At 35.8% G+C, this 288,358-nt stretch overlaps 19 protein-coding genes, 1 long non-coding RNA gene and 1 other non-coding gene across 36 annotated transcripts; 13 read left to right on the top strand and 8 right to left on the bottom strand.

Moving 5' to 3' along the window:
- Window positions 1-14,659: 14,659 nt before the first annotated feature.
- LOC131941524 (elongation of very long chain fatty acids protein 6) lies at window positions 14,660-16,029 on the bottom strand. The gene has a single exon (XM_059300798.1). It carries the CDS (start codon window positions 15,899-15,901, stop codon window positions 15,101-15,103), a length of 801 nt encoding a protein of 266 aa, XP_059156781.1. The 5' UTR covers window positions 15,902-16,029; the 3' UTR covers window positions 14,660-15,100.
- A 1,543-nt stretch (window positions 16,030-17,572) lies between these two features.
- On the top strand, window positions 17,573-24,347 carry LOC131941539 (thioredoxin domain-containing protein 15). 6 transcript variants are annotated; one of them, XM_059300820.1, is made up of 6 exons: window positions 17,573-17,745; window positions 19,205-19,272; window positions 21,070-21,830; window positions 21,957-22,153; window positions 22,574-22,701; window positions 22,871-24,347. In XM_059300820.1, the coding sequence occupies exons 3-6, from the start codon at window positions 21,087-21,089 to the stop codon at window positions 23,080-23,082; spliced, it is 1,281 nt and encodes a 426-aa protein (XP_059156803.1). In that variant the 5' UTR covers window positions 17,573-17,745; window positions 19,205-19,272; window positions 21,070-21,086; the 3' UTR covers window positions 23,083-24,347. The 6 variants fall into 6 exon arrangements, with proteins under 6 accessions (XP_059156803.1, XP_059156801.1, XP_059156802.1 ...); XM_059300818.1 differs by having other exon boundaries at window positions 19,188-19,272; XM_059300819.1 differs by having other exon boundaries at window positions 17,573-17,884.
- A 5,343-nt stretch (window positions 24,348-29,690) lies between these two features.
- LOC131941536 (radical S-adenosyl methionine domain-containing protein 1, mitochondrial) lies at window positions 29,691-38,669 on the bottom strand. 2 transcript variants are annotated; one of them, XM_059300813.1, is made up of 16 exons: window positions 38,565-38,669; window positions 36,738-36,860; window positions 36,008-36,119; window positions 35,750-35,802; window positions 35,382-35,488; window positions 35,039-35,171; window positions 33,810-33,917; window positions 33,618-33,723; window positions 33,301-33,393; window positions 33,166-33,216; window positions 32,592-32,645; window positions 32,115-32,178; window positions 31,728-31,869; window positions 30,912-30,966; window positions 30,647-30,747; window positions 29,691-30,129 (listed from the first exon to the last, which is right to left on the bottom strand). In XM_059300813.1, the coding sequence occupies exons 5-16, from the start codon at window positions 35,464-35,466 to the stop codon at window positions 30,003-30,005; spliced, it is 1,119 nt and encodes a 372-aa protein (XP_059156796.1). In that variant the 5' UTR covers window positions 35,467-35,488; window positions 35,750-35,802; window positions 36,008-36,119; window positions 36,738-36,860; window positions 38,565-38,669; the 3' UTR covers window positions 29,691-30,002. The 2 variants fall into 2 exon arrangements, with proteins under 2 accessions (XP_059156796.1, XP_059156795.1); XM_059300812.1 differs by lacking the exon at window positions 36,738-36,860 and having other exon boundaries at window positions 38,565-38,664.
- Window positions 38,670-40,775: 2,106 nt separating this feature from the next.
- LOC131941520 (Golgi-specific brefeldin A-resistance guanine nucleotide exchange factor 1) lies at window positions 40,776-55,556 on the top strand. Its single transcript, XM_059300792.1, has 39 exons — window positions 40,776-40,953; window positions 41,720-41,803; window positions 42,247-42,357; window positions 42,607-42,676; window positions 42,804-42,935; window positions 43,092-43,210; window positions 43,343-43,451; window positions 43,577-43,689; window positions 43,802-44,077; window positions 44,204-44,386; window positions 44,519-44,690; window positions 44,847-45,070; window positions 45,261-45,359; window positions 45,472-45,666; window positions 45,960-46,128; window positions 47,004-47,131; window positions 47,434-47,636; window positions 47,808-47,931; window positions 48,130-48,255; window positions 48,367-48,449; window positions 48,635-48,698; window positions 48,783-48,955; window positions 49,101-49,200; window positions 49,339-49,515; window positions 49,623-49,690; window positions 49,877-50,069; window positions 50,273-50,388; window positions 50,493-50,712; window positions 50,809-50,980; window positions 51,155-51,345; window positions 51,630-51,843; window positions 51,995-52,166; window positions 52,318-52,535; window positions 52,735-52,865; window positions 53,093-53,194; window positions 53,279-53,392; window positions 53,617-53,785; window positions 53,936-54,127; window positions 54,239-55,556. The coding sequence occupies exons 3-39, from the start codon at window positions 42,247-42,249 to the stop codon at window positions 54,349-54,351; spliced, it is 5,535 nt and encodes a 1,844-aa protein (XP_059156775.1). The 5' UTR covers window positions 40,776-40,953; window positions 41,720-41,803; the 3' UTR covers window positions 54,352-55,556.
- A 3,496-nt stretch (window positions 55,557-59,052) lies between these two features.
- Window positions 59,053-66,047, top strand: LOC131941522 (zinc transporter ZIP11). 3 transcript variants are annotated; one of them, XM_059300796.1, is made up of 9 exons: window positions 59,053-59,150; window positions 61,077-61,227; window positions 61,393-61,431; window positions 61,668-61,835; window positions 61,940-62,264; window positions 62,442-62,511; window positions 62,697-62,795; window positions 62,909-63,067; window positions 63,391-66,047. In XM_059300796.1, exons 2-9 carry the CDS (start codon window positions 61,120-61,122, stop codon window positions 63,467-63,469), a joined length of 1,047 nt encoding a protein of 348 aa, XP_059156779.1. In that variant the 5' UTR covers window positions 59,053-59,150; window positions 61,077-61,119; the 3' UTR covers window positions 63,470-66,047. The 3 variants fall into 3 exon arrangements, with proteins under 3 accessions (XP_059156779.1, XP_059156778.1, XP_059156780.1); XM_059300795.1 differs by having other exon boundaries at window positions 59,104-59,241; XM_059300797.1 differs by lacking the exon at window positions 59,053-59,150 and adding an exon at window positions 59,369-59,410.
- A 1,426-nt stretch (window positions 66,048-67,473) lies between these two features.
- On the bottom strand, window positions 67,474-75,218 carry LOC131941521 (geranylgeranyl pyrophosphate synthase). 2 transcript variants are annotated; one of them, XM_059300793.1, is made up of 11 exons: window positions 75,100-75,218; window positions 72,156-72,224; window positions 71,231-71,316; window positions 70,987-71,033; window positions 70,637-70,756; window positions 70,328-70,429; window positions 70,007-70,067; window positions 69,327-69,405; window positions 68,875-68,977; window positions 68,463-68,577; window positions 67,474-68,100 (listed from the first exon to the last, which is right to left on the bottom strand). In XM_059300793.1, exons 1-11 carry the CDS (start codon window positions 75,172-75,174, stop codon window positions 67,998-68,000), a joined length of 960 nt encoding a protein of 319 aa, XP_059156776.1. In that variant the 5' UTR covers window positions 75,175-75,218; the 3' UTR covers window positions 67,474-67,997. The 2 variants fall into 2 exon arrangements, with proteins under 2 accessions (XP_059156776.1, XP_059156777.1); XM_059300794.1 differs by lacking the exon at window positions 75,100-75,218 and adding an exon at window positions 72,604-72,703.
- A 4,037-nt stretch (window positions 75,219-79,255) lies between these two features.
- LOC131941530 (protein chibby homolog 1-like) lies at window positions 79,256-80,998 on the top strand. The gene is made up of 4 exons (XM_059300803.1): window positions 79,256-79,336; window positions 80,051-80,241; window positions 80,361-80,476; window positions 80,745-80,998. The coding sequence occupies exons 2-4, from the start codon at window positions 80,055-80,057 to the stop codon at window positions 80,826-80,828; spliced, it is 387 nt and encodes a 128-aa protein (XP_059156786.1). The 5' UTR covers window positions 79,256-79,336; window positions 80,051-80,054; the 3' UTR covers window positions 80,829-80,998.
- A 303-nt stretch (window positions 80,999-81,301) lies between these two features.
- LOC131941529 (DNA topoisomerase 3-alpha) lies at window positions 81,302-96,860 on the bottom strand. The gene is made up of 31 exons (XM_059300802.1): window positions 96,733-96,860; window positions 92,196-92,391; window positions 91,807-91,940; window positions 91,628-91,703; window positions 91,389-91,497; window positions 91,122-91,173; window positions 90,871-90,962; window positions 90,545-90,715; window positions 90,265-90,310; window positions 90,012-90,066; window positions 89,694-89,768; window positions 89,366-89,546; window positions 89,064-89,170; window positions 88,492-88,602; window positions 88,326-88,400; window positions 88,125-88,175; window positions 87,908-87,986; window positions 87,685-87,798; window positions 87,500-87,569; window positions 87,267-87,295; window positions 87,009-87,067; window positions 85,076-85,142; window positions 84,887-84,974; window positions 84,586-84,685; window positions 84,401-84,474; window positions 84,126-84,199; window positions 83,118-83,694; window positions 82,886-83,035; window positions 82,670-82,779; window positions 82,392-82,538; window positions 81,302-81,515 (listed from the first exon to the last, which is right to left on the bottom strand). Exons 2-31 carry the CDS (start codon window positions 92,340-92,342, stop codon window positions 81,472-81,474), a joined length of 3,264 nt encoding a protein of 1,087 aa, XP_059156785.1. The 5' UTR covers window positions 92,343-92,391; window positions 96,733-96,860; the 3' UTR covers window positions 81,302-81,471.
- A 560-nt stretch (window positions 96,861-97,420) lies between these two features.
- Window positions 97,421-97,494, top strand: Trnan-guu (transfer RNA asparagine (anticodon GUU)). The gene has a single exon. It is a non-coding gene; the product is annotated as a tRNA-Asn (tRNA).
- Window positions 97,495-98,055: 561 nt separating this feature from the next.
- Window positions 98,056-188,701, top strand: LOC131941544 (unconventional myosin-XV). 3 transcript variants are annotated; one of them, XM_059300829.1, is made up of 63 exons: window positions 98,056-98,216; window positions 114,412-114,570; window positions 115,282-115,366; window positions 127,359-127,422; window positions 134,347-134,456; window positions 136,547-136,621; window positions 137,318-137,518; window positions 137,709-137,772; window positions 139,052-139,165; window positions 139,481-139,642; window positions 140,279-140,392; window positions 140,581-140,639; window positions 140,911-141,040; window positions 141,247-141,474; window positions 141,904-142,029; window positions 142,454-142,531; window positions 142,785-142,939; window positions 143,189-143,359; window positions 143,953-144,076; window positions 156,438-156,613; window positions 170,510-170,594; window positions 170,693-170,782; window positions 171,992-172,073; window positions 172,192-172,325; window positions 172,455-172,553; window positions 172,735-172,809; window positions 172,939-173,099; window positions 173,358-173,527; window positions 173,706-173,778; window positions 174,476-174,682; window positions 174,994-175,705; window positions 175,899-176,025; window positions 176,244-176,308; window positions 176,408-176,620; window positions 176,926-177,102; window positions 177,356-177,509; window positions 177,777-178,075; window positions 178,322-178,453; window positions 178,641-178,821; window positions 179,044-179,327; window positions 179,448-179,613; window positions 179,848-179,969; window positions 180,091-180,206; window positions 180,373-180,463; window positions 180,607-180,657; window positions 180,744-180,858; window positions 181,018-181,193; window positions 181,317-181,426; window positions 182,811-182,914; window positions 183,878-183,930; window positions 184,145-184,217; window positions 184,348-184,424; window positions 184,617-184,699; window positions 184,880-185,010; window positions 185,095-185,189; window positions 185,454-185,537; window positions 185,689-185,779; window positions 185,889-186,055; window positions 186,411-186,544; window positions 186,639-186,778; window positions 186,934-186,983; window positions 187,206-187,418; window positions 187,875-188,701. In XM_059300829.1, exons 3-63 carry the CDS (start codon window positions 115,302-115,304, stop codon window positions 187,971-187,973), a joined length of 8,277 nt encoding a protein of 2,758 aa, XP_059156812.1. In that variant the 5' UTR covers window positions 98,056-98,216; window positions 114,412-114,570; window positions 115,282-115,301; the 3' UTR covers window positions 187,974-188,701. The 3 variants fall into 3 exon arrangements, with proteins under 3 accessions (XP_059156812.1, XP_059156810.1, XP_059156811.1); XM_059300827.1 differs by lacking the exon at window positions 182,811-182,914 and adding an exon at window positions 182,227-182,264 and having other exon boundaries at window positions 98,057-98,216; XM_059300828.1 differs by lacking the exons at window positions 98,056-98,216; window positions 182,811-182,914 and adding exons at window positions 113,087-113,101; window positions 182,227-182,264.
- On the top strand, window positions 101,927-102,493 carry LOC131941538 (guanine nucleotide exchange factor subunit RIC1-like). The gene has a single exon (XM_059300815.1). It carries the CDS (start codon window positions 101,927-101,929, stop codon window positions 102,491-102,493), a length of 567 nt encoding a protein of 188 aa, XP_059156798.1.
- Window positions 188,702-190,508: 1,807 nt separating the features above from the next.
- Window positions 190,509-201,081, bottom strand: LOC131941547 (chitobiosyldiphosphodolichol beta-mannosyltransferase). The gene is made up of 13 exons (XM_059300833.1): window positions 200,741-201,081; window positions 195,784-195,864; window positions 193,946-194,049; window positions 193,513-193,661; window positions 193,254-193,343; window positions 192,796-192,903; window positions 192,531-192,637; window positions 192,109-192,147; window positions 191,944-192,003; window positions 191,728-191,838; window positions 191,496-191,610; window positions 191,337-191,412; window positions 190,509-191,062 (listed from the first exon to the last, which is right to left on the bottom strand). The coding sequence occupies exons 1-13, from the start codon at window positions 200,937-200,939 to the stop codon at window positions 190,838-190,840; spliced, it is 1,464 nt and encodes a 487-aa protein (XP_059156816.1). The 5' UTR covers window positions 200,940-201,081; the 3' UTR covers window positions 190,509-190,837.
- Window positions 201,082-201,135: 54 nt separating this feature from the next.
- LOC131941548 (ankyrin repeat domain-containing protein 1) lies at window positions 201,136-205,748 on the top strand. Of its 2 annotated transcripts, XM_059300834.1 has the most exons (8): window positions 201,136-202,191; window positions 202,597-202,795; window positions 203,162-203,209; window positions 203,494-203,592; window positions 203,730-203,801; window positions 204,404-204,451; window positions 204,548-204,672; window positions 204,957-205,748. In XM_059300834.1, exons 1-8 carry the CDS (start codon window positions 201,808-201,810, stop codon window positions 205,167-205,169), a joined length of 1,188 nt encoding a protein of 395 aa, XP_059156817.1. In that variant the 5' UTR covers window positions 201,136-201,807; the 3' UTR covers window positions 205,170-205,748. The 2 variants fall into 2 exon arrangements, with proteins under 2 accessions (XP_059156817.1, XP_059156819.1); XM_059300836.1 differs by lacking the exon at window positions 204,404-204,451.
- On the bottom strand, window positions 205,722-221,907 carry LOC131941545 (uncharacterized). Of its 3 annotated transcripts, XM_059300832.1 has the most exons (15): window positions 221,812-221,907; window positions 219,752-219,827; window positions 212,711-212,878; window positions 212,345-212,476; window positions 210,063-211,948; window positions 209,643-209,784; window positions 208,914-209,438; window positions 208,476-208,592; window positions 208,142-208,243; window positions 207,873-207,986; window positions 207,692-207,771; window positions 207,423-207,518; window positions 207,209-207,271; window positions 206,988-207,109; window positions 205,722-206,728 (listed from the first exon to the last, which is right to left on the bottom strand). In XM_059300832.1, the coding sequence occupies exons 2-15, from the start codon at window positions 219,767-219,769 to the stop codon at window positions 206,625-206,627; spliced, it is 3,669 nt and encodes a 1,222-aa protein (XP_059156815.1). In that variant the 5' UTR covers window positions 219,770-219,827; window positions 221,812-221,907; the 3' UTR covers window positions 205,722-206,624. The 3 variants fall into 3 exon arrangements, with proteins under 3 accessions (XP_059156815.1, XP_059156813.1, XP_059156814.1); XM_059300830.1 differs by lacking the exons at window positions 219,752-219,827; window positions 221,812-221,907 and adding an exon at window positions 213,077-213,967; XM_059300831.1 differs by lacking the exons at window positions 219,752-219,827; window positions 221,812-221,907 and adding an exon at window positions 213,077-213,966 and having other exon boundaries at window positions 212,729-212,878.
- A 754-nt stretch (window positions 221,908-222,661) lies between these two features.
- On the top strand, window positions 222,662-227,039 carry LOC131941543 (putative ankyrin repeat protein RF_0381). The gene is made up of 2 exons (XM_059300826.1): window positions 222,662-222,828; window positions 223,350-227,039. Exon 2 carries the CDS (start codon window positions 223,356-223,358, stop codon window positions 226,509-226,511), a length of 3,156 nt encoding a protein of 1,051 aa, XP_059156809.1. The 5' UTR covers window positions 222,662-222,828; window positions 223,350-223,355; the 3' UTR covers window positions 226,512-227,039.
- A 657-nt stretch (window positions 227,040-227,696) lies between these two features.
- On the bottom strand, window positions 227,697-243,798 carry LOC131941542 (nucleosome-remodeling factor subunit BPTF). Of its 2 annotated transcripts, none has more exons than XM_059300824.1 (23): window positions 242,432-243,798; window positions 241,596-241,716; window positions 241,335-241,456; window positions 240,982-241,184; window positions 240,527-240,693; window positions 239,877-240,423; window positions 239,350-239,571; window positions 238,898-239,124; window positions 238,599-238,755; window positions 237,946-238,088; window positions 235,562-237,755; window positions 235,209-235,347; window positions 234,753-235,117; window positions 234,415-234,624; window positions 234,088-234,192; window positions 232,704-233,969; window positions 232,312-232,570; window positions 231,974-232,199; window positions 231,468-231,769; window positions 230,356-230,529; window positions 229,955-230,150; window positions 229,762-229,846; window positions 227,697-229,596 (listed from the first exon to the last, which is right to left on the bottom strand). In XM_059300824.1, exons 1-23 carry the CDS (start codon window positions 243,421-243,423, stop codon window positions 229,400-229,402), a joined length of 8,619 nt encoding a protein of 2,872 aa, XP_059156807.1. In that variant the 5' UTR covers window positions 243,424-243,798; the 3' UTR covers window positions 227,697-229,399. The 2 variants fall into 2 exon arrangements, with proteins under 2 accessions (XP_059156807.1, XP_059156808.1); XM_059300825.1 differs by having other exon boundaries at window positions 231,974-232,157.
- A 7,895-nt stretch (window positions 243,799-251,693) lies between these two features.
- LOC131941541 (aminoacyl tRNA synthase complex-interacting multifunctional protein 2) lies at window positions 251,694-255,918 on the top strand. The gene is made up of 4 exons (XM_059300823.1): window positions 251,694-252,673; window positions 253,929-254,123; window positions 254,254-254,488; window positions 255,341-255,918. Exons 1-4 carry the CDS (start codon window positions 252,119-252,121, stop codon window positions 255,739-255,741), a joined length of 1,386 nt encoding a protein of 461 aa, XP_059156806.1. The 5' UTR covers window positions 251,694-252,118; the 3' UTR covers window positions 255,742-255,918.
- Window positions 255,919-256,906: 988 nt separating this feature from the next.
- LOC131941519 (uncharacterized) lies at window positions 256,907-259,746 on the top strand. The gene is made up of 2 exons (XM_059300791.1): window positions 256,907-257,077; window positions 258,756-259,746. The coding sequence occupies exon 2, from the start codon at window positions 258,756-258,758 to the stop codon at window positions 259,722-259,724; it is 969 nt and encodes a 322-aa protein (XP_059156774.1). The 5' UTR covers window positions 256,907-257,077; the 3' UTR covers window positions 259,725-259,746.
- Window positions 259,747-263,633: 3,887 nt separating this feature from the next.
- Window positions 263,634-268,152, top strand: LOC131941525 (uncharacterized). The gene is made up of 6 exons (XM_059300799.1): window positions 263,634-263,709; window positions 264,523-264,681; window positions 265,150-265,241; window positions 265,795-265,993; window positions 266,599-266,712; window positions 267,538-268,152. Exons 2-6 carry the CDS (start codon window positions 264,541-264,543, stop codon window positions 267,592-267,594), a joined length of 603 nt encoding a protein of 200 aa, XP_059156782.1. The 5' UTR covers window positions 263,634-263,709; window positions 264,523-264,540; the 3' UTR covers window positions 267,595-268,152.
- Window positions 268,153-268,221: 69 nt separating this feature from the next.
- LOC131941527 (uncharacterized) lies at window positions 268,222-271,020 on the top strand. The gene is made up of 3 exons (XR_009386654.1): window positions 268,222-268,668; window positions 269,402-269,615; window positions 270,223-271,020. It is a non-coding gene; the product is annotated as an uncharacterized LOC131941527 (long non-coding RNA).
- A 9,441-nt stretch (window positions 271,021-280,461) lies between these two features.
- LOC131941526 (32 kDa beta-galactoside-binding lectin) lies at window positions 280,462-288,067 on the bottom strand. The gene is made up of 5 exons (XM_059300800.1): window positions 287,959-288,067; window positions 283,149-283,308; window positions 282,591-282,682; window positions 282,168-282,369; window positions 280,462-280,633 (listed from the first exon to the last, which is right to left on the bottom strand). Exons 2-5 carry the CDS (start codon window positions 283,287-283,289, stop codon window positions 280,490-280,492), a joined length of 579 nt encoding a protein of 192 aa, XP_059156783.1. The 5' UTR covers window positions 283,290-283,308; window positions 287,959-288,067; the 3' UTR covers window positions 280,462-280,489.
- Window positions 288,068-288,358: the final 291 nt, after the last annotated feature.

The raw sequence follows: 288,358 nt of genomic DNA, 5'->3' as shown, positions 1-288,358 counted from the left end.
ACGTCGCTATTGCTTATACATTAACTAATGACGTCATCTGCTGTGTTTTGAATAAAAAGAAATGAACTATTTCATTCAAATTTGATTTAGATCTACGTACACTATGAAATGTATACAATACAGTTTTTCCGGCCTAAACTCATAAAATTTATTTTATTTATTTGGATTCTAGATCTAGAGATTCTAGATCTAGACTAAATCTAAATCTACGCAATAACTAGATCTATAATCTAGACGTAGACGCTAAGATCTAGATTTAGACTCTAACTTCTCTAAAATCTATTCCAAAAATAAATTTCTATATTAGGACTAAACTATTTCAAGACTTATTTATTTTATACAAAATCTTTGTTATGAACTGGCTAATTTGGGATAAAAAAATAATTTGAAAGAATAGGCATATTCGTGTAAGTTAAGATTTTAAAATACGTGTTTCATTCTCCGTATTTTATAATAGCGGAGATGTTAGTGTACATTAAACCACGCAGGTGGTGCGGGTTCGAGACACAGCAAGTCAACTTGGTTAATGTATTCTTTTTTATTATGCTCGGGCTAAACTTAAAAAAAAAATTCTTTTAGGAATCTAGATCTAGATTCTAGATTGTCGGGTGTCCGATAGGGCACTTCCCGGCGCCGCAGGCGCTTCAAATTTGGCATGATCTTGCCTTGGTGCGACAGAACACGGGGGCCGGTTGGCCGAAAAGTCTACGATGTGGGGGTCAAAACTGACCTCGACTGACCGGTACCTTATATGAGCTATAAATCGAAAAAAAAATGTCCACGGAGGAACCTCTTCATAACTCTTGAGGTCGTAGACCGACCTTCGGGCGAATTAATTAAGCATTCAAATTCTCAATGTTTTCGAAAGCCTAAGCGAAGCTGGGCAGCATGCCTAGTTAGATATAAGAGACGATTATGATAAATGCAATGATCAGAGTTAAGGCTGTATTTTTTGTATATCAGCATGAAAAACACATCATAAGCCTAAGTATAGCTTTGTTTATATCGCTTTTGATGTCGGGATTAAACCTAAATGCATTAAACACAGCATTAATTATACATTGTTATCATAATTTGCATGATGTTGTTTACAGATGTGCATGATATTGTTTACAGATGTGAATGATGTTGTTTACAGATGTGAATGATGTTGTTTACAGATTTGCATGATGTTGTTTACAGAATTGTATGATGTTTACATATTTGCATGATTTTTACACATGTGCAAGATGCTGTTTACAGGTGTGTGCATGATGTTGTTTTACAGGTGTACATGATGTTGTTTACAGATTTTCAAGATGTTGTTTACAGATGTCATGATGTTGTTTACAGGTGTACATGATGTTGTTTAAAAATTTTCATGATGTTGTTTACAGATGTCATGATGTTGTTTACAGGTGTACATGATGTTGTTTACAGAAGTACATGATACTGTTTACAGATGTGCATGATGTTTACAGGTGTACAAGATGTGGAGCATGATAGTGTGGGGTTTTATCAGCTCCGTATGTGTGGTGTATGTGTGTGTTGGGGTGGGGTGGGGCAATGCAAGGTGGTCTGTTTGGTGTAAGATGAATGATTTTGTGTGGAGCTTGGGTTAAGAGGGTGTTCTGTTGCTTGCGTGCTGGGATATGGGGTGGTGGGGCTAGGAGAATGGGGTGTAGCGTGGGGTGGTCGGGGGTCGGAGTTAGGTGTGTGGTGGGATGGTGTTGGGTTACGTTCGGAGTGCTGTTCATGTGTGAGGGCTGGGTGTGGTATGGTTCGGTTGTAGGTCCGGTGGGTTGGGGTTTGTTCGGTGTGCTGTTCATAGGTGAGGGCTAAGTGTGGTGTGGTTCAGGTGTGGGGCAGGTGGGGTGTGGTTGGGTTGGGTCTACTCCGTGTGATGAGAGGTGTATGTGTGTAGTGGAGTAGTGGAGTAGGCTGTGGTGTTGTGGGAATGGTACGGGATAAGCGATTGGGTGTGGGTCATGTGTTTAGTGGCGTTAGGTGTGGGTTGTGCTATAGTTTAGGGTGTGATGTGGGTCATTTGTTTAGTGGGGTTAGGTGTGGGTTGTGCTATAGTTTAGGGTGGGATGTGGGTCATGTGTTTAGTGGGGTTAGGTGTGGGTTGTGCTATAGTTTAGGGCGGGATGTGGGTCATGTGTTTAGTGGGGTTAGGTGTGGGTTGTGCTATAGTTTAGGGTGGGATGTGGGTCGTGGACTGCAGTGTTTTGTTGTTGTTTTTTTTTTTTTTTGCGGAGTGTGGTGTAGGTGTGCTATGTTGTGTTCAGATTGTAGGGTGGCGTTCGGAGCGTGTGGTGACACGTGGGTTTATGTGGTTTTTGCTTCATGGTGTCGTGCTGTGTGAGGCGGTGTGGGTTTTGTATGTGTGTGGTTTGGTGTATGGTGAACCTTATCTATTGTAGTGGCAGGAGTCATTGCGTGTAGATCGTGGGCTTAGTAGGCTTAGTGGGGTGAGCTATGTGCTACTCTATGTGTTGTAGTGATATGTGTCGTGTTGATAAGGGGGGGGAGAGAGAGAGAGAGAACGTGTGGTATGGGGTTTGGTTTGTGGTTCATGTTGTCCTGTGGTTTGAGGTGCGATTTCTAAAATGTCCTCATGTTATCTTAGCCCTTTGTTAAAATAGTACATTTTATTTCACAAGAATTTTTTTAAAAATGTTATTTTATCTTTAGAGCCATTCTTTTCTTTCCTTCAAAATAGTTTCACACCTACACAAAGCACATGAAAGCAGCTGGTTTGGTTGTAATGATCTAATTAACACTAAACTGTAAAGTTTTAAGTTCAATTACGATTGAAAATAAATGTGGTGTTACTGTTAAGTCGACCAGAATAACACACCAACACGTGCGATTGAAGGACGTTTCACTATCTCTGGCTGACCTCCTTTCAAAGGTTTTTAACCACACGCTATCGCGTTAGGTCGGTCCTAAGTCTGCTTCAACAGGTCGTCAGGTGGGTCCCAAGTCTGCTTCAACAGGTCGTCAGGTGGGTCCCAAGTCTGCTTCAACAGGACGTTAGGTGGGTCCCAAGTCTGCTTCAACAGGTCGTCAGGTTAAGTGGGTCCCAAGTCTGCTTCAACAGGTCGTCAGGTTAAGTGGGTCCCAAGTCTGCTTCAACAGGTCGTCAGGTTAAGTGGGTCCTAAGTCTGCTTCAACAGGTCGTTAGGTGGGTCCCAAGTCTGCTTCAACAGGTCGTTAGGTGGGTCCCAAGTCTGCTTCAACAGGTCGTCAGGTCGTTAGGTGGGTCCCAAGTCTGCTTCAACAGGTCGTTAGGTGGGTCCCAAGTCTGCTTCAACAGGTCGTTAGGTGGGTCCCAAGTCTGCTTCAACAGGTCGTTAGGTGGGTCCCAAGTCTGCTTCAACAGGTCGTCAGGTTAGGTGGGTCCCAAGTCTGCTTCAACAGGTCGTTAGGTGGGTCCCAAGTCTGCTTCAACAGGTCGTTAGGTGGGTCCCAAGTCTGCTTCAACAGGTCGTTAGGTGGGTCCCAAGTCTGCTTCAACAGGTCGTCAGGTTAGGTGGGTCCCAAGCCTGCTTCAATATGTCGTCAGGTTAGGTGGGTCCCAAGTCTGCTTCAACAGGCCATTAGGTGGGTCCCAAGTCTGCTTCAACAGGTCGTCAGGTCGTTAGGTGGGTCCTAAGTCTGCTTCAACAGGTCGTTAGGTGGGTCCCAAGTCTGCTTCAACAGGTCGTCAGGTTAGGTGGGTCCCAAGTCTGCTTCAACAGGTCGTTAGGTGGGTCCCAAGTCTGCTTCAACAGGTCGTCAGGTTAAGTGGGTCCCAAGTCTGCTTCAACAGGTCGTCAGGTTAGGTGGGTCCCAAGTCTGCTTCAACAGGCCATTAGGTGGGTCCCAAGTCTGCTTCAACAGGTCGTCAGGTCGTTAGGTGGGTCCTAAGTCTGCTTCAACAGGTCGTTAGGTGGGTCCCAAGTCTGCTTCAACAGGTCGTTAGGTGGGTCCCAAGCCTGCTTCAATATGTCGTCAGGTTAGGTGGGTCCTAAGTCTGCTTCAACAGGTCGTCAGGTTAGGTGGGTCCCAAGCCTGCTTCAACAGGTCGTCAGGTTAGGTGGGTCCCAAGTCTGCTTCAACAGGTCGTCAGGTTAGGTGGGTCCCAAGCCTGCTTCAATATGTCGTCAGGTTAGGTGGGTCCTAAGTCTGCTTCAACAGGTCGTCAGGTCAGGTGGGTCCCAAGTCTTCTTCAACAGGTCATTAGGTGGGTCCCATGTCTTCTTCAATAGGTCATTAGGCGGGTCCCAAGTCTGCTTCAACAGGTCGTCAGGTTAGGTGGGTCCCAAGTATTCTTCAACAGGTCGTCAGGTGGGTCCCAAGTCTGCTTCAACAGGTCGTTAGGTGGGTCCCAAGTCTGCTTCAACAGGTCGTCAGGTTAGGTGGGTCCCAAGTCTGCTTCAACAGGTCGTCAGGTGGGTCCCAAGTCTGCTTCAACAGGTCGTTAGGTGGGTCCCAAGTCTGCTTCAACAGGTCGTTAGGTGGGTCCCAAGTCTGCTTCAACAGGTCGTTAGGTGGATGTTGTAGGTTCACAGCACTCATAAATCCAGTACATGCCCGACAGGTAGAAACTGACAAACGTGTTTCTGACAAACGTGTCACACAAATATGTCACACAGAAGTGTCACTGACATTCGCGTCACTGACAAACGTGTCACAGACAAAAGTGTCACACAAAAGTGTCACTGACAGAGTTTCTTCCAGGCATCTCTTTCCCCCCCCCCACCCCACCCACCCCCCCCCCACCCCCCCCCCACCCCCCGGAGAAAAAAGTCTGGAAGAAACACTGGTCACTGACAAACGTGTTACATAAAATTGTCACTTAAAACGTGACACTGACAAACGTTTCATTGACAAACGTTTCACTGACAAACTTTTCACTGACAAACGAGTCAACTACACTGACAGCGTCCAATCATACCATGAACGACATAACGGGACAATCGTGCCCCATAATAAAGTAGACCTCGGTTTGACGGCGTACAATCGTCCCACCGTTTACAGTTTCTATTGACAGAAGAGTTCTGCTAGTCTATCGACACTACAGTCTAGTTCTGCTCGTGACACACTTTGTACCGATAAAATCTACATGACGGGCACATGTTTAAATCGAAGAATTGTATTTGATTATTGGCGATATTTTGTACCCATTGTCTTTTCTTCCAATCTTTTCGCCATTTAACGGACCCAAGATTTATTTACATTTTTAGACAAGTGGTAGATTTCTAGATCTTACCTTGTTTTTTTATTTTTTTATTTTCCACAACTAAAAGTAAAGTGGATCATTAAAAAAATAGACCTGACCTTTAATATGTGGCTATTCATATTACCATAACATCAAACCCTATGTTCTGTCACCCCATGTGTATGATCCTATTATAATCCTACAACCCGCCTCATGACCTAGATAACACTATCTAACCACACTCTCCACCCACATGACATAAGTGACCCAGTTATCTAATCATATTCTCAACCTACATGACATAAATGATCCTACTATCTAACCACATTCTCAACCCACATGACATAAATGACCCTACTGTATAACCACTCTCCACCCACGTGACTTCAATGACCCAACTATATAACCGCCCACATGACATAAATGACCCCATTGTAACCAGACTCTCAACCCACATGACCTCAACGACTGCTATCTTGCCAACCACCGACACCACCCACACCCAAGATGTTGGTGTACTGTGACCATAATCTCACCTGACAAAATCCCCCCCCCCCCCCCCCCGAAAAAAAAGTCTGGAAGAAACACTGGGCATAGTGAAGTACCAGTCTTAAAGATACGCACCCGTTCAGATAAAGCCAAGTACGTCTACAGCACCCCCCCCCCCTTCCCATCGAAAGAAATAGAATTTATATATAAAATATATACTTTAACCAGTGTGTCGTCCCCCCCCCCCCCCCCCCCGGAAATTTATGTGTCACCGCCCCCTTCCTGGAGATAAATGTCTGAAAGAAGCACTGCATTCTATAGAAAATTATCTGTATCGTACCACCTTAATTTCTCATACATTCTATAGAAAATTGCTTAAATAGGCCTATATGAGATGGCGATTACTTAAGTTATAGGAACTTAGTCTGCATAATATGACTTGTTTTTCTTATATAGGCTAATAATAGGAATGTTTTAAATAAACGTGAGCGGATGTATTAAAAGAAATTTGAATAACGTCTTGAGTAGATCCAGTTTTATTACAGCTTACGGGCGCATTTTTATTTGATGCCCAATAGTGTTAATTACACATGTATAAATACTTTAGCAAGACAATAATGATAGGGCCAGCTAATTAATGTGTGGCTGTTAAGTATATTGTTGAAAAATAAATGTGATGGCTGTTAATCTGAGGCGTCTATAGTCAGAAATGTAAGTCTAAATTAACAAAGGTGATTTGCAATTTTGAATAATAATCGCACAATGCGACAGTTTAGTTTTAGGTTAGGCCTATAGATTTTAGAGCAAAGATATACAATATACACTGTTTCTTTCCAATCAGTTTTTGGAGCCGCACATAAAATGTATTTTAGTTTTCCATATTTCAAACTGTACAAACGGTAGTGAACAATTAGGTCTATATATTGAAAATTCACCTGTTTTGTTTACACAACAAGCCCATGGGCCAATCAAAAATAAATATGTATATTAGTATAGGCCATAGGCTTTTATGCTTCCAACTGTCATTGGTGTCGTTTGCATGATAGGCCTAGGTATAAACTCGACGATTAGTTGGCCAGATTTCTTCTATAGAGCCACGCAAATTCAATTTTGTGGTTCTTTTCAAACGTGCTCAGATTTGAAAGTGGGTGTGGCCATGCGAGCAGATCTAGAGCTTCGTATGTTTTCGACATTTAAGCCAACTGCATTCACTGAAAAGAAAATCTTTATAAACAACGATTGAAATAAATTTCAGCTTAGACTTTTTAAAAGAAAAATATTTAAATCAGAAATGAATTCTTTTTAAATAACCAACATTGCTAGTGGTGTAGTTCGGCCCAAGACTTGCTGATACTAGTGACAGTTCGCTTACATTCACAACTGAAACCGGCAGTAACCCGTTCTGAGTTTTGGTAGTCGCTCTTAACAACGGCTAAATATTTTGACATGCTTGACCCAAGTTAAGCTACGGTTGAGTGAGTATCGCGGTCATTGCTACGGTAGGAGACGAGGGACATGAAAAGGCGTATTATTTGTTTATATTTGTACCGAAAAAATATTTCTTGACTAAATATTTTAAGGCAAGTTTTCGTTGAGTTGGTGCTTGCTTTACAGTGTATTTAATAGTATGAAATACCCCGTTATATAAATAATTTTAAAAAGAAAACAGCCCTGACAGGTCTATCAATGGGTGGAATTCGAAGCGTCCTACATTCCTCAGTAGCTAAACAAAACTTGTTGAATGTTCTTGGGAAGGGGGTTCATCATTCGCTTCGAGATATTAGCGGCTTGACAAAGTCGTTAGATGACTGCTCATGCGGAACTTTTCAAACCAGAACCATGACCCTAATGTAGCACTACTCTAACGGAAACACTAGATCTATATATGATAGTTATGGGCACTGCTTGTTTGTAAGAAGCACGGGTGATTTGTGCTGGCCACCCAGTTCACCCAGTATCAATACAAGCCATTCCCAAGGTTGACTGGGGCTTAGTAGATAAGAAGAAATCGGCTTGTTTGTATTCACCATTTAAGCCGATATGAAATTTCGATAAACAATACATAAATATCACATGCTAAATTAATTAAAATTATCCTATATTTAGTTAAATACATATATTTCTCGCTCAAAATAGTTATGTTTATTGTACATGCAGTAATACCGTAATAATACGTATGTTTTGGTGCTCAAGGTTAAGTATCGTTACTAGCGAATAGGCTGGTATCGACCCATGTTTTGCGGTTCCCACTTGCGCGTCGGCGACCCAAATTTTCTTCACATCGTCAGTGTATAGAGGTCGTACATGGCAGAAACGACGTCTCGCAGCAACAGGAGAAGGGGGCAGTGTGGAGGGGGTTTAAACTTTTTTTTACACAGTGAATTATGTCTAAAATAATAGAAATAGGTCAACATTATGTATAGACCTACTCAGTGGCGTAGCGAGGTCGGGTGTCACCCGGTGCGGCACTTAATGGTGTCACCCCTCCAGAGGCGTTGCGACCCTTCCCGGGGACAAACTTTCAAGTTTTCGATCTGCACCCCCCCCCCCCCTCGAACTTTCGATTTGCACCCCCCCCCCTCAAACTTTCGATTTGCACCCCCCCCCCCCTCAAGTTTTTCTCTATATATGTTGCTATTTTTTTGCCATGGTGTCACCCCCCTAAATGGTGTCACCCGGTGCGGTCCGCACCCCCCGCCCCCCCCTCGCTACGCCCCTGGACCTACTGATACATTTTTAAATTTACAAGAACAGTAATAGAGGTCTTTTATGTTATATTATAAATTTATAACGGACGCCCCCTGCATTTACAACAACGGGTGGTGGGGGGTAATATACGCCGACCGATCGCACCTAATAACACCATTGTTGGAGGAGACGATCGTGGAAAATAAAACGACATTGTCTAATGCGAGGATATAGGTACTAGGACATGGCCAGCGTGACGTACATGGCCAGCGTGACGTACATGGCCAGCCTTAGGTACTAGGACATGGCCAGCCTGACGTACATGGCCAACCTTAGGTACTAGGACATGGCCAGTCTAAGACATGGCCAATCTAAAGTGAACGAGTTTACCTCCCCCCTCCCCCCCCACTCATACATCGTTTTTTTTTAAATCAGACCCCACCACTAAAATGACGTCATACCCGTCTCAACTTAATTAAACCCCCCTCAAAACTGCTGTTTTTGTTTTTTTCAGACATGTTCTCAAATATTTTCTGAGCTAGGTCATCATAGAGGAAAGTAAACAATTTCTACAATATAAAAAAAACAACAACTAAAAACAGCCTCTTTCAAAAAGCGAAAAAAAAAGACTAATTTCTATCTCTAGCATTACTTTATTAAAATGCAAGCTTTCCGATCCCCCCCCCCCCCCTCGCATACACACCGTCACAAGTGCCGACACCTCCACCCCAGGAATGTGACGTCATTTATGGACGACCCCCATACAGGCTTTTGTTGGTGCCAGAATTACTGAACGGGTGTCACGCAACCTTATGAGGCCACAGCCTAGACCTAAGTTGGCCCCTGCTTTTAATTTTAACTGAACATATCTGTACAGTAATCTTAGGCCAGTGGCGTAGCCAGGATCGTCTCAAGGGGGGGGGTTCCAATTTTTACCCGGGGACAAACTTTCGATTTGCACCCCCCCCCCCCCCGCTCATATTTTTTCTATATACCGAGGGGTCTATGGGGGGGGGGTTATGACCCCCCTAACCTCCCCCCTGCCTACGCCACTGTCTTAGGCTATCTGGTTTCTCGCATGCTTATCGGTTCAACGAGGTTACATAAAGGCATTTGATATGGAGATCTACGGGTAGCAAAAAACGTGTGTACCTCATTGATCTTTTTTTTTCTACTCCCACATTTTAAAATATACCGGGACATTCGATCGTAGTCAAAACAAGGACAAACAGCACGGCGTTTTGCTGCTCAGCCATGACCGCCTAATTTGGATGTGTCAATAAAAGACGCACGAGCTTAGGTTGTCAGAGACAACCACACACGGTCATAAGTTGACACTTGTCAGAGACAACCACCCACGGCCATAAGTTGACACTAGTGGCAGACTTGTCATAGACAACCACACATTGTCATCTTTTGACACTAGTGGCAGAGACAACCACACGCAGTCATAACTTGACATGTATGACAGAAATCACACAGACATCACTTGACACTAGTGTCAGACTTGTCAGAGACAACCACACACGGTTATAACTTGACACTAGTGGTAGAGACAACCACAGATGGTCATTTTGCACCAGTGGTAGACTTGTTAGAGACAACCACATGTGGCCAAAACTCGACATTAGCTTCAGAGACAACCACAAGTAGTCACCACTTAACACTAATGGCAGACTTGTCAAAGACAACCACATATGGTCAAAACTTTATCCTTGTGTCAGAGAGCCCTAACCTGATCATCACTAGTCAAGACACCTACACTGCCATTGACTTGAAAGTCTGAAAATACCATACCTGTCTAAACTAATCATCTTTAAGCACTCATGACAGAGTTTAGGCTGTCAAAGAATCAACCTCACCTGGTTATCACTAGATTCATACCAACACTATACTTCAATAGCGTGATGTCACATAAGCATGAACACAAAACATACTTGCATCCACACAGGCTGACAATAATTGAATTCACACAAAAATCTGTATGAAAAATTTAATACATACAAAAGGAACACATTTTTGTATCTAATTCAATTCACAGAAGAAAAAAAAACAACTATAAAACAACCCAGCTGTATTCACTGAATCTCTGTATGTGGATATCAAAAGTTCTACTCAAACATGGAACAAATTCTCAAACTAGAACTCACATCAACAAAATGTATCTAACATCATAGGTGAAAACACAATCAGGTGCACACAAAACCAGAGTAATGTGTTAGTACAACAAACTGTATCTTCCATTCAATCTTTTTTTTTTTTAATTCACAAGCCCAGCCCAACTCATTTTTCTTAAAAGTAATTTTCTTATGACATGGCAACCACACATTTCTAGTTGACAATGGATATTTTTTCTACCTCTCCTTTACACTACTAAAGAAACTTTTGCTCCATAATTGAAACAAGCTAAAAAGCATCAGAAACCATACCTTTCATCCTTTCATCCATTCATTTATTATTTCAGTTAGCAAAATGAGAAAAACTATAACACACAGAATTGATATAGGTTTTTTTTTCCTTCTGAGGCAACAGAATATGGCTTTCAATCATTGGAAGGCAAATTTCATTTTAAATTCATTGCTTAAAATATATGCCAGACAAGGAGCATTCTTACCTGTACAGATAAGTTAACAAAAAGGTGGAAATGCTGAGACTTTTGGTGCTTTATGGATATTTTTTTTGTTATTCATAAAATAAGCAACAAACAAGCAAACAAACAATTCATTTTATTACTCCTTGTCAGAGAACCTACATTAAATCAATTATACATTTCATTTTGAAAATTCTATTCAAATATACAATTTGTCATATAAAGCAAGTAGTAAGACAAATGTTATAGAAAACTGGGTTTCTTCAATAAGCAGGGGAAAAAATATTGATAACACAAACAAGATAATAAACGCATCATGTCAAATGTGTGGTCTACATGTCTCTATATACTGTTCTAGTCAACTGGTCTGACAACCAACAGAGGGAGATATGTAAGCAAGTTATGAAAGACAATAGCAAAAACTGGAATAAAAAGGAACATTTGCCATCACCTGCTTACTAGACACGCATGGAAATTATCCATTGGAATTTTCAAGCTTCTTTAAATAATACATTACTAAAATCTGTTGAAAATAACTTCTAACATGCTGTAAAAAAAGAATTGATTATTAAAATACTTCCTGTAGAAGTTGTTTAACGCTAATGGCAAAACAAGCCCAATAACTTAACAAGACTTTAAAATCTAACATGGCATTGAAAAAAAAAAACAAATTTGAATAAATATATAATTTTTACAAAAGGTGAAAAAAAATCGGTTGAAATCTAATTTGGTTGGTAATAGTAAAAGAAATATAGCTCAAAAAAAGATAGTAATGGAAAGAAAAAAAAACTTTATGAAATGAAATATCTAAGTCTTTTTCCAAAACTATTTTTTTAAAATATTAATAGGCATAGTTATGAATGATAAATGTAATTGTACATGTTTATTTTACTGCCAAGTAAAAAGGTTAAGCATAAAGTATATTACAAAAACCTTTCTCAGAGCAACATTTTAATCAAGTTTTAAAACTTTCAAGCACATTAAATTTTGATTGAATTACAATATAAAGTTATTCTAATTCACCTTCCTTACATCAAACAATTGTAACATATGCACCATAACTTACTGCAAGCAACAAAAATATTGGCACAACCTAAAGAATGTTCTATAAATGTAACTATTGCCAGTCAGCTCTTCCTGTGTTACCTGGTACCACTTCATGGGAAGAGGTCAAATGGACATAACTTACAATGAACAAGAAATAATGTTAGTGTATCATAAAATGTTGAGAGTAATTCTACATAATAAACTGGCTGAAACAATAATGCTTAAAAAAATGTGCATATACAAATAACATGGATTTCATAATTTTGATCAGGGTATTTGGACTAAAAACTGGCATTTTAATATTAATTTCCATTTGGCCAGAGTTCTCATTCTTATTAATGGTTATGAAATTATGAAATTCTTAGGGAATAATATTTTGCGCAAGCAAAAAAAAAAAGCACAATCCATAAAGAGCTACTGTGATTAGTAATCATTAAACACTTTCCACTTGTAATTCAATTTAGTATCAGTTCTTCAATAATTAATTGCAGTCTGTAGGATGTGGTGTTTAATAAAAACCATTTTATAGTACAAGTTTGGGTACCAAAGGAAACAACGTTTAAAGAATATTGCCAAGCAAGAATATCAATTTTGTCAGTATAAATCGATTCAAGAGCATTTAACAGTTTAGAATATAAAAAGCTGAGAAAACAAAATACTCTGATTATCCAAAACCATACATGAAAAGTAGCCTACTTCCTAGGTCCTTAAGAAAAATCAGAGGTAGTTATTTTCAAAAATGTGCGACTGCGCAGGAACAAGGTCTAAAAATAACATGAGCAATAAGCTTGTTATCTCTCTTTTTTAACATTATATAAATGAAAAAGTAATAACTGAGCCCATTTAGCAAGTTGTTAATAAATTTTTAAACAGTTTACAAGGAAGAAGAAAAACATTAATTTAAAATGAATATGCAGATTCTAATAAAAAATATTTGATGTCTATTAGAAAACAATGTACAAAAAAATGAATAATTAACCTACAGTAACTAGACAAATTTAATTAATGCTGATGTATTATGTACCTTCAGTAAAAAAGGATGTATCTGGCGACTAAGATATGGTGCCAAACTTTATTAATATTAAAACATGACAACACTAAAACAATTTATGATGATGTAACCAACTACAAAATGTTTGATCATGCAGCAAATAGTACACTAGTAACTTAACAGAAATTTAAAGTGGATTTTACAGTCCCACATCTTACACCATTTATCTTATATGGTAGGTTTTTATTTTTATAATACAAGTTGCAGCATGTATGCAAGTATTTAAGTTGATAGAATTGATACCATAACTTCTGAGGATTAAAATTAACTTACAAAAATTAACTTCAAGTTATAATAATAATAAAAACATGAGTACTCTGTGAACAATATCTAACATTTTAACTTTAAAATCACAGAAACACAGCACATATGATACAGTTTGCATAAATGTGAGTATTGCTAGTACTATAGGCCTACTTACAGATGAAATTTAAATAAGATGCTTACTGATATTGATAAAGTTAGCTCTAGATCTTGAGGAAGTATATACTACATAGTTTAAATATAACTGTGTGGAGCTAACACTTGATATATTGATTACACTTCTTATCATTAAATAAACTGTGGAGACCTGGTTAATTTTTTTTTAAAGGAGTGTTAAAATAAAAACACCCATAAAGACTTAAAATTCAAATAGTAAAAAATGTGCACACAACTCATTTTAAGCTGGAGGACTTTAGTACCATGATGAATGACACAACCATTTATAAATTACTTAATTTTATATAATGACTAATACAATGTTTCTATAAATGTACAAAACATCACGTTTGTCCTAAACATTATCATTAAAACTCATCAGTTGAAATCACATTACGTGAACAGACAGGAAACAGTAACACTGGCATACAAGACATTTGTGTGCTAATTTGTTGCAATGGAAGGGCATGATAAATTGAAATACTGTTGTTTTAAAACCTAATTGTTTATTTACTCCAATCCAATACCACCTCCCAGGGACAAATACATGGTCCAACTAGTCTCTTAAACCTTTCCACTGGATATTATTGTATTACTTTAGTATTAGGGAATATATTTTAAGTTTAAGTCATGTGCAAAAAATTAAGTCAAGGGTCCATTGTGATCATTCTGACAATTGCAATGTCATTATGGTCTACCTAATAAGTATACAATGCTTCTACCATGATGCTTTCTACTAATAATAGGCCTATAGCCTAGAAAGGTTTTTTTTTTTAATTTTACAATAGTGGCCTACATAGTTTATTGTAATTATTTATTGCATCTTTATACTTGATTAAAAAGATTATTCCAGTATCACAAGGAATCACTTAAATCCTGAAATAAGAACTTTTAAGAAAGTTAGCACATTTACATTTTAAAAGAGATAGTGGCTTAAAACTGAAAGCAACTGCACCAATTTAAATAATGCTCCCGTCTATATTTATAAAGTTTAAATTGCAAAGCAATAATTAAACATCTCTTTAATAAAATAGGGCACATAAATTGTAACAAAATGTGCAATACTATGACTTCTACATTACAAGATTTTTAAAATATACAAGTATAAACATTTCATTTTTCTTTTTTATAATTAAATTCTAATGACCATTAAAATATGACAAAACTAACTTGTATGTGAATTTAGACTTTTTTAAACAATTATTTTACTAATCACTACAACTGAAAAAAAGTAAGGCAACTGTTTGAAACCTGGAAAGTTAACTATAATAAATGAAACAAAAAACATGTAAGCAAATTATTTATAACACTGTACACAAATTTAGCTTTTACTCCCTTTAACAAAATGAGATATCCTCTTTTGACTCAAATAATGTAAAACACCTAGATCTAGATCTACATGCAGTGCTCACCTATTGCTATTCATTAAATTTTTTAACATTCCCCACCCCCTGATTGTGCACGTAATTTTAACTAATAAAAGTATAAACAGAAGCTCGTTTGTTTTGTTTATTTTCCAATCACATGATACCAAAAGTAATTCGGTGACCAAAGTTTATTTTCTTATTTGAAAAGCTTTGTCCAGGTAATAAAAGTGTCCTTATTTTAAGTCTAATACACTGTGTCATTAATCTCCTTTTTGCCGATGTGAAGGTTTTGAAAGATATGTTGTATAAAAGAAGTGTGCGAATAAAACAAAGTATGTAAAGTACATTGCAGAAGAGTACAATAAGTTTTCATAACTTTGTTGACAAAATTCACCTCTTCCCTTTATCCTATAGATCCAAATGTTGATAAGTACTCCTATAATCATTTGCGTCAGCTGTAAAGATGTAATAATCATGTTGACAAACTTTGGAAATCGAATTTGCAGAGCACGAAGAGCATAGTACGAGTACATGAAAGCATGCACTGTATAGTTCATGACCATGAACCATCTACCAGGAGCTGTGTGATCAGTGTAACTATACCAGACATAGATTAAAACAGTTATATGGTGATACCAATGCAGAAATATAAGGGGTTGCTTTCTCAAAACAATGAATATTGTATCCCCTAGTTCGTAGACTTTGGAAACTGTGAACATAAATGACCAGAAGCTTGTTACACCTTTAAAATAAGTGGGTACACACACTGAATATTGAATCCCGTGATTTGTCAATACAGACACCAGTTCTGGCCATGTTCTGATGGCACCAGCTATGCTAAAAAGTGCTAATATTCCACTCCATAGAGCCAGAAAAGGACGTAGCTCATACTTAGGACGTCTTTTCATCAAAAATTGACCCCCAAACACTAATATAACATAGACAGCTGAGTATACAAAACTGTCGGTCCATCGTTCCAACATGTAATTTAGAAATTTTCGCTCGTGCCATTCTTTTTCAAATTGAAACACAATACTGTAATTGTGCTCTCCGGGCTCCATACTTCACTACACGTGCACCAAGCTTGTATAGGAAATGCCTCTAACTGTAAACTATAAAAATTTAGAATATAGAATTTTGTCGGTGACCAGGCACTGCGAACATGAGTTCATCGCGGAAGTGCCGACGCTAAAATAATGTCGGTATGGTGATGTTAGTAAACTGATTGGTCGTTCCGATGAACTGAGTTCAAATAGCCAATGAAATTTATTGTAACAAGACCTAGACAACGGGCGTGGAAATAAGCATGCCACATTGGATTTTAGAGCGAGTGATTTTTTTTCTTTAATTTTAGATACATATATTGTATTGTATTTTATACTAAGATTTATAAAATAGTATACCCTATTCATATAACTACACATCAAAGCTATTTATAACTTCAATAAAATATGTAGGCCTACATTAAATGAAAAATAAGAATTTATTAAGAATCCTAAAAATTAAGCATTTTCTTTTAAATTGTGTAATAATTTTATAAAATAATTTCGATAGGCCTGTACATTATATAGATTCTAGATCTACTTTGATTTTGAAAATAAAATATTTAAAAATGTATAAAATTAAATTAGACCACTTAAATTATCTTTTCGTAAGCTATTTACAATTAATGGCTTGTCTTAACTTGTAAATGTACATCTTTTAAAACTAAAAATGATTTTAGGCCAACTCAGCGAGATCAGCATAGTGGTCATCTTTAAATGACGTCACACTTTTTTGACGATTTTTACCTCCCCCCTAACCTCCGTCACACGTCGTCACAAAAAGCCAGACCCCCCTAAAATGACGTCACACCTCAGCCTACAACCCCCCCCCCCCCCCTCAAAATTGCTGTTGAATTTTCTTAAAACATCCAAAATCTTGACAGAACTCTGTCAACATAGAGTATTTCGATAAATTCCTATTACAATTTATTAAAACCGTTTTCTAAAACGCGAAATAACTAGTTTTCTAACATAGCTTTTTTAATAATGCAAAAGCGTGACGTCACACCATCTGAACCCTCCTCCCCCCTCATCACACACCGTCACAAATTTACGGACACCCCCTCCCCCTACGAGTGTGACGTAATTTATGGACGACCCCATAATTTTAATAAGCCACAGCTAATATTTAACACCAGTTAATATATCACCTCATATGTTTTATATAGATCTATCTATATATATATATATATATATATATAGAGAGAGAGAGAGAGAGAGAGAGAGAGAGAGAGAGAGAGGTGGGATGGAGAGAGAGGTACATACACATTTGTACACAAATTAATTAGTTTAATACTGTTTTCATCTCTAATATCTATCTAAGTATTTTTGCTTTTAAAATATTGTTTATCTATTTCATGTACCTAAGTGCCAAATCAAATTATCCTGGGTCAAACTTAAAACAGGAAATACAGATATATCTAATTATATTTTAAGCTAAGCAATTATTTGTTAGGTCTTTGATCGAATTAGACTAAGCCTACTAGAAATCTAGATTCTATTTATTTTTTTTAACCCCAACATTGGCCTTGACCATAGTCCCACCCCTGACCTAGCTTACATATTCATAATCCTGATCCCTGCGATAAACCTAATATAAACTCAAGCGATAACAGCAGCGATAAAAAAATCTATTCGATAACAATAGGGCTGTGTATCATTTTATTATCTTATTCATTAATTTCTACAGCATGCAAACATTTAAATATCAAATATATTTAATATTTGTAAAATGAATTTTTTTAAATTTCGTTAATCTTTTATCCTAATTTTTAAAAATTTAACAAGGGAAACGACTCTCAGGGACTCTCGATTTTTCTCACTTCTTTCTAGCCTAGGCCTAACCGATGAAAACTTTTAAGGTTTTTTATTTTATTTTATGTTATTGTTAAGGTCCTATGCCTTAGCTTTTTAAAAACTCCGTCTTTTTAAAGTATTATACTACTTCAACCATATCATTTTAAGAAATGTGTAAATGCTAGTCAAACCATCGTATCCCGGGTAACCAAAATAAATTACGGACGGTAATCTATCGTTTTGGGTACGTAAAATCGCCCGTGGCTAGTAATGTACGAAAAAGTTACCTCATTGTCAAGGCTTTAATAAAAGTATATTAAATATTTTGATATATTTGTGTCAAATATTATAGAAATGAATAATAAACCTAAATTAATAGCTAAATATATCAATATAGGCAAGAAATTAACTTTTAACAGCAGTGTTTGTGAGCAGCCATTTGTAAAATAGAGTTGCCTTCCCCTGAATCTCCCGCTATAAGTTAACGTAGAAAGAACTTAAACAAGATGGCTGCTATAGTAAATGAGCATGGTTGCATCTGTTGGAAACATCGCTCGTCTTCATTTATTACTGAAAAGTTTTAATGCAATTGTTTGAAAACAGGTACATAAATGAAACGAGGAAACATTTCTGTATTTTTCAAAACATAAATCCTCCTCAAAATGTGAAATAATTATTAAAATTTAAGGAGTCACCTGTTTTTCACATTACTAGTCGCGGGCGATTTTACGTACCTAAAACGATAGATTACCTAAATTACTTAAAATTAGGCCCTTTTTTTTTTTGGTAATCTATCGTTTCAGGTCTAGATCTAGATTCTAGATCTAGATCTACACCGCTTTCGTAATCTACTTAAATCTACGATGCTGTTTAATATATAGATAGCAAATCTTGCTCGCAAACACTGCTGTTCAAATTTAATTTCTGGCCTATATTGATTTATATTTAGTATTATTTAGCCATTGATTTTGGTTTATTATTCAGTTATCTATAATATAATCTATAGTATTCTATAGTATTTATTAGTATTTGACACAAATGTATCACAATATACTTCTGTTAAAGCCTTAACAGTAAGGCAACTTGTTCGCACATTACTAGCTGCTGATTTTACGCACCTAAAACTATAGATTACCTTTTTGGCCATATAGTTAGTCTAGCCCACCCTAGAGGGCCTTGGGCTAGGGGCCTAACCAGACTCAGTCACTCACAGACTCACAGTACTCTAGCTACTAGATCTACGTACCAGTTAGACAATTAAAGTCTAGTACTATAGTCTACAACATACCTAGGGGCCTACTATTACTAACTTATTTATAACTACACTTCCAATGATAATTCTGGTGAATCTAGTCTAGTTCTAGCTAGAGCTGGACACTCTACTCTAGAGAGACTCAGCACTTAATACTAGAATCCTAGAATAACTACTACAGTACAGTCAGTATCAGTGTACTTTTATTTTTAAGTGTACTTCTAGTCTAGGATCTAAAATTTAGATCTATTCTAGGTGTTCTACATTGGCAGGTTACTGAACTCTACAGTTTGACAGTCTACAATACTCTACATCATCCAAAAATAAAATTTATGTGAAGGTATGTTTATGATACAGAAATTAAATGCCAGACCATTTGCAGTTCTCATTTTATATATTGCTTATTTATATTCCACTTTTCTGATACTTTTACTACAACCTGCATCTCTAAAGCCTTAATTACCCCACTGATTGAGAGGACTATGATGTGCCCCTGTAACTGTACACAGTCATGTTTCGGCTGTTATGATTCTACTAGAGCTGTTATTTACAAATTTAATATTAACATTGTTATTTTTAATTAGTTCTAGGTTTCTAAAAATACAACAAAAACTAGATCTACAATCGTCTTTGGTCTTAACTCTTAGGGTTTAAATCTGAGGTAGCAATGTGATAAAAAACATTAATACAATGTAAGGCAACAAAATTCTTATACCGTATAATTTTATGACCACAATTTATCAAGACCATTTTGTTTTTAAACATAGGTTTCAGTTACTCTCTAATTTCCTTAAAATATTTTCCAAGTAAAACCGATAAATCTCCACTTTCTTTAGTGGTCATTTACATCTCTAAATGGAGTTGAAATGAAGAAATAATATTTAATATTATGTGAAATGCACAGTAGAAAAAGTCCAGAATGTGTATTTTTAATATTTCTAAATGTGTGAACCATTTCTGCACCAGAAAAAAAAACTATAAATATTAAAGTTGTTATAAAAATAGTTTTAAAAGCATTTTTTCTAAACAAATTGACTCTTTAATACTTTAAAACCATTTTTATTAGAATCAACTTCATATTTGCTCCAACTGATAACAGTATCCATAACTAAACATAAACATATTAGATATCACTTTTAAGCTGAATTTTTTAAGTTTTAGAAGAATATTAAATGTGCTGTTCAAATTATATAGGCTTTAATCACAGTAAAAGTAGGTTTTTCTTATATTTTTCTGTCTTTTCATTTTTTAGCTGAATATTGAAAAAGCAACCTTTTAATTAATTAAAAGCAACCTTTTTATTACTTATTAAAAATCAGGCAGCTTTTTGGAAATAAAGCACAAGTTTAACTTCACTTATCAATACTTTATAGTACAAAGGCTTGTGAAAATTATAAGTAATGTTTTCAGTTCAATCATGGGGGTCGGCGTGGTCGAGTCGGTAAAGCTCATGGTTGCTAAACCGAAAAGTCTCGAGTTCGAACCCTCGGGCAGATGAGGCTCGTTAGCTGGGGACAGCCACTCTTCTAGGAGAGACAAATCCAAAATCAAACAACTGCTGCCTTGTAGTTTGTTCTTGGTTGGACAAAGGCTATGGAAGCAAATCCAAAAAGAAAAGCAGGCTGAAATCGGAGTCAATGGCCTCAATGGCACATAACCAGTTGACACGTAATCCTTAATTGTGATGGAAGCATGGTCGAGTCTGCAAAGCTCATGGTTGAAAAATTCGAACAAAAAAAAAGTCTCGAGTTCAAACCCTCTGGCAGATAAGGCTCGATCCGTCCCAACACTAAAAATTAAGAACGAAGAAGAAGAAGAGTTCAATCATTTCTATTGTTAACACACTGAGATACATCAACAATAGGACTTAGTGCTAATTATGTGATTGATATCAACATGTATCATTTTTTATAATTTGTTCTTAGCACTCTAAGAAATAAATTAATTTCAATTATTTTTCAGGCCTATTTTGTTAAAATTATTCAATAATCCTTTCCATTTTTTAATTGCCTATAAATCCTTTTTACTAATTTTTTGCCCATTTCAAACGTAGCATAAATTTATTTCTCAATATGTTTGCTATGAGTGGTTCTGATGACATTATCTGATAATTAATCATGTGTTTTATTCACAACAGAGGCAGCCTTGTAAACAATGACTGCTATATACCTATTGCTGTTGCTTCTACTCCAGAAGAGTGTACTTTGTAATGATCAAAATGACAATGATAATAGTTGCTTGAAAGAACCTTGCCTAGAGGAGATAAGATCATCCAATGTGCTTACTCCATCACATGGTGATGATATTGTTGACACACCTCTCACTGAGGCTGTTTCTACAGAACATTTGGCAAGTGAACAAATTGAAGATGTACACTTCATCCATCACACTGAAGAGGCCCAGCATCAGCCAGATTCCAATATAGCTGTCACCCATGCAGATTCTGTGAATGAAGAAATTAAAGAGTCACTGAATACAGAAGAAATCAGTGCAGAGCTAGAAACAGCTGATGAAGAAAATGACACAGCAAAATGGATCAGAGAAAGCAACTTATCTGAATTTCTCAAACTTGGCATTGTCATTCCAGAAGATGCTGACAAAACCGTACATGAAGTTAAAGGCAGTGAAAAGATTTCAGAATCCACACCCCAAAAACAGCAGTATTTCCCTTTCTTGTATATGTTCAAGTCCTTGGTGTATTCTATTTTATCTGAATTTGGAGATGATTCAAACAACCAAGAAAGTTCTTTCAACGGGTCAGAGATAATGAATGAAAATTTGACAGTGAGTGAAGATGTAAATAGAGACCACAATACCACACTCAATGGGACTGACATCAACAAGAAAACAAGATTTCAATGTGCCGTTAAAAATATTTCTGCAAATGCCACTGGCGAGGTAACCTTTCATTTGTAATTATATTTTTCTTTTTCTTAACAAATACCTAAGTATTTTTTACAATTTTCAGCTACTTATCATCTATTAGGCTCAATACTTGGACATGTTTCAAACTCCTTTTCTCAGGTGAAAATAGTTAATAGTACAGAGCTACTGGAGATTTTAAACTTTAGTAAAAACCAAAAAATATCCACCTGTGTCCTGGTGTTATTTTATGCCCCCTGGTGTCACTTCTGCGCTCGTACAGCCCCACACTACAATGCCCTTGCCAGAGCTTTTCCACAGTTGGATGTTTTGGCAGTTGATACTTCTCATTTCAGTTAGTAAGTACTAAGTATTTTTTATATTTAATTTACTTGTATCAATGTTAGCATTTCTTAGCTAAACTGGTGTTAAACAGTATGCATTTTTTGTGGACTTCACAGCACTGACTGGTGCAAAAAAAAAAAAAAGAACACTTTGAGATCTAGTACAAGTAGAAAAGTAGAGTTCATTGGTTTATGCTAACCTGACAATCATGAGATGAATTCCTGGGCTGTAGTGTATAGGATGTCTATAGGATGTGCCAGAGTCAGCCCAGATTTGATGGGTACCTGACTCCAGTGAAAGGAAAGGAGACTTGACACACTGCCAATCACATGATACCATCATGAGCCTAGGTCACAGAAACATATGAACTATCTACACTAAAAAACATGCACTTCCACCCTTAATTGAAATCTTGCAAATTTTTTTTTGAACAGTTTGAATGCCAGATTTGGCACTGTAGCTGTTCCAAATGTGATGCTATTCCACTCAAGATCAGCTGTAAGGTTCAACCATACAACTCGAGTTTTTGAAAGTTTTGTTCAGTTTGTGAGCAACAATACAGGTGTGTTGTGACAAGAAACCAGTGTATAGCTTGTAGTTTTAGTAATGAATACATTCTATCATTCTGATTAACAATCTTTAGATTTAAAATTACAAAACATTTGTTTTTTATGATTCCGGTCATCTAATTACAATTCTACATGTCCAATCTATTTTTTCTTCTCCTTTAGGTTTAAATCCTGATAAAACTGTGAAGCTGGAACCCACTGATTTTGTGGGACCATTGCCCAGTGTGGTGTCCAGGGGTAGAGACTGGCTTTTGTGGCTGTCTTGGTCATTTGTCATCAGCTGTTCCATGTATGGCTTTGTAAGGAGTGGGTTTGGGCAGAGCTCCATAACAAGACTCAGAGTTTTATGGCAAGAGCATCAGCACATTGAGTAATGAATGTAACAGGTATGTTGGTTGATCAGTGTATGTGAAGTCATCACAATGAGTAGTGGATGAAGCAATTATGTTGGTTGATCAGTGTATGTGAAGTCATTACATTGAGTAATGGATGTAACAGGTATGTTGGTTGATCAGTGTATGTGAAGTCATCACATTGAGTAATGGATGTAACAGGTATGTTGGTTGATCAGTGTATGTGAAGTCATTACATTGAGTAATGGATGTAACAGGTATGTTGGTTGATCAGTGTATGTGAAGTCATCACATTGAGTAATGGATGTAACAGGTATGTTGGTTGATCAGTGTATGTGAAGTCATCACATTGAGTAGTGGATGTAACAGGTATGTTGGTTGATCAGTGTATGTGAAGTCATTACATTGAGTAATAGATGTTAGGTATGTTGGTTGTCACATTAAGTAATGGATGTAAGTTATGTAAGGCCAAAGTGATTGTATGTAATGTATGTGAAGACCAATTTGGAAAAAAATGTGATGGATGTATGTAGGTTATGTATGTATTCATATATCAAGTGATGATTTATGTATATAAAAAGTTTAAGTGTGATGATTTTTTTTATATAAAAATATAGTTTTCAATTTGTGATATTGGCATTGTCCATCATTCACTCATTATTAGAAGAGGGTAAGAATTTCATGAGTCTTGTTTTGTTTCTGCATTTAAGTTCCTTCATCAAATGTCCAAGAAATTTTTTGGGTAAAATAGCATGTTGGTATAGAGAAAACTGAGTAATATAATGGGCGCAGGAACTCTCATCATGCCATTTATATCATGTTTTAGCACTTTTTGAATAACTGTGTAAGTTAAATGTCAAACTTTATTTAATTGAATATTGCTTGTTTATTTTAAGTGTTAGCCACTACCTGTTTTCATGAAGTGCATTTACAATTATTTTTTAATCCCATTAGAAAAATAAACCGCCACTGACAAACTTTCATCATTTATAATGTAGAAAAAGTAGAAATGATTTGAATTGTTCCGACAAATAATTAACATTCTTCTATAGTACCATAAAAAGGAAAAGTTTTAATTTTTTGAACTGAATTTTTAAAAATCATATTGTTGAAAGCTTTTTATTATTCTCATGTTTTTCCTCAAATTCAAATGCATCACATCATAGAATTTAATATTTTTGTCATTTGGCTGCACACTTGAATTTTTTCATGAACCTACATTATCTGACCTTAATGTATTTATTTTTGTTTTTTAAAGTTGCACTGAATTATTAATTTAAATTTTGATTAAAATCTTGTGTCTTTCATACATGTAATTTTTTTGTTTTTGTATCCTCCTGATTTATTTTTTGGCCATTATGTACACTAGAAGCAAACAGTGCTTATAGAAATAGTTCGTGGTTTCTCAACATTTCTAATTTGTTGAAGCAACCTTTGTGGGTTAACCTGTTGTACACAAACATCAGTCCTGCTTGACAACAGAACCATAAGCTGCTGTTTATTATTAATACTACACACACAATTACATGGGCTTGGTTTTAAGAGCCAATACATGAAGAAAAATGAGATGTCTGAAACTACATAATTATATTTATATATTTATTTATATGTTAGTTTGGTGTCATTCCTTCCACTTAACTGCATCTTCACCTGTGGTTTCTACTTATCAGCAAATGATAAAAACATGACTTTTCTTGGAGAAAATCAATTCAGTTTTTTAGTGACTAAAACAGTCAAGAAATTAGAGTAAGTGTTAAAGCCATTTGAATGCATTGAATACTTAAAACATCTGTATTCAGAGGTTTGCTGAGCGGTTGTTGAAATAGCCTTTGTGTTGTGCTACATATACATTATTCTCTTATCTGTCTTTAACCTGTTGAATTAATCAAAATATTGACACTCAAGCCTAGCTCTTCAACTTAATCTGTCAGTTTATTTGGATTATATATTTTACACAATGTAATTTTTTTCTACTGCCAGTTTCAGCAAAGCTAAACAGTATTTTTATTTAGAGGAGTAAAATTTCAAATTTATGAAATTTACTTTATGATCTCATCTGACAGAGAAACTTGAACTTCTGCCACAAATAGATGCAATATATTATTAAATTTTATTTTAAATATGAAATGTATGTACATTCTAGTTGGATTGGATAGAGCAGAATAAACTGTAGCTTACATTTTAAAGAATCTTTAGGTCAGTCAATATCAGGTCACTGCATCTTTAGGTCAATTAACATAAGGTCACTGCATCATCCTTAGGTCAGTCAATATCATGGCACCACATCATCTTTAGGTCAGTTAATATTGGGTCACTGCATCTTTAGGTCACTCAATATTAGGTCACTGCATCTTTAGGTCAGTTAATATCATCAGGTCATTGCATGTTTGGGTCAGTCAATATCAGGTCACTGCATGTTTAGGTCAGTTAATATTAGGTCACTGCATCTTTAGGTCAGTTAATATCAGGTCATTGCATCATCTTTAGGTCAGTTAATATCAGGTCATTGAATCATCTTTAGGTCAGTCAATACTAGGTCACTGCATCATCTTTAGGTCAGTCAATATCAGGTCACTGCATATATATATTATATTATACATATATATATATTTATTTATTTATTTATATATCGCCTGTATTATTAAGGCCAATGGGTATGGGGAGAGGCTAAAAAATGCATTTAATTAGACTATGGGTTTTTTATTGTTCCGCTTTTATGTGTTTTTTTTTTATTGTTCTGCTTCTCTTGTGGAGAATCCATTTATTCTCAACTTCATGACAGCAGTACAAATAAACCATCTGTACTCGTTTAATTAGGGTACTTAAAGTCCAGATATCGATTGATCCACGAACCGAGCATAGTGACCTGGGCTAACTTAATTAAACACTGCTTTAAAAAAAAAACCCACCCTCTCGTACTCTCCTATGGACATGATTAATGATATCAGCAGGTGGGTTAATGAAGTGCTGTTGGATAAGCTAAATCGCGAAATGTATGAAACATTTAGACTGGATAAAGGTATAAAAAAAAATTAAAAATTAACAACAGTAGTTGGTGCGTCTGTAACTATGAACGTCAGCAGTTGAGATTACGATTGGGCGACCTTTTATCACGTGCATCATTTAAGACGTTTAATTGATGCAGGAGCGGCATCCAGCCACACTCACTAGCCCAACCATTATCCAGTTCACGAAATAGACAATAAAGAAGCTGGCTGTAATTCTAAGTTGCGTGCAAGAAATCAAGTACGTTGTTTGAGAAAAAAAGTACTGCTTAAATCCACACTAGTTTACCCAATTCTTAAAGGCATTCAGACATCTTTTTACCACAATATAAAATATGCACAAGCTGGTCAATTCTCAATTATTTTTAATGTCTTACACAAGTAATTACAGCAATCGATTATAGGCCCTATACTATTAATTGTAATACGTTTTAGCGTTGTTTTTTAATCCTATAGCAAATTAACGTTGAGAGGTCTCGATTTCTAAATCATAAAAATCTGTCATCAACTGTCATCAAATTTATATAGAAAATATATACTTAAACCAGTGTCCGCCCCCCCCCCCCCCCACGGGGGAAAAATCTGAAAGAAACACTGGGCGGATTAAGCTTGGGTGTGGGGCCATTGCTGGGGCCCTGTGACTTAAGTTTAAATCATTATAAACCTACAAACATTAAATTCATCAAGACACATGGGGCAGATAAAGCGGAGTTCGACTGTATCAATGCCCCCGGCATTATGAGGGGGGGGGGGGGTCAGTAGCGTAGCGAGGGGGGCGGGCGGGGGGGACATATGTCCCCGGGCGCCGACCTTAGGGGGCGCCAAAATGGATTGGCAAAATAAATTGAAAGGCTGAGGGGGGTGTAAATCGAAAGTTTGAGGGGGGGGGGGTGCAAATCGAAATCACGAGGGGAGGTGCAAATCGAAAAGTTTGTCCCCGGGAAGGGTCGCTACGCCTCTGTGTGTGTGTGGGGGGGGGTGTAGCCTACCCATCGGGGCTGGTGGAGTCAGTGACGTCATACAAAACTCGAGACTTAAGGGTTAGCCTCTAGCGCTCTACCACCAGGCCAATTGAATTATTATCTAGCATTCTTATATTTATTCTCTGTTGTCTCGTAGCATTGGCAAGTAATCCGCCGTGGCCTAGCATGGCAGATGCACCCAACGTGTCAAAAGTATATGTAAACTGTTGATGACCTCATTGAGTGGCCACCGTGATGTATCAGTACAAGACAGATGCACCAAAAGGTTGATACTGTTATCTCTCATGGACTCGAGAACTGGGTTAAAATACGATTACAGACAAAACGTGCGGACAATATCAAGCACGTGTATACCAGGAAAATAGAGAGAAACTTGTGTTTCGTGAACAATGTAATATTGTTAGAAACAGTGGCTTGGGACACACAAGTTTACTAGTAAACTAATTGAGACGAGCTAAAAATAGATTAGTGGCGTGCTTCTGTTTCGTTTCACATTTTGTTTATAGAGGTATTTCCCACAATGGTGGAGCTTATCAATATAAAATGGATGAAGGGGGCGGTGGACTAAGGAACGTTTACACAAAGTTATAAGTAGTAAGGTGGCGGTAAAAATGTGTCAAGTAAAATGCGCATGTCCCTTATAATAAAGCCTCTTATGATAGCGTATGGTGATCGTCTAAGGCTGTCTAGAGCGAGTGCGTGGAGGTCAGACAATGTGGTATCACAACAGCGCCTTCATCTTCTCACAGTCACCCTATTCTCACAATGATTGCTCAATCGCTGATTGGATAAGAAGTACCATATTATTTTGGACTATTGCCCCACTGAGGCGAAGGTACAACCGCCCCACATTTTGTCACGCCATCATACTTGAGGTAAAAATACTGACTACTTTAAGTAAGCTTTTTTCATATCTTGCCATGGAAATAGACCATAGAACTATGACCAGCTATTTTAAGATGCCACCCCGGCATGTCTGCTTGCTGTTACATCAAAGTGACTCACGTGACATTTGAAAATGTGGATATTGCCAGTTTTTTTCACATGTAAAAAAAAAACGTTCTGTTCTTTTTACATTTAAAAAAAATGGTAACTACGATAATGTATCTACATATATATATATTTATCAAATAGTTGACAAATTAGAAAAAAAAAGTTTTTTTGGAGACACGGGTGGTTTAGGCCCTATCCCATCTGCGCCCCCCCCCCTTTTTTTTTTCTTGGGTTAGTGGCTCAAATAGACACTGGCTGACAACATAAGAGGTGGGAAGAAAAGACTCCACACTTGGCATGTAGGTTATGGAGACATTTCGTTTAAAGGTGTTTTTATATCCATCCATCCATAACACACTCTCACCAGTCAGAAACATGACAACATCCAAGAAAGATAATCTTCAAAGAGAGGTAATTATTACAGCTGAACAAAATGTAAGTCAGAGCTAAGTACCTTTAAGAAAAAATGCGATATTATTAATACACGAGAAAAATGGCCCGTTGAGGAAGCATACAACGGGCGCTAGGTTGATAGTGCTATTTTCTCTAAACTAAAACCAAAACCTTAATTCAATTTAACCGGAAACAAAAAATTACATTGAAAACGGATTTTTATCCAGAATCGGTACTTTAATTTATACAAAATATAGTTATATCCCTGAACCATGCACCTAATCTCATTCATGACAAAAGTCGCATTTAGAGTTTTTTTCAGGCAACTTTACTTCGGAAGAGGGGGCTCCGCCCCCCCCCCCCCCCCCCACACCCCAAAACATGTCTACCGTCCCATTCAACGAAATATAATTATATACATTTTCCAGTATCCCCCCCCCCCCCAAAAATATTCAAGTACCCCCACCCCTCACCGGGGAGGAAAAAGTCTGAAAGAAACACTGGTCGCATTTGTAGATCATACAAACTAAAGGAAGAATCTGGGCGGGGAAGAGATGCATGAAAAAAACTGTGCACACTAAACTTTTTAGATTAGAAAAAGTTTCCCCCTCCTGGGAGGAAAAAGTCTGAAAGAAACACTGGTGTCGCGCTTAGCCACTACCCGAAGAATTGCACGAAAGAAACTGCAAGCAAACCACTTTTTAGATTAGACACATTAATTATGTGGTAATTTTTATTATAGAGTATCGATGAAGAAATTTCTTTTGAGTTGGGGTGGGGGCTTAGACGTTGTTTCTCGAGGGTGGGGCTCCGCCACTACCCAAAGAATTGTATGAAAGAAACTCTTCACGCAAACCACATAGATTAGACAAAATTGGCTTTATAATTCAATGTTTACTCAAGAATCAATGACGTCATATTACTGTGTGCACTCTCCGGCTTGATACTATTTTCTACTATATTATGCTGAATATGACGTCATATTTCGCTTCCGCTTTACTGTAAAAGTTTTTAATTGCTTGTGTTTTCTCTAGAGCGTTCTTGTCAGATACATAGATAGATAGATAGATAGATAGATAGATAGATAGATAGATAGATAGATACATAGACAGACAGTGAAACTATTAGTATAGATACAAAAGTATATATTAAGAATTTTTTTTTTTTTGTAAATTTATATGAAACAATGCACAACAACATGATTATTAGATTCTTTAATGATTTGGAATATTAAAATATATAATTAAAATTGCATTCTGACTTACTTAAAGCTGTGCACTTTGTGACATTTGTGTAGATGGCAAAGAAAGAATAAAATTTTTTTCAGAAATGCTCTAATTATTAAACAAATTTTTTGGCTAAATATCTCATATAAAAATAAAAATATAAAATAAAGGAACATTATATTATTACATTCTTACATAATAAAATCTATTTTCAAAATAAATATTAATTTTAAATCTTTAAAAAAAATATTTAAATGATTAATTTCAATATCTACATCATTAACAATAATACAATGAATGTTACATTTATTACACATATGCCTTTATAATTTTATATTAGATCAAGTAAGGTTCTGCGGTTGTGTCGTCATAGACGCGGCTAATCTCTGGTTTTGTCCAAGAACATTAATCAAGTCTGGCAACAAGCTGTCTATGATGTTCTGTCCTTCCTTTGTTGCTCTCAAATCTCTGTCATTGGACAGAAATAATTACCTAAGTTTATTTCATACTTGAAGTTCATTTAGATAGGAAAACTATTTTACAAATAAATATTTTAAATACACAAAAAAACTGAAGAAATCTTTAGTGTAACGTAAAAAAAAAAAAAACCAACTACTGTAAACTTTCAATAGTTCCATAAACAAATCAAAAGAATACTTTACACATAATATTTTGTGTTTTAAATTTCTTTATAGCAGTTTCATTTTTAAAGATTGTCTTAAAAGCCAAACATTATTAATGAAAAAACTGCAATTATGATACACATAAAATAAATACCATTCTCATTTTATCTTAAATCAGTTGCTAGATTTTTTTTTAATGGTTTCAGTTGTGCTTTAAAAAAAATTGTTTGAATACTTTTTGACCATACTCAATTTTGAGATAAACTGAGGTCAGTTGTACTCCATAGTAAATGATAATTTTTTTATTGAGGCGGCACCACAATGAGTTAATCAGAAGGGTGACATAAAAAAATTGCACTTACTCGCCATCAAACATCAGAAGATCTCTTTGAACCAGCTGTTTAACTTCTGGACCTTGCAGAAGTTCTTGTATGCTTCTTTCTTCAGAAATTTTCATCCAGACCTATTGAAAGTAGCATACAATTTAAAAACTATATAAATAATGAACTGACAGAATTGTATTAACAGTTTAAATTTGCAGAATCAACACACAGCATTTTATTGCTTTGAGGAAAGATCTTTACATCACAACAATTAGCCAGTGAGATGGAAAGCTAATATACAAACTTTATTAGAGATTCCCTCTCTTGTTCGCAGCCCTACTATTAAAAGTTCTTCTAATCTGAAAATTTAAAATAAAAATAGTTAAGTATTTGATATGCTGCAACAGAAAAAAATGGCATATCTGTAAACTGATTGGTCAATCACATTGAGATACATTTTCTAAGTTTTGGGCTCATGTTAAATGCTTTGCCAAAACTTTACAAGGGAATGAAAATAATAATCTAGTAAGAGCTCTATGTTTAAAGGTTATATATATATAAACTATCATAGTTAACAAAAGAATAGAAATAACAATTTTGTTTGAACAGTTTTTTATGGATTATTATTGGATTCACCTTTCCTAAACAGGCTATATCAGAAACCACTTATTTAAGGGGCTAGTGGTGTAGGAATGGATGAGAATCAATGGGTTCATGTGGTGTAGTAGTAATGACTTGAAATTCCATGTCACTCAGTTTGGTGAGTTGTCATTTGTTTATTAAACACTGTTGTCTCAATATAAAGTCATGTTGAATGTTAGTTGAGTGCCTGACTTTAGTAATGTTATTTATTGTTTTATAATAAGTAAAAGTCTGGTGGGAACCCACAGGTCCAGCATCTGACAAGTACAAGAGAAATGCTCAGCTCTCTGTCCTGTTGCAGACAATCTGGGATAAGTGCATTGCTTGAGCTAGTTACACTTGTATAAAAGAGAGTTGTTGCAAATACTGGTTCCACGAAAAGGACTCATGACTTGTGAGGTTGGTAGCAAAAGGAGAATAAAATGGATATGTTTGTTATTTACAAAATGAAACTGTTGTTAGAAGAACAGACACCTACTGCTGTAGCTGGCTTAAAGACGTTGCTTTACGTGTGGCATGGCCAAAACGTTCCACCTCCCACATCCAGTCGTTTGGCTCCAATGTTTGTATCCTTGCTTGCCTTTGTTTGGAAGCAACTGGCTGAAATCTTCCATGGGCTCCTGGACCAAAAGTCAGAGAGAAAAAAGAAAAAGATTCTAGTAAAAATTCTGAGACACTCTTATAATCATCTTTAAAAAACTTTTCATCACTTGATAATATTTTTTAAGGCAACACTTTTTTCCATGTCAAAAATTACTAAAAGTATTTTGATACATTTATTCTAAAAGTGAAGCTATTCATCATGTGAGAAATTTTTTAGTTACAAAGTAATTAATTACCCAATTTTTTTTTACCAAAAACTTACCTGGCCCTATGCCTATGTAATCATGTCCTGTCCAATATGCCTTATTGTGATGACTGTAACATTTCTATGCAGAAATTAATAGACAAACATTGTACAGAGACATTAAAATAATTGAGTTTTTATGCTGTAAAAGTAAAACTGAAATGCAATCATTATCAATAGTGTAAAATATTCAAATAAAAAATATTACTGAAGAAACACAATTATAATTTCCTTTAAAGCTTAAGTAATATAAAGTTCAAATAGAGCTTCAGGACACCAAGTTACAAGTAAATATTAGACCAATGGGAGGCAAGCCTTGAAATAAAGTATAACAATCCACTGTGTAATAAGCTACCTTCGTTTCTAACTAGTCAAATAACTTAGTTGAAACTTATTTAAAAATACATATTAAGAATAAAAAAATATTATAATAATAACATAATAACAATATACATATACACTTCTTTTTAAAAAATAGTTGATAAGCTTCCTTACCTCCCTTGCAAAATTGGATATCTCATATCTTTCAAAACTATTTCTTTCTAGTAACTAAAATGAGAACAAAAATCAAAATTTACTATTATATAACATGATGAACGATTTTAGGTTGTTATAGAAAGAGGACAATAGTTTTAGGTATGCTAAGATGAACATTATGAATATTAATAAAAATTAACCCAAAAATATTTCTTTTTTATTTGGCTAAGTCATTCCCTGGAATAAAGGTTATGTTTCTCATGGTCTTCCAATCTAAAGAATTATTCAAAGGGCAGAGATATCATTATCTTTTACTGTTTATACCCCAAGACACATCAGGCAGATGAAGTAGAGCTAATCTATTTCATTGACCTTGGCATTTGAGGGATAGCATGGCCAGCACTATGTCCAGCCAACTTAATTTCCCCAACAGTGAGCCATGTACTAGGTGGACTCAAGGATGTCCTACGCACATGAGCTTGGAACCTGAGACTTTCAGGTTAGCAACTGTGAGCACTACCATCTGATCACTCTGTTCACATGGCAGAGATAGCATAAATAAAAAATAAAAAAATCAATGTTTAGTACTTACGTCTACTGCTGTTAAATACATATCCTCAACAACTTGACTGTCTTGCTGCCTCTGAAATTTGATCACTGCTATATTAAAATGAATTATACTACCTTGAAATTTATTTTAAAAGAATGTTTGACAAATTCTGATTACCAAGTGCCCTTGTTGAATCTGCTTGAAAAGATGTGTTCCTCTTTCTACAGTTAGCTGGTATAACGATAGGTGGTTATCACAGATGGGAAGTATCTAGAGGCAAAATAAATTAAATGTTAAACATGCACTACGCTAGATGAAGCACAGCGAATATGATTTCAGAAAACTAAATTATTACAACAATTTTTTCAGTTTCTGACTGGGATTATTGCCCTTAATAATGTCTTCACTTAATAATTAGGTATTTTAAAATACACATGCAAGAAAATTTATTTAAATAAAGTCTTAAATTTTTGTTTTGAACAAAAAATACAAACTTGATTTAATTCTGAGATCCACATATCAAGTGTTTGGGATGGCCAACCAAATATCAGATCCATTGATACTTGGCCAGGAAATAAAGACTTTGACATTTCAAGACATCTGTTAGAAATTAGATTCAATTATAAGCGCATGAAGTATTAAAATGGTCAACAATATTCATATTTTTTTGTGAAATTTATTTTTACTTCAAACTTTCTTCCTCAGAATGATCTCTTCCAAGAATTTGCAATCCATTTTTGTTTAAAGTTTGTACACCAATTGAAACTCTGTTGATGCCAGCATCTGAAAACTCTCTGAAAAAACATGAACAATATCAAAGTTAATTATTATATCTGAGCATGTAATGTTTTATTATAGTAAAATATGAAAGTAATCCCCAAAACATAGCCTGGGGGAGAGCTGAGGAGCAGATTATACCACTGAGAAGATTTTCAGGGCGTTGGGGGCTTTTTTAAAATGTAATAATAAAAATTTGACTAATCAGGATTCTATGGTCGCTGATAAATTAGAAAAGAGGGTTAATGAAAACAACTCGTTGGGGGTCATCAACTGTAAAGTGCCAATCTTTAGGTTCATGTATGTACCTCCCACTTGGTTAATAAGGGTGCGAATCTTTCTTGAAGTTAGCATCTGTGCTTGCCTGTAGGACAGGGGTCTCCAAACTACGGCCCGCGGGCCGGATGCGGCCCGCGAGGTCCTCTCATCCGGCCCGTGGAGATGTTTTTGTCCACGGAAAAAAACGTTTGTTGGTGATGGCTGAGGAACTTTGCCCAGAAAAATCAAAGATATGCCTCGAAGAAACTGGCCCCCGAACTGAAATTTGATAGTTAATGCGGCCCTCGGACTGAAAAGTTTGGAGACCCCTGCTGTAGGACAATGAAGGGCCTATCTAAAGTTTGGTTTGTGCTGCTCCCATCTCCAATAGATATTACAGTCCTCATTTACTGCTCTGTAGCATATGCTATGCTTTCTGACATTAATGCAAATGAAGTAATTTTTCTGTTTCTTTGACCTTGACATATTATAATGATAGTGTGTTTAGTTCTATGTCCAGTTCACTTTCTTTCCCTAACTAGTTAGCTACCCATCAGATTTATCCTACTGAATTGAGTCCAATAACCAACCTTGAAACCTCTGGTTAGAAGTTGTGCACAATTGCTATGAAAAAAATTCTTTTAAAAGGAATAGAATTACTAGCCCAATGTTCAAGCTAGCTTTATTGAATGAATTGAGATAGGCAGTATTTTAAAAAGATACAACTGATGGTCAGAGGCTGATTAAAGTGGTGAGTGACCAGACTAGCCTGGGGCAAGTACTGCTCACCTTAAACTGAAAACCTGCTATAACCCTGGGAAATCCTTTTGTATTTCAAAATACGACAACTTGCACAAAAAATGTACATGTAAATTCTCACCTCAGTGTTTCTATTTCAAGAAAGGTTGGATTGACCTCCAGGCTAATTTCTGCATTGTTTTTAATTGACACTAAACTCTTAACAGATTCCAAAAGAGCTTTCACTGTTTCTGGTTTTGCAAGACTTGGTGTACCTGACATTCAAATGATGTAATAGTTATGTTAACAAATTTTTTTTTCTAAAACAAGAAAGAAATATTATGCTTTTAAAAAAAGATAATATCATATTTAATAACTGATGACTGAGTTGCCTGGAAATTTCTTGTCCTATGCTTAATCAACTATATTTTACATGTTTACTTTTAGAGCTAAAACAATTCAAATATTGTTCAACATGTACTTACCACCTCCAAAAAATACTGATGTAATTTCTGTAACTCCAGCTAACCTGATTAATGTGTCAGCTTCCTTTATGAGACATGCCTTCATACGCTCATGGTCTACAGAGTTACTAAATCATAAAATAAAACTTTAATTTCTTAAAATCTCATTGTTATAATGTTAATTTAAGCTATTATTTATTGATAGCCCCATTGGAAATGACAAACTCTTTCTAACAGCAGTTAAAATATTACATTATTTAATGGATCATTAAAACAAAGGAGAAAGATTTACTTTTAAGAAAAATGTATAGCTTTTATTTATATTACATAGAGCCTAATAATTTTAATATAGCTTCAGTTATTAACATACAGAGCCAAGACCAACTTACTTTATATATTTGTTAAAATTGCAGTATGTACACCTTCTCTTACAAAATGGCCACTAAGAAAGAAACAAAAAAGAAAATGATCAAATTTATTTGTATATTTTTCTTTCTAAAAGATTTATGCCAGTTACCTCTTGCTGTGTTCTGGCACATCATATGTAGCTAGATTTTAGATAGATCACTACAATCCACTTCATACTTCATAGGTTTAGTTTCTTTAGCTATATAACTATTAAATGAATAGAGTAAAAAAATACTCACATGTACATATAAAGCTGCTGTTGATTGCTTTCTACAAACTGTTCCATGCAAATATTTCAATACAGAAAATGAGTATTGTTTATTTAGCACCACTCTTTTCAAAATATTTAACCTGGGAAAGGATTTACAATACAATTACCAATTTGTTTAGTTTTTCTTCTACCAATGTTAGTAGCGTTGTGTTATCAGATTACATGTTATGGTAAGAGTTAGGATAAGCGACAGGGTCTGTGTTAAAAAAAGAGTTAATGTTGACAAATTATATTAGTTTATAATTTACTATCAGTAACAGAGTTATTGTTCTTAGGTCTCAGCCAAGCAGAGGTTGCTAATGACCATCATGGTCCAGCAGGGAAGAGATCAAAGACACATCAGTAACACTGCCCTCACCTCAAACTTTCTCACTTCCATAAAACCATCATGGACTCTTTCACTATTAGATCTCAGTAAAGCAGATAGCATTTTTAAGATGTAGTTTATGCCCCTCATGATCCAGCCCTGAGCATTTTTAATTGAAATCACTATCACTGCTCTCCCCTGAATTTTTTTTTCCACCTCTATAACTCCATGTTATGCCATTTAGATCTATAGAAAACATAGCTTAACATGGGAAAGCACAAAAGCAGACTAGTAACACCTCTTTTTTCACTCAAAGATCTTAAATCAGATCTGATGTTTTCAAAACCACAGATGAGTAATACATTATCCATTATAATATACTATAACTCACAAGACTGTATACACCAATGTGTAAATATGGACTAGTTAATAGACTGGGTCCAAGACTCCGATGTGAGATACTAGAGATAGTAGTATCAAATAGATTTAGAATATATAGGCACAGCACAATCCACTGAGGAATATAAAAATAATAATTTTTACTTTGAAATGTATCTAATACTACTAGGCAATGTAGCTTAATGCTATAGCCAGGTTCTTTAAGCCCTAAATCCCTAGTGTTGGGGTAGAGTTGTATATTATATATGGGGAAGGGGGGTCATCAGCAATTGATGTGCTTAAAAAAAAAGCCTTTATAAACAAAAATAATGGCTAAAATTCAGTTTAATACAGTTTATAACCACCCTCCTCCCAACAACTTGCAAAATTTTGCAAACTACCCCCCCCCCCCCCCTTTTAGAATGTGATGTCATTTATGGACAACTCCTCTAAACTACTTAAACTTATATAGCGGCTGTAGTATATTTAGATGAATTATATATAGTATTATTATTATATAGGCCTATGTAGTACATAGTATGTACATTTAAATGATTTTTGATCGTTGCAAATATTATCAATATTATTAGAGAATACTTGGATTTGTTAGAATTTACAATAGATTAATAATAATAATAATCAATAAAAATTAATAAAGTAACAACATTTCATCATTGTGATCATTCAAATCATTAATCATTTATATATAATTATATATAAATTAATAAAATTATTATTATTGTATAATAATGTATAACAGTATTATAAATATTAGATTTACTGTCTTAGTTTAGTAGATTTCTAATTTTCTGGAATCTTCAAGTTAACCTCGAACAGCGCTTTGCGGTCTTACACCTGACAAACTGTAACTCAAACTTAACACGCAGGGCAAACTACACAGTACACAGGACACTGACTGAGGCTGAGGACACTGACCAGCCTGATGAGTACAACTACCTGACGGTCAAACTCCATTTTAGCGTGTTTATTCCCCCGCTTCACGTTCACCTCCAGTTGAGCGTATTTTATTATAAACACAACCAAAACACACAAAAATGTTAGGAAAACACTAGATCTACTTATTTTTTATGAATGTGATTTTTAATTAGAAAATGTAAAAAAAACACATAAAAAAGCATTAGAACTGGTCCAATTAAATATCGTGTGATCGTCAACGGGAGAAAAATCCTTACACAGTCGAGGGTTCACTGTGAGTTCACATTGACTTTAATTGTCAGCATACGTCATAGCTCAGGCAATAGCTGTTTGAAATTGTGTTGGCCTCAGTTTTGGGGTCATTGCAAGTGCATAAATGTTTATTTATAGTATCATGCCTGGGAGATACTTGTAACAATACAAACTTAACCGCCTTGTAATTGTGAGTATTACTTCACCCATTGCCATGAAAATTCTAACTGACACACGAACATAGATCTAGCACATTCAATATTCTAAATTTGGATTTTTTCTCAAGTTTTGACAAAAGTAAATTATCAAAATCTAAAACAAAGTCAGTCTCTTTGTTTGTTTTTTTTATTCAATTTTATAAATTTATTCATTTGTTAAAACAAAAATACAATACAAATAAATAAATCGTGTTTTCCTAATGTTTTGGTGTGTTTCGGTTATTATAATAAAATACGCTCAACTGGAGGTAAACAAGCAACGGAGAATAAAATACGCTAAAATGGAGTTTTACCCTACCTGACACCTGTCACTAAGCTAGTGTCACAGACCCTCAGTGTCAGTCACAGTGATCAGTGTCAGTACCAGTATCACAAGCAGGGCCAATCTATATACTATAGTATATAATATATACAGAATGGCAAAAATAACAGACCACAACATGGCATTAAACTGTGGGTTCTAGATCTAGTTTGAAGTCCGAAGTTAGCAACTTAGCAGTCAATATTAGCAGCAACCGTCTTCACTTCTTTTTACTTTCGTTTTATTAACGGAAATTTCCACAAAATTCGTTTAATTACCGAAAAAAAGTTGCATTTTCGTCACTTAGCCAGATGTGACATGGGCGATAACTTCAGGTATCACCTTCATCTCCGGGGTTTCTTTAAGACAGCTTCCTCTTTTCTCGGGGGGGGGGGGGGTGGTTAAAGTATATATTTTCTCTGTATATATTTTATTTCTTCGATTAAGTCCGGGGCTGAGGACGTACTAGGGGAGGGGAGGTGCCTCCCCGAAGAGAAGCTTTTGTTAAATTCACAACTGAACGTAGCACAATATCTGTCAACGGTGCAGAGTATAGAGTTTGCTTTTCCGTTTTGAAAATGTCACAATATGAGAACTATAATGACATCGACAAGACGTACTGCAAATATAAAAAACCCAGCTGTTGTTAAATTTCTTAAAGAAAACTGATGCTCACAAAAATATAATGGTTCTTTAAAAATTAACATCCAATATAAGCTTAAATAATCAAATATAAGATTTTCAGAACCGGCGAGTATAAGTTGCTCTTCTTTACTTCCCTGTTGTAATACGACCTTTCTACACTTTTATTTAAACAAATAGATTCTAGATTCTACATCTAGCGATCTATATCTACATCTAGGATTACACCACGTATACTGCAAAAGATATATTTTCCTCGTCTAAGGTAGCTAAATTTTAAATTGCTGTAATAGCTAAACAAAAACAAATATTCCTCTCGTAAACCCTCCTTATTTATCGAATATGATGATTAAAGCATAAATATTTAATATTTATGTTTTGGTTAACGCTATTACTCGTTGCATTTTACAATTTAACTAGGCATGCTGCCCAGCTTCGCTTAGGCTTTCGAAAACATTGAGAATTTGAATGCTTAATTAATTCGCCCGAAGGTCGGTCTACGACCTCAAGAGTTATGAAGAGGTTCCTCCGTGGACATTTTTTTTCGATTTATAGCTCATATAAGGTACCGGTCAGTCGAGGTCAGTTTTGACCCCCACATCGTAGACTTTTCGGCCAACCGGCCCCCGTGTTCTGTCGCACCAAGGCAAGATCATGCCAAATTTGAAGCGCCTGCGGCGCCGGGAAGTGCCCTATCGGACACCCGACAATCTAGATCTAGAGCTAGATTCCTAAAAGAATTTTTTTTTAAGTTTAGCCCGAGCATAATAAAAAAGAATACATTAACCAAGCTGACTTGCTGTGTCTCGAACCCGCACCACCTGCGTGGTTTAATGTACACTAACATCTCCGCTATTTAGGCACCTTATAAAATACGGAGAATGAAAGACGTATTTTAAAATCTTAACTTACGCGAATATGCCTATTCTTTCAAATTAATTTTTTATCCCAAATTAGCCAGTTCATAACAAAGATTTTGTATAAAATAAATAAGTCTTGAAATAGTTTAGTCCTAATATAGAAATTTATTTTTGGAATTGATTTTAGAGAAGTTAGAGTCTAAATCTAGATCTTAGCGTCTACGTCTAGATCTAGTTATTGCGTAGATTTAGATTTAGATTTAGTCTAGATCTAGAATCTCTAGATCTAGAATCCAAACACATAAAATAAATTTTATGAGTTTAGGCCGGAAAAATTGTATTGTATACATTTCATAGTGTACGTAGATCTAAATCAAATTTGAATTAAATAGTTCATTTCTTTTCATTCTAAACACGGCAGATGACGTCATTAGTTAATGTATAAGCAATAGTGACGTCACAGTTTTATGCGTTCTTTTTCACATATATTAATGCTTTTCCGGTTGCATAAATAATACTGTTTCTCTATATTCGAATACGCCTTTATTTTTTATTTTTCTTCTTTAAATAATTTTGTGGTTATACATTTAAAACATCTAACATATTTTTTTCAACAAAAGTCCGTAAAAAGTTCTCGATTTATCGCTACCGATTCTGACGTGATGTCCGGCGAAAATTTTTTGCGGACAGAGAAAGAGAGAGAGAGAGAGATGTGCGAACGTGGGGATTTATATATTAGGATGTTATACTTGACTCTACTAATAATCGTAGAAATGAATTTTTTGTCGGTTTTGTTTGTGCGTTTTCGGTACATAGTATATTTTACAATATGGAAGAGGACATACAACCAGAAAGCTCCAGAGTTGTATCCCTTGCTTCCTTGCCAGCGACATCTTACGCGCATTGATTACCACGTCATATTGATATTGTGATGTTGTGGATAGTAGCAACTAAACGCAATGATTAATTTCTATTTATTTAGAAACAACACAATGTAAATAACGTTCTTCTGAAACAAAGGTCAATACAAGGCATCTTTTAATTGTTAACCCTATATTTGAAATGTATACTGATTTTTTGCAATTCAAAATCCAAATTTATTTGGGATAATTTTGTAATAATCACAAAATCCAGATTCTGACTGCACAAACCATGGAGTTGATTCTCTATCTTAGTCAATTCTTAGTATATCTAGATCTCTTAATGTCAAATCCAGATCTAGATTTCTTATAGACGTTGACTGAAGCAGTATATAGATCTAGATCTACTAACTATACTATGGTTGATCTAAATGCTAATTAGTAATTACTACTAGGCCTAATTAATTAGTAAATTATTATACTATACTATATAGATCTAGTTCCAGTTTGTATTAATAATTAATTTTTAATTATATTACTAGTAGTAGTAGTTATCTAGATTAAGCCCTAGTGAGTGTAGTAATACTTGTAATAGTCTGACTTAAAGTAGTAAGTTAAAGTTAAGTAACAGTGTCATTCATTAGTTAGTAGTTTTTTAGTAGCACTCTAAATAAATAAAAGACTACTACTTAGGCCCTAACTACTACTATAATAAACTAAGGCTATAGCTATTTGGATCTCACAACTAGCCCTATAATTATTTAAAATGGGGCCTATATGACTATAGAAATAAGCCTATATTAATGAACACTTAGTTAAATTATAGGTCTAATGAAGTCTAATTTATTAAATTCACATGCAAGCCTATCGTTTCTGGTGTATCCTTTTTTTTTTAAATTTATCTAATACATCTATATATTTGTTAGGCCTTTATAGGTTGTATTGAAGAAAATGTTTGCAAGAAAATAAAGAAATTCTCCATTTCTATTCATCTTACAATCACATTAAAGGTAAGACCTAGCAAAAATTACAATAACAAAATCAAGCATCTATTAGGTTTGAGCTTGGATCCCAGGCTAGACTGTAGAACATCTTGAGTCCACCCAGCTGTAATGGGTACCTGACTCACAATAGGGAAAGTAAAGGCAGTGCTGACCACAATTGGTCATTGAAACAAGTGACTTCTGCTTCACAATAAATGTGACATTAAAAACAATAATAATTGATTAAAAACAGACACTTACAGATTATTTTATTAGCAAATCCTTCTGGGTAAACAGAATGAAACCATAAATAAAATGTACAACTGTGTATATTTTTACCTTGTTGTTAAAATAACACTTGTTATTAAACAATGTTATTATTTTTTATTGTCAGTATATCTCAGTAATCTGTGTATAGAATTGTTATCATTTTTAAAAAGTATCGCAACATTGTTTTTAAAATTTTTCAGATGGCTTTGGCTCTCACAAATGGCATCTACATTGTTCAGGGGGAAATCGCCCTTCTCATTACTGCTATGAGAAGGACATCTCGTTATGGTGGTCATAGACATGGACGGCATGTATGTTTGCTTGTTAATATTCGTCTTGTGTTTGTTGTTAAAATGATATAAGAAAAGTAATTTTTCCAAATGATATAAGTCTGAAAATTATACATCGTTTGTAATTATACTTTAAATTCCTCTTAAATATACTTGGGATTTTCCATTGTATAAAATATTTAATCACTGTTGAATCTTTTATTTTTACTTCTGTTTTATAATAATGAAAATTGTGAATTTATAAAACCTGCACATTTTATATTTTAATAGCAGGATGATGAGGGTGACTTTCTGCAGAATTCCTTTTTCCAATTAAAGGATGTTCTATATAACTTAACAGGTAACACAATAGAACAGTTGTAAGAATTAATTAATGAATGATTATCAAACCCTTGTTAATTTGAAAAACGGCACATCATTATTAAATCAAGGAATTAAAATTTTGTTTATTATTTATGTCATTACAGAGTTGAATGAAATAGAGGCAAATGCTTTTCTGAGTCCTTTCCTTGATGTTATACGCTCAGAAGATACTACTGGTCCCATTACTGGTTTAGCATTGAACTCTATCAACAAATTTTTAACATATGGACTTGTAGGTAAGAATCGAATTCAGGTGTAGATTAATATGCAATTTAATTTTGTTTGAATTTGACAGTTTTAGTTCATGCTCTTGCCAGCATGTTATTTTGTTTAATGCTTTTGCCAACACTTATTTTGTTTAATACATCACCATTATCAAACTTGAATTTTAGATCCAGCAAGTGATAACTCAGCTGCAGCCATTGAAAATATCGCAGATGCTGTCACACATGCTAGATTTGTTGGCACTGATCCATCATCAGATGAAGTGATTTTAATGAAGATACTTTATGTAAGTTACATTTTATATTTTAATTTCATGTTAATCTTAACCTTTTAAACTTTACTCCTCTTCTGAGGTATTACTCTTACCATTGTAATATATATTACCAGTACTGATTGTCTTGACATAATTATTTTCCAGGTATTGCGCACCTTGTTATTGTGCCCAGCTGGTACATTATTAACCAATGAATCGGTGTGTGAGATAATGCAGTCTTGCTTCAGAATATGTTTTGAGATGAAACTTAGTGGTAAGTAATTTTAATAACATTTAAAGAGTATTCATTATAGCACTATAGTATGTTTTGTAAGTTTTACTTTATTTAACATTTTGACATTTATATTGTTGGTAAATTCAGTTATAAATCATCCACAGAGCTTCTCAGAAAGTCAGCTGAAAATACTCTCCGTGATATGGTACATTTATTATTTACAAGACTGCCATACTTCAAAGAAGACCCTAAATGGATCACAAATATAAACAAAAAGGTTTTTATGTTTTCATGGTTTACCTAAATCGACAGTCAGAATTGCCTTTAATTAAAGCTAGATTGCTACATTTAATTATCTAGATGTATGCTAAATAACTATATTTTTTTAGTTAAAGATGCGGACTGGGGGTGTAGACCCTGCAAGAATTGGAAAGAGGAAAAAATCACCTAAACCAAAAACCAAACGTAGCCACGGCCCTTCTCAGCAAACTACAGACACAATTCAGCCAACTATAATGGAGGCCAAAGAAACTGTGGATAGTGCTACTACAGAAATCATCTCAGATTCTCAGTCTGAATTTGAACACATTTCCACTGAAAGGCTTGCAACCACACCTGGCTTTGGCAAAGAAGATACTATCATCGATGTTGCTAAAACATTTGAGGTTAGTTTTATCAACCTAGATATAACCTGTATATATCCACTTTGTCATAAGTATGATTTTTCTATTATTTTTTTTTAAATATTTGTTACAAATTTTAATATAAATATATAAACTTTTATTTTGCAGGCCGCTTCCAAAGAATGCACACCAGAAATTGAAAGTACAGTTTCAGTTTTGGTAAATGAAGAAACTGCTGCTGAAGCCCTACGAAGCAACGATCAAAAAGAAAGTAGTGATAATTCATATTCTATTGTAGGACACCAATCTCCTAACACTCTAGAATTAAGTGTTGATCCATCTTTATTGAGAGTATGTCCAAACATCTTTTGTTTTCTTAGCTAAATTATAACAACGAATGATACAATTTTATTTATTTTTAAATTTCCTCACTGTATTTTGGTGTATTTTCTTGTGTTACATCATTTTGAATACTTTTGACAGAAGGCACAGAGTGAAACAGATTTGTACTCTAGTGAGCAGAATGGTGAAGGAGAGGTCTGTGACGACAATGAGTCTGTTCATTCCACTGACACCACACTTGCGCAGGACAGTGAATTTATTAACCCCAAGGGAGTTCGATTCCTACAGAACCAACAGCAGCAGATGATTGAAGGTACTCCCTTTAATAGTAATTAATTAAAATGTCAATATACATGCTAATTTTATAATTTTAAGATAACTTCAGTCATACACTATATAGCTTGTATATCTATTGTCCTTATCAGCTGGTCATGTTACACCAATGCCCAATGTATATTTTTATTGTCAGCTGGTCCAGTCACACTGATTCCATATGGTCTTCCCTGTGTGAGAGAGTTATTTCGGTTTCTTGTCTCGCTGACCAACCCACTTGACCGTCACAACACTGATGTTATGATACACATGGGACTGAGTTTGTTGATTGTTGGGCTGGAGACGGCAGCAGATCACATTAGCTCCTACAACTCCCTTCTTTACCTTGTTAAAGATGAGTTAAGTCGTAATCTTTCCATGGTGAGGACCTCTAGAATTAACTTTCTTATTGAATTTGTATTTTACTTTAATCTTGCTTAGGTGAAGTTAAGTTTGATTTTAAATTGTTTATTATTGTTGAACGTTAGCATGTAATAAACACTGTTGAACATTGTTCGCAAACTGCAAAATGGTACAGACTGACTGAATTTGCCTTGTCATTTATCAACAGCTATTGCAATCAGAGAGGCTATCTATATTTTCTGCATCGCTGAGGCTCAGTTTCTTGTTGTTTGAATCCATGAGGTCTCATCTGAAACTACAGCTTGAGGTCTGTATTCATATTTAAAATTCAATACCAGTAAATATACACCAGTCATCCATTCACTAGAAATAAAAAAAATGTGGCTTGTTGTATTAAACACTTGTTAAATTTGTTTCAGAACTATATTGTGCGAGTGAGTGAACTGATAACATCAGACAGTTTGAAAATTACTTATGACCATAGAGAGATTGCCCTAGACCTGATAGTCCAGATGTGGAGAATCCCTGGTCTAGTGACAGAGCTCTACTTGAACTATGACTGTGATCTCTACTGTTCAAACCTCTTTGATGACATGACAAAACTACTTTCAAAGGTAAACTATTACTTGCTTAAATAGCCCTGCTCTATCATCTAATTAAAAGTTTCATTTAACACAAATATAATTCTTAATCATCAGTAAAATTTAACTTTAAACTGTTCTCTTGATGAAGCTGCGGAACTTTAGTTTTAAAATGTAAAAAGAAACAATAAGTATGTTACAAGAGTATCATTTTTAAGTGAGTAAATAACATAGGCTATATACTATAGCTGTCTTGTATTGTAGCTGTAAGAATTGTCTGCTTTATCGATTACAAATTTTTCAGAGTTTCTTGTGTCTCTCCACAGAATGCATTTCCTGTCTCAGGTTTATATACTATCCATTTACTGTCACTGGATGCACTGTTGACTGTAGTTGATTGTATAGAGCAACACTGTCACACTCGTACTTTAGCAAAGACTGTTGCTGTTAGTTCTGACAATCCAGGTAGCAAAAAGACAACTGAGGGACAGATAGGTGAGTGACACAATTTGGAAAATTGCTTGTTAATATTACTTGGTTATTTTTTTTAACAATGTATTTTTGTGTTAGCAATAAAGATTTTTAGCGCAATTTCCATTCTGGAGAATTGCGTTTATTAACTCGTCATTTCTGGATGTATGAATGGATGTGTGTCCGCAGCTTTAAGTCGTATCTCCTCCTCAACGAAGCAATATCGAGGACTAGTTCCAAAAGCAATTATGTTAAGCTAATTACGAGGATGAACATAGGCCAAAAAAAATTCCGGGTTTCTTTTATGGATTTCCCGGAAAAGCCAAAAAACCTTGAAAAAATGCAGTTTTTGGCCCATATCTCGGCAACCAGACCACTTAGCGACTTGAAACATGTACCAATCGATTCCTGCCATAATGTAGAACAATATTGCAGAAGAAAGTTTTTCAAAAATATCCTTTCGTTCGGTCACAAATTTTTTTTTTAATTAATTAAAATTTGGACCGAATTAGTAGGCATTTTTATCCAACCACACCACACGCGTCATCACGTTCAATAGCTACGCCATCACGTTCAATGGCTGCGACATCACGTTCGGTAGCTAGGCGCGCAAAGGTTTTTAGTCATGTAACTCTATTGTAAATAAAACATGTAAAATACTGGAAAAAAAATTAATAAAAAACGTTTTAATAACTAACCAATGGTTTTACTAACCCTGCTCTTGATTTACGCTACGACAGAGCTATTTTTAGATAACATCAGGAAATTGCGCTTAAATGTCACTAGACTTTTTAATTAACTTGTTTAATATGTAATTTCTAGCTAATGTGCTGTGAAGTAAAATTACTATGTTATTGAAATTTAAAAACGCTATTAATTATCTTATTACTATGTTTCAGAGAGACCCAAATCTATCAGAGGCAAAGATGCTAAAAAAGGACCTTCTATAAAGCCCAATAGAATGATGAAACTCTCCAGCAGAATACCAACACATGAGGAACTTATAGAACTCAAACAAAAGAAAAAGGTATGCTCTGTTCTAAGACATCTTACTTTTAACATTCTTGCCCCTGGTTTTATCTGTAAGTTCTGTCCTTTAAGACTATTGTGGGGGGGGGGGGGGGGAGAGAGAATCTGGCATCACATTTTTGGGTTATAAGTATAACATTTATAAGGATTTTTTATAAATTGTAAATCAATCCAAGTATTTAATGTTGTCCCAGCTTGGTTCATGTTGAAGAATAACGTTGTGGAGGTTAGAGGATCTGACAGTGTAGGTATGATGCACTCATGGTAGCATACAACTAAACCCAACATTTTTTTCTCCAGATTTATCAAACAGGGACAGAACTGTTTAATAACAAACCATCTAAAGGTTTGCAGTATCTCCAAGACCAAGGACTGTTATCCAAACCATTCAGTCCAGCTGAAATTGTCATCTTTTTGAGGGAAAATCACAGCCTTGACAAAAAGATGATTGGTGAATACATCAGTGACAAAAGGAATAAACAAGTTCTTGAGGCTTATGTTAAGTAAGTCATTTTAATATTGAAAATCTTTTCTTTTATTTACAGCTAAACTCTTATCTTAATAACAATTTTTAAAATTTAGATGGTTTTTTTACTTTCTGCAAAACTGAGCATCAAACATTACTTTTTTATTTATTCAATGTGTAGATGTTGCAACATTGATTTTTTTTTTAGAGCATTTAATTTTGAAGACACACGTGTTGATGAAGCACTAAGAATGTACCTGGAGTCTTTCCGAATGCCAGGAGAAGCCCCGGTTATATCATATTTGATGGAACATTTTGCTGAACACTGGCATGTAGGTTCTGTTATATATCTTTTTATATATCTCTTCATTAACTTGGTTATAGATTCTTTTTTTAAATTTTCATTTACTAAATTTTCTATATAGATAAATAAGGCTTTAAATAGACAGTTTTAAATGCTTATTTGTTAATAATGATACTTTTCTTCATTAAAATAGGCCTAATTATTTGGTTTCTTTTGAAATATTTAGAAGAGCAATGGAGAACCATTCCATAATGTTGATGCAGCTTTCACCCTGACCTATGCTGTGATCATGTTGAATGTGGATCAACACAACCACAATGCTAAGAAACAAAATGTACCCATGACAAGCGAGGTAAGAAGGATTAAAACTTTTTGTATTTTTCTGGACACATTTTTAAATCACCTAGATTCAAGTCAATTAGTTGTTGTTTTTTTTTGTTACTTACATATCTTGTTTACACAGGATTTTAAGAGGAATGTTTCTAAAGTAAATGGTGGTGAAGATTTTGACCAGGATATGCTACAGGATATCTTTCAAGCCATAAAGTTAGTAGGCCTACAACCTGTTTGTTAAGATGAGATTTTCTAAATAATCTTATAGTTTTTCTTCAAAAAATAAGTAAATTATGCAGTGCACTTTTAGAAGTTTATTATATTTTAAATTACAGTCCTGAGAGATTATATAATCCAGTGTTTTGAAATGCCTTTTACATTTTTTTCTTTGGCCATAGAAATGAGGAAATAGTGATGCCAGCAGAACACAGTGGCTTGGTAAAAGAAAATTATCTCTGGAAGGTAATCTTGTCCATTCTAGTTATTTCTGTTTTCTTGTGTTTTTATAGAAAAGCCATGGGACTAAGCAATATCCTATTTCCCCAGGTATTGCTTCAGAGGGGAACGTCAAAAGAAGGCATATTTTACCATGCCCCAACAGGTGCATTTGACCATGAGTTGTTTACACTAATTTGGGGGCCAACTGTGGCTGCTCTGTCATTTGTGTTTGATAAAAGCTCAGAAGAAACAATCATCCAGAAAGCTGTGTCAGGTTTTAGGTACTGCTTTCTAAATATTAAATTTTTTTTTTAATGCATGCCTTAAAATTATGGGTTTCTCCAAGTTTCCTAAAATGTTTTCCCATCTCACCTGAAAAGGGTTATTAGTTATTTTTACTGATTTTTTTTCATATTTTATTTCCAGAAAATGTGCCATGATTTCAGCTCATTATGGCATGAGTGATGTCTTTGATAACTTGGTCATTTCTCTTTGTAAATTTACTACTTTGCTCAGTGCTGTTGAGGTAATCTATAAATAGGAACATTTTATTTATTTATTATATATATTTATAAAAAAAAAATGTTTTTTAACAATTCCAAATAGTTTTACTAACTAGCACATTTAACATTTAAAATGTACATTTTAAAATTATTTCTTTCAGAGTCCAGAAACAATTCCAGCTTCATTTGGTAATAACTTCAAAGCTCAGTTGGCTGCTCGTACAGTGTTTGGATTGGCTCAACGCCATGGGGACATTCTTCGTGAAGGATGGAAAAACATAATGGACTGCATGCTTCAGCTGTATAGAGCCAAATTGCTCCCCAAAACTATGGTTGAGGTAGTTAACTGATACACTTACATTTTTTACCCGTCACCAGTTGCAAAATTTGATTGATCACAGAATAAATGTTAGAAGATGGTATATGGTTATTGATATTCTTGCAGGTTGAAGACTTTGCTGATAGTTCTGGGAAGATTTGTATCCTTCGCGAAGAATCTGCTGCAATGACGAGGTAATTTTTATAAACATTTTTTTTTAAACAAGGTAGTTTATATTCTCATTTCTTTTTTTTTTTTAAAGTCAGTCTGGTAAAATGACAGTGTAATTTAAAAATATATCTTGTTAGTTTATGTTAAATATTTTTCTTAAAATAATGTATTCTTTTAGGTGCTGATAAAATGTTTCTTTTCTGTAACAGGTCAGAGACAGGCGTACTGAGCAACATTGTGTCCTATTTCTCATTGTCCGAATCAGCCAGTACAAAAGGACCAAGTGCTGAGGACCTGGAGGCTGGCAAATATGCTGCAAGCTGTGTCAGAGACTGTCAGCTAGACCACCTCATCCTGGACAGTAAATTTCTCAGAGAGGACTCCCTACAAGAACTTATTAAGGTACATTTGGTCTTTGCAATCTTAAATAGCACAATTGGCTCATAATGAATTAAGTACTTTTTCTTAGTTTTAGTTTTACCACTTTATATAGTCCTATAATAACTATTTATACTCTGTAAAACTCAAAATTTTACATATTCTTAATAAAATGTCTAAATTTTAAAAGTGAGATAATGTCTCAAATTGTGTTCTTGCTGTTGCAGTCGTTAGTTTCCATCCGACAAGGAACAGAAGACCAGGGGAGTATGAATGGTCTTTATGATGAAGATGCATGTGTTTTCTTCCTTGAGCTCTTGGTTTGTGTGGTTCTTCAGAACAGGTATATTTCATTGTTGCATCATTTAATTAATTAGTATATCAATTTTTAATTAGCTCTCAGCTGTTGTACATGATGTTATAATTTATTATCTATTATGTTTATAGAGATCGAATAGCACCTGTGTGGCAGGCAGTTCGAGACCACTTCTACAACATCATTGTTAATAGCAATAGCCACTCATTCTTGGTTGAAAGAGCAGTAGTTGGTCTCCTGCGTATTTCTATTAGACTTCTGCGTAGGGAGGAGATTGCTCCACAAGTTCTTACCTCTCTCAGGATTTTACTTATGATGAAACCCAATGTTGTTCACAGTCTTAGTAGACAGGTAACTCAATCTTGTTTGTTTTCATTGACAGGAATAAAAATGTTCCTTTTAAAATACAACATGAGATTGAAAGAAAACATATTTCCATTATTTTAGATATCATTTGGTCTACACGACTTGCTTAAAACAAATGCTGCCAACATTCACACCAGCCAGGACTGGTACACATTATTCACCATGCTAGAAGTAGCTGGGGCAGGTGCCAATCTGCCTCCTGTCTTACAAGTTTGTCCTGATTTAGATCTGGCAGAAGTCATCAGTGATGCAGGTACATTCACTTGGTAGTTATACCTAGAATTGTATACATTGGTTACTATATTATGATCATATTTATTTATATTTCTGTAATAATAACAACATAAAGTTGTATACATTTGTTACTATATTATGATCATATTTATTTATATTTCTGTAATAATAACAACCACATTTAAATAACTAGGAGCTCAAAGTGACAGTGAAGTTCAAAGTGTCAATGGTGCATCAGTAGAAAGTGACAGGGGCTACACATCAGATAGTGAGTTGTACGAAGCGGGCCAGAGCCGTCATCCTAGTCAAAAGCAATCTGCCAACCACAGCCATCCCCTGGGTCTGGAGCTAAGGCCGGTCCCTGACAACAGTAGCTGGATGATGGTAATTTTAATTTATGGAGAAGTCATGAATATATTTACATTCTATGAGCATGGGTGTAAGCTTTTGACTGATTTGTAAGCCTTGCCCTATGTTTAATTCCTTTTTTTTCTATAAAGTATTACTTTTCAGTTATATTAAAAAACTGGATATTACAATATGTTTGTTAATCTTATAACATAAACCCCAGATGGTAGGGGATCAACCAATAAGCACAGCAGGAACCAAAACATTTAGGTAACAGATACCTAATTACCATCAGTTAATTAAAAATGTCCAATTTACAGGTGAATAGAAAAGATCATCAAAGTAGCAGGATGCCAGTCAATCAGTACAGTATTGACCTTAACGAGAACCTGCTGTTCCCTGATAGCCGTGCACTAATTAAATCCACTGAAACCTTGACCTTCTTGGTAAGAGATGCTGCTCATGTCACTCCTCACAACTTTGAGAGCTGCGTCCATTGCATTAGAACATTTGTTGAGGCTGGTGTTAATGGAGGTAATTAATGCATTACTCTCGGCTTTTTTACAAGTTTTTTTTTATTACATTTTAAAGTTATATTTTATAATGGCTTTATGCTAGCCCTTTATAAACTAATTCATTCAACAGTGCAGTTCTTTTAATGCCTATTTTTCTGAACAATTGAAAGGTCGAGCCCGCACACCTCCCATCCGTAGTGGTTCAGTGAGAGACAACAAACACAACAAAAAAATAGTGAAGAGGGTCAATACAAAAATGGGCAAATCTTCATCAACACCTGAGCAGTTACATGAAGGTCTTCAGTCAGATGAGGACCCTGATGGAGAGGCAACACAAAGCAGGTGTGAAACAGATTTTTTTTTAATTAAAAAAAATGTATCTCTCATGAGCTGCATATCAATGATAGTTTTGTTTATCTATTAAAGTAGTGACAAAACGAATCAAATTAAAGAATCTTCTGAACTAACAGTTAAAGCTTGTTTACTTTTTCAGCTTGCAGCTCATGTCCATACAGTTGTTGGACCTGATGCACACACTCCACACAAGGGCAGCAGCCATATTCAGTTCCTGGGCACAAGAGGAGCAGGTGGATGCCTGTGGCACACCTGCCATCAAAAGATCTGGCTTGACTCGTGTCAACAGTCAAGGGATCATTGTCGATGCCAAGGCTCCAACTCTATGGGGAAAATGTTGGTGTCCGTTATTACAAGGTAATAATCTCTTACACATTTATTTTATAAAGTTTTAATGTTTATGCTTTTAAAATGAATTACACTGAAGAATGATTTTTAGCTTTTTATTTCTCCTAATGTGAATGTTACTGATTTTTATTTTAAGATCTAGAAATAACTGACATTATTTTATGTCTAAAATAATAAAATAAAACAAGTCACTTTTGACCGTAATCAGGGATAGCAAGACTGTGTTGTGATTCAAGGCGACAAGTTAGGAGTTTAGCTTTAACCTACCTCCAGAGAGCTCTTCTAGTCCATGATCTGCAAACACTCTCAGCCATTGAATGGGAATCCTGTTTTAACAAAGTATGTAATAGGAATCTAGTTTTAGTAAAGTATGTAATAGGAATCTAGTTTAAGTTAAGTATGTCATGGGAACATCATAATTGCCTAGTTAAGTAATTATTTGATGATGTTAGTACACAACTAGCAAAAATAATTATATTAAAAAATATTTAAAGTAAAATAATCATCTAGCCTTTGTCCTCTGTTCTGATGGTTTAAAGTTCTGACATTGGTTTATGGTTCTCCAGGTTTTGTTTCCTCTACTGACCAAGCTTCTGGAAAACATTAATTCATCAGATCCAAATGGCATGGAGGAGACTAGAATGAGAGCTTCCACTCTACTCTGCAAGGTACCTCTTATTACTTTCTCTTTGGTCATGTGTTTTGTAATCTGGTTGAAAGCTGACACACTTATTGATTTCTTTCCACTCTAGGTGTTTTTACAGCATCTCAGCCCTCTTCTGTCTTTATCCACATTCACGGCATTGTGGCTCACAATTCTGGACTTTATGGAGAAATATATGAGTGCTGACCGCAGTGATTTGTTGGTGAGTTTTTAATGCACTAGCTTTCATTGATCATCATGTGTCAAGTTCCCTTCAGCAGTGTTGTGAGACTTGCCCACCATTTGTGTAAATCTGATCTTTAAATAACTTATCTTCATGATTAAGTTTTTCAGCTTTTTAAAACAATTTATTTGAAATACTTGATCCAACCATGCAAGTTTATTTTTATTGTATCATATTGTAAATGATCATCCTTTAAATTCCAGTCTGAAGCCATACCTGAAAGTTTAAAAAACATGCTGCTAGTTATGGAAACTGCAGGGATTTTTCAAACTGCTGATGGCACTGAGTCTATGTTGTGGAAGCTAACCTGGGATAAAATTGACACATTTTTGCCCAAGCTCAGAACTGAAGTGTTCAAACCATTTGAACCAGGTATGTCTTCTATCACATTAAATATATAGCTATGTGAGTTTAGTAACATTTGACACATACATCAAAATTTGTGAATTTCAATACACATGTTGAATAACTCTTTTTTTTTTGTTTAATGTTTAAGTTGAACTTCATTGCTTAATTCACCAGAACCAAAGCTGAGTAAGATAGAACGAAATGATATGACAACAGAGCCTCAGAGTGTATCCCCTAACGTGACTAGTGTGAGTCAACAGGACCAGCCCACCACAGCATTTCCCTCACAACCACAGCAGCACACCCCCACAGAGAATAATCCTGACTTCGTTCCCCTTGAAGGCATAACAATTGTAACTCATGATGGTAAGTTGCTTTATTTTGCAGCTCTTCAAATCTACTTTTCTTGTATCATCTGTTATGTTTGCATCGTTTACCTGTATGTTAGGTTCTAAGTTTTCTATTTCTTATCACCAGATCGACCAGGTAGTCCACTGATGAATCAGCCAGCGCCATCTGCAGCGTCAGCATACATTCTACACCCTCCATTACCTAACATTCCTTCCCAGCTGGAGCTTCAAAATAAATAAGGACTTTGTTAATGGTACAGTCAAGTGATAATGGATAATTAAGATCCTACATTGTTCCTGCAATTTTTTTTATTACAAGTAACTATTGTGATGTACAGTGATGCATATATTTTTAAACGTACAGCACTCATAGGATAAAGACACTGATACTTTCTTACTTTATGTTGTAGAAAGTTCTTTTATCTTAGATTTAAGAGAACAGAAAATTGTGTAGACTCAGTGCTGTTTTCCTTTTATTCCATGCACCTGCAATGTACAATGGTAAAAGTAATATGGAAGCTAATACATGAAGGGGTAGGGTATGGCCTGTCATTGAGCAACTTACTGCACCTGGTTTTTTTTCTGACAGTAATTTACTTTGCTAGATTATTGAAATGTACATTACAACGGAGTAACTATCTTTTACTGTTAAGTCTAATTTGGACATCCCAAGGAGCGGTCACTTGATGGTTGTTATGTACTTTTAATAATTATACAGAACTAACAAGAAAGTTTATACATAGACCATGAAACCAGAAATTACGCCAAATTTTGAATTCTTTAAAAATGCATTTATATATTACTGAATTGGCTTCAGTGTGTACCTGAGTTGTTTTTATTTGAAGAATATTCAAGGTTGGTCTTGTTGTTAGTATCTCAGCTGAATCAAAATGTTTTTACTTAATGATTAACATTTGTAGAGTCTCATGGACTTTATAATTAAATCTCAGTTGCGATATACTTGCATTTGTTAAGCGAATATTCTTAAGTCATTTTATTTTAATTTTTAAACTTAGAATCTAATTGTTTAGATAAATCAAAGATTAAAAATATCCCTGACATGTTTAACTAGTCTGTTGTGAAGAGACTGACTTTTCTAAAAATGAAAACAACCAAAACCTCATGAAGGAACATTTTTTAATGTTATTAAACAAGATTTTCATTTAAGAATCCATACCTTCTGTACATATTATGTTACCTAAATATTTCATTGCACATAATGAAGCCTAACAACTGTGATAAAATAAAGGTATACAGTCATTTGTATATAGAGTTCCAGAGTTGGCTCATTGACCTGTTGTGTTGCTTATTATAGAGAGGGAAACTTGATTTCTTGTGAAGCAAATATTGTGACTTGTGACCAAGTTAGTCAATTGTGTACATTCTTTTTTTTTTTATTGTAGCATGTGGTGATGTTTCATGATCAATTCTATTAAATTATTATTTTAAAATATTGATCTGTTTAATTTTTTGTGTGCTTGTTTATATGGGTTGTTGTTGAGCCGTATTATCTCTCATTAGGCCGTTCGATTCAACGCTACCGGGTTTGTCATTTTCGTGGCATCTCACGGCTCATGCGCTTACTAAAATGGCGACCAGTTTCGCTTTCACTAAACGGTAGAGGGATAAAATTACGAGGCCATCGTTAATTTTAGAAAACGGAACTATCCGTTTCTATTTCAGTCTCTTTTATTTGGACTCAATTCTTCACATAACAGAGTAGCCCTCGCACTAACCGCTACCAACGAACTCCTTACAATCGCTCATTCCAGCTTTTATACCGCATTCGACCTTGGGATAGCAATACATAAACACACCGGGGTTAACAATACTCTAGGTTAAACTCAATTCACACACGCACTCTCCCCTAATTCTAGATTATTATAACCTATTTCTGTCTAACCTACAACTGACCCGTAACACCCCCCCCCACCCCCTCTTTACGAGTGTGACGTCATTTATAGACGAACCCTTATACAACGTTGAAAGCAAAACCAACCCATACTTTAAATTTACTAAACAATGCTTATAATTAAAACCATAACTAACCTAACTTTTCATCCAAAGCATAATCTAACACAACTCCAAGCTAATATATCAACGCGTATGATTATAATAAACAGATCTAACATAGATCATCACAACCTAATATAAACATATAGGCTTAAATTAGTAGTGTTGAATTCACAAATTATGAATTTCTGATACGCCGAAAATAAAACAGCTAGATGGCGGCGTATACTACGTCGCGGGTCAACTCGTATAATATAATTCTCTTCATGGGGACCATAGAAGACACCACGCAGCTTAGCCACCACCCTCATCCCCACCTGTCAGGTGAGCTAAGTTCACCCCGAATGTTAACAATAGTAGAGCCGGTTCGAATAAGTGAAGGCTATTAGGGGCAGACAATTTAGTTTTTAAACGATTTGAAATTAAGGGGAGATAACAAGTTCTGCTTGATTGTCGTCTGTAAACGACTGTTTTCACTGGGTGGGGGGGGGGGGGGGGGGGGCAGGGCGGTGGGGTAATGTCGAATTCACAAATTATGAATTGTTGATAAGTAGAAAATAAAACAACTAGATCTCTAGATCTAGATAGCGGCGTATGCTACGTCGCGGGTCAGCTCGTATCTAATATTTTAAATCGCAAAAAAAGAATTTTGCAAGTACGGACAATACGAAAATTTTGGTAGATCTACTTCCGTTTCGCCACTACGGGCTAGACCAGGGGTTGGCAACCTGCGGCTCGCGAGCCGCATGCGGCTCTTTTGATATCAAGATGCGGACTCCAACTCAGTGGCGGATTAAGGGGGGTGCTGAGGGGGCTGCAGCCAGGGGCCCCCGATTTTTAGGGGCCCCCAAATTTCCTTTTTCAATCATAGTAAATTTCCCTTTAAAGTAAAATTTTTTTTTTTTACTATAAAAGCAAATGTTTTAATATTTGAATGACAAGTTTATTTCAATTTTTGATCAAAATATCAAACTCAAGCACACACTTTAGTATAAATACCAGCCCGGACAGCGTTTGCTTATGACAATAAATTGGGTTAATTTTAGAGTTAAAAACACAAACAGCGGTCGAATTCTGACACATAAATGACATGAATCTGGTGTGAACACTCTATGATTTAAACTTTTAAAAACATTTATAGGCCTTTACTTTTAGTGAACGTTAATATCGGGTTTACAGGCCAGGAATGGCGTTCTTTAAATGGACGCCTGTGGAAATCCAACTTTTTGTTGGCCTCGTAAATGGATGACACCTAATAGGATGGAGGTGTGTTTTTTTTATGCTTATACCGTGCTTACTGTTATAGTTGGGCATAGTTAACCTCGTAGACCGTCCGTGAGTCCACCCAACTCTGATGGATACCTAACTCACGATAGGGAAAGAAAGGCGGCTGGGCATAGTGCTGACCACACTATCTCTTCATATGCCGAGGTCACGGAAACAAGTTAACTCTACTTCAATTGCCCCATAGACCTTCAGGTTTGAAAGGAAAACTTTACTTTACTTTACTAGTTTAACCTCTGTATGTTATTAATAATTTCCTACATAGAGTGGTTTGAAATTCTCTTTTTGTCTTTTTGCGTCTGCAAGTAAACACGTGCCAACAGCCTTTATCGTCTGCTCTATAACGACGTAATATTTTCATGGATATTTATATTTGTTCATTGTTAGTCTGCATTTCCAGATTTCTCATGCCCAATATAAATTCTTGAATGACAGTTCAATAACTATCGTGACACGAATAATAATACCGGCTAAGGAGTTTGACTCCCGTTAGCAAGGGAGGTAAACTCGAATTAACTGGCAAATAGTGGACTGAATTAGTCGCATGAAGATATTGGTTTGAAACACTACATGTTCGCAGTGGCGTAGCTAGGGGAGGGTGGGTGGGGCGGCCGCCCCGGGCACCGATCCTAAGGGGGCTCCAAAAGGGGTAAAAATTAATTTAAAAGCTCATTTTAAGCTGAAGTATTTAATTATATACAGTCAAAGTTACGAAAATAGACACATTGCTTTAACTGTCTTGATTTGGCACCGAAATACAAAATCGAATGGGATAGTTACTGGTAAGAAACTCCACAAACCTTTCCAATTTACTTATTTATTTACTTTGGAGGGTGGGCGTTTTTTCAAAGACAGGAATAACTATAAATAGAATGGGAGGGGCGCAAAAATGTATATTCCGCCCCGGGCGCCGGAATCGGTCGCTATGCCTCTGCATGTTCATCGCTCATTCACCCGTAGGCTCTGACCAGGCTGTACTTCCCCCACCCACCAGACGCGAGACATCGTCCAACCGTCTGGTGCCCGGCTAGATCGCGGGGCAGTCGGAAACTTCTACAGGCCTACAGTAAACAGTCATATATTTAGTACTGCTGACTTAGAGGATGGATCTCGTCTCTATATGTATTGTTAGTGTGTGTGCGCCGTGGTAGTGGATGGAGGGGGGGGGGGGGAAAGCAACATATAGTCTTGCTAGAAATTAGTCATACTTGGTACATGTTTGTATCCAATTTATCACTCAATGAACATAATTGACAGCTTTTTAAATTGCAGTTTTGTAAATATCGGTGTTGAATGCTCCTATAAGTTAAAATAATCCACGATTTTTTAAAATAAGGTTGTTGATTAGGATATATATATATATATATATATATATATATATATATATATATATATATCAAGGGCCCCCAATAATTTTAAGCCTGGGGCCCCGCCCAAGCTTAATCCGTCCCTGCTCCAACTCCTTGAACAAATACTAATAATCTTAATAAAAAAAAAATATTTGAAATAAAAAAAATGTTAGTGGCTCTTTAAAACCAGGGAAATTTTGAAAATTGTAACTTTTGGCTCTTCCGCTTCAAAAGGTTGCCGACCCCTGGGCTAGACCCGTGGGCCGTAGATCTACCTGGATTTAACCAGGCTTTAGGAAAATAAGTTATGCGAAAAACAATTTTAGCGTCAAACAGTTCCGGAAATGACCCGAAGTTAGGACGTAGTTTTTTTGGCACGTATGAAGTCGTGTTGTAAGAAAATTATTAAACTCTAGTACAGCTTTACAAAACCCACACGAACACTAACAGATAAGATAATTGTGCGGGGTGATTATGGCTACAGGTTGCAGATTAATAATAACTTGTAAAACTAAGTTGACTGAGTAACTAAACTACTGATCAAGAGTAAGACAGTTTTAGTTTTAGACTGAAAAAAGTGAGAGCAAACTCAAGACTAGATCTAGATCTAGACTCGAGACTACTCGTAACTCGAGAGACTTGTTTGTAACTTTGTAAGTTTGTATGAATGATTGTATTGTATAGATTCTCTAATGACTAATGAGTATAATGATTTTGGGTACAGATGTATGATAATGGATAATACTAATAGTTTAATAGACTTCCATAAAATAGATCTAGGTGTGTTGGGTTGTTGGTACTTTTAGGCCTAGGAGGTCATCCATAAATATTAATTAAATGACGTCACACTCGTAGGGGGTGTCGGTAATTTTGTGACGATGTGTGATGAGGGGGAGGGGGGGTTCAGATTTTGCGATGTCACATTTTTGCATTATAAAAAAGCAATGTTAGAAAACTAATTTTAGACGTTATTTCGCGTTTTAGATAACTGTTTTAATAATAAATTGTAATAGTTTAGACAAGATTTTGGAAAAATATTTAAAATATCGATGTTTTAAAAAAAATTCAACTGCAATTTTGAGTGGGATTGTAGGTTGAGGTGTGACGTCATTTTAGGGGGGGGGGGGGGGTCTGGCTTTTTGTGACGATGTGTGACGGAGGAGAGCGGGGAGGTAAAAATAGTCAAAAAAAGCATGACGTCATTTATGGATGACCCCTAGTATTGTAATCTCGACTAATTCTATGGTTACATACTACATACATACTAATCATAAATTTAATACATTCAACATGGGTTAGAATTTACTTTTAGTGTCTTTTAGGGTTAGGCGTATGGACAGTATCTGTCTATCTGAGTATGGTAGGGTTAGGGTTAGGGACAGGGTTAGCATTGACATTAGCAGCCATGTGTGTATTTATTTAACCCAAGTGTATATAGTCTATAGTATATACAGATCTATATAATATAGTTTAAGTCTATACTATATAGTATGTATCATGCATGAGTATGTAGTATTTACTATGTGGTATGTAGTATGTTGAGATAGAAAATACCACTAGACTGCTAGATCTAGATCTAGAATGAAAATTTTAATTGAGATTTTTAAATCACCTAGTCCTAGGATCTAGAATAATCTAGATTCTAGTCTAGAAATTTTATATTTAGTAAATCTAGATCTACTTAAGAATCTAGATCTAGATCAAGTTTTAATTCTCACTCAGAGTCAGTTTTTGTTTTTGTTTTAAGAGGGTTTTGGTAAATTGTAAATTGATTTTTAAAATTTGACATGGGGGGGGGGGGGATGCTAGTAGAAAACGTGAGACAAATGGTTTTGACTGCAGGGGGGGGGGGAGGATTCCCCTCGCTTCACTCTCATTATTTTATTGTGAGATTAACAATAAATGGATGCACACCCATTTAGTATGCCATCAGGTTTTTAGTGGAAAGTCCCTCATTAAATATGAAACTGTTTGACTCAATTTTTGAAGCCAAATGTCCTATATACAACTACAAATTTTAGCACTTTATTATAATATTATAAAGTTTCATGGCAATTGGATGAACCGTGTCAAACCGCAATCGGCTTTTATTTTTTTATATACCTTATATAGAGAAGAATCAAATCACAGCCTGCCGGGGCGCCACCCCTGCAAATTTGAAATTTTTGTTTTGCAGAAACCTCCCCATGAGTATTCCCAACAACTTCCCAAAGTTTCATGGGGATCAGATGAAAGGGGTAGTAATGCATAAAAGACAAACAAACAAACATTGCTTTTTTATATAAATGATGTAAATAATTAGGATCAAATAATTTTCAGAGTTGTGTAGGTATTCAACGGGTCAAGTTTAATATAACTAAAAATGTTGGAAAATTCCCATCCTCTACTACAAACCCTGCTGGGCACCCTGTTTACTTGGGGACTGACTGCAGCAGGAGCAGCCCTTGTCTTTGTATTCAGCTCTGCTAAGGTAACATACTTTTTTTTTCCTTGTCATATAGATCTACATAGACAACAAAAAAAAAACTTTAAAAAATAACATTTAATGACTTAAATAGTTTTTGGAATAAAGTAATACATGTTTGTGACTATCTATTATTAATTTATTCAAGCAACAGTCTTTATTTTATTTTAGAGAAAGTTGTTGGATGGAAGCCTTGGCTTTGCTGCTGGAGTAAGTTCAACTTGCAACTTATTAGAAAACTAATACACTTCTGAAATGTTTGTATCTTTTAAATTATGTTTAGCTCTTACACAAAAAATAGCTCCAGGTTAAGTTAATACATTAAATATTCTTACTAACTAAACCAGGGCTAAAAAGGTTTTTAGTCAATTATGTTATATATATAGATTTATTTCTTAAAATAATTTGTTCAGTGCTTAAAAATAATATGATTTTTTTTCTGTTAGGTAATGGTCGCTGCTTCTTATTGGTCTTTATTAGCTCCAGCTATAGATATGGCTGAGAACTCAGGGCTGTATGGAAGTAATGGTCAATGGGCCTTCCTGCCAATAGCTGTCGGGTTTGTCCTCGGTGCACTGTTTGTGTATGCAGCTGATTTTTTTATTCCAAATTGTGTAGGTCATGCAAACGCTTTGATCTGTCATGCATTTTTTAAATAATATAGTAATGACTCTTAATTAATACATCATTTATTAGCAAATCTTTTCATTTAAACCAGGGGGAGTTAATTCGCCCTGATGGTAGCAGCATTTTGGATGATATTCCATTAGATGATTCCTACAAAAGTGAGGACAGCTTCCATTCGGTCACTTTGACAGTTGATGATAACTATTCAAACATCCATGCTAAGCATAGAAATCCCAGTGACATTGCTATAAAAAGACGCCAGAACGTTGCACCAATCTCAGATGCTTCACAGCGCACACAACAAGCTCATAATTCACAGAGTGCTCCAGGGCGCTTAGAAACCAGTGTTGGCAAAGCAATTAATTGGCGGAGGATGATGCTCCTTATAATTGCAATTACTATACACAATATACCAGGTAACTAGGCTATTCATATAATTGTGCTTTTTCTTCAAAATAGAATCTTTAACTTTAATCTAGCTAAGCACCTAGTGTTAAATAGAATAAGTTACTATTATTCAACCTTTTTATCTCACATAATTATACCTATTTTTTTATGTTTACTACAGTTTATGAACTTTTAAATGTTTTTAGAGGGATTAGCTGTAGGTGTAGGCTTTGGTGCAATTGGTAAATCTAGTCTAGCAACATTTGAGAAGGCAAGGTGAGAATTTTCATAGATTGTATTTGTTAATGTAATATATTGTTTTGTTTTGATCTCTATCATGTGTGGGATTAAACATTATTTTAGACCTTGTTTAAATTTTGTAAATGTCTGCAACCTATGTAAATGATTTATGCAAACCATTATGCAATGTTAACAAACTGATTTCTTTTTTAAATTGGTAGAAATTTAGCATTTGGAATAGGAATCCAAAATTTCCCTGAAGGTTTGGCTGTAAGTCTTCCACTCAGAAGTTCTGGAATGTCAGTAATGAAAAGTTTTTGGTAAAAAAATATTTGTTTCATTGTACACATTTAGCAACAATTTTGCAACAGTATAATCTACATTCTCTTACTTCTCTATTGAATATAACTTGTACCACATTCAATGTTATCAGGTATGGTCAGTTAAGTGGCATGGTGGAACCTATAGCAGGGTTACTTGGTGCCTTTGCTGTGACCTTTGCAGAACCTTTGTTGCCTTATGCACTAGCTTTTGCATCTGGTGCCATGATCTTTGTTGTTGTTGATGATATTATACCGGAAGCACAAACAGCGTGAGTAGTCGTACAGCCTAACCAGTTATTAGCTTAGAATATAAACTAACACTTTAGTGGGAATAAATTTGTTACTAATACATTAGCTGAATTATCATTTAGAAATCTCTCACTGTTTGGGTGTGAAGTTAGGTGTAAAAAAAATTTTAAATGACAGAAGAAATTTAATCAAGAAAATAAATATCTATAATTTTAACACGTGAAATAGTTTTAAAAAATTTGTGTTTGTTCTTGAGGATATTTTTTTTAAAAAGTAGGCCACTGGCAAAAAAAAAATATGGTGAAGTTTAATCTTTCATAATTTTCTTCCCCATTTATTTCAGTGGCAATGGAAAATTGGCCTCTTGGGGAGCCATTGTAGGTTTTGTTGTAATGATGTCACTAGATGTTGGCCTAGGATAACCTGTTTCAAAGGGAATTGTTGCAAACATTGGTATCACAGAGTAGCCACCATGTTTTGAATTATCATTCCAAACATTTTGTTGACATAGTATTAAATCAAAGAAATTTGTTTTAATCTATTAATGGGCATCATAAACTGGAGTTTTTTAAAGTAATCCATTAAGAATCTTTAACCTCTACACAATATCTCACTTCTTTTCTTTACTATTTGAAGTAACTACACTGTTATTGAACTGCAAAATATATTTTTTCTCTGTACATTTCAACATACATGCCTATTATATCAAATTCAAAATATTTTCTTTATCTGCTGGTATTCAGTCACATATTTTTTTACCATCTATATATTGTGTTGGTGTGTTTTTGATCAACACATAAGGTTTGATCTTTCTTGGAAATATTAAGTTACTGTTATTGATCATTTCCTAAAAATTAACAAGCCTTTTTAAAAGGAATAATAAGTGATTAAAAAAACCTTATTACATTAATAATTGTAGCCAAATATACTAGTGTATTTTCAATTATTCTATGAACACTCACTGAGACTTCATAAAAAATGATTACAACGTTTGCTTTAACTGGTTCTTTTGATAATAATTTCTCCCTTTTACATGGTTAAACAGATTGCAGGGTCTTGCCTAAAAGCAGTTACTACAAACTGTTTAAAATTATTATAATGACTATATAACCTGGGTCCACTATTTATGATTTTATTGGTTTACGGCTTCATTTGACTATATTTTGTTTCATTGTTTGAAACTAATGCATAATTTTTTCTTAAATTGACATCTAATATAAAAATCCTGTGTTAATATTTTAATCAGAACTACTGTTTAAACTACTGTTTTGAATGTTTTTATTGTGCAATTTGATAATAAAATGTTGACATTGACATATCCGCATTTTGATTGTTTGAAACAAATATTGGGTATATATACATTAGGCATTAGAAATGCTGCTGTTAATTGTTTAAACCATAGCATAACATGGCATAGAGATGGGGCTAAAATTTTAAACTCATTTTTTAAAATGCACACTCTCTTAAATTGTAATTTTGTTTGCTGATTATTGCAAAGATTATAAATCCAAAATACTGGTTTTTTTTAAAAAATGCAATTTGAATCTAATGTCTCAAAAATTAATTGTCAATTCAAAAAAATTTCAGCATGACATTAGATTTCAGGGTTTTAAAAATTTCAAACTTTGGTTTCAGTATTGGTAAAATTTGGGGATTGATTTCTAGGAATCATTTATTTAAAAATAAGTGGCACCACTGCATAATTTATTTGAAAGATTTAGATTTATAGTTTTACTAGTTCATTGATTTTTTTTGTAATCAAACCATGCATTTAGTTGTTCGACTTGTTAGTCATTGCAGCATAATATTTTCTCTCATCTGTCATTGCAGTCCAAAGGTCAGTTAGCCTGATTAATTTACATTTTAAATGTATTTTCAAACTTCGGCTTCATAAACATTCATTTAAAAATTATATATTAGAATTTGACCATGCCTTGTTATTAATTTATTTCCATCATGTGTATTTTGAAATCATCAGTCCTGCTGATGCTAAAATGATACAAAAAGAGAAATCTATTCAAACCACTAATAGTTTTTTATTTTAATGAACAACTCTCAATCTTGACATTTTAAATTAATTTGTATGGCCTGTGTTGTTACATTTTGCTTTAACAAATGAGAGCCAAGTCTTGGCTTTGATTTTTAGCATATATGGCTTCTGAGAAAAGTAAGGATGATTTTAAAAACTTTAAAAATCTCTTACTGAGACTATATAAACAAATCTGATCACATTTTGCTTAGATGAAATTCTGTTAAAATATTACAGGTTTAAGTTTTTTTAAATTGTTCAGGATGTAAGATCTTAATTGCATTTAATGTACATTATTTATTTACTACCATTATTTTAGTGTTCTGAGAGTTTTTAACTGCTATCATGTTTTTAAAGTGTTTCATTCCCCATTGTATAGAATTGAAATCAATGTCTCTTACTATTGAATATTTTTGAGTAAAAAAGGCCTACAATTGCCTCATGTAACTTGCAATTTTGTCATTCAATTCATGCCTTTGATTTCTTTTGAATTTGTTTTAATTAATTTCAGCAGCTTCACTGTCCTTAACTGTTGTCAGGAATGCCTTATAAAGTGGAATGAAGAATCTTCACTTCAAGGAGTGAAGTTTTTCTTTATATTCACGCTATAACTATAAAGTGCCTTTGCAACCCAGTTTTCTCTGATTAGAAAATGTCCAATACATCCATCTTTCAGACTCCTGGTACCTGTTTGTTTAAATGTTGAATGTGTTGAAAGTGAGGATATGCTTTAAGAAACTTTTACTCTCACTCATCTAAGCTGCTTGAATATGTTTTTGGGCTTTAAGTATTTGGCAGGTTTTTGTCATTTTAAAAACTTGTAATACTTAAGGAAAATTTGTGGTACATTCATGTTGATAATATATCACTGATTTTGCTAAATTTAACTTGTAATGTTATTGATGGTATGACATTGATTTGTGATATTTTTCTCAGTGAAGATTAAAAAATCAAGTAACCAATTATTTAAATTCGTGTTGTTGACTTTACCTGACTTGCTATTCTCAATAAAATAATGTTATTCATTTAGTAAATTAGATTTAATACATTCAAGTAAATGTAAAGTTGTCTTTAAAATAAAAACTTGAGTTCTAAAAATAAATATCAAGTATTTTAATCAATTACAATAACATATGGATCGATGCCTAAAAACTCCTATTTTCATCAATAAAAACTATATAGACAATAAAGCCTAAATGAAATGCTTACAGTATTATTTCCATTATGACAAACTATATTACAATAAAGACAAAATTTTTAAAATTGTTTCTGTGATAAATTATTTTAAAAAATGGTAGTTGATAGCAATAATAAACATTTTTTAAAAGTTTATAAAATAATTGCAATACATGTACAAACAAGACAAAATAATTTAGTGTCAAAAAACAGATCATGGTGTAATGCTTTCTTCAGGCTGTTTATCATTTATCACACAACTTTGTTTGAAAATTGTGCAATTAAAAGCCTCAGTTACATGTTATTCATATTTTACTAAAAGGTTAAATAGAATACCATTTAAAGCTAAGCATGTAACATATTCAATCTAAGAAAAAAGAATCTAAAATTGACAACTACACATCATCAAAAAAAAAAGGCCATTCTTTATTCATTGAGAGATCCAAAAGTTGTAAAAAAAAAATTTAGTTCAAATTGCTTTAAACTTATTAAAGTCTATAGGCCTACTATTAATTGTAATGAAATAATAAGTATTTTAAAAATCTAATTACTTCCATTTTTGTAATTGCTAAAAACCTACATGTGCTTGAAAAAATATGAAATCTGTTCATTATAGGAAAATTGTATGTGATAAATGTTTAAAATGTGTTGACATAAAAAATGATATCAGTTCCAAGTAAAAAGTTAAATGCAATAAATAACAGCTTGTAACAATTCATACACTAATAATTAATGGCACAAATTATACACAGAAATACTTTTGGTTTACAGTATAATCTAAACTAGTTACTTAAAAGATACTAATGATCAAGTTACTTTAAATAAACATGCCTATGATTATGATGCATAATCTATTCTAAGTTGCAAATAGTACCAGTCTTATTTATAAAAGTCATATGCAGCTTAATAGTTAAAGTATGGCAGTTATCAAGAAGTAATTGTATCTTAAGGGTCTTCCATTTATGACGTCTACACAAAAAAATTGAATTTTAGACCCTGCCCACTTCTCTAAACCTACATTATTTTCATTCAAAAACATGATTTGTGATGTGAATTTTGCAATGCTAATAACTTTTATAGTTGGTTATTTTTTTTTTTTTTTTGAATAGATGTAATTATTATTAAAGGATATAGATTATTGAGCAAATGACATTTTAGAAGGATAAAAATAGATCTGAATGATGAGCGCATGTATAACTTACACTATTTCTTTTAACATAGTAACAAGTTGCAGAGGTTCAAATTATTAATTTTTGTATAGAAAGAAAAGTTTTAAAAGATTCATTTTCTGCAGTTTTACCCTGCATTATAGTTAATATTATTATAATGCCACATTAGGTTTATGAATCCTTACATCTGTTCATCTCTTGCTAACAGAAGGGGCAATAATTTATAAACAGATTTCATGGTTTAATTACCCGCTGTGCTAAATTCTATTTAAAGATATTTTGTAAGCAGTTTACATTTTTCTCACATTTATTGTAACATACAAATATTTTCATGTTAAATGGAACATGTGGGCCTTCACCTCAATGTGGAAGTCATAAATGGATAACCTCTTGCAACAATTAAATAAACAGTGTGGTTACAACTTCATCCAGGTAAATAAGATTGAATTATTTGTTAAAAAAAAAAAAAAACAGCATAACATAAGCCATTAAAATACATTTGTTAACTAGTTTAAAATTAAACTAGAGTTTAAATTTTTTTAAAAGTTCCTGGTACTTAGGATGAGCAGTAAGATATCAGTTGCTGCTGGCTTTGGATCCACTGTAGATCTTCCTGAGTTCTATGACTAAAGCTTCAAGGATAGGGTTGCCTCCTAGTGATGCTATCTCGCTCAACAAGCTGTTATAAATGTTTACAAAATTTTTTATCAAAATAAAATTTAGTACTCCAACTAATAGTTAATAAAATGTCATCTTTATAATTAGACACAGAGAGGAGATAAGGAATTAATTGCACTGTAATTAAAAAATGAATATTAAGTGATACATTTAGTCTAAAGTGCCGTGGATAAGTTTTTTCCTCTTCCATCATGTTATGGCTGAATTTTGTTATAACAAATTATCCCACCTCACTCAAATTTATTGACAACCAAATGTTAAATTCTGCCAAATTGCTGCAGTACAGACTAATTACTGCAGTATGGCTGCCCAAACCCTCATTTAACAATAATTTTAATTAGCAGACAACATATTTTTTCTTACTCTTTTTCTAGTGTCTCTAATACTTGTCTTGTGTAATCAAAGCTTCCAACTTTTTCTAAATACTGTACACAATATCTTTTTACATCAATATCTGTTGTTCTTTGTCTTAAAATACCTAGGGATTAAATAAAAGCAAGATTAGGCACTCTACTTATAAGAGTATTACATTAATTCATAAATTAAACACTCTAGTTATAAAAGCATTACATTTTTTCATAGTTAGACACTGTAGTTTAAACAGCATTACATTTATTTTTTTACTCAGTCCAATAATAATAGACAGCTCTGAGAATGTTATTTTAAAGACAAATAGAAGATGTATCAAGAAGAATAAACCTACAAATAGAAGATGTATCAAGAAGAATAAACCTACAAATAGAAGATGTATGAAGAAAATAAAGTAAACACATACTCATCACTTGGTTGTCCGCTGGGTTAGCTTTAATGGCATGGATGAGAGGAAATGAAAACTTTCCTTCTGTTATATCTTCACAGTAGCTTTTGTTGGTCTCATACTAAACAAAAAGGTTAAAATTTGCAGTTTTAAAATACCACCTGATGATAATAGTTATACAAAAGCAGCTCACACATTTCTTAGCTATAATAATATTCAGAAGTATAAATTCATCCCAAATAGAGGCAGACTCTATTTCACCTGCAGTATGAACCACCCAAGTCCCAATGACAGCTTCACATTAATTACTTGCATACATTAACTACTTGTATGTGTAATTCAATCATTAAAAATAATCAATATTTCTCCCCACATGAGTGATTCCCATTTATTTATGCAAATACAAAATGCTTTTAGCAACAATCAACATAAATTTGGTGTCTATTACTAAAATGAAAACCAAAACTTACCTCTTTTGAGCATAGATTAGCATAATCATCTCGAATTTGGAAATACAGTCCTAAAAGGTCTAGTAGTGGTTTAAAGTTACTAAAAGAGAGAAAAATAACATACAGCCATTAAGAATAAAATTAATTTTTACTCTAATTTTCGAGCAACAGTACCCTTTAAGTAATGTACACTAAATAATTTTAATATGATTTTATTATTAGATTAAATTTTGAAATGGGAAATGTAGTTGTTCAATTAAAAATACAAAGTTTATTCATTACAATTTTTAGTGTCATTTTGTTCAATCTTATTTCTAATTTTAAAATCATATACTTTATCATTAGAACTAAGAATGAACAAACACCACTGAAGCTGGAATAGTTAAACCTCTACTTAAAAAACAAATAACAAATAATTTCTGCAAGTTGGACACTTTTTTAAAAAAAAGCCTTTGAGTATGTTTCTAGTGACAATTTTGTGGGAGCAACATTGAAATTTTTATTTTAGATCTGATACCAGAGAATTTAAAAAGTGCATTGGTTAATGATAGATGTAGCTCTACAACTATTTTCTCAGAAGCAAGTAGTTTTACCTACTGAAAAAGCCATCATATGTATTCATTAAAAAAGCTGCATGTGGCTATTGAGCCCATGCATTAAGCAGATGATACTAGTGATGAACCAAAAATACTTAAAATTACCTTTTATTACTACTAAATAACTGCATTAGCTCCACAGCTAAACCAAATAAACCACCAGTTTCTGTAAACAAAATGACAAGATATTTTTCTTATTTCACCTGTCTGGCAAACATGTTACTAAGTAAAGCAATTAAACAGCTAATAATCACAATATAATTTTCCACAAAAAGCACCTTTCAAATGTTTTCTCGACAAGTTAAGACTTTGATAACAAGCAAGCAAATTAACTTTTTAATATTTTTATTCTGGTTTCACAACTTTATGTTATGTGTGTTCTGTATAAGAATTGAAAAAATATAAAGGAAAAAATAACTTTCATACTTCTTATAACCATGAGTTTATAATCTTCCTCTGTTGGACACACCACTGAATCTCTCCAATAAATGTCCATTCCTTGACCTCTATGAAGCTCTAAAAGACTTTCTGGGGAAAAGAAATAAATGCATTTATTCCCATTAAAAGAGGACAATTAAAAAAAAAACTATTTTAACAATAAATAGAATTTTTTCCCCTTATAACCATTGTCAGTGACCAAAACTTTATTTTTATAACTAATGACTTTAACAAAAACAAAAGGCCCAAAAATATTTTTGATAACTGACGTCTTTAACAAAAACCAAACAGCTTTACCTGTAAACACTCGAGTTGTCTCTTCAAGTTTTCCTAAACTGAAGAGTTTTTCAAGAGCTAAAAAGTAGACATAGTTGGCTGTGTTGATTGTTTGGGGAACACCAAAAATGGAATGTGTTACTGAAAAATATGCAAAGAATAGAATGTTAAAAAAGAATTCTGTATAAAAAAATCGGAAAGTAAAAGCCATTTTAATTTACATAGTTTAAAGTTTAACCAAAAGCATTAGAGAAATGAATACTGGCCTAAATAAAATTCAATTTCGTTATTTTAGTAATATGAATTAATCTAACTAAAATTAATCAGTAAACAAAGCTCATTTGTTTGATATATTTAAAGAACTATCTAACCTGGAATACCACGTCTTAGTTTAGAACTGTCTTCTATGTCATCTATTCTGTTACAAAGGAAATTGTATTTTACATCACATAACACATTTTAGAAAAAATGTTTTATCTAAAATTTATTTTTAAGGAAATTTAGTAAATATGTATTTTTAATAACAATATTTATTTTTTATTAAATGTTCTACATAACAGGATGAAAACCATCGCTACTTCATTAAACACTCACTAAAAGGGTGAAAAAACTTACATTAAACTTGCATTATGAAGCATTTGGATTACTTCTGAAACTATGATCATTTTTTCCTCAGGAATTCTCAGCCAATGGTTGAAGGCCTAAGAAGTTTTAACAGAATATCATAAAAAAGATGAACAGCCATCAAGCAGAGTGGAAGAACATCTTATCATTAAAAAACAGAGTGTATAGTTTTACAGAGCAAGGTAGCACACATGAGACTGTACTAATTACACTTTTTAAAGCTGTAAAAGTAGCCCTTTAAAACCTTGTTATAACTCACATGAGTATGATACAGAGGGACCCTACATGGGTAACACCAAAACCTAAAAGTTTTTTTGTGACTTGCCATGTCCTTAAACTACCAAATCCTACTGACCAGGCAATGGGGTCAGCCATCACAATCTCTGAGACAGGTGTTTTGAGTGATGACAGTGGAGGGGTGGTTTGAGAAAGTGTGGTGCCATACATACAAGAGAAGCACCCTTTCAGGTTAGACAATCCACTGAGCATCTCCTAGGCATACCAATGGATTGTGTGCTCAGCATGATGCTCAGCCACTGTTACATTCCCCAACTTAAAAATGATACCCACTGAGACCTTTGGGTTAGTCATCATAGATCACATGACCACATTTATCACATATGATGTCACATTTTAATTTAATTAAAAAAATTATTTTATTTTTAGAGGTTGTACCATTTTTTAAAATCATAATAAATCAAATTGATCAAACCATTACTAATGATGACAAAAAACTCAAACTAGCTAGCAGTTTACAGGGGCTTTATCATTTCTACATTTATTGGTTATATATTGTTATTAAAGGGAAACAAGTCAATAATTTTAGAAAGAAATTGCTGTTTTGCAATTTGAGGAGATGGGGTTGGGGGAAGAATGGCTGAAGCATAATGTTAATTAGTCAAACAAAAAATCTTACAGCAGATAACTTGGTTCTGATCTGTTTACCAGGAATCTGACAAATGTACTTGTAGGGCTCAAGCAATATCTGAAACAAAAATGTCAGGCCTAGTTGTTTTAAAAATCTTTTATTTCTAGCAACTGTGAAACATAATATAATTTATCAGTTACAATTGTAGCTCATTAAATAAACTTTTAATTTAAAACAATTTTATAACAGGTGCTAAAACTCAAATGTGATCACAGTGTATTTGTAAGTCACTGATAGCTTGGGAAAACAAAAGCACCAATTTTAAGAAGCTGAGCAGCTCCAGTGAAGGCAAATGTTATTTCTACAGTCTACAGACTTTTTCTACAGTCTACAGACTGTAACATGAAATTTTTTTTGACCCTCCGAATATTTCAACAAATTGGCAAAGCTTGGATGATAATAAATATGCTGCTACCATTTGAAAAAAATAACATACCCCTTTAGGACCCACATAAAAATCCATCTTTACTGGTTTCAGATACAAAAAACTTAAAATAGCAAATGAGTATGTTTGTTCAGGAATCTATGAGTAGAACACCTTATATGGACCAGCAGAAACCATACGTTTAAACACCCACCCATTTCCATTAATTTAAACCTATGATAGCCATATTGATTACTGTTTGATCTGGTTACATTTGATACTTCAATTTCCAACTAATGTACTTTTTCTACTGAATTAAATTAGGTTGATGAAATCAATACATACAATTATTGGGAGTGAAAAAAATCAATTGAGAACTGAAAAAAATTCCAACAGGAGGCCTACTAGTTCTCAACAAAGTCAACTTTAGAGACAACTTTGTCATATTTTCAAACAAAATAATTTATTGTTTGCATTAATGATTTTTACATTTATAACAATAACAAAGTTTAAATAAAACAATCGAATTCAAAGGTGATGTTGACAAATCTGTTGCACTTGTGATTCTCATTTAATGCAGTGATATTACCCCAACAAGTAACAGATTGCAGTAAAGATAGCTACAACAGATAAGGATTATTGATCTGTTTCTGGAAATGTAAAGTCATCATCATCTTTTCTCATTAGTGCCTAAGACACATGGGGCAGAAGAAGTAGAGTTCATCTGTTTTAATGACTTTAGATGCCCAGACCTCTTTGTTTCCCTAATGTGAGTCAGGTACCCATCAAAGATGGGAGGACTCAAGGACTTCTTACAGGGTCAAGTCCGGGATCCAAACTCACTTCTGGACTAGCAGTCTAGTGCTCTACCGCTAAGCCATACCGTCCCTAATTAAATATGTAAAATACCTTGACATATAATTTAGACAATCTTTTATTATATTAATATCTGTTAAATGCATGTATATGTAAATGAGTAGGTTGAATGTGGTGGTTATGTATGTAAAATCTTTATAAAATTTGTTCAAAGTAAGCAGAACTCATTTAACCAGTTAAAGCAGTCAATACAGCGGAGAGGTCTTGTGTCCACCGAATGGCCCATCCAAGTATTTCTACACTAAAACTAGGAGTTGGTTACTAATTCTACAGGTGATTGTCCACACATTTTTGTATAAATCATTTTCTAAGGTAAAGTTGATTGTTAGCATGGGCTGATGAAGAATATTTCATGGAAAACTTATTTACCCCCCCCCCCCCCCCCCCCCCCCATCTAACTGAATAAACGGAGATTTAAATTTCTGTAAGTGCAAGGATTTTGAATGTATTCACTTTTATAAGCTATTGATTATTTTAATAACTTTGCAAAGCTAGATTTCTGGTAACTTTAAGCTTAGTTGACTGTACATCCATTTGTTTGTTACTATGTGGTCAAATGCTAAATGTATAAAAAGTACCCTTTCAACCTTATGGTCAATGGGGTAGGTGAAGTAGAATTCACATTTTTCAGTGCCCTTAGCAAATACACTAACTTTAAATCATTATAAACAAAATGTGCGCACAATGTTTTTAAGTGTGTATACTAATAGTTATTTAACTTAGTCTTAGGTGGTATGGACGGATTTTTGTTTAAGTTGTAAACATATGGGAGCAGGAGAAGATGTAATAAAAAAATACTCTACCATAAATGGCCTAGTAGCACAGATTTGAACTGTTAATTTAGTTGTGGATACTGTGGCAAAAAGTGCAGTTGTTTATAACTTCTGTCTTGTCTTTAATAAGATCTCTAACAAATTTTAGCAACCGATGCTTTTATTAAAAAAAGCAAATTTGTTCTATTTTCTTATTTTCAGTGCATTTAAAAGCTTCTTATAAAGGTTTTTAATACATTTCTTTTATTTTCCACTTTTTGTGTGGAATCGCTGCATAAGAAGTGGGTAAAAATTAAGTTACAAGATTTGCCAAGTCCCAAAAACAGACATTGTGAACTAAATAAAAGCTTATAAATAAAGTAGTAATAATATAAATCAATACAATACAGCAGTGTTAGGTACCTGGATCCAGTTCTAATGATTTAATTTAAAAAAGCCCAAACAAATCCTAGTGTATATTGTTTTATCAACATAGTAAGAAATATTAATTAATATTTGCTATTTAGGATTGAAGTAAAAGTAAAGATTCCTATTTAAACCTAGCAAAAGCAATACATTGGGTAGAGTAAGTAGAGTTCATATGATTCTTAACCTCTGCTTATGAAGGGATAATGTGGGCAGCAGCCTTTTAATTTCCTTAACGTGAGTTAGGTACCCATCAGAGCTGGGTGGACTCAGGGACTGACTGACTGACTTGAACTCAGATTCGAACTCAAGACTTACGGATTAGCAGTCTAGTGTTCTACCGCTAGGCCACGCCATCCCATATGATTGAAGCAGTAAAATAAATACTACAAGTGATCTGCATAAGACAAGCTATTAGATATTCAATGGGATGGCTTTTTTCTCACTAAGTAGTTATCTTTTAACATGAATAGTTGAAAATAAATTTTCTTAAATAAAGTCAAGAAAGACTTACCTGTTCATTTTTATCATTTAACTCTTGAGCCTCAGTTGTTTGAGTGTCACCTTGTTTGTGTGCCATGCTTGACATCTATATTCTTAAGACTTTTCTATTATATATACAATACATAGGCTATAATATATAATAGAACTATGATAGAAGAATAGATCTAATTCTAATAGAGTAGCTAACATATATATATATATATATATATATATATATATATATATATATATATATATATATATATATATATAATGATAGATCTATAGGTCTATATTTAATATTATTAGGCTTTACCTAATTATTAATAGGCAATATATGAATATAATATATAACAGTTAGGCCTAGTAAGTTAGGATCACTAACTACTACTGGACAATTTAGTTTTTGTATTTTTTCTTGACTTATGATTGTTAGAATGTTACAATGGAGATCTAGAATCTATATTTAATTCTGCAAATATAGTAAAAACAGCCAAATAAACAGTCTTACTCTTGAAGATAGATCTAGAATGCCTATTTTACAAAACAAATGTAAAATATAATAGGTAATCTATTGTTTTAGGTACGTAAAAGTTACCTCATTGTCAAGGCTTTAATAGAAGTATATTGTGATATATTAAATTATATTTGTGTCAATTATTATAGATTTATAATAATCGACCTAAATCAACGGCTAAATATATCAATATACGCAAGAAATTAACTTTAAACAGCAGTGTTTGCGAGCAGGATTTGCTATATAAAAAGCGGCCATTTGTAAGTTAGAGTGGCTTCCCCTGAATCTTGCGCTATAAGTTACAATAAAAAGAAATAAACAAGATGGCTGCTATAGTAAATGAGCATGGTTGCATCTGTTGTAAAAACATCGCTAGTCTTCATTTATTACTGAAAAGTTTTAATTCAGTTCTATAAAAACAGGTATATAAATTATAAATGAAACAAGGAAACATTTTTGTATTTTTTCAAAACATAAATCCTCCTCAAAATGTGAAATAATTATTAAAATTTAAGGAGTCACCTGTTTTTCACATTACTAATCGCGGGCGATTTTACGTACCTAAAACAATAGATTAGCCTACCTAATTAATTAATTATAATATGACTATCATCAGTCACTATCACTATGTGACTATGTGACACTTACTATTTAATAATTTATGTAGATCTATGTGTGTACCTTGCAGCACCTTGCTGTGCTGGCTGTGTTGTTATTCAGTTGCTATTAATAAACTATTACTATTACTATAGTATAGGGCCTATTGAATACTCATAAACAGACACCACTTTCAGTAAATAATAATTTTAATACTTTAATTTAAGAAGTCAAGAGTAGATCTCGAGATCTAGTCAATCTCACTATTGTTTAAGTTTAGTAAGTTAGTTAAGTTAGTTATCACTTGGTGAGTGATTAGCGCAGTAGCGCAGTTGAGTAGAAAGAATACCGACAATCGACTCAAGTCAAGTGTCCGTCGTCTGTACCTGTAACTGTACTGTACTCTAACCTAGCCTACTATAACTATGATCTATTATTTTATTAACGAATTCTACACATCAGTTAATTTACAGTTTGTAATAATGCAACGTAAAATATTGTCATTGCGTTCAATATTGAGTCTAGCGAAAACAATTGTTTTTTTCTGGCATGTTTACATCCACAATACTAAGGTCATACCAATCACCGCAAAATATCCAATAAGTGAATTACCGCAATGATATAGATTCACTTTCTGTATGAAAAAAAAACAACTGCGCAACCAATTGGCCCCCGACAAAACGACCCAGTCAAAATAACCCCGACAAATGGGCTTCCGACAAATTGACTCGCGACATATGGGCTCACACAGAGGCGTAGCGACCCTTCCCGGCGCCCTGGGACAAACTTTCGATTTTTTGCACCCCCCCCCCCCCTTGAACTTTTCAATTACACCCCCCTTCGAACTTTTCATTTGCACCCCCTCCTCAAACTCTCAATTTGGCGCCCCCCTAAGGTCGGCGCCCGGGGACATATGTCGTCCCCCCGCCCCCCCCCCCCCCTCGCTACGCCTCTGGGCTCACAACAAAAAGCTGGCGGTAAATGAGCTAACGACATAGTGGCTCCCTACAAACGGACTCCCGATATCTTGGCTCCCGACAAATGGGCTCACGTTATATTGGCTTCCGACAAAATAACCCAAGACAAATCGTATTTTGTCCAACCCACCAACCACAAGCAGTTTCTCCACCACGACCATAACCTCTTTTAAATGCCTGAATGAAAAACTTTTTTTATGAACCAACATCAATTCACAAAGAAATCGCTATCTGAACAGCGAATTTAAAAATGTTTTAATTTTTATAAACGTAAAAATCTGTTGATTAAAAGCTAGCACAGAAGTTTAAAAGTATGGTTTGCATGATGTTTCAAGGATCCCGAAGATAAATTTTTGCATGTACTTCTCTCCCCACAAAGTTAGAACAGCCCAAAACCTACTCCTTTTATGGAAGTCATAGCTAGATCACTTAAATTTTAAACATTCTATCTCTTATACTAGATAAAATAATATTAAAAAATAAGGCCAGTGGAACAAGAGCTACATACGTTGTATTATTTGAGAGTATTGATGAAGAGGTCCTACCACTGGCGTAGCTACCGTAAAGCTATCGCAACCAAGGCATATGGGCCCGAGGAAAATAGGGGTCCTTTTTTCCTCTTTTAGAAAATAAAACTTTTACATTGGAATTTTAATATTTGTTTTATATAAATAATTTTTAAAAATGGAACTCCAGTTTTTTTTCTACTACAGAAATAATTTTGAAGTTCCAAAAAGCTTACTGTACAGGCAGTAGCGTAGCGAGGGGGGGGGGGGGGCGGGGGGGGACATATGTCCCCGGGCGCCGACCTTAGGGGGGTGCCAAATTGAAAGTTTGAGGGGGGTGCAAATGAAAAGTTCGAGGGGGGGGGGGTGCAAATCGAAAGTTTGAGGGGGGTGCAAATGAAAAGTTCGAGGGGGGGGTGCAAATCGAAAATTTGAGGGGGGGGGGGGTTAAATGAAAAGTTCGAGGGGGGGTGCAAATCAAGAATTTGCTCCCAAGGAGGCGCCAAATTGAAAGTATGTCCCCGGGCGCCGGGGAGGGTCGCTACGCCTCTGCGTACAGGCAGTGGCATTCAGTGGGGGCGGGTCGAACAGGGCCCATCCGAAATAATAACACTACAAGTGTTGTCGCATTGTCGTGCAAACCATTAAGAGAATTAGCCCATCCCCCAACAGTTTTGCATTTTCGGTGGGGTGTCACTCCTCGCTCACTAAACTTTTATTATTTTAGCTTTGACATTAAATTGTACAATAATTTGTCATGTTGTCCCGACGAAATGTTGTCATTCGATGCGGACCGCACCTCTGACCCGCTTTGTGACGCTACTGTGTTTGGTTACTTAAAAAAACAAACTTATACAACTGTAAGCCGGTAACATTTTTTCAAAACTACGTGGTAGTAGCAGTAGTAGGTCAACATAATAATATAGTATGAATACACAATCAGGACGTATAAAATACAATATGTACAGAAAATGTATATTATTTAAAACCCTTCATCGTAAGTAGTAGTCGATTTCTTCGCTGCCCATGTTAACTCCGTTGTAGTCTAACGGCTGACGAGGGACCCACTGATAATTTTTGATAATTTATGGGCCGAAAAATCCTAGCTACGCCACTGGGTCCTACTGGCAAGGGTCATAATCAATGAGACGTTTCGCCGGGCGACTTAGCCTCTGCGGAAACCGCATTGACAGGAGCCCTTTTGTCGGGAGTAAAAATAACCGGAGACTATTTGTCGGTAGTCGTAATGACGGGAGCCCTTTTGTCGGGAGTATACATGATGGGAGCCCATTTGTATGGAGCCTATATGACGGGGTCCATTTGTCGCTGGCCCTTTTGACGGGGTCGATTAGACAGGGCTCTTATGTCGGGGCCGTTATGACGGCGCACGGTTTATTTATGTAATTATTATGTGGACCTTGTGACATCAGTTTATTAAACTTAAGAGATCCGGCTTTATGGGAATTGGGTTTAGAGTAAAGCTTGAAGTTAAGCTACCGTAACCATTTTAGAATACTAATGCTTTAATTTTTTACGTCCACGTTTAGTGTACGTGGTTTTGGTCATGTTTTTGTCGCTAGTTACTTCATGGCAATTAGATGAACAATCAGTCCCTGGACTCCGCTTTCATTAGCAACTCTTCTTTTTTTTACCTGAAAAAAAACTTCATAGGTTATTAACATTTTTCCTTTCTATGAATTAACTACAAATCTATATTAATAACATTTGGTTTAACGATTTTTAAAATTATATTATTTTCATTGCATTTTTAGATCTACTAAATGTAATGTACTAAAATCCTCTTTTTAATTTGTTGTGTTTACTACTGGCCTACTGACTGCAAGTTGTGACTTGTTGTGTCAAGCTGTGTGTGTGTATTCAAGTGTACTGATACTAATACTATACTGAGTATAGAATAGATCTACTCGTGTAGTGACTGTATAGATCTAGATCTAGTTCAAGACTTCGGAATATTCATTTAATTTTAATGAAGTATTTTTATAGTAGGCATCTGATACTAGACTGATCTGATACGGAACTCTTGTCAAATTCAATAAAGTGGAACATTAGATTACTTAAAGTAGGCCTATAATATTTAATGTGTCTTTACTCTTTAATGAATGCAATTGAAAAATAAAATATAAAGAAATATCCATTACATTATAATCCTGCATTAAAATAATGAATGAGATGTGTGACTATTACGGCCTACATTTTACTTATTACATTATTAGTTCCCACTCATCCCAGATAGGACTCCATAAAATTGATGACGCCATGTTTTGATTAGATTGTGTTACATGTCGCTAAGCAACATACTAAATTTATTTTATTTTAGCAGTTTTGTGCTTTATTTAAAGCTAATATTTGCATAATCTCTTACAGCATCATGCCGCTAGGTTTATTTGGAAACAAATTCTCGCCAAAAAAAACTCCACCAAGACGTGCACAGTCATTGTCAAATCTTCAGTTGGATGCAACTGAATCAAAAGCAGAGTTTGGTCTAGATTATGGTGCAGTAAAAGTCAGTCTTGGTGGCCATGAAGTTGCATTTGAAAATGGTCTTTGGATAAATGGTAAGTAGTTATTCTATTATAATTGTTCTCTGACTTTGAGTTTAGAGCTTTACACATAAAAGCTTTTTAGTCCTACCATTGTGCCTTAAGTAAGTAAAAGTAATTGTTGTTTCCTACAGAAACAGCTGGAGGTGGTTCTAGCCACAAGGAAGTTATGAAACTAAGAAAAGCCAATCAAACATTGCATGAAGAAAACAACTTATTGAAACTTAAGATTGACATCCTGTTAGACATGGTATGTAATTAAAAAATGTATCTGACATACTTAAACCTTTATTTTTCTTATTACTATCAATGCACCAAGATAGTGAAAATTATAAGCCACTTTAAAAAAAATAATTAAATTTTATAGCATTATTTATGACCTAATGATAATAGTATCCATACAAAATTAAACATTAAACCATCAATTATTTTGATAAAACACATGTTCATTCACTAATTTGTTATAGAAAATAAATCAAATCTCAATTCAAATGGTTTAACAATATTTTCCTTCCCAGCTTGCAGAAACATCAGCAGTTTCACACTTTCATGAGAATGAACTCAAACAGTTGAGAGAAACAAAATTGTCTAAGAAACGCTGATTTGGTTGTCTATTTTTTCCTAGCTTTTGTGAGATATCTAAGAGATGTATACATGGACGATTTGTTTGAAAATTACTGATATATTTATAAAATCTATTAACTTAAATGACAGTATAAAGTTGTTTAAAAATATTTAGATGGCGTAATCTTTAAAGTTTAATACCACATTACAAATATAGTGTTGTTAGTACTGACGTAAACCAAAATCTAATCAAACATTTTTTTGCAATCAGAGTGAATCTTGTTTCCTTACATTTGATAGGTTATTTAGGTTTGTAGTGATATATTTAGTTTCCAAAAATATTTTTTAAAAGGTGGACTTAATTGTCGAATGATGTGTTTTGTGATTATTATGACAACTGCAGAAAAAGGTTTTCAGTGTACATATGTATATAATATTATAAATATCTTTATATGTGTAATAAAGAATGTTTATAAGTTTAGTTTTTCTTCCTGTGGTGTTTGAATGTTATGTAAGTTAAATTGTAAGCTCTTAATTTGTATAGACAGCACATGAGACTTGTAATTGAAAATCGAAATACATAGAAAATGTACATGTTTTTATTGCTTTAAATGATTATCTGACATGAACATCTATTTACATTTTTAACAAATTTATCACAGTACTTCTGTTTTATTTTTTTCAAAATTCTTCATTCCTCTCTGGACATTTGGGTTTTCTATGACCTGAGAATAATAGAAAAAGTTTTAGAAAAAAAATCAACGGCAATGGTATGTTGTATACATGAAAGAAACCACAAGCTAAGTGGTAATAAAAATAAAACAAATAAAAAAAAAAAACTTTATAGTAACAAGCTTTTAAATGCACTGAAAATAATGAAATAAAACTAATCTATAAAAGCTTTGGTAGCTCATTAGATCTACACAAGTTAGCAACCAAAGCAATAATGAATGAGTTTTATTTCCTTATTTTCAGTGCATTTAAAAGCTTGTTGCTATAGTTTTTTATATATGTTTTATTCTCTACTTTTTAGTGATTCCTAATTTATGAAGTCGACATGACTAAAAATATTTGCTTTAAAACACCATCAGTAGCTCACGATATCTGAAATAAGATTGATTATCTGCACAGTGAAAGCAGCTGTCCATGACAATATTTTACAAACGACAGCAAGTTGTATTATCTGCCCTTAATAGCCTTCATTAGATCATCAGTCTCTACGATTGTAAATATTCTTGTGAACCACACTTCACTAGACTGTTGTTAGTGTGATTGCAGCTAGAATCTAGGTAGTTATCTCCCCTTCTGTTATTGAATGTGGTAATCTATTAAGTGATTTAATTTTATTATCTCCCCTTAAATTAAAAAATCTAATGAAATAAAAAAAACGTATAGACTTGTATGGAATGTAACTGGAAAGCTTGACTGAAATCGCTACAATAGAAGTGGGTCAACATTAAGTTAATAGATTTGCTACAAACATATGTTGCAAACTAAATAAAACCTTGTAAAAAGAAATGACTCTGCTAAACCGTTTCAAGATCTTAAGGTAAAAACAATAAGCCATGAAATAGCTTCATTAAAAGTAATAAAAAATGTACCAGGCTTTCCACAGAATCCACACACAGGAGCTTTTCGTTGCTTAGGACCTTGACTGGGGCTTGATGGTGGTCGTTTCCTACTGTTCTGATAACCTTGAGCACCTTTGGGTTGAAAGGGGGTTGCAAATCCACTGCTTTCTTGTTTCACTGTAAGAATATATATTTAATTATTAATGGCACATTACTGCATTGGCTAAAAAATTGTTTTCACAAGGTAAAAGATGACCAACAAAACTGAGAATAAAGGCACAATGAATGTCCACCACAAATTTAATTACCTGATCCATCCTCATCAGCCCATTGAAAAAAATTGCAAGTTTGTCCTTGTGGTTTACTACAGCAATGAAAAGGCCTCCCTTTGTTGGGGCCTTCCTTTAGAACAACCAGGCTGAAAAGATAAGTTTATATTAGACACTTTTCGATTACAATAAACCATCTCTGCTAGCAATTGTTGCTTCTCTTTTTTCTGATAAATAAAAGTAATGAAGACTTACGACTTTCCTGGAATCCCACATTTACACAGTATTTCTTCACTCCCATTTGATGAAAAAGGTTTAGGGGGCCCAAAATTTCGATTATTTACATTTGGACTTTGAAATGAGTTGTTATTCCTAGATGCTGTTTGATTTTGAGTGCTTGAGAAACTGAAATAAAAGTCAAAAGCATGCTTAACAGAACATTACTTCAAAGTTACAGATAAGCCAATTAGGGTACTTAGCTACTAACCTTTGACTTGATTGCTGGGCTGCGTTGTCATCAGCCCAAAGAAAAAAGTTACAACTGGCACCATTTTGACCAGAACACTTGTAAAACTGACGACCTGTGTTGGGGCCTTCCTTTCTTACGGTCAAAAGCACTGCATCTTTTCCACAGCTGCACACTATAGCTTTGTCACTGTCATCCATGGAACTTGTGGAAAAGGATGAAGTGGATTGAGTCCTATTGACATTGCTACCTGAATCTCTACCATTTGTAAATGAAGATCTACTGCCAGACGACACACTTCTACTAGATGGTGTTTGATTGTGGCCATTCATCAGAGACAGGAACTGGGCAGGCTCCTGACTTGTCACAACTTTTTTGTTGCTATTTCGAGCAGCAGGTGTGGAACTGTTGTTCGATGATGAAAGTGTGGAGACTGTTCTTTTAAACATGGGGTTTGGGTTTGTTTGAGACTGACTGGCCGGAGCGGCTCCTTTCCTGTTTGCTGGTGTATTGGTAGGTCTGGAACTAGGTTGGCCAGAGTTTCTGGGAGTGTGAGTGCTTGTTTCAGTGCGTGGCATGAGTGGATTTGTTGCAGCAGCTGAAACATGTAAAGGGATGTTATTACGGTACTTGAAGTTGTTAAACTGTCACAACACAAACTTAACGACAATCTGCTCAGTGATCTAGTAATTTAATTACATCTCTTAGTATTCATGGTGAAAACCAGGTTATTTGTACAATGTTCAATACTTTTTTTTAAACTGATGGCATGGCTAACATTTTGAAACATTTTCAACATTTAAAAAATGTGTTTCTATTATCTATATCTATACTATCAGTATTTTCTTTATATAGCTTAGTTACTCAAATATAAAATGTTTGAACTGTTTTGTCAATTTATCCTACCAAAACAGATGTGAACTTAAGATGGATGGATTTCTATCAGAAGCACATGTTTCAGATTGTGCTTTGATAAATGTGTTTTTTTAATAAATAAAAAATCCCAAGTATAATAAAGACAAACATCACCTTGACTAGAGGCAATTCTAACACCTAAAGTTTCAGTTAACATCTCGTCACATCCACCTATACAGCCCACATAACTGAAAGACATCATTAAAAAAATTAGAATACAGTCAAAGGGTTCAGCAATTTAAAAATAAGAAGTTGTAGTTAAATGCTAACAACAGATGTGAAGCACCCTTCATGGTAAAATCCTTATCCTAGAAAAGAAGTAAACTACTATTTTAATAATAATATTTTAATGTTAGTTCCAACAAAATTAAAGTATCAAGTCAACCTACTCATTAGAAATTGTACTTGGAACACTGCCTGGTTTGAACTTAAAGTGAAGTTTGGTTACAGATCTTGGTTGGCACTGATGATTATTAATAGTTTAACTAATTAAAATGGTTACCGTATTTGTGGATCTGTCTCATTAAAATAAAAGTTAATAAAAAGAAGAACTATTTTTATTTAAGTGACTTACCAACTGACAGATTTGATCTGTTGTTGCTGCATGTAAAACAAAATTTGGCAACCAAATGCAGGATTTGCATTCAGGAAAACCTGAACACCCTATGTAGTAGCTGTTAAAATAATTATAAAATACTCCATTTTTAGCTGGTAACTGATCAACAAATAAATTAGCTATCTCAAGTAGAAGAGTTAGAAGAGTAATATAAAATCAATGTATATTGTTAAACTGTATTTTTGTAAGTCTTGGCTATGTACAATCATACAAAATAAGAAATATATATGAAAAATAATTTTGCTACTTGTAACATTACCCTTTATTATCTTTCTTTGTGCGTAATGTCATTGGACTTCCACATTTTGAACAAGTCATTACAACTGATGTAGTTGTAGCTACTTCGCCTAAAGATTAAAAAATTATTTTACAGAGTATGCAGTGTCAATAGAATAAAAAAGTTAAATGGTAAATGTGAATTGGTTGAAAAAAATGGCTTTAGTGTTACCTGCAGTCTGGGGAGTTTCCTGTGCCTCACCCAGATATTGTGACAAAGCTTCGTCAAGTTTCTGTGCCTAGTAATAATAAAACAACAGAAGCTGCACTAAGTGTCAGGCAAACAAATCATAAGAACAGCACAAATAAACAAAACCAAGAGACAGAGGCGTATCCAGGTTTTCGTTGTAGGGGGAGCGAAATGAGCAAAAAAAGGCGACAAATTTTTAACATGTTCTATATATATATATATATATATATATATATATATATATATATATATATATATAATTACTAGCTGTATGTCATTACTTCGCTATGATGCAAAATAAATTGTAAGTAGCACTTGAAGAAATAAGAAAACAAAACACACAATGTAGCCCGACAAAACAAAATATGTGTCAATCTAAACAAAAAAAAACAATATATATATATATATATATATATATATATATATATATATATATATACATACACTACAACCGAAAACAATAAACTCAACACAATCTGTTTTGTAATTCTTGTAAAAAAATATTTTTACATAATAATTCCTGGGACATTAATTAAGACAAGCGAAATAGGGGAAATATCTACATATTTCTATTAGGGGCAGATAATTTAGTTCGATTTTAAACTTACAAGAGGTAACTAAGAAATAACTAAGAGGAGGCTGCTTTCACGGGGGGGGGGGGGGGGGGGGGGGGGTGTAGGGTCGGGGTTAGGGGAAAGGGGGGGGGGGGTAGTGTTTTAAAGCAAATATTTTCTGTGGCAGCATTGGTACTGTCGAATTCACAAATTATGAATTACTGAAAAGTAGAAAATAAAACAACTAAATAGCGGCGTATGATACGCGGCGGGTCGGCTCGTTTCGGAATAATAGCTTACATTTAACTAAACTATCGGTCTTTTAGTTCAGTTCATACATCTTTTAATTATCTATTGACTTTTTGTGTTCTTTAAAGATAATTTTTTAACATAGTGATCAGGTATGGGTTAGATCACTGTATTGATCACACCCGTTTTTACTGGTAATTGCAAAAACAATATTCACAGAGTTTTACCTGGTGGGTGGCATAACCAACTCAGAGTGAACATAGCGTCAGTTTTTAGATGAACATACATATTCAATTACACATATATACTGATTCATAAATAAATTTAAATATGTAGCAGTGGTATTATGACAATATTTTTTTACAGAGGGGTCCATGGGGGAGGGGGTTGTAACTGTTTCATATAATTTGTAATAGTAATCACCATCGCCCAAACTGTAATAATACTACTACTTCATCGTGATGACGCTGTTGGCCTTGTCAAAATTTCCCCACCACTACGCAGATTGCCCATTAGTAAATTTAAATAGATGTGCCACATCAGTTGTATTTTTTTCTGTATTGTAATTTTTTTAAAATTAATCACACGATTCAAACTGTATATATAAAGTAATTATGTGTGAAGTTTTATGTTTAACATTTTTCTAATTCAATTATTCGTAAAGAAATACATTATACCTTGGATACTACCCGTAGATGTTTTTTAAACATTGCATTGCATCGTATTGGTTATTTTTAGAATGGCAAACTGATGCAGCTGTTAATACGTGTTGTAAACGTAGACACTACTAAACCATTACAATAATGCTTAATTGCTGCATGAAAAGAAATCTTGTGATTTACATAGATGTGCCGACCAAAAATATTTTTAAAAAGTTTCCGAAAAGGCGCCACTTTGCTGAAAATGGCCAGAGGGGGAGCGGCTGCTCCCCCTGCGTACGCTACTGCCAAGAGATCTTCATTAGAATAACAAGAAATAATGTTTTAAAATCTACAAAAATACACATCCAAAGCTAAACCAATCCAATTTGCTTAAAACTGGGGGGTAAAATTCTTAAGTATTCATTTTAAGCAGTTATTTTAGTTATGTTTATCTCCAAGTTGTTGGCATACCTGATTACATGCTTCAATAAACACTTCCTTGTATTTCTGTATCTGGACACTTAAGACCTCTGGTTCAAATTAAGAAATTTGCATTTAGTTTACCATAACATACACCTACAAAACTATTCATGTAACAACCTACTTAAAACCTAGTGTAAACCACATTGTCACAAAGAGCAGAATTTAAGACATCTCTTATTGAAACGTTTTAATTTAACTAAGTTGAAGCTGGTAAATTATCCAGCACCTATGTTTATCCTACATTACCTTCTTTAGTTTTTCTCCCTTCACATATTCTGTATGTGAATAAACAAAAGGGGAAAGTTATTGAAAAAACACCACCACGGATATATTTAACATCACAAAACCAGTCAAACAGCTGCTTTTAACTTAAATATAATTGACCCTATTAGTTTTTAATACAGTATACATTTTCTAATGCCTTAAATATAAAGTGTCCTGAAAATAAAATAAAAGTAAAGTAAAATGTGAATACTTACAATTTAAGGTCTGCTTCTAGCTCTGCTCTTAAATTTGGTTTGGACATTTCATAACCCATACTATCATAACCTGAAAAGGGTGATGAAAAACAATACCAACTGAAAAAATTAAACTCTAATTTGATGAAAGCAATCTAGCCCACACTTATGTTCATTTAATTATCAAAAGAATAAAAATAGCCTACCTTCAACTAATCCCATGCCTAATTGGCCAGGTACAAATCTACCATCAGGTCTTAGACCTACATACATACGAGCCTTAACTGTCTCAATGTGATCAGCATGAGTTGCATCAGTACCTGTTGGTTATAACAAAATGTTTTCCAGCCAAATTTAGCCTTACAAGTATAGAACATTATTTTTATGGTTTATCAAATTTATGAAATACTTTGTGATTAAAATCTTTACCAATGCCATGTTTCTCCATCAAGGAGATTAGATCAGCTTCAGTTAGTAGAGGTGGTGCACTTGTTTCTCCAGGAACTATCTGCAGAATTAGAAAAAGTCAGCAAACCATATTTATACATATTAAATTATTATCTTTAAGCAATATCTCCATTAGTCAATGTAAGTATAAATAAGCCGTACAGTTGAAGTGTAACTACTATCTAGAAATCTTAATTACCTCTATTGAGTTTGGCTCAAACTGATCTCCCTGTCTATAGAGTGGAACTTCCTGTTTAGTTTAGAGAAACTCATGGATCAAAATAACTTAAGTTCATACATGACTACATTCAAGTTTTTAATTCCTTCAAGGTTTCTAAATTATAATTAAGGTAAAGATTGTTATGAAAAAATGAGGTAGAATCTGTATATTTTAACTTACTTTAGCATTCCATTTATCATAAGGATATACATCTAGAAAGTTTTTGGCTAGAATCATCAAACCTTGTGCTGAAAACTAAAATTTTAGTTAAACGTTAATCCAGGTACAAAAACTCTTATTCCATCACAAAACTCAAATAAAAATTTGCTAAAAAAAAAAAGCTTACTATTTCATCTGCAATGTTGATATCTACTATAGTTTCATGTCCCTGAGCATCTTGAGATACACAAGCCAAAAAGTGCCGCACTATAAATTCATACACCTTTTTATCATTACCCTAAACAAAATAAAGTATTCGATCATTAAAATAATTACTTAGACTCAACACTATCATTTTGTAATAATAATAATTTAAATTTTTAGATTAATTAGGAACCCATCAGAGATAGTGCTCTTAAATCAACAGATTTTTAAATTAAAAACTTCAAGCCTAAATAGAAAATAAGAACATAGTAAAATACATTCTTAATATGAAAATTAATATTTTTTTATATTAAAAAAAAAAAAGTGAAAAAGAAAGACAACCTATTTCAAATATCTAAGTTTTAAAAACTCATTTTACTATTTAGAAATGCTTTACAGTGTTTGTTAGAATTGCTGCAAATAAACTGTACACAATTTCACACTAGAACAATCATGCTTTAATTTTGACAAGTAAAACCATGAAATGATATCAGTAAAGTATATACGATAAATAATTAATTTTAAAAAATGTAACCAAGAATTTTGAAAGTTCACCTGTAGGGTAGCAGTATACTTCAATGGATGAATAGGTGGATGAGCTTGATCAGTTTTGGTACCATTTCTAGGATTAACCCCATTATTTAAAACTTGCTGGGCAAACTCTAGGAAAAAGCAAAAACACACTAAATTAATATTGTTTGAAAAAAAAAAAGTTAAGTAAATAATACCACTGGGTTCTAGTTGCTTAAAAATTGGGCATAATTATTCATTTAAAGCAGTAAAAACATCTGTAAGTACAAGTGAAAAATAAGAAACAAGCTAAATATAAACAAAAATATCAACATTCATCGAATTACCTCCCCAATCTGGATCTCTTGTTTGTTCAGAAACTAGAGCTGCCAAATCCATTTCTTTGGGGAAAATGTTTGTTTCAGTACGTGGATAACTAATGAAACCTTGTGTGTAGAGATGTTCTGCTATTCTCATTGTTTCCTTGGCATTAATCTTTAGCTTTCTTGATGCTAATTTTTCTAATTCCTTTATAAAAAAAGTGGTAACAAAAAATACAAAATGTTATTCAAAGTACACTTTTATCATTAAAAAGTTAAAAGAAAATTAAACACATATATGAGTACAAGCTACTAAAGGATTTACAAATTTCAGATTTATAGTAATTTCTCTTACAACTGTATCCAATGCCTGTGGTCGCCATTTGCTTTTGCTCTTACTTTTTATATCAATTACAGTGGCTACAGGATTCTGATGAAAAATTGAATACAAATATTTGTTGAGAAAGTTGAAATAGTTTGAATTATAATTTTCCGAATATGGCTAGTTAACTATACATCATAAGTTTAGGAGTCACAATTGAAAAATTATTAGCTCTAAATAAAAGCGATATCTTTAATAAAAATAAGTTTATTATAACAGACAATAAAATGTACTCTATATTAAATAATGGCAAATTTATTTTACATTTTTAACTTAGGTTATATTTCTTACTTCAATGCAACGGTTATATAAAACTTGACATGCTAAAAAATTGAACAATCGATTTCTGAAAAAAAAAAAGCAAGGTATGAAATTTCACATTGTTAAAAGAATGAGCATATAAAATATTAATGGCTGAGATTAAAAAAATAATATCAATCTTTTAAAATAGGCCCTACTTACTTTTTTTAATAGTAGAAAAATATACCATTGATGCAAAGTAAATTTCTTTTGTGGTGGATCTCAGAGACTTAAATTTACTAACCTTTGCCAACTAAAATCTGCTTTAACTTCATCATGTTGATGTAACACTAGTAGGAGAAGAAAATGGATGAGTCACATTAACAACTAAAATACTATTCATAAGAAAAACTATTTTAAAAAAAAGGTATTTAAGTAGGTAGTAATTTACAGAATTATGTTACTTTTACAATGACCAAGTGAGGATTCTGTTCTACGTTTAATACTGTGAATTATTAATTACAATACACATTATTTTATTAAAATGATTTGATTTTCCTCAAATATCAATATTTTAAAATTACCTCTTATCTTCCAGAATGGTTCAGGAACAAATGCCTGAGCTTGTTTGTATCTCTCTACAACAAATCCCAAAGTAGGAAACTGACAACTCCCGTAACTGATCAGCTGCTCAGATAACGCCTGAGGGAAAGTTTTTTGCAGCCTCAGAGTTTGAAATCTTGTAAAAGCTGCTCCTAAATAAACAAAACAAAATAATTGTTAATGCAAGTAATGAGCAGTGTTTATGACAGTGCATGAAATTAAGTAAAAAGTAATTGTTACTCATCAACAAAGACAGATTTCTGCAATATTGCCAGGTTTTCATTAAAGCAAAAAATAATTAATTCACCTATACGTAGATCTAATTCTTGGCGAACATCAACTGCATCATTAATTCTGGCATCAGGGGCAGCTAAATTATTGATGGCTCTGGCAACAGCTCTATATTAAATGTAAAAAAAGTGTATAAATAATAAGACAAACAAAAAACAAAATCAATGTTTAGAATGAGGGCACAAACAGAGAGTAAAGTGTGATTATAATTTGAGTATAAACCAGTTAGAATTTTAATTTTCTTCTAAAAACTTTAGTCATACTTACTGAGGTGTGATCTCTGAGAACTTTGCTCTATAAACTTTAATGTTCGGTTTTACTGAGTGACAATAAATAGTTCATTAATGAAACAACTTAAAATCAGTGGCGGTAAAATATATTCTTTCACTAAGTCCCAGTAACTATTTAAACAAATGTAAAAAACATTTTCACTTTACACAATAATTAAAACCAAAATTATTAAGACAAGATAGTCAATACATATGAGTAGTTTTTTTGATCACGTGACTTAATAATTAACATTAGATTTTTTACCTGCTTGACAAACATGAATGATTTCAAAGCCTATATTTTCTCCTTCACGATCACAATCAGTCCAAATAATTAAAGATTGACAGCCTCTGATCTCTTGTTCTAAGGTTCTCTGACAGTATAAAAAAAGATTTTTCAAGAACTTAATGTAGGGTAAACAATACATATTCTACATAGACATTATCATTTACTTCCAGTTAATAAAGTTCTCCAATGAATCTTCCACATCATATAAAATGTACCTTGATATCATTGTAATCTTGGGGGCAATGCTTCATGACTGGAGCACTGAACAAATCAACAGGATTACAGGCTCCCCTGATAAATAGTAAAGAGAAATATATTTAATCAACCACCTTAAATGAAACATCTTTTATTCTGAGAAAACATGAAGAAAAAAAAAACAATGGAAATTACATACCACTTTTTAAATGACCCAGTAAACTCTAGACCAAGCAGATGTCCAGAAACTGAAGTCATGGTCATAGTCACATCTTTGTTCATTAATTTATACTCAAATTCATAAATTTTGTTGAACCTTGAGAACCCTTCACGCTTAAGAAATATAATGTATAAAAAAAGCATTATTAGAAAATAAAGGGAAAATCATTTTTCAATTATGTATTAATTGATAGAGCACATGGAGTATCATAAGCCTGTTTTATGTAAGTATTGCTATTTCATCTACTTCTTCAACTGGTACACAATTCACTAGGACAATGTCAGTATTTTAAACCAGAACACAAAGCTAAAACCTCTAATATTTATTTTTTAAATAAAAAAAAACATGAAACTTAAGAAAAAATATACCTTTCTACATCGACCATGTGAAAGAACATTCGCTAAAGATTTAGCAGCATCATTTTTCTCAGCAACATTCAAAACTCTAACCATTTTTTCAGGAAGAGATGTTGCTGATGCACTATACCTTCTAAGGTGGAGAAGTATGAAACGCATTGAGATATCACCAATGGATATGTGGCATGCTCTGAGTGTCGTACATCAGCTGTGAATATATAAAAATAAGTCAAAATATTCAATAATTCTTTCAAATTCTGAGCTAGATGCTTAACAGAAACTTTGAACTTATAAATTAAACGATTAAAAAAGTAAAGAATTCTTTCAGGTCTGATGGGTCCTTAGGAAAATGTTAAAGAGTGCTTCTGTTTCTTTGACTTCTAGTGTCAGCAATAAGCTGCCCTTACTTAACTTTCCACAACTGGTTAGGTATCCTAAAACTTTAAGGTTTATAATAGCATCTTACAATCCTCAACCCGATCATTCCAAATTGATACTTCAACCACCAATTAACCCTACAGGATTGTCCTTAAATGACAGCAGCAAAGTGTAACAAGATTTTTACCCATCTTCCCTTCATATTTGGGCTATAGTGAAGTCACAAAGTTACACTCTCCATGTGAGTACAATGTTATACCATGTCTACACTTGCAAAATGTATACTGTATACTATACACATCTAGAAAAAAACTTTAGTTTTTTCGGAAGCCATGTTGTATAGTATAAGTATAGGCCTACATGTCGAAAGTATAAAAGCAGTGTTAGCAAGTATACACCTACACTTCTTGGAAAACTAAAAAACTAATGTGATATCAATTCAGCTAAAACAAATGGATACTAGACTAATTTTATCTCCAGATCTAGATACACCTTATTAAAGCCCCACTAAGGTTTACAGTTTACACTCTTGAAGGTGGAGGGTTTATTAAATTATTAGTCAGTTCGACACGATTAGATCTAGATCTAGATACTATTACTAATTGGGCCTACTTAGTTGTATTATTTACTTATAAAAAGACTTATTAAAAATTATTTTTAGGCCTATTTATATATTATTATATTACTTTACTAACTACTATTTAAACAGTATTAGATCATGTATTACTCTAGTAGTATTAGTTAAACAAAAGGGTAATCTATCATTTTAGGTATGTAAAATCGTCCGCGGCTAGTAATGTACGAAAAAGTTACCTCATCGTCAAGGCTTTAATAGAAGGCAAGAAATTAACTTTAAACAGCAGTGTTTGCGAGCAGAATTTGCTATATAAAAAGCGGCCATCTGAAAGCTAGAGTGGCTTCCCCTGAATCTTGCGCTATAAGTAAAAGAGCATGGTTGCATCTGTTGGAAACATCACTAGAATCTAGATTCTAGTCTTCATTTATTACTGAAAAGTTCTAATTCAATTGTTTAAAAACAGGTACATAAATGAAACAAGGGAACATTTTTGTATTTTTCAAAACATAAATAAATCCTCCTCAAAATGTTAAATATAGGTACTAGGATAAATTTTGAAAATTGGTTTAATAGGGAAACAACCACTACAGTTAAAAGGAGCAAAAAATTACAATAACAGAACAGTTTTCCTTTTTGATGTAGCTCAAACGGTTAAATAGTTATGATTTTTTTTCGTATTAAAAAAGGTGATTTTTTTAACATAGGTTTTTTCCCAATTTCTGTGATAGAGTTTTTTTAAGCGTTTACTAAAATTGTCCTAGCTTGTAAACCATATGGTCAAATTGGTTATAACTTTGCAATATCTTAATCTATCATATATGCAAGGATAATAAACAATAAAATTAGAAATTTATGGGCAGAGTTAAACAAAAACAGAAGTAGAACAGGGTACCCCCCCTATTTTTTCATATACAGTGCATTCATAAAATCTCAGTTAAAATTTTAACACTTTGAAAAATTAAGCTCAAACTTGCTGAGAATGATGAGCTATGGATGTGTCAGTTATTACAATCAAAATAATATTCATAACTGAAAAGATTTTTGTTTTAACTGCTACAAAGCTGATAAATTATACAATTTCGCAAAACCGAAGTCTTGTTGATGTGAAATGCAACATGATGGCAAATTTGAGTTATTAAGCACTTAAGTCTCAAAATTTGCCTGGCTCTAGATGACTCTATTCTCAAACAGAAACAATCAAAATATGTATTTAAATCTATCTGTTTGACAAAAAATAAGGGGTGGAACAGGGTACACCCCCTATTTTTAAATACAAAATTTGTTCATACACTATTTGTTTAGGCTCAATCTATTTGAATCTAAAGCTAACAACTAACTAGAGTGAAGCTCTAAAATAAGTGTGTGTGATGGTTCTATCTAAATAGTTGACAAATAGGTAAAGGATGGTAAAAATGTAAAATGCTGAGTCATCGACACACCTGACATCATTGAAAAACTGAGCGCAAATATTTAAATTTAAAAAAAAAAGGCAAATTATATCTATTAGAAATGTAAGGTGTTTTATTCGTATAAATGTAATAAACTTGTTGGTATACTTATATATATATATATAGTTTAATTTAAAAAGATGTGTTTCTGCTTATTCGTTAATATATTACATTTCAGGAGAAGTTCAACATTGGTTGGTTTTTAAAGGAAATAGTTCATATCACAAATTAATTAGTTTGCCTAAATAAAAGATAAACACATTATTTATTTTAATAGTTTTAATTTCTCGTTTACATAGTGTTCCATCATTAGACAATATAACTGACATTAGGCCATATAACTGCTTATCATATTGTAGAGATGTGCTGGTTTTAGAAGTGTAGGTTCTACCTGGAAAAGTAAATAGTACAAGTACATTATTTGCCTTCCCATCAAAATAAAAAGGTTTTCTGAATACACCAAATATTTAATGTGTATTGTTAATACCAGACCTTCCTTTCTCCCCCCCCCCCCCACTACCGTCAATATCAAAACAACGATCGCCACTATTGCCGGCGTCAAAACAACGTTCGCCACTATCGCCGGCGTCAAATATCGCCGGCGTCAAAACAACGTTCGCCACTATCGCCGGCGTCAAAACAACGATCGCCGGCATCAAAACAACGCTCGCCACTATCAAAACAACGCTCGTCGGCGTCAAAACAACGTTCGCCACTATCACCGGCGTCAAAACAACGTTCGCCACTATCGCCGGCGTCAAATATCGCCGGCGTCAAAACAACGTTCGCCACTATCGCCGGCATCAAAACAACGATCGCCGGCATCAAAACAACGCTCGTCGGCGTCAAAACAACGTTCGCCACTATCGCCGGCGTCAAAACAACGTTCGCCACTATCGCCGGCGTCAAAACAACGATCGCCGGCATCAAAACAACGCTCGCCGGCATCAAAACAACGGTCGCCACTATCGCGGGCGTCAAAACAAAGCTCGACATAATCGCCAGCATCAACACAGCGCTCGCCAATATCGCCTGCGTAAAACAGCGTTTCCCACTATCGCCAGAGTCAAAACAACGATCGCCATTGTCAAAACATCGCCCGCCACCAACGCCCGAGTCAAAAATGCCTTCGGTACTATCACCAGTGAACAGCGTTCGCCATAAGCGCCAGAGTCAAAACAGTATTCGCCACTAACGCCCGAATAAAAAAGGCGTTCGCTACTTTTGCCGGCGTCAAAACAGCGTTCGCCACTATTGTCCGAATCAAAACAGCGTTCGCCATTATCGCCCGAGTCAAAACAACGATCGCCACAATCATAATTACAGTAATACAAGCATATCAGCTAGACTAAGTCACACAAGTGTTAGTAGCGAGACCCGACAACTTCCGGTTCACTTTCACTTCCAGTCTGTAAACAGTTAAAGTCCCAAACAGTACACCAAACTGTGAAGCGTTTTGCAGCTAAGAGACACATCCAATCATTACGATTTTTTACAGTAATAGAGAAAAATGGATAAGAATGGAGATTATGCAATAAAATTTCAAGTAGAGCCCATAGAGAAGTTTAGGGAATAAGTCAAACTTACCTTATTTTCAATGAAACACTCCATAAAAAACAGTCCATGAAAATATTTTTAAAAAATATATAATACGCTAAGTCCATTTTTCTTCAAAATAATACTCCTCGCAATAAAATTGACCAGGCAAAAACGGAGAATAATAAAAATTACGAAACACTCGCACTCGCGCGTCCGCCAACTCTCGATATTTGGGTAACGGGAGGAAAATCTCGCCGCGCATCGTAAAACGGGAGCCAAATCCTAGTACCTAGTTAAATAATTAATAAAATTTAAGGAGTCACCTGTTTTTTACATTACTAGTCGCGGACGATTTTACATAGATCTACCCTAAAACAATAATAGATTACCCACAAAAGCATGTTATTTGCCTGAATAAAATATAATATAATCATGAATAGAATAGTTAATAGATTAGGACACCAGAATCAGTGTGGAAGACTGTCACAAGAGAGAGAGAGACAAAAGCCAAATCTAAAAGTTAAATTAAAAAGTGTCACAAACAGATCATCAGAAGGATGAAAATAAAATTTGGTAGGCCTACTTCAGCCACTTCTTAAGTTCTTACTAAGAAGTCTGACTAGTCTGAGCCTCTAGAACTCTAGATGTAGATATCTACGTTGAAGGACAAAAGAGTGCGTAATGTAGATTCAGATTGCATCTTGTTCTTATTATTAAGGTTGTTTGCAATGAAACCTCTACATTGCATCATTCAGAATTTTGTAGATCTAGACTCCACTTTCATTATCTCCAGTTCGGTTTTTTTAGCAGACTTCACCTTAATTTTACAAACTTTCGCATTTTTCATAATAAAATAATTATTATTAGGTCTACAAGCTTGAAGTTTAGAATATTTTGTATTCAAATAAATACTAAATTATTGTTCAAAGGATCAGTGATGCACACTATCAAAATAATGATAACGATACACAAAAGGCCTAGACTCTAGATCTAGATATTTATTATTATTTATTATTATTTAAATCTGGTATGTAGATTGTAAAATCAAGTGAGTGTAGACGTAAAGTCGGAAACGAATTTAGAATTCAGCTGGAACCCGCCATTTTAAAGGTCAAGGTGACTAGGCAAATAATAATAAAATTTAATAAAATAATTATCATGCATAATAATATTCCACAAAATTAAAAAATGAACATGAATTCAGTTGATGTTGATTATACAAACTCTTATAAGAATTTTGTTTTTTCCTTTTTAAATTAAGGAACTGTTGTTAATTATTTTGCAATTGTTCAACAGTCTCTGTGGCGCAATCGGTTAGCGCGTTCGGCTGTTAACCGAAAGGTTGGTGGTTCGAGCCCACCCAGGGACGTTACCTTTTTTTCCGCTTCTATTAAAAAAAAAATCCCCGTCAATAATTTTTGACGATCTAGATCTATACCTGATGAATTTGGCTGTAATGATAAATTGAAAAAAAAAAAATGCAAGATGTTAACGAAATAAAATGTATGTGACCCTAGATTTATATAGTTCGGCATATGGGCCTACCGGTTTAGGCGATTTAGATTATAGATGATTACTGGTGTCAAAGAACTCTAAGATGCCTTTCCTACACTTTACACAGCTGTCGTGTTTAGTGTTAGTTTGCTTTGAAATCAGGAACATTTTCAAAGTTACAGTTCCACTTGCAGTAAAGAATCGCTCTGCTTTAAATTAAATAGTCCTCAATATGTTAATTAAACAAATACTTTTAATAACATATGTCAACGCAAAGTCAAAACTCTTAATTCCGCTATTATTAATTGTAAATAACCTTTGACCTTCCGTCGTTGATCAACCAGCGAGTTGACGGTTCACACGCTCATGAATATTCAATGTTTAGCATAGCTAGTGTGGTGGGGGGAGATAAAGGAACTGCAACTCTTCTTAGCAGTAATCTCGATAGGAGACCTAAACAAACCAGCGGTTCGTTTCATTCAGGTGTGTCAGGAATTTCTTCTCGGTGGGGTATTTTAAGATGGAAGAAACGTGGTTTTGTTTCTAGAGATTTTATTCGCCATGGGAGACAGGGATACATTTTCTTTTATCTAAAAGGTAATTTTTAACTTAGAGACCGGTAAATTTAAGTTGATCTATACTTGTCGACATTTTGTGCGTGTAGTCGTTGCGCCTTTTATTCGAGTTAACTGAGCTGTTGCCCCAAGTGGTGCACTTGTTGATAAGTTAACCGTTTCGCAAAATGCATCAGGTAGTGGCACAGGTGTGTTAACAAATCAACAGACGTAAGGTAATTCCTATTTTAAGATAGCTACTATTACAAAAAGATTAATTAATGGACTTTTGTTCGTCTAATTTAGACCAAAAACTCAATGAAGTCATTAAGTGCACGTGAATGATATTTAATTATTATTCAGGTTTATTAAGTTATCTAGTATTTACCTTGATCTTCAAGGTAAATACTGGATTCAAGTTGAATCAATATTATTCCAATATAAAATATAGATCTGTGTCCTAAATTTATAAAGGCATAACGGGATATAATTATATATATATATATATATATATATATATATATATATATATATATATATATATATATATATTATATAGCCACATATATAACAATTATATAGGTGTATAAATATTTAGTAAATATGATTATTAATTATGTAGGTCTGTAGGCGTGATTTATTAATTCATTAAGTTATAGGCCCCACATAAAAACATTTGATTTAGCTTACACATGCTTATAAACTATAACAAAAAACATCCAGGTCTAAATAAATAGAATCAAAGTCTAAGATCTACCTTATGCCTGCTGACGTGACGATAGAAAACCAGTGTTTCTTCCAGGCATCTCTTCAGGGGGGGGGGGGGCGTAGGGAGAGTATACCCAAAAAGCCCTCCCCCCTCCCACGAATAAAATGGAATTTAATAGCATTTAATAGCAAATATATACTTTCAACAGTGTCCGCCCCCGCCCCCCCCCCCCGTGAATTTTAGCACCCCCTTCCCCCCCTCCCCCCCCCCCCCCCGAAAATTTCCAGAACATAGTCTGTAAGAAACACTGTAGAAAACCACAACCCGTCTTATATAGCTTTACTTATGTGGATCATAAGGGCAATCATACTCTAAAACAAATCGAGAATGTATTCCCCCCATGAAAAGTATAAAAAAATGTGTTGACCTAGCTAATGGGTCTCTCTGTCTCGTAGCATGTGTAAGTGTGACCGTTTTTTCTTCTTCTTGTGGATGTATCAGTCTACCTGTGTGAACTGAGTATAAATACAGCCAGTGTTCCCTTCTTTAGACATTTTTCTTCCAGGGGTGGGGGATACTTAAATTTCATAGGGGGGGGGGGGCATTTAAATTGCCAGAAGGGGAGAGTCGGGCGTGGGCTAGTTAGTCTATATTTTCTATGTAAATAAAAAAAATTCTATTTCATTCTGGGGAGAGGGGGGGGGGGCACGGTGGACATGCTCCGGAAAGGGGGTAGTGTCGTCGTCCTTGGTAAGAAATTCTGAGTACAGTCGTTGTTTACAAAACTAGCCCACTGATGTTGTTTCGTGAAATCCCATCTGGTCATAATTACATTCCAGTTATTGATTGGATAAAAAATAGTTGCTTAGATGCCAACCCAAAGACTACATGTTATGCAACGAGATAGCTGAAATTCATACGGCACGATAATTTCAAATTAACATTTATATTTCAAATACTCATACAAATATATATAATGTGTGTATATTTAGTCCTACATAAAAGAAAAAAAAAATTCTGATCAAAGTTTATTTTATTTATGTCACATATGTGTAACTATTTCTCGTACCTAGTTTGCCAAAATAGAGCAACCATGCTAAGATTAATAATGTCATTCATTTCTCAGGCTACAAAACACAACTAATTTTACGAGGCTGGGATTGTTTCGTTAAAGATTATATTTTTACGTTTTAAGTATGAGTCATATTTTGCATGACGTTCACGTTCTATTCACCCTAACGTTTGAGGTATGCCTTGCAAGACTTTCGTATCAATAGTCGAAGACAGTGCGGCATTGCGACAGCGACCACACTGTGAAGGGCGTGTCGGAAGTGCTCCGATAACATTTTGGGCGCAGCACTAATCTAGAAACCTGTTCACAGTTATCGTTCCTGGTTTATTTTGAAACAGAAACATTTAGAAATGTGGATAAAGGCTCAAATATAAAAGTAAACCCACAATTATAAATCCTGATAACTGATAATACAAACACAATTAATCTTCGAACTCATTATTTTGCATTAGTGCTTAGTAATCATAATGTTTTCAAGTATATATTAGCCGCACCTACAATAGATCAATAAAGTTGTGTACGTTTTTTTTTTCAACCCATAAACCTAACCCTAGCCTGGATACTCGTTCCAACGGAAGACATGTTGCAAATTGTATTACCATTCATAGAAATTAGTGGGTACTACTAATTGATAAGAACAGCACAATATAAACAGCTTCCTTAGCCATTATAGGCGGTTTATCAAAGTTTAGATGGGAAAAATATTTTTAAATGAAACACGAATGGTGTGTTTGTGTGACGTCACTGAGTTCACGCCTTATGTCGTTGATCTTTTTTTTAAAACGATCTATCAGGGCGTGCCACTCTACTGCAACTAACCTTTATTTATTTATTATGTCTACAAATTATTATTGACAAACACCACAAGGGGGGTGGGGGTTGCTGATCATACAACAGCCAGGTTTCCCCCGAATATTTTAGACCTTAAATCTTTTCTTAAAGCTGTAACAGAATGTAAATATTCCTCGTGTTACAATAGGTGCAGGGCCTCTGGGGTTAGTTTTAGCCAAGTGCCCCACCCACGTTAACACTACACCTGTTGACAAATACAGCTACTTATTAAATCTTATAATTACGCCACATTATCATTACTACCGTGGCTAATTGACGACAGGTAATTAAAACGCTTAACAGCCATATTTTCAGCCAATTAGATTTTCCGAGTGTAGACTTTAATTAAGGCTAACGTCACACGATCTAAAACAAACACACAACAACGTCTCTGCCTTATCTGCATGTACAAACAACTGCCTTGACAAACTGATATTACAATCAAATGTCAAGTCTGCTTCCGGGTTCATTATTTTAAGACAGGATCGTAATCTTTCAAAGTTTTATTCATAACATGATGGCTTGTTGGCTTCGGTGTAAGAAAATAAACGTTACAAGACAACAGGGGTGGACTGGCTTTGTCCAAGAGGCCGGGAGATATTAAAAGCCCCCCCCCCAACCCCAGATTAAAATTTTCATTGTAAATATATGTTAGTTTCCACATCAAAGCCTGAATTTTACGCCCTGGTACGAAATAATAAAGTGGTAAAATGGAGAAATTCCAAAAAAATATTTAAAACAAAACTGAACATTAATAGGATTGTTTCAGCGCCTTTCTTGGGGCCCATCGAGATTTTTCCTGGGGGCCCATCGAGATTTTTCCCGGTAGACCGGCGGGCCAGTCCACCCCTGCAAGACAACACGTTTCTTGATGTCTATTTCTTTCTTCGTTCAACCTTCTTACCCACACTTAGGTGACCACATTTTCACGGTAGACACGTTTTCTGTAATGGTTTCTTGGAATTCGGTATTTAGACGCTGTCTTTTTCTTGACATCTATTTCACTACCCACCAAGGCAGTCACCATCTGCTGCCTTTACACTATACAATATGTAAAGGGGCGGGGCGGGGCGGAGAAAAACAGGTTGGGATTGACTGTTAAAGTTATCTTCTACTTACTCTATGGCTTTTTCAATTCACAATGGAACATGGTCTATTTACAACATCATTCCACTACAACACCCTTCCACTACAACATCCTTCCACTACAACATCCTTCCACTACAACATCCTTCCACTACAACATCCTTCCACTACAACATCCTTCCACTACAACAGCCTTCCACTACAACATCCTTCCACTACAACAGCATTCCACTACAACATCCTTCCACTACAATATTCACACACTATAAATTCTTTCCACTATAACATCCTTCCACTTCAACATTCTTTCCACTACAACATTCTTCCACTACAACATCATTCCACTACAACATCCTTCTACTACAACATTCTTCCACTACAACATTCTTCCACTACAACATCCTTCCACTACAACATCCTTCCACTACAACATCCTTCCACTACAACATTCTTCCACTACAACATCCTTCCACTACAACATCCTTCCACTACACCATCCTTCCACTACAACATCCTTCCACTACAACATCCTTCCACTACAACATCCTTCCACTACAACATCCTTCCACTACAACAGCCTTCCACTACAATATTCACACACTATAAATTCTTTCCACTATAACATCCTTCCACCACATCATCCTTCCACTACAACATCCTTCCACTACAACATCCTTCCGCTACAACATCCTTCCACTACAACATCCTTCCACTACAACATCCTCCCACCACAACATCCTTCCACTACAACATCCTTCCACTACAACATTCTTCCACTACAACATTCTTCCACTACAACATCCTTCCACTACAACATCCTTCCACTACAACATCCTTCCACTACAACATCCTTCCACTACAACATCCTTCCACTACATCATCCTTCCACTACAACATCCTTCCACTACAACATCCTTCCACTACAACATCCTTCCACTACAACATCCTTCCACTACAACATCCTTCCGCGCTTTTCTGTCACTTACAATTTTATCCAACTTTTCCTCCAATGTTACGTCACAGTGCTTACGATTCATGTTTGAAATGTGCATTTCAGTACAAAAACTATTCATAATTGTGAACCAGCTGGGATGTCATGGATGGTTTTAAAAAAAGACAATTAACATTTAATACCTAGGAAAATTGACGTCATAAAGACTAAAACTAAACTCATCACCTTAAATAGCTCCCAGAGCTTCCCATTTCTATATGGTCCAAGACTCACTGTGAACTAAACACCTGTTGTCAAATCCTGGCTGTCGCCACAGCATCTGCGGTCAAACACCCTTAGGTCAAAGCACCACCTACCGTACACATTTTAGCACATTTCTTTTTATTTTCAGTGCATTTAAAAGTTTATTATTATAAAGTTTTTTTTTTTTTGAGTTACAAGATTTCCTTCAAATAAACGTTGTGAGCTAAAAAAAAATTTAAATAAAAAGAAAACTATATATTTATGTTTTGCTTCCATTTACCAACTGAATTTGAGATTGTAAGAATACGGGTTTGTGTGTTAATGGTTTGTTACCATTACATCGAAAAAAAAACTCAGCGAGATAAAGTATCATAAAGCATCCAAGTAAGTTTCATGGTGATTTACTACCAGGTGTAATTTCAAGAAACAGGGTTCAATTTTTTTTTTTACCTCAGCAACTATAAAAAACGCTAACAAAACGAATCAGTCATATGTTCTTTTTTGTGTCTAAAAACGGAGTATTTATTATAGCTAATGTTTTTAATAAAATATAAGTTAGAACAAAATGACTCATGTAAAATCAAAGATATTTCAAACAGACAAAAAATTAATAGATAATTCTAGATATTCATGTTCTATATAATTTATGAAACAATTGTATTTCTATTTTTAATTTCGTTTTTTTTTTTCAGTTTCGTCAATTTGTTTTATTTTGAGGAACAGTTATGGGTATTTTCCCTTGGTTATATACCGAAATGAAAATGGGAGGTAACTAGCAGAAATTAAATATTTAATATAAAACTTCAATTTTTTTCAATTAGCAATACCTCTAAACGTATGAATCAATGATGTAATATATTAAATGAGGGTTTGATGACGTAGTATACATATTGTATTTGATATAAATATATTCAAATAAAAATAATAAGTACTCGCCGATTTTGGTTAGAATAATGCCCTAATGGTGATGTTAGGGAGTTGAAATATTGTGACGTTATTTATGGGATAGGGTAGGGCCAGAGGCGTAGCGACCCATTCCGGCGCCCGGGGCGGACCGTACGTTTTGCGCCCCCCTCCCCATTTGTATATTTATCGGCATTGTCAAAAATGCGCCCCCCCCCCCCAATTATGAAAGGTCGGGGTCGCCTTATACCAGTCCATGTCCCTTAACGTTGTTTATGTTGGTGTCACACAGTTGATGTAGAAAATAGTGAAATCAGCCCGTCAAGCCAAATAAGTTGAAATAACGGTCTAATTTTCTGATCTTCGACTGTGTATAAGCTGGTAATGAAGCTCAAAATGGGGGGGGGGGGCTCTTTTTTCTACCCCATTCGGCACCCCTAAGGTTGGCGTCTAGGGCGGCAGCCCATACGCCCCCCCCCCCCCCTTCAGGTATGCCTCTGGTTACAGCTTTTTGTGACGATAGTAGACTGCGAGTTAGGGGGGGGGGGGGGTACGACCCCTGACCCTCAGCACTTGAATAAATCTAGAGTATGCTCGAGGTCAGAATGAATTCTCTCCACATTAAAATCAGGAAATCGTCTGCTTTACAACACGTCAACAGCTGGTTACAAGACGAACTTTAGGCTATTCAAATTTAATTTTCCCCAGACAATCACACCAGAACACAGATTTAGTTGATTTCACGTGTTTTTTTTTCCTTCGACAAGAAACAATCACTGTTATTCAGTTTTCAATAAAAGACAAAAATGGCAGCCCTATTTGACCTTTCCACTTTGTGACGTCTTTTCTCCACTAGACAGCCATCATGCAAGGCTAGATAATTCTATACTCTATTCCTATGCTAATACCGTTCGCCGTGATACTATGTTATTTACTGCGCTAATAAGATTCATCCGCTGCTTAAGGATTTATCCAATCCAGTGGTTCTCACGTGCATTACAACTAGGTCGCATATCTGTTGTTACAATTTCAATGTTATAGCACCTAATATTTTCATTTTATGTGTACGAATTCCACGTTAAAAAGATCGCGTTGTCATTTTCACAAATACTTTTCTTCCAATATCGATAGCATGATGGTTTAAATATTTTGTTACAATTTTGTAACATTCAGAAGATCACATTGTCACTTTCTTCCCCTTGTCGATGAGAAGCTCTGAACCCTCGCTGACACTAACAACCTGTGTTAAAATATCGGTGTCGAACGAGCTACGTTTTGATGACACATTAATAAATCACAGTTAGGACGTAATTAACAAGTGCTTACAGTAATTATGTCATTAACAGCAGCTGAAAAAAATAGTGTAGTTAACACTCACACTAATGACTTTTTTTTACGTTTCTCTACCAAGGCCTATGTGTGACTTGTCATTATATATATATATATATATATATATATATATATATATATATATATATATATATATATATATATATATATGCATATATTCAATGCACAATGCAGTCTGTGTAAAACAACAATTCGAGATACATGTGAGGTCATTGACCTTGTGATTGTTGTTCTTCATGTACTAATTATAACGGTTCATGCCATGAGATAATTGCCTAAATTATTGTACTTTCACCTATGAACATTTAATTAAAAATACAGTCTATGCTGCATTTAAACACGTTTTCCAATATCAGTGCTAGTAAATTATGGTCCACAGAAAATGTACAATATTCAAACAAAAAGAAAGACATTAATGTACACAGACAGACAGATACACAGACAGCACACAGACAAACACACAGACAGACACACACACACACACATATATATATTCACAGACAGACATATACACAGACACACAGGCAGACACACACTCACAGACTTACATACAGACACTCAGAAAGACAGACACTCAGAAAGACGACACACAGACACACAGACAGATACACAGACAGATACACAGACAGACACAGAGACAGAAACACAGACACACAGATACACAGACAGATACACAGACAGACACACAGACAGACAAACAGACACACAGACAGACAAACAGACACACAGACATCTTTATTGGGGTAGTTTAAACCATCGGTGTGTAGACGTATCGATTAGATCGTGACTGGAGCAAACTTATCAATGCTATCGATCTATCGATCTCCACGAGGTTTAATAACAAGATTGTCACCGATCCGAGTCATGCAATATCCAGGACTCTACATTATTAGGACATTAAGGGCTGGGGTGGGAGAAATTGTGGGGTAGGGGTGGAAGTACATGTGGGTAGGGGTAGCCGGAGGGGTGCCAAGTCTTTTATCGAGTCAGAAATCATAAATAAATGTACAGGCACAATTTTTTTAAAATCTACATAGCCTACTGAACGAAACCGAAGGTCTCGAGTCCCGAAGCATTGACTAACGCTTAGGGGCAGGGTTGGGTAACGGTGGGAGTAAGTGTGGGATAGAACTGACCGCAGGGGTGGGTAGGACTTGAATGGAATCTGAAATCGCAAATAAATTTGTTGGCACAACTCGCATGACCTCCAGGATTTCGTTCAGACATTTATCTCCGGAGAGGGGGGGGGGGGGGGGGAGTGAAAGGGGGTACTGAATTTTTTTAGAGGGGGGCCGGACTTAAATTTTTGGGAGGGGGGACGGACACTGTTTTTGTAAATAAATTATATTTTGTCCGGGGGGAGAGGTGCCCCTTGAAGAGATGCCTGAAAGAAACTCTGATTACCTCGTCTTGGGTAAAGCCTGGCGTTTTCGGGGTGTGGATGAGTCGGTTGGGTACAGCAAAAGCTCCTTATAAAAGACAAACTGACTGGCTTGTGAATGAAAAAGTTACCTGTTAAAACTGCGATGAAAAAGTTACCTGTTAAAACTGCGATGAAAAAGTTACCTGTTAAAACTGCGATGAAAAAGTTACCCGTTAAAACTGCGATGAAAAAGTTGTTAAAACTGCGATGAAAAAGTTACCTGTTAAAATTGCGATGAAAAAATTACCCCTTAAAACTGCGATGAAAAAGTTACCTGTTAAAACTGCGTTATTTTTTTGTGTCTATTTTTTCTTTCTTTATTTGAAAAATAATATTTTATAGAGTAGATTTATGGTTGTTATTCTAAAGGAAATGATAGTTATATATTTCTTGGTTTCAAAAACATTATGAATTTATATGTGCTGACAACTATGGCCGATCACGACTCGGATTTCAATCGATTTTTAATGTACTTGTTACAATTTTTTCGCCTTTTAGTTTGTATACGGAGCTTAGAGAAATACACACTTGACCTGAGACCCGACAACCAAAGATTGTAACAGGATAAGGCTGGGATCACATTAAATGGTCTGTTGAGACACGACTGTAATCCTACGAATATCTGGGTGCAGTTAAAATAGGGAAAAAATCCGTGCGAAACTTTTGACACAGTTTCTGCTTGCCTCCTGCTGAGGGGTGAATATTTGGGCATCAAATAAAGCTTTAGGGCAACATCGAGATATAGGTCTATACAAATTGAAATGGTGTGTGTAACTTTAACACCGAGAAATACAACATTAAATAATGTGTAACTTTAAAATAAAAATAAAATACAGATGACGTGGATTGTAATGACTGACGAGAAGCCGCGTTGGTTGTTAACAGTCTTTATTATGTACAGACGCCATCATGCAAAGAGAGAGGAAGAGCAAGTGGCCAGAGACCACTATATATAGATAACAACATGTAAGGGACATCACTCAAGATAACAATATAAATATAATACTAATACAGAGAGTGAGTTCCCTTGACCTCACAATTATTTCAATCTATTACATCCCTTTACCCTTAGAACACAATAACACATCTCTCAATAGAACAATTGATAGTATCCTAAAATCACCAATTATATTGTAACATGAACACTATGGTAGATTACATCCTTGCAAACAATGCACAATATGCTACAACATAATCAAAATACAAAACAATGATGTCAAAGTCCTTTTGACCTTTAAAATCATAGGTCTAACTTATTTGGGACCTTGATTGTCCTGCTTGACCTTCTCAGTGGCTTTTGATTTGGTGACTCAAGATTCTGACCATCTGGATTCTCTATCTCAGGAGGTCTAGGATTTAAATCATTAACTCCAGAATTTACATTTTCTGACTCTAGACAACTTGATTCACTCATATCAACAGAACTTGGTTGTGGAACAAACTGAGTTGGTGTGAACTGATCAGACTTGGTGGGATTGACAGATTCACACTTATTATCTGCACAAGTTATTTTTAACTGGTCTGCATGTCTACGGACAATAAGTCCATCATTTGTTTTTACTTTATAAGACACAGGTCCTGTACATTGAACAATTTGACCTGGAATCCATTTTTCCTTTCTCCCATAATTTCTTAGATACACATTATCATTAACTGCAAATTCTCTTTCAATGGATGATTTGTCATGATTTACTTTTTGTGTATGTTGATGTTGGGAAACAGACCTTTGAACAGTTGGATGTAGTAGGTCAAGATGAGTTTTAATTTTCCTACCACATAGCAATTCACATGGTGCAACACCTGTTGTTATATGAGGAGTTGTGCGGTATTTGGTTAAGAACCTGTTTACTCTTTCTCTAAGAGAAAACTTGTTACCGGTATTCATTTTTACCATAGCGGTTTTGAATATGCCTACCGCTCTTTCAGCTAAACCATTCCCAGCAGGATGATAGGGGGATGTGGTTATATGCTCAATACCATTTGCCACACAAAACAGTTTAAACTCATGAGCTGTGAAACTAGGCCCATTATCTGAAACAATTTGATCTGGTAATCCATGAGTTGAAAATATTTCCTTAAGTTCTATAATGGTATCATTTGCAGTGATTGTGTTCATGATTTTAACTTCTAACCATTTAGAATGTGAATCAATAACAATTAAGAACATTTTGTTCATGAAAGGTCCTGCGAAATCTATATGTATACGTTTCCATGGTTCAATTGGCCAGTCCCAGTTTTGCAAAGGTGCTGTAGCTGGTTGATTTGAATGTTGTGCACAGCTTGAACAAAGTTTTACATATTTTTCAATATCAGCATCCATATGTGGCCACCAGAACCATGATCTTGCTAGACTCTTCATTTTGGAAGAACCAAGATGAGTATCATGTAAAGTTCTTAAAACTTCTTTTTGTAACATTTTGGGGATAATTACTCTTGACCCCCATAGTATACATCCATCTTCTAGACTTAACTCTGTTTTTCTTATTTTATATGGCTTTAAGTCCTCATTCACTGACTCTTCAGGCCAACCATTCTTACAGTACTCATATACTTTTATTAAGCACTCATCTTTTTGTGTTTCTCTCTTAATATCATTCACATTTATATTGGAGTTATCCATGGTAGTGAAGAGAACAAAAACATCTTCTGGTACATAGCTCAGGCTTTGGTTTTTTAAAGGTAATCTACTAAGACTATCTGCACTATTCTCAGATCCAGGTTTGTATTTCAATTCATAATTGTATGCAGTTAGTGTGATAGCCCATCTTTGAATTCTTGGTGAGGCATGCTCAGGTAGGGTTTTGTTTTCTCCAAATAAACCTAGCAATGGTTTATGATCTGTAAAGATGGTAAACTTCCTACCAAACAGAAACTTATGAAATTTCTTAACACCAAAAATGATGCCTAAGCCTTCCCTATCTAACTGAGAATAATTTTTCTCAGCCTGGTTCAAAGATCTACTGGCAAAAGCAATGGGTCTGTCACCCTTCTCATCCATGTGGGACAAGACTGCTCCTACACCATCTGGTGAAGCATCACATGTTAATATAAGTCTTTTCCCTGGGTCATAGTGAGTTAGTAAGGTGTCAGCAGACAAAGCCTCTTTTGCTGTATTAAAAGCAGCTTCTTGTTGTTTACCCCAGTGCCAAGTTGCATTTTTCTGTAGCAGCTTGTACAGTGGTGATAGTTTACCAGACAGATTTCCTATGAACTTTGCATAGGAATTTATCAAGCCCAAAAAAGCTCTTAGTTGTTGGGTATTTTCAGGTTTGGGTGCTTCTTTAATGGCTTTTGTTTTCTCAGGTTGAGGTCTGATGCCTTGTTTGCTCAATATATAACCAAGAAAACTAATTTCTGTCAACATGAATTGACATTTATCTTTGTTTATCTTTAAACCTTTTTCACCAACAATTTTCAATACTTTATCAAGTGTTTTAAGATGTTCAGTGTCATTCTTACCAGTTATGTACACATTGTCAAAGTACACACAAACATTTGGAATATCCTTAAAAATACTGTCCATGACAGCTTGGAAAATTCCAGGGCTAGATGATATGCCAAAACATAGTCTTTCATATTGGTAGAGTCCTTTATGTGTGTTTATTGTCGTATAGACTTTTGAATCTGGATGCAGTTCTAGTTGAGTGTAAGCATGACTAAAGTCTAATTCAGTGAATTTGTCTCCTCCTGCCAAATTCAAAGAAATTTCCTCAATGTTAGGTATAGGGTACCTATTTAGCTCTATTTGCTTATTCAGTGTAGCTTTGTAATCTCCACAAATTCTTATAGAACCATCCTTCTTTAACACTGGCACAATGGGCGTTGCCCAATCGGAATAGTCTACCTTCTTTATAATGCCATTAGATTCCAATCTACTTAGCTCATTTTCAATTTTATTCCTCATTGCATAAGGTGGAACTCTAGCTTTGCAGTATCTTGGATTTGTATCTTTAATGCTTAACTTCACTGTTCTATCATTTAGTAAACCTGAATTACCAAAAACACATTTATTTTCAGATATAACTTTATCTAGTGAAGTAAGACTAGATTCTTTCACATTCTTCAATGAACAAATACTCTCCCAATTTAACTTAATATCACTTAACCAGTTCCTACCTAGTAATGGCGGTCCATTTCCTTCAACCACAAGAAGAGGAAGTTTAACACTTTGACCATTATAACTCACATGAACCATACACTCTCCTATTACCGGAACATTGTCACCAGTGTATGTTGTTAGACACTTGTGACATGGCTGTAGAGGCACTGATCCTCCTGAGACAGCGTCAAAATCTTTCTTTGTGATGACTGTTAGTGATGCTCCAGTGTCAAGTTGGAAGCTGATGCTCTTACCGTTGATATTAACTTGTACATTGATGGGAGCATGACTTATTGATTTCACAGAGAACAGGTTGAAATCCGGCTGCGAATCAGTTTGAGCATTTTCACAGGTAGAGTGGTTCATTGGTTGGGTTAGGTAGTCTTGGTGAGAGTTAACATAGTGCTGCCTTTGGTTGCGGTACTGTCTTGACTGGCTAGATTTAGCAACAGACGAAGACTTTGCAAAGCAGGCCTTGGCAATATGACCTTGCTCACTGCACTTATAACAAGTTGCAGACTTGAACTTGCACCGATGAGATGCATGGGGACCTTTGCATCGATGACATTTTTGATAATTATTACTAGATTTAGATCTAGGATTTGAACGAGCAGGGTGTTTAGCATAAGTTGGAATGCTCTGATGGGGATGATGTTTATTGACTAACCTGCTGTTTACTGCATGGATCTCTGAAGGTGCTAAAGATCTCACCGCATCTGATGACTGCTGGATTGAAGTTGCGAGTTGTATTGCTTTTTCTAATGTTAGATCTGACTCGAGCAGCAACTTTCTTTGAATATCAGGGCTGTTTACACCTGTCACAAACTTTTCACATAATCTGTCAGACAGCGTGTCTCCGAATTCACAAAATCTACTTAAATGACGTAAAGCAGCAACATATTCTGATATTGACTCGTTTGGTTGACGAGTCCTACTGTCAAATCTAGCTCGACATAGAAACTTCGATGGGGTAGGCGCATGGTGGTCTGTTAGCAATTTGCTCAGCTCGTTAAAGCTCTTGGTATCTGGACTAGCTGGTGCGCATAAGTCCTTTAGTAGCCTGAATTGTTGAGGCCCTATGACTGTTAACAAAATAGCTCTCTTTTTGGCTTCTATCGTCACGTTGTTTGCTTCTAGGTAAAAGCTTAACCTCTCTAGGTAATCTTGAATGATTTCATCATTCGCATCAAATTCTTTTATTTGGCCATACAGCGCCATAATTCTAGAAATAATTAGCTAATAAGCTCTAGCAAACCTCTTTTTTGCGTAAGTAGGTGCTCTTTCTAGTAGATGTTTATCCCATCCTCGTCGCCAAATGACGTGGATTGTAATGACTGACGAGAAGCCGCGTTGGTTGTTAACAGTCTTTATTATGTACAGACGCCATCATGCAAAGAGAGAGGAAGAGCAAGTGGCCAGAGACCACTATATATAGATAACAACATGTAAGGGACATCACTCAAGATAACAATATAAATATAATACTAATACAGAGAGTGAGTTCCCTTGACCTCACAATTATTTCAATCTATTACAACAGATTTAAATGGTTTGTAACTAAAACATCGAGAAATACAACTTTGAATGACATGAAATATTGCATACAACGTAAGAGGGTGCAAATATTAAAAATGTCTAGAACAGTTAGGTGACAAGGAAAAGTATCAATTTGAGTTCGCTGTTGAGATACCATGTAAAATCAAGCATGCTTTAAATAAGCTGTAGAAAGTTAAAATTATGGAGTCCGGGTTGTCACTCAGCACTACTCAAATGTAAACAAATATATTTTAAAAATACTTTGTCCATCGCTATATTTTAACCTATGCTACGGTACGGCTAAGCCAACAGTACAATCATGTGTAGCTTTAAACACTTTGTGTCTAACGTGAGAATGCCGATATAGCCGTGAAAGGCAAGCTACACGATGTCCCCATGTTCTCAATGAAGAAATCTATCGAGACAATCGATTTGTTAGTAAACACGGGCCCTAATCAATCACACACGTGTGATCGAATGTCGGCCGAACAAAAATCAATGAGGTGTGTTCAACACATGTGTTCTTGACGTGCAGACGGTCTACAGCTGGCTGCCACCCCCTCCCTCCCCTTCCCCCCTCGTGACATTGTCGTCTGAGGTGAAATTCTAGGTCGTGAGGTGGAAATGTTTCCCAGCAGTCGGGAAGGTGTTAACCGTTTGTTTATACCATTAAAGGTGTATACATACAACTGTTAAGCACGTTCAACTTCACAATAATATGATGGTATTGCATTTATAATTCTTAATTAGGCTAATTGCATGCATGTATTTTGCGTGTTGTCTTACGTCTAGTTAAAAAAAATATTTAAAATACATTTTTTCAAAGACTGTCCCATTTTACCTTTTCTTAATTATTCATTATGAAAATGTTAATTAGAAAGTAAATGAATGTTCCTCGTAAAATCGCTGACAGTTTAAAATGTCCTCGTAGTTGTTGTTATATTTACGATACTTGATGATTTAATTTTCTTGAAAATGAATTTTAAATACAGCCGTAATGTTATACTTTAAAAAAAAAAGAAAAAAGAAAAAGAAAGGCTTGGGAAATTTACATAATGAGATTTTTTTCTGGGTTTTTAGGTTAGAATCTGGGGCGTTAGCGTACACTTTTGTGTGTGGGTTAGAAGAGATGGATTTGGTTACTGTATGTCCGTGTATGTGTATGTGTGTGTGTGTGGGGGGGTGTAGTTTTGATTACTTTATGTCCGTATGTATGGCCCGGGTGTGTTAGTGTGGAGGGGGGGAGTAGTGGAATGGGTGGATTTGATTAATGTACGTCCGTGTGTATGTCCGTATATATGGGTGGGTGTTTAAAAGTAGTGGGGCACCTTGAACAAAAATAACATTTTACAAGAGAGGGGGGGGGGGTGTCGATACTATTTGTTTTAACAGAATGATTAACAATGTTTCCGTGTAAAAAACATTCAATTTTTGCCACGCTTATTTCCAGCTTTGTATTGAGATGTTCACTGGTCTACTCTATTGCTAGGCGAATTGTCCACTCCCCGAAGAAAGTCTACCGCCCCCCCCCCCCGAACGTAATGGAATTTAATTTATATAGAAAATACATACTTTCAACAGTGTCCGTCCCGTCCCCCCCCAAATTTCAGTCGCCCCCCCCCCCCCGACAATTTCAAGTGCGCCCCCCCCCCCCCCGGAGAAAAAAGTCTGGAAGAAACACACTATGACTTACACTTTCATAGGCATCCCGAGACTTCTGGATATGATACTATGAACAGAAATGTAGGGAGTCAGGGGCGGCGCAGCAAGTAGTAAGCGCTGCCTTGGCAGGAGCTAGGGGCGGCATGGCAGGCAGTCAGGGGTGCCATGGTAGGGTGTCAGGGACAAGGTGGCAAGGAGTCAGGGACGCTGTGGTAGTCAGGGGCGGCGCCTTGGAAAGGAAAATCCAGCGGACATTTCCGTTCTGTTACGTTGTGTTTTTCATCATCCAATGCTGTTATTGAAAAAAAAATCATTAATATCACTAATACACTTCTAAAGAGTAGATTCTAACAAATATATTTTATTTTTCAGGATTTGTCCAAATCATCATCGAATCATCATCGTCAAGTTTTCAATACCCTTCAATACTTTATATTGAATAAGGATTAACAATTTGGATTATAAATGGATTACAGGATTATCTTACAAAGGATTAGCTGTTTGTAACAGATACCGTATAACAGTGAGCTAGTAAGTACAAATGTCCTAATCTGTTGGCATTAAGTATGTTGTTATGTTTGTATGTGATACACGTGTTCGGCTGTATGTGGAAATGTTATTAAATATTGCCGCTCAGTGTATAAGCACTAGGTTGGATCTTACACAACCATGTTTAATGTATTATTGACACCGCTAAATTAAAGGACATTCAAATTATACAGGATATATTCGCAATTTTCATACCTAACATGAACATCAATTTAATCAGTTTCATGTACTACTTAATTGTTAATGTTTTCACCACAAATTATTAGGTTAGTTATTATCAGCTGGTTTGATGTGAAGTACACTTTCGAACCTGGCGGTCCATAGGGAAGCTGAAGTAGAGTTCACCTGTTTCAGTGACCTCGACATATGAAGGGATAGTGTGGCCAGCACTACGCCCAGCCGCCCTAACTTTCCATAACGTGAGTTAGGTACCCATCAGAACTGGGTGGACTCAGGGACGTCCTACTGACCCGGGATTCGAAATCGAGACTTTGGTGTTAGCAATCGTATGTTCTATCATCCGACCACGCCGTCCGCTTTTATGTATATATGCTCTCATAACTGCTTCAACGTTATTATTAGACTGTCTCCATTGCTTACATAACTTCTACATTTCGGCATTAGGCTATTTCTCCACTTTCCCCTCCCAATCCTTGATAACAGCACACTGCTACATTTACTTTGTTGTTTCAGGGTCTCCAACTGTTCTAAAGATGGGCACACAACGAGCTTCTTACATGGACGAGGCCCGGGGGGTGGAGGATATGATCGGCCTGATGTAAGCTTGGGTGGGGGATGGAGGGACCAAGGGAGCTGGCTGGAGGCTGACGTGTGGGGGGGGGGGGCCTACAGAGTGCTAGCTTGAGGTTTGACGGACCAAGGGGTGGAGGCTTTCTTTTGGACCTAGACATTGTTAATTTGTCGTGCATGAGTCTGATGCGCGTGGCTCAAGACGTCCTTGTGGTGGCTCAAAACATCTAGCATGGCGTGCAAGCAGTCTTTGGTCTGTGGTTCAACACGTTTTTAATCTGTGGTTCAAGACGTCTTTGGTCTGTGGTTCAACACGTCTTTGGTCTGTGGTTCAAGACGTCTTTGGTCTGTGGTTCAAGTGGTTCAAGACGTCTTTGGTATGTGGTTCAAGACGTCTTTGGTCTGTGGTTCAAGTGGTTCAAGACGTCTTTGGTCAGTGGTTCAAGACGTCTTTGGTCTGTGGTTCAAGACGTCTTTGGTCTGTGGTTCAAGACGTCTTTGGTCTGTGGTTCAAGATGTCTTTGGTCTGTGGTTCAAGTGGTTCAAGACGTCTTTGGTATGTGGTTCAAGACGTCTTTGGTCTGTGGTTCAAGTGGTTCAAGACGTCTTTGGTCTGTGGTTCAAGACGTCTTTGGTCTGTGGTTCAAGACGTCTTTGGTCTGTGGTTCAAGACGTCTTTGGTCTGTGGTTCAAGACGTCTTTGGTCTGTGGTTCAACACGTTTTTAATCTGTGGTTCAAGACGTCTTTGGTCTGTGGTTCAAGTGGTTCAAGACGTCTTTGGTATGTGGTTCAAGACGTCTTTGGTCTGTGGTTCAAGACGTCTTTGGTCTGTGGTTCAAGACGTCTTTGGTCTGTGGTTCAAGTGGTTCAAGACGTCTTTGGTATGTGGTTCAAGACGTCTTTGGTCTGTGGTTCAAGTGGTTCAAGACGTCTTTGGTCTGTGGTTCAAGACGTCTTTGGTCTGTGGTTCAAGACGTCTTTGGTCTGTGGTTCAAGACGTTTTTAATCTGTGGTTCAAGACGTCTTTGGTCTGTGGTTCAAGACGTCTTTGGACTGTGGTTCAAGACGTCTTTAGTCTGTGGTTCAAGTGGTTCAAGCTGACTAGCTGTAGACGTACCTTTGACCCTGCAGTATGTGCTGCCAAAAACCCAGAGCTTTTATTTCAATGGCATTCCAATCTCTGCCTACAAGACTATTTTAACTGACCCCCTACTGGTCGTAAAACCAGGCCAGAAACGACGGGGTTAAATGGTGGTATTCCAATAGGTGATACACGACTTAGTCTACCTCTACACAAAATTGTGGTATTCCTATAGGTGATACACGACTTAGTCTACCTATACACAAAACCGTTATTTTTAATGATCCTGTACATTATGTAGAAGAAAGCTTTCTTTTATCTGTGTACATTTTATTGATCAACTAGTTTTCTATTATATGCTTGAAGTATGTGCTCTATGAGGGGGTTGTAGGCCTACATGATATAAGTATTTACATTAAAACGTATCAACTCAAGCGTTAGTCGAACTAGGCTAACTAACTCTAGCCTCACACCCCCATCCACACTTACTTCACACCCCCACCCACACTAACTTCCCACACACTTTAGCGCGACGGTAGGGGTCTAAATTTAGAGGTGATCGAACAACTTTATACTAACCATTCAAGCGTGACTGTAAAAGTTTCGTAAAAAATTGGGTGCAGCGATCAGGATTTTGCCAGTCCGATTGTCTATGTGTGTTTAATATAGGCTGTCTATATATTTCTAATACATGCTGTCTATATATGTCTAATAAAGACTTCAATGTGTCTTATATTGACTGTTGAGTACAAGCTGTCTACAAGTGTCTAGTACAGACTATTGGCTGTCTGTATGTATTTATTACAGGCTGTTTATATGTGTCTAATACACACTGTTGGCTGTCTGTATGTGTCTAGTACAGACTATATGTATCTAGTACAGTTTGTCTATATGTGTCTAGTACAGGTTGTCAAAAGTTACCAAATACAGCCGTAGGCGTACACCAGGGCAACGAAAAAAAAAGCTGAACGAAATTCTCAGTAAAAGAATTAAAAAAGGTTTTCAGAACAAAGGTTTAGTTCAGGGACTTGAAACTTCTGAAGGGCTGAGAAAAATAAACACATAATCTTTGAACATTTGACAAGTCGTATGTGGTGGGGTGGGGTTGAGAAGAAGTGGGGGTAACGGATTAGAAACGAAACGTCATTTTCACTTTGTTAAGGTTTTTTTTTTGGGCAAGACTTAAATACACGTCACAATTTAGCGGGTCTGCTTGTAGATAATTTCAACACTGGTCCAGGAAAACGTCTCCAATATATATATATATATATATATATATATATATATATATATATATATATATATATATATATATATATATATATATAGTTTGAGTTTGTGCTAATTGTGTTTCATATGCCTACTTTTAGTAATTCTAAATCGACCTAAAGAAACAACATATCCCTAACCTTTGACCAAAAAAAAAAATTGGATTGAAACAAGTTGTTGCACACCTCTATAGCCATGATTTGGGATGTTATACCAGTTACGATGCACCACTTTACACAGTATAAGTGCTGTTAAAATTGTTCTCAGTCTGTGGGCCTAGATGATTACGTCAACAGTGTAGTGTAGTTATGATAAGTTCATGTGGGCCGAAGCTTTGATGAAGTGTGGCCTTGATCTACACGCACCAAAACTGTTGCAAGCTGCGTCTTTGTTTACAAACTGTTTGCTTAACTAAACACCATCACATTTTACTACAACCTGTATTGTTAATTAGCAAATTACGTGTGACAATTAGCGCTGTCCCTGGCTATGGTCGGTACCAGTACGTGCTTGACCAGTCGCTATCAGTAGGAAGGCCGGACTTAGATACCATTAATCAGGTGTAGGCTAACTCTCGGGACCCTCACTCTTGACGTTGATTGGTTTTGTGGCCAGTGTTTCTTTCAGGCTTTTTTTTCTCGATGGGAGGGGATGGGGTACTTTACATTGGGGGGGAGGCGAACTAAATTTTCCGAGGGGGGGGGGGGCGGGGGGTGGACACTCGTAAAAGTATATATTTTCTTTACTATGTGGCAGGTATTCAGATACTTATATCCCAATGGTCTCTTTTAAAACAGCGGTCTCTGTTCTAGCTAAATTATAAAAATTATCTTTCCGTCCTCACGGAGAGAATTTAAAAAATTATATCATTTGACAGAAAAATTAGAAAAAGGGTTCTTTTCTTACGTAGAAAATAAGATTTTAAAAATAATAAGATTATTTGACAGCTAAATCAGAAAATAATCTTAGCCATGGAAGTGCGTTGTTGTTGGAATTTGCTTTAACTTACATAGACACAGTGCATGACATGATCCAGATGGCGATTGGTCAGTATAATGACCTGATGACATGAGTTTAAAAAACAAGATTTTAATTGGTGCGAACTTGTCACGTGGTCGTTAGGTCTGACGAAAACCTTGTGAACAACAGTGCCGGGGAACGAAAAAGATACAGGTAAAAGAAAACATGGGAAGACAACATCAGGGGAAGGGACGGGCTAGACGCTGGGTGAGGAACTGAGGGGGTGGGGAGACAGAATGGAATGTAGGGAGACGATCAGAAGGTCCACCTAAACTACGGGAGACGATCAGAAGGTCCACCTGAAGAAACCCATTTATTGATTGTGGCTGTTGATGCTTGTTGACTGTTGCACGTTGTTATATATTGATAGCTGATGTTTACTTACTATAAAAAAAACATGTCTGTTAATTATTCATTACTTCTGTACTAGCACCACCCCCTCTATACCCCCATTTCGATACATTCGCTATGTAAACACAGACAGAGTAACACAAATTTCCCGCGGAACTACTAAATGAAAATCATGGTACTGTTTTGTTTCTTATGGTCTTTAAAGACTTCTAATAGATTTGGGACAAATAAAGTTCACGTGAACACATTGATTGGCCTTCTACATACACACTGCGTGCACACAGATGTTTGACACCGTTTGTGATGTAACATACAGGAGGTAAACATGGTTTTGTTATGGAGGGGGGGGGGGGGGCTGTTCTAATTGCGGTTTTATGACAATCACAAGTTTGAAAGGGAAAGCAGGTAAATTGACATTAGTGCACCGTCGCCAATAGCTGTAGGACCGGTGGGACTAGGTTTTCTTACAAACAAAATATTGTTTTCATTCTAAAGCAATCAGTTTGTTTTATTTTGGCATGTAACCGCTTTTGTATGTTCATGCGTGTGTGTATGTGCATGTATGTGCATGTATGTGCATATGTGTATGTGCATATGTGTATGTGCACATGTGTTTATGTTTGTGTAAACTGTGTTTGAGTGTGCGTAGGTGAGTGTGTGAGAGTGTGTGAATTCATTTGTGTGTATGTGTGTATGTGCGCGCGTGTGTATGTTTGTGTATGTGTTTTTGTGTGTGTTTATATATGTGTGAGTCTATGTGTTTGTTTATGTATGTGTGAGTGTATGTGTGCGTATACTGGCATCATAATCGTCCAAACCCATCCATCTTAACATAATATATGACGTCGTTTGTCGAACCTTTATAAAAATAGTTTGTGTATAAACAAACATAAATCTCTATAAGATAAAAGTAGGCCTTCCCTGTAGATACAAGTAGGCCTGTTTTGCTGTTTTGTTCAACTATCGCACATTTTAGTCGCTTCGTTCCTCATAGGTCTACTGTCACAAACTTAACTATAAATATTATGGACAGATTTCTTATCTACATAGTTACGTAGTAAATCCTCCCCCCCCCTCCCTTCCTCCCAAGCTGACATCTTTTCCCTATTCAGATTCTACCGTACATAAACTATTTAAGAAAAGAAAGTTGACTCCAATTCCCGGCCGCGCCCGAAACATACACAAACACCAACACAACCTGATTTTTAAAAAATATTGGCTGAAAGGTCCAATGGCCCGTGTCTACTGTAGACGTGATGTAACGCGATATTTAAAGGCTCATTAATTTTTTAAATCAAATCAAATTTCGCAACGATTTTCGTGTTCGTGGTTGCTGAGAATGCTGCCTAAACTGAATCTACCAGATCAATATCTGCTTGCATTAATTTGTTATTCTGCTGTATTGTGGGGTATTCATTGAAATTCTATGTTTAGATATTATCTATCATGTGATTACCAAACGAAGTAATAAAATGGTCTGAATAATAATTGAACGCATAAAAACTGGGGTATAGGTCTGGATTAGGATAAGAGCGAGGTAGGGAGAGAATGATTACATTAAGGCGGGGGGGGGGGGGGGGGGGGGGGGGTAAGCATAGTTTCATTAGGGCGGGATGGGCAAGTTACAATAGGCCGGGGTGGGCAAGTATAGATACATTAGGGCGGGGTGAGGGGGGGGGGGGCAAGTATAGTTACATTGGGGAGGTTGGGGGGGGGGGGCAAGTATAGTTACATTTGGGACGAGTTGAAGGGGTGGGCAAATACAGTTACATTAGGGCGGGGTGTACAAGTATTCGGGCCAGGGTGGACCAAGTGCGTTGGTTACCCTAAGGCCATAGAAGACGAGTTTACCGGGTTGGCTTTCTTAGACAAGGTTGTCAGGACAACCCTGTTGTCAGGACAACCCTGTTGTCGGGCAACCCTGTTGTCAGAATAACGCTATAGCCAGCATTATTGTTTCGAAGTGTCTACTCGGAATAAGATTTTTCGGCAAAAGATAGTTCTGCGCATGCGCAGCGACCTATGGCTAGGGTTAGGGCTAGAATGAGGGTTAGGGGTAGGATTAGGGATAGGGATAGGGTTAGGGATAGGATTAGGGCTAGGGTTAGGGATAGGATTAGGGTTAGGGTTAGGGATAGGATTAAGGATAGGGTTAAGGATAGGATTAGGGTTGGTATTAGGGTTCTGCGGTTGTAAACACACGCATGCGCAGTACCATCGAAAACATCGCCGCTAAGGCAAGTCGTAGTTTCTCTCCATTGCGCATGCGTATCGCATGCGTATCTTATTCCGACTAGAATTGGCCTTATTGTTTTCACTGTATCGTGCAAACCTCGTGGACTTGAGCATCTTTAACTCTCGTCAGAGGCTCTAGAAATTTAATTTTCCTGTTACCTCGTATGTGCTTCTAAAAATATCATCACCCCTTAATATGCGGAACTGGTTGGGAGTGAATTTATCTAAAAATGAAGGGGTGTGAATAAGGATATAAAAACCGTATCCCTCTCCCGACTATGGCGGCTGGTGTGTTTCCTGTACCCATTTATGTGCAGTAGCGAGTAGCGTGGGGGTGATCAGCGCGGAGATAGCAGAACGCGATCGTCGCTAATCCAGGATCAAGGAGTCTGCCCTAGGCCTGAAGGCATTTTCTGGTCACAAGATATTTTTAGTCACGTAGACTGTGGTGTGCCCTAGACTCGCGGGCATTACACCGTCACTTTCGTCACATCTGCCCTGGTCTCCAGGGCATTACACCGTCACTTTCGTCACATCTGCCCTGGTCTCCAGGGCATTATACCGTCACTTTTATCACAGCTGCCTAAGACTCGTCACTTTCGTCACATATGCCCTAGACTCGCGGGCATATTCATGATTTATCGGACGCTTTTCTTCCACCATAATATAAAATCATTTTTTTTCGAATTTCTGTCAGAAGATCAAATAACAATGACTATTCTCTTTATAATTAGAAACCCACTGTGTGAAGTCGAACATAGCAGGTTTTGATTCATCACATTCATCGTACAAGCCGTTAAAAAAAAAGTAAAATTCCAGACTAAGTAGTATACCATTAATATATTACATTATCATTTGTCAGTGCGGATTTTTTATTTTTAATATCAAAAGATATCTGATATGTTCATCTCAAGAACTAAAACGTTTGGGGCATCGTCACTAGTAACGTAACGTCACGTCACGGAAAAATAAAACACCTTTGAGCAACACCATTGTTCAAGTTGCTATTGTTTTTTTTTTTAACCACCGCGGATTAGCCTTTTATAACCCGCCATAAAAAAACCAACATTCTTCAAATTAAAAGAACACGCATACTCCCCCCCCCCCTTGGCACACATACACAAACACACCGACACACACACACACATACACACACCTTCACTTACTAAAATAAATGAACATTTTTTTACAGGTATTCCCCCAGCATACCGATTTTGTGTAGTCGGTTTTATTTATGGCCTACAACGTAAGCCTCAAATATGCGGGGAGGGATGGTTGGTGGTTGATGGAGAGGTGGGGTGGGGTGGGGGGGGGAGGGCACCTCAAGCACATCTGACAGTTTATCAGTGAAAAAGAGTTCTCTATCGCTGTGCAGTCAAGCACGGTAACATTTTTTTAAAGTTCGGTGTTTCTCAAACTGCACTGGGATGTACACTCTTCATCCTATGAAGTTTAAAAAAATGTTTTTTTTTCAATGGCGTATAGAAGATTGGACCCGGTCTTGGCGCAACGATTCAATTGAAAAAAAAATTAAATAAATAACTTTAGTGAAGCAACTGAAGTTCTAAAATGTAAACAATTTTTTATTAAGGGTCGTCAAATGACGTTACTCACCGGTGACTTTTGTAACATGTGCTACGAGATGGGGGGGGGGGGGGGAGGTTAGGAGAGGGTGGGGGTCAAGAAATGTATCATGGCTTATATTTGTGTATTTCATAAGGAAAACAAATGATCAAAGACAAATTTAATTTGTTGTAATTAAAGGGATTTGATGGATATTTTAAGTGCATATTAATTATAGGTGTCAAAATGGAAACGTGTGATGTCATTATTGGGGAGGAGGGGGGGTGGCTACAGTGTTTCTTCCAGACTTATTTTCCGGGGGGGGGGTACTCGATATTTTCGGGGGGGGGGGGGGGAGCGGTTAACACTTTCCGAGGGGGGGTGGTGGACACTGGTAAATGTATATAATGTGTCTATATAAATTCCATTTCGTTCGGGGGGGGGGGGGCGTGTAGTCATTCAGGGATAAGCCCCTTTATTAAAAAACAGGTGTATGTTTATGTTAAAACAGTACAATAGCTGTGCTTATAGCTATCAAACAGAACTAAATTTGGTTCTCTCATTCAGTGTACACTAATTTACATTCGTTGGTTTTGATTTCATTTTTTTTCCTGGAACCTTTGATGACGGGTTTATAAATAGAAATGTATAGCTGGGCTGTTGAGTTTAAAGTGTGTCAAGTCTTTAGGGGGAGGGGGGGGGTGTTAAGAGACCCTTCTCTCTTTTCTTGCCAGGCTCCAGTGGGGGTAGTTAGTGCTAGGTAATTGGCACAACGTGTCAGTGTGACAGGCTGTTGGCACAGCGTGTCAGTGTCACATGCTGTTGGCACAACGTGTCAGTGTCACATGCTGTTGGCACAACGTGTCAGTGTCACAGTCTGTTGGCACAGCGTGTCAGTGTCACAGTCTGTTGGCACAACGTGTCAGTGTCACAGTCTGTTGGCACAGCGTGTTATAGATATCTTACACAACGTGTCAGTGTGTCAGGCTATTGGCAGAACGTGTCACAGGTAATTGACACAATGTATCAGTATATCAACAAGTGGCACAACGTGTCACAGGTAACTTACACAACGTGTCAGTGTGTCTGACAAATGGCACATATTGTCACTGGCACAGCGTGCCAACCAAATATCGGGATTCCCCTGAACTTAGCAGAAAATTATCGATCCCTGTCGTGTAAGAAAAAACCAATACACCCTGTATTAACAGCACTGATATTGTCGTCAGGCCTGAGAAATTCTTAATCCGTGTGGTCCCAGAGCTACAAGCATTAATTAATACCGGGCACATAGCAATACAAACTCAATTAATTAATACCAGACACATAGCAATACAAACTCAATTAATTAATACCAGACACATAGCAATACAAACTCAATTAATTAATACCAGACACATAGCAATACAAACTCAATTAATTAATACCAGACACATAGCAATACAAACTCAAGCAAAAATAACTCAATTTGCTTTCAACATACAAGGCAACATAATTCTGGTCTTAAAAATTATTTTAATTAATATCTTAATTAACGGTCAAAATCGAGTAAAATTAATTTCGATACAAGAAACATTGTCTTTCTATTAACAATAGCCGTTAAAGTTACATTTAAATAAAACAACTAAGAAGAACACGTTACGTATAATGAAGTTTGTTTTTAAACACAAGTTAGAATAGAAATGTTTAATTTAGAGAGTGATAAATGTTCAGTAATCACACTTCATGTCTGACAACTCTGTCTGACACACTTCAGTTCAGGTCTGACAATTCAATCTGAAAAATTTCAGGTCTGATAACTCTGGATGTCTGATCCAATCGATAGATGGCGTTCACATTCTAATAACTATCCCAGGATTAATCCTACTTCCGCTTGGTCAAGTGCTGTCTGTCTAATCAATACATCGCTAGCTTTAATATGAGAGTTGCTCACCTCTATCAATGGAAACAACAAAAAAAATTCTTTGGTGTCGTCTAATTAAACTTATTTGAATGTTTTTTCAATGTTGAAAATTTCGAACATAATAAAAATAAGGAAGTGGCCACGGTTATCATTTAAATCAGAAATTTTTTAAATGTGTAAAAATAAGTTGACCGTTGTAAGCTTTACTATTTCAGTTAAGTGGTTTAAAAAATCAATAGCTCTGTAAGAAACAAATCGACGGTGCACTGTGGTATACACCGGCTTTGTGTTAACATTTAGATTTATTTGATTGTTGAATGTTCGTGGATTTAACATGTATATGTGTCGGCACGAAATACGTAGCCCTCATCCTGGGATAGCTGGTCGTGGTCTCACAATGTCTCACTAGCTGGTCACTTAAGAGCTCACGAAATTGATCATGGAGAGCCAGAGGCGTAGCGACCCCTCCCGGCGGATAAATGTTCAATTTGTCGCCCCCCCCCCCCATATATTTTTTATGTTTATAATTCAAAACTGCAGCTGAAATGAGCTTTTAATTTTTTTCCAACCCATTTTGGCGCCCAGGGACATATGACCCCCCCCCCCCCTTCGCTACGTCTCTGCTGAAAGCTGGTGGACTCAAGCTGGTGTTGATCCAGGTCAAGAAGTATCTAACTATGTAGATACCAGGGTAGTGATGGTTGTGTGGATAGCCTATTTCGGGAGGGGGGTTGTAACTGCTCTCCATGTACACGTCCAACTTATGACGACAAAATCCTCTCCACTCAGACATTTTTTTAAAACTAAATCTTAATTACCCTACGGCTCTTTAATAACCTAATGGAACTCTTCATCTTTGGAATAAATCAATAAATGTATCAATGCAATACATCGGTTCTTTAAGCTCAACGCAGCATTTGACCTCTGTAGAAGTGTAAACAAGCTATGCAAGCAAACGTAACGCGACTAAATACTAGCAACAGGCCCGTCCTTGATGCATCTGTCTTATGAATAAATATAGCAACTAAAATGGGATCGTCTTACAAAAGCTGCAAGCATTAATAACACACCACATAGCCAGGCATTCTTTAGGTGTTGTATTTTGTGAGGGAGTATCTTTAATGTCGTCTCAAAAATTTAAAAATCTATTCTGTTGTCGGTTTTTTTTATGCGAAGCAGGTCAACCGTTACATGCAACTATAAATATTTTTTAAGTTAAAAAAAATCCAATTCATGTGGGGTCAGTTTAATTAAAACGAAAATAACGTTAATTTTGTACAACCAAAATTTCTTTTAACAAATTAACACGCTCGGATAAGCGCATAGTTTATTGTTCACTTTCTCCTCTTTGGTTTTCATCTTTAAAATTAGAACTTTCATTTTTTTTTGTTGTTGGCTAAGTGTACAAAAAAGCATCAAAGAAGCGAATGTTGTGTTGGAAGAATCAAAGAAGCGAATGTTGTGTTGGAAGAATCAAAGAAGCGAATGTTGTGTTGGAAGAATCAAAGAAGCGAATGTTTTGTTGGAAGAATCAAAGAAGCGAATGTTGTGCTGAAAGATTCAAAGAAGCGAATGTTTTGTTGGAAGAATCAAAGAAGCGAATGTTTTGTTGTGAAGTAGCAGCCGTGATTGTTGTATGCCTTTAAAATATTTATTCAATGAGTCAAGGCTCCGTGTTTGCTCCAGGCGATGGCCACTGGTTTAAATTATAAATGTAAAGAACAAAACAGAAATGGCCATATTCCCATCCTTGAAGAGATTCGTTATGAAGATTTTTAAAAACACTGTTGCATAATGCGACTCGCACGAATAAACATAACACGTTTAACTAATTTACATATCTATCGGGTGTAATATCCGTGTTTTTTTTTGTCTGCAAAGTATAATTTTGCATGCATAAGTAGGAGAAATAGGGGAGAAACTCACTAAGGGTCTAGTGGATCGATTCTGGTTAAAAATATAGGGGGGGGAGGGGAATCGATATTTTCGGGGGGGGGGGGGGGAGGCTGACTAATTTTTCCTCTTGAGCGAGAGGGGCGGACACTGGTAAAATTATGTTTTCTGTATAAATTCGATTTCGTTCGGGGGGGGGGGGGAACGGTAGCCTTTCTCCTGGCGGGGGGGGGGGGGGGGCGACGACGACAACGACGACGCAGCCTCCCCCCACCCCCACCCCGAAGAGATTCCTGGAAGAAACTCCTGAAAATAACGTTTAAGTTCAAAGTGTCTTAAGGAAGAAATCGGTGAAAGGATGGTGATCCTGACTAGTCATGAGATCAAATTTTTAAAATTACATCATAACTTTATCCAATATCCAATTTACGGGTTTCATGTGTATTAATTCCTGATTAATCGTATCTAAATGACCATCCTGTGTGAGAAAGTTATAGCTGAATCATCCTTTAGTTAGCTAGAGCTGAATGAAAGTTTAGCCAGCGATAGTTGAATGTTCATTTATCAAACTACATTTGAAAGAATATCCTCTAATTTCATCCTAATGACGACAACAAGAGTTAAGGAGAATCGTTTTTTAAACTTATTAAAATTCTATGTATTACATTTTTATTCAATGAATTTTTTTGTATTTATTTTCACAGCGATTTGAACGAACATTCCATTTTGACCAACTTAAAACTCCGCTACAGAAAAGAGCTAATTTATGTAAGTAGTTTTATAAAATAAAAATAGCTTAGCCACTTGTGTATATTTTTTTAGCAATTCATTTAATTTTCGAGTGGTTTAACAACTCTATATCACGGCATCTTCATCAAATCTCCACCAACACGTAGCGTAGCGTACTTGAGTTCATTTATGTAAAGAAACAGCTGTCACCCAATGAGAAAAAAAAGCCATAGTTGATATTAAATCTTACACCTGAATACCCCCTCACTACCCCCTCACTACCCCCTCCGACTCGCGACCCAACGAGGATAAAAATTGATTTTTTCTTCTAAATTCTAGGTTAATTATAAGATTGTATTAGTAGATGATAAATATGATGTAGTAATACATGCTAAACAAGTGAGACATGCAACACAATCATTGTTAAATTATATATATATATATATATATATATATATATATATATATATATATATATATATATATATATATATATATATATATATATATATATATATATATATATATATCTTTTCAAACGTAAACTACAAAACTGCCCAATTGGTTTGAATCAGTCAGCCAGATTTAAAGGAGATCCTTCGTAGTATTTATTGTTGTTTACTTGAATGATAGGAGTAACCCGAGTTTTGATTGGCTGGCACAACATAACAACAGCCAGGCTGCAATCGGTCACTGATAGGGCTAGTTTAGCGCAGCAGAGGGATCAATACTTGTCAGATAGATCGAAGAGCAATCAAACGGTTAAATAAATAATTGTTTATCTTGATGAGCGATGGTGGTACAGCTCGACTTATGGCGCGGGGTGTGGGATGGGTGCAGTGGGCGCGCCCGTACTGCGGTCTCCAACATTCGTGGTCGTTAATCGATATCGGAAACCAGTTGAACTGGCATCGATTTTCTGTGCCAATCAGGCAGGTTCAAGGTGCGTCTATTACGTGTTGCACGAAGTGTGTGTGTGTGTACGAGAGGGGGGGGGTGTCGCTAATTTTTGTCAAGACACAAGCCACGCCCACTTCCTTACATAAAGATCGAGTATCTCTTAGAAATGATTTCTTTAAATACACAATGGGGAATGGGTGTGAGGGTGTGGGACTATGGGTTTCTACTTGTCTTTTGACGCTGGGTCTTGGGCGAGGGCGGATACATGGTGGGGAAATATGGGCCCCCGTGGCATTGACGGTGTAGTTGTTGTGTATGGAGCACTGAAGGGAAAATGTCTGCTAATATAATTATAATCAGTTTTACCACATACAAGGGATGGTTATAGAAAAGGCCAATACTAGGTGCTGAGATGTGGCCAAATGCCTTCACTGAGGTGTGGGCCAGTCCCCTCACTGAGGTGTGGGCCAGTCCCCTCACTAAGGTGTGGGCCAGTCCCCTCACTGAGGTGTGGGCCAGTCCCCTCACTGAGGTGTGGGCCAGTCCCCTCACTGAGGTGTGGGCCAGTCCCGTCACTGAGGTGTGGGCCAGTCCCCTCACTGAGGTGTGGGCCAGTCCCCTCACTGAGGTGTGGGCCAGTCCCCTCACTGAGGTGTGGGCCAGCCCACGGGTCTATGATGTGGGCCAGCCCGCGGCTCTGAAATCCACGCCCATGAACCTCTCCTGATGTCCTGCCCCAGCAGTGTATCCGGCGATGTCAAGCAGCTGATGACGCACCGCCCTCGTGTGTATGACGACACGCATGACATGCGCCGTTCCACCCTCAGCCTCCCACCCCCCACAAGCTACACTGTAGACACGGTATCTCATCCTACCCCCCCCCCCCCTCCCCATCCGTGCGTGGCCATTATGTCAGGACTTATGTCATTGTAGAATAGAAAACGTTTTGTACGGTATGGAATAAGTTTTTTCCGACTGGTTGATTTCTTTAACAGCCCCCGGCTGCCCCCAGCGTGAAAACACAAAAGGGCCTCCGTTTAAAAGGTCCCTTTTAGCGATGCACTGATTTAACTCTTTCAGCTCCGTTCTGCGTGGTTTTTGTATAGATCATGTTTCATGGTTATGTAATCTCTGTCTAATTTTCGGCCGTGGCGAAACATATTTTTAGCTTTGATGTTAGTAACAGAATCTTCAGACGCGAAAAAAATTAACTTAAAAAATACTAGAGTGAACTGAACAGTCATTCCTGTACCCCGATAGCTGAGGTCAGGGTTGGATGGGGTGGTGTAATCCGTGCCTAAATTGTTGAAGGGATTGCGAAAAGCCTGACAAATACGTAACTTGCAAACTGACAAAGGGTTGGGCCAGCACACAATTAAATTGCTATTTTAGATGGACTAGTCTCGCACACGATTTCACCCTATTAGATTTCTCTATAAAATAAGACAACAAATCCTAACTATTATAGTTGTTTGAATGCGCTTAATTAAGTTTAACGGGGGGAATATTCAGAAAGAGATTAATAAACAAAGGCGCGCGCCTAATCTGTAAGATGGGATTAAAAAAAAAAAGATTATATCAGAGTAATTTATTTTTGTTGAATTTCTAATTAGATTACCCAGAGGGACAAGTTTTTGGGAGTAAAGAACGATTTGTTGAATGAATAATGGCTCGTTCGCTGGAGAATAATAGCTCGTCAGATGTGCACCTTAAGATGACTTGTTAGATGGAGAAAAACGCGATAGATTTGGGGGACCCGTTAGAAGGGCAGTGACTCGTTATATGGAGATAGGTTTTAGCTGGAGAAAGACCCGTTAGATGGCCAATGACACGTTGCATGAACAAGTTCTCGCCAAATTCTAGACACCCTTCACGTTTATTCGCCTGTTTTCGCTGCTGTTTCAACCAGAACATCTACATTCCTGCTTCTAGACCAAGGTGTGTGTTGGGGGGGGGGGAGGCTGTAAGAGGGAAGTAAAGATAGAAACAAACGACCTTCGCCTATTCTCTCGTCACGTACCCCGTGTTGACATTGGAGACATAGATCTACATCAAGCCGTCCGATTCATCAGACAATTTATCTAGCCCCCTCCCCTCACTCTACAAACTGTAACATTAAAATCTCCCCTACCCTCGTGTTCTCTCTCTCCCCCCCCCCCCCACACACACACGTAATATATAACTGTTTGATGTTGAATGTCATGTTTATATCTATTTTTTTTTAAAAAGTGCTGCATTAAATTATCGTTGATAATTTGGGTCATTTGCGAACTAGCTTGACAAGCGTTAAGACTTACCTTCCCTCCTGTTTATCTAGCTGCTTACTAAAAGCAAACATTACCTTTAATATGAGAAGGTGGGCATTATTCGCTCTATGAAACTTCACGTTAATATAAGAACGGTGTCCTAAAACTAGATAACTGATTTGTTTGTATTTAATGAAATGTGGGGGAAGGTATAGCCAACTGTTCCCAGGCGCCAGAGAACCTTGTTGCGCCACTTCATTTGATTGACTCATAATCACAAGACAGTATGTTAGAATGTCCTAGTTTATTGGGAAACGTTTAGGATAGGTTTTGTAAGCGTATGTGTATCTTCAGCACACCTGTCTGAATGTTTTGTAACTGATCACTTTAGCACATCTGTCTGGATATCTGTGTATCTTTAGCACACATGTCTAAGTGTCTGTTTCTTTAGCACTTTCGAACACCTGTCTAAATGTCTATCTAAATGTCATATCTGTGCATGTCTGTGTATCTTTGGCACTTTAGCACACCTGTCTGAATGTATCTTTAGCGTTTGAGCACACAGGGGCGGAACTACTATACCGCGGGGAGTGGGGTGTGAACAGGCCGTTTAAGGGGCCCAAAATCCGACCAAAAAAAAAAACAAAGTAATTTTTTTTTGCACCTTGACAGAGTAGTGTTTTTGTAAAAAGCAAACAGATCTACTACAGCAGTGAATATTCTACAGTAACTAACTCGCACTGTACCGTAGGGGGAAAACTACATGAGCTTTAGTGTAGTGCTTTTGTTTTCAGTATAGTTAAAAACATGTTTACGTTTGTTTTCTACCATGGAGCTTTCAATCATTAAACAAATAAATATATTTTATCGCCACATTTTATACCAGTTATTGTTGACACTTATGTGGGTAAAAAAATAATAATTGCACATCTACACAATAGTTTGGCGCCATTCTGACGCCCTTGATTGTGTTAGTTGGGGTAGGTCTGTATCAATGTTTTGATTTTCTTCATACTAATTTTTACTGCTGTTTACAATGGTTTGGTGAAATAATTAATTTGATTTTTAAGACTTTTATTACCCCTCTAAAACACAATACAAGACTTTACCTTTTTTTAAAACAAAATTAAAGATGCTAAATGCTATTTATCTCTAAGATGAAAAGAGTACCGTAGTTTATTTTAAAAACACGGTGTTTGTACTTCAAAATGTCTTTCAATTCACGGGGAAGGGGAGGTTACTAGAAATGTTCACATATTTGTGAGTGTTGGACGGTGACAATGTCATTTGACGGTGTATAACTAAGGGGATGGTTGTCCAATCTTCGTATATAAAAATAGGCAAAAAGGCGACATTTTATAGAAATAAACTGTTGAGACACACAGGAAAGACCATAGCACAGATACACGCGATCACCGACATTGTTCGGTTGTGTGGAGCAGAGTTTCTATAACGATGTGCAAGTAATGCCCAGAGGCATGTATATAAAGGGTAAAGAGCTTCAGCTGTAGTACGCTTAAATGAAAATAGAAACACTTGAAAAATATATTTGAACCATAACATACTTTGGAGTTAATTTGAAATAGGGGATTGAGGTTGTATATGTAAACGTGTTTTTTTGCACATCATTCAGTCACCGCCTAGGAATTTGTCTTCTAGGCCTACTCGTGGTAAAGATAGTTGGCTCGTTGTATTGATCAGAGTTTCTTTCAGGCATCTCTTTCCCTGAAATACGTCTACAAAAATATATGTATATACAAAATATACACTTCACCTAATGTCCACCTCCCCCCCCCCCCCCCGGAAATTCAAGTCCCCATCACCCCCCTCAATGCTTCAAGTGCCCCCACCCCACTCACCTTAGAAGAATGTCTGAAAGAAACATTGGCGTTGGTACATCATACCAGCCAGCGAACCCACTGGGCATGTTTGGCAACTGACTGGCAACTATCACGTGACCCAACATTGTTGTAGTTGCCAGACGTGAACCCGGAAGCACCACTCACCTGACCCGTTCTCTTGTTGGTGGCGCCACAACGCCCAAAAACATCGTCCCACTCTTTGAAATCCATCGAAGCGTTTTAAAATTCGTGATTTTAAACAATCAACTTTAAATCCGGATTTAATGACTGATTCATTCTAGCATTAATGAATAAAAATGTGTGTGTGGGGGGGGGAGAGAACTTTAAGCAAACATGTGAAACATTTCACCCAAGGCCTTAAAATTATCAGACGGGTTATCGGTAGTTTCTCTCCCTTATTTGATAATCAGAGATAAAAAAAATAGCAGTACAAAAACAAGACTACATTGTTTGCCTGCATGTTACAGCATGGATTTATGCTATCTGATAAACTCCTTTAGACAAACCTCGCATTGATCAACAGCAACATTAAAAAAATTCAACCTAAATTGTATAAACCTTAAGAGTTAAGAGATATTAAACATTGTGGGGTTTAGTTAATGTATGAAGTTATTATTAGAGAGATTTTAATACAAATAATAAAGTTTTTAAATAATGTGAATGTTAAGTCTTAATTGAATTAATAGGTCTAAAATAAGTATAACAACAAATCCAATTAATTTTACTTACTAGTATTACTTTTATAATTTATGTGAAGGCTAGTTTGTTTATTCTTGGTCTAAAATGTAACCTAATCAATGTTGTATTTGGTTTCTAGTTTTCATGTATGAAACTTTCCATACAATCACTGTCTGCAGTTGGTCGTAAAATCGATTCTAAAAAAAATTAATTACAAATTTACACCGGTATTAAAATATGGGAATCAATATTACACAGACACCGCCGACATCACATCAATAGGAAGATCACACGAAATCGACCACGGCAAGGTGGCAACAAGCGATGTTTATGTCTAATCTTTAAAAAAATCGATTTTTATAAATTAGGGCGTATTCGGATTTCCCCGGCTAATGTATCTGTTTTTTATAAAGATAAAAAGTTAAGGCTTCACTTGTTAAGACTACGCTAATAAAGACTGGAGGGTGTGTTAGGGAGAGGGAGGAGTCGAGAATCACGTTGGGGCTAGGTGACGAATTTTATCAGGTCATGTACCTTATGACCCGCCCAACTGATGACCACTCTTTTCAGACCGGATGTGTGTGTCCCCACCCCCCACCACTCACAGAGCTGACCTGTTTTAAACAAGACGGTTTGATTCACGTCATGCCACACCCAGCTGTCATGTTAACTATGTTTAGACCAGGAGCTTGCTAACAAGGTCCAAAACACTTTAGAGGTTCATTGATAGAATGATCAGATTACTTTCGTAAAATCTCAATTGGGCAATATAAGAAGAGCCTGCATTAAGCACATATGTATTCTACCATACGTCGTGTTCATATATGGTAGTCAGTGAACAGCAAACAGAACAGATTCAAATGAAAATAGACCAAACATAGTATTAAAACATTTTATATGTGCAAGATGGGGAGTCGGTGGGTTGGTAGACAACAACCAGAGGAAACTCACAGAGACATATCAAAACATTTTTAGAAGTGCCATAGTAATCAGCAAGATGGGAGTCGGTGGGTTGGTAGACAACAACCAAATCAGAGAAAACTCACATACGCCTAACATGATATCACAACAGTTTACTTTAACACAGTTTTATTATGCATAAAATATGTCATTTAAGCCAAACATTTTTTAAAGATTGACAAAAATAACTTTCTGTTTGCATTTATAAATGTAAAGGAAGATTGTTAAAGTCGCAAATCATCGTCTAATGAATTTTTTTTTTGTTTCTGTGCGTCTCTGGTAAAACAAATTGTAAACAAATTCTCTGTATGTTCCAGACATACACAGGCAGCATCCTAGTGGCAGTCAACCCATACAAAACATTCAACATATATGGCCTGGATATGGTAAAACGATATGAGGGGCGAGCACTGGGTGACCTTCCACCGTGAGTACTTCACTTGACACCATCTACAGGATTCTAAACCTTAATTCTTATTTCAGACAAAGTTTTACTCTATCTGCTGATACAATTTGTTTTCAAAACAATTTTATTGCTAGTAGCTGGTGAAAATATTTATCTCTAAATTTTGTGGGTAATTATGAAAATACTTGTAATCACTACATAGGCGTACAAAATAAAATAAAACATTGATCTGTTTAAAACAGCTATAAAATTGAAATACTGAGACAGCGAGACAAAAATAAGTCTCCAGCTCTGTCATAGAGTTATATTTGTTTATGGCAGTGGATGCCGCGCGGACCTGGCCACTTGTTATTTCAGCAAATATTGGCGGCACACATGCCAGCGAGGACAGGAGTTTTTGTAACTTTTCTCTCCTCTCTAGCACGGTCTTATTTTGTTCGCCGACAACAAGGTGCTTGAATGGGGAGTTACTGGCGTGAATTGGATGCCTGGTCGAGAGCCGTAGGGTTTAAGGCAACGTGGAAAAAGTGGGAAAACACTCGTTTAATCGGGATACGGACGTGAAAACACGTCATTAGTTCTTTGAGCTTTTTTCCCTTTCAACCAGGCGGATAAAAAAAAAACACGGACAAAGTAGCAACAAAACACATCAAGGCAAACAGTTAATCGAAGTTTAAAAAAAAAGAAAAGGAAAAAAATAACCGACACACCACACACAAGTTTCAAAGTCAACAAAGTAGAAACTATACTTAGGCTAGTCCCATACCATGCCAAAGTTCGCCTAATTTTATTGTAGGCCTACTGTAAATCTTATAGGCATCTAACATAGACGGTTTAAAAAAAATGTCCTCGTAAAATATAAATGATCGTTGATTAGGCTACACTTTTTACGTACGTAGCATAACGCTGGTTGATTTTGACACGCCACAATATATTTTTGTCTAGTCGATATTAAAACAAAAAACTGTCAGCCATACGACGTTTGAACTAGGTTTTTTCGAGCGCAATAGCCGTTACTAAATGTGGATTCAGAGTTCGAATCTTGTTGATCTGTGTCCCTTGGTTGGGGTCAATACCTTTCATTGAATAACTTGCTGTTTTATTTTGCCGTGACTTGATACGCATGCGTGAACTCCGAATGAAAACAATCTACAGCCATGTTGCCCAGAGCTGGTAAATATCTTCTCAGACCGCCAGACCGTAAAAGTGCAGACGGCAAAATGGCGCTGGGAGGAACTCCTGCTGAGGTGTTACCTCCCTTGCGTCTTTTACAGAAGTTTTTCGTCTTCTGATTACAAATTAAATCAGAACAGCCCCCACCCCTTCCCATGATTCCCCATAGCCTACTCCAGAATGTTAACGATTGCTTGAACCAGATAAACAGATAACGAATATCGAATTTCAAATAGTATCTAGTATTTCAGTGTTTGAAAAATATAATACAGTTTATAATACTTTAAAAGGTTGTAGGCCTACTTATGCCCCTAGGAATGTGCATAATCTCAAAGGTGGGCGGGGGGGGGGGATATAAACCAACATTTACTTGGACATCTTAAATCCAACCCATCTAGGAGAGAAAGCTAAAATATCCAAACGATCGCCTTGTAGTTTGTTCTTGGATGGACAAAAGTTATGGACGCAAATCCAGAGAGAAAAGCAGGCTGGAATCAGAGTCGACGTGCCATATGACGCATAACATGTTGACACGTTAATTGTGTTGGAGGAAATACCCTTCAACATTACAATTAAGAACGAAGTAATAATTTTCAAACCTTAAATGATGTGTGTCTCTTAGTTATAGAAGTCCAATTTAACTTCCCAACTATGCCTGCCCAAGGAAGAAACTAGTCCGTGTATATCAGAAACACACTATGAGTTTACCTCCAAACTTGACGGGAATAGTCACGTGATATTAATAATACTAAAACATTAAATTATAATCCACAAATTAATTTATGAAGAGGGGTGGAGGAGGATTTAATCTGAATCATGAAGTGAACAAGATAATCTGATATTTGGCTGTCCTGATAATGAGGCTGAGTATGAGTAAAGTTTGAACTTGCTTGACATCATGATGTTCGTGCTTCTCTAAAGTGGTTCTCTCCCTCTAGGCATCTTTTTGCGATTGCCAGTGTGTCCTACTCCAAAATGATCAAAGATACAGAAAATCAAGTTCTAGTGATAAGGTCAGTGTGCTACACATTGCATGAACAACAACATTCACAACTACTCACAAGCTGGCATACATAAACACATATAGGCCTGCATACATGCACACATACATACATTCACTCACCTAGTCCTACATTTGTGCAGAATACATAAAGACATACATAAACACAAATCCATGCATGAACACATACATAATGCACACACATTGATATTGCACACTCACACATATATGCACACACATAATCCTACACACATGCACATAAATACACATTCCATCAACCTAAACATTGTAAGCTAGACAGTATTCAAGTTATGAAATGATAAAGCCTTCTCCTTGATACTTTAATTTTATTTGCTCAGAACAATTGAAAAAAAAAATGTCTTAATTAAAGTATTATCTTACTACATAATCTACCGTTTCCACTTACTTACTTTTATACCACTATTTAATGAAGCTCTTTATATGATTTAAAAAAGAATTCTCACATGTTAGAGTTTGTAATAGCATCATCCTTAAAGATTTTAAAACGAATACTCGCCAGTTAGTGTTTTTATTAGCGCCTACATCTCCGCAAGTTTCCTCTTGAAATCATCTTGTTAATGACCCCTCAGCATTTAACCCCATCTTCCAGTGTTGACTGATGCTTACATCATGTTTGCCAATTGATGTTAACTCTGGCTGCAGTGTTGACTTTATCTGATCTTTACAGTGGGGAGAGTGGGGCTGGCAAAACAGAGAGCACCAAGCTGATCATGCAGTATTTGGCCGCGGTCAACAAATCTGGCAACAACCTCATCACTGAACAAATCCTTGAAGCAAATCCACTTTTGGAGTCTTTTGGTAATGCCAAAACCATCAGGAACGATAACTCCTCTAGGTTTGGAAAATATATTGAAGTCTTCTTTAAAAGGTATGTCCTTACATAGTGTTTACACCTTTTTATATAATAACAAGGATTGTTGTGATTAAGCTAAATATAGTATCTGCATTTTAATTATATCATGTTCTCCTTCTTTGCATGCTTATTGTGTCTGAGGGAATAAAAAGAATGTGATTGAATGCATTCTATTATTCATATAGAAAGAAATTTTTGTTTTCAGTGGCTCTATTGTTGGGGCTAAAACTTCAGAGTACCTGTTGGAGAAATCCAGAATCGTCACACAGGTGGGCTCATTGTTCACCAAACTAATTTAAACATGACATGTTTTTTTTTTCAATTTGAACACTTTTTTTATAATCCTTGAAAGAAATGAAACATTGAAGGCAGTAATATATATTTTTTCCAATCCAGGATTTAAATTCACTGCAGTAACCTATTACAATTCTTCTAGGGCCAAAGATTTTGAATAAATTAAAACTTGCACTATTGTTTTTCCTTTTACTATTCCTGTTAAAAAATTGCTTCGATTCTGACATTTTTTTTACTTAATAGATTTTGGTAGTGATTACAGTGAACCTTGATTTTAATAGAATTACAGTAGCTGTAGGGTGAAAAATACCTTTTTCTTTAAGAGAAAACATTAAAATCATTACCTTTCTTTTGCCTCCTAAATTGTAGCTTAAACAAACTTAAAAGGTTTTTTTAAAAACAAACCTAGCCAATCCCCTCTAAAATATGTATCTAATGTAACTTAAACCTTCTTTAATCTTAATCCAATACTCATTAGTTTTAAACTAAACTAGCTAGCCCCCTCTAAAATATGTATCTTATGTAACTTTAGCTTTATTCAATCTTAATCCAATACTCATTAGCTTAGATGGCAGCTTGATAATTGCCATAAAAATTTAATGATCAATGTGAGTGACTTCATGGATGGTTGACTAAACATTGCTGAACTGGCTCTAAAAATATGAAATCAGATTAGGTGTAAATGTCTATAACAGAAGATCCTATCCTGGTCTATCCCCCCCCCCCCCCATATGAATCCTGCTTTAGTTAATCCTCAAAGGTTAGGTTAACCTGTTATCTCCATATCTTCTGAATGTTACAGCTTTTTTTTTTGTGTCTGATCTGGTCTTGTCTGCTCTTGTTTTTTTAAATTCAAATAGGTACGTCAAGAAAAAGTAGAGATCCAATTATGCAAAGAATTTTTTAAAGCAGTTTGTTTACATCGGTTGTGGAATGTTTTATAATGAGTTCTTAAAAAAACAAAAAAAAAAACAACTATTTTCAAACCCTCAACTGTTAAGGACTTAACATCCTTTGAATTATTCATTAGTGAATACCATCTTTAAACTAAGTGAAAGAGCTTTTTTTTTTAAATTAAAGTTTTTTTTTTAGGTTCTTAATCCTGTATTCTAAATATAAATTATTTTGTCTTTTAAGATAGTTCACTCCTTAATAATTCAGTTTTGCAGTTATAAAATGTGTCAAAAAATCCATTTATTTACAAATTTGTTAGAGCCCAATTGATGATACATAACAACGTTGAAATTTGTTTAGGCCCCCCAAGAAAGAAACTATCATGTTTTCTATGAGATGCTCGATGCATTAAATGATGAAGAAAAAGCAAAATATGGATTGCAATCAGCACCCAAATATTTTTATCTGAATCAAGTGAGTTATCTTTAAAATCTTTATTGAATCTATTATTGTTGCTACATCTAATTTCATCATTTTAATTGTTATTTTTTAATTATATCAGATTTTTTTGTTGTTGATATTTTTAACTGTATCAGATTTAATTTATTGTTGGTGATACTTTTAATTTTGTATTAAAAAATATTGCTATTTGTAACATGCATTGAATTTAATTTACATTACATAAAAATTAAAAATGCATGGTAAATAAGAATTTTTAAAAAGTGTTAATTTGTTAGTAATTTTCTTTTGTTGAATTAATAGCTGAAAAAAACTTTTTATAATTTTCAGGGTGAAAGTTTTCACATCTCTGGCCGCGAAGATGCACAAAACTACAGAAAACTGGTGGCAGCCATGGAGATTCTCAAATTTGAACGTCAGGAGCAAGAGACAATTCTCAAGATTTTGGCGTCAGTGCTGCACATTGGAAACATATTCTTCAAAAAAATTAGTGTAAAAATTCTTTTAAATTTCACAAACATTAATTTTGTTTATTGCATTTGTACATTTCTTTAAATCTAAAATTATTACATTTTGTATTTGGGGGTCATCCATAAATGACGTCACACTCATAGGGGGGAGGGGGGTCCGTAATTTTGTGACGATGTGTGATGAGGGGGAGGGAGGGGGTTCAGATGTTGCGACGTCAAACTTTTGCATTATAAAAAAGCAATGTTAGAAAACGAATTTTAGACATTATTTTGCGTTTTAGAAAACTGTTTTAATAAATTGTAATAGTTTAGACAAGATTTTAGAAAAATATCGATGTTTAAAAAAAATTCAACTGCAATTTTGAGGGGGGTTGTAGGTTGAGGTGTGATGTCATTTTAGGGGGGGGGGTCTGGCTTTTTGTGACGACGTGTGACGGAGGGAAGGGGGGGGAGGTAAAAATAGTCCAAAAAAGCGTGACGTCATTTATGGATGACCCCTTGACAATATTCTATCTTTACAAGAAAGATTAATGAATTAGCTTTAATCACTATATTTAAACAAATGGAATACAATAACACTCCATTGAGATTTATACTTATTATAATTATCTGATTCAACACACCAATAGTGATAGTTTTATTGTGAACACTGTTATAGGTAAACAACCATGACACAGTTGAGCTTGGATCTGACGCAGAAATCAAATGGATTTCCTACCTGCTGGAGCTATCTGATGACTGGCTTAAACAAGCACTCACCAGCAAAGTTACTGTAAGTCCAGTCAACCATCTTTTTTTCTCTCTTTTTTAAAAAAATCCCTTGGTTTGTTTAAAAAACTTAGCTACCTTTTTAAAAGTCTAGTAATTAGATTACAATAACCACTAAAAAAAAATATATTAATTAAATCTGTGTGATTTAAAAACAGGTATTGTTTTAATGTATTAAATTAATTTTCACAGGAAGCTAGAGGGGACAGAGTTTTTTCTCCTTACAGCATAGACCAAGCCTTAGATGCCCGGTAATGTTGGTTCTTTAAACATGTTTATTTATAAAATCCTTAAGAAAATACATATTTTCATGCAGACTGCAGAAGAAACACATTCAATTTCTAATTCAAATTTAAAAAAAAAATTATTCTATTTTGTAAATTAAAAAATAGTAATATTAATTTTTAAAAGTTTTAATAAATAATTTTACATCATTTATTTATTTTATCTGAAATCAAATTGTATTCCATAAAATGAACTCTGTTTACAACAATTAAAATAAGGTAAAACAATTTATCACAGGGACGCCATAGCCAAAGCCTTGTACTGTAGGATGTTTTCCTGGCTGGTTGAACGCATCAACTACATCATCTGCAGAGCTGAGCGAGAGAAGTCAACATCTCTTGCAGTGCTGGACATTTTTGGTTTTGAGGTAGCCAAACGTTCATTATAATTTTACTTTTCAAACAAAAAAATGTCTTATACTCAAAAAATGGCGCATACAAGTTGTTTTAAGCTATTTTTACCTGGCTACTGTTAAATTCTCTATTTTATGATATTTTAACTCATTTATATTTAAGTAATCCTCTATTTTATTTTATTTTATTAACTCATGTATTTTCTCTTTTATATAAATAGGATTTCCTGCTAAACAGCTTTGAGCAGCTGTGCATTAATTATGCAAATGAGACTCTCCAGTACTTCTTCAACCAACACATCTTCAGGTTGGAGCAGAAGGAGTACATCAAAGAGAAGATCAAATGGGAGCACATCGAGTTCAAGGACAACCAGCCAACCATTGACCTCATCTCCACCAAACCTGCTGGGATTCTGCACATTCTGGATGATGAGTGTAATTTCCCACAGGTAAGTTCATCAAAGTACTCACTCAAAGTTCCATAACTCACCTCTAAGTAACTCACTCAAAGTTTCACAACTCACTTCTAAGTAACTCATTCAAAATTCCACAACGGGCACAACAGTCCCAAAATTCTACAACTCACTTTCTAAATAATTTCTATGTTCATATAATCCCAAATTTGTACAACTCAATGCTCTATATACTTATCCTTATAAATTCAATAAACCATAGATGAGTAAAATTACTTGATTACCCCCAAAGTTTTTCAACTCTAAGATTAACAAATGCTTAAGGGTAGGCCATTAATTGAAAAATGCAGTGTCTTAATAGTGCATGACTAACTTATTTTTTATTTATTAACACATCACCAATGAACCTCTTGCCACAGTCAACAATTCAAACATAAAGTAACTTTTTTGTTCCAATAATTTCAGTCAACAGACAAATCTTTCCTGGAGAAATGCCACTTCCACCACTCTGGCAATGAACTCTATGACAAGCCCAGGATGTCTGACCCAGAGTTCTTCATTGTCCACTATGCTGGGAAGATCAAATACAATGTGAGTTGGTTTCTTTTAGATCCCGTTGTTGGTAGAGTGTTAGTCTGGTAACACAATTTTATTGAGTGCATTGCTAGAATCCCAAGCAGGTCCCTTAGTCCACCCAGCTCTGATGGGTACTTGACTTATGTTTGGGAAATTAAAGGCAGCTGGGCATAGTGCTGGCCACACTATCCCTTCATGTGCAGAGGTCACAAAAGCAGGTGGGCTCTATTTCACCAGTCCCAAGTCCAAATGGGAACTTGACTTACTTACGTTACTCACTTTTAAAAAACTTTAATGAAGCACGACATGAATAATTGTCTCTCTATGCTGTTGCTAATGAATTGTGGGGAAACTACTTTAAAGCTTAAGTTATTTGATCTAATCATGTTGCATTGTTTTATGACGCATTGTGGAAAGTAATACTTGGGGTGTATTTTAGGTTCAACACTTCCTGGAGAAAAATAAAGACACATTGAAAAGTGATGTTATTGAGCTGATGTGTGAAAGTAAAAACAAGGTGAGAAAATAGATTTTTGTTCCATATTTAAAATTGTACTTTTGCAAGATCAGAGGTCATGGTTATAAGCTATCTTATGTTCTTATATCTTGTAATTTTTGTTCATAAGTAGACGTAGACAGCAGAATTGTAGAGGCTTTTTAAATTTTAAAATAGTTAATTTTAAAATTTAATTACAAGTAACTTGAAGATTTGTTGTTTTTAAGAAATCAGGTGCATGGTAAAATATTTTTTAAAACACCTTTTTCAACAGATGATAGCCCAGATGTTCAAGGACCATAGGGACAGACTAATTACCAAAACACTGAGTAAAATGACTGGCCACTTTGTCACCAAAAAGCCAAGAACAACAACTGTGGCTGCCAGCTTCAATGAATCTCTCCTATCCCTCATTGACACAATGTCAAGGTCAGCAGAGCAAAGACAAAAACTTTTTAAAACTTTAAAAATAAGAACCAAACTAAAAGTGGTTTTTTTGTGTGTGTTTGATTACATTTTTTAAAGACATTGACTTTCAAGTTAATATGGACATGTTTTTTAACTTGTTATATATTTAGTAGCAATGTTTTAATGTACATTCTTTATACTCCTTTTTTATAATGTATTTTTGTTTAAAATAAATAATTTTCCCTTGTGAACCAAATTTCTGCTGTCCAGGTGCAATCCTTACTTTGTTCGCTGCATCAAACCCAATGCCAGCAAAGCTCCGATGGACTTTGAGGACATTGTTGTGTTGGATCAGCTCAGGTACTCCGGCATGCTGGAGACCATCAGGATTAGGAAGATGGGATATCCTGTTAGGATCAAGTTCCCACAGTTTGTTGAAAGGTAATTTGACCAATGGTAATTTGATAGACCATTTATAGGAAATCAGGATTAGGAAGATGGGATACTGTGTTAGGTTTAAGTTCCTGCAATTAATTAAAAGATAGCTTGTATAATACTTCATTTACTGACACAAGATTTACATTCTGAAAATGAAGATAACTCAAGTTATGACCATGATAGTTAAGGGTTGTGTCCAGGGTTTCTTTCAGGCATTTCATCTCCTCCCCCCCCCCCCCCCCAATGAAATATAGAAAACTGGTTGTGTCTTCATCTTGTCTGTTTTGTTTTAAATATCTTTCATTTATTTGTCATAAAATAGTAGTTTATTTGATTTTTACTTTGTTAAATGTTCATATTTTTTTATTGTGAATAGATCCATATTTAAATGTCCCATTTGTATGTTTTGAAGTTTCCCATTTGTATGTTGCAAAGTGTCCCATTTGCATGTTGTGAAATGTCCCATATGTATGTTGTGAAATGTCCCATTTGTATGTTGTGAAATGTCCCATTTGTATGTTGTGAAGTACCCCATTTGTATGTTGTGAAGTACCCCCATATGTACATGATGATCAGACCATTTTCCCCCTCTAAAGGTACCATTGCCTGATGAAGGGCCAGCATATCAAAACCAACCAGGTGCCGTGGGATGTTTGTAAGATCATTCTACAGACACAAGGCCCAGGGTACAAGGACGAGTACCAGATAGGTGCCACAAAGGTGAGGTTTTTTTCTGTAACAGTTAATTGAATTTTCTTTTTTTTTAAGGTAAGCTTTTTTTATCACCTGATTGAATTTACATAGTTTTCTTTTTTGAAGAACTTTAAAAATTGAAGTGGTTTGTCTTGCTATAATATCTTTTATAAGGTTTTTATAACAGTCTGTTCTATTTCTTTAACACCTGATTGTTGTATAAAAGTTAGTTCCTTTACTTTAACACATGACTTAAATTTTGTAAAAGTTAGATGATTATTCAAGTACTTGAATGGTTTCATTATTTTTTTTTACACTGTCTCAGGTCTGTTATTCTACAAATAATTTTTTTGCTCTGGTAAAAAAACAATTAGTGTGAGGATACATAGTCCATAATGTCTCGCTGATCAATACCTAGTGATTTTACTTGGACAGTTGGGAGCTCAAAAGTTTTTTAAACTCAAAAACTTTATTGATTTATAGTCACATCTTGATGGATTAATCCATTTAATGAGGACATCTTGAAAAATAATTTGAAACTAACTTAGATAGGTATTGTATCTGCTTTAAAGATGAGACATTGTACATATGAATGGTCACCTTGTTGTGTACATAGTTAATTCCTTGTCTAAACAATTTTATAAAACTAAAGAAAAATTGAATTTGGCCACATTTTCTTATCTTTATGTGGACAGGAAAATCCTGGTCTAATTTACCTTTCAAAGAAGGAAAAAAAGAAAGGTTGAAACCAAACCTGTTTGTATACCATTTTCTGAGTGATCATTACAAATAGCTGCAATTGGAGGGGGGCGGGGGGGGAAGAGGACTGTTAAGTTTAGCAGCTAAGCTTGTTTGGTAGTAGTTTTCTTCTGCTAGTTTTTTTTAAACGTTAACGCTTAGTCTAATGCGAACTAGCCAATGGTGTTTGATGTTAACAAGACATGAGTGGGTGGAGGCTGAGGTGTACATGAAAGAGGAGTCATCATCGTTCGTGCCATAGACGCATGAGGCAGATGAAGTAAACCTCATCTGTTTCAATGACCTGGGAAGTGTTAGAAGATTAAAAATACGTAGACAATGGTACATAAAATATCCTTTAAAAAGACAGAACACTCTAGGGAGATGTACTCTGAGTCTGCCATTTTTCATGTAGAACGTCGGACAATTTACTTTCCTAAACTTAAACGTTTCTCCTCTTTCTCGTAGCATAGAGTCGCGAGCATGCAGTTTACAGTTTCGTTTTAACATTTCATGGAAACATCAAATTAACATAAATAAACCCAAAAGTTGACCATATAGAGAAACTATATGCTACTATGATTGCTTTCGTCATTGTTGGAAACACATAACCAGAGGCGTAGCGAGGGGGGGGCGGGGGGACATATGTCCCCGGGCGCCGACCTTAGGGGGGCGCCAAATTGAAAGTTTGAGGGGGGGGGGGTGCAAATGAAAGTTCGAGGGGGGGGGGGGTGCAAATCGAAAGTTTGAGGGGGGGGGGTGCAAAATGAAAAGTTCGAGGGGGGGGGGGGTGCAAATCGAAAGTTTAAGGGGGGGTGCAAATGAAAAGTTTGAGGGGGGGGGGGACGCAAATCGAAAAGTTTGTCCCCGGGCGCCGGGAGGGGTCGCTACGCCTCTGCACATAACACACTGCTGTAAAATGATGTATTCTCTATATAAGAGTTGTTATTCTGTAGCAAGTTCCTGATTTTCTTTGACACATCCTGTCTTTATGTCCGCTTGTCATTTTATCATACATTTCAACGTAGAGGTGAACAGGTCCCTATTATAAGTAAACCACAGCAAGCTATTTTAAATGAAATAATTAAAGGTTAATTAATTTAGCACTGTGCATATATGCATTAAGGATGTGAATAGAAGAACACGGTGTTAACAAACTAGATTTTGTTTTTCTCTGTACACCAGGGGTCTCCAAACTTTTCAGCCCGAGGGCCGCATTAACTATCAAATATCAGTTCGGGGGCCAGAGTTTCTTCCAGGCATCTCTTCCGGTTGTCTGAGCCCCCCCCCCCCCCACCCATCGGAGAAAATAGTCTGAAAGAAACACTGTAGAGGGCCGCCAACACACTCGAGGTCCAAGTTTGCTCTCAAATTGTTCTTCACGAATTTCATTCTTGAAATTTTTTATTCACACAGGTATGTTGTTTCCAAAATTTGAAAGGTACTTTGATACAAAAGTTTTAATATTAGGAAAGTCTTCCTTGGGCATAAACTTATAAAAACCCACCCGCCCTTCTTCGAACTTGTCTTTAAGGAGGTCATTTGCTTGCAAATCACTTACCTCCAGCTGCAGTTCATCTGGGCAACTGGCCACATCAGCTTGAAATGCGTTTTGAAACCATCTCACTTCTTCTGCCTTTGAATCCAAGTTAGAAAACTGCTGCTGAAACTTTGATGATCTCGCCTGCAAATGACGTGAGGGAATTCAGCTGTTGTTCAGCCATGAAGACCTTGCAACTGCTGAAAGTGCGTCAAGTTGTTGGCCCTGTACTTGTTCCAAAAAACATGACAGGTTTATATGTGAAGGCCTTTAGGTGGGTGTATAGATAAAAAACTAGATGTCCTTCTCTTGTAGATTTAGGTTCCGAAAATTAAAATGACTGGTTATGTCTTCAGCAGAGGCCAATTTCTATACCCACTCTTCATCAGACATTATTGGCTGTAGCTTGGATTTACTTTCCAGAAAATAACCTTTCTCTATTCTGTGTTTTGTATTTTTCAACAAGTCTCTGAACTATCTATGGTTAAGCCCATATGACCTTATTAAATTCACTATCTTCACCACAGGATTCAGTACACTGCTAATGTCCACATATTTAGCACACAAAGCTTGCTGGGGAATAATACAGTACAGGAACATTGGTTGTAGAATGTTTTTTCTTCTTCGCTTGTCCAACCTAGCCTTTCTTTATGGGCACTCATGTACTTTCGACAATCAAAAGTCAGGTAACTGAAGTTAGTCCAGTCAAAGTTATACTCAGCAAATTAATGTTGTTTGTTTTAACTCATTGAATATATCCTCTCTGGTATATGCACCCAAACCTCCTTGTCAAACTACTTTGAATTTTCTGGGCAAAGTTACTCAGCCACCTCCTACAAATATTTTTTTTTCCGTGGTCAGAAATATCTCCGCGGGCCGGATGAGAGGACCTCGCGGGCCGCATCCGGCCGCGGGCCGTAGTTTGGAGACCCCTGCTGTACACTATCTACAGCCGATAAGTCGCGTCGCAGTCAATGTAAAGTGGTCACGATCTGTTGATAAAGGGCACTACACTGATACAGGGGAAATAACTCATGATAGATAAATTGTCGACCTTGATACTTGCTTTTTTCGTCATTCAAATATATCTGATACTTTGTTATTGAATAAGTAATTATTTTTAAAATCTATAGATAATAAAAGTACCAGGAGACTTATAAATATCAGTTATCTATTTTTTAAATGATATTTTAAAAAATACTATCCATTATTCTCAAGTCCTTAGATACTTAACGCACAAGTTCACGTGTGATAATAATGTAGGATACACATAGCTGTTGGGGGTTACTAAATAAATCTCGTGTACGATACTGCCATAGCTGTAAAAAAAATTCTCAGTAATGGTTTTTAAAGATAGGCTGAGAAGAAATTTAAAGTGTTGTGTTGGCACGGCCAACCTATGTACAGCCTGTACAACCTGACCTTTGCCTGACCTCTGTACAGCCTGACCTTTGCATGATCTTTGTACAGCCTGACCTCTGTAATGTTGACCTCTTTACAACCTGACCTACTGCCTGACCTCTGTACTGCCTGACCGTTGTTCCTCCTGACCTCTTTACAGCCTGACCTAATGCCTGACCTCTGTACAGCCTGACCACTGTACCACCTGACATCTAACTGCAGAGGCGTAGCGACCCTTCCCGCAAACTTTTCGATGTGCACCCCCCCCCCCTCAAGAAAGATTTCGATTTGCACCCCCCCTCAAACTTTCGATTGCACCCCGTTGTTCCTCCTGACCTCTTTACAGCCTGACCTAATGCCTGACCTCTGTACAGCGTGACCTCTGTACCACATGACATCTAACTGCAGAGGCGCAGCGACCCTTCCCGCAAACTTTTCGATGTGCACCCCCCCCTCAAGAAAGATTTCGATTTGCACCCCCCCCCCCCACTCAAACTTTCGATTGCACCCCCCCTCAAGATTTTCATTTGCCCCCCCCCCTCTCTCAAACTTTCAATTTGCACCCTCCTCAACCTTTCAATTTATTTTTCCAACCCATTTTGGCGCCCCCTAATGTCGGCGCCCGGGGACATATGTCCCGCCCTCCCCCCCCCCCTCGCTACGCTACTTTCTAACTGCCTGATCTGCATCATCTCCCCTCTGAAGTTCCTCATTTACTATCTACTTGTAAAAAGACCAGCTCTTGAAAAAAAGTAACATTTTCCACAAACGATACATTGCTAGTATGTCCCTTCCAAAACATAGTGTGCCTATTTTTATCGCTGAACTCTTCTCGGCGATGTTTAGAAACCGTGTGTCTGAGACAATCATCAGCGCCACCCATCAGCTTAATCTACTTAGCTTGACGTGTCCGCTCCCTGAGACCACTTGATCTCAGGAATGTCGTAACGCTCCAGCTTCACGGCTAAACAGCTTGGGTCTAGCAGGGAACAGCGAACATTCATCCATTGCTTGTTTGCTCCGTTTATAGTGCACAAGGCTGTAGTTTGGTCAAACGTGAAAATAATTTTAACATGAAGCAACATGGCCCACTTTTTTATTTTATAATTTTAGAACCGACCAACTGCCAATATTAAAAACAAGTTGACCACAAATCCACAAGTTAAAATATTAGACCAGCAGCAGAACCTCGAGAGCTTGACCAACAGCCCCTTTGACACCGACATGACAGGACTACCAGTCCAGAGGTTTCAAATATTGACCAACATACCAGAGGGACTTGAATCAACAGCCCAATTAAGGGCTAACAAATAATAGGACGACTAAAACTAGGACCCCCTCCCCGAAGAGATGCCTTAAAAAAAATTGCCCCCTCCCCCCTCTCATTTCAGCTTTCTAAAAATATTTGTGATTTAGTTCATAAAAAAACTGTGTAAAGTTTTGATAAACAGAGGGAAGTTGCAGAACTTGTTACCATTTGTTTATCCGCTAAGGCCGTGTCACAACATAACTAATTAGCAAATTAGTGCACTAATAAATTTCCTACCTACTCAAGCTGCGAACATGCACTTTATTTGTCACTTCATAAATCACACCAATAAGCTTAAAAAATACAACACAACCCTTTTTGTGCTAAATAATTCAAAATTATTTTTATTTAGTCCAACGGTTTCGCTACAAGCATACAAATATAACAGAAGCCTTTTCGTGTTTGTTAAATAATTAAAAAAAAAACAAACAACGTATATTCTTACGTTCTCAGAGCAAGCATATACATAAAACCCTTTTTGTGTCTGTTACATAATTTTAAAAAAAGTTTAATTCTAACGTTCTCACAGCAAGCATACAAATATAACAGAAGCCTTTTTGTGTTCGTTAAATAATTAAAACACCGTTGTAGTCTAACGGTCTCAGGCATACAAACATGGCAAACCTCTAGTCACACCCCTGGACATAATCTCGTCCTCTCAAAATTTCGTCCCCCCCCCCTGTCTCCCAGACCGCCGACAAAGACAGAGATGAATTACCTCCACATAATCCTGCTTCTGTCAACACTAGGTCTACCCACCGCCAATTTTAACCGTGTTGTATTCAAATTTTACACAATCCTGTAACGTTTGCCGTGGAGATAGACGTTTATTTCTTGTTGTTTTCTCCGTGTGAGCTGGACTATATAAAGAGATGATTGCCTTAATTGGTTGTTTATGAAACGTGGTTTTGAAACCGTGACAGTTTCCTTACATAAAGGAAGCTGTCATTGTCTTAAGAGTCTTTTAAAATTAGATTGTTTGATAATTTTAACTTAAAAAAGAACGAAACGGTCTTGGGAACAGCTATATTCGTTGTTGAATTGTTTGGATTCTTGTGTTTTGCTACCGAAAACATCATGGAATATTCTTTTTGGTAAACAAAGATTATTTAACTGTTCTTGTTGGAAAGGATTTCGCATTCGGTAATAATTTAAAGGCTCGCGTGAACTCAATTTTGAATGACTTAAGTCAACATTGACGAGATAGTGGAATGGACAGCTTTAGGAGACATTTTTAGCATGTGTTGTATCAAAGGTATTGGAAAATAACACGTGGAAGGAATGAGTACAACGTCACCAGAAATGTTGCACGGGATACCCGGAAGTAGTTCTGTGATGGTGCAGCAGGTACCGATATACGACTCTACTGGACCTACCCATATCCCCGTCATAGCCAGCCCCGAGGCGAAAGAAAATGATGCACCCGTCGTGTCCCCCATCCCCCACATACAGAAGTTCAGTAAAAACATCATCGACACCAACGCCTTCATTAGCTATCATCTGGACGAAGAGACCGGGAATCTCATTGAGACGGCCATTTCTACAAACAAAAACCACGTGACCGCCAGGTCTGTGAACACGCCACACGATGTCTCGCAATCTTTTGGCGGGGAGGCAGCTACGCCAGACCACCGTCCAGTGTATGGCCAGTCTTGGCCGGCTCCGACCCCAAGGTATGAACACATTCCCGGTAACTTCAGAGCTGAGGAGATCTATAGACCGGCAAATCTTAGGAACGAGCATATGTATAAACCGGCAACTTTCAGGGGCGATGAGTACTATAAACCTACGAGTTTTGTTGATAATGTTTACAGTATGCGACGTAATGAAATACAACATCCGAAGGTTATAGGCAAGCTCCAGGATCGCGCATCTTCAGACACGGAGGCACAAAAACGTAATCTAAAACCTAACGGAAACGCTCCGAGTTCTAAAGAGAGCAACAAGTCTTCTCGCGGCTCGCCACGACTTCAGAAGAGAAAGAAAGACGCCAAGAAGGAAGATGACGCCAAGTACAGCACTTCGCCGAAGAAGGACGCCACTGCCTTGAGCAGCCACACGCTCCCAAAGGACATGAAGTCTCCAAAAATAAAACTCCTGCCGAGAAACTTCTCAAAGCTGATTAAAAGATATCCTTCACTGGAGATAGGGGACGGGGAACTACGCGGACAGGGTCCCACCGATCGCCATGTTGTGAGTTCGTTGTTTATAACAGTACCGGGGAGCGGCGATCCCGACTCTGGACAGTCAGAGAGTGAGGAGGACGATACAGAACGGCAGCGAGAGAAACATAAACGCAAACACAAGCTGAGAAAGTCCCGGAGCCTGGATGCGTTGAACAAGTTGTATGCCTCACAGAATTATATCAATGGCGCCCAGACGTGGAATTACTCGCAGGGGCTTGGTGGGTCTTATGGGGATGTTCTTTACATGGGGGAGGATGGACAACTCTACGCTCCCAGTGTCCCCACGGGACCTGACGGAAAGGAACAGTACCCGTACGGCAGCAACTACTTCTACTACCCGGGCATGAACTACCTGAATCCTGCACAGCTGGGGCAGGACTTGTACCTAAGCAGCTCGTCTTCAGAAGATGCGTCGGATTCAGACATTGATCAGAAGGCTAGGAAAGCCAGTTATCATTCGTCATTAAAAAGAAAAAGTCGAAAACGTTCTCAAAGCAACATAAATCTAAGCAAGCGGGACTTTAAGGAACCAGTACCTATCTACACATACAGACGTTCCAGAAGCGAATCAACGAAACGAAATAAAAAAGATAAAAGCGGAGCGCTACGACATGTACGCCAGAAAAGCTTCCGACAAAGTAGTTCTAGTGACTCGGTCAGCGACAAGAAAAACAAAGATTACACGAAAACCAAAGTGCCAGCCGAACCTACAAAACCATCACTGAGACAGAAAAGGCCGAGTGTCTTCACCGGCAAGGAAAACGAGACTTCTTCCATTCAGATATCAGCAGACGATACGTCGGCTGCTGCGGTGGCTACAAATCCTTTTGACCCAAACTTTTCTCTTTTATCTGGCACTAACTACAACCTCCCGAACCCCTACACTGGCTTTCCTTCCTCGCTGTCAGCCGGACCAATCGATCAGATCCTGCGAAACACCAGCTTCAATTTAGCCTCAATGAGGAGCTACCTTGACGCCATGACGACATCGCTGTCGAATATCCCCCTGTCGACTATCAGCAATCTCCAACAGCCTTACACAGGGCTCTACAGCGGCGATTCGCTGGACCGTGTCGAGACTCAAGACTTTTTCCAAAACTCACAAACCAAGCTCTCGCCCGTTCACGGCAGACCCAAGATGGCGCTCCCGAAAGTAGAAGCGACACCGTACGGCGAGGGCGTGTACGCGACAGTTGACTCCGCCTCCACGATCACGGACTATCTCACCGACCCTGACGTGCGGCTGACCCAGGTGAAGAAAATCGCTTTTCAGGATGATGTGACTGGGAAATATTCTCGGCCTAACGGGGTGGTGGACATGTACCCGAAAAGTATCAACAATTTGTCTTCATCAAAATCTGGTAAAAGTCCCTCTCAAAATTTCTTAAAGCCAAAGCCACAAGAGGTCATTGATGCAGGCGGCGAGGTCCGAGCTGTAGTGGGCACCTCGAGACTCTCTGATTCCCTGAGAAATAAATCCGGGTATTCCAAGTTGTCTAGTGTTAAAAAATCTACACATTTGTCAAACGGCGACGACAACAAAAGTAGCGTAGCTGTGCAGACGGACCTCAAAGAGGAGCCACCCCTGCCCCCTCCGCTACCGGCGTTTAGAAAGAAATTTTCCCGATCCGAGTCGTCTCCTTCCCTGCACGGGTTCGAACTCCAACGCTCCATCTCAATGGACAAACAAACGCAGACGTTGAAACCAACGCCACCAGCAACGCTCCCAAAGTCCAAATTTGTATCAGACCGTCAGATAAGTCACAACCCCAACAATTCACTTCCAGCCAACCATGACAATAGCCTCAGTATCCCTCTCATAGTTGGCCCTAATGTTTTTACAACGGAGTCTAATGTTGTATCTCAAGACATGGTTGGTACAGCGAACCAAAGCGAGGCGGATACTGTAAAACAAGGACAAGCTGTGGCACATCCTGAGCCAGACTACGACGTGTATCCCAGAAAGCCTCAGTTTATTCAAATCGACAAACCGGAAACTGTGCTGATGTACAACCCGCAGTCTTTGCCCAGAAATTTCCCACTCAGCGCATCTGCCGCGCCTCAAACCTCGCCAAGAAACTACAACACGTTTGACCCAGAAACAGCCAAAAACATCAAATCTGCTTACATCAACTCCCCACCCGCACACGAGCTACGGCCAGACGGACGCACCAACACACAAACAGTCCCACTACGTGCATTGTCCCAGGACAGAGTGTACCCCCCGCCCGCTAATTTTCCGATAGCTCCCAAAAGACACAACAAATCTGGAACCCTATCGCCGCTATTTCGCCGGAAAGGTAAAAAGTCTCCACCACTGTCCCCCATGTCAATAAGACGAGTGTGCAGACCACCCCTGTCACCAAAACAAACAACACACCAATCTCCGACGTCTCCAAGCAGAGCTCCAATCACGTCACCCACAGTTCCGCTCTCACAACCACCGTTGAACTTCCCCAGCACTAGGCGAGCGGAGAATCCAAACCCGGAAACGAACATGGCATTCAGACAATACAATGGCTTTGGCAGTCAGGGACCTCTCTCACCAGCACCACGCGTCGCAGATAGACAGCCTGTAGGCTTTTCCCAACAGCCCTACGTCTCACAGCAAAGTCCAACTTCACCAGTGCACAACGTAGACATCCTACACCCCACTTCTCCTAGATCTCACTACTCACAGGGCCCGTTCTCACCAGGCCTAACTTTTAACACGGAGCGCTCATATCCTCCAGTGTATAATCCTCCTTATAATCGCCCGGCTTCTCCAAGGCCAACATATATTATGGAACAAAATCGGCCAGCTTCTCCAAGGCCAACATATAATATGGAACAAAATCGGCCAGCTTCTCCAAGGCCAACTTATAATATGGAACAAAATCGGCCAGCTTCTCCAAGGCCAACATATAATATGGAACAAAATCGGCCAGCTTCTCCAAGGCCAACATATAATATGGAACAAAATCGGCCAGCTTCTCCAAGGCCAACATATAATATGGAACAAAATCGGCCAGCTTCTCCAAGGCCAACATATAATATGGAACAAAATCGGCCAGCTTCTCCAAGGCCAACATATAATATGGAACAAAATCGGCCAGCTTCTCCAAGGCCAACATATAATATGGAACAAAATCGGCCAGCTTCTCCAAGGCCAACATATAATATGGAACAAAATCGGCCAGCTTCTCCAAGGCCAACATATAATATGGAACAGAACCGGCCAGCTTCTCCAAGGCCAACCTATAACACAGAACCAACTCCGGTTTCTCCGCGACCAATCTACAAAGCACACGACCACCTTCCCCTTCCGTCCTCTCCTGAATACAACCAAAGACAACAATTTTCAGCAAGCACAAACAACGCAGAACGCCAACCTCCATCTGCTGCCAGCGATTCACACATTAAAACCCCAGCCATTGCAACGTCTGGACCTCCTGCATCCCTAGCCGATGTTGTCTTTTCCCCACCGTCTTCAGCCGACGTCCTAGAGGAATCCATCACTCACTTTAACGAGACGCCATACCAGATCTACAGGGGAGACCCACACCTGCTTGGGGCCTCTGTCAAAAACACAAACGTTAAGAAAGAAAACGTCCCACCTGTGGCTCCTATAGTCGTGAATGGAACCGATTCAAATTTAAAATCTAATTTTCTAGAAAAATCGACGGATGGGGGATACACATTCTATAAGGGAAAAGCTGCAGACCCACCAGTAGTGTCAGATACACTGGCATCGCCTCGGGGTGTCAGCTTTTCTCCATTTCAGTCCCACGTCGATAACTCTACTCCACCTGTACCGGCTCATCAGACGCTTGACACGCCCAAAGACATTAGTGATGTTATGAACCACAACGAACAGGTATCTCCTAAAAGCGCGCCAAAGAATGTGCCGATCCCCCCTCGTGATTTTGACAGTGACGCGGACAGTTCAGAGTTTATTTACACGTCCAGTGGGTGGTCTCAGCTACAGAAAGATGACCACAAGACTGGACAGGCGCTGGTGATGTTCTGTACTGGGGTGGAGGACAGCAGCCGGGGATATCTGGAGAAGATCTATGGTACAGGAGTAAATGACAAGAGCCAGGGATATCTAGAGAAGGTCTATGGTACAGGAGTAGATGACAAGAGAGGGAAAAATCTGGAGAGCATCAATGGCACCAAGATAAAATCCCCCCACTATGATGGCCTGCTGGAGACGTTCATTGACAAATCGCTGCCCAGTTACAAAAACGACCTGATCGACTTTGGACCAGCGGGTTATAAGAATCACGTGAGAGATGGAAGTTTAGTGAAAGATTTTTTTCCATTGAAAAGGCTTTCCATAATCACAACCGATTCAGAGAAACACGATCAAATCAAGTCTATGGATAAGTTGTTCAACGAAAAGAATGCCAATTTATATTCAGAGGTTTCTTTGGCATCTCTTGATTGTTGTGGTGATGTTAGTGGTTTTAGTAATATTGGTTGTGATGTTGGTGGTTCGCATGGGACCAATTACGCTGGCACAATAAGTGAAATATTGACTAAATATAGTACCGCGGGTTGTGAGAAACTGACCAGTTCTGACCGCTCATTGTCTACCGGTTGGACCCCAACCCTACCACACTTAGCCGGTCCTGGCTACACAAACAACGTAAGTTAAGACAGCTTCACATGTGCTACATTTGTCTCACATATGTGTATCTATGTGTCTCCATTATGTGTGCAATATTTAAAACAACTCGACAACCAAATATCGTACATGCTTGCTGAAATAAGTGCGATTTTGCGATTTTAGTTTTTCTTCACTAAAAAGGCTTTTACACATTGCTCTATTTTACAATAGATCACCTAAGAGGCGTCGAACGTATTATTCAACGAGGGGGGGGGGGGGGACTATATTATTAGATGGAATAAAATTAATATATATTACTATTCATTAAAATACAAGCTACCAGTTTCTTCCAGGCATCTCTTCTACCCCCCCCCCCCCCCCCCGAACGAAATAGAATTTATACAGAAAATATATACTTTTACCAGTGTCCACCCCCCTCCCGGAAAATTTCAAGACCCCCCCCCCCCCCCCCACCGAGAAAAAAGTCCAAAAGAAACACTAGACTAGGGAACTACCTTACCATATAAAGTAGATACTGCTGTCTGCGACCTTAGATGTAGGCTAACATCATAGCTTTAATGTAGGTGATGTTAATTAATATTTGCATAAATTATGTCTTCTAGGTGTTCATGAAGGAAACTTTCGAAATGAGGCTGGACAACGAAGCTCTGAAGATCCGCTCTAAGGCGGCCATTCAGCTGCAGACCTACATGCGCATGTACATCGTGTACAAGAGACATCAGAAGCTGAGGAGGAGCACTAAGAGGATTCAGTGCATGGTGCGAATGTGGAAGACAAGGTTGGTGTCGGGTAGTTTTCAGAAGGGGGGGGGGGGGGTATAGCAGTGTTTCTTTCAGACTTTTTCTCGGGGAGGGGGGGGGGGATGGTGCGAATGTGGAAGACAAGGTTGGTGTCGGGTAGTTAGTAGGAGAGGGGGTATCAGCAGTGTTTCTTTCAGACTTTTCCTCGGGGAGGGGGGGCATCGTGCTAATGTGGAAGACAAGGTTGGTTTCGGGTAATTAGTAGAACTAGCACTGAGATATGGGGGGGGGGGGGGGGAATATCAGCAGTATTTTTTCAGACCTTTTCTCCGGGGGTGGGGGGGGGGGTGTAAATATGGAAGACAATGTTTGTTTCGAATAGTTATTTTAACCAATACTTTTATTTTTCTCAGTGGGTGGGGGGGGGGGGGGCACTGATAGAATTATACATTTTCCTATTATGTTTCTGAAGAGGTGTCTGAAAGAAACTCTAGCAGTACTACAAAATTGGCTAGAAACGTTTGTTTTATTTAAAGATAGATTTTGAAAATATTTTTATTACTTTTGTGCATGATGTTTTTTTTTCTCCCTCTTTGTGAAACCGATGAGAACTGAAATTTAAATAATCCCCGCCTTTCTGCATGCTCTGTTTGTCGCACTAATCAATTATGTATACATCTGTCCTAATGCTTCGTTGCAGGCATACTAATTTTTATTCTCAATCTTGACCAACTGGCCGAGGTTGTTTAATTTTAGAGTTGTGTTCTGTCACGTTCATTTGTGTCCAATCGTCACATTTGGTCAACTGTTGCCATTTGTGTCCAATCGTCACATTTGGTCAACTGTTACCATTTGTGTCCAATCGTCACATTTGGTCAAGTGTTTCGCTTTAATGCGATGTTAGCCAACAGGACGGGTCGCCAAAGTCCCGTCCTGAGACCACAGCCCCGTTTGTCGCTTATCAATCACCTGTGACATTCCGGTCCGTGTTTTGTTTTGGTGGGTGGACAAAGAGGTCAAGGGGGATAGGCCGCAAGGGGAGAGAACTAGCAATAACTCATACGTCTGCTACTTTCGCTCTCGGCGGCTGCGCTTTGTAAGACAGACTATATCTAGATCTATATTTGTTGATTTCTTGTTATAGGTTTAATTATATGTAGATCTACATGTGTATTATCAGTTGGAAGGAGCGCTCATTTAAAACTGTATTATTATATACTACTATTCTATAATCTATCATATTATTTAGTAAGGCTTATTATTGCTAAGTGGTAGTATTCAGTAAGATAATTAATTACTTGGGTAAGAGTTAGATCTGTAACTATAAGTAGTATTTTTAAGTAGGCCTAGATCTATATAGCGTATAGAGTCTATATGTTCTATGGTATAGAAATAGTTATATCTAGATTAAATCGAGTAGTAGTAATAGTCAAAAACATCAAATGCTCTTACTTCAAATTTATACTAAACTAGATCTACATTCTAGAAAAAATCTTCATCTAAATGTAATTATCTATATTATTTACTGTGTTATTGATTAAGAATGTGATATTTTAAAAATACTTGATGGGGTAGGCCAATGTGTATAGACTGAAAAAAAAACACTGCAAGTTTAGCTGGGGAAAAAAAGATCCCTGTTAAGTGTAGCATATAATAGCCCTATAGCATACTGGTGCCATTAAAAAAAAAATTATGTAGCACCAACAGTAAAATGCTATTTTTAACCTAGACTACAAAAACGATGTGACCTATAAAAATCCTAAATGTGACCAATGAAATGACGGCGTGTTCCGTGTCTGACCCCAATGCTGTGCTGTAGAAGTGATAACAAAAAAACACGTGAAGTCTGTTGTCTGCCCGCTGAACCTCGTCACAGCGACCTTTCATTCCAAGAATCAGACTACTTCCGTCTTGGTTTCATCGTGCTTATCTCGAAAAAAAAAAAAAAAAAAAAAAAAAACAAGAAAAAAAAAAACCCATAAAAATACACAGCAGCCGTGTCCAGTGTCAAGAGTTCTGCCAAGTCCGTTTATTTTTAGCCCTGATCCCGTGTCCAGCGCTGACAGGTGTGTCTCCATTGTCGTGTTGTTGATTAGTCCAGATTAGCGTTAGGGCTTTGGATATTCATTAATCTTCTATTGTGTTTTCCCCTGGTCACGTGTGCTATTTAAGCCATGTACTAGGTCTATACCTCAAGTGACTTAAGCCATTTTGTGTGGACATGTCTGTTATATAGGCCCTAACTACTGAGGAGACTTTTCATGAACACGCATACAACTGCTGTAGTTTTCTGTTACTGGGCATTCAATTGTCCCCTTTCCGAGCAGCTTCGTGAAGTGGGCTATATCGATACACATTTTTAAGTTAGAGTAGGGTTATGGTTATATATAACTAGGCCTAAGTTAAGGGTTTGTCTTTCGACGAGTTTGGCAGCCCAAAACTTCATAGCCGAAAAGTTATCAAACGACTCCTGTCGTACATGGGGATTAGCAAAGGAGCGGATTATTGACCTACCTGATTTATTGAGGCAGATAATACAGACTAAAGACCATGCCCTAACTAATGCAGAAAGCTTGGTGGCGTTGCCAATATTTAGTAACGAGGGAGGGGTGTGTGAACATGTTTCGATAAAGGCAACATTCTTAATTAAATAACGTAAAAGTATGGTTTTATGGCATTCAAAATATTGAAACGTAAATAGGAACAAACTCAGTTGGCTGTAGATGTCATTGAGAAATTTGTCATTGTGAGGGTCAGTAAGTAGGAGGGGCCCTAGCACCCCCCCCCCCCTGCATACGCTACTGGCGTTAGAAGAAATATGTTTAGACAATGTGGTGTGGCATGTGTCAAAATCGGACCTTTTGTCATTCATATCTGTCTCTTGCTTTATCGGCTGTGTGATAGCAGCTATGTTTGATGTCACTCGTAATCTGCGTCACGAAAACATCGTTGGTATGTGGACAGTTGGGCTAGACTAGTGATTCAATTTGACGGGACTGTTTTAGTTTTCTTCGGGAAATTGTGATTTTATCTGGATATTTGTTCGTCATCGGACCATTGTGATTCCTTCTTGGATTTACTCAGTATCTGCTAACTAAAGGAAATTTGATGGAATAAAAATAAATAAAATGAGTTTTGTAACCGTAAGTTCTGTTTTCAAGATAAGCTTATAATTAAGAAAATAAACGTAACTTTTTACAAACTATTTCTGAATTTTTCATTAACTTTCTTTAAAGAATTTCTCAACTTTATCACCGATGTATGATATAGACTAGATCTAGATCTAGTAAGGTTGTTCTAATTTGACAACAAAGATGGTTAGGGAGAGCTGTGAACTGAATTCACTTTGTTTATCGACTAGTAACACCGGTAACTACATTTAAGGGCTAGCTAAAGGTAAGCAACAGGCTATAGGTTAGCTGTTTGCTAGAGGTTAGTTACTGGCTGGAGGTTAGCTTCTGGCTAGAGGTTAGCTTCTGGCTAGAGGTTAGCTACTGGCTAGAGGCTAGCTACTGGCTATTATCTTTATAACCTGTATAAAGCGATCAAGCCTCACATACGCCGTGACAAACTCCGACATAAAAACCAAAAGGAAGTTGTGTAAAGCCATAAAATCAAACCTGAGACCAGTCTACCCGACTGATCCTACTTTCAATGGAGGCACTTTATGGTTGTATTTACCCCAACCCGCTGCGTGGAAAGGGAGAGGGTGGGGTGGGAATGGTACGGCAGTTATTGAAGGACCGAAAGCTTGAATGAGTATTGCACTAACTTGTTGAAGTTCACACTTGGGGATGGACCCTGTGTCAACAGGTATCAGAATACAGTGAACGTTTCTCAATTACTGTAGCTTCAACCGTAGGCTTGTTTTCATGCAAGAAATCGCACTAATTTAAGCGTGAATTCTGCAACACTTCTATTTTTATTGGTTTCTTCAATAAATTTAACACATGTAATTAAACATTAACTATCTCCACCTTCTCGTATTGATACAAACACTGAATACTTTTTACTTTGAATCACATTGAAGCGTGCGTCTTAGTTAAACATTTGATACTGTCGACTTGTGTTCAAGTCAGCCGAGATGCAGTTGTTTATGTTTTAGCGCGGACAGGCGGGAGGTAGGGGCCTAGGCCGTGGGGAGACAGGTGAACACTGCCTTAAAGGCCACAACTGTCAGGACGGGGAAAGTCTGCCAGGTAACCGTCGAAAGGCCGGGACTTATTTATGTTAGATTAGAAAAAATTACATCTGGATAAATGTAGTGGTGGATAGGGAAAAATCTTGGTTGATATGTGACACGTTTCGTTTAGTGAGTGTAGGTGTTCATTTACATTCTGGATTTTGGTATAACATTAAATAAGGTCAGTTACCGTATTTTAAAGTGAACTTTAATTTAATTGCGATATATATATATATATATATATATATATATATATATATATATATATAATGTGTGTGTGTGTGTCTGTATGTGTACATGCATCTGAAACATGTTTTTATTACAGTAAAACAATTGTTAGTGTAGTGCCATTGTAGAGTGCTGTACTGACAAAGAGTAAGATTGTGATGTATAGGCCAAAGTTGTTGTTATGTATCAGTTTAACATGATAGCAGAATATATTGTTGTGACAGCATACTTTGTTGATGTGGTAAAAACACACATTGTTGATGTAGTGAGATTGTAGGTTGATGTGGTGCCAGCTGAAATTGTTGATATATTGACAGATTAGGTTGATGGTGTAGTGACAAAGTAGGTTGATGTAGTGACAGCATAGGTTGATGATGTAGTGACGGCATTGGTTGATGATGTAGTGACGGCATAGGTTGATGTAGTGACATTATAGGTTGATGTAGTGACAGCATAAGTTGATGATGTAGTGACGGCATTGGTTGATGTAGTGACATTATAGGTTGATGTAGTGACAGCATAAGTTGATGATGTAGTGACGGCATAGGTTGATGTAGTGACATTATAGGTTGATGTAGTGACAGCATAAGTTGATGATGTAGTGACGGCATTGGTTGATGTAGTGACATTATAGGTTGATGTAGTGACAGCATAAGTTGATGATGTAGTGACAGCATAGGTTGATGATGTAGTGACAAAATAGGTTGATGATGTAGTGACAGCATAGGTTGATGATGTAGTGACATCATAGGATGATGTAGTGACAGCATAGGTTGATGATGTAGTGACGGCATTGGTTGATGATGTAGTGACGGCATAGGTTGATGTAGTGACATTATAGGTTGATGTAGTGACAGCATAAGTTGATGATGTAGTGACGGCATTGGTTGATGTAGTGACATTATAGGTTGATGTAGTGACATTATAGGTTGATGTAGTGACAGCATAAGTTGATGATGTAGTGACGGCATAGGTTGATGTAGTGACATTATAGGTTGATGTAGTGACAGCATAAGTTGATGATGTAGTGACGGCATTGGTTGATGTAGTGACATTATAGGTTGATGTAGTGACAGCATAAGTTGATGATGTAGTGACAGCATAGGTTGATGATGTAGTGACAAAATAGGTTGATGATGTAGTGACAGCATAGGTTGATGATGTAGTGACATCATAGGATGATGTAGTGACAGCATAGGTTGATGATGTAGTGACATCATAGGTTGATGATGTAGTGACAGCATAGGTTGATGTAGTGACAGCATAGGTTGATGTAGTGACAGCATAGGTTGTATGTAGTGACGGCATAGGTTGATGTAGTGACAGCATAGGTTGATGATGTAGTGACGTGACAGCATAGGTTGATGTAGTGACAGCATAGGTTGATGTAGTGACAGCATAGGTTGCTGATGTAGTGACAGCATATGTTGATGCAGTGACAGTATAGTTTGTTGATGTAGTTTTAACTTTCCGTCTGTTTTTACCACGGCAACTGGATATGTTTGTGTTGTTAAGCATGGCAGGAGACCGAAGTTGAAAGAGGGAGTGGCTATGGGTGTGTGGGGGGGGGGGGGGTGAGGGGGGTTGTCTCGGTTTCTGGTATGAATTAGTGTGTAAAGCGCAGCAACAACATTGTGCTGTACTGTACTGTAATGTACTGTACCATACTTTACTGTGCCTGAATCACTTATTTGTATCTGACATAGTAAGGCTAGTCATCACCGGCAGGTTGTGTTAAAAAGCAAATGTGGGGATTAAACTTATGGGCTAATCTTAGCCCACAAAGACCATTGATATAATGTATGTATGCATGGTTTACCCTGAGCCCATGTCCCGGTATATGATCACGTGTTGTGTTGGGTTGCTTTTGGTTTTTAAAGTTAAAAATAAATTCCGAATAAAACTCTACTTCTTGGTCGTCAAGGGCCACCAATTTTACACACACAAATATGTTTTTCGTGCAGTGAAATCCTAGATTTACAAAAGTAGGATCGGAGAAATGACGCAATATTCTCGTTAACAGCAGCCAGTCACGTGTTGGGCGGGTAGGCAATGGGCGGGGTTTACATATGATAATGTGATAAAATTTCGAAGGTGTGTTAATGTGTATCTGACACAACCCGTCGTATGATTCACAATAACAAAAGTTATTGAGGCAGAAATCGTCCCAACCCTTTCTAAATAGTTCTGTCTCATTTGATCGATATTGTAAAGAGGTTCATGCAGTTGGTAAAAAACAAGTCTGTTAATAGTGCTATGACACAACAAAGTTCCGCCGTGTTAAAACAATAAACTATTATTAAAGGTGCCCTGTCAAAACGGCCCGGGACAAATCGACCCCGTCAAAACGGCCCCGTTAATACGACCCCGTCAAATCGACTCCCGACAAACCGACCCCGTCAAAATAGCCCCGTCAAAAGGGCCCCGACTTATTGGCTCCCGTCAAATGGGCTCCCGTCATATTGACTTGCGACATATAGGCTCCCGACAAATGGGCTCCCGACATTTAGGCTCCCGACAAATGGACTCCCGACATATTAACCCCTGACAAATAGGCTCAGGACATATTGGCTCCCGACAAAGCGGCTCCCGACATATTGGCTCCCGACATAAGGGCTCAAGACAAATGGGCTCCCGGCAAATGGGCTCACGACATTTTGGCTACCGACAAATGGGCTCCCGACATATTGGCTCCCGGCAATTGGGCTCCCGACATATTGGCTTTTGACAAAATGACTCCCGACATATTGGCTCCAGAAAAATGAATGATATGACCACTATTGGCATAAAAGTAACCATTGTGTCCTACCTCCAATACCACCATAACCTCTTTTTAATGCCCGAATGAAATTATTTTTTCATGAACCAACATTAATTCACAAACAAATCGAGCCCTTAACAGCTAAATTCCACCAATTCTAAAGTTTTGATAATGTTTAATTTACAACAGAAAAGATCTGTTGCTTAAAAGCGAGCACAGAAGTGTAAATGTATGATATACATGATGTTAACATGATAACAGCATTTTGTTTTGATAACCTACGAGCACAGTGGCGTAGCGAGGTCGGGTGCCACCCGGTGCGGCACTTAATGGTGTCACCTCCCCCCCCCCCCCCCAGAGGCGTTGCGACCCTTCCCGGGGACAAACTTTCAAGTTTTCGATTTGCACCCCCCCCCTAACTTTCGATTTGCACCCCCACCCCCTCAACTTTTTCTCTATATATTTTGCTATTTTTTGCCTTTGTGTCACCCCCCTAAATGGTGTCACCCGGTGCGGTCCGCACCCCCCGCCCCTCCCCTCGCTACGCCCCTGCAGAAGCATATTGCAGTTAGGAAGGTACAGCGTGGACCCTTCTCCCCACACAATGAGTTGGAACAGCCTATAACCGACTCAATTATGGATGTCATAGATAGATGACCCTTAAATTAAAACATACTATATTTTATAATAGATAAACTAATATAAAAATAAGGCCTGCCGAACAAGAGATGCATACGTTGTATTACATAAGAGTGTTGGATAAGCTAACTCTAAAGAATATTGATGAAGGGGTCCCACTGGCAGATGTCATATTCAATGAGACCGCTTTGCCGGGAGACTTAGTCTCTACAGAAACGGTATTGTCAGTGCAGTGGCGTAGCTAGGATTTTTGGGCCCCTATGCAAAAATTATCGTCAGCCGTTAGGCCAGTGGCGTCGCTAGGTCGGGTCTCACCCGGTGCGGCACTTCGTATTGTCACCCCCTCCCAGGAAACAAAGCATATATATATATATATATATATATATATATATATATATATATATATATATATATATATATATATATATATATATATGTGTGTGTGTGTGTGTGTGTGTGTCGGCCTACATAGGCCTAAAATTTATATATATGCCACATACAGGTACACGTACGTGTTTAAGCTTCAATCACTGCTGACTTAATAGTAACGATGTTTATCTACAGTCTTGATATAATTTTCGATTTGTACTTAGAAGACTATTTAACTTTAACTAATGGATCTGGAAAATGGCATTTCATTCTATAAATTTTACAATTTTTTGCCTTTGGTGTCACCCCCCCCCCCCTAAATGGTGTCACCCGTTGCGGTCCGCACCTCCACCTCGCCTTCGCTACGCCTCTGCGTTAGGCTACAGAGGAGTTAAACGAAGAGATCAACTTCTACTTACGATGGGTATTTTTTAATATATAAATATTCTGAAGGCAACATTTTGTATTTTATATGTCCTGATTTTGTATTTATACTATATTATTATGCTTGCCTACTACTGCTAAAAAGTTTATTGATAGGATGATTCTCTCAATGTCTTGCACGACAAAGTGATATAGCCTGTAGTGTTATTATAACGATTGGGCTCATTTTGACCCACAAACACTGAATCCCACTGCCGAAACGGTGGGGGGGGGGGGGGGGGCTTTTTGGAACTTTTAACCTTTTTCTTTTTTTAAATTATTTATATGTAACAAATATTAAAATTCCATTGTAAAAGTTTTATTTTTTTATGAGGGAAAAGGGCCCCTATGTGCCTTGGGCCCCCATGCCTTGCTTACGCTAGCTTTACGGTAGCTACGCCACTGTGTCAGTGGTCCTTTTGTCTGGAGCCAAATTGACAGGAGCCTTTTTGTCGGGAGCCAAAATGACGCTAGCCTATTTGTCGGGAGTCGTAATGACGGGGGCCGTTTTGTGGAGAAACTAAATGGCGGGAGCCTATTTGTCGGGAGTCGTAATGACGGGGGCCGTTTTGTGGAAAAAACTAAATGACGGGAGACTATATGTCGGGAGCCAAAATGACGGGAGCCTATTTGTCAGGAGCCTTATTGACTGGAGCCCTTTTGTCGGGAGCCTATATAACGGGAGCCTATTTGACGGTAGCCTAAATGACGGGAGCCTATTTGTCGGGAGCCTATATGACGGGGTCCATATGTCGCTGGCCCTTTTGACGGGGCCGATTTGACGGGGTCGTTTTGACGGGGTCGTTTTGTCGGGGTCGTTTTGACGGGGCTGTTTCGTCATTGGCCGAATTGACGCCGCACGTTATTAAAATAATCAAGAATGAAAAAGAAATAGCAAGGGCATTTGTCAGCATTGATGTCTTCGCCAGTTTAATTAGCTGGGCGCGGAAAGGAACAGTAACTCAGTCTTAAAGGGAGACTAACACGTATGACATAAAGGGAGCGAACCTGATTATGTGTCGCACAAACCAGATTACTTTTTTCATTACAAGACCGTGTACACTAGCTGCACGATTGTAGACGCGATTGGTTATCGAGATCATCTATTAATTAAATTGTAGCATGGGTATCACGTGATACGACTGTGTGAATTAAAGGCTTGCTCCTAAACATGTCCTCCCTGCCTTCTTATTGAAATCGGCTATTAATCGCTGTCTACTTAATTGCAATGGGCAATTATTCGCTGTCTACTTAGTTGAAATCGTAGTAAGACTTAGGGGTCATCCATAAATGACGTCACGCTTTTTTGACGATTTTTACTTCCCCCCTCCCCTCCGTCACACATCGTCACAAAAGCCAGACCCCCCCCCCCTAAAATGACTTCACACCTCAGTCTACCCCCCCCCCCCCTTCAAAATTGCAGTTGAATTTTTCTTAAAACATCGATATTTTATAAAACGCGAAATAACGTCTAAAATTCGTTTTCTAACATTGCTTTTTTATAATACAAAAGTGTGACGTCGCACGATCTGAACCCCCCCCCCCCCCCACCCTCATCACACACCGTCACAAAATTACGGAGCCCACTTCCCCCTACGAGTGTGACGTCATTTATGGACGACCCCTTACTTGAAATCGGGCCACCATTTTGTAATTTATTATAGAAGTTAATCAGATTTCACGTTTTTAAAGAACTGGAATAAACGCTTTAAAATGTATAGTTACAGTCGAACATGGCTTTAATTGAAAACATCGTCATACTGTATCAACGTAGGATTATTGGATTTTTGTTCGGGTCAGCGTGACATTCTATGCCAGCTGCTCAGTGAAAGTGTCAACAGGGTTAAATGGGTGGTGGTGTGTGTGTGGGGGGGGGGGGGGGGAGGAGGTCTATAAAATGTTCAAACACCAGCAGGCGGGTGACTTTGGTTGTGGTGTTTACCGCAGCATCATGTACACGCTCTACCAACAACAACGTTTTGTAACACCTGGTCCATTTACTACAAATGGTCTCAATGTCTGACATGCGCATCTAACACATATTTGTAAACATAGGCATATACATTTAGGGACAAACTCATGCGTTTAGGAGATAGGAAATAATACCGCCTTCTTAATACTAAATTACTGAAAAATATTTTTAAAAGAAATGTGATTGCTCAATTTCTTGCATGTAATGTTACACTGCAGTTCCTTGTTACTCTACAGTTCCCTGTTAATTTATAGTTCTCAATCTCTGTTACCATATAACTTAATAAAGTACAGTTCCTTGTTACTCGAAGGTTCCCATTTATTCTAGCATTCCCTGTCCCTCTACAGTTCCCTGTCCCTGTATAGTTCCCTGTTCCTCTAGTTCCCTGTCCCTGTACAGTTCCCTGTTCCTCTAGTTCCCTGTCCATGTACAGTTCCCTGTTCCTCTAGTTCCCTGTCCATGTACAGTTCCCTGTTCCTCTCCAGTTCCCTGTCCCTCTGCAGTTCCCTGTTCCTCTAGTTCCCTGTCCCTCAACAGTTCCCTGTCTCTCTACAGTTCCCTGTCCCTGTACAGTTCTCTGTCCCTGTACAGTTCCCTGTCCCTGTACAGTTCCCTGTTCCTGTACAGTTCCCTGTTCCTCTAGTTCCCTGACCGTCTAGTTCCCTGTCCCTGTACAGTTCCCTGTCCCTCTACAGTTCCCTGTCCATGTATAGTTCCCTCTTCCTCTAGTTCCCTGTCCATGTACAGTTCCCTGTTCCTCTCCAGTTCCCTGTCCCTCTGCAGTTCCCTGTTCCTCTAGTTCCCTGTCCCTCAACAGTCCCCTGTCTCTCTACAGTTTCCTATCCCTGTACAGTTCCCTGTCCCTCTACAGTTCCCTGTCCCTGTACAGTTCCCTGTCCCTGTACAGTTCCCTGTTCCTCTAGTTCCCTGTCCCTGTACAGTTCCCTGTCCCTCTACAGTTCCCTGTTCCTCTACAGTTCCCTGTTCCTCTACAGTTCCCTGTCCCTGTACAGTTCCCTGTCCCTGTACAGTTCCCTGTTCCTCTAGTTCCCTGTCCCTGTACAGTTCCCTGTCCCTCTACAGTTCCCTGTTCCTCTACAGTTCCCCGTCCCTCTACATTTCCCTGTTCCTCTACAGTTCCTTGTCCCTCTACAGATCCCTGTCCCTGTACAGTTCCCTGTCCCTGTACAGTTCCCTTTCCCCGTACAGTTCCCTGACCCTGCACAGTTCCCTGTCACTGTACAGTTCCCTGTCCTTCTACAGTTCCCTGTTCCTCTAGTTCCCTGTACAGTTCCCTGTTCCACTACAGTTCCCTGTCCCTCTAGTTCCCTGTCCCTCTACAGTTCCCTGTTCCCCTACAGTTACCCCATTACTCTTCCCTGTCCCTCTGTAGTTCCCTGTCACTCAACACTTCCCTGTTCCTGCCACTCTGCAGTCTCTGCTAGGCTACTCCACACTGTCCCCATATCAGTTACACACAAAGCAAAAATGTATTGATGTTTTTTTAGTATTGTGTAGCCCAAGTGTGTCACATATTGTTGGCCATCCGCACCAGGTGTTTCAACCTGCTGGAATATTTGCAGTTTTTCTTGTTGAAAAACTTCCCTCAGTGACACAGTTTTTCTGTAAGATGTCACTTTATACATTCATTTTCAGTGAGCAGTTTTGTAATTTTGTTTTACTAGTTAAACCTTTTAATGAGTTATTTTACTGTGTACAAATTAGATTGTGGTTTTTTTTATGTGTGCATTTATTATACTTTGACTGGTCATAACTTTTTATTTCATGTATTTATTGTTAATGTCAATCAATAGACATTCTATTGAAGTATTTGTTTCAGGTTTTGCTCATAACGTAATTACTTATGGCTTGGAATTAGGACTTAGGTTATCATTAACTTTGTACAGCATTGATACTTTATTGTACCTTGACAGGAAGATTTATTATATGTGTTCACTTGGTGATATAGTAGGTTTATTCCTGTTAATAATTTGTATTAAAACATTGTTTTATGTTCTAGTTTAATTCTGCTTTTAAAAGGACGGTGTAGCATTTATGATTGTATTCTTCTTTCTTGTCTAAAAACTAATGTATCCACAATTCTTTTTTAGATTTATAGGTACTTGTAGGTTGAAATTAAAAAAAAATAATTTGGTATAATGCTAATGCACAAATTCTGGTCATGTATTCATTTCATTCTAACATAAACATCTCTTTAACTGACAAAAACATACGAAGGTGTGTATTAATATACAAATTAATTCTTAACATTCACGGAGGATAGAAGCAGGGTGCATAAATTAGACAAGCTAGTCTCATTATTTATACAGGCAAAGGGCTACACATAGCATGGGCTTGTGCAATTTTTGAAACTCCAAAGGATTAGCTGAACATTATTTAAATTGTCTTCAACCATTAAAAATGTCAAGTTGTGAATGTAAAATCTAAAAAAAATTTACATTTGAAATTTTTTTTACGGAATTCCATTTCTGTTACTTATATTACAATAAATATATCTCTTTATGACTGTACAATAATATTTTAATATGCTAACTTATTTCTTTTTTTGTAAAATTAATTTTTATTTGTTTGAGAATTATAAATAATCAGCAGGATTTAATTATAATTGCGTAAATAGAAATGCAGAATTTAGTGAACATTTTTACTCATCGAGGCAAATGAGCTATAAACTATTGATCGGCTACATAAAAGCAAATTCCTCTTTTAAAAAATGAAGTAGTCTAGTGTCAGACAAGTATGTTCAGTGATTTATGGCCCTCAGCTGAGCGGCAGTCTTATAAGTGTCTGTGGGCTTGACGACCTGGAAGCTTAACTGTTGTACTCTACAATCTTTCTTGTCATGTTATGGGAGGGGTAATTCACTAAGCCTGTAGGTCCAGATTCTTTTATCTTACCCCCTAAATTAAAGGCGATTTCGTCCCAATCTGCATGAGATTTCCTGTTTTTCTGGATTGGTCATCAAAGAAAACATTAAATTGGTCTTAAAGCTTGTTTGGCTAACTGGTTGCTCTGAAAACATTCTTGGGGTTAACTGAAACAGTTTTGTTTAGGCTCAGTCTTTTTTTTTTCTTGCTTTGAAATGATCTTTTCTTGGTTTTTAAAAACTGAACTAATTTTAAAAAATCAGTAAACAAAACTGTATTTTAGTTAATTAAATCCATGTAGAGGTTAGCTGTTGTATTATAATTTAGTCTTACACTTAACTGTATAAACACCAAAAATAATTGTTTTAATTTCTTTGTTTGAAAATTTAAAACATTGTTTTTTATATGCATGTTCTTGAAATGCTTCTATTTGGGCTTCAATAAAAAATCTTTTATAATTTTCTATAAAAACAGACGTGAATTCAACAAACTACGAAATGGCATCATTTTGGCTCAAGCCCAATTTCGTATGTTTAGGCAACGTAGGAAATACCTAAAGGTGAGTTAACACAATTTTTTTTGTTATTTTACATTTTAAATATTTGTAATACAGGTTTTTAAAAAATAAAAATAACAATGAACTCTTCTTTTTTCAAGACAAGAGAAGAAATCCGCACACGTCTAGAGCAGCACAAGTTAGCCAGAAGAAAACAAGAAGCTGAAGAAAAAGTTGAACGGGAACGCAGGGTAAGACACCTTTATTGATCTATAGTTAAATAACTTTGTTTTTCCATTAATGAGAGCGAGATATCTAAAGCTGGCTTATGTGGCATATCTTATTAACATTCACTACAAAAGAATATTTTGTGTGGTAAAATACACTATTTGAAGAACAATATTTTTTTGATCATTTGATGTAAACTGTACCTAATGATTAAACAATTTTTAAGAAACCACAGGGAAGAGTATTTTGTAATTTAAAACTTACCACAGATTTAGTAGTATCACCAAAAAACAATACAGTTTTTTAGGTGGAACTACAAAGCATTCATTAAAACATTTTCTCTAATGCTGCCCATCCTCAGCTTCAGGTTTTGAGTTAAACGTAGCTCTTTGCAATTTGTATCCCATATACATTTTCCTTTACAATTTTAAAATTCCATTTAAATTGAGCAGATTCTAAAAATAGTTTTTATCTATTTTTTTCCCTCTAAAATGTTTACTCTCTGTTAATGCTGCTTCAATCAGCCAGCAGGGGAGATGATCAAGCAAAGAATAACCGAGCTAATGGTGGATCAATATGTTCCACCAGTTAGAGAGATTAAAAATAGCGTAAAACATAATGAGGATATTGGTTTTGGTAAACCCATTGGTCAAGATGTGTTTAGGGTGAGACTGTACTCATGTTGTTGCCGTACACATCTTCAGTTTCAACCTAGAAACATGTCACATTTTTTTAAGTGTATAGATTTTTTTATTTCAATATAATCTGTGAGATTTTAGAAAGAGAACCCTGTAGTTCAGATAATTGTGATTTTACGTTTGTGTTTCCTACATAGCATTTTTAGTTCTTATTGATATATAGGTTATATATGTATTTAATGTTACCAGCAAAATAAGAAATTCAGGCTTAATATGATTTATTTCACACTTTGCCAATGCATTTAAAAACTATTTAGCTTCTTTCTGTTGTTTTTCACATTTGTATAATTTTCTTTTAGCTATAGTATATGAAAAAAGTAGATATTTTGGTATTGTAACCTTAATCATTCCACAACTATTTATACAACTGAATGAACATTGTTTGGATTTAACAAACTTTTGATTTTTTTGTTACAATAAATATTGGAAGAATAGATTAAAGTGATTCTTAAAAAATAAAAATTGTCCTAAAAGATACTGAAATCAACCACTGGTTTAAAAGTATGAATTAAACCTGCTGATTTAAAATAACAGGAAAGACAAGCACAAATGATGGCCAGCATTGCAAATCTGGACATCCCTGGGGAGTTAGCCCTGGTGTACAGTAAAATTGATGGTTTGTATTCCAATTTTCTAACTTTTCTGCCAAATTCTATAAGAAGTGATAAATTCTATAAGAAATTATGTTTTGATTTTGGTATAAAAAAATAAATTTTATAAATTTATTTGCATAGACTGGGACTTGTACCACAATGGCCAGCATGTAATCATAGCCCCAGGAGAGGTCACTCCAATGGACATGGGCTACAAACTTCCTGTGGACATTAATTCTCACGTTTTTAACAAATTTACCAGTATATACTTTAAGGTCAGTTTAATATTCATGATAATCTTACTGTGCTATTTTCATTTCAGTTGTTTATATTGCTGAATTTTGATATGCATTATCATGTTATACTAGTTTCAATTTTCTAAACTATTTCTATATTGAATGTAGAACCCTAACTGGGGTGTACAGATGGAGCCAATCAAAACTGCCCTTACAGCTGTACAAGGTGAAGATAATATACACAGGGCTGTAGCTGTGTTCAAATTGGTAAGTTTAATTAATTTATTTTTTATTTAATTTTAAAATCGGAAATTTATAAGCTTAGGCCTATATATAATTATATTTCATTGTTTTGTGTGCATCTATCAACTCAGTAATCAGACTGTGAACCATTGGGAGAGAGTGAATAGTTTAGTTAAATTTTATCTCATTGAATTTTTTTTTCCAGATTCTACGGTTCATGTGTGACCCACATCTCAATGAGAAAAAAGAAAAAATCCTGGCTGATTTCATAATACAAATGGTAAATTTTTGTCCAAAAATGTATTTAATTAACATTGAGACTTAATCAATAAGCTAGAAGTATTTTTGTAATATATTGTTGGTATTTTAATGTAGTAGACTACAAGCAAATGAATTATATATTGTTTAGGGTCTGAAATATGAAGGACTGAGGGATGAAATTCTGTGCCAGCTTGCCAATCAAACCTGGAAAAATCAAAATCTGGAACGTTTAGAAAAAGCTTGGAAACTCCTGGCCAATTGTCTCTGTTGTTTCAACCCAAGCAGCAACTTGTTCAAATATTTCCTCAAGTAAGTTTAGACTTACAGAATCAGTTGTTGAAATAATTCACTCAAGTAAGTTTAGACTTACCAAAGTAGTTGTTGAAATAATTTCCTCAAGTAATTTTAGACTTACCAAAAAAGTTGTTCAATTAGTTTCCTTAAATAAGTTTAGACTTACCAAAGTAGTTGTTCAAATAATTCCCTTAAGTAAGTTTTTAAAAAAATAATGATTTATTGTGAGCTGAACCTTGATACAATTGTAAAAAAAAATTCTCTTTATTTTAGGTATGTTTCAGATGTTGGAGTAAATGGATACAAATATTTATGTCAACACAAAACTTTACAGAGTGCTCACATGAATCCTTTACTGAGTAGAATTTACCCTCCCACTTTCTTAGAGTGGAAGGCTATTGAGAGGAAAGCCAATATGGCTCTTGAAGTCAAATTTCCTGATGGTATGTAACCATTGTGCTAAAACAGGATTAATTACGCACTTTTAAAATAATTTATAATTTTAAAATGCAAATTTTAAAGTATTTAAAATGCATACATCCGAGTAACAAAACAAATATTGATCATAAAAATGATTTTATTGTGCTGGAATCATTAATACATTAATTTTTGTGTGTTTAGATGTCAGTGTCTTTGGTCATGTTGAGTCTTGGACTTCTGGAGAATTGTTCACCTCCCATTTGCTCAAGCTTAGGTAATCAAGCTTTAGCTTTCTCCATGCTTCAAATTAAGATATCTTGAGTTAGTCACGTAGTTGGTATTGTTGTGTGTTTATAGTATTCATTGTGCATTAAAAAATTATTAAAAACTTAAATGTGAAACTGCAGTTGTAAACAAAATAAGTTGTTTATTCAATTATCTATATATATAATTCTCCTCTGCGAGCCATTAGAAAACAAGCTGCAAGCGCCTCTTTACAATCCCCTCTCTTTCTCTCTATCACTATCACTACCACCCTACCCCACCCCCACATGGTCTGCTGAGCTGTGGTCACGTTAATTTTTACAAACCGTACAGCCAGGTTTAGTGACGGCTATTAGGGGCAGATAATTTAGTTTGAACCGGCTTTAAACTTACAGGAGGTAACTAAGAGGAGGCTGCTTTCACGGGGGGGGGGGGTGTAGGGTCGGGGTTAGGGGAAAGGAGGGGGGTTAGTGTTTTAAAGCAAATATTTTCAGTGGCAGCATTGGTACTGTCGAATTCACAAATTATGAATTACTGAAAAGTAGAAAAAACAACAACTAAATAGCGGCGTATGTTATGCCGCGGGCCGGCTCGTTATAAATATTCTTAATGAAATGTAAACTCCTGTATTATTAAAAATTATTTTTTGTGAATTGTAAATTCCATTATTATAAATATAAAAAATATTATTTATATATTTTTCCCAGAGGCCTACATGAAAACAGTCAAGGCTGGACTGTCCAGCTACAAGAGGATTCTGACTACTACGAGTTGATGGGCTATGACTTTGTCCTTGACCTCGTTAGTGAGATGGAAATAGCACCAGGTTTTCCCACATGCACAGCATACTTTCTTGTTTCTGTTGACCGGAGCAAGGAAGGTTTACATCATAAGCACAGAAGTCACCAGGAAGGGTAGGAACTTTTTTTTTCATTTTTCAGGTTAGAATGTTTCAAGGAAAATATCATTCTGTTTTTTTTAACCTGATCTTACTGTTGTTTTAAAAAAAGAAGTAAAGTACATTTTAAGATAAAGTAGAGACCATTTTTCTTTTACCATTTATATGAAAGAGTGTCAGCAATATACCCAGAAATTGATTGACATTCTTTGGAATTAATCCTGGGAACTTGAGACTTGAGTTACCTCATTTCATCCCATTAAGTATATTTATAATCCTTTCATCACTCAACACAAATAAAACTGTCATGTATTATTTGTGTTCTAGACCTCATGATCCAGAGAAAGAAAGAATTCTCATACTGACTGGACCGCTGCCTCAGATGATCAAGAGGGACGTGCCCATCAGTGTGTCCACACAGAGTGAACAAAGAGGGGTAACCCACTCTACCACAAACAGAAAAGTCCAGACCAGTTCTGTTGAAGATGACCTGGGCTTTTCTACAACAAGTGTGCTGAACCAGAGACCAACAGAAATTGTGCCAGTTGGCCTGTCGGAAAACAGTCGAATGAATGTTCGTTACACCAAGCGGTCCCGTGCACCCAGTGTCCCGGCAATGAACGGCCACGTTCCCAATGGAATACTTAATGGGGACATAACAACTATCACTGAAGATGAGGAGCTCAATGGCCTTTCTGATCTGTCAGACACTGTCCTCAACACACGCTACTTTGAAGATGGGGAATCCAAGTTGAAAGACACCAACGACCTCTCTAAGAGTGTGCTGAATCAGAGGTACAACAGAAAAAGTAACGTCACTCGAAGCAAGTCAGGCGTGTCGGCTCAGATCAACCGTAAACACCTGAGTGTCAACCAGGATGAGCTACGGTCAGGCAACTCTGACAACACTGACTGGTCACATCTTGTGGAGGACATTTTCAGTAATGCCTTGAATGACCATGATGAACAAAATGGACGTGCTCTTGGTGTTCGTATCAAGGGTGGAGGCCAAGGTGTGCCAGGATATGAAGCACAACAGGTAACCATTTTAAAAGTTTATTTTTTAAAACTTAATCTTAACAAACATAACATTTTAAAAGTTTTTTTTTACAGACATAACCATTTTTTAATTACCTTATACAAAATAAAAAATAAAACCTGTATTATTCAGTTGTTAGAATTTTAATTTGCTGATGCTTGGAAAGCTAAATGTATTTATTTTATTCCTGAAGCCTCTCGCCCAGGGATTCAACTATGGCTTGACCAACCCACTGCTGGCTTCTAACCCACCTGTAATTCCACCTTTAAATCTGCAAGCAGGCTCTTCCATGGCACCTTCTCTTGGTCTGATAAACACAGGTCAGTTTTTGTGTGTTGCTTAAGGTCAGTTTTTTAGTTTTTGTTTTGATTCTGTGTGTAAGACAGGTCAGTTTTTGTTTTGTGTGTTGCTTAATGTCAATTTTTGTTTTGATTCTGTGTGTCACTTAAGGTCAGTTTTTGTTTTGATTCAGTGTGTAACTTAGCGCTAAGAACCAAGTTGTGTATGATCTCTGTATAATTAACTTTGATTGTTTCAGATCCACTCCAACAAATTGCTGCCCAACAGATGGCCCAGCAGCAAGCTGTTTTACAGGCATACCTGGTTAGAAACCAAAACTTTACTTGTTTAAATTGTAAAATATTTGTACATTTCATTCAGTTGATGGATAAAATATTATTTCTTGATGAATGTTTCGCCCAGGCCCAACAGCGTCAACAGCAACAGCAGCAACAACAGCAGCAGGCAGCACTGATGCAGCAACAAAGCCAGCAGGCTCTTCAAGCCTCCAACCAGCAAACTCTAGCCCTTAAAACTGCATTGGCACAGCAGGAGTTGCAGAACAAGTTGCTCAAACAGACCATTGAGCAAGAGGTACTTAGGCAGCAGCTTCAACAAGTACAGTTTGCTCAACCGGTAATATAAATTAATTCAACCATTGCCTGTAGTTCACATATATCTGTTAAATATACTGTTTAAAGTAAAAATGGACATGTTTACATTGATTTACAAAACTAAAACCCAAAAAACATTGAGAACAATATCTGATTTACTAAATTCTTACATTTTCAGTTGGATTTTTGTTTTTAAACTTAATATGTTAAAGTTGAGTATTTTCCTTAATTAAACAAAATCTAAATGTGTGGAAGAAAACTTTAGCTGTTATAATAACTCTATCTTAACTCAGTTGTTGGGTTCTAAAACAAGTTAAATGTTGGCAGGTCCTTGCACCAGTAATGGCCCAGCCTCCAGTACTGCCTCAAGTGGTTCCTCAAGTCATTCCTCACAGTGCAACATCCATCATCAGCCCAAGCTCCAGCTTCAACTCTGGTTTCAATGGTGTGGGACTGGTCAATGGGACTGGTGATGTCCCTTACATGGTCAATGGCACAGCACATGTGAGTTTCCTAACACAAAGAATGTATTTTTTATAAGAGATACTTTTTTCTTTTACTTTTTTCATGTTTTATAATATGTTTTATTTTAAAGTTAAATTACTTTTTTTTCTTTTCTTTTTTTTTTCAACATTGTTTTCATTCTTTTTAAGTTTCATTACATTTTTATTTTTTTTTCTAAGGTTCCATTACATTTTTTATTTTATTTTTCCAAGTTTAATTACATTTTTACTTTTAATTTTATCCAAAATGACAGGGCTCAGAACAGGATAGTCCTAGAAAAGTGCAGTCAATAAAATCAACATTTGAGCAACAGAAACAGATGGAACAGAAATCTCCACCACCAACTGCACCAAAACTACCCAAGCACAGGATGCAGTTTGAGATTCCATCCCATGGATCTTCCTCAAGTAATTAATTCATAGCCAATATAGATTCATTTTAAATTAAAATTTTTAAACTAAAAAAAATATTTTGTCTTTACTAAAAATTTTAGATTATTAAAAATAATATTTTGGCTGCTTGACTGATGTATTTTGAAATTTGATTTAAAATTAAAGATAAAAATTTCTTCAGAGAAAAAACCTTTAGAACAATACAAATACATATACAAATGTTACATAGTTTGTGTTAAGTAAAAAATTGGGCCAAAAATAATTGTTCCTGTATTTGTGTAGGTGCATTGACACGAACAATCACCATAACAAGCACCTCAACAACTGATGTGCCAGTTAGAACGGTTCCACCACCCCAACCTCCCCCGCCCCCTGTAGTGACCTACGCCGACCCACCATCACTCCACACCCAGCCAGCTGTGCCTCCTGCTCCTCCACCACCACCCCCACCTCCCATAGAGATTGACAGAGACAGAGGCACGTTTACCATCAGAGACAAATCTGGCCGAGCCAGGACTGTGAGAGTTGGCAAAGTTGTCTGGCCACCTCCAGTAGAGAAGGAAGAGAAATATAACATTCAGGTATGTTTTAGAGGCCATTTAAAACTACCATGGAGGTGATTTATGTGAACCAAGTTTTTTTATTCTCTTTCATTTATCATACTTAATGTAGCCCAGGACAGAGATGCCTGGAAAGCTCTTGTCAGCGGCCTATGTCCCAGGAGGGACGACAGGCAAACCTAACCTAACCTAATGTAATGATAAAATCTTGTATGTGACTTAATCATATATGTAATGTTATTTTAATACTGTAATTATTGTACACAGGTGGGAAAACTGGAAATTGATGAAAAAGTGGCCAGCGGTATAGAAGACAGAATATCTGGAAAAAAGAAGTGGCAAAAACCAGAGGCCCCCAAGCAAGAGGGTCAGCCAAAGTCTATTTTGAAATCTGGAGAAGTAAGTTTACTTAACATTATTTGTGTCAATTTGAAAAAAAAACTTAACAAATTAAAAAGAATTTAACATTTAAAAAAAAAATTAAGTGCAACAATTACTAACATTTAAATTGACATTAAATAAAATTGTTGGTCTATAAAAATTCTAAAGCTTTTGAGGTATTAAAATGTGTTGTTTCTGAAATCAGACAAAAAGAACAAAGTCTCTGATTGAATCTTCACATTTCAACACCCTGAAACTTCTGGAGCAGAAACTGGGACAGGGGGGACCAGCTGCCCCACATGACCCCCCACCACCCAAACCACATGTGTCCAAAATGGTGTCAGAGGGAACAGAAGCTAATATTTATGAAAAAACCATTGTCAGAGGTACACTTTTTAGCCATTTTGATGATAAGACTTTGAATACGGTAACCCAATGGTTATTGTATCCATTGGAAAAAATAGTCTTCATTCATTTCATAGTTCAGTGACTTAAATAAAGTAAAATGTTAAAAATGTACTAAAATATACCTATTTAATGCTAAAAACTCTTGGTGAAAATATAAATAATTTTTTTTAAAGTTTTCAATGAATCTGTTAACTTATCAGATGAGCCACCTCCAATACCAAAGAGTTCTCCACCTAAACTGGTGCAAAGGAAAATCACCACAGAGACAGTTGAAACAATAGAAGTAAAGCGCTCCTCGGGAGAGTACAGCAAACGTATTGAACCTGCTTCTACCTACAACAAGGTGATAGTTCCAGATGTTGTTAGACCAGCCCTGCCCCCACCTGAAGTTGAGACCAAACAGAATATTGATTACTCAGCCTTTGAGCGTGTCATTACTGAACTTTATCCTCAGAATAAGAAGAATTTCCTGATCTACAGCAAGGTAAATATTTAAAAAAAAAATAACTTATACCTGCTGACTAATATTTTTATTTAAAGACTCATTGTAATAACCATTTTTTCCTAATGACAATATTGAAACAGCGTTACATTTTTCTGTTAGGTGCCTTGGACCATCAATATCCGCAAAGAAGTATTTTGGCCATCTGAGAAGCTTGAGAGCCCATTGGCCCTCCATCTTATTTACTGCCAGATTGTTGGTGATGTGTACAACAATGGATGTGTTCGCATCAACAAGGACCAAAGGGTTAAAATGAGAAGCATGCTGGGTAAAATATTTTAGGCATTCAATCTATTTCAAATGTATTCTGTTTAGTAAATGTGTTTTGTCAACTGTTAAGATTACAAACAGTTTTGTTCTTACCTGCCTCACTAAATAGTTTTAAAAAAAAAGTATATCTATAGTTTTACACAAAGATAATTTTGAAAAAGATCCTGTGAAGTAACTCAAAACAAAAATATAAGCAAACATTGTGTTAAATGTAATCAAATGCTATCCTTAGAGAGCCATGGAGTAAACCAACACAATTACTTGACCAAAGAACTGAAGCCACAGATCAAAAAGGTTGTTGTGGACACAGCAAAGGAGTGGCCAACATACTTTTGTAGACTTTTCCCAATTGCTGTAAGCTTTCCACCTACATTACTTCCCTTTACATTTAGGTTTAATTTGTAGTTAATGTAAATATTTAGTGTAAAGCATAGTAATGAGCAATGTTTTTTTTTTCCTAAACTGATATTTTTAGGGAAGTGGTCAGTACTCAGGCGCCAGATACCTTGGTGTTAGCCACACTGGACTGCGTCTTATCACCAGGGAGAGGAATTACGTTGATGACTTCCTGTCTGTGATGGAAGAAATTAAGTGAGAACATCTATCTTCATTATGTTGTACTTTTTGTGGTACAAGTGTATCTCTTTCAAATATACAATTTTCATTTAAATTTAAATATCTGTTTGTGGAAATATTTTTGGGTTGATGCTAGTTTTACTTACTGGTATTAACATAAATCAATTGTTTATTTGTCCAGATTTGAAGATGTCATTGATGTAGTTATGCCCACCAACTCTACAATTCAGCTGAATCTCAGGACCAAATCTCTCATCTTCCATACCATGCGGGTATGTCCCCATCTATTTGATGGTCAACACAGCTTGTTTAAGCCATTTCATAACTCGTGTACAGCGCTTATCACAATGCACTTTGAATCTATCTGTTGAACAATTTTACACTGCTTATATAAGTTGATTTATATTTTTTATAGGCTCAACAGCTTAAAGACATGATTGACAGATTCTGCCTTGAAAGTGAAAAGGTTAGTTAACAACCCCATAACAATATTTTCGTTTTAATTGTGTGAAAATGAATGCATTAAATTATGAAGTATATTTTAATTTCAAGGGTAATAAGTATGTGGTGGCAATCAGAGACTACATCACAAGGGAGTCAACTCTGCTCAGTTTTAAAAGAAATGAAATCATTAAGCTGATGGATCCAGAAATGAAGCTGGAGAATGGTCTGTATCTTTGTCTAACCATTATTTAAATTAATTTTCTACATTAAAAACTTATAAATTTCTTTAATTATTTTATGGTATTTCAATTTAGAATAGTCTTCAGTAACATAAATATTTGTATTGTAGTACTTTAAACTAAACATTTTACATTTTATACAGGCTGGCTGTATGGGTCCCTGAATGGAACTGTGGGTTTGTTCCCTGCCGACTATGTCAAGCCTCTGGCCAGACATGAAGTGGAAACATCCAGCTCTAAACCAGTTCTCTACCAGTCCAGTACAGTGACCAATGGTGTGATGACCAATGGCACCACCATGACCAATGGTGTGTCAAGAGTAAGTGACCATAGATGACCTATACAATCACAACACTCTCAAAGAATATTCAGTGAATTGGTATAATACCATCCTTGAATGAAGTAATGAAATGATGATGTTTATTTTTAAAACTGTAAACAGAGAGACTCCTATGACAGAGAAAGTGACACAAGTCAAGGAACTGGTGTTGCAGACGGCAAGTACTCCATGATGGAATATGCCATGCTAAACTTCAGAGAATCTTTGGAAAAGTGAGTGCTCGTTTAATTGCTAAAAAAATTTCTGTGTAGATAACTTCAAATAATGAATTATTTTACAAGCGTATAAAGCTTACATTATGATAAATAAATGTAATAATTTTAATTCTAATGATCTAACAAATCTGTTAATATGTGTTACAACTTTCTTCTGTTCACTAACTATGGAATTACTTGGTTGAGCAGTAGAGCATATGACTACAAACCAGAGAGTTTCGAGTTTACTTACCAAATTTGAGTCTGTAGGCCATAACATCCAGCTCCCATGGGTAACTGACTCAAATTGGGGAAAGTTAAGGCTATTAGGCATAGAACTTACAGCACAATATTTTTATATGCTGAGATCACAGGTGAATTCTACTTCTTCTGCCCTACTGACGGCCAGACCTGAAATGAAAACTATTTTATTCACTTAATAAAAGCACTTATTTCAGGATATTGTTAGAGTTTTCAATGCAGCAACTACTGGTGCACTTTCAAAACTAAAACTTTTAAAATAAGATAAACTTACATTTATTTAATTATCTGAATCTTTCTTTCACAGAATTTTGGCATTACTAATATAAAGCTAGATCTATGAATGTTTTTTCAAATATTTCTTATAAGTCTTAATTTATGGATCAAGAATTTTTAGGGGAAAAAATTTAATAAAAAATCCTACACCAAAAGAGAATACTAAAATATTTTACAAACTGTTATACAAGTATTTTAAATGTTAAGTCTTACTCCTATTATTTCTGTTTTATCCTATTCCAAATATTAATAAAGTATTCAACTGACATGAATTTTTCCAGGAAAAGCTATCAGAAAACTGACATAGGAAATGCAAAAGGTTTTTAAAACTTTAAAGAAAATCTTTCTTGGTGTTGGCTATAACCTGAAAGCTTACTTTTGGCGCTCGCTAGTATATTTATTGCTTCCCTCTCACCTAACCCATATTGTATTCAGTCTATTTTTATACCACTCAAATAGGAAATATAAAGGCTTTCCTTTTTAAACAAACTTTGCTGCAGCTTTTTTTATTGTTACCATATTGGGATTTTTATCATAAATGGGTTTTTTGGTTCACATTTTCAAAAAAATTATATTTTCTTTCTAAAACTGCCTCACATCTTTTCTCACATTACCAATTGCAGGAGGATTATTTAGCATTGAGCTTAACAACTAATTGTCGTTCAAGTTTATTTGCTCATAATAACCTTTATTTCACAAACTATTGGGTGGACGCTATTCTTAATTGCAAGTTTTCTTGCTTTTAAAAATGTATTTTTATTACTATATCACAGATTTTATTTTGTCCTTAACCCTTTTCCTTTGTTCAAAATGAGGCCTAGAATTGATGAGTTATCATCCATGACTGCTGACTTTTTGATTTAAGGTATGAGATGTTGAGGACAGAAGATGGCTCCATCAGGGGAACCGTGAAAATGATTGAAAATGCCAAACTTCAAAATATGAAAAGCAAGGAAAGTGCTCAAAGAGGTGATAGGTTTCGTTCCTGACCAAATTGTGGAAAACGGATTAAACTGGAAATCAGATAAAGTTTACTTGAGACTGAAGGATTGTTCAAAATAGGGCATTGATACTTACTGCTAGCTTTTTTTAAGTTTTGGAACTAGAGGTAGGGGGGTTAATGAGGAAAAACTGGATCAAGTTCTAAACTGTAGAAAAATAAGGTATTATATTAGCAGTCTCTAAGCCCTTTAGTCTATTTGGTTAATCTGCAGGAATATCCAGGCTATAGAAGAACTAACCAAAATCATATTGGAAAAATGCCATAGAACAAAGAAGAAAATAAGCACCAAAGAATTTATTCTTTCCTCACATATTTATCTTTTTTTGTATCACCCTACCTGAATTTTAAACACTACTTAAAATATGCTTTATGCTTACCATGCTTATTTTTTTCAATTTAAACAATGTTGCTAACAAATGGCTTTATTTATTATCAAAATATTATTATGCTACTTAGTACATCTTCACGCTAATCTATTTTTCATACTTTATGACGATGTATTTAAATAATTCAATTTATTGGATTGAAACATCTTTAAAATTAAGGTTTCAAACAAATACTACCACAATTACATTGTTTATTCAGTCAAATCAAAACAACTTGAAAATTGTTACTTTTTCAGAAAAACATCATGCTTTAAAAATTTGATAATAATATTTTAGGAAATATAAAAATTCAAAATGTTTGGTCTCACTGAAGCATGTTTAATCATTTTTAAATTAAGATGTCTGTTTTTAGTAAACTAGGTGATATCTGAAATATACTCAAAACATTTAATAACTATATTTCTAATTTAATAAATCTCTTAAAGTATTATTAATAACCCATCAGGCTGTAACTGTTTCTAAAAAAAAAACATTTATTTTCAAATATATGATGCTAATAAATATTTGAGAAAAAATTATTTCATTGTATTATTGTTTGAATAGGAAACCAGGACTGGTCTTGGAAAGAGCAGGCAGATCTCATTAAGTGGACCAGGGTATGATCACAAAATATTATATTAAAGTCATTAGACATAAACATAGTTTTCTAAAAAAAAGTTTCTCTTGAGTTTTAAAAAAAATGTTTTTCTTGAAAGTACTGTTAATTATAGCAATAATTGTATGAATATTAAGAATTATTAATTAAATAAAACAAGTAACAAGAAACACCTTTCGATTGAATTTTTTAATATTGTTTTCCTTTATTTCCAGTCACCAATTCAGGCATCTCTTCTCAAGATGAGTTCACCAGACTTGAATAAACTGGCCTTGGAATGTTTCATTGGTAAATATTTTACACAACTTTCTTGAACTTATTTCTTCTTTATTTTTATTCCTTCAATGCATTTTGTTTAGACAATTGCCAGTAGTAGTTTACATCAATCTTGTTGACTATCCAAAATATTGCATTTCAGCAATCATGAGATTTATGGGAGATTACCCAATGGGCAGCAACATGACAGACTTTGACTGTGCAAAGAAAATACTGAAGGTTTGTTGCAACCTAATTTGAAAATATTTGCAATATTATTTCTCTTACTATAAATCAGAATAATTCACATAAAATAATTTTCCTTAAAGTTTAAATACATCATAATTTTTTAATATGATTATTTTTAACGAGACAGATTTAATATACTTCCATGTTTTCTAATAACTTTTTATGTATATTCTATATTAACAGACGTGTCACAAGTATCCACAACTGAGGGATGAAATCTTTTGCCAGTTGTGTAAGCAGACAACCAACAACAGAAGCATGAATGTGTAAGTATTCACTTTTTTGTTGTATTTTTTTTTTTATTACTTAGTATGCTATTTTTTCTGATTTTGTTGTTGCAAAGTGTACATTACCTGTTCACATAATCAGAACCTGCTTACATTTGTTGGGTATATTTTCTAAAAACAATTTTAAATTGTATGTTGACTTATCTGTAATGTTTCCAGTAAAAGCAAGATTAGAGGCTGGCGTTTGTTTGCCCTTGTTGCTGCTTACTTTGACTGTTCTAAAGAACTGAAGCCGTATCTCTTCAAATATCTGGAGACAACATCTGTTGACACTAACCGGGCCTACAACAGTAAGAAAATAGTTTTAAATGTATCTAAAGAATAGTTAATCTTTTATGTAGTTTCTCCCAACTTTGTTGCTATTTATATTACAGATGCTGCAGCCCTTTGTCTAAATAATCTCAGAAAAACTTTCAAATATGGAGGCAGGAAGGATGTTCCTCTAAAAGAAGAAGTGGTTGCTCTTGCTGTAAGTAAAATGTTGGCTTGATTTATAGTTCTTTCTTATACTCAAATAGTTGTGCACAGATGAATATTCAGTTGAAGGCATTTGAAAGTCGTTGTAGATTTCTGCATCAGTGAGAACACAGTCATTAAGTTTATGTATATTTGTTCAAACTATTATGATATGATTGTTTTTAAAAAAGAATAAAATAAGAAAAACCCATTTTGGCAAATTAATTAGAATTTTCAATTAGCTATTTTTTAAAAAACCTTTTATTTTTCTTTCCAGGATGGTCGCAACTCCAAGCGCATTCCATTCTTTTATTCAGGCTCAGATAACCATGAAGGTCTGCTTCAAGTCAAATCTTGTACTGTAAGTCAATCACTATATAAAAACTTACTTAGGTTAAACACAACATAATATCTTAATGTAAGATTTGAGTACTTTGTTTAGTGATAATATTGGACAAGGCAAGACCAACTTGTATTACAAAAATAATACCTTTTGCCTTTTTTCAACTCAGGTTGTGCAAGATGCTATAGAGGAAGTGTGTGCAAATTTGAATATAACAGATTTGGCTGAGATGGAAGAATACACGTTCTTTGTTAGAACAGGTAAGCAAAGTGCTGGTTAGTTTTGCTATTGGAGGAAGTTGTTTCATTATTTTACCAACACATTAAAAATGGAACAATTATTTTTAATTATCTTTGTTTTGTCCTCTAGGGGATGGAGTTTTCAGCAAGCTCAACAGGGAGGACTACATCCTGGATGAAACAGCTTATTACATCCGCAGACAGATACCATTTGACTTAATCTTTCAGCGAACTGTTTGGTATTTCCCACTTAAACAGAACAACAATGATATTTACATTGAAATGATGTTCCATCAGGTTAGTCACAAAATTCTCACATAATTTATAAGAAATGATCTCTCACTCCTTTCCTTATGAAAACTAAGCTAACTTTTCAAAACAAAAGTAAAGATACTTCACCTGCTATTCTTTCTCATTTAAATTTTAAAGCAGCATATTTTATAAGCTACTCCTAAAACACAAACAGTCCCTTTTACTATCAATAGAAAGGTCTTACCCAATTTTAATGGGTTTTCTTTTATACTTTATCCTTAGAATAGTAAGTAGTCAAGTAGTTAGATAATTTTTTTTTCAGTTCAGATTAGCTCAAAAATAAGCTTTACACATATTTTTTTAAACAAATAGATTTACTAAATAATTTTTTTTTACATAGTGTGTCCTTGACTACCATGAAGGATTTTTGGTTAGACTGCCTAATGGGAAACTTCCCCAAGAAACAGCAACAGATATTCCTTACCTAGGTGCCTTACTTCACAAAGCTAACAGAATGGTCGGAACCCCAACACTGTAAGTTTGCTCACCCAATCAGTCAGTTTAATCTTCAAATAATAACACAATAGTTCTCACACAGTACTTCTATTTATCTTTATTTTGTTTTCAGGAAAGATCTGGATGCTTTAGTGCCAAGAAATATTAAAAACTTTTCTGACACCAAACCCCAGAACTGGCTCAACAAAATTCATGAAAACTTGGGTGCTGTTTCTTCTATGAATCCCCTGGAAGCCAAGGCCCGTTTCATTGGTCAGTACCAGCAAAACATTTTTCTGTTACAATCCACAATGAAAACTTCGTTTTTCAGTAATTCTGCACTAACTTTAAAGATCCACTGCATTATTTGTAACTTTGCAATGCACATACAATAAATATAATAGTTAACCTTTCTCAATACATTTTAGATGTTCTACACAGATGGCCTCTATTTGGCTCAACTTTCTTCCTCATTAAGGTAATTAATGAAGTTATTGTTACAACAGATCTTCAAGTTGAAATCTTGAAATCTTCAGAGTTTTGATAACTATTTTAATTTTATTTTAAAACATCAGAAGATTTTAAAATAATTTTAAGATTGTTTATTGTGAATAAGTTTAAAATTACACTAAGCAGTATGACATCCAAATAGCCTTATTTTTTAGACCAATTTGTTGAATCAATTATTCTCATTCTCCAGAGCATACCCAACATAAGTGGTGAATGCATGCTGGCTGTCAACTTTGAAGGGATTTCATTCTTACGTAAAGACACCCATGAGACGATCAGGAAATACCCCTTTAGCCAGATACTGTCAACACGTCGCTATAAGAGTGACGCAAATGTCAACTACCTGGACATGAAGCTGGGTGATCTGTTAGTGCAACAAATACTGAGGATTGAAACTGATCAGGTGGGTTTCATTAAGCTGTGCTCGCACTAGGTAGTTAAGCCTGTCTATTATAGCAGATATTTCATCTAAATACAGTGCTGTATCAGGTTGGCTGATTGTATAAGGGTTTATCCTAAATAATGTTTCAGTTTTTTTAAGATCAATTGTATTTCTCCCCCTCCCCACCATATCTTGTCAACACCCAAATGACATCACAAGGTGCTAATCCCTCCCAAAATAACATTTCAAACAAATACAGAATTGCTTTGTCCTCTTCCTTTAAAAAATACACATCAAACTTCATGGAACCCCCCACCCCCCCCCCCCCCCCCCTTGTCACACATCATCATAATGGCCTGACTTTTCACCCCAGCAGTTTGATGTCATTCATGGATAAACCCTTACTTATTTGATATAAGCCGATTTAGACATTAAAAAGAATTTGCTAAAATTTTCTGTTGAACATTTTTGTTTCAGGGCTCTGACATTTCAGATTTGATTGGTCAATACCTCCAAGTAATCAATAGATATCATAAGCGGTTAGACAAAAACATTGTTGTCAATGGTCACAACTGATCCAGCTATCAACATATGAATCATAATAATTGTACATGCTGAGAAAGCTACATAATACACTTGTAATTCTGAAGGAAGGATATTTTTGGTAACTTCTATATATGCAAATATATATATGTATATTTGATACATCATATGACTAATTGTGTTATTTTTTATATGTAAGAAATGTTGAATTTTTATTACTCTGTTAATGTGTTGATATTTTGAATACCTAATGAAAGGTCTATTTCAATCACGCACCTAATTTTTCAAACAATTATTGTTGTAGGTCTAAATTTTTATACTGCTGCTAATGTGAGCTAAAAGTTTTCCAATCCATTAGCCTTAAATGAAAAAACCAGTTCTAAACCAATCACTTCATCATTTTTAAATAAATTAATGATTAAGAAAAATAATATGATCTGAAAGTGAAGGTTTAACCCCATACAGCTAGTATGTTCTACTTACATTACATGATGTGTGTTATATATATTTTACAATAATCAAAAGCTGTAAATAATTATTTAACGTAACATTTTTTTCATATATAAATAAATAATTTTTTCAGTTTATGAATAATAAAGTTTTGAAGTTCTATTTTTTTTTCAGCAGCTCAGTAAAAAAATTGTTTAAGGTTTAGCTTAAGTTAACTGACTTATTATTAATTGGAATATGAATTTTAGATTCTAAGGAAGTAATTTTTACAAACTTTTAAAATTTCACGCAATGCTAATTTTCCAAAGAGATTTAAAAAATTTAAATGTATCCAATACTAGATTTAAAAAAAAGGCTTTGTGCATTCAGAATTATTGCTAAATGATATATCAGTGATACTAAGTTCTTAAAGTGATTATTTGCCATTAATTATAAAACAAGTAATGAGTAAAAATGTTTATTAAAGCTGTACAACTCTTTCTCTATGTTCTCACCCCTTAATGCTTGACTTTTATATGTGATAAAACTACGTGTTTCATAATTTATGCTGTCATTTTTATATACCATTAAGGGAGATGGGGAAAATGCATTTAAACTTCTGATGTCTGCATATTATGTGAAACTGTTGTGTATTATTACCTCAGCCAGTAATTCTTGTTTGACTATGCAATGAGTTGGAGCAATATGCCTTCACATGAGGCATCTTCCATGTCTAAATTTTTTAAATACAATAACTATACATTCCATTTACATTTAACCCATGGCAAATCTTTACTTTCTTTTTTATGATGGTATGTTAAAATCTGTACAATTTATAGCTTACATATTTCAAACATTCCATGAACAACTTTTACAATAACATTCCATGTTTACATGAAATTTGATGTTTTGACTTGTTTTTTTTATGTTTTGAAGCTCATCTTTAAAAAGTGGTAGCCTATTTGCTAAACTCGATGAGAAAGTGGCTGACATAATATATTGTAAATATTTTTTTTATTACTGCTGATTTCATTTTTGAGCCTCTTTGATCAGATGTTTATAAGCCATGTTGAGGTGTGTGCCATGAAATTAACCCCAACTAGTGATTGTACACCTGGTAATAAAACAGGAACTTGTCTCACTGCAAAATTAAGCGTTCTGAATTTTCTAATCATCCAAACTGTTCTTTAAAATCAGAAAGCTGGGTTGGAAACTTGCAACACTATGGTTTGGATTACAAAGATATTTTACTATAGTTTCTCTACAATTTACCTAGAAAATGGAACCATTGCCTACAGCTATTTGTTTTATAATGTCATAAAGTATATTTTATGACTAATGCCCTTTTTAGTCCCCCACTCACAATTATTAAAAAATCATTTATATTTAACAATAAATTACAACCTTCAGACAATTAGTAGTTAAATATTTCTTTAATTATGTTTATGTGTGTCTTTCTGCACATTACTTATCAGGGGTTTTTAATAAAGGTGAATCAGATTAATTTATGGCAGTGAAGTTTCTACAAATGTGATCAGTTTAACCCTGTTTGGGTGTGTATTTAGGAGTGTTACTGTAACCAAACCAATTGTGAAGAATTGTGTTCTACTAAAGCATAATAATGTACTATTGAAAAGTAAGATTTGGTTAGAAATCTCAATTTCACTAAACATGAGATCAAAACTAAAAATGTTTGTTGGTGGTGTTACATTGTTTTTCTTTATTTTTCTGTACAGACAGAAATCAAATGTATCTTCCATGAAATGTTTAACCATGTACTTTTCCATGTTAAATTATTTTAATTTTATCTTGGTACTTTAATCAATATTTTAAGTAATATACAGGAAACTGCTTACCATTTATCAGTATAGTATTGATTGTAAATCTAATATCTTATTTACAGATATATACTACAATAAAATTGCTGTGCATATTTTAAAGTTAAACATTAAAAAAATATATTTATGGAAATAATGAGATAAAATCAATTTGTTGAAATTATTTACCACTAAATGCAGAGTTTTAAGTATCTGAAATTTAAAAAAAAAATGTTTCTTAATATTATTTTAAAATACTTTTTTTTACTGGCATAAATAAATTTTGTACTTGCAGTAAACTGGTGTTTGTCTAAAGTTACTAACTATGACAATAAGCGAAAGTATGAATGATTAAAACAACACACATAGATATTCTTTATTTTAATAATCTTGTTTAAGGCTGAGCTAAGGATTGATTTCAACAGGAAAGCAGTCAATGTGACTAAATAAAACAAACCTCATCACCAACTAAATAAAAACTCAGCCTCAATAAGCTGCTATTTAAACTGCAAGCTTGGTTTTTCAGAAATCTTTTAGATAACATAAATATTTGTATCCTGATTTCCTGATTTCCTGGACTAAACCAACAATTATCACCAGTAGAAGAAAATTTAGTAAGCCAGCAGTTGTGCAGCACCAAACATTATTACTTCAGTTACTTTTTTTTGTATCCTGTTCCTCCCTCTGATCTGATGACCAGTTACCAAACTTCTGAGGAATATTAAATGTAGTATTTCTCACACCAGCTATTTCATTAAAAATTGGTAACACCAGTTGCTTCCACTGATTATGCCATCTGTGTTCTTGAAACTGCACCAAATTTTTTCTTAAGTTTGATAACATACTGTGTTCTTTTAGAAATCCTCTAAGCAACATCTGAAATGTAAGAGTTATGGTTGTGAGGAAAATATTCCATAATTTCCAACACCCCTTTTGTAAACCTCAGAACTTATTTATCAGAGGGAAATGCTACTTTATTCTCCTTTTACAATAGTAAAGATATCCTTACAACTTTAAAAAATTTGCTTCAATTAAGGTTGGAACAATAAATTAAACCAAGCAAAAATTAAAGAGCATCTAAGTGTTAAGTTACTCCATTTTGAAAAACAATGTTAATTTTGAAGTTAAAAAGATTACTATTTTTTTTTACCATTAGCTGAATGAACAACTCATCACTGTCGTTGAAGATAAGACCATTTTTGTGATGTTGAACCAGCTCTCCAATGCTGAATGAAAAATTTAGAAAAGAGTTCTCTGTATTTGAAAATCTTATAAGTCACCCACAATTTATATAAAATATTTTCCTTACCATGCAAAATTGAGAGCACAAACTGGCAAGCCACAGCCAAACATGTCCACCACTTTCATCGGGAGGTCAAGACCACTTGATGACTTATGGAGACACACCCCAATATCAGCAGAACCTGCCCAATGTCAGAGTCACAAACATCAACAAAAAACTGATCTAATGTTAACTTATCAAAACAATTCCGGCTGTTATTAACATCATTACTTAATTTCTACTAGAGTAGTTTGTTTACCTAGCATCAATGGATAATCTTCAGCAGCAAGCCATGGCAAACAAAACTGTACCCTGTTCCAGCTTCTCTCCTCAATCTTTTTACTGTACATTTCTTTCTGGGGACCTTTCCCTAAACATAAATTCATATCTCTTTTATGCAATAAAAATATTTTTTTTTACACCGCAGTCTTTAAATTTACAGAAACTAGGCCGGTAAATTATAACGGAAAATTACCTGTTATTACACAAACTATATTTGGAAAATAGGAAGCCTCAAGGTCAGAACTATCATATTCTGTAATTGGAAGTAATATAAGTTTTTACATATAGTTAATGTCTTAGATGAATGGTGATAGTTTTAAAAGTTGATATCTCAACAATCAATTTGTCCAACACATACCTGTTAAAGCTTCTAAAAGAATACCAAAATCCTCATCCTCTGAAAAATAAATAATTTTTAATTTATAAGACCTAAGACCTGCTAACTCTTTTGTAATGAAGTTACACTCATCCAAATGCATAACAACAAGAAACAAATGTTCAAATCAATTCTATTCTGTTGGACTGCCATAAGTCAATTTTATTTGTGTTTTTATATGTTTGTCATTGAAATTAAAATTGACAAAATAATGTGTTAAACACAGTCCTAAAAACATTAACTCTCACTCATCACTACAAACAATGGAAAGTGAACTACACACTAGCAGCCTAATATGAACTAATTAAATCAGGAAGATTTAAGAAAACACCATAAAAACGACGAACAATTTTTTAGCCACTGAGTAGCCTTGCAAATAAACATGAGCAACCATAAGATCTCACCAGTCCAACTTGTGCTACTGACTAGCAGTGCTGGTCGATCACTCGCTTTACATATTTTATTATCCTTATCTATCGTGGTGAATCTGGTGGAAGTTGTGCTGTCCTTGCTGCAAATAATTTTTGTCAACTTTTAAAAATTGTATCTTCTTTTTTAAACATGGGTTTAGTACACCTATTTCAAAACCTGTTTAAAAAAATGCTAAGAAGGGCGTAAGGGGATTAAAAACATTACTATAAGACTCAAAATGTATCTCTTTACTCTCACCTCGCAAACAATGGATAATTTTTGCTTAGCCTGGAGAAAAGATCATGTTGTTGTTCAATGGTGATAGACTGGAAAATTTCACTTGGTCGATCATGTACACTGATAGCACTACAAAGTAAAAAGTATACACAGATATAACAATGTAAAAGTATTCTGATAATATAAAATAAATTAATAAAATATAAAAAAATTTAAGGGTAACATCCACTGACTTGAACAATTTTTTTTAAAATTTTGTTTTTAATTTCATTTAAGGATTTATACAGTAACTCATAGTTTTAATAACAACATTCTAAGTTTTACCAATACAATTCAAGCAGGATCAGATGCATCATCCTTTTTATCTCACCCCTTAACAAACAAGAGACCCACTATATTATGCAGTTATAAATCTTAATGCAAAAAGAATTTATAATAGTTATAGAAACAAAATATAAATTTAAACATGTTGGAAGTACCTTATATTCCAGTTTGTTTTCAAATCTTCCAGCATAGCATCTGTGACACAAAGATTGTATGAGGAAAGACGACCACAGATTTTTTCATACCTGTTAAACAAAATTAATTCTTTAGAGGGGTTATTAAAATTGTTCAACAAGTTTTCATTGTGTTTTATACCAATGACATAAAATGTTATAGCATTTTAAAGTTTAACCAACTCAAAAATACAAAATCAGTTTATTTTAAAGAACTGGTATCAATAATTGTAAGACTAACCATTTGGCAAATTTAACAAACGGATGCCCTTGTCTGAGACTCATAGAAAGTATAGTGTATCCATAGTTGTGCCAGTCAATAACTAAAGTACAGAACCTTACATGACTGATAACATATGAGACCGCCATGGTTGGTATTGATGGTGGATTCTGAAATGGCAAGGTTAATTAAATGCCTATTGTATGGAAGAGTATAGCTTTCTTTTTATAAACACATTAATAATATATCAACAATAACTATTTAAATTAAGGAAATACTGTTTCTTTAATACTATGATGAGGTGAAAGTACAATATTTAAAAATATAAAATATAAAACAAAAAAAATGCAAATGCTTTAAGATGAGATTGAGTGTAATTTTACTACAACATTCAATTATTTTTTAAAAATTAATAATATAAGAACATTATATAACGCTTATTTTTTTCACATACCTGTATAAGAATCGATCCCAAATTTGGGAGCAAAAGAAGAGTCCAGCCAAGTGATATTGTTTGCCAAACAGCTTTCACGAAGTATCCAAAAATCTTAGGGATACCTAACCGACACAAAATCAATTTAGTAAGAATATTATTTAGACTAAAGAAAATTAACTGTCTCTTTACACACAAAACACAAAATCAATTTAGTAAGAATATTATTTAGACTAAAGAAAATTAACTGTCTCTTTACACACAAAATAAACCGGGAGTGATCTCCCCTAAACTTTCTCGAATATTCTTATATAACTCATAATATAGACATGATTTTTTACTTTCTCGTATATACGAAGTATAGAGAAAGTCTTGTAATCGTGCAAAAAAAAAAAAATCGAGATTTTTGCAAATCTCGACGTTTTGCATCTCACTGATACGGAAAAACATAATTTTGCAATCTTGTCCGTATGTCTGTGTGTCTGTGTGTGTGTGTGTGTGTCCGTGTGTAAACACGATAACTTGAGTACCGTTACAGCTAGGTTGATGAAATTTCATATATAAGTATTTAATCAAAATCGTAGATCCGTATCAACTTTTGATTATGCACATTTTGTTTTGGCGTTCGCTTGGTGCGCAATTCTTTTTTCTATGAGATTCTATTCTATTTTAAAAAGTTTAAGTAATTAATAAACCGGGAGTGATCTCCCCTAAACTTTCTCGAATATTCTTATATAAAATAACAGGGGATGGGAACTCGGGCTATAGACATTATTTTTAATCCACTTTAAATACTTAAAGTTTTAAAAATAGAATAAAATCTCGTAGACAAATTAATTGCACACCAAGTGAACGCGAAATAAAAAAGCGCATAATAGTGCGCAATATTATTATTACTTTTAAAATTTACATTAGTTTTTTGAGAAATCGGAAGTAGCGTAAAGTACTACTTCCAGTCAACGGAAATGACTCAAAATTTAATAGAAGGTAGAGAATTAGATCTTTTACTTACGTATGAAATTTCATTTATCTATCTGAAATAGTACTCAAGTTATAGGCTTTTGAAAAATTCAAAGTAGGAAAAGTAGGAAATAGCATAAATTAGTACTTCACGTCAACGGAAATTACTCAAAATTTGAAAGAAGGTAGAGAATTAGATCTTTTACTTACATGTGAAATTTCATTTATCTATCTGAAATAGTACTCAAGTTATAGGCTTTTGAAAAATTCAAAGTAGAAAAAGTACCACTTCCGGTTATCGCAAATCGCTCAAAAGTTGATCAGGATCTATGATTTTGATAAAATACTTATATATGAAATTTCATCAACCTAGCTGTAATGGTACTCGAGTTATTGTGTTTACACACAGACAGACAGACACACAGACATACGGACAAGATTGCAAAATTATGTTTTTCCGTATCAGTGAGGTGTAAAACATCGAGATTTGTAAAAATCTCGATTTTTTTTTTGCACGATTACAATACTTTCTCTATACTTCGTATATACGAGAAAGTAAAAAAGGAAAAAAAACATAGCTTTGGTTAAAGCCAGAAGAAGTTGAGTTGATATTATAGATATATTTTGATATTTTACAAGATACCTGGACCTTGTACAGTCTATATGAACAGAGATCAACTTTACATCATGGGTCCTACTGATATAAAGACAATCTGGACACAAGACTGATTGTTATAGCTTGGCTATATACTGTTGGCTTTCAGTAAAACTAAACACAGCCACCTCGACCAGACTCCCAGAAAGGGAGCCTATTTTAGTACATAGATCTAAATCTAAATTGTTTTTTCCTCATTACAAACTTGCAAAATAATTAATAATAAGATAAAATAAAAACTTACGTGAAATAAATGCTGGGTGTTCAGCAACATGATAAATTTGGATGTTCTCATTCTGAAGAACCTTTTCATGAGGCGTTGAGCCTACAAATTAAAAAAATAATAGATATTAATAAAGCCTAATTTAATTAAATAAACAAATGTTAAGTCATATTACTTGTGTTATACATCCTATCTTTTATGATTATAATAAAATAAATGATCAATGAATAGTTAATTTTTAAGTGTGGTAAAAATCAATGCATAGATTAATATGACTTAAATATATTTGCAGCTCAGAGGCGTACGCAGGGGGGGAGCACGGGGAGCAGCCGCTCCCCCTCTGGCCATTTTCAGCAAAGTGGCGCCTTTTTGGAAACTTTTTAAACTCAAAGTTTTAAACAATGATATTTGTTAAAAAAATATTTTTGGTCGGCACATCTATGTAAATCACAAGATTACTTTTCATGCAGCAATTAAGCATTATTGTACTAGTCTAGTACTGTCTACGTTTACAACACGTATTAACAGCTGCATCAGTTTGCCATTCTAAAAATAACCATTATGATGCAATGCAAGCGCGCCTTTGCAGTCCCCTCTCTTCCTCTCTATCACTACCACCCCCACCCCACATGATCTGGTGAGTGGTGTTCACTCTGTTTACATTTTACAATCACAGAGACGGGTTTGATGACGACTATTAGGGGCAGATAATTTAGTTTGAAACGATTTTAAACTTACAGGAGGTAACTAATAGGAGGCTGCTTTCACGGGGGGGGGGGGGGTGGGGGTAGGGTCGGGGTTAGGGGAAAGGGGGGGGGGGGGTAGTGTTTTAAAGCAAATATTTTCAGTGGCAGCATTGGTACAAATTATGAATTACTGAAAAGTAGAAAATAAAACAACTAAATAGCGGCGTATCATGATACGCCGCGGGTCGGCTCGTTTAAATTTAATTCTCATAGATGCTGTTTCATCTAATATTCCAACACAGCTGTTTTTTGGAGTTCTGGAAAGCATATATGCATTTTTTACCGGAAGTCTACCTCGTCTTTCTATATTGCAAGAGGAGCAACGCAACAACATAGAAGCATTTTCATTAACACTGAAACGACTTAGTGATACAAGATGGGCTTCTAGAAAGACAGCAGTAGATTCTATATTGCAGAATTTACCAGCACTTGTTCTTGCATTGCGAAGAATAGTTGACGGTGAAGTTAAAAACTCTACTTCTAAACAGATTGCCGAAGGAAAGGGAATTCTTGTTACAATAGAGACCTTTGAGTTTTTAGTTGTTTTAATGTTTTGGAAAAGAATTCTGCATAAGGCTTTTAACGTATCCATTTATTTACAGAAGAGTAGCATTGATATGTTAACAGCCTTTCGATTAATTCAGATTTTTGAAAATGAGATGAGTAGCTGGAGAAATGAATTTGAATCAGAATTTGAGCAGATTGAGAACGAAGCCACTGAGCTCGCTGAGAAATGTGATATCCGTACGGAGTATAAGCAACACAGGTTATACAAACGGAAAATATTCCATGACGAACGAGCAGAGGATACTCAGATATCTGACTCTAGGAAAAAATTCATTGTTCAAACTTATTTAGTGTCACTTGACTCTGTCATAACTAGTACAAACACAAGGTTTCAAAATTTTAAAGATGTGTCTTCCAAGTTTTGTTGCTTAGACCCAAAACATTTAGCATTAGATGACAGTTTAATACAGTTGGAGCAATTAGCAGTGACGTACTCGGATGTTGTTGACAGTGTAACTGAAATAGTGCAGGAATTCGTATCATTTAGAACATTTTACCAAGAGGTTTTTAGTGTAAGCAGTGTAAACAAGGGAGTTTCAACTGAAAAAGAACCTCTAGAAATAGCGGTGACAGTAAACAGCATTCTGAAATTCATGATAGCTAATGACTTGTGTTCCATGTATCCAAACCTGGCCACTTTGTATCGTATATTTCTGACTTTACCAATAAGCAGTGCCGGAGTAGAAAGATTCTTCAGCCGTCTTAAACTCCTGAAAACATACATCCGTTCTACTATGAACGAAGACAGGTTGTCCAGCTTAGCCCTGATTACGATTGAACGACAATTAGCTTCTGATGTTGATTTAAAAGACGTAATTGATCATTTTGCTAAAATGAAACCTCGACGAAAAAGGATGTTGTAGTTCTAACAGAAGTCCTAGAGTACAGGATAAAACAAAATTGCTATCAAATATAGGCCTAACTAAATTATTGTTGTTTCTTTTTTAATTTAAAACGAATACCGTTTTGTACAACTGATTAAGCAATAAAAATATCTTCATTTACGTGTCTTATGCATTCCAATTTTTAGAAGACATAATGCTATTATAAAGTGAATTGTACGAGGACGACAAAAACAGACTACGCCCTATATTATATATATATATATATATATATATATATATATATATATATATATATATATATATATATATATATATATATATATATATATATATATATATATATATATATATATATATATATATATATATATACTTATATAGAACATATTACAAATTCGGCGCCTTTTTTGCTATTTTTCGCTCCCCCTACACTGAAAACCTGGATACGCCTCTGTTGCAGCTACTTATAAATGTAAAAAAATAAACTTAAAAGTGTTTAAAATCTGCTTCAAAGTTCATTGTCAATCATCAGCAAGTTGAAATTTTCTTAGATATCTTTGTGTTTTATCCCCACTCAGTCCATAAATAGGGCCGGGGTAAAATGTGAGACAAAAATGCTGTTTTTGCATCCTTCTCAAATTTTACTGCTTCATCACTTTGTTTATTGAATATTATCCCCACATATTAAAATATTATAGAGAGCATATGCATATATAGTATAGATCTAGAGATTGATGCAAAATTAAAATTATGGGCCTAACAGTTCATAAACACTTAAATTCTTGTTTGAGGCTAACTCTAAGCTAAGTCATAAGTGGCTTATTATACGAATTTTCTAAGGCATGAGTAAAGTCAATCAAGGCCTATGTCTTATTAAATGAATTAATATTTATAATTATAAAGACATAAAGTGTCATAAAGATACAACATTTTTGTAGTTTCTCATTATTCATTGTCTAGTTAGTCTCATAAAAATTCAATTTTCTTCAAATTATAAAAAGAATAGCATATAATTGTAGAGCTTTAAAAATGCAATCCAACAGTACCAATTTTATTAATTTAGCATAATCGGTTGATTAAATATAATTTTTTTAGTGTCGCAAATAAAATATATAGAAATGCGACCAAAAACGCAGGTAAAAAGTCAAATTCACATGTTTTAAAGCTAGTAAGCAAGAAAAGACATGATTCTTTCTTACTATTGAAATCAGTTTGCTTATACCTACATTTTTTTATACCAAGGTGAAAGTAAATAGTTTATATAAATTTATAAAATGCCATTTATATAATTTATTGTATGTTTTATGATGAATTTTCAATTGGAAAATACCGCATTTGGAAGCAGAAAGGTAAATTCTACAGAACAGATGTTGTTTGGAATGTTATAGATCTAGGCCTATATCAAAATGTTTGTTTAATAAAATTCAATTAGAGTCCACCCATTTCTGATGGGTACCTGATATACATTGGGGAAATTAAAGGTAAAAAGTAAAGGCGGCTGTGAATATCGCTGACCACACGGACAATCACTTCATATACCGAGGTCAAGAAACATGAACTCTACTTCATCTGCCAAATAGATTGCTTTGTCTACAGAGGAATCTTAATTAATGTTTACAGGGGCCTAATAAAATTGAGTTATGTTTGTAAAAACATTAGGCCTAAGCTTTAAAAACTTATTTTGGTCAATATCGGAAAAAATAAAAATCTTTTCGACTAAATGGGTTGAAAAAAGCTTTGAATTTGTTTCATTGTTTGTTATTACATCTTGTAGTATTTGGAATTGAAGCTTTCTTTCTTAATTACAAGTTGTATTAATTTCAAACCTTAATGTAATTTCTTTTTAATTCAGTATTAGCCTAAATGTAAGGTAGGCTACAGAATTCAGATATTACCTATGGTTTTGTGATTTTTTTATATGTTTATAACATTTGTGTTTATGAAATGACCCAATGAAGTTATCAAGCAAACTGTTTTATTATTATTTTAATAGGCCTGCAAGTTATAAGTACAAAATATAGATTTCTAATCACTAGATCTAGGTCTAAGTTAAAGAAAAAACTACCTAAAGGGTTTGAAATACTTAAATATAGTACTAAAAGTAGCTATGTTTTGAAACAAAAATATCTTAAACTGGAGACATTCAATTTAAAAGTCATTATAAAAACTCCACGATCTAGATTTATTTCTAGATCTCTAGTAGGAATACAGATTTAGAGGCTTTCCCATCAGTATCAATGTACTATCTTAGCTATGTGGGAGGTCAGTACGAGTTCACTGGGAAAAAAATCGGAACTGCCGTAGGGGGGTGGGTTTAGTGCGCAAATGCTCCTGACCGATTGCCAAAAGGTACAGAAATTCTAAAGATACATTTTAAAAGAAAAATGGACGGCTGAACTGCAGTTATCAAAATATCTGTGTAAGTAGAAGTATAAATAATAATATTTTACACAAATATAGCTGTCTTTTGCTAAATCTAGCTCAATTTCCACGAAAATCGCATCCGGTCGCAATAATTTTTATATCAGCTTGTCGGCCATTCAACGATCTATCACGTGTAGCAGACGCCAAACAGATTTACCCGTATGGTATTGCGCGAATGCTATTTTTAGCAACAGTGCCGAGACGCGATTGAAAAAAACGAACTAGAAAGTGGCCATAAAAAAGCGGGTCAGGGGAGGTAATTCAACTCGCGTTATGAGACTAGCTACATTGTCAGGTGTAGTCAAGTGAGCAAAGTGATGTAGTTTTACTATGTTTTAGCAGGCTCATGACATGGATGTGTCAGATTTCAATATAATATATAATTATATAAACTACCTTTATAACCAACTAAATAAACTCGGAATCCTTCCTCGGCAAAGCTTAGTGCATGATACTGCATACGAGGACTGCGGCCTATGTCTCCGAGAACTACAACGCAAACATGACGTGGTGTTTTTGCTAGCTTGTTTATCAGAAGATACAACAATATAAACACGAAAAAAGTACTGATTATTATGTCACTTGAAAAAGACATTATGAATCGACAACATGCAACGAGTTATAGATTTAGAAGCTCTTTGGAATTCTGTATTAAAATATTAAATTAAATTAAAAAGTTAACGCAGAGACTCGAAAGCTTCTCTTGAAACGTTACAACTTATAAACTTTGCAAATGCATTCACCAGCCAAAGAGATACAAATACTACACAATGGAAACATCCGGTTAGAAACATTTCCAACAACAGCCTACAAAATACATTGCAATTTTATTATTAGTCTGAAACAAACACGAAACATAGATCTAGATAAAAAAAACTAAAAAAAAAAACCAAACAGCTTTACCTTTAAAAAAGTTAGATCTAGATCTAGATTCTAGATTCTATATACATTTAAATTTTATAGCAAGTCTACCAGTTGATATTATGAATATTTATTTTAAGCGGTTCTAAACTTTCGCTTACGGAATTTATCATTTAAGTTTGTTTTCGATTAGCAATAGCAGTCATCGCTGATTAGTGATTACTGTAGTGTACTGTTGTTTCTAGATCCTAGATCTAATCTAGATCTATATCAGATCTAGATCTAGAATTGTATCTGACAACGCAGCGGCCTATTAAAAGAAGTTGTAATAATGCATTAATTATCTATCAATACTAGATCTATCTACTCTAGATCTAGTAGGCCTAATAATAAAATTAATAATGACAGTCTGAATCTGAATGAAATTGAAATCATATCGGCAGCAAAGTGCGCAGCTAACTCAGCTAAGCTACCAATACTACCAATGATTTGGACCAATGTTATAATAATAATTATAAATTAACAAAAAAAAATAACAACTCACAAATAAGCAGTGACCACTAAACTCTAAAAGTCTAAGCTTAATAAAAAATTAAATCATCATGGACGTAGATGGAAATGATGAGGAACTTTTTGAAGTTCAGACACAGTACCAACGTCAACAGAACTTAACAGTGCGATTGACATCTCATTCTTATGTTAAGCAACCCATTTCAGGACCTCAGACACTTCCACCACCATCTCAGTCACTGGAAGTGTCTTTTGTAACAGCTAATGCTAATACATCACAAGTGCAAGCTAGCACGAGCCCTACACAGACAAACCTTGAATTGAACATTAGTTCCACTTTTCCATTGAAAGTTTCTTGCCACGATAATGTGTCCTCATCAAAATGTGATTTAAAGATTCATCACCCCTCTACAGAGCCTCCATCCCATGAAACAATGGTGCCTATTGTCCCTGTATTAATTTTTGATTCTACTAAAGTGAGTAGCTAAAGATCTAGACATTTACTACATTTTTCTTATTTTAGAAGAGAACTAACCTTTTGTATTTAAATCACAGCAGAGATATTGGTAAAGCTACTTTACCATGACTGTTTGTTTGATCTTATTTTGTGTACTCCACTCTTTACCCTACCTTGAACATAGATCTAGTAATTAGTTTATTCAAAGCTTTTGTGACAAAGGTGGCCTTTCAACTGTTATAATTATTTTCTTTAATTTATGATTTATTTTAATTATAAGTATTAATTGTTGATGTTCTTTAAATTCTTAAGAGGCATTTTTAATTAGTATAGGTGGTGGGCTGGGATAATCTTAAATGCAGGAATACTTTTTTAACTTGTGTTAAGTTTTCTAAAATGTTTTTAAATTATTATTTTTTTGCAGTTAAAGCCCATCGATTTCAGTGTTCCTATGCCAGTGTCGACTATTTCATTTGGTCATTCCTCCCATTGTCCATCCAGTGAGTTCTACCCATCACATGGGCTAAAATCACGATCTTTGGTAGCAGGCTCACATATAAAAAATCAGATGCGACTTGCCAGAAGGAATGCCTTAACTAATTTAGGACTTCTCGAATTTAATGGTAATCTTTTTTCAGTACACATTTTCTGAGTATATAAATGCTTAAAACTAATTTCAACACTCTAACAATGAGCCCTGAAAGTAGTTATGCAACCAACAATGTAAAGATGTAGCAGTGCAATGATTCAGTGGTACCCTGTAATGAAAATTACTTGAACTTCCTCTTGATGTAAAATCAGGATTGTAAGACATTTATTTTTCTCCTGAACAATGAAGAGATCCAACAAATATGGAAATATACACAGTTAGTGATGTTTGTCACTGTTTGAGTGTTGACATTATCGCCATGATTTTGGTTTGAATCCATCAAATAAGTTAATAACACCACTTACACATATATTAAAATATTTTTTTAATTACTTTATAGAAAAAAGAAAACTGTTTACTGCTGTTAGAAATGGAGATGTTGAAGAAGGTAAAAACTTGTGTTTTTGTTACTGCAGACAGTGTGTTACTGTATTACGTAGTATGACATCTGTGTCAGTGCGGTTAGCATTCATCAGTTTACATTTAATTTGTTGTCACTTATTGGTAAACTAACCTTAACCTAACCGACAATGCTTCTGTGTCACTAATTAAAATATATGAAATAATTATTTTTATATGGTGTAACCAATTATATGAATAACATTAATTTGTCGTTACATTAGTATATGTGTTGTACTGCCTGTAAAACAATATTTTTATTGATATACACAGTTTCAACTTTGCTCCACAATTGTGTTCATGCTAATGCATCTGACAACAAGAGAAGAACAGCCTTGCATATTGCAAGTTCGCTGGGACTGGAGCATATAGGTATTTGACACACTTTTTGCAGATTCCATTCCCTATTGATTTCTCCAACACATAGTATTTGATACAATTCTTGCAAGTTCCATTCCTTGTTGACTCCCTGTATCCGTAATATAAGACCATTTTTAAAAATATTTCAGTGAGCCTGTTAATTTCTGCAAGAGCTGATCCCAATCGTCAGGATATTCTAGGCAATACACCTCTCCATTTGGGTAATTTACAGTTATTTAATAATAGCATTCAAATACATAATTTTGTAAGTTGTAATGCTTAAATTATATAATTTATAATTTGATATTATAAATATATTATATATGATATATTATAAATATATATAATACGAGCCGGCCCGCGGCATAACATACGCCGCTATTTAGTTGTTTCTAATTTTCAATAATTCATAATTTGTGAATTCGGCAGTACCAACACTGACACTGAAAATATTTCTTTAAAACACTATAAGTAGCTCGTTAAGGACCATAACCCCCCCCCCCCCTTCCTCCCCCCCCCCCCCCCCCCCCACCTTTAAAATCGTTGGCTCTGCTTGTAAACATTTAGAGTGAACACAGCTCACTAAAACCATGTAGGGGTGGGGAGGTAGGGAGAGCGTTTGCAGCTTGTTTTCTAACGGCTCCCAGAAGAGAATTTTATATATAGATATATTATAATATATATATATATATATAAAAATATAGGCCCTATATAAATAATTTAATATATACAATTTTGTAACATGTTTTCTATAAAAGTTTGGATTTGATTGTTAAAGGTTATACAATTGACTTTTTGTATATGACAGTTTGTATGTTTTCAGCTGTTTGTAGGGGTGATTCGAAAATTGTAAGGTTATTAATTGGGTCTGGTAAGTGTAAAATATACTTCTCATTTTAATATTTCATTACTAAAATCTTTAATTTATTTATTATATAGTTCTCAAATGTCAAAATTAATTTTCTAGGTGCAAATATTCACCTCAAAGACAATTTGGGACAAACTCCATTATGCATTGTGCGGTCAAGACTTAGCACTCTTAGGAAAGACAAAAGTATTTCGACAGATAAACTTATCAATGAATGCCAAATGGTATGTATTTTTTTACACCACCTCAAAGTTCTTACAGGAATTTTTAAAAATCAGAACACGAACAAGAGAATGAAGGCTAGTTCTAAACTCCTTTTAATTTATGTTGCTAGAATGCTAAGTTAAAAACTTTTGTTACAGTTTTCTGCTCTTAAAAAAATTTACCTTATAAAGGAAGTAGAACTTTTAATGAAAGTTTCACATTAATTGGTTCCATTTTTACAATTCAATATATTTCTGTTAAAAAAGATGATTACAAATTTGATACAATCTGTTCCTGCTGGCAGATCAGCAGCATTCTAAAAGTGCACTGTAAAGCAGAGTCAGCTGGTGAGATCCCAGTGGACACGCTGTGTAACATGATGGAGGCTGTGTCAACACGGGAGCAAGCTGACCAGATTGCTGACCTCATGATAAACCAAATGTCGGACCTGTGCATTGACAAGGAAAAAGTAGACAAATCCTGTACAAAGCCTTTTTTTGGGCATTCCATTTTGTAGCAGAGTTCCACAAATGTGTGTTGTTTTCAATTTGAATTTTTTTTTAATGCTCATGGCTCTAGGTTAGATCTTAAACTTAATGAAAATACACTGTTTTGTGTTCTCATGTAATTAATATTTGTATTTAACATATATTTGCAAATGGCTCTCATTAGCCATACTTTCTTTGGTTGATTGGAAAAATGTGGTTTATTAATTGCCAATTATTTTACGAACAGTTAATAAAACTGCCGTATATATTAACTGTCGATTGTATTTTCAGTTTGAGATCATATGATCTATTGAGACTATGGTATAAAACATAATTCACCTGTCATTGTGGTGGGGTCATGTTACAGCTGAGTTCAGGGACCTTCTTGTTGTGGCTTTACAAAGGTTTTGTATGGATCCTAGGAGCAATGGGTCTATCTGCTGAACTCTTTTTTTTTCAGGTTCCCCACAGAAGCTCATTTAACTGTAACTCATAAGTACTGTGGGTTTTAACTAATTTTCTTCTCATCAATATTGTATTAACAAGAATACAAATAAAATTACAATCTGACAAAGATATCAAAACATATTTGTTTTATTAACCCAATTTAATTTTAACAATAATTTCTGTTTCACATTTGAAAACCAACATAAAATATCAAAAGATGTTTTGCCTGTATAGATACCAACAATAGGATATCTTAGGGTCGATGTGATGCTTTCTTTGCCAGATGTTAAATGCATCACGGTATATCATAGTACAGACAGTAAGGCAAAGTTCAGATGGTGCTTTGTTTTTGTACAGCAGTCAGTGGTTACCCCTACACCTTTCTGATCATTTTATTCAAAAGGCATCAGGGTCACATCATAAAGCTGAATTTGGGATATGCAGCTCATCAATCAACAGCAAATGGGGAAAAATACCCCAAAATGTATTGAACTCATTAGCCTCATTAAAAATAAAATATTTTTGCCATATTGCAAGAAAATATTTTTTATGTCCAAAAGATTCATGACAGAAGACTAGGAAAAACATTTTATGATAATGTAAAGTACATATAATTTTTTTATTTTTTAAATACTGAACCAGGGCATTTATCACAAGTTTATTTAATTGAAGAAATATTTAATGGCACTTACTTTGTCCATATTAACATTCGTAAGCAAGCTGCATAAATCCATATGCATATTTGTGAAAAAAAGAACAAAATCAAAGAAATAGAACGTAATTGAAGACCTTTTCTGTCATAAAGCCACAGAAAGTAAGGCAAATTGTCTACAGCAAAATCTTAGACAATTTCTGTCAAAAGATGACAACAAACTAGAGCCAGCATTACATACATCAGCAGGGGTGATAATTTAACTCTATGAGAAGTGTCACATATATTTATAACAAAAATAAAGCCAGTAGAAAAATAGATGTTAACATCAAATACTATGCGTGGCAGCTGAGGTAACTGAACATGATGACAGTTGGCATAGATGTCATCTCCATGATGTTCCAGCTCTGCTGCCTGATGTCTTGTTAGAAGCCATCTTGGACTTGCTGGTATTTCTGCTAGTGGCTATGGTTTTCTGAACAAACATACCTGTCAAAAATACCAATATAATACTAATTTACAAACTTAAAAACTATGGGATGGCTTAGTTGAGTACACTACTACTACTGCTAACCCAAAAGTCTCTAAAGTTCCCAGGTTTGTTTCTGCAAGACAAAGCTTCATCTGCTGTTTTCACAGAACAAGAGAACTTAATCTTCCCTGTCTGGCCCTACATAATGACTTAGTGATACTTAAATTTTAAAAGCCCATTATTTCATTTGTCGGCAATCAGGCAGCAACAACTGACCTTCTTTATTAGAGTCTGTTATAGCAGCAGCAGAAAGAGCTGGTTTTATCGCCGGGGCTGTTATACGCTTGGGTTTGGTCAGCTGCTTCTCTGAACCTGCTCTGTGACGATCTTTATCTAATCTGAAATAGTTTATAAATTAATTGAAATAGCAATAAATATTTATGAGGACCATTTTGAAACATTCTCCCAATAAATATGATTAAATAAAACATAATTACCTGCTGTTTTCTTTAGTTTTTGAGATATAGGAATGGCTTTGCCCTTGAAGTGGTTTTAATGCTCTGTAGAAAAAAGAGGCCAATCTATGTACATTAAGATAATGTTCGAGAACTAAAATTGTTAAAGTTTCAGAAGTATTTTTTTTTAAAATAAGTTTAATTTTCATGTATTCATTTTTTTTTTTTAACTCATCTTTTTATTAAAATCTCTAACCTCAAGTCCATTTGGTTCTGTAGTTTGCCATTGCTAACTAATGATGGGACAGACATTGTTCTAGTAGAACCCATTGATGATGAAGCTTCGGTTTCTCTGGATAATTTTTTATAATATTAAAAGTTAAAATTTAACAACAGTAAAAAAAAAGCAGGTTTGATAGTCTAATGACTCAATTTTTCTATACAGCATTACACTTTAGATATAAAGTTATAATTTTACCACTCAAATAATGCTAGGTTTGGTAAGAATTAATATTTAATTCTTACCTGGCTTTTTTCTTTCTCTCTAAAGCTTTCAATGTAGCTTGACTTATTCTGGGCCCTGATCCTCTCATACTCTCTGTAGACTGAGAGTTTAAAGACAAATATTATCTCTGGCTCAATAGGCTTTGTTTTTTTAATTGTACAGAAACAAATACATCAAGTGATGGATTGAATTGCTACTCACTGATTTAATTCTCTTTTCATATTCTTTAATGCGTGTCTGCTCTATAAGGGCCATGCGGTCTGAAGGTGGAATCTCAAAGAAAATCTCATGAATATCAAGAAGGGCAGCTTGAAGCTAGAAAAGATTTTGTTAAAATGAATTTAGTCATTTTAACAGCTCTTGCATTAAACTCACTATAAATAATTTCAAAGTTTAAATAAGACAAAATAACACAGAAAAAAGCCAATTGTTAAAATTATATTGTTTGATTTTTACAATGATTCACCAACCTGAGCTACTATACGTTCTAAGAGTGCCCTGTCTTGAGAAGAGAAAACACCTTTTTTAATTGGTGTTTCTGTTTGGAAGTTAAATGCAAATTCACGGGTATCCTGGATTTAAAAAAAAATAGAAGTTAAGTAACTACTTGTACAAGGAAAATCGCAACAACTAAGCATTTTAGCAACTATAATATGTAGTAAGTGATTTAACAGGGGCAACAAGTCTCAAGACTAAAACTATTGGTTGTTCATACAATATTTATAAATATTGTATATTTGAATCTATTGAAAGTTTTCAAGAGGTAAAAGATCAGCCAATTATGAGGCTGATCATAATGCTTACATGAATAGTTTTAATTAATTCCTGAACTTTATCTGAACGAAGAAGACATCTTGTAAGGAAACCTTTAGCCACAGCACTCACTCTGTCAAATTTGGCTTGGAATTCAGGATGATGAGCCTGATAAGAAATATATAGGAAATGATGTGTGAAAACTTACATTACTTATATAAATATAATATGTAAATAAACTTTTTAAAAAAAAACAGACAAAACATCTCCATAACATGGATAAAGGTTAAAATATTGATACCAAATTATTTTTTCAATAATTAAAAATGTTAATTCTAAATTTATTGTTAAAGCCTGACATTACTATTGGCATGCTTTTTTTCATATAAAACTACAACTGTTATATCTAACTTTACCCTTGATGTGTTGATAGTTTTATAACAGAAACTGAATACCTGGGTAGATCATAAAATACAAACTACTTCCTACCTTGGGCGGAACAAAGATGTGTCCTTCGTGTCTGGATACTGAACTGGTTTTTAATGGAGATCTTATGACCAGTGGGCGATGTATGCGGGGTGATGGAGCAGACGGACTGAACTCTGGGATCCGGTTGGCTATTCCCACTGGGTCATGAGGCGTGTCAGATTGTGGAGAAAAACTGGCTGTACATGATTCATTATCTTCATAGAACTTTTTCAAATGTCTTTTAGTGTCATTAGCGACATTTTTTGACACAATACGACCTTTACTGTGGCTGTTCTTTAGAACTTTCATATTTCCCTGCTGAGTCTTTTGTCCAGTAGACGAAGATTCACTTATATGGTCAACAACTTGATGGGCTAATGTAACCCTGATGCTGTCAATGGTATTTTGTGGACTAAACTCACTTGTGTGATTCCTGGATTTCACCTTGATATTTTCCGGAGCGTTCTTGATGATAAAATCTTCATGTTCTCTCTCCTGCTGCTGAGCTGCCTTTATCTCCGCTTCCAACAACATCACTTCTCGTCGCTACACAAAACAACCAATCAGATAGAAGATTAATTTTCTCCTTGTTACTTAAACTATCATTTTAATAATGTATATAATGCTTAATCTAAAATCAAATAATGAAAAAAAATAATGGCTTCATTTTTTTTTGGAGAGACAGTTGTTTTGAATAATTAAATCATTCATTTATTTAAAAATCCTAGGCTTCTGATAAATATCTTCAACCTGTTGCACAAAGAGTTCTTCCATTTCTTGTTGTTGTTGGTTGATTAACTCTTGCCGCTTCCTCTCCATCTGCTGCTGGTGTAGGGACAGTAACTCCTCCACACTGACTGCATCTACACTGCCTTGGCTCTCTGACATTGATCTAATGAAACAGAGTTTAACACACACAAACTTTAGCAGTCAATGAAAAAACATAAGTATAGTAAAATATGGGTGATACATGTATCTTAAATAAAAAGTTAAAAAATGTATAATAAAAGTAATTAGAATAATTAAATTATGCATTGCTAGAAAAAATAGTAAGAAAAATATTTGTTAAAAAAATCTATTTCAAAATGACCACTTAACTGTAACTATTATATTCCTATACCAACTAGCCACATATATGTAATGTATTCCTAGACCAAAGAAGCAACTCACTTTAAAATCTCCAGTATAGAAGAGCTAGTATCATGCTCCTCATCCTCCCCACCTTCCTCAGGTAAGAAATAAGGTTTACCATCTTCAGTCAGGTGAGAGACCTCCCAGCTCTGGGTGCTGAAGTTCATGGAGTTCTGGAACTGGACTTGGCTCAGGTACTTGTTGATGTGCTCAGCCTTGCCCTCCTGCTCAGACTGGGATGGGGTCAAGCTGCCCACTCTCTTCTCCTCTACACCATCTTTCACACCCACAGCTTGGCTTTTTACAGCATTCCTAGTCTGACTCTTGATTTTATCCTTTGCCTTCTCCAGTTTAGCTGTCGGAGTGGTGTCTCTTTGTTTCTGTTCAGCTTTCAGTTTAGACCTAACACGTAACAAAGCCGGGGATGGCTCACTCAGGGTGTAAGAACCTCTGCGGACAAATGCCGTGGGTGGATCCTCTGGGTCATCTTCAGTGGACGTTGTGTTTGTATTCAGTTTCTTGGGTGAAGTTTGTATACTAGTAGCAGATGGGTGGTCGCTAGAGTCATGTGAAGATGGTGGAACGTCTTCGCTGACAGACTCTGTGATGTTCAAGGCTAGGACTGAGTCCCTGATGGTGCTACTGCTGGAACCTGAGGTCAGTGCTGGTCCACTTATCTTGCTTGATGCTTGCGAGTCAGACACAGACGTGGCATGAGAAACTGACTGGTCTGTTTGTTCAGAGTGATCATGTGATGATGTCATGTGACTGGCACCTGTTATATTTAGAAAAGGTTGACCTTCAGTGCCTGTGCTGCTGGAACTTTGACCAACAGACTGACCAGCCCTATCCTGTAGCTGACCACTCTCTCCCTGCCACTGGTCTGGTGACTTTCTGTGCCCACGATTAGAAGATTTATGCACGTTATCATTTTCTTTATCAGACCCATGTGTTTCTGATCTCCACCCAATTGAACTATGGGCTGGGGAAGTCTTTTGACTGGAGTCTTGATCAGAGACAACAGAAAACTGGAAAACGTTAGATGTCTCAGGATCACTTAACTTCTGTGACAACATATGTTTCTGTCTTGTTTCACCAGGATTAAGAATCCTAGGCAAAACAACATCCTTCTGACCAACACTATCAGGAATCAAATTGTCATACGATATCTTTTTTTTAACAACCATAATATGCTCACATAAGTTTTGACTTGCTCTAGGGTTGTACTCTGTCACGTACGAGGAGAAGTGTACGGTGCTCTTCAAAGACTTGGGACTGCTCCTGTTGCTCAGCTGGCTCTCCGGGGTCGTGTTTGTATGGGCCGACCCGTAACCCGGTGAGCTGCCAGGGCTGTTCTGGCTCTGCTCCAGGTTGGAAGAATTTGTGTTCTCAACAAACCCAGACGTGATGGTGTTGTCCCCTGGCTCCGGGGATACCTCCACCACAGTGTCCTGGCTCTCGTGGAAAAAACTCGCTGACTGGCTGTCCCCTGCATCTGCCCCTCTGTGGACTAGAAGCTTCTCCGCAAATCTACTGGCAGTTCCGGTGTCATCCTCTTCTGTTGCTCGACTGCTGCCAACTGTATCACTGAGGTCACTCCCACTTGTGGAGCCGAGTTTTAAGGCTTTTGAAAGACGATCAAGATCATAAGAGATCTTCTGCTCTTTGAAAGATGTGAGCGCCAGGCCACTGAAGAGCTTAGGGATTGAGCTCTCATCCATGCTCATGAAGTCGGAGCCCACAGAGTCCAGTGTCTGAAGGGCGAAGTCTTCCAGAGTTTCTGCAGCAGCGTAAGTACTGAGTGGGTTGGTGGCCTCAAGCCTTTCCTGCAGCAGGCTGGGGCCCACAGGTAGGTAGGGGTCCTGGGAGTCAAAGTTCAGCTGTCTGGCTGCTGGTCTGGTGCCAAGGAATTCTGGGTAATTGCCCTGTGAATGAAATTTGTCATGTGCTTTTCAAATTTAGCCAGTTTATCAACAGCAAGGGTGGATGGTATAAGCTATCTGAATATAATTTATTTCCCTAAATATTCGAGATCGTTTTGGTTGATAATGATTAAAAGAGTGAGGTATTTGTGAGAGGGTTTTTGGACTAGGGCTTTAAGAGGGGTTGTGTAGAGAGTTTAGGAGAGGGTTGCATAGAGGGGATTTAATGTAGTCACGTAGGTGATTAAGTGAGGGAAGGGGTTATGTTATGTATTATCACAAGCACTCAGCTAGGATTAGTGTTATTAAATAAATCTATCACCCAACAACATTTATCCACTGTTTGATTTCAACCAGATCAAAACACCTGGCCATGTTTTGTTACAAATAAATTTATACCATTGGTTGAAGGCTGGATGCATCCCCTCCTCTGGGTAATAAATGGCGCCTCTGTCTAGCCTTGAGTCTCTTCTCCAGTAAAACTGCGTCCTTTTTGTGTTTGATGAGCTCATCACGTCTGCTTGATGTGATCTGAGTAAACAAAAAAACATCACCATGTTGCAGGATTGTTAAACTTAAAAACATTTCAAATTTAACATGAAACAATACATAACTTTATACAGAAATACTTGGTATGGTAACATGTGAGAGATTTTTAGAATCAAGTATAAATTTAAAACAAACACTCATCACACAACAACAACAAAGGTGTAACTAGGTAATTTTTATTAATAAAATAACGTAATAGAATTTTAAAAGATTTACGGTAAAATGTCTCCTTACAGCTGGTGGTAGAATGGGGACCCCATTGAATTTGATAAGAGACTCAAAGTCAGAGTTGAATGGTGCATGGTGGTAGCTCTGTTTGTCCAGTCTCCTGCTCTGCAAGTCAAAATAGTTGATGAGCTGAGCCACCCCTGCAGGGCTGCCACACTGGAAAAAGAAAGCCAAATTCCAATCACCAATTTAAAAAAAAAATATTCATATTTATCAAATTCATACAACTATCCAGACAATGGGCCAACGGATGATCATACAAGTCAGATTATATTGACAGTTTGGTATAACAGTTTTACAATGAATCCTACACACATACATTTGATGATAGAGTAAAGAGCCAGCCCAACTCACCATGACTCCGACCATGGTAACATACACCTGTAGATGGTGCTCATCAGCTGTTTTACCCTCCATCTCCCCCACGGCTAATCAATAATCAGCAGACCCCCTGCTGAGTGCCAGCAGACAATTAAACTTTAATTCCTTAGCCCAGAAACCAGGCAGAAAGTAATCAACGTCTCGAGCTCTCGGTGACCTCACACAAATAGGATGGCCACACGAACAAGGGTGGCCTAAACATAGGCGTGGTCACGAAACACAAATCTTAGTCAGCAGAATCGCTCGTATCATTTATCCAGGATGTAATCAACTATAATTAGTCCTTCACGGCGCAGTATTTTGTTCTGTTTGTCAACAAACTAACGAGTAATGTTACGTAACCAGACGAAAACATTCGCGCCTTTGAGAATGTGAATCAGGGCAGTGACGCGTCATATTGTTTACCTACGTCACAATGACACAGAGCTATAAATATCCGTCACTAATATCCCATATTAAAAAACTAAAAGGTGAAAACAATATCAATCGATGATAACTTTCCAAGCGCCACTGTACATTTTAAAATTGTTTAAACAATAATCGTCTAGAGAAGTCGACCAAGTGACCCACTGGGCACTAGCAGACTAGAGTAACGAGAAAAACTGCTCAACTGACTTGAGTTGTAAGTCGTTCATGAAACACAACATATTTGATATTCAACACAAAACGCGAGGTGCCAAAGTATACATGGATAGTCCGTGTGAAATATTTCCCTAAACCAACGGATACAATATTTCCTCAAATCACGTCCTAAACCAACAGATCTATAACAAAACACGACACGCCAATGTCTGAGGCAAGTCTTAACCAGTTCCCAATTCAGTTACACCAAAAAGTTTGAAAAGTTTACAAAGAGCAAACCGATCAGCACGTCTGCTAGTCTAGATTCGGGAAATATTTGCCCGCCCACTTTGGCAGACGATCAAACAAGACATATCGGTCGTCGATTGAAGTAACTAATTCTGTGGTGCAAAATTCAATAGCTCTCAACAGTGACCTGGTTCCAGAAAGAAGGCCGCGTCTGGTAAAAGTTAGGGGTTGGATATTATAGTTGGGGGGGGGGGGGGGGGATTCGTACAAGTTTAGGGATCCATGTCGTATAGTGTCCGATTAGCACATGCATGGGACACTTCTTGTTCAATTCGGGGGTCCGTTTATCTCTTAAACTTTTTAACCCGGTTGATTCGTACTGCGGTGACCCAATTCTATATGAATGATCTGATATCGTGTTAATACGTCTATATAAAACAATGTGCACAGCTCCATATTACTGTGCTTCTATCGTTGTGTAATTCTATAAATAGCTTTCAAAAAAATGACACGAATCAGTGAAAGTTTGAGGAGCGGTTAAGTTTAAACGTGACATCATTGTCAGGGTTTTTATAATTATAACAAAACAAAAAATCTTTGTGTAACAGAACTATTAATAAAACTCGGAAATGTTCTACCAAGAAACTACTTCCACTATTTATTCTATATGGGTAGGACGACACTGAGTCGTAGTCGCTGTTGTGGGTTGTTTTTTTTTTTAATACACGCGACCACGTGTCTTTAAGTCGTAAACTGTCATTACATGCGCTAACATGCGCGATCCAATGGGCTGCTCTTACGTTACGTCGGTAGACGACACTACAGTGGGACAAGAGAGGCTACACACTGACACAAACACACAACAGGGGGGTCTGGTACAGTGTGACAAGAGAGGCTACACACTGACACAAACACACAACATGGGGTCTGGTACAGTGTGACAAGAGAGGCTACACACTGACACAAACACACAACAGGGGGGGTCTGGTACAGTGTGACAAGAGAGGCTACACACTGACACAAACATACAACAGAGGGGGTCTGGTACAGTGTGACAAGAGAGAGGCTACACACTGACACAAACACACAACAGAGTGTTCTGGTACAGTGTGACAAGAGAGGCTACACAACACACTGACACAAACACACAACATGGGGTCTGGTACAGTGTGACAAGAGAGGCTACACACTGACACAAACACACAACAGGGGGGGTCTGGTACAGTGTGACAAGAGAGGCTACACAACACACTGACACAAACACACAACATGGGGTCTGGTACAGTGTGACAAGAGAGGCTACACACTGACACAAACACACAACATGGGGTCTGGTACAGTGTGACAAGAGAGGCTACACACTGACACAAACACACTACAGGGGGGTCTGGTACAGTGTGACAAGAATCTACACACTGACACAAACACACAACAGGGGGGTCTGGTACAGTGTGACAAGAGAGGCTACACACTGACACAAACACACAACAGGGGGGTCTGGTACAGTGTGACAAGAGAGGCTACACACTGACACAAACACACTACAGGGGGGTCTGGTACAGTGTGACAAGAATCTACACACTGACACAAACACACAACAGGGGGGTCTGGTACAGTGTGACAAGAGAGGCTACACACTGACACAAACACACAACAGGGAGGTCTGGTACAGTGTGACTTGAGAGGCTACACAACACACTGACACAAACACACAACAGAGAGGTCTGGTACAGTGTGACAAGAGAGGCTACACACTGACACAAACACACAACAGGGGGGTCTGGTACAGTGTGACAAGAGAGAGAGGCTACACACTGACACAAACACACAACAGAGAGGTCTGGTACAGTGTGACAAGAGAGAGAGGCTACACACTGACACAAACACACAACAGAGAGGTCTGGTACAGTGTGACAAGAATCTACACACTGACACAAACACACAACAGGGGGGTCTGGTACAGTGTGACAAGAGAGGCTACACACTGACACAAACACACAACAGGGGGGTCTGGTACAGTGTGACAAGAGAGGCTACACACTGACACAAACACACTACAGGGGGGTCTGGTACAGTGTGACAAGAATCTACACACTGACACAAACACACAACAGGGGGGTCTGGTACAGTGTGACAAGAGAGGCTACACACTGACACAAACACACAACAGAGAGGTCTGGTACAGTGTGACAAGAATCTACACACTGACACAAACACACAACAGGGGGGTCTGGTACAGTGTGACAAGAGAGAGGCTACACACTGACACAAACACACTACAGGGGGGTCTGGTACAGTGTGACAAGAATCTACACACTGACACAAACACACAACAGGGGGGTCTGGTACAGTGTGACAAGAGAGGCTACACACTGACACAAACACACAACAGGGAGGTCTGGTACAGTGTGACAAGAGAGGCTACACACTGACACAAACACACAACAGGGAGGTCTGGTACAGTGTGACAAGAGAGAGAGAGGCTACACACTGACACAAACACACAACAGGGAGGTCTGGTACAGTGTGACAAGAGAGGCTACACACTGACACAAACACACAACAGGGAGGTCTGGTACAGTGTGACAAGAATCTACACACTGACACAAACACACAACAGAGAGGTCTGGTACAGTGTGACAAGAGAGGCTACACAACACACTGACACAAACACACAACAGAGAGGTCTGGTACAGTGTGACAAGAGAGGCTACACACTGACACAAACACACAACAGGGGGGTCTGGTACAGTGTGACTTGAGAGGCTACACAACATACTGACACAAACACACAACAGGGAGGTCTGGTACAGTGTGACAAGAGAGGCTACACACTGACACAAACACACAACAGGGGGGTCTGGTACAGTGTGACAAGAGAGGCTACACACTGACACAAACACACAACAGAGGGGTCTGGTACAGTGAGACAAGAGAGGCTACACACTGACACAAACACACAACAGGGGGGTCTGGTACAGTGTGGCAAGAGAGGCTACACACTGACACAAACACACAACAGGGAGGTCTGGTACAGTGTGACAAGAGAGGCTACACACTGACACAAACACACAACAGAGGGGTCTGGTACAGTGAGACAAGAGAGGCTACACACTGACACAAACACACAACAGGGGGGTCTGGTACAGTGTGGCAAGAGAGGCTACACACTGACACAAACACACAACAGGGAGGTCTGGTACAGTGTGACAAGAGAGGCTACACACTGACACAAACACACAACAGGGGGGTCTGGTACAGTGTGACAAGAGAGGCTACACACTGACACAAACATACAACAGGGAGGTCTGGTACAGTGTGACAAGAGAGAGGCTACACACTGACACAAACACACAACAGAGAGGTCTGGTACAGTGTGACAAGAGAGGCTACACAACACACTGACACAAACACACAACAGGGGGGTCTGGTACAGTGGGACAAGAGAGAGGCTACACACTGACACAAACACACAACAGGGAGGTCTGGTACAGTGTGACAAGAGAGGCTACACACTGACACAAACATACAACAGAGAGGTCTGGTACAGTGTGACAAGAGAGAGGCTACACACTGACACAAACACACAACTGGGGGGTCTGGTACAGTGTGACAAGAATCTACACACTAACACAAACACACAACAGGGAGGTCTGGTACAGTGTGACAAGAATCTACACACTGACACAAACACACAACAGGGAGGTCTGGTACAGTGTGACAAGAGAGAGAGGCTACACACTGACACAAACACACAACAGGGGGGTCTGGTACAGTGTGACAAGAGAGGCTACACACTGACACAAACACACAACAGGGGGGTCTGGTACAGTGTGACAAGAGAGGCTACACAACACACTGACACAAACACACAGCAGGGGGGTCTGGTACAGTGTGACAAGAGAGGCTACACACTGACACAAACACACAACAGGGGGGTCTGGTACAGTGTGACAAGAGAGGCTACACACTGACACAAACACACAACAGGGGGGTCTGGTACAGTGGGACAAGAGAGGCTACACACTGACACAAACACACAACAGGGAGGTCTGGTACAGTGTGACAAGAGAGGCTACACACTGACACAAACACACAACAGGGGGGTCTGGTACAGTGTGACAAGAGAGAGAGAGAGAGGCTACACACTGGCACAAACACACAACAGGGAGGTCTGGTACAGTGTGACAAGAGAGAGAGGCTACACACTGACACAAACACACAACAGGGGGGTCTGGTACAGTGTGGCAAGAGAGGCTACACAAACACACAACAGGGAGGTCTGGTACAGTGTGACAATAGAGGCTACACACTGACACAAACACACAACAGAGAGGTCTGGTACAGTGTGACAAGAGAGGCTACACACTGACACAAACACACAACAGGGAGGTCTGGTACAGTGGGACAAGAGAGACTACACACTGACACAAACAGGGAGGTCTGGTACAGTGTGACAAGAGAGGCTACACACTGACACAAACACACAACAGGGGGGTCTGGTACAGTGTGACAAGAGAGGCTACACACTGACACAAACAAACAACAGGAGGGTCTGGTACAGTGTGACAAGAGAGGCTACACACTGACACAAACACACAACAGAGAGGTCTGGTACAGTGTGACAAGAGAGGCTACACACTGACACAAACACACAACAGGGAGGTCTGGTACAGTGTGACAAGAGAGAAAGGCTACACACTGACACAAACACACAACATGGGGTCTGGTACAGTGTGACAAGAGAGAAAGGCTACACACTGACACAAACAAACATGTACACGAACAGAAGGGGAAAAAACTGGGTTGTACAAGACTTTGTTAGTTCAGTATGTATTTCAGTTACTTCCCTTGGAAACGACCTCGTTGCATGCAACTCACTTTTAGACTTTTTTTGGAAAGGTAATCCTTGCATTGTGCGGGATTTAAAATTAATGAGTACATCAGTAATTGGATTGATTAAAAGGATAATGTGATAGCTTCAGGCTGCAGGCACCTTATCAAGTTTGTAAAGTCTATTGCAACAACTCCTCGTATATTTTAAGACTGACGCTCACCTCAACACCTTGTTTTAAGCTTGATGGTATTCAATGCAATTTTTCTGCCATTGCTTTATTTTTTAAGAATGGTTGAGGGTATCATAATTTTTATTTTATTTCAAAACAACCGTATCACTTAACACTTCTTGCTAGATTTTAATGTTTGACATGTTGTACCTATGGTATATACACTAAACAGATTGAATAGGCCTAGCATAGAATACACTACATTGCAGTCAACTAAAAATAGGCATGGTGGTACCAAATCAGACAGTGATGTCAAGTAGTCTATGATAAAACTCTAGGATAAATATTGATTTGTTTAAACAAATGATACATATTGTGCAGCCAACCTTTGTACAAAACAGCTGGTGTGTTTATATAGCAGTATTTATTCACATAATGAAGTCAATGTAATACAAATATTTGCAACACTACTGAATTACTTATATCCCCACACCATGAAATTTATCTGGTCAAATTCCCATTGTGAATCACTGGTTTCCCTAGGGATTTCCAACCCTGATTTGCTGAGTCATCTGGTCTATGTGAGGGCTAAACTACATGTTACTTTTCTAAACTAATGTCACAAACATCTCTTGAAATTTATAAGAAATGTCAATTAATAAGGTCAGAAATGTTCAAATGTCACAAGAAAATTTAAAAAATCATGTGTAGGCCTTTAAGCACCTGTGACATTGCAAGTTTTAAAACTAATTATTTGTTACAAAAAGTATTCAAGTCTAACACTCTAAAAAGCTAACTATACACTATAAATGAAAGAATAAATTATATTTACCTGCATATCAATCTCCATGGTTTAATTGAGTGTACAGAGTATGCTTTCAACATGAGTACCTTCAAATTTCCAGATTCTGAACAGAAATATTTAATGTTGATAACAGAAATTCTAATACATTAAGGAAATGAGTTCTGAACAATCTAGTAAGTCACACAATGAATGAAAGCAGTAGAAAGAAAATAAGTAATGAAATCTAAAGTAACAGAATCACAAATTAAGAATGTTTTAGAGCAGTTGCGCTCTATTTAGTCAGTGTAAGTCAAAAGGAAATGAAATTGTTTTAGTTAAAATAAACTTAGGGTGTAACAAATTAGATAAGTGGAATGTATGTTAGAAATTCAGATGAAGACATGCATTTATTTGGTAATTTCCTTTGACATTTTAACCTTAAACAAATCTTAGCCCAAAATGAAAAATTAAGTTATGTGATTAGCAATATTATCTAATGTCGGTAAAGCCAGGGAAAAAAGATTTGTTGATTTGCAATTTTTTTCCTAAAATATTTGAGATTTGAGTCAAAATGTAATATCTCCACTGATTAACGCTTATGACAATTTTTTTTTTGCTGACTGCATAATCGTAATTCCGTAACCTCAGTGTCAAAATCAGACAAAACCCCACTTCATTTGTTAATACTTTGGGCGTGGTAGAGTCAACAGTACAACAGCTAACTTTGCTAGCCCTGGGGCTACGAGTTTGAATCAGGGATTATCACTGCCAGTAATCAGTGTCTTTTAATATTTTATTCTTCATATTGCAAACGACATGTGTGCTTTTTGTTTAGAATCTTTTATCTAATTAAGTTTAAAAAAATAAAATTATTCAAGAAATTCCAAACATCGGCACTCGCTTGAAAAATCACACCACAATCTGTGGGCTCACTGTGAATTCATCTGGCCTATACCATAGAATGAACACTATTTGCTACTTGAGATCATCAGTGACATCACTTCTTCTCCTCCCCTGCCCAATCAAATTGAAAAACAGGCCTACATAGGCTTAGGAATATAGAGTTAGACCTAGTTGTATGCATGCCAGATAGCAATAAAAAAAATTTACCATACAAAAGAACAGTTTGATTAAGCTAGATCTTTCATCTTTTTACAATGACTAGATAAGAATCTATATTATATTCTATTGTTTTTTTAACCTGTGCCTAACGTTAAACTTTATGTCAACATGGAGTTGCGAAGATGAAAAAATCAGACATCCCTAATATCTATTTTAAGATTGAGTTTGACCTAATGAACAGATTTACCGGACTGGTATGTTCCACACCAAATGTGGCTATATTGTTACAAAATTTCAGTGCCGAACTCTTAACTAGCATTATTTTTCTTGTATCTGTTTAACTTGAGAAAAAAATTTTCTGTATATCTTCAAAAACAGAGGTGCAGTATGAAAAGTGCCTTATGATAATTAATATTATTGCAGAATGGCATAATTATTTGTCTTTTTCTTTTTCTGATCTTTGTTTCACTTACACATTCTTATTGTCTACAATCTTTTACATCAATTTTCAATTTCCTTATCATTAGGGCCTACATATGAGTGAAAACAACAATGGTGTAATAAACCAAGGAAGGGCAATAACTATTTTGCAATTTTACAAGAAAAAAGAAGCAGTTGGACCTAACCTAAATCTTTGAAAATTCATTTTAAAAAACGACTTTCCCCAGAATGATAATTATTAATTTTTGTATTTGTATGGTTTATTGAATGGCAAATCCTCCTTCCAATAATCTAATACTAATACTAATTGTATGTAAATGTTATCATTATGTGATAATTATTAATTAGGAACAGTTTCAACAAAATGCCAATTGTTAGACTAATTAGATCTACTAATTAGTAGACGCGTACTACTAGTCTTTAGACATCTAACTAAAACTTCAGGTTTTTATTTTATTTTTTTATAAATTTAATTTTATAATAATTTAGATTTAGGCCTAAAGAAATTTTTATTTTTTAAAAAAATGGAATGTCTTGGCTGGTTTTAGGCATATTTACTTGTTTGGATTAAACACAACAGACAACATTTTAAAGAGGCAACTTACACTTAATTAGCTGGCTAAAGAAATTTGTCCGAAATGCAATAAGTATGTCTATTCCAAATCAAGATAACCGCCATTTTGAAACAAATCTTGATGTCAAGACAAGTCTATGCAAAATTATAATCCATTAAAAAACATGGAATCGAAAACAAAACCCAATCGCGATGAGGCGTTTTCTTTTAATGTTTTAGACAAAATAAATTATAATATTATAATGAAGTTTAGTTGTCAATAGTTGTATTTGTTCTAAAAGCGAACAAGTTAACAACCAACAAATATAAATGAGACAAAGACAAATAATTCAGCCTTTCTCGGGCTAGGTTAATTTTATAATTAAAATGTAGGCCTATTCAATAATTAATAATTATTATAATAAAATATTAATAATATAATAATTGTGTTCTAGTGCAGGCTATTAAAGGAGACACAAGAGTCTTTATTTTATGACTGAGATCTAAAACTTTAATTTTTAAAAGCTGTGTAATTTATTTAAAGCCCTCTATACTAGAGTCTAGATCTATATCGATTTTTTCATTTTAAGTTTTAAATTAAAACCTTCATATGTGATATTTTCGCGGCATGCTTAAACTACTAGATCTTATCTTTGTTGCAAAATTTGTGACATTGTAATTGTAGAGCTAGATTCTATTTAAAGTTCAAGAACCAACAAGAGACATATAGATTTATAGAGTTCTAGATCTAGGTTTAGATCTGGAATATTTTTTAGTAATTCGAAAATGGCATTTTCCCGTAAATCTTTTGTGGCAACTTGGACTAAAATATATAGGATCTAGGGGTAGATAATCTAAGTACAATAAATAGATCTAGATCTAGATCTAAATGTAAATAAATAGTGACCAGAGGTGGTTGAGGCACAGTAGAATAATGTTGCTTAGTTTTACGCCTCTTGATTCTAGATCTACTAGATTTTAGATGTAGATCTAGACTAGATTCTATTTGGTATTTCGCATAGGCCTTCTACACACGAGATATTAGAAATAAGCTTAAACAAGGCGCTAAGTAAAGGCTAAGTTTAATTTAAAGTTAGCTAGTGAGTTAACTTTACTCGTAGAAGATCTACTAGACTAGGCACTAGGCCAGGGCACTAAGCCTAGAGTAGTGGCCTAACAAAAAACATTTAAAAAGAAACACGATTGTAAATTTAAAAAAAAAAAACATTAGATTCTGTAGAAAATTATTGATAAAAATAGTACACTAATAATTAATTAATATAAAGTTTTAAGCCTAAACTAAAAATAAAGATAAAAAGGATGATATTTCAAGTTGTCCCTTTGAGATCCTTTCTAAGGCAGTCTAAGCCTTTCTTCCCATCACAAAAGCCTGGACTGACCTAGCTTGTGTGAGATGTCATTTATTGATGATCTCCTTAACAACCAAGCCTTTGCCTAGCTCTAACTTCTAATACTAAGGTTACGAGGTAGTCTAACCCTCTGGTTTAAATTATTATTGACAATATCTATGAAATTGATAGGTTTCATTATTTTTTATTATTACATTAACTATTGTTCATTTTCTTAAAGAAAAATATGGCTGGTAAAGAAAATCATCGAAAGCGTAAAATTCATGTGGGAGAAGATCAGCCTGTAGCAGAAAGATGTCGATCCTCTTACAGCACAAGGCTAATGCAAGCTTTAACAGATGGTGCAATAGGAGAGATCTCAAACATTTTGGAATCAATGTCTCATTATATACCCTCTAAAACACTTGATTCAGCAATTTATAAAGCCTCAGAACTGGGCCAAAAGCGTATTTTACAACTTCTTATTAGTCAGCGCTTAAAACTGAAAAAGAAAGATAAATTAAATTCTTCATCTTTGATAACAGCTGCAGAACATGGATTTATTGATATAGTAAAAATTCTTGTTAGAAGTGGCATGGATGTAAACTTTAAAACTAAATCAGGTCAAACAGCACTGATGGTTGCCACAGTTAAGGCATGCTCTTTGCCATTAATAGAATATCTAACATCTCAAGAAGCTTGCAGCAATGTCAACATACAGGACAACAAAGGAAGAACAGTTTTAATGTTAGCCATTGAAAATCAAGACTATTGTGCAATAAAACATTTTGCATATCACAAAGACACTGATTTCAATTTAAAAGACAAAAATGGGATTAGTGCTTTAGATATGGCAAAGGAACGTGGCATAGAAGATCTATTAGATGTATTCATCGACAGTAAAAAAAATGTGCAATCAACACCTCTAATTATGGCTGTGAAGAAAGGCAATATAAAATTGGTAAAATTAATTCTTGAAAGTGAGTTTCCAGGGATAGTTAATGTAGCCGATGCAAAAGGTTATACACCTCTCATGCTAGCCTTGTTTGACTCTAATGAAACAGATTTAAACAGGTCCATTTTCTTTGATATTGTTCGAGTTCTTTTGAACTATGGCGCCAGTGTTAATAAAGCCACAAAAAAGAATATTTCACCCATTTACCTGGCTACACTTGCTGGCAATTTAGAGGCTATTAAACTGTTAGTACAACATAAAGCTGATCTAAATAATCAAACTGCTGAAAAGATGACACCATTGATGGTAGCATCCCAAAAAAACAGACCTGATATAGCAGAATATTTGATCAGATGCCAGGCTAATGTAAATTTGATGAATGCTAAAAATGAGACAGCACTGATCCTAGCCCTAAAGTGTGGTAATAACCAACGAGGTGTAGAGTTACTATTGGATCATGGAGCTGAGTTGGACGACACTGTCTTTCAATTAGCAGCAGAAAAAGGACAATATAAACTATTTCCAAATGTCCGTGAAACAGTCAGCATTGAAATGAGAAATAAATTACTTGTATTTGCTATTAAAGAGATTGACCTTGAACTTGCAGCATTTATCTTGGATCAGGGAGCAGATGTGAATCAAGGGGGGATGGCACAACCAGTGCCCTTAGTTTTAGCTGCCAAAGATCATAAAATGGTTGAACTACTTTTACATCATGGTGCAAAAATAGATGAGAAAGATTGTAAAGATAATTCAGCATTAATGGAAGCTGTTCGCCTAGATAACAGCAAAAGTATTCAAGTACTAATTAAGCACGGTGCTTGCATGAACTTGGAAACAAGCTTTGGGGATACTGCTTTGATATATGCTTCAAAGTTTGAGAAAATGAATGCTTTGAAGGCACTCCTTGAAGGTGGTATTGATCTCAATTACGTAACGCATAGTGGTAAATCTGCACTGCACTTGTCTATTATTGCTGGGAAGCAAAAAGCCATTAAGATGCTCCTACAGCATGGGGCAAATGTTAATTTAGAAGATCACAAAGGAATGACACCATTGATGTTGGCTGTTTTTGGAGAGGGTAATATTATTCCTTTACTGCTACTGAATGGGGCAGATTCCAACAAACAATCCTGTGATGGCTCTACAGCCTTAATGTATGCTTTAAAACAGCGTGATATTGCTAAAATCAAAATGCTTATTTCTTCAGGGACCGATCTCAGCATTACGAACAAAAATGGTGAAACAGCTTTAATCATAGCTGCACAATACTGCACCACAATCATTTTAGAAATGTTGATTAAAGCTGGTGCAAATGTGCATGCACAAGACAACAATGGTTCATCTGTTTTAGTCTGTGCCGTATCTCATTCCATAGCTCATGAAAGTAAGATTGCTCTGCTTATAGATTATGGTGTTGATGTCAACAAACCAAACTTTAGAAGAGAAACACCATTAATCATAGCAGCACTGAGGTGTAATGTGAATATAATGCACTTGTTAATAAGTAAAGGTGCTGATGTAAATATTCAAGACATAAATGGTTCAACAGCATTAGTACATGCTGTTGTATCCGAGAGTTATGATAAAGTAAAGCTGCTTATTGACAGTCATGTGGATATGGATATTCAGGATAACACAGGGTGCACTGCTGTCATGCATGCTGCTGTGTGTGCTAACAACCAGGCTATGAAAACACTTATAGAATCTGGTGCCAATATCAATATAACTGATGACGCAGGACGAAGTGCCATATGGTGGGTGTTGGATACTCTACATGGGTGGTCACTTTTAAATGACAATTTTGGTACTTTCCAGTGTTTAAAAACACTTCTACAAGCTGGCGCCATCCCTGATATGTCTAAAATAGAAAATGCATTGCTCTTCCACAAGCTGATAGTCAGCTTTGATCAAATAGACTTAATTGAATTGTTTGTTATTTCTGGTGCAGCACCCCCGTTGGTACCTTTTGGAATGATCAGAAACATTTGCTCTGTTCCTTATGAGTATTACGCAACTGCCCAAGTGGGTGAGCTTATATCACCATTGCTTACAGCAATTTTTTGCAAAAATATCTACTTAGCTTCCTACTTCCTTCAGATCTGGTACCTGACACAGGGTGATGTTGTCTTACAACAAAACCAAGGTATAAGAAAACGTGTGGCACAAGAAGCAATGGAATTGGGTGACTCAGTCATAGACTTCATTTTCAAGCCACTCTCTCTGGCGTCTCTAAGCTTTGTTAAGGTTTCTGCTGTTCTTGGAAATAATCATGACAGGGAATCTCGCATTAGAATGTTACCAGTTCCATTAGTTGTACAAAATAGTCTTCTGTATAAGCATAAATCTAGGTGTATTCAGGATTATTTGAGTACAGGAGTAACCCAATATAGAGCAAATCCCTATTTCCGCAACACTAGAATTTTGGGATTAGATGCTTTAGACTGATTATTTTTTTTTTTTTAATGTATTGTCTGTTATTTAAATAAACTCAATCTTAAGTGATATTAACGATGCAACTAGATGATTGTCAAAACAACAGCTATCCACTAGTCCTTCATGCATAGTTTATTCCTGATTTTGTATCCTATCAATTCATTTATTGATCCAGAATGAGATTTAGTAAGAAGTGTAGTTATACATTCATATTCATTTGGTGTAAGTGTAACTAAGTTAGGCTGTCTGTGAATATAGAACTTGGGCAAAGTTTTGATGGTTAGATTACTTATTAGGGCATATCCAGAAAGTGCCCATTGTATTGGTAATATTCTGTTTTTACATGCAACTCCTGGGTTGGAGGGGGATTGGAATTAAAATGGGGAACTTCTTCCTTAAAGTTTGAGCACAGATTCTAAGAAATATTTATTCTGCAAGCAATCATATATTTAAAATGTGATCCTACAACAGTTTTGATGAGTGGATGATTTCTCTAATTTAGAGAGCATTGGTGTTATTTATTCTCAAATGTTCACTGAGTATACACTAAATGTTTAAGTGTAATAAAATAAAAAATAATTTTAAAACTGTTTTTGGTTCTCTTAATTCATCAGCTTTGGACTTCATTCACAATTCTAGATAGCAAAAATTATAAGCCAAACACACATTCTATAGCACAAAGCAAAACAACACATTTTGTTCATTTACAAAAATGTATTTACATGTACATCAGAAGTTCATGTGGATAGTGAAAATCTATTTTCCAGCAAGTATGAGCCAACTTCTTACCAACCCAATAGTTCAATTTTAAATAGTTAACTAGGTTTCTTTAAAATTAAAGCAATATCAAGACATGTTTAGCATTATGTTAGACTATCTTATATGACAATGACCAAAAAATTATTTTTAAAAACAGGTATAGATTATAGAAACATATGCATAGAAATGAAGGAACAATATAAGTTATTACTGTCATAAATATTGTTGCACATCATATTTATATTTATTGCATCTATTTAAGTATTGATACATTCAAACACTAGATAACTTGCTCAAAATGACAATACACATGTTTAATAGTAAAGAGAAGATGATCATATACCACTGTGATCAACATAATGGTAAACTGGGAGACCAGCAACAAGAGCAGCTCAACATTACATGTAGAAATGTACATATTCAACTCATAATACTCATATCATAATTCTCATTCCAAATCAAAATATTTATTCCATTTACTAACAAGAATTGCACCAAATTTTCAAAAAAAAACAGGTAAACAATCTCACTGGAACATTATAAGTGAAAACATTGTCAAGATTATTGCTTTGATTCTTTACATACATACAGAGCAGCTTGTTCAGACACATCAAATTACCTGGCAGAATTGGACACATTTCTTTAATTGTTAAACTAATGGTTACTTTTCAAATAAACACCTTCCCTTTAGTGCACTCACATCACCTGGAGGAATATGTATGTATTATATGTGAATAGGCACTGAAGTATTCTCAATAAACCCTTGTAATTGTAAGAAAATTATTATAAATTAATAATAAGCTCTCATCTTTTATATTTGTAATAGTCAGAATTTTTTTTTACTAAGGTACTTCAAATGTACAATGGAAAAAGATAGCCAACCATATTTTAAAACACCTTTAAAAAATGCATGTCAGTTTCATCTCTAAAAACCTTTTAAAATACTAAGCACTGTTTATGCTATATTTTAAATTGCTTCAAAACAGATCTAACTTCATGTAGTTACATTGATAACTAATTTTATCATTTACTATCTATTATTTCAGATATCGTACAGATAAAAAATGATACTATAAAAACAATTTCTTTAACAATTATGATTTTTGTTATTTATTTCTACATTAGCTATTAGTATTACTTGATTTCTACACACAAAACAAAGAAGTTGGAGGAATACATTACACATACAAAATGATGTATTCTTGCTAAGTTTTAATAAAAGCCAGGATTGAAACTTACAGTTGTGCAACACATATCTCCCTTGCCAATAACTTATTCAGACTAGCAAATGAACAGACAAGACCTCCATTACTGGCTTTGTTGCATTAAACATCAATTTGTACTTTTATGTATATAAAAATTTCATTTTTATTATTGCTATGATTTTATACGACAAAGTCTTGTATAACTGAACAAGATTACAAGCATGAGAGAACTGCCAAGAAAAAGAACTAGTAACTTTGATGGCTTCTAGAAAAAATTAAGTATTTTTTGTTGGTAAGTACAGAGTAATTTTCTTAAGATGCATTGAAAGGATGCTAGAGGGTGACAACTAAAGCAGAGACATTCACCATATTATCCCTGAGTATATTTAATTTTACAAGCAGCAGACTTAAAACTACTGTCACTGAATGTGAAGACCATAGAAAGAAGTTGGCCAGGACAAGCAAAAAAAAGTTCCATTTTCATCTATGACTACTCCACTAGACTAGAGAATTAAACAGATTCACCCTTTGATGTTCTTACTTGTTTCATACACTGACAAGAATATAACCATTGAATTAATAAATTCAATAAAAAAATCTACATGATGATGAAATTGTAAAAATGTGATATATAGTTGCAATGACAATACACATAGATCTAAATTGATGTAATCTACAACGTAACAAGTAAACATAGCAGAATCAAGAATGCAACTCTAAAACCTGACGGCTGTATTAGGTATAATTATGCATAAATCTTTACATAAAAAATACTGTACAACAATACTTCCACTACATTTTTTTCATTCTAATCCCAAATCTTACAGATTTTTTTTTTACATACTAAATCCAAAACCCATCAAGTGGAATAATTGTTCTCTGCTGCCCATTGCAATTATATCAATTACATTTACATATCCTATGCCAAGTTAACAATTACAGTTTGTTAGCACTACGTAATGCTTTCACCCGCTGTGCAAAATATGTCTCCACAACTTCAGCACACTGAAAGTATGCCGTGTCCACAGGATTATACAGACGACAATTATCAAATATTTTTGTGATATCCTTCATGAAATCATTTAGCTTGTGGTATGCTTTGGTAAATAACTTAGCCTCCACAATGGTCAAATCTATAGATGGGGAAAAATAGGAGTAAAAAATTTAAAAGCAACTTTCAAATTAGGTAAGAGAAGGTAGTAAACATGATTAATTTAGTGTAGTCTACTGAGCATGTACAAAGAAAATTAAATTTTCTATTTAAAATTTTAAATATAAAGTATAAAAATGTGAAGTACCCATTGGTTCAGCAACAATATCATAATAATCTGGAACTTCTTTCGGATCCACTGGTTGTAGAAAAGGCCAAGCCATTTTGTGAGCCTGCAAATGAAGATTAAAATAATATTTACAACAGCTATTTTCATTTTAACTGTTTCCATTTATCAATCAAACTAGCAACAGCAGAGAGAACAAAAATGTAATACACACCTGCAAATCTTTTAACAATTTTTGCAAGACTTGATATTCTGCTGTTGTTAAAGGCTTCTGTGCTATAGGATCAGCCACTTCTTCATTTTGACAATTGGGACAAACATAAACTTCAATTTTGTCTGCTTCATGTTTAGAAATGCCTACACAGTAACCATGAAACCAATCCTGACAACGGTCACATCCGATATAGAACCTGTTCAGAGGGAATTCATATTTAAATTGCTGACAAACATATGCATACTTACATTCATATATACATATGTATATATATATTATTGCCATTACATTTTAAAAACTATATATATAAACTGTATATAATATATATATATATAATTTTAAATATGTATTGGAAATGAAAAACAATGCAACAGATTGTTTTAAGAAAGAGAGCTCCTTACTGATTTTCATCATAAGGTGTCCTACAGAGGCAATAAAGCTCTTCTGATATATGCTCTTGTTGTTTACGACAATCTTCACAGGTATAAGAATCAATAAATTTAGCTCTATCTTCACTGATGTTAACACATGCTCCATGGAACCAGTTTGAGCACAAATCACATCCAATATAAAATCTATAACAAAAAAATTTAGCTACTTTTAAGAAACGAAATAAAAACAAACTGAAGTTATAAATATAAATACTACAGTGTAATGAGCTTAAACTGTCTGTGTAAGCAAGCTATAAAATAGTACCCTTTCAGATTTGATGGTCTAGAGGAAGATTTAAGTGTTTATCTGGTTGTTTGACTTTGACATGAAATGATTGTGTACCTGACTTTACTTTCCCAACTAGATACTAATCTGAATCAGAGCTTACTGAACAAATAAACCTCCAACTGACTTGATCATGTGAACTGGCTCATGTTTGCTCTATCACTTAACTATGGAATCCCCAATTATAATCTAACACTGTCCTTACGCAACAGAAATTGAGTCTAGTGTTGTATGCAGCTAATTGTATCTGAAATATCTTAAGTATTTTAGTTTCCCTGTTGCAATGGAGTCATGCTCACAACACAATCTGAAGTTTTTGGCTGAGGCCAGAGATAATAAAATTACATGTTTATGTTGTTATACCACTAGCTGTTAATTTTCTACAAATTTGGTTTAGAAATTACAGGTAATATACTCAGTAAAATTGAAACTAATTCTTTGATAGTTGGGCTTAAAATATAATGGAATTGATCATTAAAACAACTGTTAAGATGTTGAGTTGTTTTTTTTCCTAATTTTCTAAGTTTGAAAATATTATTTCTAAAAACATTAAGCCAGTCATATTATAAACTAAGACTATAATTTTGGATACAGCTATTTATTTTAATTTTTTGATTCATGACGATAGTAAAAAAGCCTTTATAAACTGCTTTATCATTTAGCTCAGCTAGAGAGTGAAATATTTAAATGCCCAAACAGTAAATAGTAAAACAATCCTTTGATTTATTGTCCACGTGGAAAGCTTAAATATTTTAGAGACATTTAAAAAAAACAAGGAAAAACCTATGTAACTTACTTGCTTTCATCATATGGCGTTTTGCAGACACAATACAATTTTTCTTTCGGGTTCAATCCCTTGTTGCCAGTGGAAATGAGTTTTTGTTTTCTTTTCTGTGCTGATTTTGCATCAGTTACAGGTATTAAAGTTTTCAGATCTTTCTTGACCTTGACAGTGGGCACTTGGGTTGGTGGACTGACCAAAGACTGTGCTGCAACTACTGGTACAGTTGTAGTGGTTGTAGCTATGGAGCCTGCTTGAGGGGACTTAACAGTTGAGGCTGAAACTTTTGTCTTTTTCACCTTGTCAGCCATTTCATTCTGTACAAGAATTGAATATATTATAAATATTCTTTCTAACAGTATGGTTTACACATCTTTAAATCACATGCTTTTTATTTTACATTAAGCTGTGGATTAGTTTAATTTTCATATTTTAAAAAATTGTATTATTAATAAAAAAATTAAATTTTTTGAAAATTTTTAAGAAAGATATTTTTTATAAAAGAATGAAACAAAACTTACATAAATTTCTTGCTGCAAATTTTTCTCCATCAGTGACCTCTTCCTAAGTATCTCCTTCTTCAGAACTTCCTTGTGCTTGTACAATGCCTTCTGCTGGTTGATGGCTGTTATTCTCTTCTGCTTTTCTTCAGCTGACTCTTGCTTCTTCTTGTTTCTTTGTTCTTGCTTCTCTTCTCGTTCAATTCTGTCCAAGATATTCTTCATAACTTGGGCACATATTGAATTTCTGTAAAACATTTTAACATAGCATGCTAACTAAAGCAATGCCTTTTACAAGCATGCACCCTTCCAGAACAAAATGTTCAGCTTTAACATGTGCTATTAATAGAAATACATACCTTGTCTGCTCTTCTTTTTGCTCCTGGGTCAGCCCTTTAGATTTGGATCTGGATTGTTCCCCACCAGAAGTGTTACCAGACTTGCCCCCTGGTGTAATATTGCTCTGTGATCCACGACGAACAGTTGGGGTAGTGTTAGATGATGCAGACAATGAGGAAATGGGTTGTGACTGCTGCTGTTGTTGAATTTGCTTCTGCATAGCCAACAACTTTTGCTGAATTTCTGGTGTCTGATTTTGAAGCAATGCTTGCCGTACAACTAGAAATAGTTTAAAAAAACCATCTTACAAGAGTAAAAATCTTATAGCTTTAAATATTGTATATTTTGTATATATCTTATAGCTTAAAGTATTGTATATCATTATAAAATAAAAGCTGTTATAAATAAATACCTTGTTCAACCACTTGTGGAGTAATGGCATACTTAGGAGCACTACCAGCACCAGGACTGGTGCCAGGTGTAGGGCTGGTGACAGCTCCACTAGATTCAGGTGATGTAGTCAGTCCCAGACTTTGAGACAGCACAGAGGTTGCAGCTGTGGAAACTAACTTGTGAGTGGTGGTTATGATTTGCTGCTGGCCAGTCTGGAGAGTCAGCTGAGGAGTTAATGAACGCACCGCTGTTAAAGTTTTCCCTGTGCTGCCGGCTGGTAGCACAATACTTGCAGGTTGTGGAGAGAGAATAGTTTTGATTGGACTCATTGTTGAGGTGGCTGTCTTTAACTGGATTGGTGATGTTCCAAGCCCACGTAGTTGTTGTGCTGTGATCACCTTGGCTTGACCAGCAGCTGTGGTTGCAGGCCTAATGATCAGTTGAGGCTGGGTACTTCCTACTGTTTTACCTATAACTTGAGTCCCTCCTGAGGGGGATGCAAGCAGCTTTGGGATCTGACTTGTGGTAGCTGGTGTTGATATGGTCAGAGTTCCCCCTGCCATAGAAGCTGGGCTGATATTCAAAAGAGATGTGCCTCCAGCAGTTCTTTGCAGCAAAGATGTGCCAGAAATTATCTGGCCAGCAAGGAGAGATGTAGCTGGTTGACCAGTGGATGCCACTGTAGCTGTGATTGGTTTCAGTGTGGAGATGATAGTCTGCTGACCAGGCTGAGGGGATGTTAAGCTTGATAGTAATGTCGGAGTCTGAGAATTGTTTACTAGAACTGTTGAGACTACTGTGAGAGGGGATGAAATGACTGTAGCTGGAGTGTTTACTGAGCCGGGTGCACTTATAACTACAGCACTATTCAAGGCTGCTGTAACGGCAGAGGAACCTGCAACAGTATTGCTCTGTGTACCCAATACAGTAGCGATGTTTTGGGTTGAGATTATCTGAGGACCACCGGGTCTATTTATAATCACAGTTTTTGTTGGGGTGCCTGCAACAGAGGTAGCAAGAACTTGCCGTATAGCTGGAACCGATAGTGGTGATGATGTAGCTAGCTGGGCTGGAATAACTAGACGATTCGGAGTGATTGTTGGTGTTGATGTCGCACTTCCTGGTGTGCTGGCTAGTAAAGTCTGTGGCCTGATGCTGATAGTAGGCCGGGGGGTTTGTTGTGAAGATAATGGAGAAGAGGTTGTGGTACTTGTTTGATTAGCCGATGAAGAACTTAAAGTAATGATTTGAAGTTTCCCATCTGGCATGCGCTGAATTATCTGACCTAAAAATAGAATTTAAGGACTTTTATTTTTAAAAGAAAAAGTTCCAGTTAACTGTTAAAATAAAATAACTAGAAAAACAATAAATGTATTCTTGAGTATGGAATAGAAATATTATACCTGGTAAAAGACCTCGCACTTGAAGTTGTCCGCCTGGTGTTTGTGTGAAGTGGAGGTTCTGAACAGGCTGACCTGCTGCTTGAGGCCGAATCTGAATGGTTTGAGCTAAAAACAAAAGTTTTGGGTATTACGTTTTGGGTATTATTTGTTATTTAAAAAAAGGAAAAAAAAAAATCCTTTTCACTAGCCACAACATTTTACCTTTCAAACAAATTAGCAACCTCTAAAGATACAACATACTTAAAGTCAAATCACTTTTAGAAAACTAAAATAAAGCATATGAAAAGTTATTTTAGTTTATGTTTAGAAAAAGGCTAATTTAATTACTTTTTGTGCCTGGTTGTGTTGCTGGAGACAACACTCTAGTATTTACAGTTGCAGGGGAAATTAGCCTAGTGATTGTGTTCACACCAGATGTTGTTGTTATGGTGGTGCCTATTTTGGGGGCTAAGGTGACAGTCTGTGGTCTGACTTGAATAGTTGACGCTGGAAGTTGCAGCCGGATGCCTGGTCTTAGCTGTGTGCCTAGAAGTGACCCTGAAAGGTACAGAGAAAGTATTAAATTATTCTTTAAAATTTATATTAAAATCTTTTATTTTTTTTTTTTTTTTTTTTTTAAACTTTTTTATGTAAAATAAAAGTAACTTTTAGAAAGCTGTACTTGCCTGCATTAGTAATAATTGTTTTAGGTTGCATGGTTTTAATGACTCCCCCAGACAATAAACTATTTGGTGAGTTCACTGTCAATGTCTTAAAAGTTGTGCCAGGTTTCCCAAGCTGTGTGCCATTGTTGATGATAATAGTGGTAGTGCTAGATGCAGCCAGTGTAGTTATGTTGGTGGGAGATCCAATCTTTATTCCCTGGTTTTCCTGGATACGTTTCTGGGCTAGTGCCATCCTCTGTTGTTTCAGCTGTTGCTCCATCTGTGCTTTGATCTGGGCTGTGCTCTGAGAGGCTGTTACAGTTGTCAACTGCGATATATTCATTTTGTCTGCTTTGTCTAGAAGAGCTTGCCGTTGCTTTTCTAATCTGTTAACATGAGGGTGAAAAAAAATTAAATATATTTTCTTCTTATTTCAACATGAAACCAAAAAAAAAAAATAAGAAAAAAACAAGTTACTTTTCTCCAAACTGTTTGATCTCCCAAAGTTCCAACACCTCTTCTGGCACCCAAACTTCAGTGACACTGGGTTCTGTTTGCCGGACTGCTTCTATTCTCTTACGTTCTCTTAATCCACTACGTTGAGGTGTGTATTTTTCTGTTGGACGGTAACAACTTTAGCATATGGAAACAATTACGTAAAATTGTATCTGGCTTTAACACAGCAAAATGCACTATCTTAAAATATTTCCTTAATTGAAGGAAAACATTTACAACTTTTTATTTCAAATTCAGTTATTAATGTGTTATGTTCTACCCTATACCCTATAAACAAAGTTTAAAATGGTTTCTACAAAAAGAAAATTACATACCTTTGGGCTTATCTGGGACACCAAGTGGCACCACTATTTTTCTAACAAGAAATTCAGACCGCAAACCATCGATGCCAACTTCTCGTCGTTTAAGTAGCTCAGTAGTAGTGATCTCAGTCTCTGTAGAGACTGTGTTTGTCCCCCCTGCAGGTGGTTTGGCAGCCATATCGTCCCACTTAATACAAGCCCACAATACTCTCAATTGTAATGCTGCGGCAGCTAAAGACTGGAGAGTCATTGTGCGAAAACGCCAGGCTGTTTTAAATAGTGGCCTTGGGCAGGGGTATGGCCAACACACATTGTTCATCTTACAGTTATAATTAAACAAAACACTCTCTCTTTTTGATCCCTGTCTTGCCATTTTTCTTAACTCATTTCGGTCCAAAATAAGAATGCTTTTCTTCTTAGATGGAGTTTCAAATTTATGACACATCGGTAAACGTCCATTTTTAGAAATCCTAGAAATTTTCTTCACACCTATTCTAGACAATTTGGCCAATTTAATTTTATCAGCTGTGGTCCTCTTTGGTGGTAGCTTAGACTTAAGCTCTTCTAAGCTTATATTTGCAACAGCATTAGATAGAGCTTGAGCCGTCAACAGAGATCCTTTTGTAGCACCTGAGGCAACTGCTTTCTCTGCCATAGTTTTGATGACCAAATTTTTAACTATATCAGAAACAGAAGCTGCAGTAGATTCAGGATTAGCCTCAATGGATGTACCTGCCTCAGAAGAAGTTTTCTTAGCTGCACTAGCTTGAGCCCCAGACTGAGTAGACTTTGAAGGCGTTGTCGAGCCTCCTTCTTTGTCTCCTTCAATATCCACTTCTTCATCTTCCATGCTTGTTTCAGCTGCTACAGAAGCTGGTTGCTTTACAGCAGGATCTGCAGCTTTATCTACAGCAGACTCGGCTATTTCATTTACGGCTGGCTCAGCTGTTTCATTTACGGCTGGCTCAGCAGGTTCATTTACTGCTGGCTCAGCTGCTTCATTTACTGCTGGCTCAGCTGTTTCCATTGTTTCCTGCTCATTTTCTTTGTTTAAACCTGCATTTTCACGTTCTTCTTTTTCTTCACTCCCATCTTTTTCTGTACTCTCTTCAACACTTGTCTTAGAGACTTGAGAATCCATGGTATCTTCACATGCCAAATTATCAGGTGTACTTTCTTTACTACTTCTATTACTGGAGTCATTTGACTCTGAGTCATTGTTTGAATCTGCTTTGGAAGCTCCTGAATCTACACTAACTTGTTCAGACTCCACTTTTTGTTTCTCAGATCTGCAGGATGGTGAATAGCAACAGAAGTCTTTGGATTCTCCTTCAATGCGACACAACAGTGAGTAGCAGGTATAAGGATTGGTTTTAGCTTTAGGGGTTTCATTTGCAACACCATTAGAAAGTTTGGCTTCTCTGTTGGCTTTCTCCTGCCTGTCTTTTTCATTTTTGTTTTTCTGTGCTATTTCAATAGCTTGGGTGAGTTTAAGTTTCAGAGCAATCTGCGTCTCAATAGTTAAACGTTGTTTGCGCTCAAATTCATCTTGTTTCAGCCTTCGTTCTAACAAGTGGTCTAACTTGGAATAAGGCTTGGTTATCTTAGGGTAGTAATTTCGTTTTTGAAGAGCTTCACTAACATTCACCAATTCAGCATCCACTTTTTCTGGATGCCTTTTCAAAAATTCCAAAGCAAAAGCTGTATCTTTGTCCTCAATGTATTTACCTTTAATAAAAGCCAAATAATTTTCGAAACCATGCTGGTCTTTCTTAGAAAAACCACCTTTTGGTCTCTTTTTAACCTCTGTGCTTTCAACGGATGGTTTTTCCTCTTTAACTTCTGGCACTTCTTTGATTTTTTCTTTCACTTCATTCTTTTCCTTTTCTCCAATCTTTTCTTTTACTATTTTCTTTTCTTTCTCATCACAATCCTCTTCCATTTTCTCTTCTTTTACCTCAGTACCTTTATTTTCAACATTGTCAGGCTGCTCGTCCAACTGCATTTCTTCTCCACTTTCATCAGCTTTAAGATTTCCTCCACTAGATTTTGAAGCTTTAATACGGCGATTGCGCAGCTTCTGAGCAACTAGTCGCAAGCCAACAGAGTCCTGTGGAACTGCTTTATTAAAGTTTCTAGTTGCACTAATCCACTGCCAGCCATTCCCTCCGGTTATCCTATACTCCTCCCCTTTCTGTTTCCATACCTGAAAAAAAATATTTGGGAAGTATTAAATAAAACTCATCAGGGTTTCACAAAAAAAAAAAGAAGAAAAAACAAATAATTTTCTAGTTCAAATAATTTAATGATTAGCTTTGAATATTATACAATGAAGTTACAATAATTCCTATTAGCTTCTAAATATATACAGCTCAAAATTCCAAACTATAAAGTACCTGATGTTTAAGTCCCATTGTGTATTTGATCCATATTACAGGCCTGACTTCGTCTTCATCTTCTTTCCTACGCCTCTGTTCTTTCTCCTTTTTCTTCCATTCTTCTCTATCTGACATTGTTATTCTATTCAAGCGCAAGTGTCCTGAAAATAAAATCATATAATCTATATATTTAATTCTCTTCTTGGAGACGTTAGAAAACAAGCTGTAAGCGCGCCTTGCAGTCCCCTCTCATGGTCTGGTGAGCTGTGGTTCACGCTAAATGTTTACAATCGTAGAGACAGGTTTAGTGACGGCTATTAGGGGTAGATAATTTAGTTTGAAACTATTTTAAACTTAGGAGAGGTAACTAAGAGGACGCTGCTTTCGAATTACTGAAAAGTAGAAAATAATACAACTAAATAGCGGCGTATGATACGCCGTGGGTCGACTCATAAGAATTACTTTATCAGCTGAAGTCTGCAGAAATGTTGAGAAAAGCAGTTGTGCAGTGTATAAAATCTGCTCTGAAATTGAGAACTTCTGCTCAGGTTCCTAAATTTTAAGCATGTAAATCCTATTATAAAGAAGCCAAATAATCAAAAAGGAACAAATTACATAAAATCCTGTCAGTGATGGTTATTGATAATTAATTAAAAAAAAAAAGAACATACCCAATGACTCCTGCCATACTGGATTCATTACACAAGGCTTGATGCAGGCCTCAAGAATACTTAAGGCAAGAGCAAAATCTCTAGGACTCTGACACATCTGGACAGCTTTCTGCCAGTTTTGACGATGATTGGGCCAATTGGTATGTAAAAATGGAGCCTTAGGGAAAAATTATAAGTATGGATTGTACGTTGAAAATTGTTTTAGTATAAAACTGTGCGTCACATGTTTGAAAACATTTTATACAAAGTAACTCATGTGGGAAGAGTTTTAGTTAAGAATAAATTTTGATAAAACAAACCTGTATGTTTCCTTCAAGTTGGGTTATGGTTAAGCGGAGAGTTGCAAGAGTGCTCATTTTGTTGCCCATGACGTTTCCATTCCACTTGAACTCAGAATTTTGAGTAAGAGAAAACTTGTGACTAAGGTGCCTCCTTTTATCTCTTTCTTCATTATGCTGATGCTTGTTCAAAGCCAGAGTATTGATAGTATACTGGTTTTGATATTGTTTGTAAGAGCCTTCAGAACCTTTTAACAAATAAATGCATTATTGTTAATGGAAATTTTAGATGCATATATATTATCATAATTTTGAAAAATTAAATTATCTTTCAACATAATAATTTAATGAAAGGGCCTAAGATATTTCTTGTCTGTGAAGAAACTAATACAGGGCACAGCCCCTTCTCTGATCTAGCCAAGATTGTATACAGCTAAGACTGACGACAAACTAAAGTAATAATGAAACATTACCTAGCTTAAAATAAAGTGACTGTTGAACAAGACTTGAGGTCACAGAAATCTTGCTTCGGTTTACTCTTGAAATTTCTCCATCCTTGTTTAAGACTAAAATATCTTCTGAACTTTTTCCTGTTGCCTTCATAGAGGTGGTAGTCATTGTAATAGAGTCTGTAAAAAGCTTTGGTGTCAAAGACCCAGTTTTTGACCTTGTTAGCATCTTCCTTGACTCCAATCCTGTTTAAAAAAAATACCCATGTTGTACTACAAAAGAAAGCAACTCAATTTGCTTGAATATAAATTTATCTTGACAATATAACATTCAAAGACAAATATATACTCATTGTGTTGCAAAGAAATAAGATTATCAATGTTAAATTTAGGTTGGGATCAAGTCTAATCTATGTAATTAAAATTTGCTTTTATAATATTGCATTAGGTTGTGAGGATCTGTCTGTAAAAGTGTTACTTGCATATTTTTAAGAAAACAAACTAATGGTTAACTAATATGTATTTTAAACAAGGTTAAAGAAGAATGTTACCTGCAGCACTGACTGTTGTTGAAGTAGTTGTGTGAGTAACGCTATTACCATCTTCTTTACTTGATGGTTGCCGCTGTACTTGCAGTGTTACTTTTCCTCCATCTCTGTTCACAAGCAGCACAGTTTTAGTTGAGCCATCTGACTTACTGTCATCACCACTTTTATCTACAGCGTTCAACAAGGATTGTCTTGCAGATGGTAAAAGTGAGTGCAAACTAATCACTTTAGGTTTTCCATCAGAGCTTGATTTAATGGCATCAGCAAGGGAAGACTTGCTATTTACAATTATGGTTTTGTCATCATTTTTACCCTCTCCATCATCAGAAGTTTCAGACAACTTGGATTTTTTGGGTGCTGGTTCTTCAGAATCAGTAGAATTCACTGACGAGGATGTTGTTACTGTAGTAGATTTGATGGTGGTCACTGTTGTGGTTGTTGTTTCAATGACCTGAGTAACAGTGGTATTTCCCACTTTACTTTCTGAGACAGAATTGGTCACTTCCTCTGTGGCAACAGTAGACTCCGACTCTACAACTTCCTCTGAGCTCTAGAAGTAAAAAAAATAAAAAAGTAAAAAGTAATGTATCATGTCTAGTTTAATATAAATATTTTGTCCAAAATACTTTTCTCTCATACATTAAATATCTTACTTTATCATTAGCAGAATCGTCCTCTATATCAGATGAATCTTCATCTTTGCTCTTTTTCTTTTCAGAATCATCCTTCTTTCTCTTCTCTTCTTCTTCCTTTTTCTTCTTTTCTTCTGCCTCTTTTTCTCTCTTAGCAGTTCTTTCTGCTTGTACCTTCATAAGCTGGGCTAAAGTTTCAGAAAATAAATCTCGTTAACTTTGAAAAGATTGTAATAGTTCCATTAATAATATGAAATTTTTAGCATCCCATAAACTTATTACAAGAATACTATTTTGTAATTTCAAATAAATATCTAAGATTTGACTAAAATAATACAATTTTAAAAAAAACTTTTAAAAAGTACAATAGGAATATGGAGTGATTATTGATATTAAATACTATATTTATACATCTATTGTAATAGTGCTGGAAAAAAAACAACAATTAAGATCTTAAACAAATTTTTACAATTTACCATTTTCAATCTCAAGAATAGATTTTCTGCTTCCCTTCAATGATAATGTCATGTCCTCTGTGTAAGACATTTGTTTGAGAATATCATCTTTCATTTCATTTATAAAGGATATGAGGTCTTGCTCCCATGCTGGGCTGAGACACTCTAATAGTTCTTCAAGTTGATATTTTGTACTATAATACCGAACTTCCTTCTCACTTTCACTGAAATATAACAAAATAAATCAAATTAAATTAATAAAAAAATAAGAGTGAAAATTTTTCTAAAGGAAATTTGTAATTTCTTTCTTAAATTAAACTAATGACAAAGAACTATTTAAAAACTGTACTTTAAGAAGTAAAAAAAAAACATACACAATAATCCTCCTACAAAGAAACCAATACTTTCTAGCATGTCTGTCATATCCCATTGGTTCTTGTCTGCACAGAAGACCACTTTTTTCAGCTTCCGACACACAATCTGTGACTCCTTTAACCTACAACAAATGGAAATGATATTTTAAAAATTTGGTTCTGAAAAAAGGACAATAGTAGATAAATATAGTATCTTCAAAATCAAATGTGTTGAGTAGTCTCTTTTCATTTAAATTAATTATTAAACTTAAAAAAGTTAACCTGATGGGCTCGACAGACACTACACAGCCAATCATCTTCAGGTACTTCCTGCATGGGTGGCTCAACACAAGTCAAATGGTAAACAGCTGAACAAGTTTCACAACATAGCAGATCTCCTAACCTATTATGAATACAATATACATACATACATAAATGATGTACAAAAAGGAAATTATTGTCTGAATAACAAGAATTTTAAAATTGTGCAAGCTAAACTTAGTTAGACATTGCATTGACTGGAGTGTTAAATTACTTTGGTACACGAGAAAAATATTAGAAACCTTAATGTTAAAACAAATAGGCCTAAATTGGTACTTAACTACTTTTTCTATCCAAATTTTGTCTGACCAATATTTCATGTGAATATAATAAAGGAGTTATATTTAATATATTGCAAAATTATATTTTACTAAATGAGTCACTTGAAATATCAATATGTAACTCTATCATAATAATTGCAAAAATTGCATGTGTATGTTAATCACAGAGGCTCGTAAACAAAAATTACTGAATAGCTTACACAAAAACTGCAGGTAAGCTTAATAAAATAAAGAATGGAAGATATTTGTATCTTTAAGTACATTATGAGACTGAAGAAACTTCTAACAAGATTGACTTTTCTTTTTTAAATCAAGGTTGCTTTAATAATCATTAATAATGGTTGATACTATTATTTAAGCAGAATTAGTCATATTTAGTAGGCCTATGCTATGTTAAAGTGTGGGTTTATTGATTACCACACCAGAGAATAACAAATAACTCAGCATAAAGCATAGGCCTATAGCAAAATAATATTTGAAAGAAAATAAGCATTTAAAAAAAAAAACATTATTTACTTATGACAAGCTCTGCAATGATCATCATAATGGATATTGCCTTCATTAACGATTTCCTCACGAACTTTTGCAGTTGCAAGGAATAAATCTGTTAAGGTCTGCAAAACTTTTAATTTCTCAGCAAATGGAACAAATGGATACTCAGGTGATTCAAGAATTGATAGATGCGCACGATATTCAGGGTGTTTTTCACTATCTAAATAGGCCCGAACTATTTCAGGCCATGTCATGGGATCTAAAAAAAAAAGTGAAATGTTTACACTGTCTTTTAAATCCTGAGGGCCAAAAGTGGTGCTACTACTCTCCTCTTCCCGAAATAGAGCTTTTAACAATGTTAAATGTATTTCGGCTAACAAATTACTCTGCTCTTCTGATAACAAGCAAGCAGTGAAGTCTTCAAAAGTAAATGGCGACAGACGTAATATGATTCTAAAATGTCTCAGAACTTCATATACACCAATAGCTTGAAGAACATTGTCTGATGGTAGCAACAGATCCGTAGAGCTTGCGGGTAACTCCAGCTGAGGAATTTCTTTGTCATCTTGAATATCTGGTGTTTTTGGTCTTTTTAAGAATATTCTTTTGCGGCTAATTGAGCTACTAATTGTACTCAAACTCTCATCGCTGGATTCTGCTTCTAATTCAGCATCAAAACTGGCATCAGATCCATCAGCATCATTGTCAAAAGTTTCAGTATTGTCAAGATCAGTAATGTCACTTGATCTGTCTTCAAACTCAGGAAGGGATGAAATCTCATCATCTTCTGCAAGTAGCTGACTAACAAAATGCCTACTCTTGTGAGCAGCAGCTCTTCCCCTCAGTCTTTCAGATCTTACCGATTTAAAATGCGATATTGGCGATGGAGAGCTACTGATGTTGAAGTTATGTTCAAGATTTTGGTACGCTTTCGGTTTTCGCAAAAAATTTGTACGATTTGTTGATACTGGTGTTTTTGGTGGACGGCCCCTCGACCGTCTTCCTCTTGTTGACATTTTTAGATGATTATATGGGTACTACGGCATCTGAAATCGAAAGTAGAATATGCTTGTTAGATCACTGTGGCCTCCCTTGGCGAAACACTGTGTTTTTAGATCCCATGTTGAAAATTTTCGGAAGCCGCCATTTCAAGAAACTATGGTCACGTGACCACAGGAGCCTATCAAAACACACTTTTAAGTCTTTTTCGAAGTCCTAAAGCTAATTCAACGCTTTATTATGATGTTTACATATATATTTGATCACAATGCACAATAATTTTCGGATAATTTTCACATCAGTACAAAAATATGTCTGAAAGCAGCAACATAATGAAATTTCCAATCGAGCAAGCAAGCGATCACTGTGCCAAGAGCGCGACGACTAAGCTATAATATGATTGGTTATTTCTTTTATTAGAATCATTATGAATTTATGAAAATAAAAATTAGTTCGCTGAAGGTTTCAATAACTAGCAACATTTTTGAGTTTGGTAAATATTACTTATAGTTTTGATATGTTACTGCATATGATAAAATATTGTAACTTTATTTAAAACGTAAATAAACGCGTAAATGGTTAACCAATCAGAGAGCTTGTTTTAAACGATCTTGGGCATTTAATCTCGAAGAATAGCGAGACATCTCGTTGCTACACGATATCGGATAAAAATAGAATATCCACGCGTTGACCAGGTCGGAATTGCCAGATGTACGTTTGGATTGTTAATTCATTTGTTAAATAAAATATTCAAACGTTTTTCATGCGTATAGGCTACATCACTTATTCTTGTAAAGTTAATTGTAGCTAATGCCTGTCTTTGATTTTAAATTCATACCGAATTAGCAGTTACTTAAATATTTTTTATTATAAACGTAGTTTTTAAAAAAAATAGATGTGTTTACAATCATAATAATAATATTCACTAGAACAGTTTCAATACTACGTTGAAGGGGGAACCTGCAATGATGTAAGAGTACGAGTATAAAATTATAGCTCAGGCGACGCAGATTCTCATTGCTGTTGAACGATCAATATCTTGGAGTATGCTATTTATTGCTTTAATGATAGTAGCAGTAGGATGTTACACCTGCAGTAACATAGGGGCCGTCAATAAACAACGTCACTTTCGTAACATAGGGAGAATTGGATTATTGTGACGATGTGTGAAGAGCAGGGGAGGTCAGAAAGTGTGATCTTCACAGAGCGCTTTAAATTTGCTACTTTAATTTTCAGTTAATAAATATGATAAATAATTAGAGAAGTTTAATTTAGAAATTACATCGTGTAGTGGTTTCGTTAAGTTTTCAATATAGACTCCCGGTGCGGCGAAAAAACAGGTCCCGACAAAAAAGGTTTCCAACAAAAGGAAACTCGGAAATATTGCTAGCGACAAAAGGGTCTGTGATATAACGATCCCAGACAATTAGGCGCCAGAAAAAAATGGGATCCTGATAAATGACTCAACATATGAGCTCCAGATAAATAAATCTTATGACCCCCTTTGGAATAGACGTAACCTATTTACCCAACCATACGCAGTTTCTGCCTCCACTACCACTGTAACCTCTATTATAAATAATGAGGTTTTGAACAGCTGAATTAATATGCAAATTTGTTATTAAAACATACTAATTTAATAAAATAATACAACGTTAAACACATACATACTGCAGAATAGTATTTTATATTGAGTGGTCGGGAGGGAGAGTGTATGATTTCTAAATTTCTAACTTCATACCGGTAAGTCCTGAGTTCGGACTCTTAGGCAGATGAGGCTCATTGGCTGGGGACAGTTACCAATCTATATATCTAAATAAATAAATAAATATATATATATATATATATATATATATATATATATATATATATATATATATATATATATATATATATATATATATATATATATATAGGGAGGGGATAAAACTCCAAAAAATCATACAACTGCTGTCTTGCAGATTGTTCTTGGGTCGACACAGGCACTCATGGAACTGAAGCAAATCCTGAAAGAAAAGCAGGCTGAAGCCAGAATCAGCCAGATTCAAAGGCCCGTTTGCCGTATAACATGTTGACACATTGGAGGAAATCTCCTCAAATATTAAAAAAAAATAAACCTTATAAACATTATGAAGAACATACTATTTCTTACACAGCATAAACAACATTCCTCCTACGGGGAAAAAGTTAGTGTACAACGTGTATTTTGTGTGCGCGGTGTATATACGTATTTTACAAAATGACTGCGCGGCAAGTTCAAAACTACTGCGCGGCCGCGCAACCGCACAGCTTAGAGGGAACACTGAGCATAAATAATGTAAAAAAATAAAAAAGGCATGCCGTTTTATTATTTTAGTGTGTTGGCTAAGCTACCAAGACTGTAGTGCATTGATGAAAGGTACCAGAGGTCCTATTATCAGTGTTTCAACCAGACTTTTTTCTTCGGGGGAGGGGGAACTTGGTATTTTTGTTTGGGGGGGGGACAACAACATTTCTGGGGGGGGGGAGGGCACTGGTAAAAGTATATGTTTTCTATATAAATTCCTTATCGTTCGCGGGGCGGTAGACTTGGTTCGGGGAGGGGGGGGGGGGGCTGAGGAAATTCTGCCTATTATATTGAATGGAGCCGCTTTGTCGGGATACTTACTATATGAAGTTCTTTTTTTGAGAGCTATTTATCGGGATACTTATTGACGAAAATCATTGTTGTCTAGGGTCCTATGCTTGAGCTTGCTTTTGGCTTGCACATCAACTTATATTTGACTAGACTACTGTATTTCACACAAAAGTAGTTAAAAGATCGCAGCATACCACACACTCACACCCCCCCCCCCAAATAAATAAATTAATAAACAGTTAAAAATGAAATAGGTATTTTAATATTACGGTTTGAGATTGGTTCTCGATTTTCATTACCTACCATTATTATATTAATCTACATCTAAATACATTCCATATAACCAGTGTTTCTTCCAGACTTTTTTCTCCGGGGGGGGGGGGCACTTGAAATCTTCGGGGGGGGGGGGGCGGTAAACTTTCTTCGGGGGGGGGGGCGGACACTGTTAAAAGTATATATTTTCTATATAAATTATATAAATTTCATATCGTTCGGGGGGCGGTAAAAATTTTTCGCGAAGAGATGCCTGGAAGAAACTCTGCATATAACCCACCATAGCATCTCCACTAATCATGCCATGCCATGCCATCGATGTTGTAAGTCGTCTAAATCTAGATCTAGGCTAATTTTAAAACACAATTTTCCAGCAAAACTTTTTATTCAAAAAAAAAAATGTTATCATTACCTAGATCTAGATATAACTATACTCTATACATTTAAGAAGTACTGTATAAGAGGTAGCCTACGAAATCTAATCAAGACTCTAGGCTAGATCTATTTGTAAGTTTTGAATTTGGCTTTTAGATCTGCTGCTACTCCTGGTACATTTTTAATGAAATAATTTTCCTTTCGTTTTTGTCAACATTGCTAAATATTTCAACATCCAACATGGCTTCTAATGGTCCCTTAAACATGTACAAACTAAAACCTTATCAAGTTGTTGATGTAATTGAACTACCAAGTATAATGTATAAATTACCTAGTTACTATTCAACAACAGTGCACAAGGTTTGTGACTTTTTTCCGTTTTTAGTACAATAACACAGAATCTAGATTTCTAGAAATCTGAATCTTGTACTTGAAGTTTTTTGTAGGCCTATTTTTTTTTTTTTTTTTTAGAAGTCCAGTGCCCAGTTGGCATGAGATGAGTTGGGCAGTAACTTAATGGCTAATGGGCAGTTGTATTAATTGTAAGGTTCAGGTCAGGTTGTAATCTACTTCTAGTCTATAAGTATTAAATGTACAACAGTCACACACTGACCCACACCCTAGGCCTGATTCAACTAGATCTAATACTAATACTAATATAATCTAATAACTTGCTAATGCCAGTTACGGCTTACAGTCTTACTTGGACACTAAACATTAAACATTGAAGCCTAAGCTAACTATGTAACTAACTATTATTATTAACATTAACTTATAACTATTAATTAGATCTAGATCTCCAGATCTAGATCTAGTAACTATTTCTAAAATCCCTAACCAGCCTAATCATAAGGGTAAAATCACGATATAGCGTCGGAAATTATTGGGTAATGTTCGTTGAGTTTCGGTAACATTCGTTACTGTAAACCATAGTTTATTTGACCGGTGAAAGAAAAATAAAGTCAAGTGCATTAAATTAATGTTTTAACTTAATTTAATGTTTAACTGACAAAAAATTAGCACCAATTAGTAAATCTAAATATTATTAATAAAGTCGAGTGTAGTAATTAATGTTTTTAAGAAACACAGAAAAAACCTGCAGAAGATTTGCGACAACCAGCTCTAGTTCTGTTAGTAAAATTTAATAAGTCGATTAGATTTAGGACTACAGTTAGATGTAGTAAGTAGAACTAGAATAATGTTTAGTAGCAGCAATAATTAGCACATACACTTAAAATAATTAGAAATACAAAATAATTAGCAAAACAGTATTTAAAATGCAACTAAAATCAATCCATGCACATTTTTAAACATTATGTATTAAAAATAATATGGCGGCAAATAAATGATAGTTTACAGTATTTCCGGTGGTTTCCGGAACGGCTCGACAGACTACGCCACGGTTTTACTGTTTTTTACTGCTGTTCAGTTCCGGAATAATAACCGACGCTATATCGTGATTTTACCATCATAAGAATATGTCTGAATACTGAATACATTTTATTACATACTGAATATGATTACTAGTACTAGTTAGTAGTTACTACTTAGTGAGGCTACGATTATCAAGTGTTTAGTGTATGATTTCTGTAAACACCAGGTGTAGTTATTTGTTATACCAGTGTCTGGTAAGGGGTTGTCCATAAATGACGTCACATTCGTAGGGGGGAGGTGGGGGGTCCGTAATTTTCCGTTTGTGACGGTGTGTGATGAGGGGGAGGGTGGGGGTTCAGATGGTGCGACGTCACACCTATGCATTATAATAAAGCCATGTTAGAAAACGAATTTTAGACGTTATTTAGTGTTTTAGAAAACTGTTTTAAATAAATTGCAATAGAAATTGATTAAAGTTAAAGTACTCTATTTTGACAGAGTTCAGTCAAGATTTTGGAAAAATATAGATGGTTTAAGACTTTAAGAAAAATTCAACAGTAATTTTGAAGGGGGTTGTAGTCTGAGGTGTGACATCATTTTAGGGGGGGGGTCTGGCTTTTTGTGACAATGTGTGATGGAGGGGAGGTAAAAATCATCCAAAAAATTAGACGTCATTTATGGATGACCCCTAAGGACTTTTTTTCATAGAATCTTCTTAAAAGGTTACTCGCTGGACTAAATACACATATGACTTGCTAATGTCAATGCTTACACTATCCGCTATCCCTAACCCCAACCCTACTGTAAGCCTAAACCTAATTATTAATTAACCATAAAACCTGGCCTGAGACTAAAATACCATCAACAACTTAGTAACACACCTGTTTTGAGAAGAGTGTATATTGGACATAGGTATATCCATTCCAATTATCCAAATTTCTCTTTATGAATCTCTATCATCTATAAATCATGTGAATTTTCATTTTAAGGTGTTTACAAAGACAAAGTTGAAAGAACTGTTTTTGACTTGCTTTCACTTTAAGTTTAATGAGTGATATTTACTTTAGCATAATTATATTTTTTTCACACATTAAAACCTCCTAGGGGGTTACGGGGGAGGGGGAATTAATTACACACTGTTTAAAGTTTACAGTGGTACCTCAACATAAGAGTGCCCTGACATTAAAGATTTTTTAAAGATATGAGCCGTTGAGCATGTGATATTTTGTTTTGAAATAAGAGCGAAATTTGAGATACAAGCTACCAGATCAACAGGTTGTGGAAAATACCCAAAAGTGTTGCAACTGGTTGTGCATCAGATTTAGTTAATGACACTGTCTAACTCATGTCTACAACATTCTGAAAGGGAGAAAGGAATAAATCTCCCCTGACATGTTTTTCTAAATGTAATTTGTAAATGGCCGACAACTGAAAGAGCTTGAGAAAAATGTGGCAAAGAAGACAAAGAACAGTGAAGAGAAAAACCAGTGATGAAAATTTTGCAATTGTAACAAATTGTATAGTATCATTTAAGTTCATTTATGTTCAGTGAAGTTTATTTATATTCCATCATTTAAGTTTATGGATTAAACATTAAGAGTTATGAGAAAGTGAATTAAAGTGACCAAACTATTTATCATTAACAGTGTAACGAGTATTTGAATGAAGCTTGACTGCATAACTTCTGCCCAACACCTCAGCTAGTATCTTCTATAAGCTCTAGTCGACTATTTCTGAAGCATATTGTGTGGGTGCAGGAAGAAAGAAGATCCACCAGTTGTGTGGTTGGGGTTTTCGTGGTTATATGAATGTGTCTATTTGTATACCGTAATGTATACTGTAATACACATCCAGTCCGGGGATCGTACTGTGTTATCATCTTGTTTAAATTCGTAGCCTGGCACAGTTTGGAATCAACACAAGTATAATTCAAGATACTCTATAATGTTTCTTTATTCACACAAATCAATCTCCTACTCCTACCCTAGCTACATCCTAATTTCTAGTTCTACTATGTACTACTTCTATCTAACTGCACCCTAACTCTTCATATCTCCAACCGTTCTCTATCGCTACCTATCACAGACTGCTGACCCACATCTGACCGTCTCACGTGACCGGTCATCTCCTGTATTTCTATTTGTCTACCTAACTACGCTACGCTATGCTCTGTTTCTGCTATCTTCTACTTGACCTATCTGACGTAAACTTGCGTCATCACATATATGCACTTATAAAATTATTTTTATTTCTTAATATTCTCTTTTATTATGTTTTTACACAACATTTTGTCATCATTAATAACTTCATTTCTCCTATAAAAAAACATGTAAAAAAATCAACAGGAGTGGCATTTCATTAGCCTGGATGGGATAAATGGCATTGCAATTTATTTTAATGGGGACAATTGTTTTGAAATAATAGCAAAATGAAGCAAGGTTACAGAACAAATCGTATAAGTATCTTGAGTTCATCATTCCTTTTTGTTTCCTTTGCTGAGCATAGGGCCTCTTTCAAAGCTTTCCACTCTCCTGCCACTTTCTTCAGCTGTTCCCAATTTGAAGTGAACTGCACTGGTAACAGTTTTTTAAAACAATCACATCATACATTATTATTCTGTACTTTATCCTCACATATACACATATGTAACAATAAAGTTAAAAAGGGTGAATCAAATTTTTCGTCTGCACCATGATAAAACCTTAAATTAAATATAACGCTAAGCTTTTTGTCCTTGTTCATTTGTTGTATAAATTCTGTTAATCAAGAGTTGTGTACCCTTAGTGGTTACCTCCTGAGAGAATGATGACAAAAAAAAGACCCCCCCCCCTCTACACTAGTTCTATCAGAAAAATTGCACCATAAACCTGCACAGCAAGGTAGGCTACTTTTACATGATGGACGGGTACAACGTATTGATAAATGTGAACAGTTGGCTATTACAAGTTATCAACCTTAATTCTTATTCTTTGTGCTTAGAACCTTTACGGTAACACCGAGAAAACGAGACTGTATGTGTTGATGAGAGGTGAGCGAGTGTATGTGACCTACATATCGACTTGAGCTCCCAGTGTTTGTAATCAGTTTCCAATTTTATCTTGCTCACGACGTTAGTGGGTTTTTTTCCACGACCTCCTCGCAGGGTCGCGGGACCCGAGGCTGAAAATTATCAAGTGCCTTCGTGGTTATCATCAGAACAATTTACATTTTTAGACATTCGTATAAGAAATCATACGGGCCCTAAAGTTTGGGGGCCACTTGGCTGTAGGACCGGCAGTCCCCTATTTACTCCACCATCATCTCCTAGCTGCCGTTGGTTGTCTGTAAACTTAGCATTTCCACTCCACAAAACTTCACACCTACTCACTCCCTCCCCTGAAGCGCCCCGCCCCTCCTCCCAAGTTTATCTTAGTTTGATCGTGTTTGACCGCCTTGAAATAAAAGATACCCACGTAAACCAACTCTCCCGCCGCGTGGTGTTTTTTTTTCTTTTGGTGAATGCCGGGAAATGTTCTAATGCTTGTGGCGGAAATTTGTAAAGGCAGCGGTGCAGCCGGCTCACATGCCCACTGATTCGCTCCCCTTTACCGCGCGTAATATGACGTATGAAGTTTGCGTTTCACCGCATTCTTTGTTGTCATTTTTTCCCCTCTCCCACCTACAACGGTAGAGAGGTAACCCAATAACGCTTTACGATAGAGGTGTGTCTTCACATCAGACTAACTCATGTTGCACGTGATAGAATTATATTCATACTTTGGATATAACACAAAAGTACTTTCAACAGTGGAAATAACGATATTCATAGACTATACAAGTGAGATGTAACGCGCTGTGGATATAATGTGCTATCAGAATTAAGCACAAAAGGACAGGCTGTCTGCTTGTTTATTGCGGCGTTATTATTCTGTGTGAGCACCTATACTGGACGTACACAGAAGATGTGTAGTTTCCTAACCAATCTTCTATTTGTATACACTGTGTTCGAGAGGAGAGTCTGTGCCCTTTCTTGTGGGTGGATCTAGCTTGTGTTTTTTTTTCTATCGACTGTCATCTCATTTGTTTGTGTAAACATGGGGAACGTTGTTTCTAGGTGTGCCCAGAACCTGAGAAACGCCTTAAAGACTTGTTCTAAAAAACGGCCAGAAGAAGAGGCAATGCTGTCAACGTTTGACAGCGAGCCGCTGGAGAAGTGTCAGGAGTCCGTGTTTGACCAGCCGGATAAAAGGACGAGCAGAAGCGAGAGCCAGTCCTCGCTGGTCAGGCTGGAGGAGAAGATCGAGCCCGTCGATTGTAAGATCGCCTTCACGGACCTGACGGTCAGTAGGGCCGCGGGCACGCCCGGCCACACAGCTGGGCGCGCCGGATATCGGAAGTTGCAGTGTTCCGACTCTGACGACACGGAGGCGAGCGATGCCGCGGGTAGACGGTTTGTTGACCGGGCGTCTCAGACCAACATGGACCCAGCCGACCCTGCCAGTCTGGAGCCGACCGTCTTCAGCAAAGAGTATATTGTAAAAACATACAGGATTAAGAACGCCACACCGTCCCCAGCAACACAGCCTAAATTCCCACCTGCAAACCATTCTAGCAGCTTGCCGCAATCGTTGGTAGTAGAGCAGGCCAAGGTACGACTCACTATACACACTTGCCGTGTACTATGGTAGCTGACAGCTATCTGATGTAATTGTCTCCCTTTATGTGTAAGCCTCTAGATGCGTACCCCGAATATTTTTAGATTTTTTTTTTCCCATTGATATATCCTATATAACTAATAACAGTGAGAGATAGACTTCAGTTAAAATTCAGATAATGTTTTCTGCTCAATAAATTTTTATTTGTAGGTTACAATTGTTGTACTTAAACATTTATTTAATTCCTGTAAAGTTGGAGTTTTTAATAAATCAGATTTAAGCAAATGCAATGCATATAACTTAATGGAAATGTAATATTTAAATGGTCTGTGTTTAAAAAAAAAGTAAATTAATGAAAGGCTTTGTCCTATCTAGCCTAGCTGCAAACATTCCTCTAATTAAAACTTGATACAATGCTCCTGTTGTAACCCACCCTTACCTGTGGGTGTACAGTGTTCAATTGTTGCTAGTACAACCTGATGGTTTATAATTTTTATTTGGTTTCTCTTGTTTTCAGTAATTAGTATTTTGTTATTGTAACACTTCCACTTATTAAATTACTGAAATAAAAACAGCAATGTTCAATTTCTTTTAAGTTGTTTCTCTCACTCTCTCCTTTCCTCCCCTTATAAAATATCTTCCTGTGCTGATTGAAGGCATCTGGTGTATCTAATGGGTGTGTGTGGGGGGGGGGGGATGTTGATAAATACCTTTGGCTTCTTCTCCAGGTGCACCTTATCATGTAACTTCTTTTTTAAAAGTAAAGGCATTAATCTCTTGGGTGTAAACTTTTTTCTTCTTGTTTTAGTCAGTGCAGGTAAATAACAAATTCTGTAATGGATTGAATTCCTGGCTGAATTTAAAGTATCTTTCTACATTTTTTCACAATTATGACGCACATACTATATATTTAGCCTTTTTGTTGTAATCATTTGTAAGCTTTTTGTTTCTCATGTAAATACTTTATCATAGAATGGTGCTTTTAACAGTGCTTACTTATCTTTGGAACCTATTTTGATCTAATACACACATTATCTATCTAAAGTTACACCCAACTCTGATGTAAATACTATAGTTAGCCTTCTTGTTGTTATAAGCTGTAAGCTTTTTGCTTCTCATGTACACATGCTTTATCATAGAAATGTGTTACTAATGATCTTTAAAATTATCATATTTGCAACCTTTTTTTATCTAAAATTTTCCTTCTCTTAATCCATATATTTTAATCCGTGTACTTCCCTGGTTCTAGGAAACAGACCCATCCCACAATACTCCATTAGCTAATCTAGAGAGGCGTCAGGACGATGTTTTGAAGAGATTAGAGCAGCTGCAGCAATCTGTAACTCAACTGTCTAGGCAGTACAATGTGTCTGAGACCACTTTATCTTCTCATGTTTCCACATGCTGTTCCAGTGCTCCAAAGTGCCAGCCTAACCAGTCTCTGGTAAATATTCTCACTGTTTTCATTACACATATATACAAGTCAAAAAAATATAGATTGAGCTATAAGATTATAAGTATTAAAAAAATCCTTGTTTTATGTTAAAAAAATTCCTTATGTTTATCTGGAACAGGCAAAAAGTGGCAGTGCCCTTGACCTAGTTATAAGTGTAGATCCAGCCAGTATCCCCCTGTCATTGATTGCACTGTGTGAGAGCCTATCAAAACAGTACACCGTCTTCAAGTCGACCTACATCCACTCCAGTGTTTCTAACTCTGTGCCAGAGAAGCTGCAAACTTTGTTGACTTCCAATGGAACCATTAAGAGGGGGGATAGCCAGATTGCCATTTCTCTGGTGTGGAAGAAAGGTAATGGAGGCTGATGTTTGGTTCAGTTTGTTTATTATTAGCCAGTTGTGCACAGGGTGTAGAGATAAAAGACGGATGATTATTTTTTAAGAAAAAGTGTTGGGTTGTGGCTCAACTTATAATCGAATCATTGTTGTTTAAATTAAGTTTCCCTAACTTCCATAACAAATAGGGGCCTGATTGTATTGTTTTTATCTTTAGTTTATTATTTATACATTCTAATAATCTTTTACTAAAAAAAAACAATTTATTTTAAAATTGTTTAAACCGTTAAATTAGTCATCTAATTTTAATTTAAATTATATTTTTTGTAACAAAAAAGGGGAGATAACAAGATCTATCAGTAGCGATATTGTGTTACAGACAATCCAGTGAGCTAAATTGACTGATGTTTTCATACCTGAGAACCAACCAAGGGGCAGATCATTTTTGGGTTTAAAAGCAATTCTATTTAGCTTTGGGAGTGTTGGCTTAAACTCTAATATCTAAATACTAAAAAAAAAAAAATAAGAATTTAAACTTTCATGTACATTAATTTGTATGATATACAAATACTTATCCATCTTGAGTTATTATAAAATTTCATGGCTACTTCCCTTATTTAAGCATTCTTCACAATTTTATTTGAACATTTTTACCTTTTATAGTCAAAACGAACAAAAAGAAAGCAATTAGTTAACAAAAACAAACTTGGTATCCAGAAACATTAATAAATAAAACATTATTCATTAGAACCTATTGAATGTTAGTTAAAATAGAGGTGTGTTGCGAATTCAGAAAATGAAAACAATAAGGGTGGCTTGTTTCATCTTCTACTAATCCGATGGTTTATCTAAACTTTTATTTCAACAGTTTCCAATGGCCCAGAGCTGATGGTAGATCCAACTAGGCAGACAGTAATTCAAGGCGAGGCCAACGTGGCCAGATACCTGGCCCGCCTCCTGTACCCTGACTGGGATGACACAAACATCTTCACCACCCAGGTCGACGACCTCCTCGACACCGCTCAGCTCCAGATCCTTGAGGGCAACTCCAAGGAGAAGGCTGCGGCTGTCAGAACTTTGAATTCCGCGCTGGGCAAGCGTGACTGGCTGCTGGGCAGTGAGCCGAGCCTGGCTGATGTGTTCTGCTGGTCAGCGCTGCATCAGACCTCCCAAGTGGCTGGTAGCCCTAACAATGTAAAAAAATGGCTGAAGCAATGCCAGAATCACCCGAGCTTTGAATGTGTGGCTGGATTAGTAGCTGAAGTATAGCTGTCCTGGATGTGAAGTGTGTGTGTGGCCCCTAAAATTTCACACTGTGATAACTACACCATGTCTGAAGAATAAATGTGTTAATATTTTAAGCCTGCTTGTACTCTTATTAATGATTGTTGTTGATGATTATTAATTTTGTTGATTCATGAATTAAAAGACTGACTTCTGTTCCAAGAGTGATTTTACTCAAATAATAATTTGATCTTTGTTAATGGTAATCTAAATGAGTTAATGAAAAACACTGTTGTTGGATAAACTTAAGTTACCAAGATGATTGTGTTAATAAACTGAACAAAGAATATTACTGATTGGTGGGAAGAACAAATCATATATTTTTGTAATTGTTTGGGGTTTTGAGTAGCCCTACATCTAAAAGTGATTCAATATCATTTTTAAATACAAGAAACTTAAACAAGCAGAAAATAAAAGGATTTATAAAAAAAATAAACCGGGAGTGATCTCCCCTAAACTATCTCGAATATTCTCATTTAACACTACGTGGGATGGCAACTCTGGATATAGACATGATTTTTAATTACTTAAACTTTTTAAAATAGAATAGAATCTCGTAGAAAAAAAGAATTGTGCACCAAGCGAATGCCAAACAAAATGTGTGGAATATTATTAGTACTTAATAAATTTACATGCTTTTTTGAGAAATCGGAAATATCGTAAATTACTACTTCCGGTCAACGGAAATTACTCAAAATTCGAAAGAAGGCAGAAAATTAAATCTTTTACTTACGTGTGAAATTTTATTTATCTAACTGAAATAGTACTCAAGTTATAGGCTTTTGAAAAATTCAAAGTAGAAAAAGTTACACTTCCGGTTATCGGAAATTGCTCAAAAGTTGATACGGATCTACAAATTTGATATAATAGTTATATATGGAATTTCATCAACATAGCTGTAACGGTACTCAAGTTATCGTGTTTACAGACACACATACGGATAAGATTGCAAAACTATTTTTCCGACTCAGGGAAATGTAAAACGTCGAGATTTGCAAACATCTCGATTTCTTTTGCACGATTACACGACTTTCTCTATACTTCGCATATACGAGAAAGTAAATATGGTTCGAAAATGTTGCTAATAGTAATACCACATTACATAATTTACGCACCTTAAGGGTATTCCCCAAACGTGGATGCACGCTGCTCTAAACAAAGCGCACCAAAATGGAAGCCATGACTTTTAGTGTGGGTTGTCAAACACCAAGGTTTACCCTCTCATAACAGGCCGTTCTGACATTTTCCATCCAGTTTTGAAACATCAAATATATTATTATGGCTCTTTACCTGGCTTCAATGGGGTGGTGGTAGAAACAAGGTAGGCTATTTCTACACTTCAAAGGCGTTGTGCTAACTAATCTATAAATAACGTTCTATGACTACTTCAGTTTCTTGGCAGGATGTGCGGTATCGCATCGAGTTGTTTGCTGTCGGTATCGCTGTTAACTACAAAGTGGTGATTAAATGTATCTTAGCGATATTAGATAAAGTATACCCTGTAGAAGAAATTGGAAAATTCAAATAATTTGACAAGCACTGCCAGCAAATTTAGAGGTGTCAACGTCTATAAGCCTTGTCGGCAAATATGGAAGTTAAAAATAACGTCGATATGCGCTACCTTCAAACATAGATAAGATAAGAACTTTGAATATAAAGTTGATATGCGCTACCGGCAAATATAGGAGTATAGAAATAACGTCGCTATAACGATCTTGAAGATTTAGAGTACCAAGAACAACTTGAATAGACACAAAAAATCCCATTCGTAGGTCATCAACCTCAGTTAAAATGTCAGTAATTAAATAGGGGGCAAGGGGAATGGGTGGTTTAATAAGGTTCTGCGTGGATGGAGATATTTTTTGCCTAACAAACAAGTTAAATATGTGTGGCCCTCGCACATAAGAGAGAACACACAACTGGGATATATATATATATATATATATATATATATATATATATATATATATATATATATATATATATATATATATATATATATATATATATATATATATATATATATATGTGTGTGTGTGTGTGTGTCGCATTGTACAGTTTTTAAGTCTTAACATACTAGCCCCAATAGGTAACTTCCATTAATAAGATAGATTGCAACTATTACCTTAAATGTCAACTCAAAGGTCAGTGTACACATTAAATGCATAACTAAAGGGGGAGGGAGACATTTTTTTTATTTACAAAGCCCGTTTGGAAGGCTTTGGGGGAGGTGAGGGTTAAGCTTGAGTGAGGCGCTTGGTTAAACATTTTTCATGGAGCTTGCCACTATTATGTCACCAGCATCATTATAGCAGCTAGCCACTTTATGGGGCAGCGTTATCATAGTTCTGACCACACAATTACTATATATGCCAAAGTAAAAAAAATAGACGAACTTTTTTTCTGCCTTTCTGGGTCTAAAATGGCAGTGTTTCAAATTAAGGGATTATATCAAAGCAGAGAGAAAACATTATCAAACCACTCTCCCACCCCTACAACCTTTCAGAAACAAAAAAAAATCAATCCTTCTATTAAATAACAAATACAGAAGCCTCTACATCAGCCCCTTGGGACAATAAACTACAAAAAGTTTGTTTGAAGCGGGTGTATGAAATAAATAAATACCACTGTTCCCTTTTACGCAATATATTACAATAGTGAATCGCACGGTTCCAACATGTCTTGGGCGAATGAAACAATTTGAGAGATTAAAACATAATACTCGAGTGGCAATTTGGGGGCCCAGAAAAAATGGGGAGGCGGTGGGGGCAACCTGCTGTTATATGGTTACAACACCCACCCCCTTATTTGTATGTGTTTTATTAAAAGAAAATTACAAAGTTTAGGGATAGCAACTGAAACGGAAATATACATATATGATCTTTTTTTAAAATCATCAGCATGACGTATAGTTTTAAAAACTATGATGTCTGTTTTATAACATATTCAGTTGTTCCACAGGCATCAACATCCCTTTATCAAAATACGACCTTTTTCAGATGCCGCGAAAAGAGCAGCGCTATGTGATCGCTGATGACTCTGACGAGGAGACACAAAACCCTCTCTACATCCCGGTCTGTCGCTCCTGGCAGAAAAGCCAGTGTAAGAAACTCAATCTTCCTTTTGTCAGAACCGTGCAAATAGAAACGCCCAAAGGCCCACAACGGCTGAGAGATTTAGTCCCTTTCCAAGCCTACCCTGAATACGGCGACGGTAACTGCCTGTTTCGCTGCCTCTCGCGGGCAGTCACGGGGTCTTCGTGTTACCACGAGGAGCTTCGCGAGCTCATCGTCCGGCACATCTGCAGGAACGCCAAGAAGCTTTCAGTTCTTTTACCGGAGTCTTTTCAAGACAATCCCAAAACGTACATCGCTGATTGTGGGATGAGGTACAGAGGGACGTGGGGGTCCGATGTGGAAATCATGGCGGCCGCACACCTCCTCAAGACGAAAATCTTCGTCTACACTAAGCATGGGGAGACTTGGCAGTGGGCGGAACACAACCTTGACCTTACCTCCCCTGAAAGCAAGACATACACAGAATCCATTTATTTAATGCACACGCGTCAAGTACATTACGACCTTGTCGCGGAAATGAAATCCAGATATCCGTCTGATGAAGAAACCGAGGGCGATCCCAGCCAGGTATGCCAGACCAGTACATGCAAACCGAAATTCATGTCCGAGGAATGTCCTCAGAAGAGCACGGATAGACGAAACATGTGCAAGATGTCCCGATCCGCCGCCAAAGAAGAAGATCCCTGCCGGTCTACGAATCGGGACTGTGATCATTCGGTGGTCAAGTACTCCACTATGCACGAAAATGGCATGGTCCGAAAGACAGCTAGGCGGCAGAGATTCGAGTGCACTAAAAGAAAGATAAAAAACAGGTCATCTAGTCGCCCACTGAAACGAAAAGGCCCGAAAGCTACTCACCAACCGAAAAGAAAATGCACGAAAAGACGCTAACATAAAAATTAAACACAAATTTACATCTTTTTAAAACTGTGTTGTTTTCATATTACAGATTAGCAGTACAGTACTTTGTGTCATTTTTCATCTGTCCACAGTCACGCAAAGTTCTTCATGACGCCTTGCTACAGATTTAAAACACGAGAAGTTAAACGATTACCTTAACCTTAATCTTGGTGTCATGAATTAAAAACTTTAATCTTTATCTCAAAGATTGGTCTTTTGATAAATGAAGTCACATTCAAAATGTATTCAGGTCCCCACACGTCATTTATTTTAGAACTCAGGTGAACTTTCCCCGTGTATATATATATATATATATATATATATATATATATATATATATATATATATATATATATATATATAATGGGCTGATTCATTTGTCTGAATCCATGTCATTATCTTGGTTGACTCGTTCGACATTGTTTTCAGTGAACTAATTTAAGTCACATGTTATTTAATTCACATATAACGTGATACATAAGTTCTCTTCCATTAGCTAATTAGAGCACACTTGCGAGCACCACTGATTGGGAAGATTAAGAACAGCTAGTGAGCTACTTCTTCAGCTCTCAATAATATGAACTTTGTAAAAGTTGTATAAACTTGTATGCGCCTTCTCAATTACTTGGCATACTAATATGAATCACTTGGCATCTTGAGTTACATTCCTTAGAGATCAAAGGTTTAGAAACAAGAGCTTTCTTAGGATTAGACAAATTAGTCTGACATAGCTATGGCGTGGCGGCACTTTTGGTCCATGTCATATTGCATACAGAATGCTATACCAACACGAGCCAAGCAATACTTTGCTCACATTGTAACCACAGCTAGAATAATCAGAGCGCCATCGCACCGTTACCTATATCGGAAATTGGCCAGAATATTCCGGCCGATGCGCACATTAGCCGGCGAGGGTGTGCTTTAGCCGCATTATAGGCTTTGGCCGTTATATATATATATATATATATATATATATATATATATATATATATATATATATATATATATATATATATATATATATATATATATACACATACATACATACATATATACCAGGGGTTCCCAACCCCGTGCCCACGGCGCCCGCCGAACGATTCGTATGTGCCCGCCTCTCACTATTCGACAGACAGAAATTTTTTATAAATATTATCGAAAGTTTGAGGGGAGGGGGTGGGGGTGCAAATCGAAAGTTAGAGGGGGGGGGGGGGGTGCAAATCGAAAGTTTTGTCCCCGGGTGATGGGAAGGGTCGCTACGCCTCTGGAAGGAGTTTGTCCATTTAAAATAGGTGGTGCCCGCCACCCTACCGATATTTTAGAATGTGCTCTAGAGTAAAAAAAGGTTGGGAACCCCTGATATATACAATGAGACCTCCGCCCCCCATCGTAGTCTAATTCCTACGTAGGCAACTGGATGTTATGATGGTAATGAGTTATCTCACACTGTACAGAAAATTACTTATTGATTAACATTTTGAAAAATAGAATAATCATTACCGATGTACAGCCCGTCAGAACAAAATCTATCGACGGTCTAAATCAGGAGTCTCCAAACTTTCAGCCCGAGTGCCGCATTACCTATCAAATATCAATTAGAGGGCCACAGTTTTTTTCAGGCATCTCTTCGGGGTGGCAGAGCCCCCCCCCCCCTCCCCCCTCACCAAAGAATTACTGACCCCCCCCCCCCCCTCCCGCGCAACAAAATATAATTGATGTAGAAATATATAAAAATTTCAAGTGTCGCCCCCTCCCCCCCCCCCCACCGGAGAAAAAAGTCTGAAAGAAACCCAGTTGGGGGCCGACAACACACTCGAGGTCCAAGTTTGTTCTCAAATTGTTCTTCACGTATTTCATTATTGAAAATGTTTGTTCACTCAGGTATGTTGTTGCAAAATTTGAAAGGTACTTCGATGCAAATGTTTTAATATTAGAAAATTCTTCCTTGGGCAAAAACCCACCCGCCCTTCTTTGAATTGGTCTCTAAGGAGTTCATTTGCTTGCAGTTCAGTGACCTCCAGCTGCAGTTCATTGGGCAACTGACCACATTTGCTTAAAATGGGTTTTGAAACTGTCTCACTTTTTCTGCCTTTGAATCCAAGTCTGAATACCACTACTGAAACTGCACCTGGAGGTCCTTGATGATCTCGCATGCAAATGACCCAGGGACTTTGCTGTTGCTTCAGCCATGAAGACTTTGCACGGCTGAAAGTGCGACTAGTTGTTGGACTGTACTTGTTCCAAATACATGACGGTCTTAAGGTGCGTGTATAGATCAGAAACGAGATTTCCCTCTCTTGCAGTTTTAGGTTCAGGAAATTTAAATGACTAGTTATGTTTGCAGCAGAGGCCAATTCTATACCCAGTCTTCATCAGACATTAATGGCTGTGGCTTGCCTTAACTTTCCAGGAAGTCCCTATTTTCTTTCTTAACTTAAATACTCTGCTCAGAACTTTCTGAGTCATCTTACTGGTAAATCTTGCGATTCTGTGTTTGTATCTTTCAATATGTCTCTGAACTATCTATGGTTGAGCTCATGTGACCTTACGAATTTCACCATCTTCAACACATGATTCAGTACACTGCTTTTGTCCGCAAATTTAAGCACACAAAGCTTGCTGGTGAATAAATAATACAGTGCAGGAACATTGGTTGTAGAATGTTTTTCTCTTTACACATCTGCTTCACTTGTCCTACCAAGCCTTTCTTTATGGCACTAATGTTCTTTCCTCCATCAACATTTAGGTAACTGAGGTTAGTCCATTCCAAGTAGCAATCAGCAAATGCTTTTTAAAAAAACTCATTGAATATATCCTATCCGGTAACAGTGCTATATATGTTATATAGGGAAGCCAGCTCTTGTGTTATGTTCATGTCTTAATCCACACCTCTAATGAACACAAACAGTTGAGAGGTGGAACAGCTGTCTATGGATTCATCCATTGCAACTCAAAAATTGCGAAACTTGCTTGCATTTTTCGCTATTTGAATCACAATGGTGGTCAACGGTATTTGCACCCAAAGCTATATTTTAAAATTGTTTTGAATTTTCTGGGCAAAGTTCCGCAGCCACCTCCAACACAGATTTTTTTCCGTGGACAAAAAAATCTCCGCGGGCCGGATGAGAGGACCTCGCGGGCCGTAGTTTGGAGACCCCTGGTCTAAATCTTAGGTGCTGTTAATCCATTAGATTGATAAGCAGTGTAGTCACAACGGAGGGAGGGGTCGAAGTATTCGGGCGCATTCACGAAGATTTACCCCCGTAAACTATATACACAATATTCCTTGAACTGCCAGTAAGGAAAACAAAACACCTATCCTTTAAAAAAACATGTAACTTGAATCTGTAAACAACTGTATTATTTATGCCAATCATGTGTTAAATGTCATTAGGGTTTAACTCTGGAAAAAAAAGTATTAAAAATATAAGAATGCGTTGCTGTAAACCAAATATTAAAATATATGATAATCAAAACTTGATAGGGCTGGTTTTTTTTTATTCCTTTAGTATTACTTCTAATTATACGTTTTAAATACAACATCTACTATTTAAAGCAGTACAAAACCAACATAACAGACGAAAATGAACTCTTCTTCAACCGCTCTATGAAATATCAGGTTCAGTCTTGCTAATAACTTTACAGGCTACTTTAATATCAGCAGATCATCAAAGAATAATAACACGGCTCTTTTACAAGTTTATATAACTTTAGAAGCTTGTTACTCTACCTCCAGTCCTAATGTCGCCCCATACAATAAAACATAAATCTCCCCATGGCTGAACAAGTTTATTACTCCACTAATGTCCACAACAGAAGCCGACACTACAACAATCTGTAAGTATCACGTGTTGTTGACGTGGTTCTGATGACCGGATATAGTTGTCTCTGGTTTAGTCTCAGTCGGCCATCTTTGTTCTACGTGAGTAGCATCAAGTTTGAAAGACTGTTTCGTTTCTGGCTTTTATTATGGCTCAAGGTAACTTGTTCAGTTTATTCCTTAATTTTTACTTTCTCGTGTACAAAGCAATTTTCTGTGTAGTCGTATTTCAGGGTGGGTTTTTCTATTTGAAAAAAAATTATTTGTACGCATTTTGCTGTGTGCGCATTTTCTAAGAGCACTTATTTCTGTGTACGCATTTTTATGAGAGCGTGCGATTTTTTTCTGTGTGCGCAAATTTCTATTTATGCACTTTTCTATGTGCGGAGATTTCTATATGGGTTTTTTTTGCGCATTTTGCCGTCGCGCAGTATTCTGAAAACCGCACACCAACACACACACAGACATGCACGCGAGCACCCGCCCACATCCACACCACCTCACACTTATCAACACCCCCAACCACATACATACACCCCCCTCACGCGCACAAGCATGCACACACAGATATATTAGTTTGGTCAGTGAACGTTTGCCTTTGCTAGTTGTAAGCATACTTAATTTCAGGGGCGTAGCGAGGGGGGGGGGGGGGGCGGGGGGGTGCGGACCGCACCGGGTGACACCATTTAGGGGGGTGACACCAAGGCAAAAAATAGCAAAATATATAGAGAAAAACTTGAAGGGGGGGGGGGGTGCAAATCGAAAACTTGAGGGGGGTGCAAATCGAAAACTTGAGGGGGGTGGGGTGCAAATCGAAAGTTTAAGGCAAATCGAAAACTTGAAAAAGTTTGTCCCCGGGAAGGGTCGCTACGCCTCTTGGGGGTGACACCATTAAGTGCCGTACCGGGTGATACCCGACCTCCCTAAGCCACTGCTTAATTTCATTGCGTATTGATAATCTTTTATTTTTAGATCTGTGAACTCCTGAACATGTTGACGTCGCATCATTTGCTGCTTGTGTTTCTGGCGAATAGCGTTTTCGCTGATTGTATTGACACTGAGCAAACCAAGACTTATGAAAACAGCACCTTACTGCACAACTCTAAACGATCTGGAACTGAAAAAACAAATGTAAGAGTTTTAAAATACATCTTTTCTACTTCATAAATAATTCGTATGGTCCGGAGTTGATAATAGATAATATAGGTTGTATTTAGTCCTTAGCTTCAATCCAATATCCAAACATAAAACTTAGTTAGTAGATAGCCAATACTGTTTAAAGGTGAAAATTTTAATTGATCATTAATTTTTAACATTGGAAAAAGCTCACTTGACTTTGATAAAAATTGCCAAAAAAAAAAAAAAAAAAAAAAAAAGAAGAAGAAACAAAAAAATGTGCGTCACTGTAGCATCCATATTTTATATTAATTATGTTATGTTGATAGAGCAATAATGTTTTGAGCAACGAAAGCATACTGATCATTTAACTCCATAATTTGTTATAAAATTTTGTAATTGTTGATATTTCGCTTGTACTAAACCTTAATTCGACTCGCGATGATGAAGAAATTCAAACTAACCTTATCATCATTTACACAGTACATAATCCCTTACTACGGTGAGATTCTCTATTCCATGTATGAAGGGAAAGATATTTTAATTGAAGGATGGGCACATATGCTTTCAAAAAGGTAAGATATGTTAATAATTTGGATCATTGAAACTGTACCAGAAATAAATTTTATCAAAGCTTCTACTTATGCAATATTATAAAAGGTCAGAAAAAAAACCAAACACAAATCACACAACATTTAGACAAGTCACGGATATTATATTGTGAAGATGTTGCACAATTTTAGAGCTTTGGACTGCTAACCTGTAAGCCCTGAGTTCAATCCAATGCTCGACACCATAGGATGTTCTTGGGTAAACCAAGCTGCGATGGGTACCTGACTCACGTTGTGAAAGTTAAGATGGCTGGGTCATAGTTCTGACCACACTATCCCTTCACATCAAGGAAACATGTGAATTCTACTTAACCTACCCCATGGACCATCAGGTTCGAAAGGTTTTATATATATATATATATATATATATATATATATATATATATATATATATATATATATATATATATATATATATATATATTGCAGTGTGATTGCAGAAGCATCCTATGTAATCTACGTATCTACGTAACATAAGTTGAAGGCGCATTACAGGGCATTAATATAATTGACCTAGGTTTATAATAGAGCTGTGCACTAGAGATGACTGTACCCGTGACATACCAATGCAGATGACTGCTCGGCCGAACAAAGGAAAAGTTGACCTGAGTTATAAAGTAGACAGCGTTCAAGGTCCAGGATCTTCGATATCTACAAGTGCTTTTGACAAGAGACCAGATTTCCAGATAAAGTTCAAAATCCAAAATGGAATTAAGGTGATCGTTTAGCTTCTCATTTTTAAAAAAATCCGTAACGACTCATTGCAATTATCATTTGCTGAATTAAATAATTATTATGTGGAGTGACGTTCATGGGTTCTGAGACTGTCATAGAGGTAAGTAAAAGGATCTGGGAGATAGCGCTGATTAACTCGCGTCAATAGAATTAAGATCAAAGAAATATAGCGCCGACATTGATTACATTTAAGTAACTCAGTTTTAGCAAACGTCTGGCGTCTAAAAAGTCAAGATTGGTAACTCATTGCTGAAATCTTTTAAAAATTATTGCGTCACCTCGCAGCAACATGTGGGACGGGTACGCTAGTAAATATTACATGTGTTAGCGCAGAGTGTTGACACCTGATGCAGAAATAAAGCCGATGCTGTGAGGGAGCTTGACATTAATTTAAACAATAACAATGGTCCGATTGCTTAAAAGAGAACAAAGTTTCAGGGCGTAGTTCAATTTTGGGAATGGGTTTTTTGTAACCAATTGTTTTGATGGTGAGAGTGCCATGAGCAGAGTGTGTCTGCTTTGGACATATCATAAAACTGTACTGTTTATTGAAAGAGCGTAAAGTAATTACCTTTGAATTCAACAGATATACATCAATGGTGTTTACCTCACAGATTACGGCGCAGGACGAGTAAATAAGGAAAGCCTCAGATATTTGTCAGTACGAGGAGAAGTTTTTGTTAACTGGATACTATACGGTGTAGGTATTAATGGGAGGCTGGTAGAAAGGTTTTTAATTTTTTTGAGCATTCATGTACATAAGAATGAAAACAATATACGATTTTACTTACACACACATAAAACATTCAATCGCCTTTTATTCACACACACTCTTACACACAGACACACCTAGACACGCACGCACGTACACACACACACACACACATAATATGTATAAATATAAATACAACATCTACAACTAAATCGAAATTTTTATGTCCATACATAAATATATACATACATATGTCTATGTCTATGTTTCTGTCTATCTATATATATAATTCTCTTCTGGGAGCCGTTAGAAAACAAGCTGCAAGCGCGCGCCTTGCAGTCCCCTCTCTTCCTCTCAACCCCAACCCCCCCCCCACCCCCCTCACTTGGTCAGGTGAGTTGTAGTTCACGCTAAATGTTTAGTTTGGTGACGGCTATTAGGGGCAGATAATTCAGTTTGAAACAATTTTAAACTTAGAGGAGGTAACTAAGAGGAGACTGCTTTCACGGGGGGGGGGGGGGGAAATGGGGGTTTAGTGTTTAAAATATTTTCAGTGGCAGCATTGGTACTGTCGAATTCACAAATTATGAATTACTGAAAAGTAGAAAAAACAACAAAATAGCGGCGTATGATACACCGCGGGTCGGCTCGTATATAAATAAATAAATAAATAAATATAAATATAAATATAATATATATATATATATATATATATATATATATATATATATATATATATATATATATATATATATATATATATATATATATATATATATATATATATATGTACATGTACATGTTACTTTGCAGATAAAGAATCCAGTGAGTAACAGTTCATTTTCCACCTTTTGTACGATCACGACTTAAAATATTTTTCGTGTTATTTATCTACAAACTGTGTTAGAACATTAACGTTTCTACCTTTGAATGATCTCTGAAAAGAAATCAGATAATTATATTTTGATCATTTTTACTTTAAGCATGAGAATGCTACCATTGTAGCAGTTATGCAACATATTTAACTACCTACCAGAGGCATAGCCAACTACTACGGCAACCTTTTACGTGCGTGATTTAAAAAAAAAAGTTAATAGCGTCAGAAAAGGTGTAGATGGTGTATTTAAGTTTAGTTAAATTTTTATGCTCTAATATATTATAAATTTGCTTTATATGTCTGTTGGTAGAATGCAGTGGCATTCATCAGATAAAAATCCCCGTGTTATCTAAACATATAAAATGACTATGCATGATTGATTGGCTATTGGAAACTCTAAACATGAGCAGGCAACATTTGCAAAGACCATATTTCAACACAAAGGATTATCATAGAGTAGATCTAGAATGTACTTTTCAATATATGTACTTTTTATAGATATCGAAAAAGCAATACCAACTTGAGACAGGGCAGTAGACGACATTAGTAAAATGGCGTAGGTAAGTGGAGGAGGGGGAGGGGGGGGGGGAACTGGCGGGCATGGCGGCGTTAACGAAAAAAAAACGCCCCCACTTATCTTGGATAATGGAAAGAAGGCGGTTTTTACTTAAGGGTATTTATTTTACCGTTACACAATCATGATAGTAAACTATTAAATAGCCGTTTATTTTCTAAACTCTACTGTGTATACTTCAATACTGCAGTTTCAAATGAATTGTTTAAATTTTTATCTACACATTTTGGCTCCAGGGATGGCCGACCCCCGCCCACCCTAGAACGCCACTTGCCCCTGCCCCCAAATTAAATAGCCTAGATCAACCGAAGTAGAATAAGTGAAATGGAATATATTAAGTATGTTGCTCTTATTGGCCTTAGCCTACATAAACTATGTCAAAAAATTAAAAGCTTTTATTTCCTTCATATTTTGAGGAAAAATCACTTCCCATACGTAGACTAGAAGCTGGAGAAAAGTTCATCGTCCATGGTACACCAACGGCTAGAACACGGTAAGGGGTCGTCCATAAATGACGTCTCTCTCTTAGGGGTGGGGGGGGGTGGGGTTCCGTAATTTTGTGACGATGTGTTATGAGGGGAAGGGGGGGGGGGTTTCAGATGATGCGTCGTCACACTTTTCCATTATAAAAAAGCTATGTGAGAAAACGAATTTTAGAGGTTATTTCGCATTTTAGAAAACTGTTTTAATAAAGTGCAATAGGAATTGATTAAAATACTCTATTTTGACCAAGTTCAGACAAGATTTTGGAAAAATATCGATGTTTTAAGACAAATTCAACTGCAATTTTGAGGGGAGGGGGTTGTAGGCTGAGGTGTGACGTCATTTTAGGGGGGTCTTGCTTTTTGGGACGACTGTGACGGAGGGGAGGGGGGAGGTAAAAATCGTCAAAAAAAGTGTGACTTCATTCATGGATGACCCCTAAGGTATATATATATATATATATATATATATATATATATATATATATATATATATATATATATATATATATATATATATACATATATACATATATATATATATATATATATAGGCCCTATATATATATATATATATATATATATATATATATATATATATATATATATATATATATATATATATATATATATATATATGGGTGTGTGAGAGAAATAGTGTGTGTGTTTGTGTGTATGTGCTGAAGCAAAATAATTAAATGTGCATATTTCAACAACCGCTAATTATGTACAATTTTAATTTAGTTTCACCAATGACCTACAATGTAAGACTGGAAGTAAAATGGATGAAGCTCTCCACTTTGACTGTAGACTTGCATTTGATATCTATGATACCGTTATGCTTACCGAAAGATTTAACGGTGATTGGAGGAACACAATACATTATACGCAAAACTTCCCGTTCAAAGTCAATGTACCGTTTGTGATGACGTGGGAGCTACGTCCTCCTAAACTGGAGGTAATCAGAGACATTTTTGTATTAGAAATATTTTTTTCTCTGTTGCATTTTTAAAAAGGTGGGGTAACTTAGTCATCCCATAGAATTGCAAGTTAAGCGAAATATAAAAAATGAACAATATCAATACTGATTGCGTGTTTTCCAAAAGAGAAGATAATCTAAAAAAGGAAAGATAAAAATTTTCTAAATTGACCCTCAACTTAACTGTAACGGTAAGATAATGTTCGGGCTAGATTTGTGGTAGGGGCTTTTCTTCTTTTTTCTTTAAAAGCCTTGTCGTTCCAAGAACAAACTACAAGAAAATTGTTTAATTATGAAATTTTCTCTCCTAGATGGATTGCTGTCCCCAGCAATCGAGCCTCACTGGCCCCGGAATAACCTTTTAAATGCACTGAAAATAATAAATAAAACAAACTTTGAAAAAATAAAAGCATTGGTCGTTTATGACAACTCTAAAAAATATTTTAGAGAACTGTTGTATTTCAGAAATCCAGCTTGTATTATGTCACTACTGGACTTGCGAATACGGAAAGCGGAATTATGGCTTTCCATGGTAGTTTAAAAGTTTACCTATTCTATTAAATGACTGATTTTAATTTTGTTTTAGGTCACTGTCCACACAGACGAGAATAAAGAGCAAAAGTACACCAAGTTCAACCTAGAGTCTTGCTACAACACACTTTATATTTGGAATGATGTGTCTGTACCTCTTATTCTTATGACTTAAACAATCAACTTACCAATAAAATAACATGGCTTAATGGAAGTCACTTAGTTACTAAAAGAGGGAGAGGTATAAATTCTCGGGGGTGGCTATAACGTAACACATGCATACCAACACATACTTAAACTCACATCAGTACATATACCCATACCCATGCGCATACATAAACCTACACTCATACTTAATTTTTTTTCTTTCTAAAACATTATGATTGATAAACAAATATGCATTTGCTATTTGCTAAAATTTTACTTAAGTATTTTAGTATTTTTTTAACTTAGTTTATAACCAATGGAACTAATTTAAACAATTCCTATTAAAATGTGATGGATGGCATTATGTCTAAATACACGCAAACAAACACTCATACGCCTATGCATGCACATAAATTGTTCAAAACAGTATTACAGTTACAAAAGTAGATTAAAAGTTAAAATAATAAAATAAACACGCCTTTTTCTGGAAAAAAAAAAACCCTGTCCCCAATCAATTTTGTAATTACATAAATAATTCTAAAAACGTCATTTATTGAATTGGTGAGTGATTAGTCTAATTTTAAACAATTGTGCCATTTTTTGACGGATATTTTCATTCAATATTTATTTTTACATATATTTCTTTGTGTTCTTAAGGTTTAAAGAGAATATACTTATATTTAAAATTTGGGATATTGTGATTTTACTTAGTGGAGTTAAAGTATTTTGTCTGAAATAAATTAAATATATAAAAATGTAATATATGTGTTTTTGATTATAATAATAAACACACACACACACACACGTATATATATATATATATATATATATATATATATATATATATATATATATATATATATATATATATATATATGCATATATATAATTTATCTATATATATAAATGAAAATATGTGTGCGTGAATATTCGTTTCTTCGTCTTACTACATCTTTCATCCGATCGCCATGAAACTTTGAATATTTGATGAGAATATTCTTGGGAAGGTTTCTGTGTTAAAAAACTAAAAATATTGGCCATTTAAGTTCCCCCAAAATCGATGTATTACTAAAAGGAATTAGCCAAGCCAAAATTATATTGCAAAGAAGATTACATTGACCGTTTCTCTTTGAACAAAGTATTCCCTGGCATATACAACACTAAATACATTAAAATTTAGGTGTACTGACTGAATCATTGGTCATACCAAGGGCGTGTTCCGGAACTCATCGCAGGGTGTCAGGCATACGACTTTAATCACTAGTCTAATTAGACCAGGGGGGGGGGTTTCTCCAGTGATCCGGAGCAGTGTACTGTTGAGTGCCCCGAATTCCCTCGCGGTCATCTTACCACTTTGGGAGCGTTTATTGGTTAGGGGTATTGCTTATAGCGCCCCGGCATTCGAATTACCGAGAGCGCACATATTGCTCACAATGATTGCCATAGCGTCTACTTTCGTTATAAAGTGCGCACTACACTTGAAACTACGGTGGGATACTAAAATCGATGATTTAATCAATCCGAGGTTTGCAGCACGGCGCCCTTGCAGTAATGTAACCGGTAGCTCCTTTTAAGTACCTTACAGGTTTAATCGGCTATTTATTTTCAATATTCTTCTGAGATGTTTATTTACTATAAGAGTTTCCAGAGATGGAAGTATGTTTACAGCTTCACTGCATTTAAAACGCAAGCAAGTACATGCAAACACAAACGCATAAATAAGAACATACACATGCACGATCAATAGTCTGTGTATAAAAAACGAGAACCATATATATATATATATATATATATATATATATATATATATATATATATATATATATATATATATATATATAATCTTTGTGCGTATGTGAACGTGTTTCTTATATTTATTTAATGTATAATAATCAAAAACATAAATATTACGTTATATTTCAGACAAAATACTTTAATTCCATTTAGTAAAATAATGATTTCCCAAAATTAAATAAAGCACATTCCCTTTAAACCTTAAGAAATATAGATAAAAATAAATATTGAATAAAAAATTCATCAAAATATGTTATGAATATTTAAAATTAGACTAATCACACATCAAATCAATAAACAAAGTTATTATTTTTTAAAATCAATTTTAAACAAGTTTATTTAATAATAAAAAGACCTATTCATATTTTTTTCACATTTAATCTACTTTTCTAACTGTAATACTTTTTTCATCAATTTGTGTGCATGCTTGGGTGTATACGCGCTTGTTTGCGAGTCTATAGACATTTCGATAGGAATTTTAAGTGGTTGAAACTGCTTTAAACTAAGTAAAAAAAAGCTACTAAAATACTTAAACAAAACTTTTAGCAAACAGCAAATTCAGTTTACTATATCAATCAAAAATTAAAAAAGAAAATTTGGGTATGAGTATAAGTGTACCTATGCACTTGGGTATGTGTATCGATGTGAGTTTAGGTATGTGTATGTATGTATGTATGTATGTATGTATGTATGTATGTATGTATGTATGTATGTATGTATGTATGTATGTATGTATGTATGTATGTATGTGTGTGTGTGTGTGTGTGTGTGTATGTATGTATGTATGTATGTATGTATGTATGTATGTATGTATGTATGTATGTATGTATGTATGTATGTATGTATGTATGTATGTATGTATGTATGTATGTATGTATGTATGTATGTATGTATGTATGTGTTGCGTTATAGCCCCCCCCCACTAGAATTTATATTTCTATCTCTTTTGGTAAGAGACTTCCATTAGGTAATGCCATTTTACTGGTAAATTGTTTAAGTCATAAGAATAAGAGGTACAGTCACATCATTCCAAATATAAAGTGTGTTGTAGCAAGACTCTAGGTTGAACTTGGTGTACTTTTGCTCTTTATTCTCGTTTGTGTGGACAGTGACCTAAAAACAAAATTCAAATAATTCACTTAATAGAATACGTTAAGCCATGATTGCGCTCTTCGTATTCACGAATCCAGTGGTGAAATAATACAAACTGGCTTAAAAAATATAAAACGTGTTTTAAAAATATATTAGAGATCAATGTATATATATATATATATATATATATATATATATATATATATATATATATATATATATATATATATATATATATATATATGTGTGTGTGTGTGTGTGTAAGCTTATGTGCAACAGTCCGGATAAAGTTTCATAATTACACTTTAGTATCTATCGGATACCTTTACTAATATTTAGGAAGAGACCCACGCTTTTCTTTATAGTTATTTAAATAGTAGTGTATAAATAGTAACTTAATTTCTACTTTTCTACTTTTTAATGCACTACTACCATAAAAGCTTGTTATTAAAACGTTTTTTATGATTTTTTTAAAATTTTAGTACTTTATATGTTTATTTAAACTAGAGTTGCATGACTAAAATCCATTGCGCACCTAATGAACGTGATTACGCGTGAATAATAGTGCGGAATAGTTTGATGAGACAGCCTACTAATTTGGACAAAATTTTAAATAATTCATAAAAAATTAATTAGGCAACCAATTAAGTAAAATTGAATGTTATGATGCATTATCTTCATGTCTTGACGTCTTGATCCACGGACCAACTACGAACCGTATCTGTCAGTTAGAAGTGCCTGAAATTTTGGCTAGGACGTTTCGATATAGACAGACTGGCGACTGACGACAGACAGAGGAAGTGAGTTAAATAAAAGCTTGTAAACACATTTTAATAACAAGCTTTTATATAATAATGCACTAAAAAAATTCATAAAAAAACTTTTTAATAAGTTTTTATGTAATAATGCACTAAAAAGTAGAAAATAAATTATACAATACTATTTAAATTACTATTAAAAAAAGCGTGGGTCACTTTAGTATCTATTGGATACCTTTACTAATATTTACGAGATGCACGCTTTTCGTTTTAGTTATTTAAGTAGTAGTGTATTACTATATATTTTAAAGAAAATCATTTATTTTCTACTTTTAGTGCATTAGTATATAAAAGCTTGTTATTAAAACTTTTTAAATGAATTTTTTTCCATACTTTAAATATTTTAATGCAATAGAGTTGCATGACTAAAAACCATTGCTCACCTAATGAACGTGATGACGCGTTTCTAATAGTGCGGAATAGTTTGATGAGACAGCCTACCAGAGGCGTAGCTATTGTTGGGGGGTGGGGGGTCGGCTGCCCCGGGCGCCGACACTAGGAGGGCACCAAAATGGGTGGACAACTTTTTAAGCTGATTTTAGCTGCAGTTTTTTAATTATAAACAGTTAAGAAATGTAATTGCTACAAGTCATTACATACTGATTTAACAGTTTTCTACCTTGATTGTGTAACTGTAAAACATATACCTTTAATAAACAGTGACCGGCAAAAACCGCTTTCCAGCTTTTCCTAGATGGGGGTGGGGGAGGGGCGCTTTTTCGCGCAAAAAATCGGAAGAAAAAAAAAAAAGTTAGTTACATTAAAACCTCTCTACCAACTTTGTCCCAGGTGGTAGGGAGGGGAGGAGTGTGTATGGGGGGGGGGGCGCTTTTCGCGAACAAAAATCGCAAGTAGTTTTACTGGATTGGTTTTACACTTAGAAAAGAAATAAATTGTGTTAAAGCTTATTGTGTAACAGTAAAATAAGAAAAAAAGATGGTGGGTAGCATGTTTTTCACCAATATAAATGGAAAGGATTTACACCGGAACGGTGATAAGATAAATCGTTTAACACTTAGAATATAAACCAACCTGATTAACGCGTAATGTAAAAACATTCACCAAAAAAAAAAACTATTCGACATACACATGTCAAAATTTTACAGCAGTAGTAACGTTTCTTCTGCTATAATACAGTATATAAATTGTAGGGTATATGTATAGCAACAAATTTTCAAAAAATTATTTTGTTAATATTTTATTACATTGTGAATCTTTTTGTAAACAATTTTCCGAAACCATAAGTAAAGTTCTTAAAATTTGGTATACCGAACTAAAATCTTAGCATTCTAATAAAGGATAAATGTTTTTGAATATTTCAAAGTTCAATTTTTTTGGTCTGACTGAAAAATTCTAAAAATTTCAAAATTTGTCTTTTTGGATATAGGCTACCCTGTTATGCATCTCCTAGAGTATTTTCAGCAAGAAGGGCCTAAATGTTGGAAAAATTACTTAGTAAATATTTTTTGGTAAATTTATTTATAAAAAATGTTTGCATCACACGTTAACTTTCTTTTATGTGCTGTTTTATAGCTCCTAGATATTTACTATTATGGTAAAAAAATTATGTGTGTATGTATAATAGGTTTTTTTGGCACATTTTTTCGTCAATTTTCAAATGTTTGGGTGATACTGCCCCCTTAAGAAATGACGCGACTAGTTCTTTGTAAGATTGTTACAGTTCTCTCGACTTCAACATAAGAGATCAGACACTTTAATTGATTGCATTACATCTTGCCTGGATCACTGTATTAAAGAGAAATAAATATAACGGATTCTTAAATCGCTATCCGATCAGTAAAATAGCACACGATGGGCGGAAGACGAAACTCTTGCCGAAGTTTTAAGAGCTAAAAAAATTAGTAAAGTGTATAGAATAGATCATTTTTTTAATTGCTTGTTTCATAACAAGTTATAATACTGTAATTTTCATATAGTTTAGGTCATTAGACCTACTAAACGATGTAAAAAAAGGTACAACACGACGACAGCTAATGCTTTATTAGTTCGTTCAACCTAGCTGATAATTTCAAGCTGTAATACACTATTATCGAAATTGTTCTATTGACAACACTCTTTTTTTTTTGCTTCTTCTGCTTCGTTCTGAATTTTAGTGTTAGAAGGGCTCCTTTCCAACTCAATTAAGTATTCGTGTCAACTGGTTATACGCTATTGAGACCATTGACTCCGATTTCAGCCTGCATTTCTTTTTGGATTTGCTTCCAAAGCCTTTGTCCAACCAAGTATAATCTAACAGGCAGCAGTTGTTTGATTTTGGAGTTGTCTCTCCTAGAAGAGTGGCTGTACCCAGCCAACGAGCCTCGTCTGCCCGAGGGGTCGAACTCGAGACTTTTCGGTTTAGCTTTACCGACTCGACCACGCCGACCCCTTAAAATCTTTCGATTTTGGTCGGGAAAAAAGCGCCCCCCCCCTATCTAGGAAAAGCTGGAATTCGGTTTTTGCCGGTCACTGTTTCTAAAGGGTACATATTTTACAATTACACTATCAAGGTAGAATAGTTAGTAGTTAAATAAGTATGTAAAGGCTTCTAGACATTGACATTACATTTCGTAACTTAGACTGTTTATAATTAAAAACTTCACCATAAAATCACCATTAAAAAGTGTTTCACCCCTTTTCGCCCCCAAGGGATTAAAAGTTATATTTCCCGGGTAGCCATCCCCTGTTGTGTTATACAAGAATATTCGAGAAAGTTTAGTAGAGATCACTCCCGGTTTATTAAAAATGCAACAGAGAATAAATATATTTGTAATACAAAAATGTCAGTGATTACCTCCAGTTTAGGAGGACGTAGCTCCCACGTCATCACAAACGGCACATTGACTTTGAACGGGAAGTTTTGCGTATAATGTATTGTGTTCCTCCAATCACCGTTAAATCTTTCGGTAAGCATAACAGTATCATAGATATCAAATGCAAGTCTACAGTCAAAGTGGAGAGCTTCATCCATTTTACTTCCAGTCTTACACTGTAGGTCATTTGTAAACCTAAATTAAAATTGTACATAATTAGCGGTTGTTGAAATATGCACATTGGATTATTATCTGAGAGGCGTAAGGCGAGGCGTTGTGTAAGGAGTTGGATTACTGTAGTCGTGTAAAGGAAGGTATATATCTATATATATATATATATATATATATATATATATATATATATATATATATACATATATATATATATATACATATACATATATATATATATATATATATATATATATATATATATATATATATATATATATATATATATATATATATATATATATATATAGAGAGAGAGAGAGAGAGAGAGAGAGAGAGGTAGATATAGAGATGGACACCATAGATATATATATATATATATATATATATATATATATATATATATATATATATATATATATATATATATACACCTTACCGTGTTCTAGCCGTTGGTGTACCATGGACGATAAACTTTTCTCCAGCTTCTTGTCTATGTATAGGAAGTGATTTGGCCTTATTATAAGATAGAAATAAAAGCTTTTAATTTTTTGACATCGTTTATGTAGAGCTTATAAAAGTAATATACTTAATAATCTGATTTATTTCATTACTAGGCATACTGCCTAGTTTCGATTCGTTTTTTTTTAAATTGAGATTTTAAATGATTAATTAAATGTGTGGTTTGCTGTTATTTAAAGTATTAAGTTAAAACCGTAGTTTCATGAAACCTTAAAATATTTTCAAACCTATTAAGAGAAACCGTAAAGACTTTCTTTATAGTATAACTCAAACATTATATTCAATTAACTTTTGAAGCTAATTTCTACAATTTGATTAGGATACATACTTAAATGTTTAACTAAATTCTTATTCGAACAAATGCTATACTATGTCATTTTCGGTTTTTGTTTAAATTAGTATACTTTTGAATGAGAAATAATTACTTTAAAAAATTAACTCCCTTGTACGTTTGCCGAATGACGTAGTCTTTATTTACTTTTTCTCAAACATTTGCAATGCTTATATAAGAAAATACGACATCTAGACAAACCTAACAGCCCTAAGGGGTATTTCCGACGGGCAAAAAAGTTTATTGTTACACTACTGGGTCGATCTACGACCTCACTAAATATCAGGGGTGGCCGTTCGTCAAAGGTTTTTTTTTCGATATTTAGCTCATATAAGAAGAATTGCATTCGCGGTAATTTTTTTTGCCCTCATCTATGGCTTAGACTCTGACATTTATGTTTTCTAAACTGTCTAACAATTTATCGAGGTACTTGCAAATAAATAGTCAGAGGTATATATATATATATATATATATATATATATATATATATATATATATATATATATATATATATATATATATATATATATATATATATATATATATATATATATATATATATATATATATATATATATATATACTACAGTATATACACTATATATATATATATATATATATATATATATATATATATACTACAGTATATACACTATATATTTATATATATATATATATATATATATATATATATATATATATATATATATAAACCGTTTCTACATCAGTTGATCTAGGCTTTTTAATTTGGGGGGGGGGTTGGGGAAGTGCCATCCCCGGCGCTGACCCTTAGGGGGGTCGCTAAAAAGCGTGGATAAACATTTAAACTGCTCATTTTAAGCTGCAGTATTACACAGTAGTATTAAGATAATAAATAGCTACCTGATTGTGAGTTGTCTGCCCCTTCTTCATCAAGAAATCACCCAACCTTGACGGCGAGCTTACTTAGTGATTGCTAGTATTCAATCTTGTTATCCCCCCTTTGATTATCAAACAGTTAAAACCTGACCAGTAGATTGCGATCTCTACAAGACAGTTGTCTACCCCTTCTACGTGGTTCACAATTGAGCAAACTAACCGTGACCAGCTAATTATCTCCCCTTTTATTATTTCTAGCCTTAATAAAACCGGAAGTCATTTTTCACAACTGTTATAAAATATTCAATTTTGGTTGAAAAATATGAAAACAACCTTTTGGATGCATTTTTTAAAGCCTATTGTGATCTTATGCCGGGTGGTAAAATATTAGTTTACTCACTGGAAAATTTATCTGAAATTACATATATACACATTACATATATATATATATATATATATATATATATATATATATATATATATATATATATATATATATATATATATATATATTCGAGTACATTCGTTGCTACGATATCACTCATTGCGGTTGCATTCAACTTTTAAAATAGAGTTTTTTTTAGATTGGTGACCTCGTTTCTGGCTTGCGTTTCGTGATTGTCGTATAATGAAAGCTCGTTGTATAAAATTTTTAAATATATTTTAACTAAATATAAAACAAATGTAGTATTTCAAAGATTTTGAGGCCCTGGTAAAAAATGATGAACAATAACACGTATCTTAGATACAAAATAATTGATAATTTTTGCTTAGCACGCGCGATATTTAAATGTATAGAAAGTCGATACTTTATTTGTTGGATACTTGTTGGGGGTGGGGGCGGATTTGTACAGGGTGTACGTTGATGTACATAGAACACCGCTCAGTCACCTTCCAATTACCAGGCGCTCCCGGTTGGGGAGGAGGGGGTGGGGTGGATGACTTAAGAGAGTTTAAACGCCCATAATTGCGGGAACGTCTCTGGTTCGATTTAGTCTGCGATTGCAAAAAACCCACTGTTTCCAAAGTGTAAGGCGCTCCTAAAAACAAACGTAGACACTGAAGCACTCATGGGGGAGAACAGGGCGTTCCGGATCATCGATTCAAGGAGTACCCATTACCCAGTACGCCCAATCAACGGACCAATGTACTAAGGACCTTGGTGTGCCAACCGCAGGGGCTTCGCCTTTCTGAAGCTGTTGAGAATATCCCTGCGGTAATATAACTGGTGGCTCCTGAGATCACCCCTCGAGTGCCATGACAACTTTGCGGTCAAGGAGGGGTGTTCTAGCTTATAAGTCCCTTTTGGGATAGTGTGGATAAACCCGCGCCCCAACATGTGTTCCAAGAATATAGCGCCGGCTTTGTTTACATATAAATACTCCAGTTTAAAAAAACAAACTCGAGGCAACACGTTTAAAAATAAAAGATTGGTGACACGCTGATGAAATTATCTTAAAATGCTACATCATTTTGAATTTCTTAATTTCTGAGATCGCAGCAATGTGCGACGGGTACGCTAATAATACATAAACGACACGATCAGATAAATAAACATAGATATAAATATATAATTGTGCGTATGTGTACAAAAGGCGGTAGAAAGGATTATAATTACTCCGCTAACAATGAGGTATGTGTTGAATTTTGCATACATGTTTAAAAACAGTTTATAACATGTATGTAAAATTTAACACATACCTCATTGTTAGCGGATTATTTATAATCAGTTTATAATAGATTGATTTAAAATAGCTTTTCTCATTAATGCTCACATTAATTTAAAACTCTACAATCAATACCTACACTGAATAGTATCCATTCAATTACAACAACATCGCGTGCTGACACATACTTGATGTTTTCTTTGTTGACTCCTCGTAGACTAAAATCTTCTAGCAAAACTTCATTGACGTATACCTAGTAAATACAACATTTTTTATCATTATACCCAAGCTTTTTTACAAACAGTATTGTTCTAACATAAGTCCGGAATACACTATGGATACAATGGGCTGCTATAACAGTTCTTTAAATCGAATGAGGCGCGTCCGTTGGCGTCCCAAGAGTCGTGTGATCTGCAACACCACGGGCTCCACTGAGAGCGCTATGGCGCCTACATTCATTTTAAACTGCACCCTACAATAAGGGCACGGTGGTAAACGACATTCAATTATTAAAATTAAACCGAGGCAGCGGCCTTACGAGCACCTCTACTGTAGTGTAACCGGTGTCTCTCGCGTTCTACCTCACTATTACGGATGGTAATTAACGTACAATTTAGGCTTTCATACAGCACGCAATGTGGCTTCTGGGCGATAATTTGGATAAACCCGTGCCCCAACAAGTACGATCCAAGAAATATAGCGTCCCTTTTGTTTTCATTTAAATTAACTCAGTTTGAAAAACAAATAATATCTAACTTCTAAACATACACAATTGTTAAAGCATTGATGAAATATTCTTAAAATATTGCATTAGCTTTTCTTCTGAGACCGCGTCAAAGTGTGGGACAGGTACGCTATTTTTACAATACAATAGCAATTTGTTCCAACTGAAAATATAACATACATTTTAGGCACCAACATTGTTCGCCCGGAAAGAGAAACTATAAAATAGATGCCTAAATGGAAATGTTAGCAAAAGTGCATGTAATGTAGTATCTAATAAATAGAATATAAGAGCCTTCCCGGCCAGGCCCTGCGGGGGTTGATCAAGTGTAATGTTGTAGGTATTTTAAATACTGCCTTTTATTTATTTTATGCACTGAACGTACTATTTTCTTCTTATTATTTTTAATTAAACATTTGATGTAACAAAAGATATCTTTATTCGGGAACGGGATTTTTTTTGGTCAGTCTTTTTTTTTTCTTTGCGCACGAAGGCGAATTCGTTTTTGTCCGTCGCACTAAACATGGTGAACGTCGTTTGTGTTTGTATTTTCTTTGTGTTTGTGTTTGCGGTTGGGTTTGGGTTTATGTTTGCATTTGTATTTTCGTTTGTGTTTGTATTTGTGTTTGCGTTTGTGTTACTTTTGCGTTTTTTTTGTTTTGGTTTGGTTGGTTATGGTTAGGGTGGGCAATGCCGGGTATATGCAGATTACTAAACACACATGTCATGGTCCTTTACAGATAGGTTTTTCAAAGAGGCCAGGGAGGGCCTAGCCGGGACGGCTAGTTCTGAATAAAACTCTAAAACATTTTTCATAGCAGTGAATCTCTAACAGGAAACTGACAAAAGTTCACACCTACATTTAATTGACTAAAAAGCGAAAATCAGAAACACACTAAGAAGGTCTATAAACTGTATGGAGCAATACATTGATGAACACATTTAAACAATAATTGCAATAATTTGATCAATGTAATTATGACACCTTGCTACATATTTAAAACACGCTAAAGTTAAAAGATTACCCCAACTACAAACGATTACCTTAATTACAAACGATTACCTTAATCTTGGTGTCATGGATTACAAACTTTATCTCAAAGACTGGCCTTGTGAGAAATGAAGTCGCACTCAAAATGTATTCAGGTCCCCACACGTCATTTATTTTAGAACTCAGGTGAACTTTTCCCGTGGTCAGGCGAACACTCATATGCAACGGTACGTCATAGTGACAGTTTTGCATCCTGCACAGCTCTATTACAAATCTAGATGTTTTCATGGGATGCATAAGATGTATTATTTGAGTTGAATGTTTACAGAAATGTATTGTTTTTACGTTATTGAATGCGTGGAAATATCAACGCATCTTATAAAAAGACAGCTTTGGATAAAGCAATTTGCGCTACCTTCTCCCCCCCCCCCCCCCACACACACTCCTCTAATAATGCACCCTCACTTGTTACAATGATCCGAGTGATCCTCTTACCTTTCTGATGTATGAGGTGCCCATCCTTCAATTAAAATAATTTTCCCGTCGTACATGGGATAGCGAACTTCACCGTAGTAAGGGATTCTGTACTGTGTAAATGATGAAATACTTAGTTAGCAATGTTAATGGTTAGAAGGAAATTTCAACATGATCAAATTTTTATTCACGTATGGAGTATTATGATCATTATTTTTAAATATATAGATATATTTCTCGTTATACATAATAAGTTGTCCTTATAGATACTAACGTGATGTCAATGGCTGTATTTATAAAACTGTGCTTATTTCTCCTGTTTTATTGTTTTTCTTTATGAAAATGCGAGTTTTTTTCTATGTTTATAGTGATCAATCATGTAAAACTCCATCTATAGAGTTTTGTCTCTCTGTCTGAGGATATCTGTAGGAAGCCAAAGGCTACCAATGTCTTTGTTTCTTGTATTATCTTTTAGTCATAACTTACATTTGTTTATTAATTAAAAATTTGAATCAAACCATTCAAATGTAATCGGAGAGAGTTCACTTTTTGAAAAAAATATAATTTTCAAATCCTTACATTTTTTTCCTCAGTGTTTGATCTTTTAGAGTTGTTCTGTGTTGTGCTGCTCTCAAAAGTCTCGGTCTGTTCAGTGTATACACATCCAAAGAAAACGATATTCGCCAGAAACACAAGCAACAAATGATGCAGCGTCAACATTTTCTGTGAGCTCACAGGTCTTTAAAATAAAGATTTTAATCTATTCTATACCGTATCAAGCAATGATGTCAGAAGTTTAAAAAAACGGCAGATAAAGGATAATAAAACAATTGCCAGTACCGGGAGCGAAGTGAAGGAAAATACATATTGGACTATCACATGAGCTGGGTTAAGTATCAAAGTAACAGTAAAAGATCAATTAAAATTAATGAATAAGATTATAATGACTCCTTCAGCGGTATCCAAAAAATGTTATTACACTAAAACAATAAAAAAAATTTTAAATACTGAATTTTGGAGCCATATCGCTCATGGGGAATAAAAAGGCGCACCGAGTCACACGCTGGGGGAGTCTGGTGCAGCTTTATGTAGTACCCTGACCCCATATGTAGGACGCCCAAATCAACGGATTGCATGAGCTAGGATAGCCGCTGGGTAACTCTAGGTGCCAAACCGCACCCGGAGGAAGGGGAGACGCCACTCCGAAATTTAATTTTGTAAGTGTAGAGATCTTCCCAGGGTTAAGCGGTCTTGTAATAAAGATCAGTGACATAGAGAGTCTCCAAGACCAGTACAGGCCTTCATTAACAAATGTCTTAGGATATTTCTGAGATTGTTGTTGCTGGACAGTGTTCTAACATAACCCTTTAGATTAGCCTATGATGTTGAAGATAAGTAGGAAGTGACACTGAGTGAGACATATTTCGAAAGGCATACACACATGTGACTGGTCAGATGCTTAAGTTGAATTTACAGGGTCGGTAAAAGAGGGGACGCCAAAGACAGGCCGGGGGACTGAGTCTTCTTGAAGAAATAAAGACCGCAGAGATGTCTTGGGAGACTGCAAAATCACCAGCCTTTGACCGTAAAAAATAGAAGGATGTGGTTGAGGCCTAAGCTTTACCAGGTATAAAGAGGATTGAGTGAAGCGATGATGCGAGAGGTGAGCAAAAAACGTTTTGTGGTAGTCATGTAACGAAGTACACTAGTTGATCTTGTCTCATCGCCCTAGGGAGCAATGCCTTTGTCTTTGTATGTTATAGTTCGCCAGTCTCGGCTAAATGGACATGAAATGATGTTCTGTATTGTATGTGTCTTGTAATAGTGTACCATAAAAAAGAGTTTAGCCTGATTATAAAATACGAGCCGTAAAAGTGTTAATCTTTTTACAAGTGTAATATAGTGAGAATTGTGAAGTCAAGGGAACTCACTCTTCTTGTATTAGTATTATATTTATACTGTTATCTTGAGTGATGTCCCTTATATGTATTTATATCTTTGTGTCTCGTGACTTCCGCTCTCTCTCGTTTCATCATGTAGTTGAAGCCAATAAACGTTTTATATACAATCACATGCTTCTATCGTCAATCTATTACATCTGGCGACGAGGATAAATAATCCACTAGAAAGAGCATATGCTTACTTAAAAAGGAGCTTGCTAGAGCATATTGGCTAAGTATTTCTAGAATAATGGCGCTATATGGCCAAATAAAAGAATTTGATTCGAATGATGAAACCATTCATGATTATCTAGATAGGTTAAGCTTTTACCTTGAAGCTAACGACGTGATGATAGAAGCCAAAAAGAGAGCTGTTTTGTTAACAGTCATAGGGCCTCAACAATTTAGGCTACTAAAGGACTTATGCGCACCAGCTAGTCTAACTACCAAGAGCTTTAACGAGCTGAGCAAATTGCTAACAGACCACCATGCGCCTGTACCATCAAAGTTTCTATGTAGAGCTAGATTTGACGGTAGGACTCGTCAACCAAACGAGTCAATATCAGAATATGTTGCTGCTTTACGTCATCTAAGTAGATTCTGTGAATTCGGAGACACGCTGTCTGACAGACTATGTGAAAAGTTTGTGACAGGTGTAAATAGCCCTGATGTTCAAAGAAAGTTGCTGCTCGAGTCAGATCTAACATTGGAAAAAGCAATACAACTTGCAACTTTATACCAGCAGTCATCCGATGCGGCGAGATCTCTAACGCGCTCAGAGATCCATGCAGTAAACAGCAGGTTAGTCAACAAACACCAACCCCATCAGAGCATTTCAACTTATGCTAAACAGCCTGCACGTTCAAATCTTAGATCTAAATCTAGTAATAATTATAAAAAATGTCATCGATGCAAAGGTCCCCATGCATCTCATCGATGCAAGTTCAAGTCTGCAACTTGTTATAAGTGCAGTAAGCAAGGTCACATTGCCAAGGCCTGCTTTGCAAAGTCTTCGTCTGTTGCTAAATCTAGCCAGTCAAGACAGTACCGCAACCAAAGGCAGCACTATGTTAACTCTCACCAAGACTACCTAACCCAACCAATGAACCACTCTACCAGTGAAAATGCTCAAACTGATTCGCAGCCGGAGTTCAACCTGTTCTCTGTGAAATCAACAAGTCATGCTCCCATCAATGTACCAGTTTATATCAACGGTAAGAGCATCAGCTTCCAACTTGACACTGGAGCATCTCTAACAGTCATCACAAAGAAAGACTTTGACGCTGTCACAGGAGGATCAGTGCCTCTACAACCATGTCACAAGTGCCTAACAACATACACAGGTGACAATGTTCCGGTAATAGGAGAGTGTATGGTTCATGTAAGTTATAATGGTCAAAGTGTTAAACTTCCTCTTCTTGTGGTTGAAGGAAATGGACCACCATTACTAGGTAGGAACTGGTTAGTTGATCTTAAGTTAAATTGGGAGAGTATATTTTCAGTGATCAAAGCAAGAGAATCTAGTTTTACTTCAATAGATAAAGTTATATCTGAAAATGAAAGTGTTTTTGGTAATTCAGGATTACTAAATGATAGAACAGTGAAGATAAGCATTAAAGACACAAATCCAAGATACTGCAAAGCTAGAGTTCCACCTTATGCAATGAGGGATACAATTGAAAATGAGCTAAGTAGATTGGAATCTAATGGCATCATAAAGAAGGTAGACTATTCCGATTGGGCAACGCCCATTGTGCCAGTGTTAAAGAAGGATGGTTCTGTAAGAATTTGTGGAGACTATAAAGTTACACTGAATAAGCAAATAGAGCTAAATAAGTACCCTATTCTTAACATTGAGGAAATTTCTTTGAATTTGGCAGGAGGAGACAAATTCACTGAATTAGACTTTAGTCATGCTTACACTCAACTAGAACTGCATCCAGATTCAAAAGTCTATACGACAATAAACACACATAAAGGACTCTACCAATATGAAAGACTATGTTTTAGTATATCATCCAGCCCTGGAATTTTCCAAGCTGTCATGGACAGTATTTTTAAGGATATTCCAAATGTTTGTGTTTACTTTGACAATGTGTACATAACTGGTAAGAATGACACTGAACATCTTAAAACACTTGATAAAGTCTTGAAAATAGTTGGTGAAAAAGGTTTAAAGATAAACAAAGATAAATGTCAATTCATGCTGACAGAAATTAGTTTTCTTGGTTATATATTAAGCAAGCAAGGTATCAGACCTCAACCTGAGAAAACAAAAGCCATTAAAGAAGCACCCAACCCTGAAAATACCCAACAACTAAGAGCTTTTTTGGGCTTGATAAATTACTATGCAAAGTTCATAGGGAATCTATCTGGTAAACTATCAACACTGTACAAGCTGCTACAGAAAAATGCAACTTGGCACTGGGGTAAACAACAAGATGCTGCTTTTAATACAGCAAAAGAAGCTTTGTCTTCTGACACCTTACTAACTCACTATGACCCAGGGAAAAGACTTATATTAACATGTGATGCTTCACCAGATGGTGTAGGAGCAGTCTTGTCCCACATGGATGAAAAGGGTGACAGACCCATTGCTTTTGCCAGTAGATCTTTGAACCAGGCTGAGAAAAATTATTCTCAGTTAGATAGGGAAGGCTTAGGCATCATTTTTGGTGTTAAGAAATTTCATAAGTTTCTGTTTGGTAGGAAGTTCACCATCTTTACAGATCATAAACCATTGCTAGGTTTATTTGGAGAAAACAAACCACTACCTGAGCATGCCTCACCAAGAATTCAAAGATGGGCTATCACACTAGCCGCATACAATTATGAATTGAAATACAAACCTGGATCTGAGAATAGTGCAGATAGTCTTAGTCGATTACCTTTAAAAAACCAAAGCCTTAGCTATGTACCAGAAGATGTATTTGAAGATATATTTTATGCAATAATACACTAAAAGTAGAAAATAAACTACTATTTAAATAACTATAAAGAAAAGCGTGGTTCTCTTCCTAAATATTAGTAAAGGTATCCAATAGATACTAAAGTGACCCACGCTTTTCTTTATAGTTATTTAAATAGTAGTGTATAATTTATTTTCTCATTTTTAGTGCATTATTACATAAAAGCGTGTTATTAAAACGTTTTTATAATTTTTTAAAAACTTAATTAACGACATTCTGTTTTACTATTACAAATTCTAGACACTAAAACTTAGCATATAAAATGGCCGTTAAAAACCTGTAAAAGAAGATGATTTAAAGTAAATATATATTAAAAAATCAGCCTTTTAGATGAACACATTTAGTGACCAACGCCTTCACAAGTAGGCCTATAGCTGAAGTAAAGAACACATTTTTAAATGTTCGTATTTTTGTGCTTTAAAATTGTTTAAAAATAAAGTTTTTTTTAAAGAAAACGTAAAAATATTGTGGACAACAGACCTTGAGCCATGATAAAACAAGAAAACAGCTCTAAAAACGTCGATACCCAATGCTATTCTTTAACACGTAGAACAAAGATGGCCGAAGGAAATTAAACAAAAGACAACTATATCCGGTCATCAGAACCACGTCAGCAACACGTGCTACTCACAGATTTTTCAGTGTCGGTGAATGTTGTGGACATGAGTGGAGTAATAAACGTGTTCATACATGGGGTGATTTATGTCTGTAGGTAGAGCAAAGACTACCATACTGAAAGTCCTATAACCAGTAGCGGATTTATGAGTGGGGGGGGGGGGGGTTAGAGTCCTCCAAATTTTTTCTTATCAACGAAAATAAAAAATAATTGTCCTATCTACTTTTTTTTTTTTTTTTTTGCACTCTAAATGGATGCTGCAAT

Source organism: Physella acuta, unplaced genomic scaffold (genome assembly GCF_028476545.2).
Source record: "Physella acuta isolate Inbredline_101_S28 unplaced genomic scaffold, ASM2847654v3 ptg000364l, whole genome shotgun sequence".
Classification (NCBI taxonomy): Eukaryota; Metazoa; Mollusca; class Gastropoda; family Physidae; genus Physella; species Physella acuta.
Note: the sequence above shows the minus strand (reverse complement) of the source record. Positions and strands in the feature narration are given on the sequence as shown.

Bases quoted from the DNA above. Each gene is read 5' to 3' on its own strand.
- LOC131941524 (XM_059300798.1), bottom strand. From the start codon at position 15,901: ATGGAGCCCGGAGAGCACAATTACAGTATTGTGTTTCAATTTGAAAAA.
- LOC131941539 (XM_059300820.1), top strand. From the start codon at position 21,087: ATGACTGCTATATACCTATTGCTGTTGCTTCTACTCCAGAAGAGTGTA. The intron at 22,154-22,573 runs GTAAGTACTAAG...TTTTTTGAACAG, and splicing joins GATACTTCTCATTTCAGTTA to TTTGAATGCCAGATTTGGCA. The intron at 22,702-22,870 runs GTGTGTTGTGAC...CTTCTCCTTTAG, and splicing joins GTTTGTGAGCAACAATACAG to GTTTAAATCCTGATAAAACT.
- LOC131941536 (XM_059300812.1), bottom strand. The intron at 32,646-33,165 runs GTAAGTACTAAA...TTCTCATTTTAG, and splicing joins TGTATTTAACAGCAGTAGAC to TTACTAGAAAGAAATAGTTT. The intron at 31,870-32,114 runs GTAAGTTTTTGG...CTTTTGGTCCAG, and splicing joins TTACATAGGCATAGGGCCAG to GAGCCCATGGAAGATTTCAG.
- LOC131941520 (XM_059300792.1), top strand. From the start codon at position 42,247: ATGGCTTTGGCTCTCACAAATGGCATCTACATTGTTCAGGGGGAAATC. The intron at 42,358-42,606 runs GTATGTTTGCTT...ATATTTTAATAG, and splicing joins GTCATAGACATGGACGGCAT to CAGGATGATGAGGGTGACTT. The intron at 49,516-49,622 runs GTAGTTAACTGA...ATATTCTTGCAG, and splicing joins TCCCCAAAACTATGGTTGAG to GTTGAAGACTTTGCTGATAG.
- LOC131941522 (XM_059300796.1), top strand. From the start codon at position 61,120: ATGTTGGAAAATTCCCATCCTCTACTACAAACCCTGCTGGGCACCCTG. The intron at 62,265-62,441 runs GTAACTAGGCTA...AAATGTTTTTAG, and splicing joins TACTATACACAATATACCAG to AGGGATTAGCTGTAGGTGTA. The intron at 62,512-62,696 runs GTGAGAATTTTC...TTAAATTGGTAG, and splicing joins GCAACATTTGAGAAGGCAAG to AAATTTAGCATTTGGAATAG.
- LOC131941521 (XM_059300793.1), bottom strand. From the start codon at position 75,174: ATGTCAAGCATGGCACACAAACAAGGTGACACTCAAACAACTGAGGCT. The intron at 71,317-72,155 runs GTAAGATTTTTT...AAAACTTCTTAG, and splicing joins TCAGAACCAAGTTATCTGCT to GCCTTCAACCATTGGCTGAG. The intron at 69,406-70,006 runs GTAATTTTAAGT...TCTCTCTTTTAG, and splicing joins TTATTTAGTAGTAATAAAAG to TAACTTTAAACCACTACTAG.
- LOC131941530 (XM_059300803.1), top strand. From the start codon at position 80,055: ATGCCGCTAGGTTTATTTGGAAACAAATTCTCGCCAAAAAAAACTCCA. The intron at 80,242-80,360 runs GTAAGTAGTTAT...TGTTTCCTACAG, and splicing joins AAATGGTCTTTGGATAAATG to AAACAGCTGGAGGTGGTTCT. The intron at 80,477-80,744 runs GTATGTAATTAA...TTTCCTTCCCAG, and splicing joins TTGACATCCTGTTAGACATG to CTTGCAGAAACATCAGCAGT.
- LOC131941529 (XM_059300802.1), bottom strand. From the start codon at position 92,342: ATGCGTTTCATACTTCTCCACCTTAGAAGGTATAGTGCATCAGCAACA. The intron at 88,603-89,063 runs GTGAACTTTCAA...TATTTTGTTTAG, and splicing joins AGTATACTGCTACCCTACAG to GGTAATGATAAAAAGGTGTA. The intron at 84,475-84,585 runs GTAAGTCACTTA...AATAATCATCAG, and splicing joins CAGATCAAATCTGTCAGTTG to TGCCAACCAAGATCTGTAAC.
- LOC131941538 (XM_059300815.1), top strand. From the start codon at position 101,927: ATGGAACATGGTCTATTTACAACATCATTCCACTACAACACCCTTCCA.
- LOC131941544 (XM_059300829.1), top strand. From the start codon at position 115,302: ATGGGCACACAACGAGCTTCTTACATGGACGAGGCCCGGGGGGTGGAG. The intron at 115,367-127,358 runs GTAAGCTTGGGT...TTATTTTCACAG, and splicing joins GAGGATATGATCGGCCTGAT to CGATTTGAACGAACATTCCA. The intron at 180,658-180,743 runs GTTAGTTAACAA...TTTAATTTCAAG, and splicing joins TCTGCCTTGAAAGTGAAAAG to GGTAATAAGTATGTGGTGGC.
- LOC131941547 (XM_059300833.1), bottom strand. From the start codon at position 200,939: ATGTCTTTTTCAAGTGACATAATAATCAGTACTTTTTTCGTGTTTATA. The intron at 192,904-193,253 runs GTACTTCCAACA...TTTACTTTGTAG, and splicing joins AAAACAAACTGGAATATAAG to TGCTATCAGTGTACATGATC. The intron at 192,638-192,795 runs GTGAGAGTAAAG...AATTATTTGCAG, and splicing joins AATTATCCATTGTTTGCGAG to CAAGGACAGCACAACTTCCA.
- LOC131941548 (XM_059300834.1), top strand. From the start codon at position 201,808: ATGGACGTAGATGGAAATGATGAGGAACTTTTTGAAGTTCAGACACAG. The intron at 203,210-203,493 runs GTAAAAACTTGT...TGATATACACAG, and splicing joins AAATGGAGATGTTGAAGAAG to TTTCAACTTTGCTCCACAAT. The intron at 204,452-204,547 runs GTAAGTGTAAAA...TTAATTTTCTAG, and splicing joins AAGGTTATTAATTGGGTCTG to GTGCAAATATTCACCTCAAA.
- LOC131941545 (XM_059300830.1), bottom strand. From the start codon at position 213,139: ATGGAGGGTAAAACAGCTGATGAGCACCATCTACAGGTGTATGTTACC. The intron at 208,244-208,475 runs GTAAGCATTATG...TTTTAAATCCAG, and splicing joins AATTAATTAAAACTATTCAT to GATACCCGTGAATTTGCATT. The intron at 207,519-207,691 runs GTAAGAATTAAA...AAAATTATCCAG, and splicing joins GAGAGAAAGAAAAAAGCCAG to AGAAACCGAAGCTTCATCAT.
- LOC131941543 (XM_059300826.1), top strand. From the start codon at position 223,356: ATGGCTGGTAAAGAAAATCATCGAAAGCGTAAAATTCATGTGGGAGAA.
- LOC131941542 (XM_059300824.1), bottom strand. From the start codon at position 243,423: ATGTCAACAAGAGGAAGACGGTCGAGGGGCCGTCCACCAAAAACACCA. The intron at 241,457-241,595 runs GTTAACTTTTTT...CATTTGTTGTAG, and splicing joins GTGTCTGTCGAGCCCATCAG to GTTAAAGGAGTCACAGATTG. The intron at 229,847-229,954 runs GTGTGTATTACA...CTTCATTTGCAG, and splicing joins AATTGTTAAAAGATTTGCAG to GCTCACAAAATGGCTTGGCC.
- LOC131941541 (XM_059300823.1), top strand. From the start codon at position 252,119: ATGGGGAACGTTGTTTCTAGGTGTGCCCAGAACCTGAGAAACGCCTTA. The intron at 252,674-253,928 runs GTACGACTCACT...CCCTGGTTCTAG, and splicing joins TGGTAGTAGAGCAGGCCAAG to GAAACAGACCCATCCCACAA. The intron at 254,489-255,340 runs GTAATGGAGGCT...TTATTTCAACAG, and splicing joins TTCTCTGGTGTGGAAGAAAG to TTTCCAATGGCCCAGAGCTG.
- LOC131941519 (XM_059300791.1), top strand. From the start codon at position 258,756: ATGCCGCGAAAAGAGCAGCGCTATGTGATCGCTGATGACTCTGACGAG.
- LOC131941525 (XM_059300799.1), top strand. From the start codon at position 264,541: ATGTTGACGTCGCATCATTTGCTGCTTGTGTTTCTGGCGAATAGCGTT. The intron at 264,682-265,149 runs GTAAGAGTTTTA...TCATTTACACAG, and splicing joins CTGGAACTGAAAAAACAAAT to TACATAATCCCTTACTACGG. The intron at 265,242-265,794 runs GTAAGATATGTT...TAATTGACCTAG, and splicing joins GCACATATGCTTTCAAAAAG to GTTTATAATAGAGCTGTGCA.
- LOC131941526 (XM_059300800.1), bottom strand. From the start codon at position 283,289: ATGTTGACGCTGCATCATTTGTTGCTTGTGTTTCTGGCGAATATCGTT. The intron at 282,370-282,590 runs GTAAGAGGATCA...GAAAACATCTAG, and splicing joins GCACCTCATACATCAGAAAG to ATTTGTAATAGAGCTGTGCA. The intron at 280,634-282,167 runs GTAATCGTTTGT...TGTATTTACTAG, and splicing joins TCCATGACACCAAGATTAAG to GTATACGTCAATGAAGTTTT.